The 288,358-nt window shown below is 46.3% G+C and overlaps 4 protein-coding genes across 11 annotated transcripts; 2 read left to right on the top strand and 2 right to left on the bottom strand.

Annotated features, from left to right (window-relative positions):
- Positions 1 to 4,995: 4,995 nt before the first annotated feature.
- LOC135912365 (uncharacterized) lies at positions 4,996 to 28,032 on the top strand. Of its 2 annotated transcripts, none has more exons than XM_065444808.1 (3): positions 4,996 to 5,121; positions 14,160 to 14,497; positions 27,584 to 28,032. In XM_065444808.1, the coding sequence occupies exon 2, from the start codon at positions 14,189 to 14,191 to the stop codon at positions 14,444 to 14,446; it is 258 nt and encodes an 85-aa protein (XP_065300880.1). In that variant the 5' UTR covers positions 4,996 to 5,121; positions 14,160 to 14,188; the 3' UTR covers positions 14,447 to 14,497; positions 27,584 to 28,032. The 2 variants fall into 2 exon arrangements, with proteins under 2 accessions (XP_065300880.1, XP_065300891.1); XM_065444819.1 differs by lacking the exon at positions 4,996 to 5,121 and adding an exon at positions 13,055 to 13,133.
- Positions 28,033 to 43,427: 15,395 nt separating this feature from the next.
- Positions 43,428 to 78,896, top strand: LOC135912375 (uncharacterized). The gene is made up of 4 exons (XM_065444824.1): positions 43,428 to 43,651; positions 45,495 to 45,887; positions 60,216 to 60,448; positions 78,412 to 78,896. The coding sequence occupies exons 1-4, from the start codon at positions 43,469 to 43,471 to the stop codon at positions 78,773 to 78,775; spliced, it is 1,173 nt and encodes a 390-aa protein (XP_065300896.1). The 5' UTR covers positions 43,428 to 43,468; the 3' UTR covers positions 78,776 to 78,896.
- A 10,781-nt stretch (positions 78,897 to 89,677) lies between these two features.
- LOC135912388 (chymotrypsin B-like) lies at positions 89,678 to 231,731 on the bottom strand. Of its 5 annotated transcripts, none has more exons than XM_065444842.1 (10): positions 231,566 to 231,731; positions 187,124 to 187,192; positions 185,595 to 185,664; positions 168,628 to 168,660; positions 166,666 to 166,736; positions 140,795 to 140,869; positions 111,638 to 111,750; positions 105,199 to 105,458; positions 91,546 to 91,688; positions 89,678 to 89,892 (listed from the first exon to the last, which is right to left on the bottom strand). In XM_065444842.1, the coding sequence occupies exons 1-10, from the start codon at positions 231,620 to 231,622 to the stop codon at positions 89,713 to 89,715; spliced, it is 1,071 nt and encodes a 356-aa protein (XP_065300914.1). In that variant the 5' UTR covers positions 231,623 to 231,731; the 3' UTR covers positions 89,678 to 89,712. The 5 variants fall into 5 exon arrangements, with proteins under 5 accessions (XP_065300914.1, XP_065300905.1, XP_065300920.1 ...); XM_065444833.1 differs by having other exon boundaries at positions 185,595 to 185,673; XM_065444848.1 differs by lacking the exon at positions 140,795 to 140,869 and having other exon boundaries at positions 185,595 to 185,673.
- A 9,823-nt stretch (positions 231,732 to 241,554) lies between these two features.
- On the bottom strand, positions 241,555 to 256,081 carry Pburs (Partner of Bursicon). 3 transcript variants are annotated; one of them, XM_070538273.1, is made up of 4 exons: positions 255,807 to 256,081; positions 250,750 to 251,058; positions 246,415 to 246,441; positions 241,555 to 241,969 (listed from the first exon to the last, which is right to left on the bottom strand). In XM_070538273.1, the coding sequence occupies exons 2-4, from the start codon at positions 251,026 to 251,028 to the stop codon at positions 241,811 to 241,813; spliced, it is 465 nt and encodes a 154-aa protein (XP_070394374.1). In that variant the 5' UTR covers positions 251,029 to 251,058; positions 255,807 to 256,081; the 3' UTR covers positions 241,555 to 241,810. The 3 variants fall into 3 exon arrangements, with proteins under 3 accessions (XP_070394374.1, XP_065300944.1, XP_065300948.1); XM_065444872.1 differs by lacking the exon at positions 255,807 to 256,081 and having other exon boundaries at positions 250,750 to 251,301; XM_065444876.1 differs by lacking the exons at positions 246,415 to 246,441; positions 255,807 to 256,081 and having other exon boundaries at positions 250,750 to 251,301.
- Positions 256,082 to 288,358: the final 32,277 nt, after the last annotated feature.

The following is a 288,358-nucleotide window of genomic DNA, read 5'->3' on the forward strand; positions in this document are numbered from 1 at the left end:
TTTTGAGCAGCTCGGGGAGTACCAAATTTGGGCACTTTGGAGCAGGTTTGGAGCTGGAATTGTCTGTTTTGAAGCAGCAAATACACGATCTGGTGCAGCTTAGTAAAAGCCAATATGAGCGAAATACGGGCATATTAAGAAGCGTCCCCTTTCTTATGGATTAGGTTTATGTTGGCGTTCTTCCAAGGTTCCGGTACGCTCGAGGTCATGAGGCATTGCGTATACAGGGTGGCCAGTTTTACTAGAATAATCTGCCCACCATTTTCAACAAATCTGCTGTTACCTGATCCTCCCCAGCTGCCTTGCCCCTTTACATAGCTCCCAAGGCTTTCTTTACTTCTTCCGGCGTTACTTGTGGGATTTGAAATTCCTCTAGACTGTTCTCTCTTCCATTATTGTCGTGGCTGCCACTGGTACTGTATAAATCTGTATAGAACTCCTCAGTCACTTTAACTATCTCATCCTGGTTAGTAATGATATTTCCGGCTTTGTCTCTCAACGCATACATCTGATTCTTGCCTATTCCTAGTTTCTTCTTCACTGCTTTTAGGCTTCCTCCGTTCCTGAGAGCATGTTCAATTGTATCCATATTAAGGTTCCTTATGTAAGCTGTCTTACGCTTGTTGATTAACTTCGAAAGTTCTGCCAGTTCTATTCTAGCTGTAAGGTTAGAGGCTTTCATACATTGGCGTTTCTTGAACACATCTGTCGTCTCCTGCAATACCTTACTGGTATTCTGTCTAACGGAGTTACCACCGACTTCCATTGCACACTCCTTAATGATGCCCACATGATTGTCGTTCATTGCTTCAAGACTAAGGTCCTCTTCCCGAGTTAAAGCCGAATACCTGTTCTGTAGCTCGATCTGGAATTCCTCTATTTTCCCTCTTACCACTAACTCATTGATCGGCTTCTTATGTACCAGTTTCTTGCGTTACCTCCTCAGGTCTAGGTTAATTCGAGTTCTTACCATCCTATGGTCACTGCAGCGCACGTTTCCGAGCACGTCCACATCTTGTCTGATGGCATGGTTAGCGCAGAGTTTCAAGTCTATTTCATTTCTAGTTTCGCCACTCGGGCTCCTCCACGTCCACTTTCGGCTATCCCGCTTGCGGAAGAAGGTATTCATTATCCGCATATTATTCTGTTCTGCAAACTCTACTAATAACACTCCCTTGCTATTCCTAGAGCCTATGCCATATTCCCCCACTGACTTGTCTCCAGCCTGCTTCTTGCCTACCCTGGCATTGAAATCGCCCATCAGTATAGTGTGTAGTGTAATGCATAGTGTATAGTATAGTGCATGACGGCGTCTACAAGTGTCTCAAGACAAACAGAAGCAACGCTACGACCTCCGTCACCGTGATGTCCATTTTGTGCCCGGCGCCCTCGTGTTACTTTGGTCACCATCGCCTAAAGTTGGCCTTTGTGAGAAACTGCGTTCCTGTTATACAGGCCCATATCGCGCGCTCCGCCAAGTGGCCGATGTCACCTATGACATTGTTCTAGACACGCCCTCCTCCGCTGTGACAACCAGTGACATTCTCCACGTCGCCCGACTCAAGCCCTACAAATCTCCACGCGCCTTGGATACCTAACAACACCCTCACAGTGCTTTTGCCACCGGGGGTTGTATTACGACATTATCGGGAGATACTCAGGAGACGAGCGGCCGCGAGAACGACGATGAAGTTGGTCTGTGCCTTGGTGCGGGCGAGTGTCGGCCTGGCTGCCTGGTTCCAGTGTAAATATCCTGTAAATAGCCTATTTCGTCTGTGTCTTTCTACACCTGGCAATATAAATTACAATTTGCTGGACTTGCAGCATTTTTTTAGAAAGCCATGAAAACAGGCATAACGTTTTTCACTGGTACAAGTTGCATTACTTCATTATTATAAGAACAAAAAGAAAGAACTTAATTTTTGTGTGTAATCGAGTTTTCCCGAAACCTGTTAAAGTTCCTGTTAAGGTGTTTGGTTACCAACAATCCACACTGATGCAGACGGCTTCGTCATCTGCGTTTCTTGTATGGCGTTCTGGTGATGAACTTAACGAGAATCTTGCGTTGTAACATGCACGCATAATGATAGATCACCGGCATATTTATTTATGAGAGCTCATAAAATTGGAAGTGAATGAAAATGCCAATTGATTTAATCTTCTTTCTTTGTGTTGGTATACGTGCATTTTATACTACAGCGCTTTTTCAGAGGCATAATTGACACAGTAAATATACGAAGACTTGAAATCTACTATACGAATGGAATAGTCTTTGATATTGGAATTGTATTCGGTTCGAAATCGACTTGAGAACTAGCGATTTCAGGTTGTCGTATATTCACGTTCCAATAAAAGGAACGAGTATGCGTATTTCAGTGTAAATAGAAAAAGCTGGTTGCAAGTGGTGATTGCTCCTGAGGATTGTGATGAAACAGAGCCGCGGCTGCTGCACAGAGGCACCGGCTGTTGAGCGTACGCACGGAGCAACTAAGTCCTGCTCAATACCGGCCAGTCATTCAATAAAGATGCCTCAACTTAGGCAGCTTAAGAGTTCGTTTTTTTTCAACATCAGGCAAATAAATTGGTTATAGCGATAATTTCACCATGTTTGCATGTCTTCAAAATTTTGTGCAGCACTGTAGTATTACATTGTAGAATGATAGCGCGAACTAAAGGAACATTAGACGATGGGGTTGTCAAAGAAGAGCGCTGAGTTCCTACTGTGGTTTATTGTGTAAATGAACGATCACAGCTTGTCTAGCACAACAAAATGAAATGACTGAACAGGCAAAGGAATGAATATCAAAGGGCGACAAAGCTGTAGAACTAATCTTTTGCCTTATGCGCACGCCGGCACTTCAAGGAATACTCACATCTTTGTGCTATAAGGAAATTGACAGCTTATTTACGCACAAGCCGCGCTCTTCTGGCATCTTCGCAGCTGCGGCGATAATGTGGCTGCGATCGGCGATGTGTATCTATATTGTTATGCCGTGGTCGAACGCATTTGAGGATTTGCATGGATGTGTATTCTGTTCTGGCAAACGCTCTTTTCTGTTGCTAACATCTTTTGCGTGTTTGCAGATGCTGTCCCTTGGACATCTGCTTGTCTGGCCCACGGGACGAGTGAGTGAGTGAGTGAGTGAGTGAGTGAGTGAGTGAGTGAGTGAGTGAGTGAGTGAGTGAGTGAGTGAGTGAGTGAGTGAGTGAGTGAGTGAGTGAGTGAGTGAGTGAGTGAGTGAGTGAGTGAGTGAGTGAGTGAGTGAGTGAGTGAGTGAGTGAGTGAGTGAGTGAGTGAGTGAGTGAGTGAGTGAGTGAAGAAACTTTATTGCAGGTCCGGCGAGGACGCGAACTCGTCGCGCACACGGCTAGTCCCACGTCGGGACCGGCAGGTCTAGCCCACCGGCCCGGTCGCGGGCACGCCGTACAGCCAGGATTTGCTTTTCTAGAGCAGGGCTACGCAGAAGCGATTCCCACTCCTCCTTGATGTACTTGGGGTATGTCGATCCGCACTCCCAGAGCATGTGCGCTAGGGTGCAGGTCTGCCCGCCCACGTGACGAGTGCCACAGGGAAAGAGGTATCTCATTTCGCGCTACCCTTCTCCAGAGTAATCATGTACGATTTACCGCAATTCGACGCACTTCTATATGTGATATCACACTCTTCTTGTTGAACGAATTTCGCACTCGCATGCATTTGTTCTTTGATTGCTACCACTGTGACGGTGCGCCAGGTATGATCACCTTTCAGTTTCTCTTGTGCAAACTCAGCCTAATTTAAGTCCGCTTCTGAGAGGCATGCATGTATCAAGTAATGTAATTAAGCCTTCTCTTTTTGTTTCTCTAGTGGTTTTCACACAGCTCTTATACTTCGCTTTACTTTAAAATTTGAACGTATTCGGTATACGAGGCGATATGCGGCAGTCATGTTTACCGAACATTCGTATACGATTCGATAATGAAATCGCCCTATTTTAGCCCCTCTCGTAAATAGGCACTCGCAATAATGGCGGGGCCTTTTTATACTATCGAATGTTATGTGCACACAGTTTGGCTAGTCAGCGGTTGGCTCGTTATACTGGGACGCGCGCTAATAGTGCGTCAATACGCACTGATCTGCGGCTGCTAAAGCGGCATCTACCCAAGGCCCTCGTCACCCTTCCCCTGGATTATACAACGCGTCGCTTCGCACTCCTTGGCATGTAAGCCTTCGTGTGAGGCATGGTCGCGAACCTTAGGAGAAAAGAACAAGTACGGCAGAAGCGAAACACAAGAAGTATTGATGCAGCGATGTTCAAAAAAATTACCAGGATGCGCTTCTAACCTGAGACCCCGCAATCATGAGCCCAATGCGTTTCCACTGCGCCATGAAACCAGACGGAAAGCTCCGGTATTGCTCAAGATCTGCAAGTACTAAAGAAAAAGTACTGCAGAAGTGAAATGATAAAATATAATAATGCAGTAACACTAAAAAAAAGTTGCCAAAGACACTGCTCAATTCGAGGACCCAACAATCATCAGACAGCTTCATGAAGCTCCATGAATCCAGACAAGGGTAATTGGAGATCGCAGGGTGAGGACTTGGTCCTGCAGTGGACATAAATATCATGTTGATGATGATGATGAAGAAGAAGAAGAACAAGAAGAAGAAAAAGAAGAAGAAGAAGGCGAAGAAGAAGAAGCAGGGGAAGAAGAAGTCAGACGGAATAGTCTTTTATAGCGCAGATTCTGGATCGGTTGCTGTTACCGCGTCACTAAAGAATTATTTCTAGAGTGAAGGGGCCCCTTCACTATATTCACTTCCAAGTAAATATGCTGCTAACTCAGTCCGCTTAAATTACGTTAGGAGCAGAAGCGGACGAAAAGCAGAACATATTTCTTTTAGACATAATCCATCATAGTTTTAGTCTATCTTCTGATTTACACACGATTACTTTGTCTACAGTTACACCTTTTTAATAAAGTTTATTTTCTGAATCCATTATGTGTGCATAGAGCCTCTAGATTCTTGGCACATCCCCCATTGCGTATACTTGCTTTGTTTGGAAGGCTCACCGGCATCGTCATCATCAACATCAGCAGCTTGCACCTGGGGTGGCAAGGCAAACGACCTGAAGCTGGGTGAGCCCATGATTCCCCCATAATTCGTCCAAAATTAAGGTTACATTACGTTAGAGGAGCACAATCTAGCGCTCAAGAGAATTGCCGCAGGCGTTGCTTTAAGGGGCAGCCGTCGGTGCTTTTTCGTGACACTGATTCATGCCAATGCTTTAATGCAACGCGTCCTCAAGAAAAGGTTGAATGTATGCATCGATATTCTTCTTGTTAATAGGGAACCGAACTTTACCTTGAGTATCATCCATTATTAGACATAAAGGAGTTGCTTTTATGTGCACTGGTATCAATATCCTTTCCTGGCGCGTAGTTTATACATCGTATAAGGCATAATAAGGAAAAGCCCAAACCGTAAATTAAATTAGGGAGGCTTTACGAGCCAAAACTATGATCTGATTATAAGGCACGTCGTAATGGGGGACTGAAGGAATCTTTACACCTAGGAATCTTTACCCTGCACCTAAGCCTAAGTACACGGATGTTTTTGCATTTCACCCCTTTAACATGTGGCCGCCGTGGCCGGCGTTTGATCCCGCGACTTCTTGCTTAGCAGCGCATCACCCAAAGACACTCAGCAACCGCGGCGGGTAAAAGAAAGTTACGCTATACAAAAGCATGGAATGATAAAGTGAACACCGCATGGCTTCCTTCGAGCAGGATATCACGACAAGAAATGTATTTGTGTTCATTACGAAGCGACAATGAACAGTGAGATTTTCTGCCGATCTAACAGAGCAGTGAGCAAAACTGCGGCAGCAATGCACGAAAAAGGGACCTGAAGAGGCTTTACGCCTTTCGAGCATTCATGCAGATGGGTAGTGTCAATTACTGATGGGCAGCGGCCAGTGTGGCCACTGCAGATATGACATATGTATCAAGGTTTGACCACTTCCAGGCGAAAGGGGGTGAATCGTGCGCATGTAGGCGTTAGAATTAGGTGAGCAGATCAGCCGAGAGTGAGGGCGGAACTTACTTTTATTCGCCTCAGCACGCAGGCAACGTCAATGCCAGAGTGTGCTAAAGGAAGTCCTTCGACCTCGACAAGAATGCCTTCGCTAGCCTGCAGAGCAAGTGCGGTTTAGCGTCGAAAATATCACTGAGGAAGAGGACAAATGCTGCATGGTCAAGCGTATACGTAACATAGACGCTATAGATGCGGCTATATGCAAACTTTGTTGACTTTCCCTATGAGTTGACCCCAAATGTCGTCACGCGACACCTTGGCAAGGCTGAGTGAGCTGCTTAGCCTTACCACGGTACGGTACTCAGTAATCAAGAACAAGAAAGGAAGTAGCCGTTAAAATATGGCTCGAAGTCAGATTAAAGTCGGATATGCATATTCAAATGCACGTGAAAGACATAAAAATGTTCTTCATAAATAACCGCTGTTGAAGTGCAGAACAGGGCGGCAAGACGAAGATTCAGACGAAGTAGCCTACACAGGCGCTAACAGCGTAGTCCTTATTGCAACAGGGTAGCTTATACAGCGAACAGCTGACCTATATAGATAGATAGATAGGCTCAAAGCGCTTCACGTAAGCAAAGAATGCTGATCGCAATAATATGAACGCGGATGCTAAAGATCGCAGAAAAATTGCAACTGACCAAATGTATACAAGCATTATATCTCCCTGGGAAGGGGAATGCGAAATAAGAATTCACCACTTATCTGATTTGAATGAAACTGATTTCATTTCTGACAGCAACCTGGATATGACCCATTGCAGCAGGCACATTTTGCATGGAACGCCCCTATGCGTTTTTTTATTAACGAAATGTTACCAACTACAGATCTCGCAGTTCTGCAAACACCGTATATCCAACCATCTGAAGCGGAAAACGTAATTTATCATTTTACTGAATCGACATTTGTGCTTTGTGGTAAGGATTCATAAGGGTGACACAGACAGACATAACAATGAATAAAACGTTTCTGACGGTGCATTGAATGACGGTGCATGTTTTCTTAGTCATTCAATGTTGGTGTGTCTCTGTGGCGCAGTTTAGAAGAAATATGTCAATTAATAATTACCTAAAATTGTCACAATCTTTGGGAAATATTTACAATATCATACGTAAAATCGGATGTAAATTTGGGTGATGCTTGTTGTCTCTTTTGTACGTGTTAGATGTCTCAATCGGTGTATGTTCTTACAAGATTTGCGAATTTGCAAGTTTTCTTGACCTTCGTGATCTACAACAATTTTTGTTCACAAAAGTACTGGCCTGAATAAACAAAGATGCTCCTGCTATCAGTATGTATTTGCGTGTCCTTCTTTAAATCCTCCAATTATAGTGAACATTAGTGCTGCGAATGCCGAAAAAACAGATTTCTGCGTTCCCATGGGCTTAGATAGGAAGTACAGACGGGAACATTCCTTTCAAATGGACGAAGTCTCCACTCCTTGACACGACAGGAGAGAGAGCTCGAGTTAAAGCAAGCCGAAGAACCACAGGTGCTATTCTGAACATAGAGAGGTTCAGGCGTATTGTCGAATTCGGCATCCAGTCAGTTCTCATACGCCCACAGGGTTACTACGGCCTCTCCGATTGGCTCAGAAAGCAAGCACCGTGGAATACAACAACACGGTGTAATTTTACAATTGCTTTGACTTGCAGCCGCTTGCGCAGGTAGTATTGCAAGGCGCCGCTCATGTTTGAGCTTACTGCACTCCTAGGAATCCTTTTCCTCCGAAAAAGTGACTTACAAGTAGGCAAGTCGCACTTTTCGACTTACTGCGAGAACTATTCTTCAGAATCGTCTTGCAGGCACTTTAGATATTACCGTGCTTATCACCATGAAGTTTTACTATTCTCAGATTATATGTCTAGCAGTGTATCTTCTAGAGCACTCTCCGTATGCATTACATATATGTCCAGTGATCTTATAAGCGTTTACGTTAGGCTGAAAACACTTCTCCCACTTCTAGCATTCCCAATAAAAAATAGCACCTCATGTACGAAATAAAAACACACGCATATGTGAAGTATTCAAACGTAATATTAATTCTCTGAATTTTATGTTGCAAATATGACGTACTGACTGCATAGAATTAAGGTGCTACAGGTGTCAACGTAGTTGCCGTCAAACAGAACAGAACAGCTTGTTCCCGTTACTGATGGAAGGGGAGAATAAAAAGAGCTACAGACACCTTTGCTTCCCTTCTACCCAATCTTGGATACAGCAGGCGAAGCACAAGAAAATTCCGAAAACAAAATAATAAGGCTAAAAGGGAAGTGCAGCTATGCATTCCCGTAGAATTAAAACGAAGCATTTTATCAGCAAATGAAACAACAAAGATATCTGAAGCATGTTAGGACTGTAAATTGAGTTCGTACGAATCCAACTTTTTACAACACCACTTGTAGACATGAACAAGCACCCCGCCCTGGAGGCTTAGCGACTGTGCTGTTGCGCTGCTAAGCACGAGGTCGCGGGATTGAATCCTGGCCGCGGCGGCGGCATTTCGATGGGGACGAAGCGCAAGGACGCCCGCGTCTCGTGCATCCGGGTCACGTTAAAGATCCCCAGGTGATAGAAATTTCTGGAGTCCCCCACTACGGCATGCTTCAAAATATCGCGCTTTTGTAAAACCTCAATTTAACATGGACAAGCGAAACAATACTGGACACGTGCTCACCATCAATTGAATTTATTGCACGTAAACGGAAGTAGTATAACAGCGCAACGTCAGACCTAGAGATCCACGCCTGTGCACACATAACCTGCTATCGAAATCTGATGCCGAGAGTTTTTATCAGAGGACACAAGTGGAATTAAAAATGCGACACTAGTTGCCATATCAATCTTGAAAAAATGTCACTTCGCAATAGCATAAAGCAATGCAGGTTTTTTCCACTCATACCGAAATGTACCTTCCTCAGTTCCAGTGTGGGTAAATAAATTCAGACTTCAACTTTGCTGACACACGTGTTGCCATATACTTGATTATTATGTGTGCATCTGCAATTTTGCGCGTCATCTTTCCCTGTGGGCGATTCTCTAATCTTCCAAAACAGGAACACAGTCGCAATCGCGATAGTGCTTGGCGAGGTGTGTGTGTGCAGCCCCCTGCTGCGAGCATTTATTCTCCCTTAGCCTTGTATTTACAAACTTTCCCGTGTGTCCCACCTACCTGCCACCACAAGAAAATGATGCTTCATGCAGCACACCTTGAATGCACGGTCGCAACTTAACCTTACGCTTAGCACTGAATAGCGTCGGCTGTGAGTACTTCTTGCCTATCGCTCATTTTTTGACAGCTGCGCATGCTGCACTGGTGTAACATTTTGCGGAAAGTAGAACATCGGCACCGAACCTCTAGACACACTTCGTAGGGCCATGGTACATGCCGTGAATGCAAGGGATATCAACTACCGTTCTGCGTGAAGACCCTGTCCCGCTGACATCCTTATCCACCTTATACTTAAACTTTAGTAACCGAATTATCTTCATAGATTCCGAGGCCAACATTTCGTCTTGGTGGCTCGTGTCCTTAAGTCTGCCTGCCTACTCAAGGAAAGTTTCCCTCGTCGCATTAAAGCGTTACTTTTGAAGGACTGATTCCATACAGACCAGACAATAGTAATTTTAACCAGGTCTGAGTGCGTTAATCTTAAATCCAGTAAGGATTTACGTGTCAGAGGCTACACTTCCAGAAGACCTGGCTGTTCCATACTTGTAGTAGCAAATCAAGGAACTGAAGGCACCCTTCCATAACGTGTTCTAAATTGAAGGGAAGTTCTCCAACCAGTTCACTAGGTGAAGGGATAGTTCCTACGCTGGATTTCTTTCAAATCCAAACCCGATTCCCGACATGCTATTCGCGAAGCCAGCTAACGCATTGCAAGGGGCACGCACGAGCGAGACGCTTAGTGAAATATCCCCCTGGTGGTTCCCTCGACAAATTAATTATTTAGTTATCTTACATTCATGATCTGTATATCCTTATTCTGTTTATATTATCCGTTCAGCGCGACGGCAATGCGGTAATTAAAGGGGTCGAGTTTCGTCACTGCACTTTTACTACTGTGGTTTCCGTATGCTGTGCATTTGCGTTTATAGGATGTGTTCGAGCTAGTTGGTCATGCTTAGCGAGGCAATTGCTCTGGTGCTTCGAATTACTCCTTAACATCTCGCACAAATCATTCATGCATCAGCGTCGAGTGGGCCATGGAGCGACAAAGCCGGCGACGTCTGTAGTAGCGAAAAAGCGGCACCCAACTTCTCAGTGGCGGCGACGCCACGTCGCGGGCGCGCCTCGCGCGCTCCCGATTGCGGCTCGGGCCGCACGTGTGCTGCTGCGGAGTTTGAAGCATCTGCGTCGTCGGCGGCCGCAACCTCGGCAACAGCGGAACGTGGCCGCCGACTCCCGTACACTGCAGAAGCGAAAGAACGCAGCAGAAAGAGAGAATAGGCAAATAAGGCAGCCAAACCCACATCGTCATCAACTCTACCATTACATGTTGGGCGGAACGAGCATAACGCAAACATTACTCTCAGAGCAAAACTCGAGGCACTGCCCAGCGGCGTTCAATTGGACACGAATGCTCTTGCATTTACAACTCAAAAGAAGTACTTGGGTGTCCTCGAATTTTCCTTATACTCAAGCAGTAACAACCCTGGTTGATTATTGGCTATATCGCAATAATTATGTGAAGAATGCAGCTGATATGTCGCATAACATTTCCCTATAGTCTACATAGCGTCGAAGCATTGCACAGCATTACACAGCGCATCGCTTGCGCTCATGACTGAAATCTTTTATTGCGCATACCGGAAGCACAAAATATAGGGATAGTACTTGATGCAACATCACCTTCCACCCACGAGTTGTAATAGTAATGCATGATATTCAAAACAACTGCACTACGAAACGCGTGGAACGGAACGTAATTCTACATGGCTTAACCGCTTGCGTATACAGGGTGCCCCAGCTAATTTTAGCCAGCGCTAGAAAATATACCGATGCACTCTAAGAGGACGCAACCAAATGCATGTTGCTGACTATTTTATGGAGTATATCACGCTATTTTTTTCTGCTTATTGCATAATTAGTCTAGATTAATTAGCAAACTTCGAAAGCAATGAAGTTAGGCAAAAACATCCAATTAGAAAGTTGTAGAACGCTTTGCTAAACGTCCGATTATACAGCTTCTAACATCCTTCTTATTAGGCATTATTGTTTTCTCACTTGCGGCAGATCCCTGCGAAATACAAGAATATACCCCGTGTCACCTCCGCTTGTGCGCCTTGATTTCAGCGCTGATAACGCTCCATGTACAAGGGAACATAGCATTTAGCCTGGTGTGCTGCGCCTGCTCATCGCTATAACGGACCGCCGCGAGGGAAGCACATCGGTGCCATAAATCGCACAGCCAACGGCGGCATCACTGCCCTGTCGCGTTTTAAGCGTCAGCAGAGCCTGCTAGATGCTATATTCGTTTGTAAGGGGAATGTTAGGGAGCGCTGCAATCATGACGCGCAAGTGGGAATGTCACGTGGTATTGTAGGAGTTGAGGGCGGACTTCGGGATGAAAAACATTGGGAGATTTATTTTACATTATTTACAGTGAGACGTCAATGAACAGTCGTACAGTCATTACGGGCCGGCAGCAACTCGGACGCTGCGGCCCGCGGCAAGAAGTTCGAGAGAGGTGAATCCTGGAATGCTCTACGAATCCTGGAATGCTCTTCTCTCTTTTAAGCCCTTCGATGTCTGGAAGTCGCGTCATGTTCGGCCAATGGGAGAGTCCGCTCAGATGACGCCATTTTCGGCCAATGGTAGGCGCCCATGCGGTGGTGTCACACCCGGCGTCTCCCTGCGGTCTTGCCTTGCTGATTTACGATGCTGACTAACGCGCCGTCACAAAGGCGGACGGGGGGGGGGGGGGGGGGCGACGCTTGGGCCCCAATTGTCCGAGGGCCCCCTACTCCCGGCGGTATGGCCTCGCTGGCTTGCAAATGCCCTCTTCAAAAGCGGCCGGTGCGACGCTGCCAGGCCGTCCCGGGACATCACAGCCATCCGGCTGTCACGGCGCATTACCGCCGTCAGGCCGTCACGGCACAATACCGCCATCAGGCCGTCCCGGCGTAATACCGCCGTCTTGGTTCGGGACCCACTTTACTTCCAACAGTGCCGGGCTATCCCCTCGCTTTCTGGAAGAGTCAAGCAGTGAATAGCTACCGGCGGCGTACGAAGTGGGGGCCTTCAACTTGTTTGCACGTGCGCTCCTCTAGAATGTGCTTTCCGTGTTTCTGCGCTTCTCAATTAGCTGTGCTGCGATTCGATGTGGTCTGGGGAACTCGAAGGGGGCTCAAAAAAAAAGGTCCCGTATGTAACAGTATATATATTTTTTTATTTCGCGGGCATCTGTGGTAAGCTAAAGAAAACTAATACCTAATTGATCGAAAGTCAGAAACTGTATGATAGGACGTTTTCAAAGCGCTCTACAACTTTCTAATTGAAATTTTTTGCCAAACTTTGCTGCTTCCAAAGTTGTTTAGTTAATGATGATTAATTATGCACATAAGCAGAATAAAACAAACTGTCGAATAAACCAGAATTAAGCAGAATAAGCAGAATAAAAGATACTACCGATTATTACAATATTCAGCAACATGTTCTTGGTCGGGTGGCTTTATATTGCATTGGCATATTTTGAAACTCTGGATGAATTTACCTGAGACACCCAGTATCGCTTCTACAGCATTGCCTGGTGCGTGTGAAATGAAGTACCGGCGGTAGCTTATAATAGTGTTCAGTTCTTGCAAAAATATCTGGGCAATCAACTAGTGAGCGTTGCGACTCATGGAGCCAGAACGACGTATTTTGTCACCGCTACTTCATGTCCTTCTCCTTCTAATGAGCGAGCTCTTAATTTATTTGGTAGTTTACGACTTGCTGTTTTCTTTTACTCCCCTGTTCTTAGACGTGTCCTTTGCTCCGTCGCGTTCCTGTCATTCGGCTAGACGGCGTTAGACTACCGCTTCTATCAAGATATTCCCTCGAGCGAATGTGAGTGCATAACGCAGGTGGACAGCCGCTGCGTGTCATTCATTTCCACCCCAGCAGAGAACGTATACTTTACGGGCCAGAATGTGGGTTGAGAATTTCAACGCAAATGACACAACTGAACACGTCGGGACGCGCGTGGAATGTCGTGCGGTATTGCCGGAAAATCTAAGGGCACGTTTTCCGCATCACCATAAGAATGGTACATAAGTGACAATAGGTGTCTGAAGTAACCACGCGACCTAGTCCTCAACAAGTGCTGTAAACGTATGAGAGTCGGTGGTGGCATTCGATAGAGTCGTGCCTGCATAGGGACCGATGTAACGTGATATGACGTGGCGCTTGTGACGTGTGCAGACGTTCGAGAACTGGATTAAAGTAATACCATCCGCGGTACCACCCTGCTGCTAAATTTATGGGGAAGGTTGGCACTCTCCATGTTTAACAAATGTGTAAGGGCATTAGAAAGGCTGTAAGAAAAGCATCCAAGGTAGTGTCTGCCGCCTATATCTGTTCACGTCTACCAAACAATGAGAGAAGCCCTTGTTCGTCCACCAGTGGCTTGCCACTGTAGGTATTTCGCCATGGGGTGAGGAAGTTTTCCAGCTCGGATAGAATTCGCTCTTTCACCACTTTCTCGTCGCGTGTGACTGTGGTGGTTAAGTTCGACCGCTCTCTTAATAAAAAAATAATTTAGAGGGTTTTACGTGCCAAAGCCATGATCTGATTATAACACACGCCGTAGTGGGGGACTGCGGAAATTTGGACCACCTGGGGTTCTTCAACTTGCACCTAAATCTAAGTATACGGGTGTTTTCGCATTTTGTCCCGATCAAAACGCGGCCGCCGTGGCCGGGATTCTATTTCGCGACCTCGCGTTTAGCAGCCCAACACCATAGCCACGATGTAAGCAACCACGATGGGTATCGTTCTCTCTTGCACACCCCTATAATCGTAGAGCTAGCGCGATGTATAGAGCGCGTCTAGGCGCACCCTACCTAATATGCGACTTCTGCGTTCATCTGCCAGAGGGGAGCTCCCTTTCCACGGACGGCCCTATGGCCGAAGAGGTGCGCAAGCTAATGTCGGCCATCTGGAGCCTCTTCTGGCTCGGCGTGCTGCTCTACCTGGCCTACTGGGTGGCCTTCTTGTGCGCCTTCTGGTACGTCATCCTGCTGACGTTCGTGCCGTGCGTGCCGGCGCTCAAGCGGGTCACCGACGGCCTGCACAAGGGCGTGCGCATGCCCTACATCTGTTCCGACAACATGCTGAATGGCCGCAACCTCACGGACGGAGTCCACCTCCTGCTCAGCTAGCGCCGTCCGCTGTCAGACCACATGTGGGAGCTCCAGTGCTTCGCGAGAAAGGTGTGAGGTTCTCCCTCTGTGAAATATTAGCACTCTGTAATGTACGTTCGAATACAATTTTCTCAACACTAATGGTATTGATTAGACAAAAGATGACTCGGAGCATTCATTCGAGTAGCGAATATGTTACGATATCCTAAATGCAGACGAAGGTAACGTAAACTATGTAAGTTTCACTGAACCAAGCGAAATATTCATTAACACGAATTCCCATTTGTAGCTTAGCTGCACCGCTGTGAAACAAAATAATAGAGTCATAAGCTGGAAAGTGAAACTAATCACTTTTACGACATAGGTGACAGTGGCGCGTGAGGAAATAAGCCATGCGGGCTCACTGGACACAGCAGTTTCTTAAAAGCAATGGTATTATCGCCGGTAGTCCAAGGAGCAGAAGAACACGAAAATATCAGTTCAAGAACATGGAATATAAATTAGATGATGCAAGTGGGACGACATCCATGAAACGAATAACAGCGTTCACAATATGTATTTTGGTAAACCAATGCAACGAGCCCTCAAGCAACATCCGACAGAGCTAAGACGGTATCACTCAGCTGTGAGTCATCGTGCAAAAGAATGTTCTGGTTGCTCTATACGACCGCGTAGTAACCGACAGCTGTGATGCAAGGCGAATCGTCATTCATATCTCCCTATCCAGGCGCCTATGCTATATAACACTATAAAAGCCATGTTACTGCGTAAACGGCACAAAATCTCTGCTGAAAATGCACATAAAAACAGCAAGGCCAAGTAACTTTTAGATGTTCTGCTGACCTCCAAGAGAGCGCAGTTCAGTTCAGCTTATTACCTTAAAGTCCTCCGTAGGGGCATTACAGAAGGGGCATAAGAGGCATAAGGGATATAAGGGGCATTGGTTTGCAGAAAATAAAAAAAAACATTTTATTGAGTGCTATCTTACAACAGGCGTCCATCGATGCTAAACAATGCTCGGAAGGAATTCGCTGTGCATTGTGGCACTTTTGTGTGTAAATGCATATTGGGGACCACCGGGCTCAGAGCGGTTACCCTTGTATACAGTGACCACGGGACGACTTCATCAGAGCCCCCTGGCTGCATGAGTGGGAAATTTATGTATCTTTATTGACAATGTTTCCGCTGGCTTTAGAACAAGGCCGTAAGTAGGAATGGGCAGTGGGAGATTGTCTCTGTGATTGAACAATAAACATTACAGCACATTGAAATATTATACTTAAACACTATGAACACGCAATTTGTACCATAATTAGGGAAACTCACTGCACAAATAGAATTGCACAATGCATAGCATATATTCAAAGGCGTGCTCACATCAGAACAGCAAAAAAGGATAAGAACAGATAGGGCGACAAAAATATTCTTAGAAATTTTTCAGCTGCGCTAAAAGCGGAGAGACTGTTCCTGCATCCACAACATTGCTCGGGAAACCGTTCTGCTTGCGTACACCACGGGAAAAAGAATCTTTGTAGGGGTTTGTCGTACGAAAAATTTTCGTTTTTTTAATAATACGCCCACGTGGGTCGTCACGCAACTTTTTTTATGTGGGCACTCGAGTCAGTGCCAAACTTTTCATGATAGAGCAAGTACATGTATTTTAACCATTCGCGATACCGTCGTTTCGCAAGCATTCCAAGTTTGCTGTATAAAGTAGAGCACTGAAGTAGAGTATGGCGATTGTACGAACGAGAGATAAAACGAGCGGATGTTCTCTGTACGTTCTCAAGTTTACCAATATTTCAGAGTGAAGCTGTATAGGGCGAGCCGAATCGTCCGTACGTCTGTCGCTTGCAGGCTGAAAACTCCTCCGGGGCAGCCTGATGCGCATGCGCGAAAGAAAGAAAGAAAGAACTGACGCGCGATTGCCTGCGCCAGTAGTGATGCCGTTATCTCCATCGCAGCCGAGCGCGCGCGCAGCAGTTTCTCTCCGGCGCTGAAATGCTTAGGCCATGAGACATACGTACCCCTGAGGAGCAGGCAGCTTTCGATCAGCAAGGCCAAAAACAGAACCGGGTGCGAGCTCGTCTACGCCATGCCGATGCTGCGACCCGGTTACAAAAAACAGGCTCGTGCACGCGGTGGTAAGCAGTAACTGCGTGCTGAGGATTCGGCAGCCTACCAAGCCATCTTTTAATGAACCGTCGGGATTAACCCAGTGATAAACACCATGGCGGCACCTTTCTGCTTCCCTGGTTAACCATCTTTACAGAGGGTTTGAGCGGTGATTTTTTCTTAATGTGCGGATCCCAAACCACGGAGGCGTATTACAAAACTGGGTGAATATTGGTCCTTCAAGCAGATAATTTTATTTCTTGAAGCTGTCTGGCGTAGTGATCTTCTGAGGTATCCAACTTTTTTCATGGGTTTCTTGTGTATAAAAGTGATGTGGTCCTTTCACCGGAAATCTGATGTGATTATTGTGCCTAGGTATTTGTAATTATCCAGAGCAGTAAGGCAGCGACCATTAATTGAATACGGAAAAGTCAGTGGTGCCCTTTTTCTTGTTGTTGTCATAGAAACAATTTCTTGTATAGTGATGCACATTTCCCATATTTTACGCCAAGTGCGTACAGTATGTCTGTGTACAGTTTCAACACAGTTTGTCTAGAGCACTTCGTAACAACGTCCGCTTATTAGGAATATTTAACTCCTGGTAAAGGGTGCAATCATCTGCAAACAACTTAATCTGTACAGGTATTTACTTTGTGATGTCATTGGTGAATTGCAAAATGAATAGTGGCTACTTGCGGGAATAGTGGCTACCCTTGCGGGATGCCTGATTTTACTGGTGCCGGGCACGATCACGAGCTTGAAATCATTACACATTGGCTCTTATGTGACAAGTATGCCTCTACCTACGACGACAGTGAATTATTTTTTAGTATTCGTTCTGATTCCAGCGAAAGCGTATGATGCCAGACATAATCAACAGACATAATCAAATGACTTTCGAAAGTGCAAAAAGATAACGTCTATATCACTATGTTTGTCTAAGGCTAAGGCGAATTCATCTATCGTCTAAAGCAGTTGTGTAACCATCGACATACCCTCACGGAAACAGTGTTGCCACCGAGCAATCACGTTATTTTGCCGCAGGAAATTGGACACATGCGTAAAAATATTGTGTTCCAGCATCTTTGAACAGTCACATAGTAAAGATAGTAGAGTAGTAAAGTATAGTCGTGTAGTAAAGTCAGACGAAGTAATTAGTGGAGGGTTTTCAGTTTTAGAAATAGGAACAAAATTTGCGCGCTTACAATCTGCCATGAGTTCTGTAGTGGATAATGATTTTATAAATATAATTATTAGGTCAACTGACCACTTATGCGTTACCAATCGTGTTATGTTCTCTGATTTTTTGTCTAAACAAGTAAACATCAATAATAAGAAGAAAACATCAGGTAGTGCAATCGACTCATAGATATGTAAATTTTTGCCAAATTGACCCGATAGAACAGAGCCCCTGTGAAGACACCACTCGAAAATATGTTTAGCAACAGTATGAACTCGAAGCAGTTTGTTACAACATGTTATTGCGAGTAACATGTTGCAAGTAGTCGGACAACACCCGGCGATGTCAGAAGTCGGTCGAAAGCCGCGCATAAACTTTGGTTGATTAGCCGTTTGCTGAAGTCAACTATTTAGGCAAGTAATGTATTTCTGCGTGACATACCGTCCATCTCGTCATCAAGTAAAGGGAACTGCACTCTGCGTTCTGACTTATCGAAAGCATGCACACATAAATTTATACCTCCAAAAATCATTTACCAATATTTCGACTAATCAATGGCCTTCAGTCCCCAGCACCTGCGGAGCATCTGACCAAGGCGGCGGTAGACCTGTAACACAGCAGATGGTGCTCAGCATATCTGGACCCGGACAGGCCACCAATAGAAACTGACCCTTGCAAAGTTGAACACCCGAACCCTCTCGAGCGAAGCCACTTAGCAGGACTCTGAAGAACTATCAGGCATCGTTTGGGATATCATTGGCCTTAGTGAGGTTAGAAGAACTGGTGACAAATGGCCACGTCCTCTGCTATAGAGGACTACCAGGCAAGAAGCAGTTCGGAGTAGGATTCCTAAGCCATAAGGACATAGCGGCCAACATTGACGAACTCTACAGAATTATTGAGAGAGTAGCAGCAGTCATAATAAAGATGAAGAGGACGTATAGAATAAAGGTGGTACAAACCTACACTCCAACCTCCAGTCACGATGATGAAAAAATAAAACAATTTTATGAAGATGTTGAATTAGCGTTGCGAAAAGTGCAAACTCAGTATGCTGTATTCATGGGCGATTTCAATGCAAAAACGAGGGGAAAGCAAACTGGTGAACTAGCAAATGGCAGCTATGGCGTCGATTCTAGGAACGCTAAAGGAGAGGTGCTGGTTGAATTCGAAAAAAGAAATAAGCTGCAAATAATGAATACCTTCACCAGGAAGCGCTTTCTGCCCATCCCATGCAGCATAGTGCAGAATGTAGGAGTGTTAGGCAGGCTACAGTATAGTGATGATAGGATACTGAAGGCTAGAATTCACCTTAATTTGAAGAGAGAAAAAGTAAAATTGGTCAAGAAGAAGCAGGCGAACCTAGACGCAATAAGGGTAAGAGCACAGAAATTCAGGTTGGCACTTGCAAACAAATATGCAGACTTAGAACGGAGAGATGAAGATGACGTAGAGGCAATGAATGAAACCGTAACTAGGCTGGCTTCAGAAGCAGCAATTGAAGTGGGAGGCAAGGCACCAAGGCAACCAGTAGGTAAGGTCTTCCAGGTAACAAAGGACCTAATAAAGAAACAACAAAGAATGAAAGTGTCCAACTCAAGCGATCAGATAGCATTTGCGGAACTGTCAAAACTAATTAACAAGGAGAAAGTAAGGGATATTCGAAATTATAACGTGAGAAAGACTGAGGAAGCACTAAAAATGAACTCAGCCTGAAGTCAGTGAGAATGAAACTTTGCCCCGGACAAACCAGTATGTACGCACTGAAAGTTAAGCCGAGTAATATCATCAGCGATCTCGAAGATATAGTAAAAGCAGCGAAATAATTCTATACTGACCTGTACAGTACCCAAAGCAGCCACAATACCACCATTCGAAACAGTAATAAACTGGTTACAGAGGCATCTTCTATAACTAGCGATTAAGTTAGAAGCACCGTGGAAGATATTAAAAGGTGGAAAAGCGGCACGAGGAGATGGACTACCAGTCAATTTAATCAACGATGGAGGAGACATACTGCTTAAAAAATTAGCGGTCTTTTATACGGACTGTCGATCATGATCAAAAGTCCCATAAAACTGGAAGAATGCCAACAATGTACTAATTCACAAAAAGGGAGACATTAAAGGAATGAAAAATTATACGCTGATTAGCTGACTATCAGTATTATATAAAATATTCACCAAAATAATCTTGAACAGGATAAGGACACACTGAACTATAGTCAACCAAGGGAACGGACAGGTTTCAGGAAGGGATACTCTACAATGAATCACGTCCATGTCAACAATTAGGTAATCGAGAAATCCGCAGAGTACAATCAGCCTCTCTCTATGGCTTTCATAGATTACGAAAAGGAATTCCATTCAGTAGATATGCCAGCAGCCATAGAGGCATTAAGTAATCAAAGAGTATATTCTCCACAAGAAAAGTAGGAAGATACCTATAAATAAAGGAGTCAGAGAAGGAGACGCAATCTCCCCAATGCTATTCACTGCGTGCTTCGAAGAAGTATTGAAGCTAATAAACTGGGAAGGGCTAGGACTAAAGGTCAACGGTGAATATCTCAGCAATCACCGATTTGCAGATGACATTGTCCTGTTCAGCAACACTGGGGACGAGTTGCACCAAATAATTGAGGGCCTTAACAGGGAGAGTATAAGAGTGGAGTTGATTATTAATACGCAGAATAGAGAGAGATAATGATCAATAGCCTGGCACGGGAACGAGAGATAAGGTACGCCAGTCAGACTCTAGAGCCTGTGACGGATGTGAAGTCTGTAAACCTAGGTCAACTATTCACAGGGGACCCTGATCATGAGAAGGAAATTTACAGAAGAATAAAAACGGGTTGGAGTGCATTCGGCAGACATTGTCAGATCCTGACTGGAAGCTTACCATTGCCATTATAAAGAAAGGTGTATAATCAATTCATTCTACCGGTGCTGACATATGGTGCAAAAGCTTGGTGGTTGACAAAGGAGCTCGAAAACAAGTTAGGTACCGCGCAGAGAGCGATAGCATTAAAAAAGTTAGGCGTAACGTTAGAAGACAGGAAGAGAGCGGTCTCGATCAGAGAGCAAACAGGGATTGGTGATATTCTAACTGACATTAGGAAAAAAAATGGAGCTGGGCGTGTCATGTATTCCCTAGATTAGATGACCGGTGGACAATTAGGGTTACGAAATGGGTGTTAACAGAAGGGAAGCGCAGTCGAGGATGGCAGAAGACTAGGTGGGGTGATGAAATTAAGAAATTCGCTGGCGCTAGTTGGAATCGGTTGGTGCAGAACAGGGGTAACTGGAGCGGCAGGCAGAGGCCTTCCTCCTGCAGTAGGCATATAATGGGTTATTGATGATGATGCGTGCTGGGGTCACAATGTCAGTAGACTAATCAATATTCCACCATTTCCGTCCACTGTTTTATGCTTGACATCAATTAGCGAGAAAAATTGCAGTGAGATAAGAAAGCGGTATTTTGTCCACAAACTCCGTGATGAAAGTTGGTTGAGACTTTGTATTGCAAGTTTTTGCTATGAGTCAATAATTGGTAGAAAATAACAAATCCTGCTGAGACGGGTTGCTCCGTATTGGCTGAGGATAAAGGTACGTTCGACGTTTCCCACGAACGTCTTTAAACGTATGTTAGACGGACCCGGTAGTGTTCTTATGGAAGCGCGTTCGACGTTTCTCGTTTGTTATCGCCTGTTTCCCGTTAGCACACGTCGATCTTGAAGACGCTGAGCAGCGAAATACACGCTCCGCTCGCGTCTGCGCTTACTTTTGTGTTTAATGGTGCACAGTGCCTGTTTTGGAGCATTGCGCGTAAATGTGCGGGCTCACTATTGCCGTAGCCACCACCGCCTCTGTTCCAATAGCCTTGAGACGCGCTTTCACAGAAAAAGAAACGCATCAGGTTGGGTGGAGCATGACACGACTTTATGACAACGTGTGCTTGTCGCAAATAGAGCAACGCTGCAATAACGCTTTGCCACCGATCAACTATGTGAACAGTCGATATCCTTTCTTGTCACAGCATATTTTATACACCTGTCTGGACAGGCCGCCATAGGAATAAAAACGTGGCAACGTTTAACACTAGAACGTTATCTAGTGAGGCGAGTCTAGCAGTGCTATTGGAAGAATTAGAGAGCAGTAAATGGAATATTATAGGGCTCAGTGAAGTTAGGAGGCCAAAAGAAGCATATACAGTGCTAAAAAGCGGGAACGTACTGTGCTACCGGGGCTTAGCGGAGAGACGAGAACTAGGAGTCGGATTTCTGATTAATAAGGACATAGCTGGTAACATACAGGAATTCTATAGCATTAACGAGAGGGTGGCAGGTCTTGTGAAACTTAATAAGAGGTACAAAATGAAGGTTGTACAGGTCTACGCCCCTAAATCTAGTCATGATGACCAGGAAGTCCAAAGCTTGCACGAAGACGTGGAATTGGCGATGGGTAGAGTGAAAACAAAATACAATATACTGATGGGTGACTTCAATGCCAAGGTAGGGTGACTTCAATGCCAAGGTAGGCTAGAAGCAGCCTGGAGACAAGGCAGTGGGGGAATATGGAATAGGCACTAGGAATAGCAGGGGAGAGTTTTAGTAGAGTTTGCGAAACAGAATAATATGCGGGTAATGAATACCTTCTTCCGAAAGCGGGATAACCGAAAGTAGACGTGGAGGAACCCGAACGGCGAGACTAGAAATGAAATGGACTTCATACTCTGCGCTAACCCTGGCATTATACAAGATGTGGACGTGGTCAGCAAGGTGCGCTGCAGTGACCATAGGATGGTAAGAACTCGAATAAGCCTAAACCTGAGGAGGGAACGGAAGAAACTGGTACATAAGAAGCCGATCAATGAGTCAGCGGTAAGAGGGAAAATAGAGGAATTCCAGATCAAGCTACAGAACAGGTATTCGGCTTTAACACAGCAAGAAGCAATGAACGACAATCTTGTGGGCATCATTAAGGAGTGTGCAATAGAAGTCGGCGGTAACTCCGTTAGACAGCATACCAGTAAGGTATCGCAGGAGACAAAAGATCTCATCACGAAACGCCAACGTATGAAAGCCTCTAACCCTACAGCTAGAATAGAACTGGCAGAACTTTCGAAGTTAATCAACCAGCGTAAGACAACTGACATAAGGAAGTATAATATGGATGGAATTTAACATGTTCTCAGTAACGGAGGAAGCCTAAAAGCAGTGAAGAAGTAACTAGGAATTGGCAAGAATCAGATGTATGCGTTAAGAGACAAAGCCGGCAATATCATTACCAATATGGATGAGATAGTTGAAGTGGCTGAGGAGTTCTATAGAGATTTATATAGTACCAGTGGCACCCACGACGATAATGGCAGAGAAAATAGTCTAGAGGAATTCGAAATCCCACAGGTAAAGCCGGAAGAAGTAAAGAAAGCCTTGGGAGCTATGCAAATTGGGAAGGCAGCTGGGGAGCACCAGGTAACAGCACATTTGTTCAAGGATGGTGGGCAGATTGTTCTAGAGAAACTGGCCACCCTGTATACGCAGTGCCTCATGACCTCGAGCGTACCGGAATCTTGGAAGAACGCTAACATTGTCATAATCCATAAGAAAGGGGACGCCAAAGACTTGAAACATTATAGACCGATCAGCTTACTGTCAGTTGCCTACAAAGTATTTATTAAGGTAATCGCAAATCGGATCAGGAACACCTTAGACTTCTGTCAACCAAAGGACCAGGCAGGATTCCGTAAAGGCTACCCAACAATAGATCATATTCACACTATCAATCAGGTGATAGAGAAATGTGCGGAATATAACCAACCCTTATATATAGCTTTCATTGATTACGAGAAAGCGCTTGATTCTGTCGAAACCTCAGCAGTCATGGAGGTATTACGAAATCAGGGTGTACACGAACCTTATGTAAAAATACTGAAAGATATCTATAGCAGCTCCGCGGCCACCGTAGTCCTCTACAAAGAAAGCAACAAAATCCCAATAAAGAAAGGCGTCAGGCATGGAGATACGATCTCTCCAATGCTATTCACAGCGTGCTTACAGGATGTATTCAGAGACCTGGATGGGGAAGAATTGGGGATAAAAGTTAATGGAGAATATTTTAGTAACTTGTGATTCGCTGATGATATTGCCTTGCTTAGTAACTCAGTGGACCAATTGCAATGCATGCTCACTGATCTGGAGAGGCCAATCAGAAGAGTGGGTCTAAAAATTATTCTCCATAAAACTAAAGTAATTGTTTAACAGTCTCGGAAGAGAACAGCAATTTACAATAGGTAGCGAGGCACAGGAAGTGGTAAGGGAATACATCTACTTAGGGCAGCTGGTGACGGGGGATCCGGATCATGAGACTGAAATAACCAAAAGAATAAGAATGGGCTGGGGTGCGTTTGGCAGGCGTTCTCAGATCTTGAACAGCAGGTTGCCATTAACCCTAAAGAGAAAAGTATATAATAGCGGTGTCTTACCAGGGGCGCTATAACGTAAAACTATTCCAAACTTTTCTATTCCAATTCTGCTATCAGCCCTCCACGATTGGTCAAAAACTTTTTTCGACCACCCCCACTTCACCTGTCTGTCACATGACGTCACGAAAACCGCGATACCTCCCCATCTGATATGATGTGTACACACTGATTATGCATGATTTCACAGAAAAAAGAAAAACAGTTATTTCTGATTCGACCCCTTTTCGCCATTAGCCCTCGGCTATTGGTAAAAAGTTTTCGGGCTGCACCCACTTCATCTGCCTGTCACGCGACGTCACAGAACCGCAACAACTCACCGCGTCAAAGTGACGTGTACGCGATAAAGATGCATTATTATGCCGAACAAAACTGAATTTTCTTCGGAATAGCCGCAGACTGCCCCGTTCCGAAAGGAATAGAAGATGGCTGCCGCCGATCGCTCAGACGCTGGCTACTCACACCTGCCGGAGAACATGGGTGTATTTGCGAATAATAAAACTTCTTGCGTGGCCGTGTAACGTTTTCGAGCACTTTCGGCACGTTTACCCCCTCATTCTGCCAACTCTTCTTTGCTAAGGGTTCGTTTTAGCGTCATTCTTGAGCTTCCGTTGCATGCCGCCGTGATTTTCGACCAGCCACCGCAAGCTAAGTAAGGGAAAGCCGACCAATCGTAGACGCCGGCACCACCCTCTTCATCCGGTTATCGACTTTCAGTGCAGTGGCTCGGCCCCATCGAATCCCTCTCCACTTGAGCGTTCTCCTCGCCTCTTGTCAGCCAATTAAATACGACCTGCCGCTCAGTGTAGGCAATGTTATTCGTTTTTAAAGCAAACAACAGTGACCTCCTATGAACGAGGAGAGCGTTTGATTGGTTTGTTCAGACAACCCTACGGGTGACCGCCCCGTGCTTGCGTCGGTGGTTACGCAAATTTGACGTCAGGAGATTGGAATAGAAACATATTGGAATAGTTTTACGTTATAGGGCCCCAGTACTCGCCTACGGGGCGGAAACGTGGAGGCTTACGAAAAGGGTTCTACTTAAATTGAGGACGACGCAACGAGTTATGGAAAGAAGAATGATGGGTGTAACGTTAAGGGATAAGAAAAGAGCAGATTGGGTGAGGAAACAAACGCGAGTTTGTGCCATCTTAGTTGAAATCAAGAAAAAGAAATGGGCATGGGCAGGACATGTAATGAGGAGAGAAGATAACCGATGGTCATTAAGGGTTACGGACTGGATTTCAAGGGAAGGGAAGCGTAGCAGGAGGCGGCAGAAAGTTAGGTGGGCGGATGAGATTAAGAAGTTTGCAGGCACGGCATGGCCACAATTAGTACATGACCGGGGTTGTTGGAGAAGTATGGGAGAGGCCTTTGCCCTGCAGTGGGCGTAACTAGGCTGATGATGATGATGAGGATGTTCTTGCTAACTCAGACGGAAACTGTTCAAGGGCGCTACATTATGATACGAGTAGGAGCGCAATCACGTGTTATTTTTCATATTTCACCGGGTTTATTTATCAGTCGGAAAAAAATTAGTACTCCATTAGAACGTCGCTGAAAATACCGCACCTAGAGGTCACTTGGTTGTACCTACGATTGCCTCATCGATACTTTGATAATTAGAGTAGTGCTTGTGGAGTTATCTAACTCCACAAGTACACACTGAGATTTTATTAAATCTCAGTAACGAAACAATCACTGGCGGCTACTCCACTGTACCGAGAAGAACATGCTTTATGTTTTTTTCGAGTAAAGCACTTCCTTTTTTAACATTGGCGCATGACAGTTGGAACACCCTGTATAGTATCGTTCTACGCGCTCGCCGCATGCCACTGGTGAAGAGACGATGCGCGCTATTATGGCGACACCTCGTAACATCGTCGGCACAGAGCGGCACTATGCTTTCCTTCTCAAACTTTCGCCATATCCTCCTCCAGTTTTCACCTGACGCTCTCACTGTATCCTCCTCCTCCTCTTTCCTCGCCACGCTCTTCGATTTCCATTCCGCTCTGCGCTCCGCGTCACACCGTCGACAGCGACGTTTACTAACGGGCGTCGGTGGGAAAGGACGAAGGAACGGGCGCTTAATAGCTACGCTCTTACAGTGTGTCGCGACAGGGAAACTGAACCCTGGACCGCATTATGGGAGACAGATACCTCCAGTCATCTACTGTGACTTCCAGCCACTTCCTGCCACCGTTGAAGCTCGCCAAGTAGTTTTCTGATTGTCATATATATACTAACTATGGCCTCGAAATTGTTGAAGTTGTTGCCACAATATTTCTGCTGATTTCGGAGTTCTCACAGGCAATTCTTGTGTGCTTTACGTACATTCTGTCCAAGCTCTTACCTTATAACGAAGTCGGCCCAGGGGTTATCTTCTGCATTTTTCGTGTATTCCAATAAGCGGCGATGGTCTGAGATGGTCCCGAGCTAACGTTTCCTCCAAAGGAATTGGCAGGAAGGGCGCTCACGTTCAGCTCGCGTCTTTCCTGTCAACTGCTCTAGCAGTCTTTCAGCACCACTTCCACTAGTTTCTGTAGCCCCAAATATTTCACCAGCTAGCGCCGCTCAGCAATTTCCTATCCCGTCTATGTCCTCTCACTGATTGGTTGAAATATGCTATAAATTAGTATTCGGCTTGTTGCCGCCATTCCGACGTCAGAGTAATAGTTTCCTGTAAATCGCACTTGAGCTCGACGATTTCTAACATGTAGCGATAGATTTTACTCTAACTTTTCTAGGAGAATTTCACCTATTGAAGGTCATCGTGTGGTAAGCAATAATAGACAAATTTAGATCGTCTCTAAATGCGTTACTCTTCACCAAGTACCGGTTTACCGGAGACGTGGATGGCTGCAGGAAAGCTTTCCCCGCCTTTCCCCTCCCTGAGACCCCGTTATTCTTTGTCCGATTTCAACGCATTAGAAGTGCGTTTGTTACATGTCGGTGTTCTCGTCGACGGAAAGTAAAAGCAAAAGAAGTGCTCGGGAACGATCACGTCACATCCATCACCAGGTATGAGATTGTCCACTGCAATAACAAATCTGCTTGCTTCATGATTAAAATCTCCGTCATAAATTAGCGCATAGCCGCAGCAGCTCACGGAGACACCAGCGCGTGGCATTACATTGATGGGCAGTATAAAACTATTCAATAAAATTTGAAAATATAACGGCCTGCCTCGAGTTGCAGGGCGGTCACGTTAGTATAGGGCGGGCATGAGTAAACATCCTACATATAGGGTTCACGATATGCAATTTGCTAAGCACATATACTGTATATTATATATTTTTTCCATAGATTGACTGTGTGAATTTGTTGATTGCTGCAGAAAACGTGGTACTGAAAGCTTCTCTGCGTGTCACTTTGCGCAGACTTCAACCATGACAAACAAAGTCGACGACTGGAGCTCCTTGTGTGTCTTGTGGACAATCGGAATGTGCAAAACCACTCGCTCGGCAGCCGCATTGAACTTTTCGTGCTGTAGTGCGAAATGGACACTGTTGGGCTTTACCAACAGACGGCGCGCTCCCGGTCTCCCGCCCTACAGGGCGCAAAGTGCGCCTCGCAACGAGCCGTCGACCGGCAAGGACCTCTGCCACCCTATTGACAAAATTTGCGGACTCAACGGGGCTTGCGGTGGACAAGCGTGAGTAGCCACAGCACGGTGCAAGAATAATACTTGCGCCGTCAACTAAATCAAAAGAACTTTCAGGTGACTGCAATATGTGGCCTGGCACTGGCCCTGTGCGTATGAAGGCCGACATTGCCTCAGCGGGGTGCCTTGAATTGGTACTGCATTAAATTGACGATGTTATACTGAGTTATGGAGTGAGTCAGTTTATTCTATAATAATGCGTTCTCAAACTACCGAAAGGCGAGCAGTGAACTCATTGCTTACCTAGATTGTAGCGAATCACCTGATTAATATGAATTTGCTTCTTTAATACAAACATAGCCCAAGCCTTGACTTATGTCCCTATTGGACACTCATGTTCGTAGAAATGAGTGCAAATGTGCCCTATCGGGTTTCTTTTGTGCTCACCTAAAAAGCGCGTCTTTGGACATTTCAACTTTGTGGGAAAAGAAATGGGCGCATTGATTGTGTGCAGTATTTCGCACATTCCTCCGTAGTGTATTGCGGACTCTATGAGAAATACAAAACTGGTTTTGCCTATTATACCAACACATTTGCACTGCCAGACATTACGTTTAAAAGCAATACTTTTATGCCGTTCACACGAGCATAACTTGAATAACTTTAGGATTTGCTTAATCCGTCTACAGAAAGGTTGGCGGCATGGGCCGTTCGCTTCGCATTTATGCTCTCCGCTGTTCTCTTTCTTTAGTAATGCATGTGAAATGTTTGATGGACACATCAAGCTGTAGATTCCAGCTACTTGATTTTGTTAGCCGAGTTTTGCCATACTTGGGGTCAGGCACGTACGCACGATTTTTTTTTCGGAGGGGGCGGGGCCTAAGCCAACGTAACTTATCTACGCAAAGGACTGGGTGGGGCGCTACTTTTACTAGTACAAATGTGGATAATGCCCACCATTCGCCACGAAGGCACGTAAGCCCGCAAAAGAGAATTGAAATAACGTGTATTTCACAGGTACGCATGTGAGCAAACAAAGAACTACATCAAACGGACTCGCGCATGAAAGATGCGCAGGAAGAAGCTTGCCAAGAACAAGTTACCGAGCGAAAGTGCGAAATAAAGATTTCTACTAGCGTTTTTTGAATTAGCTCTGGAAGAATTATAGAGAAATAAATATGTTTGCGGAACAATCACAGTTCTTTTGGATGCCTCGTTTACTGCTCTACCAAGTGCCAAAGCCGACTCATGTTGTTATTTGGGAAGTTGCGTAACGACGCGTGGTCACCAGTCCTGTAAAACCGCGGAGGGCGCAGGATGCTGTGGTTCTGTACGTACTGCGCCCACCGCGGAAGGTTAGAACCCCCCCCCCCCCCCCCATTAGCACAGCAGACGAATGGCTACGTCAGGCGGCTTGATTGAAAACTGTTGAAGTGTAATTCAAAGCACACCGAATTATTCCCCACTTCCGGTGGCGTTTTCTCTACTTCCTTTCTAAATAAAAAGCTGTTTATTTATTTATTTATTCAAAATACCCCCAAAGGCCCTCATTACGAGGGTATTACATGGGGGGGGGGGTCAATCACAAGCACTGGTTGTAGTTTGTACATACTAAAAATAAGAGAGGTTAACAGAAGTAATAATACAGTGAAACATAGTTAATATACAAGATAATTAGGTCACAATTATTACAGAGAAAACATTAGTACATATTAGGAGAACATAAGGCAACTGCACTAGAAAACACCAACAAATATCGAAAAACACTGTAAAAGTCCCAAAAAAGAATAATAATACGATTAGTCGACAAGTCGTGAGCGAATTAAATGTTGAAACTTAGTCAAGTCTGGTTCCGTGGCAATGACTGATGGTAAGGCGTTCCATTCAGTTATTGTGCGTGGTAAGAACGAAGATGCATAATGGGATGACTGGCAGTTAATGCGTTTGACTTTGTATGGATGGTCACGGCGTGGAAAAATAACTGTTGGTGACTGAAAGAAATCATCGTGAAGTGATGGATGGTGATAAAGCTTATGGAAAAGTGTTAGGCGAGAAATTTTACGGCGAAGTGCTAAGTTGTTCAAGTCGGCTTTATTCTTTAACGCGGTGACGCTGGTGTAACGTGAATAATCTGAAAATATAAATCGCGCAGCACGGTTTTGCAAGGCTTCGATGTTACTTATGATATACGTTTGTTCGGAATCCCAGATGGCAGACGCGCATTCTAGTTTAGGACGGATTAATGTTGTGTATGCTAGTTTTTTAACATGCATTGGGGCTTCTTTTAAGTTATGTTTAATAAGTCCGAGAGTACGATTTGAAGAGGCAAGGGTAAGGTTAATATGATTATTCCGTGATAAGTTTGATTGAAGATTGATGCCAAGGTACTTGTAAGTAGTTGCGAGTTCCACAGGGTTGTTATCAAGGGAGTAGGTGGTTAGAATTCGTGGCCTATTGGTGAAAGACATGAGTTTAGTTTTGGAAATATTTAATGGCATTAACCAATTAGAACACCATGCACTTATTGCGTCCAGGTCAGTTTGTAGTAAGTGGCTATCGGTGTTACTTGTTACACATCGGTAAACTACACAATCGTCTGCAAATAGTCTGATTTTAGATGAAACGCAACTGGGTAAGTCATTAATATAAATTAGAAGGAGTAAAGGACCAAGTACGATGCATAAATATTTTCACAAACAACTTTCGCTTTTCCTCCCTCTTCGGCGGCTGCTTTGGCTCTCTCTCTTAACAAATCGCTTAATTTTTCATCTACTTGCGCCTCTTGTTTCTAGTTGCCAATTGTGCCCGAAAAGTTCTGTACAATTAGGGAAAAAAATTAAATTATAGAGTTTCGCATCCCAAAACCACTTTCTGATTATGAGGTACGCTGTAGTGGACAACTACGGAAATTTCGACCACCTGGGGTTCTTTAACGTGCACCTAAATCTAAGTACAGGGGTGTTTTCGCCCTCATCGAAATGCGGCCGCCGTGGCCGAGATTCGATCCCACGACTCCGTGCTCAGAAGCCCAACACCCTAGCCACTGAGAAACTACGGCGGGTACAATTAGGGAAAAGACAGACGAGCTAACGGGTGACAGTCATATTGCTTATGGGTTTAAAGGGACACTAAAAGTTACTATGAAGTCAAGTTAAAGTATAAGGCGTCAATATAATCGCGACCAGAGCTTCAGTAACCGAGAATTTGAGGTAAATGCATGACACGATTTGAGACCCCCCCGCGACATTCCGGTACTAGCCCGATGACGAAGGCACTCCTCCTCATAATTTATGCCACTAGTACTCAACTACTCGTATTAAAAAGAACATTTCATTATGTTATAAGGCGGAAGAAAACACTACTTGTCTGCTTCTGTTCGATTCTAAGAAAAAAATAACATTTTGACGTTGCCCTTCAGTAGTATGGGTGGTCGAAAGGTTTCGTTTTCGCTTGACTCTGTGCGCTCGACTCTGCGCCGGGCGCGCTTTGGAGTTTCAGTTGCTTCGTTATCGCGTCGTGCTGCACTGGTTTTGCTGGCTCGCGAAACTTGCATATGGAACAAGGAGCGAGAATGCCACGCCCACGACCATGTGATGTCGTGGGTTGCGCGAATGGTCCGTGGAACATGGTCAAGGGCAGTTAAAGCGGCGAATCGAATGTTACTTATCACTGTGTGCCAACGAGTGAACCTCTCCGTTCGACGTGGTTAAGTGCCGTACCTATGCCACAGCGCGATAGCAAACAGCATAGTGTGCTCGCTGCATTTTCGTCGAGAGGATTACGAGTTCAATGCCGACTTACTGAAGTCGTGTGGGGTGCCTTTCAAAGCAATACTTTCCCGTAGCGCTGTTCCGTCGGTCTTGCCTGCATTCTCCGAAGCGCAAGAACAACTGCAGGTCGAAGTGAGTGCGGTATTTGGTTTTCGCGAAGGAAAATCTACAAATCTGCGAATATGTGCCCCCACGACATATAACTGCCGTCGTAGTAGTATGCAACGACGCCGGCAGCGCGGCCCCTCAGCAGCAGGTAACGTTCATCAGTGCTGAAATCTCTGAAGTCGAGCCCAGCATCGCGAGCTGATGTGTCGTTGTCAGGGTCGTCCATTGCGACGAGCGTCAAAGTTGGCGTCATAAAATAAAGAACTACCTTTTCGTCGCGCGCTTTCCCTTTCGCTAGCCACCACAGTTCCACTTTCGCGCTGCTGTCGGCTCTGTCTTGGCTCTGTTTCTGGCCGCGCATTTGCGTTTTGCGCAGAAAAGCCGTAGCGCCCTTTGCGAGCGCCGTTTTGCTAACGGCGCAACGTCACTATGAGACCATGACGACACCACTCCTCGATCGGAGGGCGGACGATTTGATCAGTGCTAGAGGTACGTGGACGCTTCAGAACGCATTTTCTCTTAATGTAAGTATCTTCTTCGCGCGAAACAAACGTTTCGAGGTTTCTGGGATGGTATTTCAACAGTCCACGTTGACTTAATATTACCGTTTAGTGTCTCTTTAACGGTTATTGCAGGGTCTGATGATAGACGCTGTTTCCCATCATTTTATTTTCCACCTCATCGAACCAATATCGCGGGTATATGGTTCCGAGAACCTGTCAGCGTAGCCGCGAGCCGTCACTCGAGGAAATAATCAAGCAAACGGAAAAGTTAAACGCAACTGGCGTTTTCTCCGGCCACAACTCGTTCCACGAGCATACAGGGCAGCTGACTATATGAACCGAATCCCTTTTCTGGCCTCTGGATCAGTCTCAACAAAGAAGGTTGAACTAAGGAAACAATTGCTATGCGCGTGATCATCGAATAGATGGTGACATAAAAATTGTGTTGAGCATTGTAAATAAAATAAAATATTCGAATTAAAACAATAAACTACGCCATTTCTGCTGCAATAGATGGAGACATCTGAACTCATCTTGACTTAATCGTACGGGCACCGAATCGATCAGAAACTGGCGCCCACACCCCATGAGATGCCGATAACCACTGCCATCCAAAAGGAGTGAAAAAATTGGCAAGCATTCCAATCTGTGAAGATGAAATGGCAGCGAAAGCTAACAAGAGTAAAAGCTCTCAAACGAAAAGCAAAGTGCTTCACCTCCGCTGTGGGTCGGCCTGAAGATAGTGAAACACTGGGCCGACCCCTGGCGGGGGTGAATCGGGCATTAGAGAGTTTTGGTTTAGAGGACGCAAGGCGTCGGGGTCCCATGGCTTAGGTGCGTACGCTGCTTGTGTGCGCAAAAGCAAAACGCATGTTAGCGGCCACAAACGCAAGCCGCAGTGAGGTCGGATGCGCTCGCCGCGCCATCAACATCTGATCTTTGCTGCGTTATTATTTCTTTAAAATATGAAACGATGCGTATGAAGTAAAGCACATAAAGCTATTCTTATTAAAAGCAGCTAATAGAGAGGTTTAGCGTGTCCGGTATTCAGTTAAACGCAGGTGGACGGGGCGTTGGGCGGAGCCGTAAACGGGAGCGTCCTGCATGGTGCAGCCGCCCGGTGGCGCAAATCTCAAACATACAAGAACAGCTAATATTTCTATAACTAAGTCTACTCTACTTTGCTGCGGGTGTAAATTGTTGGCAGAAATACGATTACGCCAGCACGATTACGCCTGCGTTTACCCGAGTACCAGACACGCTATGCCTCTCTTTTATCATAAAAACGACGCCTCTCGACACTTGGCGAAATATTTACAAGATTATCTACCCGCTAGCTACTCGTAAGTTCTCATACACCGCGAGAGTCAGGTGTGTAACGTGACCGCTTAGGGGCAGCGATGTTTTCAGCCACCCCAAGGACGCAAGCAGACGCAGCGGTCTGCGCATGCGCAGTACCGTCGCCCCTAGTTCTTGCGTACGCAAGCCGCTTCCGTCCCCTAAACTAAAGCTCTATTAAGAACTCCCCATACGTAGGTTGAGAAAACTAAAGTAATGTTTAACAGTCTCGGAAGACAACAGTAGTTTACGATAGGTAGCGAGGCACTGGAAGTGGTAAGGGAATACATCTACTTAGGGCAGGTAGTGACCGCGGATCCGGATCATGAGAGCGAAATAATCACAAGAATAAGAATAGGCTGGGGTGCGTTTGGCAGGCATTCTCAGATCATGAACAGCAGGTTGCCATTATCCCTCAAGAGAAAAATGCATAACAGATGTGTCTTACCGGTACTCACGTGCGGGGCAGAAACCTGGAGGCTTACGAAAAGGGTGCTACTTAAATTGAGGACGACGGAACGAGCTATGGAAAGAAGAATTATGGGTGTAGCGTTAAGGGCAAGAAAATTACAGATTGGGTGATGGAACAAACGCGAGTTGACATCTTAGTTGAAATTAACGAAAAGAATGGGGGCCTGGGCAGGACATATAATGAGGAGGGAAGATAACCGATGGTCATTAAGGGTTACGGACTGGATTCCAAGGGCAGGGAAGCGTAGCAGGGGGTGGCAGAAAGTTAGGTGGGTGGATGAGATTAAAAAGTTTGCAGGGACGATATGGCCAGAATTAGTACATAACCGGGGTAGTTGAATGGAGAAGTATGGGAGAGGCCTTTGCCCTGCAGTGGGCGTAACCAGACTGATGATGATTATGATTATGATACGTAGGCCGATCCCAAAGGTCAATACCGGGCCCACCCGCGCCGGAGGTTAAGCAGGCGTTAAGCGCTACCCACACGTGGGTCCATAGCGAAGGTAGTGCAAAGCGGGGCCGACCCGCGGTGGAGGCGAAGCAGGCATTAAGACGTACGTGGGCCGATGCCGAAGATATTGCAATTCCGGGACCACCCGAGGCAAAGGTGAAGCAGTCGTTAAGCACTCCCCATACGTGGGCCCATCCCCAAGATTCAGAAGGGCGCGTTATAGGTTTCCGAGTCCACAGGTTTATGTGCCATTGTTCTTGGACCTTTTCTTGCGCTATCACCAGGATTGGCCCACATGACGATTTTTTCCGTTAATGGACGCTGAGAAAACTACAGAAGTTAGTCGTATACTGCTTTCGCTGTACTGGCAGCAAAATGTTGACCGCCGAGTAGGTTGATTTGTCAGCGCTTTACGAATCTGTGTGAGGAGTGGTGGCGTGGGAGGAATGGAGCGGGGGAGGGGATATGCCGCTTAATTTCAGGGGGTGGCGGCCGAGCCCGCCCGGGACCCCCTCTGGGTAGGTGCCTGCTTGCGGTCTCTTCAAAAGCAGTAGTGCCGAAGTGGCCCTGCTGTGAGGCAAACGTGTAGTTTTCAGCCATGCGATCCAAACTAATACATTTGGAGTTGACACCTTAAAAATATGCACGTCTGAGCATCAGTGATACGCAAAGCTTGCTTTGATGTTTACGGAAATGTGAACGCAGAAGCTTTAAAATGTGTTCACACAGTCTTATGCAAATGCAGTGCAACTTTACAAGCACGTAGCGATAACGAATCAATGAAGTGAATGATTTATGTATGTGTAACGCTATCACGCAAACGTAAGATAATGACGCAAATGCTTCGGTGTAGTAGCGGCGTCCATGTAAACATGACACGAATGCATAGTAAAAATTATGCAGATACCACGCACCCTGGGAATCGATGTACGCGAAGCTTCCTGTGCTGTTTGCGTTTATCGACGATATTTGGATGTAATGTTGACGTCCTACGACAGCCATGGTGCTATTTTAAATGTTACCTTGCGTGTACCACTTCTTTTTGTGTATGCGTGGTATACAGAACACACAGCGAGACGTGTTTGCTTCAGGCGTTGTTGTGCACCGCTGTTCGTAGCCTGCGAGAAAGTTAGCTCTGTCATTCCATCACACGGGCAAATCGCATCGTGACTGTAGTGCCGATTTGCTGGACAGCCGCTTGCGCGCTTTTGTATGGACGCTCTGTGCGGCTTTGTGCCTGCATGCACTGCGTCAATTGTCCCCATGTACAAACTTGCACAGCGTTCATTCTTCAGAAACAGCAGACAGGTGTCGTATCATACTTTGAATGAAAATTTTTACACTTTGTCTGCAAATGTTGTCATGTCAAGCTTGTGGAGCATTGTCTGATCTTGTTAAGTACTGCTGCGACAAAGTTCCGCTCGTGTTTGTAACCTGCAGCGTCTACAAATAACGCGCCCTCGTTCCTTCCGTAGTTCTTGGCCACGTTCTTTGCCGAGCTTTTTCTCCTGCCATCGTGGTGTACAGGATGCATATACTTGGGTATGGGGGTACCGTCAGTTTGCCCATTTGTTCCTTGGGTATGTCCCGTTTGTCTCCATGTTGTGTGGGGTAGCGGATCCCTTATTTACCTAGGATTTGTCTGCCCGTCGTCGTCTTGGAGAGGCGTTCGTATTGCGCTATAATCGAGAAAAGGAATGCCCGGATAGGAGCAGAAAAGGCGCCAGGAGGCAAAGGAGAAAAAAAGGCGCGAAGAGCGAGATCAGGCTCTTAAAGTGAGAGAACTGGAAATAGAGCAAAGTCAAATCAGCTCGATACGTTGAAGTCCCAGATCCGGTGGAGACAATATGCCTAAACTGAGAATACAGGACCTGATGCTACCGTACAGCATAGGCGGTGATATCGCACTTTTTCTCGTGAATTTCGAACGTACGTATGAAAAGATAGGGCTGGATGAAAGCCTTTGGTCTCAGCAACTTCTTTTTGTTGTCCCAGGAGAGGCCGCCGAAGTTCTCGCACGCTTGCCTAAAGGAGACTACGTGAACTGTGGAAAAGTTAAAGCGACGCTTCTTCGCAAATACCGCCTCTCTGTCGAGGCATTTCGACAGCGCTTTAGACAGACAAAAAGGGACAGCGAGTCGTACACTGAGTTCGCGTACGAGTTAAAGTATAACTTAAAAGAGTGGCTCAAAAGTTCACAAGTGCATGATACCCAGGAGAAGGTGCTTGAATGCATAGCACTGGAGCAGTTTTACCGAGTTCTTCCAGAAGTTAGACTTTGGCTGCAGGACAGGCTCCCAGAGGTAGGTCTAGAGAAGGCCGAAACGCGCCGAAACTTCCACGAAAAACCTATCCAGGAAGATAGGGTACAAAAAAATTACTATTGTGTAAAGCGGCTTTCCCGTCGTCACTTAATTTGGCCGAATAAGAAATTATCTACAAGCGACGAGTCCAGCAAAGGAGTATCAACTAATGCTGAGGTGGCGAGGGAAGGGCTAGCAGAGGGGCCGCTAAAGTTAAGGCAGACGTAGAGCGCGCGTTCTAGGCCCGGAAACCAATTATCTGCTTCTGTTGCAGAAAGGAACTCCATATTTCTTCAAATTTCAAGCAGCAAATCGCGTTCGCCAGCATTAACCAGTAAGACGAAAATCTGAGGCTGCTCAAGCCATGTATGCAGGATGTGGCGGGGAACGTGAAAATGTGCTGGGTACTTCGCAATTCAGCCGTCACCATGGATGTTACTCATCCGTCCCGTGTTCCTCCCTGGGACTATACAGGGGTATGCGCCTGGATCTGACAAGTCGCAGACGAGGAGAGCGCGTGCTTTCCAGTTGCCAGGGTAACCCTCGAGGGCGTTTTTTGAAGGTTGCAAACGGAGGCAGCCGTAAGTCCGAGTTTACCCAAACACTTCCCATTTCTTTTTTCTAACAAATCGGAGCAGCTTTTAGATAAGGAGGGCCGGTCGTTCTCTACCTGTCTCGCTTGCTTGGCATTAACGCAATCGTGGTCGCGCACCGTCTCAAATAAACTTGAAAGCTCATCTTCAAACGAGGAAACTGACGAGGTAACGCTCTCACAGCGGCAGCGTAGGCCGGGGGATACGGCTGATGAAAAGCAGAAGACTGATACTTGTGACAGATCAATTACCGGATCAGTGACAGTGGGTGAGGAGCCTTTCGAGACTCGGGAAAACGGGGCGCCTAGAGCTGAAGTGGAAGGTTCACTGCTTATTCCCGCATCCTTTTACTGGGAGCAGCTTAGCAGGGTTGACCGAGAGGCGCTTATCGCCGCACCGAAAAGGGACCTTTCGCTACATGTGCTGCAGGCTAATGTGAATGAAGGAGTGGCCTGAAAGAACATCTCGTTCTACACTACGTCAGGTCTCAAGTACCTGGAATATCAGGATTCCAAGGGTCGCACATACAACCAACTACTCGTGCCAGAAAAGTACCGATCTCAGTTTTTACATTTACCGCGTGGGAGTGCTTGGGTGGGTCACCTCGGTATCAAGAAGACAAAGGCTAGGCTAGCGCAAAACTTCTATTAGCCAGGACGTTCGAAAGAGGTTGAAACACTTGTTCGGTCATGCGAAGCATGTCAGCGAGTTGGTAAATCCAACGACAAGTGCAAGGCCCCAAAGAAATTAGTGTCCGTCATCACAGAACCATTCCGGAAGCTCCATACAAATGCTGACTGACTTATCAGAGCCCTTTAGGCTGCAGTCTATGCTTATCCGAGAGCTTATTTTAGAAGTTAAACGTTCTCATGCTACGCTTTCATGCATGCTATTGTGTCTTCAGTTATTTTAGCACATTGAAGTTGATTGATAATCACTTACAACCCACAATCGGGTGAAGGCTAGGTGATGTTAATGTCACCAATTAAAATGAGCCTTCTGATCGCTCGAGAGCCTACCGCAGCCACTCGGATTGGCGATCATGGCAAATCAAGTGTCAGAATTTTGCTCGGAGTGAGACAGGGCAAAATATAAGCTCTCTTCGATCGCCTCAGCTGCGTCTGGCCTACTCGAATGACTTAGGAATTGCTTTGCAATGCATTCTTTCGCTGTTTATTCTCTTTGAATGTGTCTTCTCTGAGAGCACTATTTGTAGAGGTCTGCATCCCGGGCGTTTTATCGGGTGCGTGTTTCGTGTTTAGTGCAATAACCGTAATGGTGATATTGAGAGCCCAGAGTGTGTTAGAGCGTTCACTTTCATGGAGTTTGGTGTGGCGTTGTGGAGAGCATTGGGAGGGTGGTCACTTTCGCTGAAATGGTTCGCGTTGATTTTCGGTCAGTCCGTCAGCTTTCTAAAATCAAAGCAAAAGAAAGACCAGCGGATGAAAGGGCGGCAAAGCCATTTCCTTGACCCCATCCAGGATGTCACTCAATAAGCACATCGCATACGTCAAGCCGCATCGAACAGCTCGACTTCTGGATCTATTATCTGGCGGCGGGGGTGCTGTTGTGCCATACTACGTGCCTACCATCGAGGCGACCGAAGCTCCATCTTCTACGCGAGGAATCAAGAATTCGGCATGGGGGGGGGGGGGGGGAGGCACTTCAAACAAGAAGCACCCAGCATTGTCCGCGAAAAATCAAAAATTCGACACGGGTGAGGTCAGCACCCGCCCCGCCTGGCTCCTGCCGACGAGGAGTCACCAAAGGGACTTAAGCGAGGACCGGCCCATTGTGAAGACGGATAGTCACCTCCAGTTGCCCATTCGGTCTGATGCGATCTTACAGCTACATGTATGTACTCATCCCCTATCTGTAAATATTGTATAAAGTTTTTCGCTTCTTCTTCGTCTGCGAAAAGAGTCCGTCTCTCGTCCTCCACCCCGAAGTCACCACAGCGTACAGAAAACTGGAAAGTGGCGACCGCAAACCAAGGCATAAAGCAACAACGTCTATTCGGTGGCAGTATGACACGCAACCTTGCAATCAGCTTTTTTTTAAAGTGAGTATCGGTATTATTTTTGATGTTGAGTAGAAATAGTTGCGATTGTAACGCGCATGTTAATTTGAAAGCACTTTTTATTTAAAAAAAGCACGCGAGTTAGAATCGTGCACGCACGGTACAATGCCCACCCCTGCCCCGGTGCCATGCGTTCTACGGTATGCGGCACACTTCTGCCCTTGCGCACGCGAGATTGGGCCGCCATTGTCGGCTCACCATCGCACGCTTTCACTCGCAAACAGAGCGTACGGCGCGCAAATACGATGTTATGCCAGTACGTCTGTATCGCAATCAATACCTGCAGCAACTGTCAGAGCAGGTGAACCCGGTGGCATCTTTACAAATGCTAGTAGGTACACCGGGCCTGACGTTTCTCGCGGCGCTCAAGGTTTCTGCGCAGGCGTGAGTAAGAGCGGGTGCAAGAGAGAAAATCTGGGGGCCTTTGCTCCTTGAATATGTGACTCTGACTAGGCACAACGCTGGAGGTTTTTTAGCGCGTGTTGTATGCGTTTGTCCGCTGGACATGCTGGCATTGCAGCGTGCAGTCGAGTTTGTGCACGCTGCGCTGGTGGCTCCCCGCGTGGTGTGGCCACGGACGCTCGGCTCAGTGATCGGTCGGTCTGAAGGGGGAAGGTTCTGACTGGTGTTGTATACCTCGCGGGTCGCTTTTTTCATCGAAACGATAGATTGCATTTTTTACATAATATGTAAAATTGTAATTGAAAAATGTAATTTGTATAATATGGCCGAAATAAAATACTACTACTACTACTACTACTACTACTACTACTACTACTACTACTACTACTACTACTACTACTACTACTACTACTATACTTCAACCCTACAACCACTGCTCCAGGAGATAACATGTCCCCGACAAACGGAGGCCTCAGGAGAGCACCTGAAGTTATATGAAACAGGCGGCGCAGGATCTTTCCCATCCACTTCTATCGCGTTAGAAGTGGGTGAGAAAGAGCGTAGTGTCATTGCACCAACAGCGCCTTAGAAGCACCGCTAGCGTCTCGGAAACGCAGCCGGCGCTTTGTCAAAACACATACAAGAACGCGCGCTCTGGAATTAAAGAGCATTCCGTCGTTGGCTCCAGTGTGCGCCTGCCTTGCTGTATATATATATATATATATATATACACACACACCCGTGTGTGTGTGTGTGTGAAGATTCAGCCCACAGACTGAAATCTTTGGGAAGTAATGGCTTAAACCAACCTCAATGCGCACAATGGCGGTGTTTACAATGGCATGCTACGCAACGTATAACCTTATGAAATGTTTATCCAGCCAGAAAATCTCAGCGTTAATGTCATGGAAATTTTCTATTGATGTACTGCGTCGTTCACGCACTATGCCAAAATGCAAGCTCCAAGTTAGGCGGATGCACAGTGTGAGACGTATACGCAGCAATATCACTAGACGGAATGCAATACAAGATGATTTTATGGCGAAGAAAGTGATGACAGGTGCACGAACGGAAAAGTAGGACACGCATCAAGCAACATATTGGGATTCTCTGCCTATTGCGTCAGAGTGGTACATACACATTCGGGAGGATTTGCCAAGAATAGGCACTACCATCACTGGCACATAAGCAATGTCTGAATGAAAAGAACGAGGTAATTAAGGAAATCGTGAAATATGAATCACCATTCGGTTAACAGCTCGGTGTGGTTTAGAGATATTTGGAAACCGACGTTATATGTTCATCTTGCTCATGTATGGTAGGGGTCATAGTGGGACATTCCCATTCTCGAGGACTGGCCAAGAACGCGCAAACACAGCGTGGCTCATAGCGAGAGGCTAAGTCAGAGAAACTGAAGTAAATCTTCATCAGCAGCAGCATATTTTCCTATGTCCACTGCAGGATGAAGCCTCTTCCAGGAATCTACAATTACAATTAAATGAGAGTCCGTTAAATGTAATCCACTTTCTACTAACTGATAACCATGATTGAATAACGACATCATGATTAAAATTGAATGACAAACAAACAATCACGTCGATGGAACAACGAATGCGTATGATGACGAGTGCTTGATGATGAGGGCATGAGGAGAATTGGGTGGCGAAGGTTCAATGACTACGATAGAACGACCCAGGCGGCATCATAATGAAGAGTTAATGTCATCACTGGGTCAGCGTAACAGGACAGACAGACAGACAGACAGACAGACAGACAGACAGACAGACAGACAGACAGACAGACAGACAGACAGACAGACAGACAGATAGATAGATAGATAGATAGATAGATAGATAGATAGATAGATAGATAGATAGATAGATAGATAGATAGATAGATAGATAGATAGATAGATAGATAGATAGATAGATAGATAGATAGATAGATAGATAGATAGATAGATAGATAGATAGATAGATAGATAGATAGATAGATAGATAGATAGATAGATAGATAGATAGATAGATAGATAGTGCCTTAGGTAGGCAAACAACGCTAACTGCATTAAAAAAATCACCCACACCGACAACACCACCAACGTACCACATCACTGCCATGCTGTATATTTTACGTGGCGCAAACACTAAGATCGCTATTAGATAATATATAGACTTCTGTAGATATTTCGCCCTCTTTGCTTGGTTGATGTTGAAAGAAATATGGTCCTTTGACTCCTGGATACGTTTAAGGAAGCACAATGCGATTTTCCGTACCCCTCCCCTTTTCTGGTACGTCTGAAACGGCTTCGAATACTCCAGTAGGACCGGACGAAATTAATATATTTTGGTGTTTATGGGGATGTTATGGGAAAAATAGAATTAACAAATTACGTACTGCGCGAAGGGAAATCCTAAGTTATGGTTCTTTTTTGACTGGCAGAACTGTAAGTTTGCCAGCTTGGGTTTGGAAGCGGAGCACAGGGAAAGGATTTATTTTTCTGGTGCTACGAGATGGGAGAGAGGGAGCTGAGTAGCCTAAGTATATTCAAGAAAAATAAACGAAAAACAAATGCTTGCAAGAGAACGCAAACCCATGCTATAAGAAGCAACACCGAATGCCGCAGCTACTGGTTTTGATGATCGAAACTTCGCAGTTGCACAACCAATCTTATTATAGGATGCAGCGAATGATAACAGTCTTAGAAAGTACGGGTACCTCATTTTAAGCAAAATGCGGTGTTGCAAAGGTCAGGCGCTGAGAAACATCTTGCAGATTTAGTTTCTCGAGCTCGAAGTGGATTGTGTAGTAATCATGACATAGGGGATACGGCGAAGGATTCGAGTCATGCCCCACGAATGTCGACATGTTCAACGACACTATCCTCTACCCGCAAACACGCTATTCCATTCTGTGACAAACACCCGTTACAACCTATAGCACCCTTTGCATACTAAAGCAGCATAGTAGCGGACGTTTGCTTCTTAGTTAGTCTGAGTGATTATTCCAGGTCTGTAGGACTGTTGTTCTTAAAAGAGGGGATCGAAGGAAATGCGAATGCATGGCGGACATTTTTCAGCTGTGTAACTAAATAATAATAATGAAATTTTCAATGTTGCCGAATCAGTTCTATAAAAAAATCACTGCAAACGAAATACACGAAACTAAATCCGCCATTATTTGAAAAATTCCAAAAAGAAACTCAAAACGCCAGAAGAAACGCAGGCAATGCATAAAACGATTATATAATTTGGAACACTTTTCTAAGGTGACGACTTCATGAAGGTGCTATTCTATGTGAGGCTAGCCAAATACAACAGGAAAGCAAGGGCAAACACGGGGAAGGCGGAAGATGGATATTCAAGACGATGAGTAAGAGGAGAACAAGGTGGCTCCGGCTTTCACCTTGTCCTCGTTTTGACCATCAACAGGAAAGTAGGGATTTTACAGCAGCACGAATGCTAGAGCAAGGTAGCAGCAGCAGAAAAAGGGACATGCTGAAACCCCGTACAATGCTTCTACAAACCAGTTTTTAAACTGTACCGTAGCGCCAATTTCACGCACCATATAACGCCACTAATGTTCAAGGTACAAGTCTGGCAGGTGCCCCACAGAGCATGGCGAACAAAGAAGAAGAACTGAACAATGGATCCGTGGAAGTACGATAAGCGCCGAGGACGCCGCGCTGAGTCGCACACGTCGCTGTCAGAAAACACCGAGCAGATTCTCTCTTCATGGGGCATCCACATGTACCGACGCTACCACGGCGAAGGAGCCAACATATCCGGAGCACCTGCCACTGGGGAAGAGCGCATGACAACGAACAAGGTAGTAGAGATGACAACGCCATAGGGGTTGCAGAAATATCTCGCTCAAGGACGATGATAAGTACTTAGCTAAGGGAAGAAAGCGCGAGCGTCGTATATTTTAGCTAAAAGCGATATGAGGAGACGGCGCTTGTAGAACAACCGTGTCTTTTCAGTCCGTACCATTGGCTTACTTCCAGTACTGCAGATTTGATTCAGATAAAGTGTTCGGGTGCTTGAACTCTCACATAGCGTGGTAAAAAAAAAGTGGCATCCAAATAACCACAAGTATTGTTTTAATTTCCAGGGCAACTCGGCAAGGTTTAGGTCTGCGTGCGGCCGCTAGCGTTTTCCTTAGAATGTTTTTATTATAGCGAGGGTTACAAATGCTTATCCTTCTTCGGCATCTTTCCCGGAAATTCTGCGTTCGTTTGCACCGAAGCACAATTAGCATTATCAATATTTCTCGTGACGTGAAACATATACATGGTCTTTTTCCCGGAAAATACTCCCCAGCAGTAGAATCACCTGCAGCGTTTCAGTACCAATGTGCCTCGGTACTTAAATATGGGGCGATTTTTGACGGTACTCGATCTAACCTGCTGTATCCTCTTTCATATTTTTCAGGGAGGGGGGGGGGAGTGTATTGGATTGCTTGTAGTGAAGGAGATATAGAATTACTGTCTTTTCAGCATAGAGTATTACTGCTGAAGCTGGAGTTCATGGTCGTCGCAGCGGACAACAAACCGGACACACCGTTAAGCAATTCCTTTGTGTACATCAAGAAACGGCCGTCATATGAGCACTTCTCTACAATGAGTGCAAAATGTTATAAATTTTCTTGTTGTTATTTCTGCTTCAATGTCTTTTGTTTCTGCATGCGTACTAAACTGGGATGAAAGCAACGAAATAGTGCTACCCTTTAGTTTATTATATGTTCACTGATAACGCAATGCCTATTTCTGTGATTATCGTCCGTGATTTCTTGAACGGTGCTACAGTTTTTAGGCGGCACATTAGCAATGCTATAGCCTTTTATATTTTTCGTCGTTCCGCGATATATGGAAGCCAGTGATCTAACGCGCCAGCACCACATTATCACTTATTTTACCCCTGTTGCTTTTAGAGCTTCGACAACTTTACCTGGACGCTGCTGGCCCTCCTCGTCTTCTTCATGACGTGTGATAACGTGCAATGACCAATAGCTAACGTGACCCTAACATTGTGCCCCTAAATTGTGAGGTACTTCTAAGAAAGCGGAGCTCTCGAAATGACCCCCAGCTTTGGCAACACTTGACTGGCATTGAAAAAGATGCAGTAGCCTATGTCCGTACGAACTGCACCCATTGTATTCTGCATGGATCACGTGTAGGCTCTGCCGGGTAGCTTTTAACAATGGAAGAATCTTAAAGCTGAAAATTAGGCCGCACATTCGGCGAATGAAAACTGGCGTGTTATGATGTGTGGCGGCGCACATTTCCGTGCAAACAAATTGTTTGTAGAAGCACACACAACACAGTTGAAATATCCACAATATCATAAACGAAACCTCCTCATGCGTCTGTGAAAAAAAAAATGAAGGCATTTTTTTCTTACCATATATATAGGGCACAGAAGCAGAAACACGACAGTGGAACACGTGAAAGAATGAGTGGCACACATCATTTGCGTACAAGCTCAGTTCTTCCATGTTCCTGTTCTCCGTGTCGGACGTAGCACAAGAAAAGAAATATGAACCTGTACCGGCTACTATTTTCATTGAGCTACCGAAATGGACTTAAAGGCGGAAAATATTATTGGGCGGCACTCTAGAGAGATCAGCGTTACCCACATCTTTGAGCTTGCGTGCGTGACGCTCTGCGCAGGCGGTGCGGTTTGCCACCGCGGCGAGCACCGAGCAGCTCCTCTGCTCGTCGTCTCAAGTGCTGCGCGAAGAAAACGAGGACTACAGCAGCGACACTAGCGAGAGAAACCACAGCGTGCCTTACGCGCTGATCGCCCTAATCAGCGGTCTGCTCATGGCCTCCACTGGCATCGTCCTGCTGCGAACGAGACCCGCCCTCGATTTTAGTCAGCAGCCTAAGGGTAACTACGCCGGAGTGAGGTCGGCAGCGCACCACGTGATTACCGGCCGGATGGCTCCGGCTTCACAGACACCGCGGAGGACACCAGCGATTGCGACCGGTGGATCATTCCAAAACAAGAGTACGCCTTCATTGGATAAAATAGCGGCGACGGAATCAAGCAGCGACTTAGAGGTAAGGAGTCCACCACAGGTGCACATTGTCTTAAAAAGGGCCCGTCACGTCGTTTGGGCATTCTAAACGCAGAGACGATTGTGGTGGAAAAGAATTCACCGACAATTACGCTACTGCCTAATGCAAAATTAGAGCGCAGCTCTGTGCGTGTTTTCATTTCACGATGTATTGGCTGGCACGGACAATGTCCCATGGGGCACGCTACAAATGGATCGAAGTACGGCGTGATTGCCTAGCGAATCTGGAGATCACGCGAATTTGGGTGACGCGTGGCCGCGATAGAGAGCACCTGCCGCCAATAGACATCTGAGACGATGAGCGCTACTCTTGCGCTAGTCTTGCGCACTACGTTTTTCTTCTCGCGCTTTCCCCATACCTTCCTGCGCTCATGGTTTCGCTCATCATCCTCTCCGCTTTAATGCTCGTGTCTTTCTTCCCCCGCTGCGCTCCGTGTTCGCTCTCATCTTTCACTGTGCTTGTTCGTTCCGTTACGCTGCCGACGCAGTCACTCGCCGCAGGAACGAACGCCCAAGAGCTGCGCTCTAAAACTGGGTAGATGCTTGGACGCGCACATAAGAGGCTGAAATACATTTTGCTGCCTTGAATTTATGCGAACACGCACAGTACTCTGTCGGTCATAGTAAGTGAAGATCGCGACGGCTCTGTGTTAAATAAATGTGCGGCCTGAATACAGCTGAAAATTCAAACAAAAGCTACATCTTTTTTTCAAAGTAGCGTCTCAATCGGCATGCAAGGTGCCGTGAAACAGGCGGCGTACTGGCCTCAAACGCAATGCGACTATAGCCAGCAGTAGTGCGAATAAAGTCTCCTTCACGTGGCGCGATTTTCATTCAGTGACACAGCGAGGTCCGTCGCTAAGTGACCGCCGCAACGTGTAGGGCTTTCCGCGACTGGAGTCGAAGTGATCTACGCGATGTGGGTCATAGAGAAAGACACTCAACAAGAGCGGCACTCCCCTAGAGCCAAGCGGCCAAATTGACTGTAGCGAACCAAGCGGATGGATTTAACATCTTGCGGTTTCTGTGTGGGGCGCGCGCGTTTTGAACGATAGCTGACACGCGCTACGCCGGCTGCGCTATACGGCACCTTCTTTTTCTTCTTCTTCTGCTGCTCAATCGCTTATTTAATTGAAATGATTGCGAAAGATCTTTACAAACCTTCATCGAATCTGTGCCACGAGCAATTTCACGAAGTAGACGCAGTGCCCCTTGGTAATGAGCAAATGTTTATTTCGCTCTACGTAAATGCTCGTTCCGGGCTTTTTGTGCGTTCATGCAACGTTGTGGCACCAGGTAAGCAGCAGTAGTTTTCACACGAAGCTCTACCGGGCGGCATCAGCTGAAAAAAGTAAATTACAAGCATATGTCATTTCGGTATTTAGCCGGTATAGGAATACTGCGTGGAGAGTGGAAACATGTGAATGTGGTGAATGGGCGACATTACAAACAAAAGCAATTCGCTTTTACATACACGGCATCAAAAATACTCTACTCATTCCAAGCCGTGCTATAAATTATGAAGAAAAAATTTGATTTCCAAGCATTCCCCCATCCCTTAGCATTATTTCCTGCACTATAAGAGCACAAATTCAAAGGCGACTGCGCGTTTACAATACAACTTCGCCTCAGCCGACGCCATAGTGCGCCATATACAAAGAGGTGGCCACAACACAGGCTCTCAGCCAGGCCATGCTAGACGGTCACATAATGTCTTCTGCTCCCACTCACTAGAACGGCAGGGGTGCAAAGCCTGCTTTCAGAAGACGGAATCAGAAGCTCCTCGGCGTTATCTTTTGCGCGTTATGCCTGCGCAAGCAACACACTCCAGTGTTATCACTCTCGGCAGTCGCGAGTACCGAAAGAAGGTATAGGATGCGGGGCCATAGAAAGCGTCACTAACTTGTCTCACTACGATTCAGTACACGCCAAACAAGCTGTCTCGGCCGGCTGGCTCTTTTGATAACTGCTTAACAACCCCAGGCGCCGGGAGCATGCCTCAAAAGTATCGCAAGAAGTTACAAAATTATTTAGAGTAATTTTGGGGGTGAGAGAATGCGCCACGAACTTGTCCCAGTAAGATTACACGCGAAACTAGCTGCGGCACAAAGCCGAGCTGCTTTTCGCTAACTGCGTCACAACGGCCAGCGCGGCCACTGTGCTTGAAGAGCACCCAATAAAGTAACCAAGTTAGTTAAATGAATGTTCGGGGCCAGAAGAAACGCCAAAATTTGTCCCGGTAAGTTTCAGTATACATGCGAAGAGAGAGAGAGAGAAAATAATGTAGAGAAAGGCAGGGAGGTTAACCAGAGGTAGTTCCGGTTGGCTACCCTGCGCAGGGGGAAGGGTTAAGAGGGATAAAAAGAGAAACAGAGTAGAAGGGGGAGATAGAAAGAAAGGGAGACAAGCACGAACAAAGCGCGTACACTACAGAGCGGTAGGGGGCGGCATTCTTAGAGTCTGTCGTGAAGCCCCGTGGACCGCAAGAACCTTACCAGCGTGAGTAAGGCCTTCAACGCGGATGTTCTTTCGGAGCATTGGCCTAAAGCTTTTAGTTCTGAAAGTGGACGATTGTCCAACTGGTCCAGCACTCTGCACATCACTTGTCTCTCAGCACTGTATCGCGGGCAGACACAGATAATGTGTGCGAGCGTCTCGTCGATGTTACATGTGTCGCACGTGGGGCTGTTGGCCATTCCTATGAGGAAAGCATAGGCGTTTGTAAAGGCAACGCCTAGCCACAGACGGTAGAGCATAGTCTGTTCACGTCGGGGTAATCCAGGCGGGAGGTGCATCCGTATGTCCGGAGACAACGAACGCAACCGACACATTGTGAAAACATTCGAGTCCCACAGGGGCAAAGTACACTCACGGGACATCAATCGCAGCTGAGCCGCAGCGTCTGTTCGCGAAAGCGGAATGAAGACTCGTTGATCACTTTCATGTGCAGAACGGGCGGCTTCGTCGGCGTGGTCATTCCCGCTGATGTTACAATGTCCTGGAAGCCACTGAAAGATTATGTTGTGTCCCTTGTCATAGCTTTGGTGATATATGTGCCGAATTTCTGAGGCCAGTTGTTCATTGGGTCCGTGGCGCATTGGGCTTCGTATGCACTGAAGGGCTGCCTTGGAGTCACTAAAGACTGTCCATTGTTGCGATGGCTTCTGCTTAATGAAATCAAGTGCAGCACGGAGCGCCGCGAGTTCTGCACCCGTCGATGTGGTCACACATGAAGTTCTTAATTTGATTTCCTCAGATTGTGCCGGGAATATGACTGCAGCAGCAGAGCTGTTGAGTTTTACTGAACCGTCTGTGTATACATGTTGGCGGAATCTGTGCACGTTGTGAATGTGCTCCAAAGTTGCTTGTTTCAAAGCTTGCAATGGCGCTCCAGCTTTCTTTCTGATTCCTGGAATTGTCAGTTCAACTTGCGGCCGGTGCAGACACCACAATGGATCTGACAATCGTGTAGCGGGCGTAAATCCTGATGGCAAGTACGATTGATGTCTTGCAATAGTTTTAGCAAAGGTTGAAAGTGGCCTCTTTGCAGGCAAGCAAGCAAGATGGTGTGAGGGAATCCGAGTCAGGTGTCGGATGTGCGCTCTCAGGACATCTGTATCAATGTATACTGTCAAAGGAGCGTCTCTGGCTATGGCCACTGTCGCAATCGATGACGCAGTTTTGGGAAGACCGAGACAAGTCCTGAGTGCTTGGGCTTGCACGCTCTGTAGTTTGCGAATATTCGTGGTGCAAGTATTTCCTATTACAGGTAAGCTGTACCGCAGGAAGCCCAAAAACAGTGCTTTATATAGTTGCAACATTGATGGTACTGTTGCGCCCCAGGACTTTCCGCCGAGAAACGCAAGAAGGTCCACAATGGCGGCCAAACGCTTTGCCATATACGAGATGTGAGGGCTCCAAGACAAGTCTCTATCAATGATGACGCCAAGAAATCGGTGCGTTCGTCTATATTGTATAATTTGGTCATTAATCCGCAAAGCATACGGGGCTTTGCGGATCGATTTGCGAGTAAAAGCAACCAGTGCACATTTGTCAGCGGAAAGCTCCAGGCCTTGTCTTCTTAGGTATCTTGACACAACCGTTGAGGCTTTCTGAAGTCGTGCGCGAACTTGTACACGTGTCACGCCTGAAGCCCATATGTAAATGTCGTCTGCATATACGGAGACTTGTACGGTTCGCGGTAACGAATCAGCGAGACCAACGAGCACCAGGTTGAAAAGGGTAGGGCTGAGTACTCCGCCTTGCGGTACACCACGACTGGTAGAGCTAGATGGCGTTGGTCCATCTTCAGTCAAAATAAAGAAAGATCTTCCATTCAAATAGTTGCATATCCAGCGAAAGGTGCGTCCACCAATACCTACAGCTTCTAAGGCGTCCAGAATTGCATGATGATCTACATTGTCGTACGCACCTTTAACATCAAGGAATAGGGCCGCAGTGATGCGTTTCAGGTGTTTCTGGTGTTGTACGTATGTTACCAGGTCGATAACGCTATCTATTGACGAGCGGCCACGTCGAAAACCCGCCATTACCTCTGGATAGACGTTGTAAAATTCCAGGTACCATTCTAACCGTGTAAGGGTCATTCTCTCCATTACCTTGCCGACACAGCTGGCCAGTGCTATTGGACGGTAAGATGACAATTCCAACGGGGATTTGCCAGCCTTCAGGAGAGGAACAAGCCGACTGGATTTCCACGTTGTAGGGACCAGGCCGTCACGCCATGATGCGTTGTATAGGCCAAGAAGGGCATCCCTGGCCTCCTGACCAAGGTTTGCAAGCGCAGAGTATGTGATGCCGTCGTGTCCTGGTGACGAAAATCGCCTGCACCCAGCAAGTGCGGCCTCCAGTTCTTCGATGGAGAAAGCAGCGTCCATACGAGGATCTCGGGAGCAAGGGGGCACAATGGGAATAGGTGCGCAAGGTGAATGCGTGAGCGCCGGACCCGCGATCCTTGCGCAGTAATCTTCGGCTACCTCGACTTCTCGGCGTCCTTGATGTAGGGCTAAAGACTTAAATGGACGACGCTGTTGAGGAGGTGATCGAAGTCCACGGATTGTTCTCCAGACAACCGACAGAGGTTTACGCGGGTCGAGAGACTCACAAAACGATTTCCAGCGTTGATTTTGCAGTGCAGCAAGGCGACGCTGAATTTTCTTTTGAATGCGCCTGGCCTCTCTAAGGTCGTATAATGATTTAGTCCGTCTGTACCGTCGCTCCGCTCGCCGGCGGAGCGGCGAGCGGTGCGGCGAGCGGAGCGGAGCGGCATCGCCGCTCGCCGGTGGCACGGAGGCTCTGTATTTCCGAATCAAAATCTGTGTATTTCTCTAATGGCCGATATGAGCGCATAGCATCCTGCATAGCCTTGGCGATCTCAAATTCTAGTGTGGATGAAATGTCTTCGTGGCATGCGTCTTCCATAAGTTATTTAAACACGGGCCAATCTATTGTTTGTATAAAATTTGATGGAACGCATTTGGTGAGGCCTTTTATCTTCAGGTAGGTAGGAATGTGGTCGCTTCCGTGGGTTTCTATATCTGCGAAACAATGGACGCAGCGAGTGAGGCACCGCGAAACAAATGCTAAGTCTAAACAACTACTGTATGTCCGTCCGCGCAGAAACGTGGGACTGCCATCATTTAGACAACAAAGTTCGTGCGAAACTGCGTCACATGGCCAAGCTGCTTTTTCCTAACTACGTCATAAAGTCGGGTGCGGCGGGAGTGCCCAAAAACTACCGAAATAAGTTGTAATAATCTTGGGGCTCATAGAAAGCGTTGCAAATATTTCCCAGTACGAATTATTACCGGAAATTAACGACGCCAGGACGGCCTATAGCTATTTTTCGCTAACCGCACTCTTAGCCCGGTAACGTTTATTAAAGGGGTATATTGTCGCAAGTTTGAGCACCTTTAAACTATAAGTTAAACATCAACCTTTACAATTTTAACTTCTATTAAAGGTAAGTAGGCGTGCACCTATCTAGAGGTTACAACACTTTATTCTCTAGTATAGGCACACAGTATTGAGCGCCTTCGCCTAAATATAGAGGTCACTTGCTACAGTATACCGGTTGAAGCATTAAAATGTTTACACAAAGCGGCTTGCTGGAGGTCCCAGATGGACACCGCGCTGCGCATGTTCCGTATAGCCGGTGTCGCCTAGCAACGGGGACGCGGCTCACCTTTCTTTCGGGCTTCTTTCTGCTTGCGCCTCTTCTTTCTTACGCGCTTCTTTCTGCGGTCGTTTTAGGCAGCCTACACAACCATGCGTGGAGAAATGTGCGCTCTCGCGGAGGACGCCCCTCGGCCAATCCTTTTCGGAGGCTGCCTTGACACGCTCTTGTGCTTCGAAATAGCTCACGTGTCCACCTCGTGAGGTTTCCAGGGCTAAGTGTGTCCTTGTGTCCCTGTTAGCCTAAGAAAAAAAAAAAGAAACGTTACGTTTTGCAGGCAACTTAGACCTTACGCGTACCGCAACATCTCCTGTTCGACCTCCAGGATATGAAGACAAAATAATGCCACCTACTGCCCCAAAAAAGCGCAACAAAGGTGAGTGCGGGAGCCACAAAAATTTCTTTACTTTCTTATTGTATATTGTAAGTGACAGACTCATATTCGTTTGGGTTACAGTTGTGCAGCTGCTAACCAAGAAATGAGGCAAATTTTTGCTTTGCGAACGTCAATTGTTCCGATTGTTGGCTCGCGCTGTTGCTGTTTTTCTTCTCCTGCACAAGCATTTGTGTTTACTCGGTGGATTGCTCCCAAGCTATCATTTAGCATGCGAAAATGAAAAAAAAATGTGAATTTCAGCTGACTGATGTGTCTTTTTTAAATTTTTGCATGCTGAATGATAACTTTGGAACAATCCACACAGTAAACGTAAATGCATAAGCAAGAGGAGAAAAACAGCAACAGGACGGGTCAAGGGTCTGAATGCTTGACGTTGTTCACGGGCAAAGCAAAAATTTCCTTTATTAATTGCTTAGCATCTACACAATTGTACCCAAAAAGAGTATGCGTCTGTCATTTACTATGCCATTCGTAAGTAAAGATCTGTTCTCCCGCGCTCACCTTTGTTGTGCTTTTGGAGGGTAGAAAGCATTTTTTCACTACATATCCTTCTGGTCGATGAGGATATGCTACGGCTTGTGTAAATTCTAAGTTGCCAGTCAAACGCAGTTTTTTTATTTTTGCTTAGGGTGAGAGACACAAGGACACCTTTTGCTGTGGAAACCACACGAGGTGGACAGATCAACTATTTCAAAGCGCAAGCGCGTGAAGAGACAGTGTCCGAAAAGGACTAACTGAGCGGCGTCCTCCACGAGGGCTCACATTTCTCCGCGCACGGTTACAGTCTGCTTAATGCTACCGCGCAAAAAAGCGCGTAAGAAAGAAGAGGCAAAAGAAGCGCGAAAGAAGGAAATGACGCACCTATGTTGTTTGGCGACAGTTGGCTGGGTGTACCATGCGCGAATTTGGCCTTTCTGGTACAAAACCCAACAGGTGGCGCGCCCCCATAGCTGAGCCGTCGGCTCATATAAAGAGCGGGGCCCATATAAAATTCTCTGCATAGAAACCGCTCAGGTGAATGCGGTAACAAAAGGTTACTTCTATATAAAGCATTTAAATCATTGTCTATCAATCAGCAAAGGGCTACTGCTAGTATCCTTGCGGATTTCTGACGAAACGAAACTCCCTGTGAGATAGCCTATTGCTCAACATTTGAGCAAATATGGTAATGTTCCCAGCAATACAGTTAAAACACAATATGAAGGCCTGAGGAGAAGACACAGTTAGCTTGTATAAATATATAGAGTATAAACAGACAATTCCACAACTATAGTATAGGGGTGTTTAGAATGCAATATTTTTATTTGAAAATACAACATAGATACACCACAAAACACAGCAGTCCTTGCTTGAAACACAGCAGTCCTTGCTTGAAACTTCAAGAGAATGGTATTACTTGGATAATATCACAGGAAAGACTTGTATCATATCACGATGTTTGAGCCATGTATGTCATTAAATCCGTGTTAGCTGTCTATGTAAACGTTTGTACTGCAGTAAGGAAGCAAGAAAACAAGGCAAAGGTTAAGTATATGAGATTGCAGACACTAAAGCATGAACTGGACAGTTGTGTTGAGATCCGCCTTGGACACTACCGAAAAAAAAAGCTTTATACATCCTGTGCAGCTTTAGAGCAGGGCAATAAAGAAGCTCGCAATGCAGTGTAGCAAATGCAAAAAAATATACAGAGTTTCGGCTATGGTGACACCTATACAAGAAGACGGGACCATAAAGTCATGCATGCTTCCAAGCCAGTATAAATGTACATTAGCATCAAGACCAAAAACTAGTCTTTCAACCTACGTCTCAACAAAGATAACATTGAAAACAAATTTTGAAATTAAAGCTCTGTACGTGTCAATGTAAGCATTGGAGGAAGCATTTTCTCTGTGCATGTGACAAATAAGTATCTCTCAAAAGTAGTAACATGTGCATCATAATACACTATGAGCTATACATGACATCAGTGAAATGCTGTTAACTGTCTCTATAAGTTTGCACTGCGGTTAGCAAACAAGAAAACTAGGAAAACTTGAACTGCACCATGATGTTACAGGCACAACGACAGGAATGGCACAATTCTTATATCCCCTTTGAAGACCACACAAGAATTGTTGAACACTGGTGTACATTAAGAATATGGTTCCAAAGACACTCCGAATGCAATATAGCAAATACAAAAATTCAAGATTATAAATGTTTGATTATGGGTAACATCTGAAAAAGAAACACTACCATAGAGCCATGTACAGCGCTTCCAAGTCAATATTATAGGAAAAGCGGGAGGGAGACAAAAAAGCAGCCTTCCATGCTGTAATTGAGCAAGATTAAAATTAAGAACAGATGTTGAAGTTACACGTCTGTACATGTTCATGCAAGTAGTACAAGCAATGCTTGCATACATGTGAGCTAATACTAAAATATTAGCAGATATATCAGACGAATATTTCAAACACGCTGACTAATACCGATCTCCAGTGGAGCCTACAAGAACAGAATAGTAATCTTGAACTCTTATATTTACTTGTTTAAGTAACACAGCAAACAGCTATCAACATGTATTGAAAGGGGCATAGATTAACCACAAAAAGATAAAGTATTACCACAGAACACATCATTAAACACGCATAATTTAAGTATGTTATATCAAGGACATTTCGGTAACAATAAAAACTCAAGGTTAAATATTAAAAAAATATTAATTCAAGCTTATCATGCAAATGAATTTCCAAGTCAGTTCGTACTCCTCTGCAGTACAAAAACCAACACCGGAAGAATGCGACAGTTTAACAGTAAAAACGCGATATCAAGTGATTACGAAATAAACTACTGCAATTATTATGCTTTATTTAAGGATAGCTTACAATTCATTTGTAAACATACGACCATATCAGCAAGAAACACCAGTTTCGTGCATGAGGTCTAATGCTGTGCGTGCGCACAAAAGTGCAACATGTACTCGAACTTTATGAATAACAAATACGGTGACTCACAAATATTTACAAAAAAACGTGTTTATGAAGCGAGCGAGTGGTGCGCTAGAATAAAACTCAGCAGCGTAAGCATGAGCATGAATTGACGGTGAAATATATGACACACAAATACACACCAGCAAATAAGCAATTGAACAAGAAGCATTGCCTACCTGGGTTACATTTATTGCTGTCTTCAGGATTCGTTACAGCAGTCACAACATAAGCGATGCTCACCACTGCCGCGTAAGCGAAGAACATTTACAATATACCATCGGCAATGCGGCTCCTTGCAGCGGCCAGTGCCACGCAGCGCGCCAATATGTCGCTGCTCCCCGGCGCCAGTGCTTCTTTTCAGCGGCTCGCGCACCTTTAGGGGTCTTTTTGGTAACTGTACCACGCGTCACGAGCGACTCAGACTTACAACACCCTTGGTAAGCGCACACCACGAAATCGGAGAGCGTTTAAACGTGGTTAAAGCGATGAAACAAAGCGCGACACGACCTTCACAAAAAGACCGCATCGGCAATACTCTTCCTGACATGCTTCTTGAGAGCCACACAACGCAGAGGAGATATCTCTCGTGTTTGGCTGACGTACAAGCGCGTTTGATTATGGCGTCCCTCTACAGAGCGCAAATAGAAACAATAATCAAGCTACAGTTCCGCCAAAGTGTCACATAACAGTATGTGACCACACTGAACCGTAGTTACAATTTACGCCACAGCATTGTTCGCCACAATATTCTCCGATGTATGTTTAATGTTTATGTGGCTTGCTTTTACATTATAATGACACGTATGCAGTATGTAAGATTGGTCACTGAATTGCTGCTGGTTGACTTGAGCATGCCCTCGTGTAAGAGTTAAGCTTTCCTTTGTATTGCGAAAACAAACATTCCGACTCACAAAATAACATCTTAATTTTGCCCAACCTGCCTCCATCCCACAGCCACACACCATATTTTACCTGTTAGTCCTGGCTGAAAATATCATATCAGTATCGCCAATGCGACACAATAATCAGCAAACGTCCAATCCATACAATAGGTCCCTTGAGGAACGAATGACAACTTTCTTGATATAAGTTACATTCTAAAGGTTACGAGACACTTGGCGTTGGAGAAACGTCTAAAATAGCATAATTCGACTCATGTAACTTCTAGCCACGACTGAAATTAACAAAAACACAAATATCGAGTTGGTTTGGTAACCTCGTAACCTTTATGTTACATCCGCCGTGGTTGCTCAGTGGCTATGGTGTTGGGCTGCTGAGCACGAGGTCGCGGGATTGAATCCCGGCCACGGCGGCCGCATTTCGATGGGCGCGAAATGCGAAAACACCCGTGTACTTATATTTAGGTTCACGTTAAAGAACCTCAGGTGGTCAAAATTTCCGGAGTCCTCCACTACGGCGTGCCTCATAATCAGAAAGTGGTTTTGCCACGTAAAGCCCCATAATTTTTAACCTTTATGTTATAGGTTACTTGCAAATAAAGGTAAACTTAAACGTTACCGTGCTAAGAGAGTGCGTCACAACTCTGGGTTCCTTGCCGTAAAAGCCAAGATTGCTTTAAATGCGTCAAAGGCTGTCAAAAAAAAAATTCCCACCTTGTCCAGTCCAATCGTGCAGTGGTGCCGTGTCGAAGTGCTGAAGAAACGCAAGAATACACTGAGAGCATAGCAGGCCACATCCAAAAGCGACGGGTCGCCGAACAGGCGAACTTCATATGCGCCACCGGCCTCGCCGGCTTCGGTGGCCTGCCTAGCGCATGACGCATGTATCTGTCGCACCTGGCCTGCCTTTAGCTTGTTGCTAGGTAGCGCAAGAAAAATTAACCGCGAAGCATAAGTTCATTTATCGACAAACTGTTTAGTTTTAGCGGGAAAGAATAAATAAAAATAAGACGTCTGTAAGTTCCTTTCATATTCTTTTTTCCGATGCATGCGTCAACTAACGGATGGGATTAGCCCTAGCCGGGACGTGTTTACTGTTGCCAGTTTTCGCCATGTGTCCCCTCTTGTTGACTTTTTTTTTTCTCTATGTGTGGATGGCGAAACAGGTGACGTAACAGGAAGCGCTGTCGAAATAGGCGCTTTCTTGTTTTACCGCGTTTTGGAAGCTCAGCGGAGCAATGTCGCCTGCCAGTTTTGCCTGCCAGGCACACGCACCCGTGCCTGAGGTTTAGGAGTTCCATGAACATTTTTTGTCTCCAGTTCACACGATTCATTGTTTCCCTAAATATCCCTTCAAGAATTGTACTCCCTGATATGTTCATTTTTCGTGTGTTTTACTTTCTAGTATTAGTACCTTACGTTGAGTTTTACTCGTGTTATTTCCTTAAGTGTACCTTTGTGGCCTCTCATTACTTCAGTTGTTACTTTTACATGTTTTTGGTAGTAATGTTGATGAGCCCTGCGTTGAGGCGTATCTTTTGTATTACACTTTAGAAGGCTGTTTACTCTTCTTCCCCCGTGATTTTGTAGCCCCCCTTACACAATGCCCCATAGGGCCTGTAAGGTATTTTAAATAAATAAATAAATAAAAAGGAGAAGCTGTACGCTATTCAGGTCGAGAGCAGGCGCCACCTTGAACATACGGCACACACCCACTCGTTCGATCGTCACCCTCAACCTCTTCAACGCTGCAATTGTGTCAGGTACTTGCACGCTCAATAGCAGCTTCTTCTGCTGCAGAAGCCAATACTCCTTCAGGAGAATACCTGTGGCTTCAATAGTGCCGCAACCACAATACTGGGGTGTACTAAATAAAACCAAGCCACAGACGCCGCCTCACACTCATGCTTACGGCGTTGTGCAGCTGCGACGGAAACCGCGCTGTAGCAAAGGCATGTGTCAGCGAAACTCGCTCTGTGACGTGCACGGCAATATGATTTTTTAGCCCCAGTCGCGCCATGCGAAACAACCTGAACTGGCGGATTCCTGAAAGAGGCTATAGAACCTACAATACCACCTATCCAAAAGAGCAGGGTAGCAAAACTGGTCGGGAGACTGAAATAAAAAAGTGCTCGAATTTGCGGAGGCGAATATCTCATGTAAAATGAGGGGAACCTTCACCTTTCTTATGTGGAAAGGCATGAGGGCAAAATTGCTTGCTGGCGCTGGTTGATGCAATGGAGAAGAAACATGCTGTGAATAGGGTAGCCAGCCACGTTGCATCGTTGCCTCAAAACATTTCATATCCTGCTGTCTTGGCTGTTACTGAAACTTCGAGGATAGCAGGCTTCCTAGACGATGCCTTGCAACTTCTAGTGAATAAAAACAAAAAAAATCCGACGGGCCCGTATTCACGAAAACTTCTTGCGCTAAAGACATTCGTGGCATCCAATAGTGATGTAGGGCATATTATTAGTGAAGGAGATAAGCTAATAAAAAACATCCCTAACGAATGAAAAGCTTTGAGAATTCGGCCCCAGGTCTCATTGGAACTGGACTTGCTTATGGAATTTGCTGCAGCAAGGTTCAGAGCGAGATACAATGTATATGGCGAGGCAATTGATACCGGTGCAGCGTTTACGCTCTCCTAGTGCGAACAGTTCGTTTCGGGCTGCTAGCGAGAAACGTTTTCTCACGTGGGGACACCAAGGCACTCTCTACAGCAGAACTCGCAGGTACAATTGATGCTATGCACTCTTGTTCACTGGTCTGGCAAGAAAGGTGATTCCCATTGATCCAGCGGAATGCGTGCGCCGCTGTTCGAGACATGTTTTCTTGACGTTGGTCCCGCTAACGCCCGCACAGCAAGCGATATTGCTAATTACCACTTTCTGTCGACTTTAGCTAGAAAATTCTAAAGCACATTTTAATAAAACACCTTTGCACTGAAGACTAATGTCGGATTGTTAATTCTTCAATATTAGGAGAATTCGCAAAATTTTCGTTGGGTAGAAATACAGTTAGTAAAACTTGATGTTTAAACAAGCGAGTTATTCCCATTTTCAGGCCAAAGTCGTAAAATATTCCTAGCCTCGTAATTATTCGCCCACCCTCTATTATGTACGAGGTCGGTGTACTTTCGTTTTCCTGTTGGTGTATGCATGCTGTACCAGTTGGCGTTCATCCTAATACTCGGTCTTGGAGGATTACAATTTTTACCACAATCTAAGACACCAATGTCTTCGGCGAGCAGAGTAAGATTACTTTTGGAACACGTTTTCGTGTGAGTGCCTGAATAGAATCAGCAGTCGTTTTATTTCGGAAGCCACCTGTACGACTCTCGCGCGCACGTCGACTGCTGCTACGGATGCCACTTGGTGGCGAACTTCGCAGTTCTCTGTTTTCGACTCGGCCATCGACCAGCATGCTAGTTCTCCCTTCTGCTGCTACTAATACTCATATTTCTATTAAAAGAACGACGAACAAAGTATTGTTTTCAGACGTCAAAATCGCGAAGCTTTATAGCTAGTCTAGAAAGGCATTAAGCTGAAGGCATCTCGATGCAGCCTCCGAGGCGGGTACATCCGCCTGTGTCACAAGACTTCTGTAAGTCGATATGGTACGACACCACTAGTTTAATATCTTCTTTATTATTGCGACGCTTTGTTCAACGAGATACACTACGCAAAGATTATTAAACCATTCTTGAATTTACCTATTTATTATATAGATACATGAAATAAATACAGCCACTTTAGGGAACAAGCGCTTTATTTGAAGTTTCGTGATCTTCTTAGAGGGACACCTCATTCTCATTTAAGGATGCGACAGATTTGCGTCGTATTTGCAGGAGCGGCACCTATGTGACGTCGTGCTGTACACGTACTGTCCGAAGCCTCGACGGGAGTTTGTCTTTGACCCGCTGTCGAGAACTTGCATGCCGGCCGCGAAGCACAGCATAGAACTGTGCAACCAAAGCCCGAACAGGTTCGACACCAGAGCAGAGTGCAACGCGGCCTGCGTGGAAACGGAGCGACCATCCGGAAAATGCTTCGACAGGCCTGTCTTCTCAAAGTGTCAACGGTAGGAAGCTCACTGATTAATTGAATGAAGGACTTCGGCAGAATTGTGAGGCAGCCAATTACGCTTTGAAGATGCTTAGGGCTGTATAACGCAAACTATTCAATTATGATTTCATTTATCTAATTTCCTTGACCACCGACTCAAGCATAGTAAGACGGCGACACAGAGCGTTGTTTGAACAGCCCTATCAAGCACTCTCTCTATTTATAGGAGGTCACTCTTGTTTGTTTTAAAAAGCGCATAGCATTGTCTACTTTGACAGTTTGATTATCCAATGGGCTGACAAGAAACAAAGACCGCACAGAAGTAGAAAGTGTGTCTTTGGGTCCTAGCTAGCGCAGCAAACATAGATGATCGGACTAAGAGGATGGTGACGGATCTGATACCCATATACGCGGAGGTACCAGTGAGTGAGAAATTATTCATACATTATGAATGCTACGTTTGTGTAAACATTTTATGAACACTCTACTACAAAATATTCTCTTCCGCGCGCGCACACACGCGTACGCTATGGACCCCTGCATGCATGTACGCTGACACACGCACAAATACAGGCCGCACGCACGTATACGAACGCGCACAAACAGGAAAACACAAACAATCACTTATGCACAAATCAAAACACATTCTGAGGTTTGACGTACCGAAACGACGATGTGATTAAGAAGCATCTCGCAGTTAGGATCTGCGGATTAATTTTGACCACCTGCGCGATCCCAACGGGCGCGCATGGTACACGGGCCAGTTCCACGTCGCCCCCACTGAAATGCGGCCTTCGAGCCCTGATATTATCCCGCGACCTTGTAGCGCACTGTCATAGCCGCTAAACCACCACGCCGGCTCACACATGCACACGCACGCTCCCCCTACGTACGCACATGCTCAAAACCACGCAAACACACACGCACGCACGTACAGACGCGCGGGATCTGTTCAGCGTTCTGTCCTTTGTTTCTTTTGCACTGTCCTGTGTCGCACTGTTTGAAGCTGTTGTTTACTTACAGACAAAGACGCACACTTACGGTACGCCCAGACGCACGCATATACATTGTCACGATTCACAAGCAGCAGGAACTGACGAACCATGTGGGCAGCACACTTTAATTATAGGCAAACTGAATACGATTACACATTGACCTCGTCTTCGCTTCTCCAATGCCCGCGAACATCGTTTTTCTCTACATGCTGCATATTGTATGTGGCATTTGCCTCTCTCCATAGAGAGCCTGTCCCTCGGGACAGGCTGCCATAGGAATCTGAACCTGGCAACGTTTAACGTTAGAATGTTATCTACTGATGCGAGTCTAGCAGTGTTATTGGAGGAATTAGAGGGTAGTAAATGGGATATAACAGGGCTCAGTGAGGTTAGGAGGGCAAAAGAAGCATATACAGTGCTAAAAAGGGGGCACGCCCTGTGCTACCGGGGTTTAGCGGTGAGACGAGAACTAGGAGCCGGATTCCTGAATAATAAGGATATAGCTGGTAACATACAGGAATTCTATAGCATTAACGAGAGAGTGGCAGGTCTTGTTATGAAATTTAATAAGAGGTACAAATTGAAGGTCGTACAGGTCTACGCCCCTACATCCAGTCATGATGACCAGGAAGTCAAAAGCTTCTATGAAGACGTGGAATCGGCGATCGGTAAAGTCAAAACAAAATACACTATACTGATGGGCGACTTGAATGCCAAGGTAGGCAAGAAGCAAGCTGGAGACAAGTCAGTGGGGTAATATGGCATAGCCTCTAGGAATAGCAGGGGAGAATTATTAGTACAGTTTGCAGAACAGAATAATATGCGGATAATTAATACCTTCTTCCGCAAGCTGGATAACAGAAAGTGGACGTGGAGGAGCCCGAATGGAGAGACTAGAAATGAAATAGGCTTCGTACTCTGCGCTAACCCTGGCATCATACAAGATGTGGCGGTGCTCGGCAAGGTGCGCTGCAGTAACCATAGGATGGTAAGAACTCGAATTGGCCTAGACTTGAGGAGGGAACGGAAGAATCTCGTACATAAGAAGTCAATAAATGAGTAAGCGGTAAGAGGGAAAGTAGAGGAATTCCGGATCAAGCTACAGAACAGGTATTCGGCTTTAACTCAGGAAGAGGACCGTAGTGTTGAAGCAATGAATGACAATCTTATGGGCATCATTAAAGAGTGTGCATTAGAAGTCGGTGGTAACTCCGTTAGACAGGATACCAGTAAGCTATCGCAGGAGACGAAAGATCTGATCAAGAAATGCCAATGTATGAAAGCCTCTAACCCTACAGCTAGAATAGAACTGGCAGAGCTTTCTAAATTAATCGACATGCGTAAGACAGCTGACATGAGAAACTATAATATGGGTAGAATCGACCATACTCTCAGGAACGGAGGAGGCCTAAAAGCAGTGAAGAAGAAACTAGGAATAGGCAAGAATCAGATGTATGCGTTAAGAGACAAAGCCGGCAATATCATTACTAATATGGATGAGATAGTTCAAGTGGCTGAGTAGTTCTATAGTGATTTATACAGTAGCAGTGGTAGCCATAACGATAATGGAAGAGAAAATAGTCTAGAGGAATTGGAAATCCCAAAGGTAACACCGGAAGAAGTAAAGAAAGCCTTGGGAGCTATGCAAAGGGAGAAGGCAGCTGGGGAGGATCAGGTAACAGCAGATTTGTTGAAGGATGGTGGGAAGATTGTTCTAGAGAAACTGGCCACCCTGTATACGCAATGCCTCATGACCTCAAGCGTACTGGAATCTTGGAAGAACGCTAACATATTCCTAATCCATAAGAACGGGGACGCCAAAGACTTGAAAAATTATAGACCGATCAGCTTACTGTCCGCTGCCTACAAAGTATTTACTAAGGTAATCGCAAATAGAATCAGGAACACCTTAGACTTGTGTCAACCAAAGGACCAGGCAGGATTCCGTAAAGGCTACTCAACACTAGACTATATTTAGACTATCAATCAGGTGATAAAGAAATGTGCGGAATATAACCAACCCTTATACATAGCTTTCATTGATTACGAAAAAATGGCTGTGGCTTAGCTAAGGTTAAGCCCAGGATGCGAAGCATACTAGCCTTTATTTTAGTCGTTGAACCACTGTCTAGCCTGGTGAACTGCTGTTGCTTGGCTATATTTGGTTCGGCTAGACGAAGAAACAACTCATGCGTTACTCTGCTTCGCCTTCAACCGTCGACCCGCCAAGGGGTGTAAGACAATGGGCTACGGGGCAGCGACTACGCGCCCCGCATTGGACGCGGTAAGCGTCGAGCAACGCAGCGTTCGGCGCGGCAACGAAATGTGCGCCTGAGCAAGCGACGCAGCTCGTTTCTAAAGCAACACCGCATTCACTAGAGGCGCTTTTGTACCGCTTTGAAGCATCGTACTCGTGGCTCAGCGGTAGCGCCTCCGTCTCACACTCCGGAGACCCTGGTTCGAATCCCACCCAGCCCATCTTGCAAGTGTTGAGCCAAAGCCACCTAGAAACAAGCGCAGCTGCTTATATACCGCCGCGACGTCGCGAGCGACGGCGCGAGTTGGAGCCCCGTTTCTCCGCTGTCGTGACGTCACGGTGTCACGTGGTATGGCATGGGATCAAATGTCATTGAAGGCGACACCGCCGCGCCTGAGGAGCTGGGTTGAGCTCTCGTAATATGCTTCGCATAAAAGCGTTTGATTCAGTCGCAACCTTAGCAGTCATGGAGGCATTATGGAATCAGGGTGCAGACGAGCCATATGTAACAATACTGAAAGATATCTATACCGGCTCCACAGCCACTGTAGTCCTCCATAAAGAAAGCAACGAAATCCCAATAAAGAAAGGCGTCAGGCAGGCAGATACGATCTCTCCAATGCTATTCACAGCGTGTTTACAGGAGGTATTCAGAGAACTGGAGTGGGAAGAATTGGGGATAAGACTTAATAGAGAATACCTTAGTAACTTGCGATTCGCTGATGATATTGCCTGGCTTAGTAACTCAGGGGACCAATTGCAATGCATGCTCACTGACCTGGAGAGGCAAAGCAGAATGATGGGCCTAAAAATAATCTGAAGAAAACCAAAGTAATGTTTAACAGTCTCGGAAGAGAACAGCAGTTTACGATAGGTAGCGAGGCACTGGAAATGGTAAGGGAATACATCTACGTAGGGCAGGTAGTGACCGCGGATCCGGATCATGAGACGGAAATAATCAGAAGAATAAGAATGGGCTGGGGTGCGTTTGGCAGGCATTCTCAGATCATGAACAGCAGGTTGCCATTATCGATCAAGACAAAAGTGTATAACAGCTGTGTCATACCAGTACTCACGTACGGGGCGGAAACCTGGAGGCATACAAAAAGGGTTCTAGTTAAATTGAGGACGACGCAAAGGGCTATGGAAAGAAGAATTACGGGCGTAACGTTAAGGAATAAGAAAAGAGCAGATTGGGTGATAGAACAAACGCGAGCTAATGAAATCATAGTTGAAATCAAGAAAAAGAAATGGGCATGGGCAGGACATGTATTGAGGAGGGAAGAGAACCGATGGTCATTAAGGGTTACGAACTGGATTCCAAGGGAAGGGAAGCGTAGCCGGGGGCAGCAGAAGGTTAGATGGGCGGATGAGATTAAAAAGTTTGCAGAGACAACATGGCCGCAATAAGTACATGACTGGGGTAGTTGGAGAAGTATGGGACAGGCCTTTGCCCTGCAGTGGGCGTAACCAGGCTGATGATGATGATGATGATGATAATGATAGAGAGCATCGTCCTGATGCTCACCTAGCGGCACGAAGATGTGTCAGACGATCTGTGGGCAATTCATTCTGAACAATACGGCTTCAGGCGCACAATGTGCGCGACTTCTGGTGGGTGCTGCCTCGTCCTGTAGGAAGCAGGAATGTCTCGGATAACCCCATAGTTCAGTTCGACGAGGCATCGTACAACCATGTATGGACCAAATTACCTCGTGAGTAGCTTTTCTGAAAGCCCTCGCCGACGGATGGGACTCCAAACCCACGTTGTCGCCTGGCTGATATGTGATGTATCGGCGCCGTAGATCCTAACCTCGAGTGTCTTAGTCCTGTTGGGCGATTCTGACGCGTGCGATTTGTCTCGCTTGTTCAGCACGTTGAGCGAAAGCTTCAGCGCCCGTGTCTATATCACCGCAGTCATGTGGTAACATCGCAACGAGTATTCTCGTCACTTCACGGCCACGAAGAAGGCGAACTGGTATCTTTCGCGTTGTTTATTGTTTCGCAGTGTTGTAAGCAAATTTGATGTACGGTAGAAGGTCATCCCAATTTTTGTGTTTCACGTCTACGTGCCTACTGAGTATGTCAGCGATAGTCTCGTTCAACCGTTCTGTTAGGCCGTCCGCATGCGGGTGATGTGCTGTGGTCTTTGGGTGAGCCATGCCGCTGAGGCTAAGCACAGTGTCTAAGAGTGTTCCCATAAAGGCAATCTTTCTGTCCGTTATTATCACCGTTGTCGCACCGGGCCTCAGAACCACGCTTTCAATAAAGAACCGCGCTGCTTCGACGGCGGTGCCACTTGGAAGGGCCTTGGTTTCTGCATAGCGTGTCAGGTAATCCGTTGCTACTATCACCCACTTATTGACATTATTGGAAGCCGGGAACGGTCCGAGAAGGTCCATCCCGATTTGCGCAATTGGGGTCGTGGGCATTTGGACTTGTTGTAGTAGCCCAGTTGGTTTGATATGTGGTTGTTTGCGTCTTTGACAGTCGCGGCACATGCGTATGTAATGCTTCACAAAGGCGGCGATCTTCGGCCAGTAATATTTCTCTTTGACTCGGGCCAGTGTTCGCGTGTAGCAGAGGTAGCCAGATGTCCGTTCATCATGGCAGGCTTTCAAGACCTCATGACGGATGGACGTTGGAACGACAAGTAGGCGGCTGCTTCCACTGGCAGAGAAGTTCTTGCAGAGAACATTACGGAAGCAGAATGATGTGAAGCTTCTTGCAAATGTTTCTGGCGTGCTTGTAATTGGGCCTTATAAAAAATCAATAAGCGGGATCAGTTCGCTGCCTTCGCGCTGCTGACGAGCAATGGTGACCGTGTCTAGCATTCCTATAAAAGCCATGTCTTATTCATTTTCTGTGGCTTCCTGCTCATCGGTGACTTCGAATAGCAGTCGGCGTCGGAGCGCTGTCGTCCGGACTTGTACACCACTGTCATATTGAATTCTTGAAACCTTAGGCTCTAACGCGCTAGTCAACGAGACGGATATTTCAAGTTCGTCATCCGGCACAGTGATTGATCATCGCTGACAACACTGAAGGAACGGCCATGCAGATATGGGCGAAACTTCATACTGCCCCGTACTACCGCAAGGCATTATTTTTGTGTGGTTGAGTGTTTAGACTCAGCACGTGAGAGCCTCTAGCTTGCGTATGCAATGACTCTCTCGGCTGATCTTGCACAAGCAGAGCACCTAGACCTACGTTGCTAGCGTCCACGCGTATCATGGTAGGAGCTTCTTGATCAAACTGAGCCAGTACATGAGGTGTTTGCATGCGTTGTAGGAGATAATTAAACGCTGCATGTTCTCCGTGCCATACGAAGGCAGCGTCTTCGCTTGTAAGGCGCGTTAAGGGTGACGCTATATGTTAAAAATTGGCAATAAATAATCGGTGATACGCGCTGTATCATATACAGCACATATGTTTATGTTCATTATGTTCATTATATGTTTATATGTTTTTTGTTTATACATGTTTTATATGTTTTATATGTTACATTATATGTTCATTATATGTATATGTTCATTATGTATAAGTGTTATTAGACTGCAATTACCTTTGTTTTAAAAGCCTTGCTGTGAAGCCACTGCCAAGCGAAAAGGGGGCTGCGGCTTTGTCAAGCTGTTTCTGACAGCTTTTTCTGCGCCTCCGCTGTCTGTATTTGTACAAGGCAGAAATAAAGAATTTGAATTTGAATTTGAGACCTAGAAAACGCATCACCGCCTTCTTGTCCGTTGGCGCTGGAAACGTTGTGATGTCCGTAATCTTGTCGGGGTTAGGGCGGACGCCTTGATGACTCACAACATGACCTAATAACTGGAGTTCATCGAAAGCAAAGGGTCACTTTTCTGCTTTAAGTGTTAGGCCAGCGGACCGTATCATATGTATAACCGCCGGCAGCCGTACGGCTCAGGTGCCCCTCGAACGATTCCGAAAAAAACTGTGACGTCATCGAGATGTACAGCCATGTCTGCCACTTGAAGCCTGGCAGAACCATATCCATGAGTCGCCGAAACGTTGCTCGAGCTGAGCATAAACAGAAAGGCAGGGCCTTGAGTATGTAAAGCATATCAGAGGTTACGAAAGCAGTTTTTTCTCTATCTCGTCAACCTCGATTTGCCAATAGCCACTTTTTAGGTGGCTATTGGTCCATCGACGAGTAGTAGCGCGCATGACTCAGCCTCGAGAGAATCGTCGATACGTGGTAATGGCTATAGGTCTTTGTCCCCCGGTTCAGCTTACGGTAGTCGACACAAAAATGTAGACTGCCCTTTTTCTTTTTGACCATCACTACCGGCGATGCCCACGGGCTTTTTGATGGTTGGATAACGTCATCGTCGAGCATTTTCCCGTACTCTTGGATCGCTTTAGGTTCTTTTGGTGCTACATGGTGGGGGTTTTGTCGGATCGATCTCGCTGTGTCCTCCGTGATAATCCGGTAATTGGTCAGTGGCGTCTGACCGACTCTGGATATCGACGGGAAGCAATCGCGAAACTGGTGCAGCAGGTCCACAAGGCGCTGCCTTTCCGCTGGTGATAAGCTCGCGCTCCCGTCAAGTACAGGTAACGATGCCGAAGAGTCTTTCTCTCCCTGATGTAATGCAAAGCATTCGCCGAATTCTGCAATTCGTCGAGGTAAGCAACTGCTGCGCCTCTTGCAAAGTGTTGTCGTTACTTGCTGAAGTTTGTCAGCAGTAGTTTTGTTTGCTCATGCATTACTTTCACGAGATTTCTGAATGTGGAAACACCTTGAGTGAGCAAAACCGTAATTATCTGCTCGGCAAGACCTTCCCCATCGCACTCTGGGTCGCACCTGACGGAAACAAGACGCCAGGATAATGGTGGTACGGTCACATCGTCTATGATACGCAAGGACTTGCGTTGTAGTTCTGCACTTTCGTCGCCAGAAAATGTTAGTATATCTGTTGATATGTTGATGACGGCGCATAACTTGCGTAAGAAGTCCATACCTAAGGTTACATATTTGCAGCAGCCGAGAAGAATAATAAAATTATCGACGAATGACTAATACCCTATGTTGACTTTTGCAGTACACTTGCCAGTCGGTGTCAGTAGATGGCCTCCAGCACCTCTAATGTGTGGCTCTGGCCACTCGATTTTGATTCTGTGAAGTCTGTCCGCCAGTTTTTAATTGCGAATGAAAGGTCCGCGCCAATGCCTACCAGCGCCGTCACTTCGTGGCTGTCATTGATACGGTAACATCGGCGTTAACAATCTCGTCTCTCGTCAAATCATCCAGGCTGTATAGGCTTCTCGTTCGATTGCAATGGGGGATTTTCGGACTTCGATGTGTGGCAACCTTCCCTACTGATGCTGCGGCCTCGAGTTTCTCCGGCGTCGACTGCGAGATCGCCCTTGGGCCACGTCAATGGAACTGCGTCTTGCAGCTAGAAAACAATGTCCCGGAGAAGGGGAGCGCGACGGGTAACCGGGAAAATCGACTTGCCAGCTCGTCAAATTTGCGTCGATGTTCGCTCAGCTGCCTCGAAAGCACGACGAGAAGCAGTGGACGGTATTGGTTGGTACCCTTCGACGCGATAAGGACAATGACGGCAGATGTGGCCGGCTTCTCCTAATGTCGGTTCTGTGAAGCGGTGGTCGCGTCAGTCTGTTCCCTATAGTACCAATGTGATGACGGTACGGACTGCTGGTGATACTGCGGCATCGGCATAGGAGGTGGCGGTCGACGGACATCTGCGTAGGTGGGCTGCCACGCCTGGGAATGTGGCTCGGGAGCCGGGAACGCTTGCTTTATTTATTCGCGCACAACTTCAGCCACCGACGCAGCTGTGCATTCACTTGGCCATGGCAGTGAGCTTCTTAATCCCTTCCTGAACAATTTCGCGTATCAGCCGACGCAAGCAACCCTCATCTGTGACCGTCACTGCTGTGGCGCTTGCCGGTCCAGTGCTGGTCAGGTGATCATACTAGCGGCTGCGTAGTTGTAACGCCCGCTTTATGGCTGTCCATTCTTTGCCATATTCATCGACACGTGTCGGCGGGTTCCACACAAGACCGACAAACAGCTGCTTCTTTATGCCGCGCGTTAGGTGACTCAGTTTTCTTGCATCTGACATAACGGTGTCTGCACGACGACAAAGACGAGCCAGGTTCTCAGTGAACATGGGAACAGCTTCACTACACTTTTGAATCCGGGGTTCGAGAAGACGCTGTGCGTGGTCTCGCCTTTCCGTGCTCCCAAACATATGGAGGAAATGGCGGTGGAACTCATCCCTGCTTGGCCAGATTCCCTCGCGATTTACGAACCAAGTGCGGGATCCGTCTTTAAGAGAGAGATACACAAGGGATAGCTTCTGTCCACCATGCTACTCGTTATACTTGGCTACGCGCTCGTAGTCCTCGAGCCAGTCTTCTGCGTCTTCGTAGGCATTGCCATAGAAGCTGACGGGAGACCGAGGAGTCAAAAGAGTCACCTGTGCAGGGCCTTGGTCTGCCTTGTCGTAGGCACTCGTGGTAACAAGTAGATTTCCTGGTAGGGGACCGAATTCCGGGCTTAGACTTAGTAGGCGACGGCTGGCGTGGTGAACAGATGTTTCGACGCACGGAAAACGTCCTGGGCTTGATGTAGGGCTGTTGACAGGCGTCCGAAACATTTACCCAGCACCTCCACCAGTGTCACAATTCACAAGCAGCAGGAACTGACGAAACAGGGTAGGACACCTTAATTATAGGCAAACTGAAAACCATTGCGCAGGCACCTTGTCTTGTTTCCTGCAAGGCGCGAGAGCTTCGATTTTCTCTACCTGTCGCATACTGGATGCGGCAATATATATATATATATATATATATATATATATATATATATATATATATATATATATATATATATATATATATATATATATATATATATATATATATATATATATATATATATACTGGATTTAGCCGTTTAACACTGCAATGCTGTGCGCTACAGCGGAAATCGCAAGATACGCTGAGACGCAGCAACTCATGTACGATTCAGGGAGCACTAAAGTGTGGCTTTGCAAGCGTCGAAACTCTTTTCGTGACGGCGAAAAAATATTTTTTTTGTTTCTTTACTGCAATAGACATTGTGTAATTATTACTACACCTGTTATATTTATCACAGGGAATGGTATATATGTGGCGTGTCTGCACGTGTGACGATTCCGTGCTTATGTACCGATTATTAAGGAACTTCTGTTGACGTCCTCTTCAAGGAAGAGCGATTCATGGGCAGCACATTCATCGATGAGAAGTAAAAAAAAAAACGTTTATAAGTGACGCATAATAAATTGAAATGGACCAGTTGACAGTAAGTAGGATCTTCTGCTGAGGACACGGTATTGGGTGCGATGACATGCCGTGGCACCGCATGCCACCAGAGAGCCTGAATGACGTCGAAAGTCGGGTCAGGTGCCGGACCATCCAATTGTCGCATGTGCTTCGTTTTTCGTTGTACGGTCCCGGAATCTTTGTACGTCCCGGAAGTTTCACGAAAGCTATGTTCTTTTTTTTGTGCTAATGCCAAAATACACCGAAACAGGGGCTGGCGCTCGCTCCAATCAGAGAGTATGACGAGGGTCCCTTTCGGCGCAATGTCCCGTCCGTTCCTTCTCGCCGCGACACTAAAGCACCACCAAGAGTACACAAAGGATATTTTTCCGGAGACAGCAAGCATGCTAAACAACGAAGTGTATGTGGATGACTTGGTCACAGGTGCCGATAATCTAGCGGACGCTATGCGCATATGCAAAGAGGCCGAACATATTCTTTAGATGGCACACATGAATCTGAGAAAATGGAAGTCGAATAGCCCAAACCTTGCAGCGGTATGGTTAGGAGAGTTAGGAGACGAACACGGACTTTCAGCACAGATCGTAACTAAGATATTTGGTGTTGAGCGGAGACCAACTACGAATGAATTCACATTCGAAATGAGTTGTCTGATTGACTTTTTAAAATAGCGTCCGGGCTCAGAAAGATTCCTTCTACAAGCGACGGCTTGCATATTTGACCTATTTGGATTCCTTGCGTCGATCACTATCACGACTAAGATTATGTTTCCGAGCCTATGGTAACGAGGTGCTCAATGGGATGACCCACTTCCGCCAGACATTCTGGAAACCTGGAACAAGTGGTGTCAACAGCTTCCTGACTTACGAAAGGTTTCCGTTCCTAGAAAATCGGGGCAGGACATAAAGAACAACAGCGCAGAGGCAGAATTACACGTGTTCTTTGACGGGAGTCCTAAAGCATGCGGTGCCGTTGCCTATATTAAATCGAGGACGAATCAGGGAATGCACATTATTTTTCTGATGGCTAAACTAAGAGTTGCCCCACTAAAACGTTTGTCACTACCACGGCTGCAGCTCTTGATTGCTTTGCTCGGCGCACGCCTGGCCCACTACGTGATTGAACGGCAAGGCATACCAACGATTTACGCACACTGCTGGCACGACTCTAGCGTCGCTTTGAGCTGGATGAAGAGCTCCACACTGAAGTGGAAACCATTTGTGAGCAACAGAGAACAGGAGATACAAGCATTGACTGATCTTGCTGTTTGGAAATATTGCCCGGGGAGAGAAAATCCAGCAGGGGCATGCTGCCCTCCAATTTGGTGGTCAGAGAGAACTGGTGGACGGGACCTAAATGGCTAAAAGGTATTCGAACGTACGACGCGATGCCTTCACACGTCCCTGAAACTGAATGCTACACCTAAGAGCTCCGGAAAGTTCAGGTGCTGAACACCGTGACGCTGGTAGACCAAACACCCTGCATAGATCTAGAGCACAAGAGCTCAATGACACGGGTGCTCCGTGCCACCTCCTTGGTTATACGCTTCCTTCATAACGCACGGAACGCGGCATAGAAGCGAAGGGGAAGCCTGTCAGTGGAAGAGTTAGCAGAGGCCGAGAATTACAGGCTGAAAGTGTCACAAACAGAAACCTTTAGGAATGACATCCATTCTCTAATCACTTCCGGGACACTTAACCTTAAGTCCACCATCGCGGGTCTAAATCCATTCATTGACAGCGACGGCCTATTGAGAATTGGAGGCAGGCTACAGAATAGCGCACATAAATAAGAGGCGCTGTACTCAGTCATTTTGTTCGCTGTGCATTTGCTTACACGCTTATTGGCGGCGTGGGAGCATAGGCGGCTTTTACACGCTGGAGTAAGGGACACTCTGACTCAACGAAAGATATTGAATCCTGCGAGTAAGACAGGCCGTGAAGAAAATAATTCGTCGCTGCGTTCCATGTTAAAGACAAAGTAGCCGCCCCGCGGATGTTCCGTTGGCACCGATACCACACGACCGTATCCGCGAATCAGAGTCATTTCAAATTACTGGAGTGGACTTTGCAGGGCCGATATTTTATACCGAGCTCGGAAATTCATACAAGGCCTATATAGCCCTGTTCACATGTGGCACCACGTGAGCTGTGCATTTGGAACTCGTAAAGGACTTAACAACACAATCTTTCCTTATGTCTTTCATGATGTCCGTGACCCGGCGGGGAATGCCCAGGAAAATTTACTAAGACAGCACTCTAACGTTCAAGCGAGCGTCGACACACTAGGAAAAGCTCTTCTCCGCAATAAAGGGAGGCGAGATGCAGGCTTCCATGGGGGCAACCGCATCGCCTGGAAGTTCATCGTCGAAAGAGCACCGTAGTGGCTCGGTTTTTGGGAACACATGGTGCGAACTATTAAGACACGGCTGCAAAAGGTCCTCAGAGGAAGTGCCTTACATTATGACAGCTTGACCACCGTCCTCACTCAGATCGAGGTGGTTGTGAACTACCATCCGCTCACGTTACTTCACTCGAACCGCCATCGCATTTCTTAATAGGGCGCCGAATAACAAGTTTGCCTAACACTGATGAAACGGCCTCCACCGAGTCCTCGAAAAAGACGTTCGCAACGCCGTATGACACTTGTGGATTCATTCTGGAGAAGATGAAGACAGGACTACCTACTAGAACTTCCCTCTGCTCATGTTACCACTCAGCGCAAAGAGAGAACCATAAGGGGAGGGGACATTGTCCTACTTCGGGGAGGAGAAGGTTCCGCGACAGATTTGGAAGCTGTGCCGGGTTGTCGAAACGTTTCGTGGAAGGGACGGCCGAGTTCAAGCATGCAAAATTTATCTGCCAAACCAAAAGCTGCTGAGACGACCGGTCCAAACCCTCTACCCGTTTGAGCTAGGGGAGGAATGAGCCGACGCTCATTGCGAGGGCGGTTGTTGAGAATTGCTAGCGATCACCGCACAGTTCTTGCAACCATGGTTGGGGGCCCGGCAACGCACCAAAAGGGAGCCGGCGAACGGACGAGGGGCTCCCGCTGACCTGGCCTCCCGACCGGCGCCTCGACCTGATCCATGCCCTCTGTTTTCGGCGGACCGCCTGCTGGATGGGAATCGTAGGCGGCTCCGAGAAGGACGAAGGCGTCGGTGTGGCTAAAGGGCAACTTGGATATTGTATTTTTTTTCTCTCCCTTTTCTCTTCACTGCGATGTTTTTGTCAAATAAGCATTCAGTCTTGAAGCGAATCCCGACGAGTGAGAATCGTTCCTTGGAGGCTCCTGCGTGCGCGGCCGCTACGCCGCCCGAAAGAGTCTCACGCAGTTTGTAGTCGCATACACGAAGTGACTTCCACAGTATTGGTCATAGCTTTTATTCCACACCTTCCTTTCGCCGGCGGAGCACGGGAATCGCAAGCTCTGTTAGCGCCACCGGGTGTGTCACGTGAGGTCTATTTTGCATCGCCCGAGTCTCTTTGGTCCCCAGCAAACAGCTAAGGGTTAAGCCTTCGCCGCCGCTCCTGTCTTCCCGCGCATGCTTCGTCAATTGCGTTTTTGCCGTTGCCATCGCCGATACACCGCCAGTATTCACAGCTATTCCCAGCTATTCCCAGCTTTATCACTCTCTGCAAAAGAATTCTCAGTGATGTGAAATATAGCTGCCTGACGCGTTAAAAATGTTAGTTGCAATCGTAATAAGTGCTTTCCGAGTGCAGACGCGGTTGTCGTCTATTATTTCCTGGAGATATTACGGGATCGCGGTTCATGGGCTGCGTGCGCCAACTACGGGGCTCAGTGTGTCGAGGCATAGCGCCGTTGGCATTCCTCCGTTTACACCGAGAAAGTCAGGTGCCTACTACTAGAGCGAACATGTACCGACCCTAAGGCGTTATGCCCCAAACATTCGTTCCGCGTAATCAATCTTTGGTGGATATAAAGCCTGTAATTTATTTTTTCAACAGAACTCTTATGTGTGCTACAGGGAAGTCATTGTTCCAGAGTCTACAATCAACGGTTTCAACGAATCTTTGCAAACTTTATTTGGTCATCAGCCTATCAGCCAATGAGGCTTAAAGATGTTTTCAGGCCAGTTAGTGCAGGCGCACATGGCCTGTTTCACCTTTATTTTAGGCAATTAGTGTGTCGTTTCGTTTCTTTTTGGAACGGTTCTCTCCCATTATTTCTGGCGTTCTTGCAAGTTCTTGTCAACATTTTACCAAATTTAGTAATGCCTGCTAATTTTGATACACGTCCATATCTGCAGTAATTCATGCGTGAAGTGCACCTCTCTATGCGCTTTCTGGCAGTGAGGTTCTCAAATTAACACTTATTCTCTATCTTACGGGAAAATCTGTGTAAAGATCAGATTGATGTGCATTTTAAATCTCCGTTGTGCCGCTCGCTGTACATCGGCTTACGTTTGAAGACTCGCGGAAGTCAAACATCCTTACACTACAAAACTTTCTTCTACAAAGTGCATATTGTAACGCTGCCTGTTCAAGCTTGGTGAAGCAAGAAAGATATTTTTGTACATTCGATTAACTGTAGTCTCAGTAATGCACCGAAAATTATAGAACACTGATTTATTTACTGCAATAACACCATCTTGCTTTGGGACGCATCTCGATGAGACCTTTAACAGGGATCTTGATGTAAACCCTCATACTATGCGATGCCTTATGCCACCTAATTGTGAAGATGTGTCTTTCGACATGCTGCTACTTACGGGGTTGCACAGTTCATGGTTAAACTCGTATGCTAAAACGGAATGCAGAACCATCTGTGACTTCATAGTCACATTTCGTTCAGATGATTTCGCTGCGCCACCGTTCCACCGCACCATGGTTGCAGCAGCTGTCAGTGCTGAATATATTTGAGGCTGTGCACGTGGTTGCAGTCTGCCTGGCGGGTTAATCACTTGATGACGGATAATTGGAGTAACGCCACCATTAGCGCGGTTGGGTGTTCGTCATCCCAAGTGGAATGACTCGCGTCTGGATCACCAGGCGAGACTACAAAGTGTGACCGGAGGCGCCAGTTCACTGCGCACGAAGTCCAAGGCCATCGCAAAGCGGAGAATAAGATGCGACGCGCTTCAGGTATCCGCCGAGCGACGACTACGACATCCCCCAAGAGTATGAGGCGGAGTTCGCCTACGAACCCGAGAAAGAAATGTGAACTCAAAACCATGGTGCCGCTCGCGAAAGTACTGTCATCGCTAGGTAAAGTGGTGTCAACGTGCTGAAAAGTGGTGTCGTCGAGAAAGAACACTCAACGAAATGTGCGTGAAACAGCAGTTTAATGAAAACTCCGTAAACGAAACTCAGCTGAGAGGTCGTACTATTGCCGGTTTGCCGTCTTGCGTTGCTGCGAACTCACAAGCAGCGACATTACACTCGGAAACATAACGCCAACGCACCAAACTGAGCAACATTTCCCGCAACAATTAACGCGACGACAAAACTCAGCAACGCACTGAGCGACAAGTAATGCTCTAGCTATTACACATCACAAGAATCGCTTACGTGCCCCCCATAGTTTATATTAAGGTTTGTACGCTGTATTACAGTACCCGGTGTTTATAGTATCAATTTGCACCGCATTGTGCTTACGTGCTATAGCAGAATCAAAATGCATGGTATCTTTTACAAAAGTCCCATGGCGACCGCATCCCTGTAGCAAAGCTTAAAGCAATATAATACGTTAACCGATATAGGGAACAATGTGCAACCAGTCATACGATTCCAAATGACGCAAACAATAGCTCTTCGACTGGCCCCGGCAAGAAAAAGAAGCAATCTTAGATATATGGAAGGTAATGGTACATTTTTTATCACATATATGGACAGACCAGGCGCATTTCCGCCATCGTCGTCACCGTGATATTCTGCATAAAGCCCAAGTGTAATAACACCGTGGGCGCGCGCCGTATCCTGTAGGTGCGACTGAAAGCATGCCGGGTTCAGCCAGGGATGGTGGCTTGATCTCGAGCGTGCAAGGGAGGAAGGCGTGAAGGAAGCGCGCCGTCTTCCGCACGTGCACAAACACCTGGGGTGGAAAGGAGGGGTTCTACACCTTTCGGCCGCCGTGTATGGCGCCACTGGGCACGGCCGCGCGGGCGCTATCTTGATAGCGATCCGCTTTGGGTACCGAGGCTAAGGCCACAGAGGGCTGATAGCTTCGTGTGCGTTGTGTTTTCGCCGCTTCGGTCGCATTCAAGCGAGAGGCCACACGAATAATATACTAGCTGCTGCCGCTCTTCCTTACGTCAGTGTTCTGACATTGTCTGCGCTCCTCGATATGTTTGTTTGCCTGTGCGATCGTGCCGCCATGCTTGTTATTTAGTTCGTAAGCGAATATTCACCAGTGTACACGGCCGATCAAACTACTATTCTTATTTCGTGCAGCTTACTACTAATTTACTATTGCAATCGATGTTTCGACGTTTGGACAAAACTGCGATTTTTTTACAACCTTATTGCGTAGAATCGTTTAACACGTTCAGATCGGCCCGAAAGAATTGTCACGCTTAGTCGCGCGGCACTCTTTAGTGTTTCGTAGTCAAGCTTGGAAAAAAACTTTTATATAACAAGTATTGAGGAACAGAAAGCTGCATCGGGAAGTTTTCAGGATTGTCTACAATTTTGTCGCTCACACTGCTGCTCTGAATGTACTCACATGCCCGTCAAGGCCCATATCAAGGCCGAAGTCGGTCCTAAATGACCATATTTTTCTTCACCGTACACTCATGTGCATGTGCCTGTGCCGTTCAGGCCGTCATTACCGTTTACCAGCTCGCCCAGCAGCAAGTTCTGCCAGACCCATAAAGAAGTTTGAGTACCTGTCGTTTGGTGCGGGACTCTTACGAGAAAGGAGGCGCACCTTTATGGTAATATTGCACCTAGTTCAAAGGCCAGTGAAGTACCCTTGTTTCAGAGATAGTATAAATCCATGTCAGACGTAGGGCATGACGACGCATGGCGTCTTCGTCCTTCAGCAGCCTATTGTTTCTTTATGGCAGACGATGCGAAGAGGCAGCCGCCGTTGCCACGGTTCATTTAGGCCGGCCAGCCATGGTGGAGCGGGATCTTGGGAGCGGCCGGCACCGCGGCCGATCAGGGCGAGCGCGCTAGCGTGTTCTCGCGCAAGCTGCACGTGAGCCCATCTTCGCCTGCTTTGGAGACGATAGTCGCGCCACTACAACCTTAGCGCAGTTTAGGTACCTATTGTTGTAGACGAGCTAGCCGGAATTCCCGTCTGGACTTTTCCAAATAACTCGGTAACGCGCACCCTCAGTCGTATTTCTCAGCTTCTAGTTTATTACCACGTTTTCCCTATGAGATGATGTGAGGAACCCTTTCATCCCCATGAGTAAGTCCCTTCGTTTCCTCTCCTTTGTGTTCGTAGCCACGAGATAAAGTACAGCCCGTGGATCTTCGACGGCTACGCCTGCCGCCCGTGGCACTTCCCAGCGGGCAAGTGCCCCTCCCACAACGGCGACATCTTCGCCGGCCAGAGCGACTGCTCGGCGCAATGCATCAACGGCACGAGCACTTGTCTGACACCCGGAGCGCAAGCATGCCCGTTCAAGGAGTTCAGATTTCCGTACTTCGCGGTTCCCGCAGATGCCGGGTCTCGGCGATTGCGTTGCTCGCGGGCCTCGGCCTTCGTACTTCGTATGCACCGCTGCCCGACCGGCACCAACCGGTTCAGAACGGCGGAGTCCTGCAAGATGGCCTGCTCGGACGGCAGACATGAGGACCAGCAGTGACGAGTCCAAGTCTCACGCTGTGTGGTTGCAGCCTATGCGTTCGACCACGCCTTCTATAGTGATAACGCAAGCAGGGGGATAGCGCGCATAATATATTACAGGCACAACACATAGACGAAAAGGTACCTGCTAAAATGTCCCGGGGAATTTGTTGCAGCACTACTTACTGCTGCGTAAGTAAATTTATCGTCATAAATAATGAAAAAGAAAACATTAGAACCAACATTGAGTTACCTATGTTAGTGATAACGCTGTAAGCGTCCCTCACCGTATGATTTTGTGTAGTAGCGCCCACGTATAGTGGTTACGCAATTACATATTCACATATCTATATTTGCATTGCTTCTTACAGTAATTCTTGTTGAATGTACATGCCTTCTTCTTTTCCTCCAACTTTCTTCTGACACTTTTTGAATGAAGCCTTGTTGATATTGCACGAAGATTCAACGCGCATGTTGGAGTCAATGTGAAGCGAAGATTTGATAATTGGTGATGGCTATTTGATGTTGCACAGAGAGGCTTTGATGCTTTGGTTTCCTTATACGAGTTTTGCGTAGGAATTGTAGTGGGACGTACTCATTCTGGAGGATTGGCCAAGAAAGGCACACTATCAATTGCACATATGAGTAGCTAAATCAAAACATCCATCAAATGTACCCAGCATTCAATATCACGTCGGTGTGCTCTAGAGACGTTTGTAAGCGGCAAGATAAGGCAAGGTTTTCTTTAGTTACTGCTGAGCAGCACCTCATGCAATAAAAAATGCGCCTAGTTTCACTTAGTGCAATAAAGACAAAAAAATGGCTGTGGCTTAGCTAAGGTTAAGCCCAGGATGCGAAGCATACTAGCCTTTATTTTAGTTGTTGAACCACTGTTTAGCCTGGTGAACTGCTGTTGCTTGGCTATATTTGGTTCGGCTAGACGAAGAAACAACTCATGCGTTACTCTGCTTCGCCTTCAAGAGTGGAGCGCGACAGCGTTCCCGTCGACCCGCCAAAGGGTGTAAGGCAATGGGCTACGGCGCAGCGACTACGCGCCCCGCATTGGACGCGGTGAGCGTCGAGCAACGCAGCGTTCGGCGCGGCAACGAAATGTGCGCCTGAGCAAGCTACGTACGCCTGAGCCTTAGAAACAGCTCGTTTCTAAGGCAACACCGCATTCACTAGAGGCGCTTTTGTACCGCTTTGAAGCATCGTACTATCTTTTTAGTAGCTAAAGTGTTCTACGTCCTGCAGGTGCTATGCATGAGCCGATCTTCAATTCAAAAAATACACAGAGTGTTTGCAGAGTTTATTTGGGGTTCGGTGTGGGAACGCACGAGCAGAAGTAATTTGTTTCACACATTGCGCAATGGGGGACTTGGTTTAACGCATTTGTTTTTCAAGCAACTTGTATCGAGATTTGTTTTCTTCCGCGACCAAAGCGATGGGTTTCTGCGGACGGTAATCCAAGTGAGATTGCGCGACGCTCTGCCCGATTTTGTTGTATCGTCGCACGCAATCAAACCGATGGCACTAAAGGGCTATCTGCGTGAAGTTTCCATGGCGATACGTCTTCTAAACGCTCGTTTTTCGAAAGACTACTTGTTTGCAGTGTCAAGAAAACAATTGTATAAGGATCTTGTTGAAGTGTTTATACCTACACCAGTGTATCGTTCTATATATTACTTAGGGCCTGAACGAGATGTTTTCAAGCGAGTCAATAATATGCCTGTACGAGCTAACACAAAATCATTCTTTTTCAAACTGCATACCGGCACACTGCCTGTTAAGCCATGGCTAAGAAGCAAGGGCTTGTTTGTCCCATGGTCAGACAACTGTCTTATATGTAACAAGGAAGAAACTGTCGAACATATTTTTCTTGACTGCCATGATGCCCGCTTTCTTTGGGACATCCTGCAAAGAACATTAAAAAAGGAGCTTCCTATCACTGCGTTCGGAATAAGGTTTTTGCCATGTGCTGAACCTGACGGTATGCCGGTGGACATGTTGATGCTATTGTGTATGCAAAGTGTGTGGCGAACTCGTATGGCTGTACGCAATGCTGATGTTGATGCAAGGCCAGCAATGTATTATTTTACTGAGAATGTTAATTATACAAGCGAAGTGTTGAAACTGCTAAGTGATCCGCCAAATTGGCTTTCAGTGTTGGACAGTTTGGCTTCGATGGAGCCATTTTAACATGACACGTCAGTCTTACTAACGACTAGACGTTTTAACATTCGGTTTTATTTGACAATATTTGTATGTACTTGCCAAGCCGGTAATAAAGAAAAAAAATACTCGTGGCTCAGTGGTAGCGTCTCCGTCTCACACTCCGGAGACCCTGGTTCGATTCCCACCCAGCTCATATTGCAAGAGTTGAGCCAAAGCCACCTAGAAACAAGCGCAGCTGCTGACGACCGCACGCCAAGTTTCATCCTAGACGCCAGCGCTCGTTTCTCCCCTGGCGGAATGATTTCATCTCCAACGGGTGTAGGCTTCCGCCGCCGCTTCCCTTGCCTGTCGCGCCCGCGTTCAGTTCGCGTTGCGCGCGAAATGTCCCTTGTTTGCGACGGCGCCTCTTCGGATGACCGGAAATTATTATTGTGTTGTTAACTGTCACGACAGCAGTGTAAACACGAAAGGGTTGATGCAACCAGTGAAATTCTGCTGATTCACAAGAAAATGGTACGAAAAAAGCAGACGACAGGCATGGATTACTGCGGTGCGCCGTGCGAAGTAAACAACTGGCAAACGAAGTGAGCTCGTTCATTCATCACTCCTGAGTGTATGACGATTATTATATGCAACCCACATGAATTTAATAATTACTCGGTACATAATCCTTTTATTCATATAAAAACTTTAAGTTGTTCGACGAGCGCTTGTCCTGTCTTCTTTCTCGTGTTTCGTTTGTGTGTGCGCTGCCCAAGAATGTAAGCCACTTCTCTTGTATGCGCTAACAGTGGCCGAAGTTCACGCGTGCAGATAAATTGAATATGTGCACGATGCATTGAACATGACCGGAGTTATTCCCGCTTCACCACTGCACCGATCTATCGAGTTACTGGATGATACACGCCCGCGTCTTGGTCGCGCTGGCATTGCTGAAGCAGGAATCATGACTAATACTTTCAACTTCCGTCTCTTGAGCACTGTTAAAAAATGGCCAAGCTATCTGCATTGCTGCCTCTATTCCACATTGTAGGTGACGTACTCGTTAAAGTTGTGTCGTACTTGTGCCATGCAGCGATATATTTTGTTTATTTCCGCACAGAGTCGATGGAAGTCCGTTGTCCCCATCAGAGACAACACGGATTTGTAGCAAACATATTGTTAGAAACTGCAAAAATGACTTTAGCTCATATGTGCCGTATGTATGTGCCGCATCGTATGTGCTGACGATTTTTCCGGCGGCACATACGATGTCGTTTCCAATTTCCTACTCAACGTCACTTCCATGGTTAAGCAGGCGCTGCCCTTTGGCCGCATTGCAGCCATAAAAATAATCGTCAAGCGTACCGATCTTCTTAAAGGCAAATAGAAGCATGTAAAGTCTGTTTCACACTTAGGGGAAAACTCGGAACGTATTGCATCGCGATGCGGCAAGCAATGGAGTCGTGCGGCGGCAGCAGCTGGAGCAGGCGCAGACGCTCGAGGGGCGGAGTCGTGATCTGCGTCGTCTGCTACGGCGGTGCGCGCTGGCCGCATTGTCGGGAAGCGTGCTACTGTCAGGAGTAGTGCACCGATTTCATCGGTGCTGCGGTAACTGAGCTGATATTCTTTACTAAACGTTGTGCGTCGCCAAACTCTGAGCCTTCATTGGCGATAATGGAGTTCCACAGACTTCTTTTGACAGCATGCTTCGTTTGTTCTTTCGAAAGGCCGAACTGAGCGCGTGCACGTATATTTCTTCGCCGTGTGTGCTACCGTAATAAGCAGCGACAAGACGCACCAAGATGTGCGCGCAACGTGGTCAGTCTTTATTTGACGCGAAAGGAAAACAAAGCACTCAACAATGATAACTATGGGGGTCGAACACGATGAAACTAACGGATACGATTAAAGGAATGTTTTAGGTTAAGCCAGTAAGCTGGCAGTGATTTTTCTCGACAATCATTCACTACACCCGACAGACCCTGCCCGCCGGCGGGTAATTGGACACGTCACGCTCGGTTCTTCAGTTAGTATCTCGTCATGTCCCCAGCGGCAGCGATGACAGCGCTCATCCTGGAAGGCAGTGAAGCGTAGAATGACTTGATCAGGGATGTGTTCATTCGCAGCACGTCTCAGTGGCTGACGATGGTGGATCGAAGCCTATTCTCGGGCGACTGATAGAGGAGATGGTGTGGCAGCGATACTTTCAACGAGCCCTAGACATTTTAAATGATGTTGGCGCCCGGGGATTGAGGCGGCCACTCCAAGAGAGTGGCTGCGCGCTCTTACAGCAGTTCTTGCACAACACGAGCAGTGTGGATCGGCGACTTATCGCGTTAGAATATATAGTCGCCCTCCAAAACGGGCCATCAAGAATGTATGGAATAAGTACGTTGTGTATGACTGCCCTGCAGCGATGAACTTACCTTCGAGGCGTATCAGTGGGCGTCGCACAACGCTTAGTAAAGAATACCGGCTCATTTCACGCAGTAACGACGAGATCGGTGTCCTGCAACTGACAGTAGAACGTTTCCCGACCATGCGGCCAGCGCGCGCCGCAGTAGCAGACGACGCCGTTCAAGATACCGCCCCTCGAGCACCTGCGCGTGCTGCCGCCGCCGCCCGACTCAAGCGCTCGCCGCGCCGCGATGCAATGCGCTCCGAGTTTTCCCCTAAATGTGAAACAGACTGTACATCGCCCTTCGAATGAAATGTCCACGCGCACACACGTAGGCACACACCGCGCGCGGCACGAAACGTGCCCAAACACGCGCAGCGCAGGAGGCAATCAAGGTGGTGCGAACGAGAGGTGGGAGAGGGGTACCACCCGCTAATAGAATTTTGCTCCGCTTGTGGCGCTCTCAACGCCGGCGCAGCAGCGCCGCTCTCGGTGCCGTTCTTGTCCATATACCACCGCGACGCCGCGAGCGACGGCGCGAGTTGGAGCCTCGTTTCTCCTCTGTCGTGACGTCACGGTGTCACGTGGTATGGCATGGGGTCAAAGGTCATTGAAGGCGACACCGCCGCGCCTGAGGAGCTGGGTTGAGCTCAAAACATGAAGACACCGGCCCACCGCCAATCTCTCCGAGATATAGAGAAATAAAGTTTTTCCATTCCATTCTCGTAATATGCCTCGCATAAAAAAAAATCTTAATAGTACCTATTGACACCAGGAGGCCCCAAGTTGGCAGTAAAGATCCAGAGGCTGTCAAACCACAAGGAAGGGGGGGGGGGGGGCGTTCATGTGAAAAAATTTACAACTTTAATCCTGTAACAGGCAAGATAAAAAGAAAATTACCCAACAATTTTTCTTGCTCTCTATTTCATCTTCATTCTGTAGAAATACACGCTAGATGACATATCAGAATTGTGCCTCCATAATCTAAGCGGACAGGCCACCAGACAGACCGGACAGGCCGCCATTGGAATCTGAACCTGGCAACGTTTAACGTTAGAACGCTATCTAGTGAGGCGAGTCTAGCAGTGTTATTGGAGGAATTAGAGGGTAGTAAATGGGATATAATAGGGCTCAGTGTGGTTAGGAGGACAAAAGAAGCATATACAGTGCTAAGAAGCGGGCATGTACTGTGTTACCGGGGCTTAGCGGAGAGACGGGAACTAGGCGTCGGATTCCTGATTAATAAGGAAATAGCTGGTAACATACAGGAATTCCATAGCATTAACGAGAGGTTGGCAGGTCTTGTTGTGAAACTTAATAAGAGGTACAAATTGAAGGTGGTACAAGTCTATGCCCCTACATGCAGTCATGATGACGAGGAAGTCGAAAGCTTTTATGAAGACGTAGAATCGGCGATGGGTAAAGTCAAAACAAAATGCACTGTACTGATGGGCGACTTCAATGCCAGGGCAGGCAAGAAGCAGGCTGGAGACAAGTCAGTGGGGGAATATGGCATAGGCTCTAGGAATAGCAGAGGGGAATTATTAGTAGAGTTTGCAGAACAGAATAATATGCGGATAATGAATACCTTTTTCCGCAAGCGGGTTAGTCGAAAGTGGACGTGGAGGAGCCCGAATGGTGAGACTAGAAATGAAATCGATTTCATACCCTGCGCGAACCCTGGCATCATTCAAGGTGTAGACGTGCTCGGCAAGGTACCCTGCAGTGACCATAGGATGCTAAGAACTCGAATTAGCCTAGACTTAAGGAGGGAACGGAAGAAACTGGTACACAAGAAGTCAATCAATGAGTTAGCGGTAAGAGGGAAACTAGAGGAATTCCGGATCAAGCTACAGAACAGGTATTCGGCTTTAACTCAGGAAGAGGACCTTAGTGTTGAAGCAATGTACGACAATCTTATGGGCATCATTAAGGAGTGCACAATAGAAGTCGGTGGTAACGCCGTTAGACAGGAAACCAGTAAGCTATCGCAGGAGACGAAAGATCTGATCAAGAAACGCCAATGTATGAAAGCCTCTAACCCTACAGCTAGAATAGAACTGGCAGAACTTTTTAAGTTAATCAACAAGCGTAAGACAGCGGACATCACGAACTATAATATGGATAGAACTGAACAGGCTCTCAGGAACGGAGGAAGCCTAAAAACAGTGAAGAAGAAACTAGGAATAGGCAAGAATCAGATGTGTGCGTTGAGAGACAAAGCCGGCAATATAGTTATTAATATGGATGAGATAGTTCAAGTGGCTGAGGAGTTCTACAGAGGTTTATATAGTACCAGTGGCACCCACGACGATCGTGGAAGAGGGAATAGCCTAGAGGAATTCGAAATCCCGCAGGTAACGCCAAAAGTAGTAAAGAAAGCCTTAGGAGCTATGCAAAGGGGGAAGGCAGCTGGGGAGGATCAGGTCACAGCAGATTTGTTGAAGGATGGTGGTCAGATTGTTCTAGAGAAACTGGCCACCTTGTATACGCAATGCCTCATAACCTCGAGCGTATCGGAATCTTGGAAGAACGCTAACATAATCCTAATCCATAAGAAAGGGGACGCCAAAGACTTGAAAAATTATAGACCGATCAGCTTACTGTCCGTTGCCTACAAAGTATTTACTAAGGTAATCGCAAATAGAATGAGGAACACCTTAGACTTCTGTCAACCAAAGGACCAGGCAGGATTCCGTAAAGGCTACTCAACAATAGACCATATTCACACTATCAATCAAGTGATAGAGAAATGTGCAGAATATAATCAACCCTTATATATAGCTTTCATTGATTACGAGAAAGCGTTTGATTCAGTCGAAACCTCAGCAGTCATGGAGGCATTACGGAATCAGGGTGCAGATGAGCCATATGTAAAAATACTGGAAGATATCTATAGCGGCTCCACAGCCACCGTAGTCCTCCACAAAGAAAACAACAAATTCCCTATAAAGAAAGGCGTCAGACAGGGAGATACGATATCTCCAATGCTATTCACAGCATGTGTACAGGAGGTATTCAGAGGCCTGAAGTGGGAAGAATTGGGCATAAACGTTGATGGAGAATACCTTAGCAACTTGCGATTCGCTGATGATATTGCCTTGCTTAGTAACTCAGGAGACCAATTGCAATGCATGCTCACTGACTTGGAGAGGCAAAGCAGAAGGGTGGGTCTGAAAATTAATCTGCAGAAAACTAAAGTATTGTTTAACAGTCTCGGAAGAGAACAGCAGTTTACCATAGGTAGCGAAGCACTGGAAGTGGTAAGGGAATACATCTACTTAGGGCAGGTAGTGACCACGGATCCGGATCATGAGACTGAAATAGCCAGAAGAATAAGAATGGGTTGGGGTGCGTTTGTCAGGCATTCTCAAACCATGAACAGCAGGTTGCCACTGTCCCTCAAAAGGAAAATGTATAACAGCTGTGTGTTACCAGTACTCACATATGCGGCAGAAACCTGGAGGCTTACGAAAAGGGTTCTGCTGAAATTGAGGATGACGCAACGAGCTATGGAAATAAGAATGATGGGTGTAACGTTAAGGGATAAGAAAAGAGCAGATTGGGTGAGGCAACAAACGCGTGAAACGACATCTTAGTTGAAATCAAGAAAAAGAAATGGGCATGGGCCGGACATGTAATGAGGAGGGAAGATAACCGATGGTCATTAAGGGTTACGGACTGGATCCCAAGGGAAGGGAAGCGTAGCAGGGGGCGGCAGAAAATTAGATGGGCGGATGAGATTAATAAGTTTGCAGGGACGGCGTGGCCACAATTAGTACATGACAGGGCTCTGGTGGAGAAATATGGGAGAGGCCTTTGCCCTGCAGTGGGCATAACCAGGATGTTGATGATGATGATGACGTGTACGTGTCAGTTGTAAGTGCGCTGCTTGAATATCATGGCTCGCCAATCAACCCATTAGTATATTTTAAACATCCAACTATTGTTTGGCGGTATTAAAGGGATGATGTATTTTAGTGAAACTGGTGAGCGTGTTTTTATTGTGTGCTTTTAAAATGTGGATTGAATTTTTGCTGGCCATGACAATAGCATGTAGGGTAAGTATCATTCTTGCAATATCGAGAACATAATAAATTCTCGTCAAATGTCCTTTATAACATGTGTCCGTTGGTGCATATATGTGACCTTCCACTGGATTTGCATTTTGAGGCATCAGTGACTCAACAAGCTTAGTGAGAGGCGCATGAAAATAGTATTAGCCTCCTTGTGGAACGCTTCTATTTGCCGCTTACCATGCCGACGAGCAAACTATAGACACCCAGAACCAATTTTGAGAATTTCGTACAATCGTATCAATTGGTCATTCTAGGTCCTTCTGATCACTACTTGTTATCTATAAGTGATCCGCGTAAACTGTCTAATTTTTTTAACATTTTAAGAATGTGAGTCGCTACCAATCGCAGTGGCACCGCTTCCTTGAGTTGTCAGCTACCCCGTCCCCAGCGATGCGATCGGTCACCCACTGGCGTCATCGGGAATGCTTCAAACATGCCACCGTAATAAGATTACCTGTAATAGCATACGCATGCATCTTAATGTGTGTACACTTGCATATATGTACACAAATGTAATAAATCTAGACATTTCTTCAAACGATTAGCCCATTTCCGCCCATCACATGCTACAGCTCTGGCGATGGGACAGCCGATGGGAAGCGGAGGGATCCTCACATGAAAACGGTAGCAGCGATGGCTTCTCTGGCGGCAGGAACATGAATGGTACTAGCGTTGTATTACGCTCGTTTTAAGGATAAGCTGTGTACAAGGAGTATACTGCGGTGACTACCCGCTGTACAAGGCGCATGCGCTGCGCGTATAAGCCAACACCAGCCTCCTTGGCTAACACAGCAATCAGCCGCACTTTAGTAAAGGAAGGCGCTTTCAGCGGTAACCGTATATTTAGTAGAGCCAAGTTTTGTAATAATTTGCCAAGAACGATGGCAGAAAAATATTTTAACTAGTTAAGACTACGAAAGAAGAAAAAAATACATTGGGAAGAAAATCGAAAGTGCTTTACAACGTGTCATAACGTCCGTCAGAAAGCCGCCATCTTGAGCTAGACTTTGGTGTAGTTTGGTGTATCCGGCTTCCCCTGCAGAAAGTATGGGGTTCGATTCCCAATGAATGTAGTCCTTGTCTTTTTATTTGCACACCCATTCAGTGTTATCGAAAACATCATAAATGGCCAATTTCACCACATTCACAAATTTGGGGCAAAACTTTCTTTGTCGGCTGAAGGACTCAAATAAATCTTTCGAGCGTAATATAGAGACAATAATAAACGTTCCCGGCCACGGCGACCGCGTTTCGATGGGGGGAAATGAGAAAACACCCCTGTACTTGAATTTAGGCTCACGTTAAAGAACATCAGGTGGTCCAGATTTCCGGAGTACCCCACTACGGCATACCTCATAACCAGATCGTGCATTTAGCACATAAAACCCCATAATTACTTTTAATATTTTATTAATAGGTGTACGTATTTTACACCTTCATGTTAATAGCAATTGTCGACTCAAATTAACAACGGAAACACCTTCTTCCTAGTTTGTACATTGCAAATTCGCTCGGAGCAATGCGGCGAGCGCTCGCGATGGCATCCGTTCATTTTTGCCCCGTGCAGAGATTTAAGAAAGAAAAGATAAAAAGCTGAGGAACATTTTGCTTAGTTCCGCCACGTCTGCATCCGCCACGCGCAGGTCGCCTTTAAACTTCTGTCATACAAAATAATGGGTTGCGAAAAGACGCGGGAATACACTCGGTTCAAATCAACCAGACGTAGACACATATCGTGTTGCCACCTAAACGAAGCGGAACACAGAGATTCCCACATGATGTGAAGTGTTAGGGGGCAAAGTCGACGGCTTCAGGGGAGAGTGATTCTTAACTACGCTCACTGTGCTATTAGGCGCACCCACGTAAAATTCTTGTAAGAAAGCATTCCTCCATAGATACGCTCTGTGTCTAGGCGCACAGAAAATAGCGTTCACGGTGTTTTTAAGAAGCATCTAGAAAAAATAATTCTTCGTGTTTGAGTTCTGTCGAAGCCGAACTTCTGATGTCAGTTTCGGAACGTAGCTGCGTTTGTGTGCGAGTAAGACACCTGCTTGAGATTGCGGATTCCCATTTCGTCGTTTGTACAAAAGTTGGTCATGTTACACAGTGGTGCCATAATAAACGAAAAAGGAGCATTGCACCTTCAGATGATGCAGAAAAAACTTCAGTTAGATAATTGAGCAGAAAAAGGCGTTCGCTTTCTTTTTTGTTACCGCCAACCACAACGAGGTGTAGAAATAGGTCCACAAGTCCATTTCAAGTGCACAGACCGAAACCACAAGCGGCCATTCCCATGGGCAATCTGTGACGCCCTTCTCTTTATTATGGGAGTTTTTTCTCTCCACTCGTCTTGCCGATGACGCTCTTTATCCATTGGCTGTGGTAAGATGTGCTGGCGAAGACAAACGGTGAAGTGGGGAAGTCTCTCAGGCGGAACCATGAGAACACTCCGACCACGTACCAGTCATCTGTGGTGAGCAACAGTGGGGCACCAAAGTCGTCCTGCACGCATTCAATGTTAAGGATGGTGTCCTTTGACGGCATATCATTTTGTATGTCGAGGGCATAATTGCTTTTTCCTATGCGCTTTGCCGACAGCAATTACACGACTTACATAGAGAAGGTTGAACACACGAGATTTTCTATAAAAATGAGCAAATATTTGTTCTGTGAAAATATACTTGCGGCTTAAAATATAGCGGGAAGAGCGGAATATAAGAATCGGTCGTGAAAGATTGAATTCTGTAATCTAGTGAAATCTAATGGAGTAGTACAGAGCTAAACCTATAACTTTCACATGCGACTACGTCTGTTTCTAAGCAGGCTTCTTACGAAATACAAAATAAGTGTCCTTATTAATATTGCTTATTATATATGATCCTTGCTTATTAATATAATAAGCAAGGATCAGTGGCAACTCAGCTGATCAAAGACGATACAATGGAAATAATATCAACGCAGTCTACAAACCCGGAATAAACGTCAGAATTAACTGTGAACTAACGATGGCACACAGAAACCTCCTACAAAGTGTACAATAAATACAAAGCCTCATCACGCAAATCACGTAACACGAGAACATGCAAACACTGTACGTAAAACCTCTTTTAAGAATAACTGAAAACTGTAATCGAGATACGCGTTAATTTGTTATTTTGATGCCTACTCTTAAGAAATCTTCTGAACCTCTGCCAATGCCACGCTGGAAAACTTCACAAAGAACTCATTAAAAACATTTTGCAGAGCTTCATATCTAGCTGCAGACTAAGCAACTGTGATATTTCGTACTAAATTACAATAATTTTAGTGCCAATAGCGACTTATAACACATAAAAATACTATTTAGGTGCAAGAGGTGCATGCCTAAGAGTGAAATAGGAACTCGCGTATTGGGATTCGCAACCCAGATGCTTTAACCACTGCACGGCGGCAGTTCTTTCTTTTTTTTTCGTTCGTGGTATTCACAGGCGGGCACGATTCACTCCTGTGGGTGGCGCATATATTCAACCGAACTGACATCTCTTTCACTTGCACGGCGACATATATATAGCGATATAGTTCAAACGAATGGTGAATGACAATACAACTGTTGTAAAGAGCTTGTAAAACACATTTATCGCAGGAGACCTGGTTTTCCATTGCCTATCGCCTGTGCATGTCGCTCGGTCGTTTTCTTTTTCTTTCACGCCCCCCATATGGCTGAATTCATATCATGAATTTCTGAGTACTTTTTTTACATATTAAGTGATTTTTGAACCCTAATTAAAGTGCAAGCTTTAATGGCATTTTACCATTATTCCGAACAGTAAAAATTAGATGTTGCAGGAATGTTTGTCAACAAAAACAAAGATACTTAAAAGGTTTTAGAGGTGTATAATTTACGTATGCGGGGAATGTTTTCAGCATTCTATGTTTCATATATCATACCAGGTTCTGTACACGTTTTCCAAACCATCTGAAAGGTTTTCTGGAAATTGCGTGATTTGTGGATAATGCCTCAGCTGAAACTGCAAGGACATTGAATGCTCACTGATTATAGGCCAAATGACTAACCACATCGTAATAGGCTGCCATCCCCGTCTAAATAAGCAACGAATTGTGACGGAAGAAAACGCAGGACATGGATAAGAAGTGCGGTGAATTGAAGCGCCTCACCAGGTGCGGCTGGCCGTCTTTCGCAGTTGCACAGATCTGGCCTTTCAGATCTGCGCTCGGGTAGGCTTCTTTGCAACGCTCGGCACTACGCAGCCTGAGGGCGACTCGCTGTAGCTGGGCACTGTGATTAAGCCTTGCCTGCTCTGCATAGAGAGACATCATTGTCGTGGAGTATAAATCAGTACTATTCACTTGTTTGTTTTTAAAGCTTTTCGAAAATAAGCTAGCATTATACCTTGATTGTAGACGTCGTACAATCATTCATTCTTGCACAGATTAATGACAACTACATTAGAATCCACTAGGTACCTGCACAAAGCGGTATGGTGAAACGCGAGCCAACCGATGCCAACGCAGGAGCCACTTTTGTTAATTGCGATTGGCATTCTTTAGAAAATTGACCCAGATTGCGTATGTTCTTCTGTACGTTTCAATGGGTTAGCATTTAAATAAATACTTAAAGTACTTTCCGAGGCTATGCCTCCATCTATGTATGTTTATACTTAACCGTTCTCCCGCATTCCTAGTCCTGAAAGATGGAATTCTGCAATCTAGAGAGATATAATTGAGTAGTATATACTAAATCTACAATCTCACATGCGACTACCTCTGCGTCTAAGCAGGCTTTTGACGAAATACAAAAGAAGTGTCGTTGCACTCATGAAGTAAGCATTAGTGGTAACTCAGCTGATCTAAGACGACACAATAGAAATGATATCAACGCGGTGCGCAAACCCAGAATAAACGTTAGAATTAACTGCTGTTCGATCTGAAGGACAATTCCAACTGCTGTCCCCCAGATATTTGGACCTTGCCGTTGGGTGCGGGAGTTGGCCGAAGTTGAGGAGGACTTTGAGATGAAAAACTGGAGGTTTATTTACATTATTTAGCGTGAGAGTACAAAGAAATTATCGGTCATAAAGTCATTACGGGCCGGCAGCAACTCGGACGCTGCGGCCCGTGGCAAGAAGCTCGAAAGAGATGAATGAAGGAATGCTCTCTTGCTGCTCCCGGTCTCTGGCTTTTAAACCCTTGGGTGTCTCGAAGTCACGTCACGTTCGGCCAATCGGTGAGCCCGCTTAGGTGTCATCATTTTCGGCCAATGGTAGGCGTCCGTGTGATTGTGTCACACCCGGCGCAGAGGGTCGCTCCTTGGGGCCCAATCGCCCGAGGGCTTACTTCTCTCTGTGGTATTGCCTTCCTGGCTTGCAAGCGCCGTCACAATAGGCTGATGGGGGTGACGTTTCAGTGCTGCAAAGCAACTTTGCTCGGGACCTGCGTTACCTGGAACCGTGCCAGGCTCCCGCTACACTTTCAGGAAGAGTCAATCAGTGAATAGCTCCACCTGCGGCGCACGAGGTGTAGCACGCCAACTCGTTTGCACGTGCCGCGCTTCGGGAATGGTGTAGATGTGCTTCTGCGCTCCTTAATTAGCTGTGGCGCGATTCGATGTGGTCTGGTGAACTCGAAGGGGGCTCTGGAAAAGGTCCCGTATCTAACACTGCGCAGTAATGATGGCATGCAGTAAGCTCCTACTAGTTGTACGATAAATACAAAGCCTCGTCATATTCATACCTTAACACGAGAACATGCCAACAATCCGTGGTAGAATGGCCCACGCATTGGGCTGTAGGGCCGAGAGAAGCGGCTTCGAAACCAGCGATCGGACCAACTTCGGTCACTCTGTGTGCGGCAGTATCTACATACACGCCACTCTTCAATGAACCCCTTTCACGCCGACATTGGTGACTGCAGATTTGGGAGTGAGTAGGTTCCGGTGTTCATAGAAAACGTTTGACGCCGACTCGGTGCGCTGGGTATGTGTCACTCGGTTTGCGCGGGTCTTCAAAGCACATCTTTGATAGGAACTTCGGTCACTGTGTAGGGCCCAGTGGGTGAAAGCCGCTCTTGAATGAACGACGTCTTTGGCACCAGCATGAGTAGCTAGGTATGTGCAACTGGGAATGTGCCACTCCACATTGACAAAAAAAATCTCTTGAATTTATCCGATCCAGAGTGGAATTGAATTCACGTCACCTGGGTTGTTCAAGAGCACCAAAACGACGGATTAGCAAGCTGCGCCATAAATGCACGAGGTATGGTCCGCTTTCATGAACACCTTTCAGGACTACATTTTAGTGAGCTGCACCTTGGATGCACTTTGTAGTACGTGCCATTATTCAATGGAGCTCTTGGCCACTTGGGTCACTGAGTATGTGCCACCGAGTGTGCGTTTATTAGCACCGGCGCGCCACGCTTGTCGTCTCGGAGGGCGCACGCGTACTTCTCGGCATTGCCACTAGATGGTCAGCGTGTCCGGAAAATAGCGCCAGAGAGGAGCCCGGCTGCCGGCATAGCGCATCTCTCAACATTCGCATGCACCAGCGCACCATGCAGTTCGGAAGCCAGGCGCAGGCTTTGCGCTGGCGCCGCTCGATGGCGCCGATTCTTTTAAGGAAATCGCGAAATACGAGTTCCGCTGCAGTATACGCCTCATACTTAACTTGTTTCGGTGGTGCCAGCACATTTATGTTATCATCGCATATTGATGCGATGATAACACATTTTCGTTGACAGTCATCGGGAGATGCACTCCGCGAAATTTTTTGTTCGTATCGAACCGTTTCTCCGCCAGCTCGATCACTGGGTCACTGAGCTGATGGAACTGGGCTCAACACCAACCGCCCACAAACTTGGGTCACTAAGTGTGAGACACGGTGTATTTTTCACTCACCGAAGAGCCTCTTTGACGGCAACTTGTGCCACTGGGTATGTGCCGGTCTTCAACGAGCCTCGTTGAAGTCAACTTTGGTTACTTCTACGTGAGTGAGCGTGTGCCCTCTTGAAGGAGCTTTATTGTCGACGACTTGGTTCAGTGGCCATGTGCGACTTGTGTGTGCGCTGCTATCCAGTAACTCTCTTTGACCATCATGAATTATTTCCACCTTGATGTCATTATCATTGAAGCATTTGTTGCCACACAACATATTGCAATTGCCAAAACGCATGATGTATGATGCGTGCATGCACCAAGGCTGCTTTATGGTACTGCCCCCGGGAAGAGACTTGTACATAATGAAATTCAAGCAAACAGCTACTTCTAATCAGAACGTTTCTATTTAGGCAATTTTGCAATTTCACCAACATTTTGATTACTCGTTAACGCTCACTGTAATTTAATCACATTTTTTTTCGGCAACCAATTACACGTAACCGATATTTTTGTCGAAAGAAACAAGCTTCAACAGGCCACGCATATTTGCACACGAGAATTGGCAGGGTCTATTTCCCGCAGGAATGAATACATGCACATGGGTTAATTACGTCCTTCGCACAATCGACGTCCTGCAGCTACTGTTCGATCATCTGAACACGGCAGCTTTGTTGCGAATGTGCGCACATCTATTTGAAGTCCGACTTCTGAGCTTTGCTCATGAAATATTGTTACGCCTAATTCCCGCGCACGGAAGCATGTATCCTGTCGATCATGGAAGAATGCGCTAGAAAGACGGGAAAGACGACGATCAGAGAAGAGCTTGTGCTGTTGTTCTGACATCTAGCCTGCAGCCGTCTTTCTGTGTATATTTCTTGTAAATACAATTTGCATCCCTTTTGGCTACTATCATCCCCGTGGCATTTTGGTGTGAGGCTCGGGGTACCCACATGGTACAACGGAGCTCCACAGCAGCCGACGCTTGGCTTTCTCCACGATGGCAGAAGAGGCGTCGGCGCCCATCGAGGCGACTACAACGACAATGGTCATGCTGACTCCGCTAAAAGAACCAGGCACATTCTGCGGGACTGACAACGCCGACATCGAGGACTGGCTGCCGCTGTACGAGCGTGCAATTAAGAACAATCACTGGCATCAGACCATCATGTTGGCAAACATTTTATTTTACCTCAAAGGAACAGCCAAGATGCGGTTTGAGAATAACGAAGTCGATATTGGGAGCTGCAATGCATGCAAGGAAGAGATGCGTTGCCTGCTCGGCAAGTATGCAGCTAGAAAAGCAGCAGAAAAGAAGGAACTGGCATGTCGTGCACCGGCAGCCACAGAGTCATGCCTGTGTTATATACAGGGCGTGCTTGCCCTCTGCCGCAAAGTCGGCGACGGCATAACGCAGTCTGAGCAAGTGGGCCACGTGTTAAAGGGCATAGTAGATCATGCCTTCAATCTGCTAATCTGCAAAGACTGCGACGCCGTCGATGCCATCATCCAAAAGTGCAAGCGCTTTGAGGCCACCAAATGTCGACGCATTGCCCATCATTTCGCTCGACTTGCGAACGCGGCAGCAACGCGGTCGTGCAAAGACGTACCTGAGCCATCGGCGCCGCTGACGGTAAAAAACGTGAATATCATCCGACGTGAACTTGACGCTTTATCGCCTGCGTCTGCGTGTTGCCATACCTGTGACCATAGCTTCCAGATGGTGCCACTAGTCCAAGCTGTCGTTCATGAGGAGCTCTCCAATTCTGGCCTGAACTCTGTGCGTGCCGCAGCTTCTTACCAGCTGATTGACCACCGTTCCTCACTTTCGCACGCCCAAGGCCAAAGGCCGCCGTTCCATACTCGCAACCCAGCCGAGTGAAGGACAGCTAATGACCGTCCAATTTGCTTTATCTGCCGTCGTACTGGACACGTGGCCCCCCATTGTAACATTGGTTGTATTGGTATCAGGCGCTCTATGGATACAACCATCGACCCAACATGGATCATGGCCGATTTCAGCCCTACCGCGAGGCTCCCCAAACCACCGGCGACGACGCTCCCTCCATGCCGTATCGCAGTTCACCATCCCCACGTGATCACTAACCCTGTCCGCCACTGTCGCGTGGCCAATAACTTCCCTCGTCCCAATTCTGCTGCCCTTAGTCGCCGATTGATCGACTGCATCGGGAAAAATTGACGATGCAGCTCCCAGAGGTGGTGCTGCATCGCCAACTAGCCTGCCAAGTCCTCTGACCACACTGCAGACCAGAAGGAACCTGATAGATGTTAAACTGGATGACGCACATGTAGTTGCTCTAGTGGTACTGGGGCTCAAATATCAGGGATGAATTCGAAGCTTCGTCGCCGCATTAAGAAGATTCTAACACCATCCACAGTACCATTCATTCGTGTCGCCGATGGCGGAACGTTTCCAGTATTAGGGATGTGCTCCACTCGAATAAGTGTAGCTGACCGATCCACAAGCATACTACTTGCCGACTCGAGAAATGCTCCCATGATCTCATCCTTGGTATGGATTTTACATCTGTGCATTCTGCGCTTATTGATTGTTGAACGGGCTTGCTTCAGGTAGACCTACCGTGCTCCTATGGCGTTTCTACTGGTTGCCAACAGCGTTTGTGCTCAGTGGATTACGTTCGTCTACCTCTTCAAGCTGTTATATTTGAGATCTTGCGGTCTTTTTCTCCCATTCGTTACGCGATTACATCTTTACCACACTCGTTGATGTCTTATTCGCCAAAAAGGTTGCTCTTCCTCACAACCTTATCAGAGTTACGGGTAATCGAACGTTTCTACCCACATTCATCTTTAGGTGGTGGACGCTGTTCATACCAGGCGACATGACTCTAGCCCACACCTCTTCTATCGATGAGTGTGCCAGTTCTGCATTGGTCACCGACACTTCTTTGTCCTGCCCCTTCCCCTTCCTCGCACAATATCGTCGACGGTGATATTGACAAGATGATAGCGTCTGACCTCCTTCCTATTCAGACAGCAAACATGAGGCGGATATTGAAGTCCTAACGCGACATCCTTTGACTATAATGACCGTCCTTTGGGACGGACATCTGTGGTCACTCATAAGGTCAATACTGGGGACGCCAGCTCAATCAGACGACGTCCTTATTGCATGTCCTATGCCAAGCGAGAAGCGGTACAGCGTGAAGTCAACAAGATGATCTCCAAGGACGTCACTGAACCTTCATGCAGTCCATAGGCATCACCAGTGATCCTTGTCAAGAAAGATGGCAGCTGGCGCTTATTCGTAGACTACCGCCACTTAAACAAAGCAGCGTGCAAGCACGTCTACCCTATGCCGTGAACCCATGACGCTCTCGACTTTCTACATGGCTCTGCCTACTTCACTTCTATCGACCTGAGGTCAGGATACTGGCACGTATCCCTATGCCACGGTCCACGAAACACGTACGGATATTTGTCAGCTTGAGCTTCTATTTTCGACGTTTCGTCAAGAACTTCGCCAACGTTGCCCTTCCACCCACGCACCTCTTGAAGAAGGAAACTTCATTTTCTGGTAGTCCTGAACAAGCCACCGCGTTTCACACGCTCATGAGTGTACTTACGTCATCACCCATCTTGGCCCATTTTGACCCACCAGCCCCCACTCAACATCGAACCGATGCCAGTGGCCATGGCGTCGGCGCTGCTCTCGCCCAGCAGCATCAAGGACGAGACCACGCCATGGCCTATGCCAGTCGCCTTTTCTCTTCAGGGTGCACATTTTCGATCACCGACCGCAAGTGCCTAGCACTAGTTTGGGCTGTCGGCAAGTTTCGACCATACTTATTCGGCCGCACATTTTCTGTCAACACAGACCACCATGCGCTTTCTTGGCTGTCTTTTCTCAAGTGCCCAGGGACGACTTAGTCCCTGGGCACTGAAATTGCAATACAGCTTTGACGTCGCTTACAAGTCTGGCAGGCTGAACAAGAGGGCGGACTGCCCGTCCCGTCATCCAGTGGATCATCCCGACTTGTCAGCGCACGATTCGGACGCCTGTGTTTTCACGATATCCGTTTTAACCGCCATACGCAGTCAACAGCTCCACGATGCCAATTTTGCGATCAATTATCCAGCGCTTACGCTCTCATCTATCTGCCCCGTCCCTATGAATATTCGTGCTTCGTGCTGGAATCTTACAATACAGACGCAACACCAGCTCCGATGGCCCAGAGCTTTTACTGATTGTTCCCGAAACATTCCGTTCCACTGTTCTCAAACAGCTTCATGCCACCCTAACCGCTGGACATCTCGGAGCAACTCGCACGTACGATCGCGTTCGGCATTGGTTCTTCTGGCCACGCCTCCAACGCTCTTTGCGCCGATACGTTGCTCCTTGTGAGTCCTGCCAGCGCCACAAGAATCCATCCTTGTCGCCAGTCGGTCGTCTTCAGACTATAGTCATTTTTGGTGCCCCGTCCTACCGCGTCAGCCTTGATCTCATCGGGCCATTCCCAACATCCCCGACTGGAAGCAAGTGGATTGCCGTAGCTGCGGACTACAGGGCACTGCCGACAAGCTGTGTCACAGATGTTGCGGAATTTCTCTTTTACGACGTTATTCTTCAGAACGGCGCTCCCCGACAGCTGCTGACCGACCGTGGTCGCTCATTTCTGTCCCAAGTCGTCGACTACACTCTTCCTTCGTGTTCCATACGTCATAAGCTAACCACTGCCCACCATCAGGAAACCATTGGGCTTACCGAGCGCGTCAACCACACGCTGACCATAATGCTCTTCATCTACGTTTCCGCAGACCACCGTGATTGGGACAGCACCTTGCCCTATGTGACATTTCCCTACACTCGCTTGGGAACACCTGCAAAACAAACCTGCGTGTACTCCAGGGTCTACAAGCTCAAGCCTTAAGGACGTGTCTCGGTCTTCCGAGGTGTGCGTCTACAGCGGCAACGATTCTCATAGCTCGAGATCACCCAATATCAACGTACTTGGCAACCGACGTTCTCAGGGCGCATATTCGGCACGTTGCCCGATTACTTTCGCACCATCTTGCCGTCTACCCACAGAAAGGCCACACACAACTTTCAGTCGTTTAATTGATGCCAATCGTACCTCATTGACATCGAACTACATGCCTGCAGCAAGACCATCCTTACCTTTATGGTGCCGGCACAGACCTGACATACGCCTCACGATCCCAGGAATCATGAAGAAAGCCAACATGCCATCGTTTGCCCTTAAGCAGGCCACGTTAGAACTTTTACATGAGGTGCACAGTGGCTGCGTACACGTTTACATCGATGGTTCAGTCACATCTGCAAGCGCAGCTGCCGCTGTGGTGATACCAAGAAGAGCCGTCAAGATACAGCTAAAGACGTCACATGTATCATCAACGACAGCTGCTGAACTGGTAGCCCTGCGTGCGGCTCTTCATTTCGTTAAGGAGGAACCATCCCACGCATGGTCAATCTTTTGTGATTCCAAGGCAGCCCTAAAGAGTGTACTCTCAGCACTGCGCCATGGATCACATGAGCAGCTCCTCGCAGAGATCAGAGAAGTCCACCATCGACTAGGTGACGAAGGACACGATATAATATACCTGTGGTTGCCTAGTCACTGTGGCATACATGGCAATGATCGAGCAGACGCAGCTCCCTGATCTGCCCACGACGGCGCCAACTGCGTTGCCATTCCTCTTTCCAGAGCCGGCGCAGCGAAAAAACTTGCTGCACTTGCGCGTGACCTGACATTAGCCCAATGGAATTCATCCGATTTCACAAGTGCACGCCTCCATACTCTGGACCCTAATTTACAGCTCCATATTCCGCCCGAGCTTCCACGACGTGACTACACCCTTCTTGTCCGTCTATGGCTTGGAGTAGCATTTTCAAATGCCTACTCTTTCCTTATCCGAATGGCCAACAGCCCACTGTGTGACTTCTGCGGGTGCAACGAAACGATCCAGCATCTTCTTTGTCAGTGCTCTCGTTTTAACCCACAAAGAACTGTCCTCTCAGCCACCTTAGACAAACTGGACAAGCGCCCAATGACAGAAAACAAGATCCTTGGAACCTGGCCTACGCGAACATCAGCGCGATCCGCTATGAAGGCACTGCTGCGATACTTGAAAGACACGGGACTTTCTGACAAATTGTGACAGTACACTGTGTGGCGCAGGACTGTACGGTGACACTGCGTAAGACTAGGAATGCCTTTGCGGGCTGCGTGACAGTGCCCACAGAAATAGTTCGTGTGTACGTGCGTGTGTGTGCTTAGGTGTTTTTTTTTCTTTCTTTTTTACCCTTCTTTCTTTCTCACCTATTGAATCCCCTTTCCCCTCCCCCAGTACAGGGTAGCCAACCGGAGATAATCTCTGGTTAACCTCCCTCTATTTCCTTTGCCTTCCTCTCTCTCTCTCTCTCTCCCTACACTCGCCACGCCATGACACCACTGACTTTTCCCCCTTTTATCTCTTGTTTGGCCGCCATCCCACGTTGCCCTTCGAGACTCTTTTGCCATCAACTGTGCACCCTGCTACATACTGCGCCAGCGGTGCAGGTTCTCGGGCTGTAACGGCTTGTCAGATTGCAAGGGAACGTCTTTATGCCTCCCACCTGTCCCAGAAGGCCCACTACGATCACCATGACAGAGTCGTTAATTACTCTCCGGGCTCTTTGGTCCTTCTCTGGATGCCTTGCTGCCACGTTGGCTTGTCGTCTAAGGTTCTTTCCCACTACTCTGGGCCTTACAACGTCCTATGACAGATCACTGACGCTACGTACGAGATCGCCTCATTGGACAGTCAATCATCTGCCGCGTCCACCACTGATATCGGGCACCTTTCCCGATTTAAGCCTTATGTTGCCGGACACAATGCTACTGCTCCTTAAGCGCCGACACGGTCCTCTTGCTGTCGGGGGTTATATGTTACGTGCTATTCCCGTGCACTAAAGCACGCATCCTGCGAAGCATGGAAGAATGTGCTAGAAAGACGGTGAAGATGACGATCAGAGTAGCAGTCATGTTGTTCTGCCATCTAGCCTGAAGCCCTCTCTCTCGGTATATATTTTGTGAATTTAATTTCCCGTTCCTTTTGGCTACTCTCATCCACAACATATTTGTCTCTGCCTTCCTTTCTGTCTCTCCCAGAAGCAATTATGCACGGCCTTCATAGGTTCGGTAAGAGCTGCTACTCAATTATTGTCTTAGTGCAATCATTGACATATCTGGTACAGACAGAAATTCTTGACCGCTAAATGCACATGTATCTGTCTGTCTGATATATATATATATGTCATACATACACCAATTTTTGCGATTGTAAGACACAAACAGCATTTTAGACTGAATATTACGCAGCTCTGTATTACATTACATTACATATTGGCCAACCATTTCAAGGAACGTGAAAGTTTGCAGGCGTCTGTTACCATAACGATAGTGTAAATAGATCAGGAGTAAAAAAGACCAGGAGGAGGTCCATTATGTGCTTGTCTGCCAATTAAAAAGGTGCCTCTACACAGCGATCGTTGTTTCTGACATCGATGGAAGAGAATCAGCTGCGGGTATTGTTCAAGATTTTATCCAGCCCTACAGGGAGCGCCTTCCCCTAGCCCCAGTAACAATGTCAAGCACTTCGTGTATACGATACTGATCCTATATACGATACGATACTGATTTCTCATCAGTTGATCTATGGCCCTAGTCAGCAGTTTCTCGCTCTTTGGACCGAGGTTTTCGATTAGCTGTAGTGCCATTTCATTGGGTCCTGCTGCTGTGGTATTAAGAACATTTTCTTCTGCTTGTTTTTAGTAAAAGTTTTTTGTAATAAATTTCTATCTTTCAGGCTTTTCTGTTGCTGGTGGATCTCTTTGAGTATCAACTACGCTTTCTTTCGTGCCGATGTTGTCCCTAATAAAGGGTCTGATGTACCACTACGCATCGCCTCCTTCGCAGATGTTACCGTCTTCATCCCTTCTAGCCACTTGTGAATTTTAGTTGGAGTTCCGAGTGCTCTTATATGGTCCCAGAATCTTTCTGGGGCGCGTTTGTCTGTTTTGCGAATATTATGCTCCCGACGTTCACTTGCGCATTTAACTTTCTCTTGCACTCGCTCACTCGCCACCCTTTTCTTTTCCCAGAATTTGTTCCACCTAAGGAGCATCCCTTCGTGTAATCCCACCTTTTTGGCATCTCTATAATCTCTGGATGGCTGCTCACACTTTTCTATATAGCTTCCATTGTTTCCTTGTTCCACCACTTACGTGGTTTCTTCTTTCCAAACCAACAATTTTTTTTGTCGTGTCTTATTTCCTGCTGCGTAAGGCCTAGTTGCTTCAATTCCCAGACTGCTCTAGGAAAAGCCTCCGTTTTGTTCTCTATGTTTTGGTAAAAAACTCGATTATTTGCTCTTCATTTATGTTTACAAATTGTGATGCTGTCGGTTCGTGTTCTGCATTAGCATCTTCCTCAAACTTTAATGTTAAACGCCTATGGTCGCTATCCTGGCTAGCTTTTCATGTTCGTCTATTATAATTTGGTCTAGTAGTTCATAGGCTATTTCTATGCCTAAGGCTTAGTCTATACGTGAATGGCTGTTTCCGCATTGCCACGTTACTTGTCAATGAAACATTTAATCCCTGTTAACTGCTATACCGCTCTGTTCATCGATCAGATCCAGTACTAAACAACCGTTGTGATTAGCATATCCATTTATAAATCCTCCACGTGAGCATTCACATATCCCCCTAATGTCACCCGGCCCGAGTTCTTCAACTTTTTGCAGTGCTTCGAATGCGATCAATCAATTCGTTATTTTTATCTCCGCTATCGATTTCTTTCCATTGGTAAACTACCCCAGCAACGTCTTTTTGCCTTGCCGTGGGCCGCTAACCTCTAAATGCTCCTTACATGTATCTTTTACCCTTTGCCACTTCAGACATCAGCTAATTAGCATGCCTACGCCTCCACCTTTCCTTCACTCATTCTGTTCCACGCTTGCCATACAAAACTGTCAATACAGGTGGCTGCTCCAAATCTCGGAGATGCGTTTAAATGAAAGCGTACACACTAATCGCCCCGTCATTGAGCTGTATTTCCATTTCCACCTAATTTCCTGCTTGCGCCACCTTGCATGTTTGTGTAACAAATTTTACCTCCTATATACTTATTCTTTGTACGTCTTTTTCTAAATCCTTGTGGTTTATATCGGCTCTTTACTGGTGTGTCGCTGCAGTCAATATTTAATCTTCCTTCCTGATTGCCTTGGGCCCGCCTAAGTAAAGCCACAGCCTGAGGCGCGAATCGGCCTCCAACTAGTGTTGCTACACTTTCGATAAAATTCATCCCGTTACGCACAAAAGCGCTTTCGCGGCCCCCTCGGTGCGCTTCTCGGTTGATGTCAGTGACCCTACAATTAATTGCCTTCGCTACCGTTCATATTTCCCTGTTTACTGCGAGCACTGCCCTTTCACTTGCGTGCCCCTGCCTTTCAACCTCCGTGCACACTGCGATTAGTACTTCCTTTGAAACATTCCGCAGAACGGTGACCCCTTTGGCTATTTGCTTCGCGATCCCTGCCCCTCGTCCTTGCTGCACTTTAAGTATTCCTTCCAGTATCACCCCTATAGGTACCTCTCCTCCACTGTGTCCCACATTTGTTGCTTGGCTTTCGCTGTCACCTCCCTGATGGTTCTCCTGGAAGTGCTCTAACATGGTCTCGTTCGCCTGCACCAACCCTCTCATTATCGCCGGGTCTGCTTTACGCAGGTTGGAAATCACAACAATTACAACTCGACGCTTTTCCATCTTCTGGCCGCCGAAAGCTGCACCTTAGACAACGATGTCCTCACCTTTTCTCTTATGCCCTTTGCTTCGGTGTCTTCTTCCGCGGTCAATGGTAGCCAGTGCGTGACTTCTGCTGACGTTTCCGCCACTGCTTTCCAGCGTGGTGGCTTTGGCTTGCTTAGCTGTTCTCGCTTCGGAGCTAGCGACGTTCGCGGTGATGGCATCGAGGCGTTCACCATTGCTTTGCGGAATGGTGGCCTTTAGCTTCATTTCTACGTTGGCTAGTTTTCTTTTTTTTTACTTCCTTACTCCACTTCTGCTCACTTTTGAGTCTCTTTTCTAGCATTCCCACCGGCTTAGCTAGCTTGTCTTTCTCCTGGTCAAGACAGTCTAGCTGCAACCCATCCTAGCACGCACATCCTACAGGTAAAAGCTGCACCGTTGGCGTATATATGGTACTGGCTAAACCGCGTTTCTGCCAACGCGTAATAGCTCTCGCACTCAGAACAGCGCATGCATGGGTTCCTCTTAGTACCAGTCATCATCACGTACTAAAAAGGCGCAGTACAGGGTAACCCTACTTGAGGTAAAAATACTATTCGTTAGTTACTTATCTCTAAGCAAAACGCCTTAAAAACTGGAAAATATGAAAAATAATTTATGAAGATTGCTCAGCTTACCTAACACTTCGAAAAAACAAAAAAAATGGGCGAAATATGAAATAAAAGAACTTATCGCTTTGGCTCGCTGCTCCTGTTGTGGAAACGCTACAGAAAGATGGGAGGGGCTGGGGGAGTGGGAGGGAAATCTGCTTTCGACAGCGAAGCTGAAAAAACATAACGTCCTTATTACCATGCGGCGGAAGTGATGCACGGCGCAGACCGCGCGGCTCCTATATGAAAGGGGATGCGCCGGGACTTGTGTCATAGCCGTCAACCACCATGTGCACGCGCCGTCTGCGTAGGTGCTGCCAGCAGGCTGCTAATGCGAAAATTATATAATCACCAATCCTGCAAGGTTCCAGGGATTCCTGCTTGTAACCAATGTAACCAATGTAGCGGAAAGGAATCTTCAGTGCAGTTAGCCCTTAAAGTGAACGATTAGACTTCTCAACGTGGCCGTAGACGCGCATATATTGCGAGTGGCACTCACGTTCCTCGTCCGTGTTGCCCCACCCAGCCGTCTCCACCACGTGCCCGGTGATGTTGCCTAGATCTTTGGGCAGGGAAACAGCATCGAGCATTGCAGGGAAGGCTTGCTCGATTTCTAGCACGGCCACGTCGTTGACGAGCCTCCTTCCCCGCCCGAACGATCGGCACTCGGGATGCCGAACTGCACGGACCACGCCCGTCGGCTTCTGATCGTTCCACACGGCAGATCCGTAGTACACCGTGTACACGGGTCGCATCTTCCTGCAATTTTCCACCAGAATGTTGTAGCGATGTCAAGTTAGTCATTCTTTCATGTGCTTCCCACAGCAATACCACTGATAAAAAATACTGAAGTATACCCATCCTTGCAAATGATGCGCCAGTGCCGCCGTCAAAAAAAGACAATAATAATAAATAAATAGTAAAGCAGTTGGGATGATACATATAAAAGCAGCCAGAACCTTGATGCAAAGTTTACCCGCTCGCACTAATTTTGGTGGCTAGCAATTTTTTCTAATCTTATGTGCGAAAAAAAAAATCGATTTGCACGCAGAATACAGTAGCAAATAAAAACGTAGAGAAGGCAGCGCCAGCTGATGATCCTCACGAAGAACATATACAGTGCTACACTCAACCAGTCACGTTGTCTACATTTTGTTTCGTTTTTGTCTCAATAAACGGCGCAAGCATGTATTTGTGGATAGATTACCACGGTTATTCACTCCGTACTAAGCTGCCCTTTCACAGCCACGGCCAACTTATTTTGCTGCTAATGACGCTTACTGTGTATGTGTATGATTATTTATTGGCGTACAACAACAGCAACGACTCAGCGGCTCGAACAACTTCCGGTCATGTGTTCTAAAAGTATATTACACCCGAATAAAAAGCCCATTTTTATTTTTTTCTGTGTACAGAATGTCTGTTTTTACTTTCCCGGATAAAATAAATTTGCATGGTGCCTCTAGACTAACACTCGTAATTTTTGGTATAATATACGGGAACGTTAAAAAATGTGTGTATATGTACAGGGTAAAAGTGTTCAAAAGATGCGCGTTCCTGTTTGTACGGCCTCCTGCTACTCTCCGTTGTGTTTTTCTTTTTGCCCGCTATATTTAGGCAGCTACGGTCGTGGACGAAGCCGACGCTCTCGAGGGCCTATGTTTACAAAAGGCGAGAGGGTCTTAAGCAAAGTGAAAGGACGCATAGGTTTGAAGCCGGCGCCGCACGTATTTGCAGGGAAAAAGCCCTCCACAATAGCGGCGTGTCATTGTACATGTATTGGAGACAACGAAGGTTAGAAAAGTTGCAGAGTGACTTAATGATACAAGTTGGTCACATATGAAAGGAAGGTAACATAAACGACGTGGAAGAAACCTCCGAAACACGGGGCACTGATTCACTCATTCAGTGATAATTCAATAAAACGTCACGTTCCCTGAAACTACTGTAAGAAGAAACGCAAATTCCGTTTAAATGCAAATAAATATTTCATACATGTATTCCTGGGGCGCAAGTTTACAAAGCGATATGAAAACGTTATAAATGTTCATTAGTCCGTCTCAAACAGACAGCGACGGATTCTGCGCCACCTCGTTGCAACCTGGGGAAGCAAGGGGAAGGCGGGAGACGGAAATTAAGGGCGATGAGAACAAGAAACGAGAACGAGGTGAAAGCGGGCTCCCGCTTTCACCTTGTTATCGTTTTGCTCATCCTTAGTGCAACCTGGCACTTTGGTCTCCGTGTCGTCCCGTCCCCAACGAGGCATACATTTCGCATGTCTGAGGGCGTAAACGCTGAGGAAAGGTCTACCTGTAGGCAGAGGGAAAGCTGTAGAATGCTTTGTGTAACATAACCTTGTAGAAGTAGTGTATCAAAATAAGAGCTACATTGTTATAATACGAGATGGCGTTTTTCAAGAGCTAGCTTTCTCAGCCCTAAATTAATTCAGCAAAGTACAATTGTCAATCTACATATTCTTCTGCGAAAGTATATGTGCGTTTGTCCACTCCACAAATTTATTAGCTCCATGTCCGGTGTATTCCGAAACAATCCTTTAATCCACACTATCACCGCCAATTTAGTACCATGTAACCTGTCACGTCTGTAATCTCGAGGCACAGCAGCGTCAGCTGCGGCACGTATGTGACTCATTTGTAATGAGTTGCTGATAACTACAGTAAGCATTTATCATAATCGTTGCCAAGCATGATCAGCAGCTCGACTAAGCGCCAATATAAACGTACAAGTATTCACCGTTGAAATGGCTAAACGAGTTTATTGAGACATTCCTCACTGCAATGAATACTACCTCGAAACTTCCCGTTAGCTGCCGTTTATCAATAGGTAAAGGAGCGAGCAGACCAGGCGAGACATCTCGTCATTCTGCCAACAGAAAATGGCACATCTTGTTGGCAGAGAATTTTGCTGGCGCGTATATAACCGCTGGCATGCTACTCTGTATAGGGATGGGGAATGGATGGACGGATGGATGCAAAACTTTAATAAGGTCCTGAGGTACGCCACAGCGCGCTGCGGGCCGCTCCCACGTTGGGACAGTCAGGCCTTGCCCGACCGCCGCATCGTGGGCCCTCTGGACAGCCCATAGTTGCGTCCCGGCATCGGGGCTCTTGATAGCGGAGAGCCACTTGTCCTCGTTGATTTGTTCTGTGCCTCCTAACGAGGGGCAACGCCAGAGCATGTGGTCTAGGCTAGCGATGTCATTGCAGTGCCTGCAAGAACTAGTGGCATAGGTGTCGGGATAAATTTTATGGAATAAAGCCGGGTTGGGATATGAGCCTGTTTGCAATAATCTGAGGGTCAATGCCTGCGCTCTATTTAACTTCTTGTGTGGAAGGGGAAAGTCTCTCCTGCCGAGATAAAAGTGCTGCGCAATTTAGTTGTATGTGGTTGGTTTATCTCTGTTCTCCACCACTGCGGGCCGGTGTTGAAGTTCTCCATGGTCGCGGAAAGCGAGACCTTGCGCCTTGTAGTGGGCCAGCTCGTTGAGGTTTGTGGGGCCTCCCATGATGGATCCCATGTGAGCGGGGAACCACGTGAGAGTGTGGGTGGCGATGCTTTTGCCGTCGAGGATGTGACAGGCTTCCTTACACACGGCGCCAACGCTGAAGGCGTTGGCGCCGTGTCGCTAAAGATATTGGCATGTCCGTCGTCCAGGAGGGCCAAGGCAATGGCCACTTGCTCGGCCGCACGCGACGACGTGCTTCGTACCGAAGCGGCGTTAACGGTCGAACCCCTGTGGTTGATTGACACTACCGTGAAATTGTTGCTGTTACCATACTGGGCTGCGTCAACGAAGTAGCTGCCGCCAGGGAGTTCTGTTGCGCGGCGTAGGAGCGCCACCGCTCTGGCCTCCCTTCTTTCTACTTTGCGCTGGGGATGCATATTGCGCGGAGCGGGCGATATGATGATGTTATCTTTCTGCTCTTTCAGAAGGCCCTGGTAGGCGTCTTCGACAGTGGCCGGGGGGACGCCCATCTCAGTTAGGAGTCGTCTGCTCGCCCTGGTGCCGGAGAGCCTGAGAATCTGTGCCCTTTCTTGTGCTTCTGCAACCTCTTCCAGGGTATCATGAATACCCAACTGCAGGAGTCGGTCGGTGCGTGTGTAGTTTGGTAGTCCGAGCGCGTTCTTGATCCCCCTCCTTATCATGGCATTTAGCTTGTCTCGCTCGGCCCTCTTCCAGACGTGCATGGCCGCTACGTACGTAAAATGGCACAACAAGAAAGCGTGGACTAGCCTTAACAGATTCTCTTCAATCAGGCCTCTCCATCTGGCAAGGTCCAGGGCATCGGTCCCACGATCTACGTGGGACCGATGATTAGACCGATGACGCTATCCGTCTTCTTTGCTAGTTTGTGAATGGTGATGCTATTTGTGCCTGTCCCTTCGAGTGTCATTCCCAAGATTCGAATGGACGCGACTTAGGGAATGGGATCTCCGCAATTGGTGTAGAGATTAATGTCAATTTCAGTGGGGGGTTTCCAGTTCTGTGGCTTGCGGCCCTTTCTACTTGGGCTGTAGAGAAGGAGCTCCGATTTCTTCGGGGAGCACCGGAGTCCCGTGTCGGTTAGAAAGCGCTCTGTAGTGTCGACAGCTTCCTGGAGAGCGGCTTCGACTTGTCGGTCACTGCCACCCGTGCACCAGACAGTGATGTCGTCCGCGTAGATCGTGGGACCGATGCCCTGGACCTTGCCTAGATACCTTGAGAGGTAGACCATTGCGATGTTGAAGAGGAGTGGTGAGATGACTGACCCGTAGGGTGTGCCTCTTCTGCTCAGCTCCATTTTCTCCGATTCCAAATCTCCAGCCTTGAGGATGGCGCATCGTTTGCTCAAGAAAGACCTGACGAAGGCATTGAAGGACGAGCCCAGGTCGAGCTTGGAGATAGCGTCGAGAACGAACTCATGACGGATGTTATCAAAGGCCTTCTCCAAGTCCCAACCAAGGATGGCTCTCGTGTCCAGAGTGCAGCGTTCCAGGATTTGGATCTTTATAAGCTTCATGGCGTCCTGGGTGGAGAGGCCGGGCCTGAAACCTATTATGTTGTGAGGAGAAAAATAAATATGAAATGTCCGAGTGGACCTGATACTAATATTTACAGGTGATATGGCGGGTAAATTTAGGCTTTTGTATATGAAGGGTGCAATTTTTAAAGCTTTCCTATTAGACCAATTTCTGATAGGTATTTGAACAATAAATCCAAAACCTGTCGCTGTTTTGAAGAGCCGGGCATTGGACCTAAGATGCTCGGTAACGTTAGCGGTTCGTGGCAAATCATGTCAATTTGTTGCTCAAAAAATTGTCTCTCGTCGTGGTACGTGGGGCATTCTGGTAATATGTGCTCAGTTGTCTCTAGGTTGCGACAGTTATCACAGTATGGGTTAGTGGTAAGCCCTATGTGGTACAGATAATTGTTCGTGTATGCCACGTTCTGTCGAAGACGATGGTACAACGTCTCTAAAAGTCGAGGAACTCTTCGTGGAATTTTCGGTCTCATTCCTGGGTCAATGTAACGCAGGAAGTTATCTTGGTGAAGCGGCAGATTCGAGATGCGGTCTTTTTCTTGATAGGCATATTTTTTTGCCATGTTTGAAGTGTCGGCTTTTGTAAAAAATGTTCTTTTGAGCTTGCGGTATTGGATTCAATTTCTGGCAGCTTCATCCGCTCTTTCATTTCCCGAAATGCTGGCATGGCCAGGTATCCACTGGAACTTTATGCAATGCCTAGCAATCTTAGCCCTGTGGTGAAGATAAGCGATGTCAAATGCTGCAGGTTGATTATTGCAACGCTTGTGCCTGTTCCACATACTTTGTAGGGCTGCTTTTGAATCTGTGAAAATCACCCATCTCTTTGGCGGCTGCTGCCGAAGGACATACACAAGGGCCTCCTTAATGCCATATAGATCCGCTGAAGTGGAATATGTCGCTCGATCAAGACGAAACGAGAATCGTTGCCCTGTAGGGGGAACAAAAAGTCCGCAGGATGAACGATGTGGAGTTGTAGAGCCATCTGTGAAAATGTGCGTTGCGTCTGCGTATTCTTTGTGCATATATTCCAAAGCTATATGATAAGTCGCTGCTTGAGGCATTTTCTTTTTCTCACTGATTCCAGGTATATAGGGCACGATTTCCAGCGGGGACAGTGTCCACGGTGAAATGCTTCGTGGCATAATTTGTGACGCCTGAACAGGAATCGAAATAAATATGCTGCCGACGGCCTTCCCAAAGCTATATGTAGCACGAGTTCTAAAACTATCCTTTATAAAGTGAGTCTTCTGTATTAATGACATGGCGGAGGTGAATCCGAAGTGTCTCCTGCGAAGATAGCACTTCGAGAGGCAGGCATCCAGCTTCTGCTACAGTTCCTGAGTGGGACGACCCCTTCGGAAGGCCAAGACATACGCGAAGGCAGTTGTTTCGTGCTGCCTCAAGTTTTCTCTTGCTTGTGGGAGATATGTTCTGCTGGATCTGGAGGCAATAACGTAGTGTTCCGTCGACGTAGGCCTTATGGAGGAGCACCATTGATCGACAGTTGCTGCCCCACTGTGATCCGGCTAAATATCGTAATACGTGCGACGCCGAAGAAATCTCACTCAGTTTTTTTACTTGGGGCGACCATGTGAGGTTCCTATCGATCGTCACTCCAAGAAACCATTGCGTTTTGAAATTGTTTTGAAAGAGTAATGCGTTTATATTTGGATAGATGGATTCCGCGTACAGCACAATTGAGAAGTAATCCTGTTTCTACCTCCTTTTGAGCTCCAACGTTGCAAAACGCTGTTATAACTGCCCTTTCAAAGGCCAGGAGACCAAAAGTTTGAACGAACGCCCGCACCGGGAAAGAGACAGCGTAAGCGTACAAGCGTTGCGAGTGACAGTGCGGCGCTCGTAGTAGCTTGCCTGCCGCACACATAACCGTACCGGGGCCAAATGCAGCGGGCAGCCGTCAACACGTGCCTCCTCGACAGCACCGAGCCAACACAGGTGCGCCCGGGCTCCTTGGGGTGCATGGGCTTCTTCCGGTCTCTCTTCAACTGCGCAGAGCGAGAAAGCGAGCGAACATTAGCCTCAAGCAGAGACAGTAGCTATATTATGAGAGACGTTTCGGCGATGGTACAAATTGCTTTCGGGAAGGAATCACTGTAACGTTTTCGTTTCTGTAGAATCATCGAAATCGTGCAATCTCGCTGTATTTCTATTACTATGCGATTCCTCACTGTCGTCTGAAGTATTCGTGACGTAATCGAACGCAGTTTTTCCGCTTCAAAAGACTAAGAAAATACAAAATAGGGTCAGTAGTGTAGCAGCCTAACAGGCTCTAATACTGACCATATGCTTGCAGGTTGAATGCAGGCTGCAGGCAGCTAACTAAAAAGTGGAATTGCAGTATAAATTATTTCACTGTGTTTGTTCTCGCTTTTTTTTTGTAACTCTTACTGCAGATTGATTTCATAACTGCGCTGTTCGTTTTAATAAATTCACAGCATAGCACTTTTCATAGCCATTCGCAGGCGCGCTGCCAACGTTCCACGTCATTTGCATATCTGTCCCTGGTGTGCATTAAGGAGAGGGGGTCAAGTTGGACGAGTTGTTGACCTATTTAGAGTCGCTTTACAAACAGAGCACAGGCGAAGAAACATCTAAGACAAGCAGATGTCATAACGATCGATCGCAGAGCTGCGTATACATGCACAATACAGGTAGGAAAAGAGCACAAGCTTGCTCCATATGGGGCAACAGACACAATTTCAGGCTTAGAACGACATTAAGTTGAGCTAGTTGGTAAGGATTCATTATGGAAAAAAGAGGCGAGGCATGCAGACAGGACAGAAGAGTAGAGAAGTGGACGGTTTCGAGGGGGACGGACGTGATTACAGAAAGCAGTAATAGCGAAGAAAAAAAGAGTAGTGGCTATTCCATACATTCATTCAGTGTCGCCTAAGCTTAGAATAGTTGAAAGTAGATATGATGTTAATGTTGCTTTCACTGCTCCCAATAAGCTAGGTAAAATATTTGCTGCCGTACAGAGAAAAAAGGAGCAGGTAAAAGGAAAAAAATTAACAGATATTTGTCCAGTGACGCACAATAAGAACAACAGTTTTACTGACTGCCGTATGGGTATGGTTTATAAAATTCCCCTTTGCTGTGACCAGTTCTACGTAGGGTAAACGGGACGGTGTATCAATCAGATGCTAATAGAACATAAAAGGTCGTTAACCGGTGGATAGCCTTCTAATCTTTCCCTACATTGCCATCCAGAGTAAAATGAATGCGCGATATTGTACAGGCATAAGAATGAAGATACGCGTCTTATGGTAGAGGCATGGCATATCTATAATGGTGGAAGTGCGTGCGTGAGTCGGCCTTCGATTACATTACATAAGGAAGAGATTAAGTGCCTTAACAGTTATCTCTCACGTAGACCGGCACATGTACCCGACTGACACGTGGTGTTACCATTCCTGAAATTGCGCAGATGAGTTTGCGTCTTCTTTCTTTTTTCGCCTCAGTGCTCGCTTCAGTTGATAGTCGGCGTTCGTGTTGTCCACTTCTCTGCTCTTGTGTCCTGTCTGCACGCCTCACCTCTTCGTTGCATAACAATTTCAAGCGTTTCATATAGGTATGCAAAATACGAATGGGTGCGTTGAAAAACTTCTGCAGCGTTTGCTCGTTTTCAGCTCAATCGTGCATGCCTGAAAGAACCGTGACCACTGTACATGCGCCGTGCTGCAGGAATGCTCCAGCCGTATCAGTGTGGTGGTATGCCTGACACTAGGCTCTGGCGCGGCTTGCCTGTCCCAAGCTGCTTGCACTCTGCCATATCGCTTAATAAATAGCCTAGCAGATTGAAGAGAGAGGGATTATTTTCCTATCATAAACCTTTCTCCACACTGCGGTCTCTATTAAAAAAATCCGGTATGTACGTGGTATACGTGGCTCGTACAAACGAGATTATTAGACATATGGGTCTCGTACCCCTTGTAGGAATACGAGGGCCTCGTATCTCTCGTATGAATACGAGAGCTGCGTATCCCACGTATGCGCTGCCATACGAGGGCCTCATATCCTGCATATGCACTGTCTTACGCTACTATTGGGCTACGCGCGCTGCACAGCAAATATATATTAACTGTAGGCTTAATATTTCAAGTAGCACGTGCACCTGAGGCCCTCTTGTGCATTAATTTTGCCGGAGCACTTTATGGAGGAGATATACATGAACCGGTTAATGTATATCTGCTTAATGAAGAGCAGATATACATTCTAGAAAGGCCTTCTAGAAATTATTCTCCGCATTCGACTTGGGCCGGACACATACTTGTCATGCCCTCTGGAACTTAATTCCTTTAGCAATGAAAGGTATCTTGGGGATGTCTGCCGCAGCACTGAGTTTGCGCTCATAGTGTAAAGGGAGGATCCCGCACAAGCCTTTTTCATTAGCGTGAACACAGGTCAACATTTGCTCAAGGGAGGACGACGAAGTCTTCACCGCTACAAGGACAGTAGCCGTCTAGGACGGAAACGAGCAGACTATAAATAGAAACGCTCTATGTGCCTCCGTCTAGTCACGATGACAACAACGTGGAATGGTTTTACGACGTTAGTAGCTTAGTAGCAGTAGCAGATCTCAAAAGTTTCATTGTAATTGGTGTGCTCTCCCACAGCGCGCAAGCGATTCCAGTTACACTGCACCTCCTAAGCGCCATAGTAATAGAGAGAATGGCGACAGCGCATATGGAAAGCCATATATTGCGAAGATTGAAATAAATTTTAAAAAGTTACGCAGAACGTATCTCACGATGACTGTCGACAGTTATGCCAGTTGCAAACAAGCATTGTAGCGACCAACCATATCCCTGAAGTGATGTTTATTTCAGACAGGTAATCGTAATACTGAGTCTTCAATTACTTCGGCTATATGCCACTTACTTCGATGTCGTCCCACTTTGCTATGGCGCTCGATTGCCAAGGTCGCCCGTGAGCATGGAGGCATGACGATGACGCAGTCACAATGTAATGACGAATGAATCGATCGTTTTTGTCGATCGGCTAAGGCGTATAACGTCGACGGCATCAAAACAATGAGATGTCAATCAGTAAATCATGAAGATGCTGTAATGACTCCTTATGTAATAGATTCTGTGGCACGACGACGCAATGACGACGATGGCATGACAACAACGGCTAATCACGATTGATTGACGGCATCATGATTGCGGTTTAATGATCAAGGAATCTGGTCGATGGGATGACAAAGGTGATAGGATGTCGATGGCGTGACGACAATGGAATCATCACACTGAAGTGATGACGATGGCCTTCAGGGAAATAAAAGGACATGAAATCAGGACAAACTGACAACGTTGTGAGGAGAATGACGGTGACGTGACGTTCTTCGGCAACCAGCATAAGAACCGGCAATGACTGCGATGGCACGACAAAGACGGCATGATGGCGATGGTGGACAACAGATACATAACAGGTTCTGTGGCATGACGACGCAATCACGACGATGACATGAAAACAACGGCTAATCACGATTGAGTGACGGCATCATGATTGCGGTATAATGAACAAGGAATCTGGTCGATGGGATGACAAAGGTGATAGGATGTCGATGGCGTGACGACAATGGAATCATCACACTGAAGTGATGACCATGGTGAAACGAAAGCGTGAGGACGATGGCATGGCGACGGTATGACAATGACGGCATGACGACAGCCTGATGTTCAAGTTACAATGACAACGATGGAACGGCCGCGACAGCACCACTATAACGGTATGTCAACGAATTCATGATGACGACTGTCTGACAACGATGGTATGAGAAAGGCGTGATGACAATCGGATGACGACGATTGTATGATGGCAATGGCACGACGATGACAGTATCGCTAAACGTGTATGACAACGATGGTGTGAGGACGACGGCATGAGGAGAGTCAAATGACGACGCTAGTGACGATGACGCCACGACCACGGCGTATTACGACGACAGTCGGACAAAGGAGGCAGAATAGCGACAGACTGGCGATGACGGCATGAGAAAGGTGACAAAATCATGATTGAATCATGACAATAGGGCTACAGTTCGATGACAAAAAGATTGACGTCGATGGAATGACGCATGTGGTATGGCGACGATGGCATGAAGACAACTGGATGACATTACTGAAGTGATGACCACAATAAAACGACAGCGTGTCCGTGAAGGCATGACGACAGTTTGATGACGATGGCGTATAACATATTCGCTCACCTTGCATTCTATAGAGACGGGGGAATGTTGTGCAACCTGTGTGAGGCCGGCCACGCATATGCAGCGCACACTTTGGCTAACATCTTCAAAACAACGGTAATACCAGATTTGCCGCCGCACAGTGGCCACATACTGACGCGCATGGCGATGGCCGTGGCGACATGTTTAATTGCAGCACAGTCGTATGGGCAGTGGTAATATCGGTGTCTCCCACGATGTACTGCCTCCTGCTCTACTGAATTGAGCTGCTGCGTCGCAAAACACAAAGTCGAAGACATCGATCACGGAAGGACGCCGTCCGGTGCGATCCCATCTTTTTTTCTCTTCTTTTCGCGCATGTTGAGAGCCGCGGCGAAAATGCGCTCACATCACCGAGGCAGCTGTTACCTCATCAACGGCATCAACATGAAACGATGTTAAAAGAATGCAAGCGTCACGGTCGAACCTGCGCCGAGCCTGTAAGCGCCAAATATTCGGCCAAACGTCTGACCTTCCTGCTTATTGCAACTTATAGCGACTTATTCCTGCTTCATTGACCGTGTTACTGGCCTCCTGCAGCTCCAATTACCTCACCTAGCCGGTTGTACAACAACACCTTCGTCCTGTCTCTGCTATCTCGATTATACGCGCATGCTCCTGCCCTCCCCCCAATCCGCTATGTATATATCTAGGAACACTCGGCGTCCTGGGGCTTATGTCGATTACGTGTTATCCCCAAGAACAGACATTCTGTTCACCAAAATTGTCACCGTGGCTAACGCGCTCGTGATTCTAACCGGCAATCGTGTCTCCGTTTGCAGTTTAACTTTAGTGCCTCTCCTTAACTGCTTTCGGCCGGTGGGTGGATCGCCGCCAACGCTGCTCCCAAAGACTGCGAGATTTACGCGTTGAATACCACCAGTACCAAAAATTTACCTTTTGTGTGCACCACAACCAGCTGGCCTGGCTGTACCTTTGCTAGAATTATCTCCGTCGACCTTTGACATGCTCAAGCAGTCGACCTCTACCGCCTCCTGGAGCCACGCAACCGCATTTACGACTTCAACAATCGATTGTCCGGGCCAGCATAAAAGTGGCACAGATGACGCGAGCCCTGTCCATAGACGTCCCTCTCGGGTCTCTCTCACCGAATGTCGTGTGATCCAAGGCTAAGTCAGAAAAATGTTCACAAAAGCCGTTATCAAACCTTCCAGTTCGTGGGCTTCCACTGTGGTTTTAGTGAAAAAGAAAGAGGGCAGATGGCATTTTTGTGTTGATTACCGATACTTGAACAACACTATGCGTAAGGGCGTATACTCACTGCCTTGAATCGATGACGCCTTCGACACCCTCTGCGGAGCCGTGGACTTTTCCTCCATAGAGCTGTGCTCCGTATACTGGTAGACTAACGTTGATTTCATCGACCGCTAGAAGATTGCTCCGTCACACCGGATTGACTTTACTAGTTCGATGGCATTCTTTTCAGATTCTGTAATTTCTCCACTACCTTCGAGCGCATGATCAATTTTCTCCTTTGGAGCTATAAATGATCCAGTTGTCTGTGCCATCTAAATGACGTGATTTGCTTTTCGCCTTCTTCTGAGATCCACCTGACTCGCCTGTCGGCTATTCTCGTGGCGTTTTGCCGCGCTGGCCTGCGACTTAACCTTTCGAAGTGTAATTTCGCTGGACGTCAGATCACTGTTGTTGGTCTCCTGGTTAGTGCTAGTGGTGTCGAACCTGACCCTCAAAAGGTGCATGCCATCCACGACACTCCTGTTCCTTGCTCAGTCAGAGATGTGTGGTGCTTTGTCGGCTTATGCTAAAATTTCCGCCGCTTTGTTAGAAATATTGCCGACATTGCCCGTCCACTTACTGAGATACTGAAGAAGGATGTCTCGTTTTTTTTTAGGGGGGGGGTGAAGTTCAAGATACCGCATTCATTACCGTGTGCAGTTTAATTACATCATAGTCCATATTGGTGCATTTCACCCGTCGGCCCCAGCAGAAGTTCGCACCAACGCTAGTGGGGACTGCACAGGTGCGGATCTCGCCCGATTCCAGCACGACCAGGACTGTATCATTTCCTAGGCCCGCCGCCTTCTGTCGTCCTCAGTGCGTAGTATTTAGGAGTGGGAATTTAGGAGTGTGTGAAGACCTCGTTTAGCCTGCGTTCTGGAAAAAATTGCGTCCCTACTTATACGGCCGCACGTTTTCTGTACTACAGACCACCACGCCCTTGGCTCACTCTATTCACTGAAGGATTCAACGGGGAGGGTTGCTCGATGGAAATTACGGATATAGAAGTACACCTTTGACGCTCCTTAGAATGTGTGGCCAGACATACCAAGATGCTGACTGTTTATTACGCAACCGTGTGGGCCCTCTCAACAGCGCCGAGATTGGTACCGAGAGCTTCCTCATGGCTATTTATAATCTGTCCAAGATCCGCTCTGAACGGAAAAGCAATGAAAAGTTGCAAGTTGCGGTCTACCATCGGCCGCCCCCATTCTCGTCAGCCCAACCCGTCGCTACGTCTATTTGAGCTACATGAGAATATTCTTCACCATCGTAGCACCACTCCCGACGGCCTGGAGCTTCTGCTTCTTCTCCAAATGCGACTTCGTTCTACTATTCTTACAGAACTCCATTGCCCAACCGATGGCTATCTTCGAGTATCTTGCATAAACAACCGCCAGCAGGACCAGTTCTTCTGGCCTGGCCGGTACCAATCTGTTCGACGCAACGTTGCTGCGTGTGACCTCACAAAGCTCACAATTTTGCAAGGCAAGAAAAGTTAAATTTGCATTGCAAGGTAACGTTTTGGATGAGCTAGACAAGCTGGTGGTCGCGGGAGTCTTATCACCCATCACACACTCCGAATGGACCATGCCGATATTTGCAGCGCTAAAATAAAGACGGGGTGATTAGAAGTTGTGATGACTTCAAGGTCACATTGAACCCGGTATGCGAGTTAGAACAGCACCCGTTGCCCGTGATGGACAATGTTTGCTAATTTGTGTGGTCGCGAGCAGTTCAACATCCTAGACTTAAGGCATGCATACTATCGAATCCTTTTTGTCGAAGACGCATGGAACTTCACAGTAATGAATACGCCCAAGAGACTTTTTCAATACAACCGGCGGCCTTCTGGTACCTCTTCAGCACAGGAAATACTTCAGAAAACAATACAGACAATACTGCAAGGGCTATCGGGAGTGCAGGCAAACCTGGATGACATTCGTGTATGAGACAAAAAAGGGGGTGTCCAACAAAAACTTGAAAGTTTCCTTGCAACGCTTCCGCGAGCATGGCATTCAGCTTCGTTGAGACAAGTGCCGTTTCCAGGAATTGCCACTAGCTCATCTTGGACATTGCATCTATCGAAATTAACGGTTTTCATCCAATCGAAATAAATATTGAGGCTTTCAGATTAGCCCCGGAGCCGCGGAATGTCAGTGAAGTGCGTAGATTCCTTGGCATGATCAGGTTTTTCACTAATTTGTCCGCCATTGTGGCACCGTTGTAAAGACTGTTTAAAAACGTAGTAAGATGGGTGTGGAGCACGAAGGAGCAAACAGTTTCTAAGAGCGATAAATATTAGCTTAGTTCAGCGCCTGTGCTCGCCCATTTCAATCCGGACCATGAGTTGCTGTCAGAATGTGAGGCATCGCTTTACGGCATTGGTGCCAATCTTTTCGATGGCGTTGAAGGCGAGCCATCTTCGATGGCTTTGAAGGTGATGGTGCCAATCTCTTCGATGGCGTTGAAGGCGAACTGTCAGTATTCAGGATTTGAAACCTCTGCGTTTCAAATCCTGAATACTGACAGTTGCTGAAAGAAACTATTCTCAAGTTGAGCGAGAGACGCTCGCACTTGTATTTGATGTCACAAGGCTTAAAGATTACCTTCATGGGCGAGAGTTCAGTCTGGTTATGGATCGCCAGCCGCTATTGGGCTTGCTAAGAAGAGGCCGTGAAACACCCCGTGATGTCTGCAGCGACAATTGAAGTATGGGCGCTTCTGCTTGGCGCTTACAAGTATCGTCTGCATTGCAAGCCCGGTACACAGCTAGTACCCGCTGCCGTGCCGAGTATTTGCCTCAACCTTCGCAGCATGAACATGGCGCCGAGAAAGATTCTACGGAGTGCGTGCTGATGTTGCAAGAGTGGAACGAGCCGGCTATTACTGCGAGGGAACTACAAGCGTTAGCATCGGCCGGCATCACGTTTTCTGCGGTGTACGGATATGTCGTCGACTGTTGGCCAATAGAATCAAACAGCTATGAACCAGACCTTGCAGAATACCACAAAAAGTGGCATGACTTCTCAGATCACTGGGGGTTGCTGTACAGAGGCCATCGGGCTATTGTGCCAGCAGTTGTCAGTACGATGCAACGTTACTAGACTAGCTTCAGTTATAAACTCCCCGGCCGCACGCTTACAGCCGCTGTCGCCACTTCTGTGACAGCCGCCAGAGGGCAACGCTGTTCCATCGGGCTCCACTGCAGACGCCTCGTCAGAGCCTTAAGCTCGTGCGGACGGGCAGTTTGCGCGTGTTTCACGCTCGATGGCGTTCTCCTTTGTCCGAATTAGTGATACCACCAGAAAGCGGTATCCACCTACAGCAACAAGATTTTTCGCGCCAGTTCGTTAATAGTGAAATAAGGATAAACTGCACGAAAGGAATAAACGCATACAGCGAAGCGCAGAAGCTGCCTTTCTAAATGTCGTGTGTTTCTTCCTGTCGTCTTAACATTTCGCGCAGTTTAGGCTCACGGGCCTGAACATCTGGCCAAAGTGCGTGATTGCAGGATGATCTTCATCCCCACCGAAGCTTCTCACCACACCAAAGAAGCGCTACAAAAAGAAAGATGAGGTCGGTCTTTGAACACACAAGCCACAAAAAGAGAGAGAGAGAGAGAGAGAGAAAGAAGTCGGATTTTTTCATTCCGTGAAGATGCTTAATCAGCGAAGCTGAAACGTGCGGCCCCTGTGTTTATGACTGGGTTAATCCCGAGGGTTCATTAAAGTGTTTCTCAGTTATGAGGTTGCACACACAATCGGCTGCGACGGAGAAAACCACGTCACTGACGGTATGCCCGCAGTCCGCAGTTGTCGCTTGCGTTCGATGTCTCGAGTTGGCTCGGCGGCGTGGTAAGCAGCCTTCACCTGCGATTTGCCGCTTGTGATTCTTCGACATTAAATTTAAGTCTTTCCGTTACGTAAGACCATGAGTGGCTCATACTCCCTTAAGCAATGGCTCATACGTATCCCCGCAAACGCTGCCTCCCCATTACGACGACGAAGTGAAGTGAAATTCTACGCTGGAAAGATGAACGGCCACGCAGCCAGCTGTGAAAGACGACGACGAACGCGGGAGCAGTGGCACGAGCGCGTGCCGTTGATTTCGCAGAGAGTTCCCGGTCGGCCCGAGGAATCGCTGTTTCACGCCGAGCAAAGCGTCGCATTGCTGGGAGCACAGAAAAAGTGGTGCGCCTAACTATCGACATCGTTCCGATAGCGGCCTATGCAGCCAGGTACGCAGCACGTCGGCATCGTCTGCTGATATTCTTAAGAAACTCGGCGAAGGCTGCAGTTCCACGGATGACATGCTTGCTGAAATTCGCTGTCAACAACGAACCACAGAATGCACCAACGCTTCACCGCGTGCTTAGTCCGGCCCGCCCGCATAGCCGGCTAGTGAGGAAGTGAAGCCAGGCGCGACTGCAGCGCCACGAAGGCGCGTGCGAGTGGCGGTTCCGCGCGATGGCGCCGAGTTTTAAAACTGAAGCTAGTCTAGTAACGTTGGTACGATGCTCTAGAAGCAGTTGCATGCAGTTCATGAGGGAGTTCCTACCATGAAAGGAATTACAAGGTCCAAGTTCTGATCACCCAGCTTAGATGAAGATATTAGACCCATCATGTACAGTTTTAAAAGCTCTGTCCAAGTGCTGCTAATGCCACCTGCGCATATACCAGTAAGCTGGCCTGAAGCACATGAGAGATGATCTAGACTATACATCGGATTCGCGGGATAAATTTAATGCAAAATGTTGTGATTAGTCGCCGACCCGCACAGTAGAAGGCTAGGGCCATTCCCTTGTCCCAGGCAATGTCTCGGAGCACAGTCGATGTCCTGCATACCCTGCTCAGCCGTTTCGTGTTAAATCGTACAATTGTCTGAGATAACAGGGCGTAATTATTTGGCCGGAAATTTTTCGGTTTCCGAATAGAAACAGCATCGTTCATATTCGTACCCCCATCCCCCTATCGCCTTCAGAGTAACGGAATGACAGAACGGTGCTGTTCGCATCGTGAAGGACGGCTTGCAGAAGGCGGGCGCGATGAACCTGCAGCATTTTTAGCGAAACTTCTAAGCAATTATCGCACCGCACCGCATGAGTCCAAGTTTTCACCCTCGGTATTTCTCTGGGTTTGCTAACTGCGAACAAGACTCGATATGGGTCTTCTCCACAGGAGCTCTCAGCACACCCGACGAGTTTTATGTACGGTGCGCAGTGGACGGTCGCGCCAGGAGATGCCATGTATTTTCAGTATTACGGAACCTGGGACAAGTGAACCCCTGGCAAGGTCAAGCCAAGGGTGGGCTCTAGAGTGGTGTCTGTAGAGACAGACAATGGTGTTCACCGGCACGCAGAGCAGGTTACCAAACGAAATCCCAACGTAACATCCAACACAGTCCCAAGCAATGGCATGAACGACACCGGTACGCAGTGCAGTGACGGAAGCGCACCCTTTAGGAAGCGCCGACGGACGTCATAGATGTCTCTCCATCCGTTAAAGAGAACCACTGGACCATTATGTAAGAGAAATGTGGCAATCCGCAAGGCAGTGGCAACGATAGTGCAGTGGAACGCTGCAGATGCTTCGTTACTTTGTTCCTCCCTACTCCCCCAGCCTGTTTTGCTATAAATTAAGCATATTTCCAATAAACGCATGTCCTTTACAGGTCGACGCTTGTCCGTTGATTGCGGTGTGGCTTGGCAGCTTAGCTTTCTTACAAGTCGTGCCGGACGCATCAAGATGCTGACTGTTTATGACGCTACTCCGTGGGACCTCCTAACCTCGCCGAGATTGATACCGACAGCTTAATCATGGCTACTCTGACCAACACCCACGATCAACAAAAAAGCGAGATCACGTTGTGGTCTATCAGCGGTCGCCTCCTTCTTGTCAGCCAGACCCATCGCTACGTCTGTTTGAGCTTCATGAGAATATTCTTCGCCGTCGTAGCACCACTTCCGACGACCTGGAGCTTCTGTTTGTCCTCAAAATGCTAATTTGTACTACTGTTCTCACAGATCTTCACGATGCGCCAACCATTGGCCATCTTGGAGTATCACGCACATACGACCGCATCCAGGCACAGTTCTTCCGGCCACGTCAGTACCATTTTCGTCCGCGCTACATTCGCTGCGTGTGACCTCACAAAGCCCAAACTACGCTACGTGGTATGCCATTACGCGAGCTTTTCCGACTAGTTACGCCACTGACATCGCGGATTTCCAAGTTCATGACATTATCCTTCGTTATGGTGCCCTTCAGAAACTTCTCACGTATTCAAGCAGCTACTTCCTGTCCAAAGTCATCGATGACCACCTCCGTTCCTCTTTGGTAGAGCACAACCTCACAACTGTATCCCACCGGCAAACCGAAGGGCTCACCGAGCCATTTGGTTTAACCTATACACTGGTGATATGCATTTCTAAACGTTGTCGTGAATGAGGAAGGACTTTCTCATGCGTGACATTCGCGTACAATTCATCCCGTCATGATAATGCCAGTTTTTTGCCATTTTACGTAGTGTTGGCCAGCACTACTTCTCTACATGCTACAACCTGTTGTTGCGCGTCATAGCGGAGAGTATTGCCGCAAAGATGTCGCTCGAGCCCATCTGGCACTTCAGATCGCTTATGTGCGACTCTGAGACTGGCAATTCTTTCAAAAGGAACGCTATGAGCGCAGTCACCAACATATCTACTTTTGTCCTGGATCTCTCGTACTTCTCTGGAATACATCTCGTGGTGTAGGTCTTTCAACAAATATTTCTGTCGTGTTACACAGGAGCTTTCAAGGTTTTAGTGAAAATTAGAGACCTTAACTATGAGATCGCGCCACAGTAGAGTTCTTCATCATCTACCCTGTCGTCTTGTCACTTCGAGTGCCAATCACGGAGGAAACTACCTTTCCGTCACCTGCTCTTTGAGCAATTAAACAGTGCCGACATGACGTTCCACCCGCCGGGCAGGTTAGATGTTACGAGCCGCCTCCTTGAACTAATGAAGACGACGATTACCGGAACGTTGCGCGTGTTCAGTAATCTTGGCTGCCTCTATAAATAGATGATATATAAACTGTCCCTTGCTTTTAATCTACTTGCCACAATATTGTCACGAGCTCTCACAAGAAAGGCCAGAAGGAGCGGGTATGACGAAAAAACGGAGGGTGGAGAAAGAGGACGACGACGTCTGGGGGACTACCTTTTGATCACTCACGGAATGAACGCCAACCATTTCCATTCATCTGCCTTGCATTGTTAAGCAAGCGGTTTGCGCGTAACATATGGTGGAGCTGTGCTGTGTAACTCCCACTACCGACAACGGAGTCGTTAGTACAAGACCTTCGTAGAAGCCGCCTCCTTGCCGCACTTTTGCCCTCGGCCACCATCATGCCTCGACACGAAGATGCACTCACTACTGAATCGGCAGGACCAGCCCCGATTCCCCACTACCGCGGGCCACGTACGTTCTCCGCTAAGGCAGGGGAAGATGCCGACGAATCGCTCACCCATCATGAACGTGTAAGCCAGTACAATCACTGGAACATCATCATCAGCCTGGTTAGCTCACTGCAGGGCAAAGGCCTCCCTCACACTTCTCTAACAACCCCGGACATGTACTAATTGTGGCCATGTCATCCCTGCAAACTTCTTAATCTCATCCGCCCACCTAACTTTCTGCCGCCCCCTGCTACCCTTCCCTTCCCTTGGAATCCAGTCCGTAACCCTTAATGACCATCGGTTATCTTCCCTCCACATTACATGACCTGCCCATGCCCATTTTTTTTTCTAGATTACAACTAAGATGTCATTAACTCGCGTTTGTTCTCTCACCCAATCTGCTCTTTTCTTATCCCTTAAACTTACACCTGTCATTCACCTGTCATTCGTCCTCAATTTGAGTAGAACCCTTTTCGTAAGCCACCAGGTTTCCGCCCAGTAGGTGAGTACTGGTAAGACAGAGCTATTGTACACTTTTCCCTTGAGGGATAATGGCAATCTGCTGTTCGTGATCTGAGAATGCCTGCCAAACGCACCCCAGCCCATTCTTATTCTTGTGATTATTTCCGTCTCATGATCCGAATCCACCGTCACTACCTGCCCTAAGTAGATGTATTCCCTAACCACCTCCAGTTCCTCGCTACATATTGTAAATTGATGTTCTCTTCCGAGACTGTTAAACATTACTTTAGTTTTCTGCAGATTAATTTTTAGACTCACTGTTCTGCTTTGCCCCGCCAGGTCAGTGAGCATGCATTACAATTGGTCCCCTGAGTTACTAAGCAAGGCAATATCATCAGCGAATCTCTATCACCTGATTGATAGTGTGAATATGGTCTATTGCTGAGTAGCCTTTGCGGACACTTGCCTGCTCCTTTGCTTGACAGAAGTCTAAGGTGTGCCTGATTATATTTGCGATTGCCTTACCAAATAGTTTGTAGGCAACTGACAGTAAGCTGATCAGTCTATAGTTTTTCAAGTCTTTGGCGTCCCCTTTCTTATGGATTAGGAATATGTTAGCGTTCTTCCAAGATTTCGGTACGCTCGAGGTCATGAAGCATTGCGTATACGGGGTGGCCAGTTTCTCTAGAACAATCTGCCCACCATCCTTCAACAAATCTGCTGTTACCTGATCCTCCCCAGCTGCCTTCCCCCTTTACATATCTCCTAAGGCTTTCTTTACTTCTTCTGGCGTTACTTGTGGGATGTCTAATTCCTCTAGAGTATTTTCTCTTCCAGTATCGCCGTGGGTGCCATTGGTATTGTGTAAATCTCTATAGAACTCTCAGCCACTTGAATTATCTCATCCATATTAGTAATGATATTGCCGGCTTTGTTTCTTAACGCATACATCTGATTGTTGCAAATTCCTAGTTTCTTCTTCACTGCTTTTAGGCTTCCTCCGTTCCTGAGAGCATATTCAATTCTATCCATATTATACTTCCTTATGTCAGCTGTCTTACGCTTGTTGATTAACTTCGAAAGTTGTGCCAGTTCTATTCTAGCTGTTGGGTTAGAGGCTTTCATACACTGGTGTTTCTTGGGCAGATCTTTCGCCTCCTGCGATACCTTACTGGCATCCTGCCTAACGGAGTTACCACCGACTTCCATTGCACACTCCTTAATGATGCCCGCAAGATTGTCGTTCATTGCTTCAACACTAAGGTCTTCTTCCTGAGTTAAAGCCGAATACCTGTTCTGTAGCTTGATCTGAAATTCCTCTATTTTCCCTCTTACCGCTACCTCATTGATCGGCTTCTTATGTACCAGTTTCTTCCGTTCCCTCCTCAAGTCTAGGCTAATTCGAGTTCTTACCATCCTATGGTCACTGCAGCGCACCTTGCCGAGCACTGCCAGATCTTGTATGATGCCAGGGTTAGCGCAGAGTACGAAGCCTATTTCATTTCTAGTCTCGCCATTCGGGCTCCTCCACGTCCACTTTCCGCTATCCCGCTTGCGGAGAAGGTATTCATTATACGCATATTATTGTGTCCCTCAAACTCTACTAATAACTCTCCCCTGCTATACCTAGTGCCTATGCCGTATTCCCCCACTGCCTTGTCTCCAGCCTGCTTCTTGCCTACCTTGGCATTGAAGTCGCCCATCAGTACAGTGTATTTTGTTTTCACTCTACCCGTCGCCGATTCCACGTCTTCATAGAAGCTTTCGACTTCCTGGTCATCATGATGGGATGTAGGGGCGTAGACGTGTACAACCTTTATTTTGTACCTCTTACTAAGTTTCACAACAAAACCTGCCACCCTCTCGTTAAAGCTATAGAATTCCTGTATGTATAGGAATCCGACTCCTAGTTCTCGTCTCTCCGCTAAGCCCCGGTAGCAGAGGACTTGCCCGCTTTTTAGCACTATATATGCTTCTTTTGGCCTCATAACTTCACTGAGCCTTATTATATCCCATTTACTGCCCTCTAATTCCTCCAATAGCACTGCTAGACTGGCCTCACTAGATAACGTCCTAGCGTTAAACGTTGCCAGGTTCATATTCCAATGGCAGCCGGTCCGGAGCCAGGGATTCTTAGCACCCTCTGCTGCTTCGCAGGCCTGACCGCCGCCGTGGTCAGTTGCTTCGCAGCTGCTGGGGACAGAGAGGGCCGGGGTTTGATTGTTGTGTTCATATAGGAGGTTGTGGCCAATACTGCTCTGGTGAGGGAGTGCGTTACCAGTTCTGGTAACCGGGATCATGCCACACTCTAGGCATGTTTATGCAATTTTATGAATACGCGGATTTTTTGTTAATGCCGTGGAAAATTGCGCGGCACCGAGATTCTAACCACGGACCTCTTGCACGCGAGGCGGGTGTTCTACCTCTACGCCACCACTGTGCTCGACTCACTGGAACGCTGCTTCCCAACTAAGGAACGTTGTTTTCTTTTTGACCGACACGGCGATGGTTTTGTACGACAACCATGCAGGCGCACTGACTTCCTCAGCCTGTTTCGTTGAGGAGATCAAGAAGTGTTTTGGCGATTAGGATGCTAAGAAGAAACGAGCTCAACTAACGTTAGCTCAGAGGGCTCAGGTCCTTGGAGAGACATGTACCACATTCATCGAGGAGGTTCTCAAACTGTGCAAGACCGTAAATCCTCAATTTTCAAAAGAAGATAAGGTGGGGCGTACCTTTTAAAGGGAATCGCGGAAGATGTATATAACATTCTCATTGGAAAATGCAACTTCGAAACCATATCAAACGGGATACGGCACTGCCGTACCTCCGAAACATTGATAATTCCTCGCATTACACCGAAATTTGGACGGCTAGCTGACATGACGACTGTGGCCAGTGTACTGATGTGAAGGCGTGACAACGACGGTGGACGAAGAAGAAACACACACACACACACAGGGCGCGACACGAGTTCTCCAACAGACTTATTGTCCAGTATTCGTCAGATTGTCCGCGAGGAGCTCATTGGACAAGAAGAACAAGCACGTTGTGGCGCCACATTACAACGCCTGCGCTTTCCGAGACGCCGTTTTCGCAACCCCCTCGTATCCTTGGCAGCACTCCATAAACGCTGCGGATTTGGACAGCTATAGAGACGGCCCGCACTAGGACCGGAGTGATCCATCTTATAATAATACTTTTGACCAAAGCCTTGATCAGCGCCCACGCTACGTTCGTTCTCGAAAAACAGTTCCTGCCTACGACTTACCAAGGCGAGATCATTCGTTACTCTTCACGCACGGCCGCGGCAGAACATTGTCGTCAGCATTGCGAAGCTCGCCCTATGCGAGTGTGCTACAGCTGTGGCACACCAGGTCTCATAGCCAGGTACTGTATCCAACGCCGACCGTGGGGCTATGGGCAATTGATGCCGTCTACATGGCACAGTGGTCGCAGCTTGGACACGCAGCGGCAAGGTAACTCCGCTCTAGGAGGCCACTTCCGAGAAGACAGGCCACGTAATTCTACCCTAGGAAGCTACTTGGGAGAATGAAGAACCTGCAGCCGCTCAACTGCTTCTGATTGCACTATGTCACCACCGTCAGCTTTCCGAGCGTACCAACCACCATCTCCCCGGTGGCGCATTACGTCATCATCTCCTCGACGCCGCTTCACGTCAGCCCTGTCGGAAAACTAGCCAGTGCGGCCGATGGAGGCTAGGTCGCTGGAAAACCTTTGCTGCCGACTGATACGCCTCCAACTATCTTTATGCTGAACAATAGGGTTCGTGTGCTTATTCCCGGTGTCTCCACCAGGGCTTTAGTCGACACGGGCGCAACTGTTCCCGTCATGAGTCTGCTGTTTAAAAGCCTTCTGGGGCGCAAGGTTATGTTTCGTTGGGACCAGAGCGCTAGTTTTTGTGGATTGAGTAGTGACTCGTTATACCCGGTGGGCATTTGCAATGTTGATGTGTCTCTGAGTGCCTGAGTTTTTAACACTGAGTTTACTGTTCTTCCTCGTTCACCTCACGACGTCATTTTAGAGATTGACTTTTGCAATTGTCTGGTGACGATGTTGACTGCTGAACGGGTGAAGTCAGTGTGGGCGGGAGTGTTACATCCGTGATCTTGGAAGACCCGCCCAGCCAAGAAATTGTGTTTTCTGTTTCCGAGGATACAGCTCCGCCCGCTTTATCCGCGACACGAGTTTCTGTTGTTTGTTCAACTTGCAAGCCGTTTGATGCTGCAGTGGATCCTGTAGATGTGAACTGCCTGAAGAAGAATGTGTTGGTTCCGCATTGTATGGTATCGGTTCTCAATGGATGCACAGGGCTGTGGGTGATAAATTGTTATAGTGAAATAACGGGGCTGCCTCAAGGATGAAAGCTTGCCACATTTCATGAAGACTCACCGATACTCATGGCAGTGCTTACAGAACATGCGGACACAGGAGAAGCTGGTAATGTGCACTCTGTGGACTCAGATGCTTCGCATGGTCGTTAAATCACTCAGTGACCATAAGCATGAGGCGTTGGTGGCTCTCCTTGCAAAACACTGCTCAGTATTCGACTTCGCGCAGAACGACAGCCCGCCATCGTTCCCTGCATCTCGAACTCGTCACCTCATCAACACTGGTTCTGCCCAACCGATTCTACAAAACTCTATCGTATGTCCCCCGCAGAGAGCACGATAATCACCGATCAAGTCGATGAAATGCTAAGCAAAAGAGTCATCCAAGAATCCTCTGGCCCTTGGGAAGCACCAGGGACATTGGTGAAAAATAAAGATAGTACATGGCGATTCTGCGTTTATTACCGACGCCAAAACGCCATTACAAAAAATAGACGTACCCGCTTCCCCGAATTGACGACGCCATCAACTGCCTTTTTGCGGTCTCTTACTTCTGTTGATCTGCGGTCAGGTTACTGTCAAATTCCTATGCACAGGGACGATAAGGAAGAAACAACATTTGTATCGCCCGACGGAATATGTGAATTTCACGTCATGCCTTTCGGGCTGTGCAACGCGCCAGCAACGTTCGAAAGATTCATGCGCGGCTTCAAATGTGAAGTTTGAATGTGCTACCTCGACGACGTTTTGATTTTCTGGCGAACATTTAGTGAGCATAACAAGCGTCTAGAGTTGGTTATCAACTGTTTCGAGAAAGCCGGCCTTGTCCTGAATTCGAAGAAGTGCCATTTTGGGGAACGACAAGGTCTTGTGCTGGGACGTCAGGTCGATAGAAACGGCATGCGACCAGAACCCCAAAAAGCTGCGTCTATAGAGGCATTTAAGCAACCTCATCCAGCAGCTACGAATCTTTTTAGGCTTGTGCTCCTACTTTCGCCGGTACACCCCTCGCTTTGCCTATGTGACCCACCCTCTTACGCGCCTTCTCCAGAAAGGCGTTTCTGTTGAGTGGACCACAGAGTGCGACTCTTTCTTTCGTGAATTAAAGTTCTTCTTGACGTCGCAGCCTATTCTTCGCCACTTCGATCCCTCAGCACCCACAGAGGTTCACACCAGCGCGAGCGGTGCTGGCATCAGCGCTGTACTTGTTCAGCGCATCGGTGGAAGTGAGCACGTGATCTCGTACGCTAGCCGCTCCTTGAGTCGCTCCAAGCGCAATTATGCCTTGACCGAGCAAGAGTGCTTGGGCGTCATCTTCGCGGTGGAACAGTTTTGTTTTTACTTCTACGGGCGCCCCTTCACGGCGGTCACAGATCATCATTCACTGTGCTAGCTCATGGATCTTCGGGACCTTTCCGGTCGACTTGCGCGTTAGGCTCTTCGTCTACTAGAGTACATTTCTGCGGTTTCGTACAAGAGCGGTCGAGGACACGCTGATGCTGATTGCCTCCCTCGGATGCCTCTTACAACGACTGAATGCGACGCTGACAACTACGATCAACACATCGCCTCTGCATCCCCGGAATTTCCTGATATGGGTACCTTCATATCCGTACAGAAGAAGGAGGCGAGTTTGCAACCACTCTTCGAGACCACACACGAGCCTTCAGGAAATAGCCGCTTTCACCTATGTGACGGCATCCTGTATAAGAGCGATGCGCCCTCTGGCGCGCACTACCTTTCACTTGTCCCAAAGAGCCGCCATATTCAAATACTATACGCCATGCATGACGATCCAACCACTGGCCATCTTGGCTTTACAAGAACGCTCTACCGTGCTAAAGAACACTTTTACTGGCCCTAGATGCGTCGCGATACCGAGTGGTACGTCGCCAGCGGCACCGAATGCCAGGATTACAACCGACCCCCATACACACCGCTTGGTCGACTTTAGCCAGTCCAGCGACTTCAGTGCCCCTTTCGAACAAGTTGGTCTAGATATCCTGAGCCTCTTCCCACGATTCTCTAACGGCAATCATTAGATTATTCTATGTGTAGACCACCTGACCCGTTATAGTGAGACGGCAGCGCTGCCATCGGCAACAGCAGCAGAAGTCTCTCTTTTCCTATTATAATCCTTCTCTGACATGGGCCTCCTCGCAATATAATCAGCGATTGTGGGAGAAAATTTACCGCAGACGTTGTTGAACAGACCCTTCGTATGTGTTCAGCTAGCCTCCGGCATTGGAACCGTACTATCCACAAAGTAATGGTGTGGTTGAACGTACAAACAGAACGCTTGCGAACATGCTATCAATGTATGTCGATTCCGCACAGAAGAACTGGGACAGTGTCTTGCCTTTTGTCACCTATACATTCAGCACCCAAGACACGAGACTACGGGTTACTGCGTTTTTTATTCTTTACGCTCGTCCGCCTCGCTATACGCTCGACACCATATTTCCTTACTTCGCTCATGATAATGACTCTATAACCAAGATCCCCTGTCGAGCAGAAGAAGCGCAACGCCTAGCTGGGCTACGCACTCTGGCTTCGCAAGACCGATCAAAGATCCGCTACGATGGCCGTCGCCTACATGTACATTTCGATCCTGGTGACATTGTGTAGCTCTGAACGCCATTACAGAAGCGCGGCTTCTGCCAGAAGTTCTTGCCGCACTATGCTGGACCTTACGTTATAGTCGAACGCGTCAACGAAGTCAACTATCGCATTGCACGCCTCACAAACAGTGTACGACACTCCCCCAAAACCGAAGTCACGCACGTTGCCCACCTGAAGGCTTACAATCCACGTGCGACTGACTGACTTGCCCGGCGGGCTTCGTCTGCCAACGAGGAAATGTAACGAGCTCTCGTAACAAATGGCAGAAAGAGAGGTAATGACAAAAAGCCGGAGCGTGGAGAAAGAGGACGACGACATTCTGCGGGCTGCCTTTTGACCACTCCCGTAATAAACGCCAACCGCTTCCCTGCACCTGCCTTGCATTTAAAAAAAAAACGGTTCGCGCGTAACCATATAAACTGCTACTGCCTTGTCTCAATTTGTACCTTTCAAGTGCTCGGTATTGCGCAGTATGGCTTATGTTAAGCGGAGAGGCTGGGATGAATCCTTGCCCATCGACGCCTACACAGTCATCTAGTATCGAGCTCTCTGAGCAATATGACATGGCACAGTTAACACGCTCGAATAAGTAAACCTGGCTGTAATAAAGAAGCGCCTTCTTCTTGAAGTGGTAATGGAGGCAAAGATTCGCGCAGCAATATCGCCAGCACCTATATGCTATGTTGCTTGGTATACGGAACGTAATGACTCACGACCTGGCGAAATTACAGAAATCAGTAAATAATCGAGTGCGTGCCGTAGAATCCCGCGTGTCAGCATTGTAACCATGGCGCACACCAACCGACTCTGCCGCAACAACATTTGGTTCTTTACAATCTCACACTACGGCACTTGAGGCTTGTACAGGAGTGGTTGAGTCCGGATTACCAACTCCGCGCAGGTTGGAGCCACGTCTCAGTGCGTTGAAATCATCAAACCTTGCCGTCGACGGTAGCTCTCCTTGAAATCAGGTACACTCCAATGTACGTACGCTCTTCTGGCCCATTTCAAAATTATTGCAAAATACGATTATTTAGAAAATTTGTTTATGCGTAAGAATATGATCTTGCGTGGCGTCACTGAAGACAAGAAAGAAAATAACGTACTACTTAAAAACAGGATCCCTATGTTTTTCTCTCAAAAGCTAAACATTGCTTCTCCTTCAATGAACGGTTACACAAAATCGGCACAACGGGAGATGAGCGCCCACTTCCTCTCATCATGTAGTTACGAGGTGTTCGAATCAAAATCGACAAAAAGGAGGACACCTCGAAACTAAAGGGCTGATCTCTTCAAATTTCTCAGGAAGTTTCTATTTAAGTGCGCTCTCTGCGTGAGCAGCTCTGGAATGCTGCTACGCCATTTCGAAGGAATGCTGCCATTGTAAAGCTCCTGTGGGAACACGTTTTTATTGGCGGTATTCGTTACCACTGGGGTGAATCATCTAACCACCTTGTTAATGATAACAGCGAACCTACGTGACTACCCCGTTCGTCAACTGAACAGCGTACTTAATCTAGCTGCTGGAAGCATAGCAAGCAAACTCCTTGATTTTCTGCCACCAACGATCTTGTCTTTTCCGCATATGCTCGTCATAACAGACTTGACTACAGGAAGGTATACTAGACGCAGGATTTGCACCTTCTGGTTATGGCACTGTGCGTTCCTTTTAAAAAAATGGCGGAGGACGTGGCATCGCTTTATTGCAGTCGAACTTGAGCTTCTCTGCAATTTCTAGGCCTTCTAACATTGAAGTTTTGTGTTGCAAACTTTACTTGCCCAAGCCAACTTTCATAATCTCGGTCTCCTACCGTGCTCCTACTTTTTCCGTATACAGTCTAAATGTGCTCTATGAATTTGCGTACAAACACACTTCCACATTTCAAATCCTATAATTGTGGGAGACTTTAATGGAACTAGGTGTTGATTGGAATATACACGCCTTTTCTGAACATGCCGTCTTTCTAGCACGTGAACTGAATTGCCTCTCGTTGTCCTGTGACCTTACCCGAATTGTGCAATGTCCCTCAAGGTAGAGTTCTCTCTTTAACCTTGAATGTGTAAGTTGAACCCCTAAAAATAATTATTCTCACTACGAAATAATTTGTGAAATTTCAGGCCAGAAGCCTGTATTATTTTCACATCCTTTTCCGGTTTCTAAATCGCGCATTCTGTTCACGATATTTTATGACATTCATCATCCACACGGGACGTCTGTTCTCGACAATTTCAATTTTTACTTGAATAAGTTCAGCAACTTCAACCACAATTGTGACGTCGATACCCTCGTCTGCAATTTTGAATGCATTATTAACACATCTTCCGTGCTTTGTTCCCCCGAAAGGAAAAAAAATATTGCCGTACCATGGATGAATAGACAAACTACAGAAATCAAGCAGGATAAGAAGACTACAACGCTATAAAACACCAGCTAATCCTGAAAGTTTCGAGTAATTTAATCCAATAAAAGAAGTGCTTCGCCTCATATCGAACATAGTCAAAAATGTCTGCCTTGAACTGCAACTTCCGAACTTCCTAAAGAAAACGCGTGCAAATTATGGCAGTCTAGCGGACCTGCTATGTACTTTTTCATCTTATTTTACAATATATTATGAAGCAGCCAATGACAGAACATGAATTTCTCATGCTTTCATTAGACATTTCCACTCTGTAATCGCTACTGACAACACAACCATACCCTCGTTAGACGTTTTGTTTTCTAGCTTCATTGCTAACGTCACAATATCAGCAGAACGCGTACAGAACCTCGTTCTTGAATCAGACACCGCATGATGGTCTGGCCCCGATAATATTCCAATCTCCTTCTAAGGGCAATATTGTTCATTGACTGCTAAATACTTAACAAATTTTTTTGTAAATCTTTGTCGAGAGGTGTTGTACCTCCTGCTAGGAAACTAGCGAACGTTCTGCCTCTATATATATTTTAGGACAAGTCAAACTACTTGATTTTCAGGGCATATCCTGCAGAGGCAGAGACTAAAGGCTGAAACAGCCTGACTGTGTTCTACCCCCGTTCAGTTCACACAGCATTTATGCGAAAAGTGATGTATACAATAAGGTGCACATTAAATAAAAATTGGAGCTCCACTCAATGTACAGCCGAAGAAGAAAGAAAGTTACTTCTAATACATCAGATAACAAGTGTGAGATGCCTACATATGCGTACACGTATACAAAAAAGTCACACAGGATTCATGTGTCAGATAGCTAGTAGGCCGTTTTATCATGTTACAGATATGTAGAGAACAATTATGTACCAGTACACTGTGCGTACAGAACAGAAAAAAGGAGAAACTCAGAAAAGCTATGAATAAAGTAGAAATTAATGTAAAACAGTCTACAATACACAGGCTGTTGTGACAAGAAACGTTTTGTACATTCTTTTAAGTTTACCAGGGCTATCTGTCCAATTTATTATGTATTTCTGTTTATTTAAAATGTGTATAGCTTGATATGTTAACGATTGTTTCCCATAATTTATCGTAATCTTCGGAAGCCTCTCCTATGCTGCCTATAGCCGTACTGATGTCCAAATACCATATCAATGTGAAGCATACACTCAGCCGCTACAAGTCGATTCCGCTAACGTCCCAATCTTGCATAATGCTTTATCACATTGTGCATGAGCACATAATAGAATTTACAGAATCTAACAAGCAAATAAATAGTCTTCAACGTAGTTTTCGCCATAGGCCTAGCACCGTAACTCGACAAAATTCACACATGACGTTTATTTACAAATAAACTTAGGCAATCAGATTGGCCTAGTCTTTATAGATTTTTCGAAAGAGCTTGACAGAGTGCTCTATTTTAAATTCTTGTTCAAAGTCAAGGCAATTCTGAATAAAGAAAACCTAATTAAATCGATAGGCGACTTCCTTTCAAACTACTCGCAGTTCGTAAGTTATAATTCGGCAGAATCTAACACTATGGCAGTTTCATCCGGCGTCCCCATGACTGACTTTTAGGTCCTCTCTTATTCCTTACCAATACCGAGTGTTTCAGCGAACACATTTAATTTTTTTTTAATTGCTTCTGGCGAATACCACAATTCTGCTCCATGAGCTAGTCTATTCAAAGAGGCGGACATTACTCGCACAAAAAATTTAAATAGATAATCCAATAATTCACGAATACTCACCAATCGTTTGTTTACTAATTACCTTGTGGTATATATTGGTATTTACAAATTCTATCCGGGGAGTTTGCAAGGCGGACACAGTTGGAACGCATTCTCAGGATGAAACCAGTTTCGAGATATTAATTGTCAAACTTTGCAAATGAACGCATTGGCGTTGCAGTTACTGTTGTGCTTCAATGCATAAAACGACGTTTTGTTAAGAAAGTAAATGGAACGACAGTGCATCTTTACCTTAAGTATGACGGCCCATATCTCGTAAATGATGTCATCCACACAGTTCTTTTCACGTGGATATGTCTTGCAGTCTCACCAGCTAGAATTAGAGAATTGCAATATGTGCCATGAGGTATTACGTAAAAACCTAATCAGTTTTTGTTAATTAGTTGATTATGCATTACAATTTTGTTGCTGCTAATGTTCGCTTCAACGAGTAGACCAGCTCACTGACTATAATTGTGCAATCTGCAACAGGCAATGTAAAAAATTTTAAAAATGTTCGCGGAAACACCCTGCATAAACACCACAAGAAATTTACCCTATAAACTTCGACTCTACGCTTACAGTTGCGTCCTTTACGACTCTATTGAAATGAGCAGGAACACCTGCGCCCTAAAAGTTGTTTCGTCATGTATTACGCTTAGTAAAAACGAACTTCGTAAAAACACTAACTTCTCTAAAATGTTCTAATTTCATCTATAAACAGGACTATACCGTAGTTTCATGAATATTTGGGGCTGACCCTTAAACAGCGTATCCAGCTGTACATAACTAGGTGTTGCCTTCATAAGCACTTCATGTTGCCTTACTATGATGACATTAGCTAACAAAGTACTAAAATGCTAGTATGTGTGAAGCATAGAAAGGCATCTGCACCAAAAAAGACAGCTTCTACTACTGAAATCACTAACCTGGTCCGTACAACTACATCATCATTATCCCAATTATTATTATCATCATCACCATCAGCCTGTTTTATGTCCACTGCAGGTCGAAAGCCTCTCCCTGCGATCTCCAATTACCCTTGTCCTGCGACAACCAATTCCAACTAGCGTCCGCGAATTTCCTAATTACTTCGCTCCACCTAGTCTTCTGTCGTCCTCGATTGCGTTTCCTTTCTCTTGGTACCCAATCTGTAACCCTAATGGTGCAATGGATATCTAACCTGCGCATTACATGACCTGCCAAGCTCCATGTTTTCTTTTGACGTCAATCAGAATATCGTCTATACCCGTTTGCTCTCTGATCCAAACCGCTCTCTTTCTGTGTCTTAACGTTATACCTAGCAATCTTCGTCCCATCGCTCTTTGCGCGGTCCTTAACTTGTTCACAAGCATCTTTGTCAGTCTCCGATTCTCTGCCCCATATGTCAGCCCTGGTAAAATGCACTGATTGTACGCCTTCCTTTTCAATGATAATCATAAGCTTCCAGTCAGGAGCTGACAATGTCTGCCGTATGAGGTCCAACCCATTTTTATTCTTCTGTGAATTTCCTTCTCATGGTCAGGATTCCCTGTGAATAATTGATCTAGGGAAACGTTACTCCTTCACAGATTGCGATCCTGAACTCTTGTTCCTTTGTCAGGTTGTTGATTATCTTTGTCTTCTGCATATTAATCATCAATCCCTCACTTACACTCTCTCTGTTAAGGTCCTCATTCATTTTTTGTAACTCGTCTGCGTTGTTGCTCAATAGAACAATGTCATCGGCAAACCGAAGGTTGCTGAGATATTCGCCGTCTATCCTTACTCATAAGCCTTCCCAGTTCAATATCTGGAATGCGTCTTCAAAGCACGCAGTGAAGAGCATTGGTGAGATTATGTGTCCCTGTCTGACCCTTTTTTTATATGTATCTTCATACTTTTCTTCTGTACAATTAAGGTAGCTGTAGACGCTCTGTAGATATTTTCCAGGGTATTTACGTATGTGTTCTGTACTCCTTGATTACGTAATGTTTCTACGACTGCTGGTATCTCTACTGAATCAAATGCCATTTCGTAATCTATGAAAGCCATATAGAGATGCTTATTTTATTCTGCGGATTTCTCGATAACCTGATTAATGACGTGGACGTGATCCATTGTAGAGCATCCCTTCCTGAAGCCAGCCTGTTCCCTTAGTTGATTAAAGTCCAGTGTTCTATTCTATTGGAGATTATTTTGGTAAATATTTTATATGATACTGGAAGTAAGCTAATGGGCATATAATTTTTCAATTGTTTAACGTCTCCTTTATTGTAGATTAGTATAATGTTCGCATTCCTGCAATTTTCAGGGACCCATGCAGTCGATAGACAATTCGTATAAAGAACTGCCACTTTTCCAAGCATTATGTCTCCTTCATCTTTGATTAAATCGACTGTTATTTCATCTTCTCCTGCCGCTGTTCCTCGTTTCATGTCGTGCAAGGCCCTTCTGACCTGATCGCTAGTTGTGGGAGGAGTTTCTGTATCCTGTTCATTACTGTTCCCAATTGAGGTATCCTGACTCCTTTGGGCTCTGTACAGGTCAGTATAGAATTCTTCCGCTGCTATTACTATATCTTCGAGATTGCTGGTGATATTACCCTGCTTATCTTTTAGTGCATGCATCATGGTTTGTCCTATGCCAAGTTTCTTTCTCATTGATTTCAGGCTGCGTCCATTTTTTACGGCTTCTTCGGTTTTTCTCATGTTATAGCCTTCGAATATCACTTATTTTCACCTTGTTGATCAGTTTTGACAATTCCGCGAATTCTCTCTTACCTCTTGAGTTGAACACTTTCATTTTTTGTCGTTTCTTTATTAGGTCCTTTGTTACTTGTGACAGCTTGCCTACTGGTTGCCTTGGTGCCTTGCCTCCCAGTTCAGTTGCTGCCTCTGAAGCCAGCCTAGTTACGTTTTCATTCATTACGTTTATTTGATCATCTGTCTGTTCTAAGGCTGCATATTTGTTTGCATGTACCAGCCTGAATTTGTCTGCTTTAACCCTTACTGCCTCTTGGTTGACCTGCCGCTTATTGACCAATTTTGCTCTTTCTCTCTTCAAATTAAGGTGAGTCCTACTCCTCACTAACCTATGATCACTGCTCTTAACCCTACCTATCAATTCTAAATCCTGCATTATACAGGGATCAGCAGAAAGCATGAAGTCACTTTCATTTCACCATTAGGGCTTTTCTATGTCCACTTTAAGTTGCTACGCTTCCTGGAAAAGGTGTTCATTGTTCGAAGCTTATTCCTTTCTGCAAATTCTACCAGCATCTCTCCTCTGGCGTTCCTAGAATCGACGCCGTAGTTGCCAATTGCTTGTTCATCAGCCTGCTTTTTCTCCACTTTTGCATTGAAGACGCCCATTGCTACGGTATATTGAGTTTGCACTTTTCTCATCGCGAAGGCAACCTCGTCGTAAAGCTGATCTACTTCCTCATCATCGTGAGTTGATGTTGGAGCGTAGGCTTTTACTACATTTAATATATACCTCTTGTTAAGTTTGATTGCGACTACAGCTGCCCTCTCATTGTTGCTGTAGAATATGTCAATGTTGCCCGCTATGTCCTTATGGATAAGGAATCCCACCCCGTATTGCTTCTTATCTAGCAGACCTCTATAACAGAGGGCATGTCCCTTATTTAGCAATGTACAAGCATCACCAGTTCTTCTAACTCTAAGGCCGATGATACTACAATATCCCAAAATTGCTGGTTCCTGCACCTCCAATTCGGTATCAAACAGTTTAAGGTGGTACAAAAAAGCTTTGCGCTCTATATGTTGCAGATATGATAGGTACTTTTCCGCGTCATCTGCCCTTCCTTCATTTAACTTATCACCACTCTCCGTGCCATGAAATCGGTTCACTGTAATATATATACAATAACATTAACTCTTCATGTCGGCTGTCAGATAGCGAATACTTATTTTTTACTAAACAGCCTTCAACCTCCAGTTATCATGAACTCAACATGAAACCGGCTTTCGCTCACACTGGCACATTTATATACAGTTTTTTTTCCCCCACGTACATGACCTTGGAATTCTTTACCTGGCAATATCTGTTCCCTCCAATCGAACGAATTTTTACCGTAATAGCTTGTAATGCAGCGTAATACCATTTGCCAATTCTTTGTATAAGTTCTCACTGGGTTTCTATCAACATTCTTACTTTCACTAGTACTTTAGACTTGTACACACTCTAGGAACAGCCCTTCCTCGAATGCAGTATGTTAAAAAAAATCTTCAAATACAGAAATATACAACGACACTTTCAACAAAAACATTTGCGATGAAGTTGGTAAATAGGAGGGTATACATATTAGTAAATTGATAGGTTTGTGTTTTCTTGCATATCATATCCGCCTTGGGAGATAATTTATTTGTAGTGTCACAATCGGAGTAACTTCGTCGGGCATTTCTTAAATGGTCCGCAGTAAAAACAGACACACACTATAAACACAACCTACATTGTGGCAAGGTAAGCTGCCTCATTGCACCTAGCATGTTTTGGAGTGAGCATTTACTTACATGTGTGTCGGGGCAGACATCATCGTAATTTTTATTGTAAGATGAGTCGTTTGAAAACGTAATCGATATCCGTACCTGCGATTAAGGAAAAAGGTATTATGAAACCAATTTCCCGCAAGGCTTTTAGAAAATACTTTTGTTCACAAAAAGTTCTCACCCTGAATATTATGTTACACTCAGTAGGGTAATTCTCGCCTAAGATAAACTCTCGTCTATAGTAATTATTAGGATACCAATTGAATGAATAATTGAATATTTTTAATCCACAATACGGTCCAGGGAAATGGGTTAGGTGCTGGTGCTGCAATAGAATAGCGCATTTGCACCGTGAAGATATAGAACTGCTAGGTTGCTAGACCAGCAACCTAGCATTATTTTTATAAAATAGGCTGAAGCTTATTCCTCATCTTCATTATTTATTTTCCCTTAAAGGCAGTACATAAGGGGTGGGGGTGGCAGCAGGAAACATTACAGGGCGTGGTATTACATAAAAGATAACAGTGCACAAGAAATAAAGACCGAAATAAAGACCAACTATATATATATATATATATATATATATATATATATATATATATATATATCATCCTGGCCAAAAATATATATATAAATATATATATATATATATATATATATAAATATATATATATATATAAATATATATATATATATATATATATATATATATATATATATATATATATATATATATATATATATATATATATATATATATATATATATATATATATATATATATATCATCCTGGCCAAAAAGAAGCTGCATTTCGCGCGAATTTCAGCAGTAGCATGTGCATAAGATACATTGTGGTTGTTGAGTATTTAGTAAATGCTGCCACAATCATTCTGCCTTTGCGTCTACTGAAGACGGTTCAAAATGAAAAGTATTTTATATTGCGATTATATGGAGACTCCAAATGAAATTTCGCCCTCGTAATCACCGACGGCATAGCATGTGTGACATGCTGTATATACCGGCTATATTGCACAGTCACGTCATCCTTCACTTAAGTTGTTCATAGCAGGTCTCAAATTCTTGGCAAACTTATTCCTCAACACTTTTAGAATGACATTCCACAAACAACAAGAAGAAAGGGGGTTAACCGAGGGGCCCGATTTTTATTAGTCATATCATGCATTTCATAATACTTCCGCGCGACCAGGCGGCCGCTTCCACAGTACGAGGGAATTAGTGTGGGCGCAACACATGCCTGACTTTACAACTTCAGCTTCCACACATATCATCATCTATTGTACATCTTTTTTATCTGTATATATCATCTCCAGCATCTCAGCTTGATTCTCGTGGTAGTAGCATGAGCTTGGTTGGGATAAACCGGTTCCTTACAATATTTAAGTCTAAGAAGACCAAATATGTGGGCCACGTCTCTCATCTGGTATTCGTCTTTTGACTGGTTTATATCTCACGATCTAAGATAAAAGGCATGCGCTTTCAGTGTTTCCTTTCATGACGCTTGTTTGTGGAATATCAGAGCAAGCCAACAAATACTGACACCAAGGACAGCATAGGGGAAATTACCTGTGCTTTAATGAATGAAATAAACGAACGATAAATAAATGGAAATTAAAGTGGATGAAGAAACAACTTGCCGCAGGTGGGAACCGAACCCACAACCTTCGCTATTCGGGGGATTCCACGTCCGCCGCCAAGGTCTGTGAGTGGTGGCGCTGGCTAACACTCCAAGGGTTCTACTAGGACACATAAACACCCAAGAGAGTGGATGGGAAAACGATGACGCGGTAGCTCAATTGGTAGAGCATCGCACGCGAAATGAGAAGGTTGTGGGTTCGGTTCCCACCTGCGGCAAGTTGTTTTTTCATCCACTTTAATTTCCATTTATTTATCGTTCGTTTATTTCATTCATTAAAGCACAAGTGATTTCCCCTTTGTTGTCCTTGGTGTCATTGTTTGTTGGCTTGCTCTGATATTCCATAAACAAGCGTCATGAAAGGAAACACCGAAAGCGCATGCCTTTTATCTTAGATCGTGAGATATAAACCCGTCAAAAGACGAATACCAGATGAGAGAGGTGGCCCACATATTTGGTCTTCTTAGACTTAAATATTGTAAGGAACCGGTTCATCCCAACCAAGCTCATGCTACTACCACGAGAATCAAGCTGAAATGCTGGAGATGATATATACAGATGAAAAAGATGTACAATAGATGGTGATATGTGTGGAAGCTGAAGTTGTAAAGTCAGGCATGTGTTGCGCCCACACTAATTCCCTCGTACTGTGGAAGCGGCCGCCTGGTCGCGCGGAAGTATTATGAAATGCGTTGAATATATGGTTTTAAGCGAGAGACATGCACTATCTATGTCCCACGGCAACGGTAATCGGAGGGCGTTCCAAGAGGGTGAGACGCGGTAATTGACAGGTGATGTCAGCTCAAAGACCGTGTAGGGTCCAATGAACCGCGGGAGAATTTTTTCGCATACGCCGGAAACGCGCACAGGCGTCCAAAGATGAACTTCGTCGCCAGGAGAAAAAGTGGGCGTGGTGGGTCGAGTCGTAACAAAACTTGCTAGCCTCCTGGGAGACAGCGCTTTAAGATGGGCGATGTGACAACAGTATGCATGACGAGACAGAAACTTTTCCGAGGGAGGAGCTTCTGAGGGTAAAGGAGTCAAAGGAACGATACATCAAGAACGAAACTTGGTGAACGGCCATAGACAAGAAAAAAGGTGAAAAGCCGGTGGTACGTTGCGAAGCCGTATTATAGGCGAATGTCACGAACCGCAAGATTACATCCCTGTTCGTGTGGTTGGGGCGGATGTACATCGCAGTCATATCGGAGAGAGTACGATGAAAACCCTCCCTAAAGCCGCTGGTCTGCAGATGGTCAATGGAAGTCGTCTTGTGAATTGTGTTAGAGGCGCGCAGAACTTCGGTAAGAATAGAAGAGAGGAAGACCCTGCTGCGGTCGCTGACAAGAACGCCCGGAGCGCCATGGCGTAGGAAAATGTGGTGCAGAAAGAAACCGACGACTTCAGCAGCAGTTCGAGATGGTAGAGATGCTTTCTCTGCGTAGCGTGTTAGGTGCTCTGCGGCCGTTACAATCCAGCGATTGCCATCTGAGGTCGTGGGAAGAGGACCTCAGACGGGAAGAGGGCAAGTCTCTTCCAACTACTTCAAAAGGCGAAGCAGGACAAGACAGAGGTTGTAAAGACCCAAAAGGAGCTGTTGTCGGTCGTTTGCGGCTTTCACAGGGAACGCGGGATGCAACCAACTTCGCAACGGCTAAAGACAGGCCAGACCAGGAGCAGCGACTTCGTATTCTGCCATAAGTCTTGTGGTAGCCTATATGACCGACCGTCGGATGATCGTGAAAGGTTTCGAGCACCTCACGTTGCAGAGAACGTGGTATGACCGGGACCCATTTGTTGCCATAGACGTGATAAATATAGCGATGTAAAGCCTCATTGTACAGCTTGAATTGATTAGGTTGTCGACAAAGTCGGGCGTTCGGAGGGGACAAAGAACCTTCCATGCATTGGAGAATAGTTCAGCAGTATGGGTCGATACGTTGGTGGGAACCAAGGATAGTTGGGATGCCGGGTCTTAGCCAATCGAGGGTTGCGATGGGTAAAGTCGAAGAAGAGGACTCGGGATGTACCGAAGGGACTGGAGCTCCTCAAGTCGCTGGTTATCGCATCCTTTATGGTCGCAGGATTTTGCTTAGCAAGGGAATTGAAGGCGACGGAGTGTATGCCTTTATAGTGTGGCGTATGCGGTCGCTCTGGGACATGGTGGTGTTCACACGCTTGCACAATGCAAGCACATCCTCACTGTATGAGGTGTACGATTTCCCAGCGAATTGGATGCGCTCACCCAGCTTCTTCGTGTCCTCAGTGCGAACAGCTCGGGCACCGAAAATCTGCCGAAGCTGTTGCTTGAACGTCGCCCAGTCAGGAAGATCTGGCTCATGGTTCCAAAAGCAGGTTTTCGCGACAGCGGACAGGTAGAACGGGACATCCCATAATTTCTGGGAACTGTTCCACTTATTGAACTCGTTTACGAAGTCGTCGTTTTAGAGCCAGTTTTCTAGCTCATCCCCGCGTAGACCAGCGAAGACTTGGGGGTCGCGAAGGTGGTGGTCGATGGTCACGACAGAAGGGGAAGGCTGCAGAGGAGCAGCAGCATCGGACGTGCCTGGATTCGATGAAGCGACCATGGCCGGTAATGTTATGTGACGACCCGAGTGGAGCTCCGTTGTGTACGTGTGAGAGGTCTTGGGGAAGGAAAAGCGCCTACATTACTTCCAAGGAATCTCTTTATCCCAGCCGGGCTCGTGCTACTACCACGACGATCAAGCTGAGCTACTAGTGATAATATATACTGATGAAGAAGATGTAAAATGGATGACTATATGAGGAGATGATAAAATTGAAGGTCAGGCATGTGTTGCGCTCAAAATATGAGAAATGCAAAACAACAGAAGAACTCAAACATGAAAATGGTGTAATTTTAATGAAGCAACTGTGCACTACTTCCGGGATTGGCCCAGGCGATAGATTTGAGACATACTGGACACAGAAAAGTGCTGGTAGAGTTGCTAGGACGTTGGCTTCAATTGATAAACAAATTATATTGACCGATGGCAGGATTCAGACAGAGGACTCTTAGCACAACAGTTCATTTTTACAGGGTCAGCTTACGTTTAATTCAATTCATACTGCCACTACAGGTACGATTGTTTCACCCTTATGGTGAAACTGCGGCATTTTTTATATGAAACACAGCGCCTCAGCAATTGGGGTGCATTTTTCACATAACATCAGGTATGTGTCAGATTGAACGCCAGGGCAGGAGTTCCCGAGAACGTTGTTGACAAATGACAGGAACGTTCAGTGGCGTAGCTAGGTCACCTGGCACACGGGGCCCATAGGTCTTCTGTCACCCCCCCCCCCCCCTTATGTAGTCGAGGAAGGTGAAGATACCGACAATTTCCGGGTTTCGGCACCAGTACAGCCACCTTAGATACCGCGCACGTTCCCCGGGTCCCCCTCTCCTTCGCTTTCTTTCCCAGAGATCGCGAATGCAGCAAATATACACGCTGTTTTTCCTGCGCCAATTAACACAGGGTGCTGCACTGATAACGTGTGATAAGCCCATGGGCACATCTTCTGTCAGACTGTAAGGCTTGGCAGCCAATACAAATGCGGCATCGTGGAAAATATGACTCACTTGACAAGTAACAAAAAATATCTTTATAATAAAGTTTTAATTACCAATTTTAGCGGCAATATTGCATTTGCAAAATTGAAGCCCGACATTCACATCTTGCCCAACAAAAACTTCATAAAAATGGTCGTAGGTACTATGGTACGCAGCATTTTGTCTGTGGGCAGCCCTGAACGAAAACGTTAATTAAATTGTTTGTCAGTGACGCTGATGTCCCCACCCTATTAGAAAACGCTAACTGCCTCACCGCTGCGCGGGCGCCAATGCTATGACAATTACGAGTTCTCTTCATTCTGATCAATAAAGGCTTGTTTTCATTTGCTGCTATACGGAGAAACGTGATTATCCGAGCTGCGGTACCAGCGCAGAATAGAGCACGCGTCGCGTCGATTCTTGGCGTCACCATAATAAAAGAAAGAAAAAGCCGCGGTGAAGCCCGTGCCAGCGAAAGCTTGCACTGCTATTGCTCTGCACTCGTAATGGAGAGGATTAAGGGATCAACGCCACTGGTTCAATATTTCATATTTTTTTCGCTGCTGCCATATACTGGGTGCCGCCCGCTATGCCAAAGTACTGTAGGTTGTAGCACCCAAAACGTTTTGTTGAGTTAATAATATGACTTTGAGTCCTTAATTCTCGAATTGAAGTGCTTCCTCTATAAGTACTAATTACGGGATTATTAAGGATATGGTTATTACTTATCTGCCGTATTTTTCGCGTTACCGAGTTCCTAGTAATCACAAAAAGACATAACTTCACAGAATTTCGATCGGGAAATATCCTTACAAAATTCGCCTTTTTTTTAATATAAAATTCTGTGCAGCTGATACAGACACTGTACTTGTGACATGAAGTCACACAACAACAGTTTTCTGAAACTTTCGAGGGTAAGAAGGAAAGCGTGAAACATAACGGCAGGTTTCGCAGCTGCTTCTCGGAGCGAGCGGGAGAGGGGAAGTAAAAGTGAGCCGGACATCGCGGCGGGCCCGCGCCTACAGCCTGTCGAGTCATACGCCGCCAAACTCTTCGGCCGAACCGAGTCTGAAAACGATCCAGAGAATCCCATTCGCGACTTTTGACGGCCCCACTTATGCAACGTCGCTCTCAACGAACGCTTCGCCGTAAACGCGAGCGCCGGGCGCGCTGGTTGAACGCCCTCTTGCTGCTGTGTTCGTCTTCGCTGCACGTTCTGAACGGAAGAGGGACCCAAGTGCCCCAATGCCTTACAACGCCTCAGTGTATGTTTAGCTACTTCTGCTCCCAGCATGAACGCACAGCATGAGCGTACCCCACATGAAACGTTCCGCTAAGGCAAATAGTTTAGCGACCATTTCGCGAAATAAATTCTTTAATTAAATTAAATTTCGTGGAGTGTTCATAGAGATGCAGCCGACAATTCTGCGGGGCAACGCGTCGGGTGCATGAGCTCGGGCTACTGGATACCGGAGCATTCTTTACAATTTGCGCCCAGTCAAGCCGGCGGAAAGAGGGGTGTCTTCAGGCGTATATGACACCCCCCCCCCCTCCCTCCACTGGCCCCTTGCACCCGGGGCCCACGGCCCCCCGGCCCCCCATGTTGCTACGCCACTGGGAACGTTGCATGAGCATTACATGAAATCAAGTGAAGTTTTGAGTGATATTGAGTCAGTTAATTCGTTGGTGTAAGAATGCACAAAGTTATTCGTTTTGAGCTTGCCCATCAGCCTTGCGTCATCACGTCGGATGACTATGTCAGTCTTCGGCACGCTCCATTAAACTGCCTGTATATTTGTATATAAGTGCTACAAAAAAAATCACCCGAATTTCACGATACTCCCTAATGTGAAATTTGAGCGCAGCTCTATATGTGCCTTCACTTGGCGATATAATGAGGCAAGGACTTTGAGAGAGACATGTATTTGCGTACTTGTTACGGACCACTCTTTATTTTCACACATACTCTTTCTTCAAGAAACACCCTCTATTTTTTATTATGATTACATAGGTACATGGTTTATATAAGGAAGAGAACGCTGTGAGTAGCGTGGCTGGCGCGGACAATCAGTCTCTTGCCGCACACTGCAAGCAGAGCGAAGCGTGGGGCGACCGCCTTGCTAATCGGGAGTGCGTAGGCGACGCGTGGGCGCGATCACAGCAGCCGCCGCAGACAGACAGACCTCCGCTCATGCAGTTCTTTCTTTCCATATATGGTATCGGTGAACGCGCTTGCCGGATGCCTTACCGATGGCATCATCGATGAACAGACGACGGCGCGCCACTCTGGAGCCACCTCGTAAAGGTCGTCTCTGCAGAACCCGTCTTGCGCCGCACTATATATTTGTTCTTACGCTTTCGCCACACCCTCTTACTCCGCTTCCTTCCTAGCGCTCTATTCCCTCTCGCCGTCTTTAACCCGGCTGCGTTCCGCGTTCGCTCATTCATCGTTCGCTGCCCTCGTTCGCTCTGTTGCGCTGAAGGAGGACGAGGTAGGTCGACGCTAAACGCATGAACGGGCGCCTAAGAGCTGCTCTCTAATGATGAGCAAGCCATTCTGTGCTTGCACTGCGTCAAACGTGACGGAAACAATGCAGCCACCACATTGGTCAATCATTGACTCGTACTCATCGCAAAGCCAGTGCCAGCAAGGCACAATGCCAATTCCTCGGGAACATGTTCGTCAGAGGGCAATCTGCGGCACTTTAAATTATGGTGACGACAGCAACACACTTTCGTAAATGCATCTAAAGCTTTTTCGCACACACAGCGCACGTTGAACTGAAACTATTGATACAGAAAAGTGTGCTGCCACCTATTCCTGAGCGAGTAGCACACCATACGCGTTATAAATTCTTACTTAGCCTATCCAAACGAGAACAGTATTTTCCGCCAACGGAATGCCATGATCCATCAAAGCGCTCTAAATGTCCTTTTCTAATACCAGGGATTTTAGCAGCTTGAATTTCGCGACAAAGCCACGATATAAAAATCAGTGCTGTAGCATCCTAACGGATACAATGTAGCCTATGTGACTAAGAAATCCACAAGAACGCATTACAAACCAAGAAGTAACATGCGTTCTTTAGGCGCTTGAAAGTGGAGTGGAAGAAGATACGCAGATCCTGCACACTGTGGAAATCGATTCAAGCGCAGTGTTCTGTGCAATTTGTGTACATTGACAGAATTTGGCAGTGATTTTGACGGCCCACGACAGTGATGATATGGTTCTACAAGTTACCTTGCGAGCACCACTTGCGTTTCTCTGAGTAGTACACAGAGCGCACAGTGAAACGAGTTTGTTCCAGACGTATTAGCGTGCCATTGGCCATAGCGTGAGAGAACGTTAGCACTCTTTATTACTAAAATGAGGTGGTGAAAGCTTTTGGAGAAACAGCTGCTGTGACGTGCAGCGCCCGATGGGCCAGCTAGCCACCCGGGCTTCCGTCACGCATCAAGGCCTCCCACTGTTGCAGGGTAGGCACATCGTGGCTAAAGTGCTGATTATGCTTGGCCACCCCTGTGTATTCTCGCTTTCCCTCCGCAGTACTTTAAAAGGTCCCTCACCAGGCCAAGCAGCAAACTTCGGCTACACGTTGGAAATTGTTACGCATCCTCTAGGGAGCGTTCTGACGCAAATACTTTTCAAATCGGCTCATTAATAGCCGAGATAGAAGTATGTCCCTGTTGCCAACCTATGATTTCAGGAGGCCAGCTCCACTGCCAAGCGAGACACTCTTTCCACTTGCGCCGTCCAGCCTCCGTGAGCGAAATTCCTTCCTTGCATTCTCCCATACCACACCTCGAGGACTGCGTCACGCATATGTCATGGGCCCCACCCTTATTTTCTTTTCTCCTCGCCTTTTTTGCGGCCGGGACACTTCCGCTGACGGCGTCGCGCGCGAGCTGTTGTGATTGTCTCGTTTCGCACAGCGCGCGATTTTGCGCGCTGTGCACGAGTACAGCTGACTGGCTGTATAAGTCAGTGCTACACGAATACTGAGGCAGATACAAGTGGATCAGAGAACATGATCCTGCGCTGGAACACGTCTGAAAATGACATATCTTCAGTGTCTGCACGCGGAACTGCACGACGGGAGAACAAGCAGACGGAACGGAAGTACAGCTATCTTTCTGCAGGGAGAAATAAAACAAAAACACGCACACATTCGGTTTGTGAGTTTTATTGTCTAGGCTTTCATTCGTCTATTCGAGCAACATATTACGCAAATAACAAATGTCGCCTCGAAAAATTCTCTAAGTCACGTGCATCAACAAGTGACGTCACAGCACAAACACGCGTACGTAAGTGCAATAGCACGCGCACAGCATCCTCCGGCTTGGGTTGCGGCGGCCGCGAGGAGAAAAAAAAATTAAATGTGGGGGCTTTACGTGTCAAAACCACTTTCTGATTATGATGCACGCCGTAGTGGAGGACTTCGGAAATTTCGACCACCTGGGGTTCTTTAACGTGCACCTAAATCTAAGTACACGGGTACTTTCACCTCCGTCGAAATGCGGCCGCCGTGGCCGAGATTCGATCCCGCGACCTTGTGCTCAGCAGACTAACACCATAGCCACTGAGCAACCATGGCGGGTTGCCAGGAGAAAGACAAACGGCGTTCGATTTGAAATTTCAGACCTTTCCGTAGCGCGTAGCGATGTTATAATACCTATGCAGACATGATCGTTATCGCGCATTGTATGCTCTGCGCTCATCACCTAAAAATGGCGAGACCTGGCGACGGGCCCCTTAACGGGGATTTTCCTCTGCACGCCCTGCGTCAGTCGTCCGCATGGAGAAACTTGCACGCTCTTTATTTGTCATAAACAGTAGAAACGTGTCGTACCGCACCTTTAAATATTGTTACTCTTATTATTTATTTTGCTATTACTTTTATATGAAGATTTCCGTCTACCTTTTAAAAATCCGAAGTTAACCTTACATCATTTTCACTACCTTTCTTTATCCCATGTAACTTGCATGTGCTACACTCGTCTGTATTTGTTTCTTTTTTCTTAGCTATAGCTTTGTGTGAGGTTCTTTTTGTTTGTTTTCGTGTAGAAATCATCTCAATATGCATATTTTGTGTATAATCGCATGACTTTAAAAATATCACCGTGTGTATTCGTTTTCAAACTATGTTCATATTTAGGTATGACTCGCTATTCATATGTGTATAAGCGGGTGATCGACGGTCTGTCAGGCTTTCTGTGCCTTTACGCCGATTCCCTAGGCAACTATATATACTGGTTGTCTCAAATAAATACGTTTCACGTTTCATTAGTAGCAGCAGTATTATTATATTATCATATATGTACAGTTTGTCCCCAACTGTCACCATATCTAGTAGTATTGTTTATTTTAATGTAGAGACCCCAAACGAAGGAGGATTTCTGACGGCGCCCTTCCCCTTCTGCCGCGATCATGCCATGTATACAAGCTGCCACGAGCGCAAAATTGTTATTCACCCGTTTGGTTCATGGCATTGGGTTCACCCACTTTCTGTCTCCCCTGTCCACCTTATATGTCGCTTATGGGGATTTTACGCGTAAGTGCAAATGTAAGCGGTCCAACTACTGCAATTTTTTTGCAAGATGCTCACGCATAATTACAGCCTTCGAAAGGCTGTAATTATGCGTATTGTATTGATGGCCAAAAAATACCACGGATAATTGTGGCAACAGCCAGGGAATTCCAGAGGGTATTGTTGCGACGCCCCCGAAGATCGTTGGAGAGGTCACCCGAGCTAATGCCATATACATTGCACAAGTTCTCAACAGCCCCTTGACGTGGCGTGCAGGAGAGCAGCAGCACTGAAAAATCGAAGGAAGACGCAACGAAAGCTTAATTTTATTGTGCAAATACTGGCGTTGCGACCATTGTGTTTTTGAAATACGACTGCATTTCGGAAAACGTCCGCGAAAGATTTAAGCAAAGGAAAAGCGAATACTCGACTTGAACGCATCGTTAGCTGCCGAATGGGCTCACACTACGAGCTCTCCATGAAGGAAGACCAAGGTGGAGATCAAAGAACAACAGCACCACGTTCATGAACACTACAAACCCTTTTTCTACAGCCTCGCACTGCCCGTCTAGGAAGCTTTAAGCAAAGGTTCCGGCATTTTCCTAGCCTGAAGACTTTCCTGTGACAAAAATTTGCATAGAAAGGCAAGGCTTAAAGACAGTCCTAAAGTGTACGTGATCATGTGTTTCTGACGGCGTACACGTACGAATAAGTAGCGATTGCTGACAAGGCAGATAAGACTTTTAAAGAATGTTATCATCTGCCTGCATGGAAATCACCTGCTGCTACGGTATGTTCTTGTGTCTCGATTAAGGAGGCATATTTCGAAGAAGCTGAGAACCCTGCAATATAGCTGAAAAACGTAGGCACGTTCCTCCGATCAGGCTTGAGAAAACGGCTGCATCAATTAGTATGAATGGAACGGGCGTTGTCATGCTGTTTGGAACTCCCCTTAGATATGTTGTCACAGTAAACAAAGCTCACTAAAGATAAACAGCACTTAGACGGGTTTACTGTCTAAGCAAGTCTACTTTATCAGCTTCTAACTGATATAGCACAACTTCGTTGTTAAGAAGCACGAACAAACCGAAACAGAACACATAGAAACCCCAAGTAAGCACTTGTAATTTCAAGGTATTCTAGGAGCGAAGCCGAAAAAGAAGAAAACAAGGACAAGTGGAATAATACCCGACAAACGCAGTTCTGAAATATCTTTTTTTACTTTTATTTGTTCGCCTCCTCTCTTTACGGCTTAGCTTTTTTTCTTCATTTTTTTTCCTCGTTTGAATAACCAAGTTTCAGTCAGGCGAATGCGGTGTCTAGGTGTTCTGTGGCAGTTTGTTCGTGCTCCTTATCAATGAATTTGTACTAACTAGCCAAGCTATCTACTCTGTTATAGCCCAAACTGTTACTATTTTTTAATATGTAGGTCTTAAGTACCACGTTGACGTGATCGACTTTCTGAAGCGTAAGGCCAGCAAGCTTTCCTGAATTCTGGCCGCATGTGTGAGACTCGCATCATCAGCTACTCCATGACGATCCCTTCAGATGTATTGCGAAGTGCATAGACGCGGGTTGTCAATTTTTGTATCATGGAAGCACATCGGAAGCTTCATTGAATGGCTCAACCGCTGCCCAGAGAATTAATTTTTTTCACCTAAAGAATCATATTGTAACAGATACGAAAGGCACAGACAAGAAGAGAAGAAAGAGAAGACGAAGAGAACGAGGAGTTAGAGAGGCCGGGCTGCGCTACGATCACGCTACCATCATCGTCCTATTCTCCTGTAAATAAAACCATTCCTCCGCAACTCCTCGTAACAGTTGTGGCGGAAGGTGCTGGGTAATCGACACCCGAAGACGGAGGCTGAACCACAAGTTCTTCGACGGAGCCGTCGCCTTGCTGGACTCCCACCGAATTCACCGGAGCTGAACATGTCCCACGACGCAGACGAACAACGGCCCATTCCAACTGCTGCCCCGACAAGTTCTGTTCTGCAACTGAGAGATGCGCGTCCCTTCGCCGGAAGATCGGACGAAGACGTCGAGGAATGGCTCATCCATTATCACCGGGTGAGTGCCGCCAACAGGTGGAACAGCGCTTCTTAGCTTTCTAACGTCATGTTCTTTCTAACGGATACTGCGTTGGTGTGGTTCGACAACCACGAGGAAACATTCACAACATGGGGAAGATTTGCTTCGGAAATCAAAGAGCGATTCGGCGACTCCGCGACGATAAATAAAAGGGCAGAACAGACGCTACTGCAACGTGCGCAAGTACCAGGCGAAACCTGCACGACCTACATTGAGGCAGTAATAAAACTGTGTAGGATGGTGGACTCCGTAATGTCCGAGGAGGACAAAGTCGGGCACATCCTAAACGGAATTGCCGAGAATGTGTAGAATTTCCTCATTGCGAAAGACAGCCTGGCTTCCGTCGCTGACATCATTCGGCACTGTCGTACTTTCGAGCAACTGAAGACGGGGCGCATCACGCCGAAGTTTGGCAGGCTAGCCCATGTGACCACAGTTGCAAGCGTGGACAGCAACCAGCCCCTCGATCTGGCATCAACGATACGACAAATAGTTCGGGAAGAGCTCAGCCTGCACGCGCAAGTGACACATCCAGGCACTCATAGCTTCCGCCTACCACCAGATTTTGAGCCAAACCTGGCATCCTTCTCCCCGTATCCTGCGGCAAGGGGCACTGAGGATTATGAACTCGCGCCCCGACAGCAGCCACGTCTCTACGACAGAGGCCCTACTTATGACGCTCGGCCACAACGAGAGCAGCCACGTTTTTACCCCCGAGGCCCTGCGACTTCTGTCAGGCCGCGACAAGAACAGCACCGACCCTACTACCATGACGCGACTTATGAAAGATATAATGGATTTCAGCAAGCGGCACAGACACGTTATCCACATGACCACGAACTTGCTCGCCGCCCGCAGCCGTCAACCATTCGTTTCGAGGAAGGCGCTGTGACCCGCAACCCTCCCGTGTGCTTAGTAAAACTGCGGTTCCACAGGCCATATAGCTCGGTAGTGTCGCCAAGCCCGTCAATCACGTAGGACACCATCGATGTTCTCGCCACCCAGAACCCGTACTTCATATGACCTGCGGACAACCGATTTGCTTCCAAGGGATCACTTCTCACACGAGACAAGACGCAGCGATTCGCCAGCATCTGACCGGAGTTTGACGCCACCAAATAGCCGTCCCCGTCGCTCTCCGTCCCCTGGGAGCCGTTCTTCCTCACCGCCGCCGGGAAACTAGCATCCGCGGCCAATGGAGGTGTGGTCGCCGGACGTTCTTTGCAAGAAATACCTCTGCCTGTTGTGATGTACAAAAACAAAGTGAATGTCTCGATTGACGGAATACCGACCATGGCGTTAGAGGATACTGGGGCGACTGTGTCTGTGATGAGCCTCACTTTCAAAAACCGTCTAGGCCACAAAGTTATGTTTTCTTGGAACGACGGTACTACCTTTCGTGGAGTAGGCGGTGAGTGGATTCATCCCCTTGGTGTTTGTGCTGTGAGTGTTTCGTTGGCTGGGAAAGTGTTTGTGTCGGAATTCCTTGTTCTTTCTCGTTGTTCGCACGATGTTATTCTTGGTATCGATTTTCTTGAACAGTGAGGCGATTCCGTGGACTGTGGTTGTGGTGAAATGTCATTGAACAAGTTATTAATATAAGCACATTCTGAACAAAGTTCGGGTGGTGAAGACAGGGACGCAGACATACTCAGTGTTCTTGATGAAGTGATTGCACCATCGTGGTGCCTGACGCCCATTCGTGTTTCGGCAACTACTGTTGATGCTGATTGTGTTGACCTTGTAGTTAGACCTCTCCGCATAAACTGTGCTAAAAAGATATACTTGTGCCCTGCTCTGTCGTGTGCATGATGAAAGGAGTCGCCACATTGTGGGCGCTGAACTGTTCCGCCACGCCGGTTCTCCTTCCTCGCGGTATGAAAATCGCTCTTTTCGATGAAGCCGCATGTAGCTCAATAGCGGCACTAACTACGGACGTCTCTACAGCTTGCTCTCCTTGCGATAATCGCCATTCTGAAGAGCTAATGCTTGACATGATCAGCAAGGGTCTCGGTACATCGGAACGGCAAGCACTGGTACAAGTCCTTGCCAGGCATATGGCTGCATTCGACTTCACGCATGGAGATGCACCCCTTCATTTACCGTCGTCCCGCGCTCGTCACAGAATAGATACCGGCACAGCACACCCCATCCGCCAGAAGCCCTACCGAGTGTCATCGTCCGAACGCAAAGTTATTGCCGAGCAAGTCAAGGAGATGATGAACAAAGGTGTCATTCATGAGTCCTCTAGTCCATGGGCAGCCCCGGTAATCCTGGTCCGAAAAAAAGATGGCTCCTGGAGATTCCGCGTGGATTACAGACATCTAAACGCAGTGACGAAGAAGGATGTCTATCCACTACCGCGAATAGATGACGTCATTGATTGCTTACACGCTGCTTCTTACTTCTCAACGCTTGATTTGCGATCGGGGTATTGGCAAATACCTATGTACCCTGCCGACAAGGAAAAGACCGCTTTCGTGACTCCAGATGGCCTATTCGAATTTAATGTTATGCCTTTTGGCCTTTGCAATGCTCCTGCCACCTTTGAAAGATTCATAGACACAGTACTACGTGGTCTAAAGTGGGAGATATGCATGTGTTACCTCGATGATGTTGTAATCTTTGACCGCACGTTTGAAGAACATAACGAACGCCTGAGCCTCGTTCTCGACTGCATTGAGAAAGCTGGACTGGTCCTAAACTCAAAAAAGTGTCGGTTCGGCGAACGTCAAACACTGGTCCTGGGACACTTAGTCGACAAGGATGGCGTCAGACCTGATCCTCGTAAGATTGAAGCAGTGAGCTCCTTCAAGCCACCGCAGTCAGCACGAGAACTCTGCTCATTCATTGGCCTATGTTCGTATTTTCGTCGTTTTGTTCCCCGGTTTGCCGACATCGTTTATCCTTTGACAAGTATTTTGCGACAAAATGCATCCTTCAATTGGACACCAGAGTGTGACGCATCATTTTCTCAACTGAAGTTTATTCTAACGTCAGCACCCCTCTTGCGTCACTTCGATCCATCTTGCCCGACTGAAGTTCACACTGACGCTAGTGGAATCGGGATAGGAGCGGTGCTTGTGCAACGTCACAGTGGCGCAGAACATGTTGTCGCATATGCCAGCCGTTGTCTGAGCAAATCTGAACGCAATTATACGGTTACGGAACAGGAATGCCTGGCAGCCGTTTTCGCCGTACAAATGTTTCGGTGTTATCTTTACGGTAGACCATTCAAGATTATCACCGACCATCATTCTTTATGCTGGCTGGTCGGTTTGCATGATCCCTCTGGTCGCCTCGCACGTTGGGCGCTGCGCCTCCAGGCATACGACTTTGTGGTATCGTACAAGAGTGGCCGTCGTCATGCTGACGCAGACTGCCTCTCTCGGATTCCTCTTGCGACTACCGACTGCGAAGCTGAGAATTTTGGTGACTGTCTCGCTCCTGTTACTCCTACGTTCCCTGACGCGGCAGACTTTCAGCGAGAACAACGGGATGATGTTACCCTTGATCCGCTTTTTGTCGCCGCCCGTACCAGTAAAGGCAGCGGTCGTTTTACTGTCCGTGATAAATTGCTGTACAAAACTAATTACTCCGGGCATGGAGCGCGTTTGCTGCTTGTTGTCCCCGAGAGTCTCCGCTCCGACGTTCTATGCGCCATGCATGACGATATGACATCCGGCCATTTCGGCTTCGTACGAACGGTGCACCACACGCAGGAGCGCTTTTACTGGCCCAAGATGTACGAAACAACCAAGCGCTATTGCGCTAGTTGTGAAACGTGCCAACGTCACAAGCGACCGACCACCGCAGCGTCGGGTCCCCTTCGGCCATTGACACCACCCAGTACGCCGTTCGAGCAAACAGGCATTGGCCTTTTGGGTCTATTCCCGTTATCTAACAACAAGAACCGTTGGATAATTGTCTGCGTAGACCATCTTACACGGTATGCAGAAATTGCAGCCATACCGTCTTCCACCGCTGCTTGCGTGGCGGTCTTCCTGCTGCGTTCCGTGGTCCTTCGTAGTGGCCCACCACGTGTCATCATCAGCGACCGTGGTCGCCAGTTCACGGGTGATGCCATTGAAGAGTTACTTCGTTTGTGCACTTCACAGTTCCGTCATTCCACGCCTTATCACCCACAAACCAATGGCCTCGTTGAAAGGACAAACAGAACGCTGACTAACATGCTTGCCATGTACGTCTCCTTCAATCATAAGAACTGGGACAACGTGCTGCCCTTCATCACTTATGCATACAACACGGCGAAGCACGAAACCACTAACTATAGCCCATTTCATCTCCTGTATGCAAGGTTACCGCGAAGCCCTCTGGACACTTTCTTACCCTTCGTACTGCACAGTGATGATTCTGTATCGAAGACTTTGTGTCTCGCCGAAGAAGCGCGTTGAATAGCTCGTCTTCGTACTCTGGCCTCGCAAAGTCGTTCGAAAGAGCGATACGATGACCGCCACGTACAAGTATCGCTGCAAAAGGTGACTTAGTCCTTCTTTGGACACTGCAACGCAAGCGTGGATTGTGCCAAAAGTTCTTGTCACAATATTCAGGCCCATTTGTAGTTGTGGACCGCCTGAGCGAACTCACTCGCGTCATAGCTCGCCTACTGTGCAATGGTCGGCGATCAAGCAGAACTCAGCTGATTCCTATTGCTCGCCTGAAGCCTTTCTACCCTGCTTGTCCATCCTGACTCGCCCCACGGGCTTCGTCTGCTTGCGGGGAAATGTAACAGATACGAAAGGCACAGACAAGAAGAGAAGAAAGAGAAGACGAAGAGAACGAGGAGTTAGAGAGGCCGGGCTGCGCTACGATCACGCTACCATCATCGTCCTATTCTCCTGTAAATAAAACCATTCCTCCGCAATTCCTCGTAACAATATTTTCACGCGGATTTGCGTAGCTCTTTATTTCATCCGAATTAACGTCTTTAATGGAATAACATCGAAACTATCGCTCAACAGGGTAGTAAACATTATGAGATTCTTAGATATGTCTTTTCTACTTTTCACATTGCTAAAAATAATTGTGCTTATCTCACAGTGCTGCTGTGGCTAACGTTCTTTCCGAGCTCATTGGTTAGTACCTCTGAGGGGTGAGAATATTGTGCCACATATGATCTCATAGGTTCCTGCATCTAGAGCTTCACTTTCAAGACCGCATTTGCTCAGACCATTATCCCGTTATCTTCCTAAAGTTGGCTCACTTAAAAGCAGGGTTTCAGAACGAAAAGTTTCTCGTTGTGGTTTGAGCTTCGCTACACTAAATAAAGTTCCGTTCCGGTAGTGCTCCGGAATGAATAAAAACAAAGAATGATCCGTAACGGTTGACAACGATTTTGTTTCGCATGCAAAAAATGCAAAAGCAACGATAATGCCGCGGTATTTATTCCCAATAAGTGAATTACGAATACTGAGATCTTGCTCAGTGCCTTTAGTCACTGAGCACGTTTATGCTAGTTTAAATTAGGTTAAATTTAACCGAAAATAATCGAACGACAAACCTTAGGTAACAAGGCGTTGTGCCCATATAAAGCAGTACAATAAGTTTTTCAGCACATAAGCCTTGGGGTTTTTTACGATGCCGATCTGCTACTGAAACGAGCGGTAGGCGTAGATTAGCGGAGTGCTCGACCAGCTATCGCTCGCACTATACCTGCCATCTGTGCGCGCCTATGCCGAGCCTTGAAATAAGCGCTATTTCTTGTTGCCTGAGGTTGCTTGTTTCGAATTGCCGAATTTCCCCTTGAACTGAAAGCCGATAAACAATATTTCGGTTTCACTAAGAAAATAAATACAAAAAACATTTCGGTTATGTTTTCGTTTCCGTCAAATTTTTTTTTTCTTTTCGTTCCCTTCTGAAGTACTACTTAGATGTTCTATAGTGCACATAGTGCAGTACTCCGTTTTTAGCGAATCGGAGGTGTCGCGCATGCAAGATAGAGTTGATTCTTCAGCAAACTTCATTTTCTGGACGTCTGTACCAGAAGCCATAAAATTAAGCACCTTGGTACAGGCCTAAAAAAAGGATGTATTTCATGTTTCTTCCTGCAGCCACCACTATTGCCGTAACTCGAGACACGTGCGAAATGTATCGACTTCAATGCTGATTTATCAGTACGAGTATCACATTTCAAGTTCGGAAAGCTTGTGAATATTCACTGCTTAGATCCTAGATGTACAAAGAAATTAACAATAAAGAAAATTTTATTCTGTGCAAGTACGCTGCTATTTCCTCATTCTGCCAACTTGCGAAGGTACGCAGTAACTTCACTGCAAATTTTGATGAGCCAGTAACATTAACTTTGCGGAAGGAATGATGATGTGGGATTGAAGTGATAGATGTCGCAACTACGGGCAGCCACACTGGCACTTCAGCGAGTGGAAAAAGAACAAGGACGCTTATTCATTACAGTGGTCTAGTATCCAGGGCATTTGACTATAGCTTCATGCTACCAAAAACACGCCTAGCAATCAGTTGCTGCTACCTGCTTTACAATAATGCGCGTATGTGTGAAACAAACTTGTGATGGACACATCATGGTGTCTAGATAGATAGATAGATTTGTAATCAAGATCGTCAGGACTGTGTGAATTATCAACACGTTTTCTTTGCACAAGTGTCCACTACAGGAAAATCTATATGCCACACACAGATATAGATACAAGGCCTGTGCATGCTGTGTCAGCCGTCATGATGCAATCGCCATGCTGGCTATGCGGTTATTGGTTGCCATCGCTGTAGCGCAGTCTTCGTCACTGTCGCTGTTACGGCTATCATCGTAATGCTGTCCAAGTACCGGTCAGATATAGCTACCTATAATAATTTGACCTTAAGGCTTACATTGTAGTGCTATTCTGAAACTTATCTCAATAAACTATCACTATTCTGACAATAACTTGTCTATGTTGCTTGTTTTATGTGTTTCAAGCATAGCGTTGGTGCAGAAATTTTCATAAGCAGCGTTTCTAGCGGGGTGACGAAGGTAATTTGGCCCAGCTCAGAGAATACAAATGTATAAATATGAGGCTAAAGTTAGAAGACTACAGGCCTGCTCTCCAAAGCCAAGGTAATCAATGTCATACCGATGTACTGAACTACAATATAAAAGTACTTAACCTTACTATTACCTGAAGCAGACTGAGCTATATATAACCATAGCAAAAAAAAGGAACGATCCTGTTCACACAAAAAGAACGCTATTTCCCCTTGTTCTCTGGCCCCCGCTGAAGAGTGCTTGTTGCTAAGAAAAAATGCCTTGAAGCTTGATACATGAGTGAAGGCTGGGGTAAAGAGTGCCTCCAGGGCTAATGGATAAATTGAAGTTAGCAATCGTAGTGGGTCGCGTAGGCCAATCGCGGCCAGGGAAAATCCTGGTGGCGTCTGGGTACAAACTACGTGTAAGCGTTTCAACAACATTGTACGAAACAATGTGATAGCACCGAGTGAAATAAAAATTTAGTTACACGTGCTTCCAAAAGCCAGCCACACCATCTTAACAGTGCGTCCCCTACACGAAATCACGGTCATGGCAGCCGCCTTTCTTTTTGGATTTTCAGCGCCAACGACGCTGTTTGGCTTAGACTTAAAAGGATATGAATGAGAGCTAGCTGGTACGAATTCATCGGTGAAAACAAAGCGCGCGAAGTAAACGCGGACAAGGGAGGACAGGGTCAGGACGGAGCTTTTCCTGTGTTCCTCCCTGGACCGTGTTTCTTTCGCGCAGCTTTTACCTATTGACCTGTGCGGAACTATTTTCGATATTATATCTTTAGTGAGCTGAACAGCTGAGTGATTATACCTCGTGATATGACTTTAGTGGCAGCTACTCTAATCGAAGGATCTGTTAAAAAAAAGCGTGCTCAGCTTACATTTTCCTCGCTTCTTCACGATGATTGTACAGGAGTGGGGCATCTGCGCAAACGTAAGGACTGCAGTGAGCTGCTGCTGTAGGCTCACTGCCCGCGGTGCGGACTGGGCACGATAGACTATCGCACACATGCCCACATAAGAACAAAGATTCTTTGGAATTTTTAATAATAAGTGAAGAGTTCGATGTGAGAACGCCAACATTGAATAGGCGATTGAGTTCCTTGTCCTGCGTATTCTGCTTGCAGATAAAGTTTCCAGTGCGTTTCTAGTTTATCATGTCAACTTTCGCCCTTCGCATACGCTTAAATACAGAACAGCTGTGTAAAGATGCGGAGAAGTCTTCAGTGTTGCAATTATCGATGATTCCAGCATAGTGCGTCTGTAAATATCTTCAAGTGTGGTCACGCAGCAGGTCACAAAGATATAAACACTTGCGCGTCGCGCTGTTTAACGCTTACTTAATTTTCATTGATTAATACGTCAAACAACACAAGTAAAGTTCCCTCAAAGAAGCCACTGGAGGGTTTCTAGCGTGGTTGTTTGTCGTCTGCTGGCAGTGACTTTTTTATCTCCCGTCCAGCAGCGCAAGCTTCTGAAAGGTGTTACAGTGGTGTTCGTTGGACTGGAACAGGATGTGCGCTGATTTATAATTTGCACATTGGTTGCAAAAGCACAAGGAGTTGAAATGAGCTCGGTCACCAGTAAGACCTAATAAGAATCGTTAGGTGCCAGTGCCGCCATCGTTACCACATTCTTCGGGTGCATCTTATAATACGGGAGCTAATAAGGAACTATGTTCAAGGCAATCTGATCATCCCGAAAGAAGAGGCCAGCAATAGCAGCTGGGGCTGCGCACGCACAAGTATGTGACATACTCAAATTGATTGCCAAGCATGCCGGCACCAAGAACTGCGAAGTATTGCATGCGTCAAGGTACTATGATGATCGAAATATGGTCATGTTAATAGGCTACGCGTCCCAAAACAACTTTAGAGCAAATATTATAGAGACGAAGCGCCCTTCCACATATTGTGGCAAAGAAAACAATACTTGAAAGAACGTGGCCAACATAATCCCGTTCTTACGCTTCTACCTTTTGTAAGAGAAAGTTAACTTTCCAATTTGTTCCTAGAAAGTCAGGGGCTTTACCCATATGGCATGCCATTGCTAAGAGATGTAGGAGGTTTTCTGCACAAGGAACATGGAACACGACAGAACACGCGGATTTCTCACCAGGAGCGCTAGAGGGTGCTGACCATATACCATACATGAAAGGAATTCTGACATACTGGATATCGCCAAGCATCCTCGAAAATTTGTTATGACATGCACTCCTGTCCGCACAACGACGAATTATCTGAGGGTATAGGGTGGAGTGCTGTTCTAGTCCTTTTTCATGTGTTGGAAAAAAAACTGGCTGTGGCTTAGCTAAGGCTAAGCCCAGGATGCGAAGCATACTAGCCTTTATTTTAACGCGACAGCTTTAAGGAGATCGTGTCGCAGAAAAGCCGGTGTCGTCGGCGTCGGCTCAGGCGTGCGGCGCTTGCTCAGGCGCTCATTTCGTTGTCGCGCCGAACGCTGCGTTGCTCGACGCTCACCGCGTCAGATGCGGGGCGCGTAGTCGCTGCGCCGTAGCAAAGCCACCTAGAAACAGTCTCTGTAGCACGCCGCAACCTTCGCTTCTCATTCCAACGAGCAGCTCTGTCTCCAGGAGGCATCTCACCTTGTGAGTGTCTAGCAGAGGCAAGCGCAGGTGCTTATATACCGCCGCGACGCCGCGAGTTGGAGCCCCATTTCTCCACTGTCGTGACGTCATGGTGTCACGTGGTCAGCCTTGAAGGCGACGCCGCGAGCGACGGCGCGAGTTGGAGCCCCGTTTCTTTTTGTCGTGACGTCACGGTGTCACGTGGTATTGAAGGCGACACCGCCGCGCCTGAGGAGCTGGGTTGAGCTTTAGTAATATGCTTCGCATAAAAAATGGCTGTGGCTTAGCTAAGGTTAAGCCCAGGATGCGAAGCATACTAGCCTTTATTTTAACGCGACAGCGTTAAGGAGCTCGTGTCGCAGAAAAGCCGGTGTCGTCGGCGTCGGCTCAGGCGTGCGCCGCTTGCTCAGGCGCACATTTCGTTGACGCGCCGAACGCTGCGTTGCTCGACGCTCACCGCGTCCGATGCGGGGCGCGTAGTCGCTGAGCCGTAGCAAAGCCACCTAGAAACAGTCTCTGTAGCACGCCGCAACCTTCGCTCCTCATTCCAACGAGCAGCTCTGTCTCCAGGAGGCATCTCACCTCGTGAGTGTCTAGCAGAGGCAAGCGCAGGTGCTTATATACCGCCGCGACGCCGCGAGCGACGGCGCGAGTTGGAGCCCCGTTTCTCCTCTGTCCTGACGTCACGGTTTCACGTGGTCAGCCTTGAAGGCGACGCCGCGAACTACGGCGCGAGTTGGAGCCCCGTTTCTCCTCTGTCGTGACGTCACGGTGTCACGTGGTATTGAAGGCGACACCACCACGCCTGAGGAGCTGGGTTGAGCTCTGGTAATATGCTTCGCATAAAAAATTTTCAGCACCATTTAACCCAGAAGAGAAACAGAAAGCTTTTCTGCTGCATCACCCACATTCTGTACAGAGACATAATGCTGATCACACACCACACTATTTCCAATCCTGGAGAACATTTCAAGTATCTGTTGCGAGTGTGAATAACGAATTTTAAGTCAGGCAATGTGGTTGCAATGACAAGCACCACAGGGGATGCCCAAGAACTCGTAGATGGTTCAGTGATGTCCTTAGTCAGTATTTCTTTAACTTCTGTTTGAATGACATGGCAATCGGACGCAGACACTCTGTAAGAATGCCTACGAATGGGTGCAGCATCCCCGCTGTTGATGCGATGGGTTACAAGCGATGTCTAGCCAATATTGTGCAAAGAAAAATCAATAATATCGCGGCAGGATGCTAACAATCAGCGAAAATCTTTGGGTTGAGAAGGGGCCAGGTCAAGGGCAATCATAGGGTCAAGAGCCTCGTCAAGTACTCGCGACCGGGCTTGCAGGCGACGACTGTGAAGAATCGTAGTCAGGGCCAGAGGATGGCATGCGTCTAAAGGTGATATGCTGCCCAAATTGATGCCTTCGGGATGAAATTGTGGGGTGCGTCCAAAGTTGAGAGTAGGTAAACACACCCGGTTCTCCACAACAATCACAATAGAGTGAGTGAGCTCAACACACCACTTCAATAAAAGGCCGAGAGACGGGGAGATCACATAGTCACTTTCACAAACATGGAGCTCTAAGGTCCACGTGACAAGCATTGCGTTGGCTGGCCGCAGACGAACAATCTTGACGACACATAAATGCGGTAGCAACAAGGTGTTGAGGTGAGGTACAGAAGGAAGTTCCAACTGTAGAAGGCCAGATGAGCGGTCAATGAGGGCAGAATGGGGGCTCAGGATGTCACCGCCGAGGATGACGTCATCGGACACCGTTGTAGAACAGTGAAAAGTACTGAGGTCTGGCGGCCAGCGAAGATCACAAGCGCAGTGCACATGGTAACCATGGGAAGTGTACCGCCATCACCAACGCGAACGACAGGCGACGTGGCAGGCATGAGATCCTTGCGCAGACGACGAGAAAGACACTACTGCTGCACTACTTTATGTCCATGGCATGACGCACGTGAGCACGACGTGCGTGGTGGAAAACATGACATATTGCGGATGAAATAATGAACAGCCTATATTATCAAGGGTCTAGGTGTCAAAGGAAAAAGTTGGCTGCAGGCTGCCGCTGTGTCTTGTCATTCGGCCATAAGCACACTTATTAAAAAAGAAGTGGAACAAAAGTCCTCGTTCGCATCCATGTAATGAGATTGAAAGCGATGGCATAGCAGGTCGCTGTTCTGCCACTTTTGGAGGTCAGGCCCATGTCTTTGATCCTAAGTAGATGCGTAAATATTCCTGTTTGTACCCGCTATAATTGCTGTCTGAATGAGGTGCATCAAGAATATGATTCCTTGTACTCGTGTTTGAGGATATAAAGGCGAATCTACCAGAAACAGAGAGCACTAATGTGTCCAGAGGTCTCGCCACTAGGTACTTCATGGACACAAAAAACCTAATAAAATAAAGGAAATGCATGTTTGACTGCTTCCTTGCATAATTAATTAATTGACTGATTCATTCGTTGACTGGTCAATTCAGCACTAGCTCGAACGTAGTGTAAGATGCCACAGCTGGTTTCTCACGAGCTTACGACGCAAAAGAGAAGCGTCTCTATCTATGCTGTGTATGACAGGGTAAAGTTTAGGTAAGTATTAAATCATGAATTGTGCGCATTATTGCATAACTCTAGTAGTGCCCTACAATCTAATTGAAGGTATAAACGATTGCAAAAATAACTTCCGCGATCTGCAGAGACGTGAGAATATTTGTGTAATAATCAACACTTGAAGTAGGTGGAATAGTGTATTCAAATGTGAACGCAATGATGTAAGATATGCGTTAAACGAAACAAAATTAAAAAAAATGACATGTGGCATGTCCCAGGATTCTTATCCTTGACCTCGACTACCTTAGGTGCACGTTATTTGTAAAAGAAATTGAAATACATTTACAATTGTTAATAAATTTTTGCAAATAGGCTCTCAAACTTATTACTTTACCGCACATATTGCAATTTAGCAGTTGTAGCTAATCACTTTGGAATAAAATCCGCATTAAAGGATTCCGATGATCCTTTCAGTCGCGACATACACATTTCGAAACTGTGCTATGAAATACAATCGTGTTCTCTGTAATTGTCCACATTATTGCATAACAAGTACCTTTTTTCTAAGGAGACAGAAAAATAGTGAAAGCAAACTTGAACTGGTTTCTAAATTCATTCCACGTGGCTGTGCCTTTATAAATGACTTGCTTCTGTTGGCAAATTTCAGTATGCGCCATAACGTTACTAGTTAGAAAGGAGAACAGTAAACGATTGGTGATTAGTCAGTTATCAAATTTGATTGTATGTCCGCTTTTTCGAGTAAAAGAACACAATGGGTAGATTTGTGTTATAAATCGCAGGCGGTCTTTTGAATTTCTGTATGTGACAAACTGAGTCTTTGTTATTAGTTACTCAGTCTACTTCAAGCGTGAACACAACCAATGTTATACTTACAATGAACGGGTACATGGTGCTGGAAACGGAATCTCCTAAAACCATTCGTGCCTGAATATCACTGAGCGAAACTGCAAGCAAGCAAACAGAAAAGAAGATGCTTTTTCATGTGTGCTAGCTCATTACCCTTGCCATTGTTTATCTTAGCAACGGTTAAACTTTCTTCGTGTGTTCAACTTTTATGGTGCAACTGGTTACGGATCGTCAAAGTCATCCTTTAGGAAATTGAATTAATAGTAAAAGAAAATGAGCAACTGAGAAGTGAGATTGTTATTCATATCGAGTAATAATTAGACCAGTTTTTAACAACTCTTAAATGTAAAAACTTACTTCGCCAGACTAATTCTTTTTGCAGAATATTCTGCAGTACCTGTACGGAATTACAACAGAAGTCGAAAATGCCTGTAGAAATAGCAGAGCGTCACACAAAAATACACGAATACTTCTCAGGAACAGCAGTTGAAAGTTACTACAGAGAAAAAAAATCGAAGAAGGAAGGGATGACAAGCAGTCTATAATTTCATAAAAATCACCGAGAATTAAAAACGGAAAAATGATCGCAGGGGAAGACAAGAATGCGGTAACAAACTATAAAACACCCGCAGCATACAACATTCCCTAAATGAAGTGTGTCTGAGAATTAGTAATAGACCGGGTAATAGGTATCGTGCTGCTAAAGTTTAATGAAAAAAAAATTATGCTTTGAAAACAGAAGTGCGGCAAGACATTTCACCTATTTTCTACTCATGACCACGGTGTGCAGATTACGGTAGCAGAATACGCTGCTATGGGCTTATCAGGAGGTCGCAAAAATATAGGTTATAGGGTCCGTTTAATTTCCCACGAAATGTGCGCTTTTACAGAAGACACCATACCAAACCAGGCTCAATGCCTGCTAAGAAAACAACAGGCTTTCACAGCCCTAGGAGGAGGGGCATCTCATAATTAGCTATTGCCTTCATAAGGTTTAAATGAATTTTCATTACAGGAAAAATTTTTTAACCTTCGGATTCATAGGAAGAGTTTCAAAAAGTAAATAGGCTTGCGTAACAGTTCGCGGAGTATATTTTGATGGCACTGTTTTCATTAATAGTGTCCACCTCTCAGAATGTGTTTTTATATTTTTTACAGTTTTTTTACAGAACAGTTATTGCACCTAAACATCAACTACGAAGTTATGCAAAAGTAGGACCGCTATTCCACGCTTCCGATATAAACAGCGTTGGCAGCTTTAGCAATTATAGTTTGCAATGGCATTGAGTGGCGGCAACGAACCAGCTCGGGGCGCCGTGTTTACTCGCTGTGGTTTAGATGGCTAGTGAACAAACCGCGTGGTTCAGCAGATGTATAGAACCCAAAACGGTGTCCAAGCCATGTAGCTCAATTATACGACTTCCTTCTACTTCTCGTATAGCCTCTACGAAACTCCTCTATGCCATCCTTGAACAGTGTTACTAGAGGGGGCATATTTCATAACAATGTTATGAAATACGCCACTGTATAGGGCATAGGGCTTGTTATGAAAGGACAGACTTCAGTGGTTGGGACATAGAAGAAGCAATTCTTCTTCAATTGAAGGGGCAAAATAGTTCAGAAGATTAACGAGAAGGATATGGCTGACAGCAGCTATACTTGGGCCATGTAAATGACACACAGTTACGTGTTTTATTAATTATGCCTCGCTTTATCCTCTACAGTGCTCAATCAAGTGCTTGCCATGGTGCCCATCGTGATGTTTAATAATTTGCTTTGTATTTCAACAAACGTCTAGCACTACGTTGATTCGAATATAAATACCATCAGAAGGGTATCAGCAAAGATTCGAGCGCATATTTTGTGGGAAGTGGCTTGAATTGATTTCCTTTATTTACCTGAATTATCCCTGAGAAAATTTCACTGCGCTGCCCAGCCAAAAACTCATTGCATTCATACTGGCATTTCATAATCCTGCTTTTCACTTACTTGGACGTCGCTTGACTGCAATTGGCTCACAATCTGTGAAAAAACAAACAAGGGATACGTTCTAAAAAACGTTCGCATCCTTTCAGGTTTATCTTGAAACCAAACAGTACTCAACTACCTTACAGGCGATTTATTTTTCTAACACTACGCATCCGGCACATAGGTAACAAATGACATAGTATTCTTGACAGGAAAGTACGAAGCGGCGAGTTTTTAATAAAGAAACACAAGTCAGCCAGACGAAGATTAGTGCTCGGGGACACGATACGTCTGAAATAGTGTAAATATTTTAGATTGCACATGATTAGTAAATGTTAGAAGTGAAATGAGTGACTAGCGGATGAATCAAACTTAGAGTCCTAAATAAGTGTTGCAATAAGTTTGCGGTCTCAGTGTATTAGCAATTACTGACCGGTCATGCGTGATAGGCCTTGCAGAAACCATAAAGGCACACTTTTGATGACTTGGGAAGAAAGAGCGATAGAGTAGGTTTCCAGATATTGTGTAAATGCCAGAAAGATCGAAGAAAAAACGTAAGAGCGTGTCGGAAAATGCTCGCAAATCAACAGCAGGCTCGAAGCTACACGAGACTAATTTACTGCTACCCTACTGCACATATTTAAGCATAAACATTCTGCTGGAGATGTAGCAGTGCTTAGCAAATAGGAGATGCTGTCGAAACACGGCCGGCCGCAATTCGCGTTTGTTGTGGACTGCACGCGCCAGTGCTCAAACCAGGAGGCACCACTCGAACTCGCTCTGACGCGCTGCGCATTAGGAAGCGTTGAGAGTGGATAAGCGCAAGCACGTATAAAATGAGAGGGCTCCATACTGCGGGTCCTTTTATTGGGCATACAGTAAAATAAGATGAACATACTGTGCATCCTTTACTAAAAGAGCTAGCTAGGCGAGTTGGTAGGTTCACACTTTCGAAATTAAGCAGCACGAAACAGAGAATAGAAAAGACTGAGACATATCTCTCAAAAAGACAATGTTTTTTTTCACACTGCCAATGTTATTATACACGCTTACTAGCCCACTGAAAAGAACTGCAGTTCGAAGCTCGGGCCTGGGCCGAGCCGGACCTTGTAGGTACAGGCCAGGGATGCGGTTCGAATGGCGGGCTGACCGTCTAGTACGCCAAAGGCCCGGACTCTTGCAGGCAGCAGTGGTCCCTGCATTCACCACTGACGCTGACCGATACACAACACGAGCCTTAAGATTCCCCAAGGTATGCAGCACATTGCAACGCTTGGTTTTAGTCCGCCAAACGACCTTTAGCTACCTCAATGAATCTCACTAACGCGTCGTGACGCGCGAAACGTCTCAGTGGCTTTCAATGCGGTGGACACTCGGGCTGTTACAGTAGACAGGAAAAAAGAAATTAACGTAGTTGTTTTCACCTGTGCTAACCTGTTGGTAGCAGAAAAGCTCCAACGCAAATACCGAAACCACCCGGAAATGCAAAACATAGCCGATCCACATCTATATGGCATGGCCCCGCAAATTGTGTAGAGGTGCAATTGACAGCATAAAACTAAACACGGAAGCTGAAGAGCTGTTTAAAGAGTACCACGCCCCAAATTATTAAATTATTAGGGCTCGCATGATGGGTAAAATAGCCACTGCAACCACAACGTTCCCAGACTCACATGCACTTCGCTAGGCCATCTTCAGCGGAAGTATATACCGCTGTAGCCCCCACGAACCGAATGCACAGTTTTGCTCTACATGCTTTGATAGAGCCGCAAATAAGACGCCTGCCACGACAGTGAACAAAAAAAAGGTGCTGAAGATGTTGAAAACAAACCATCATGACTGCAAGCAAGGATGCTCTAATGGTGGCAACGACCGATGTGTGGACTTTTGACTTGTGAATGTGACAGGCAGCTGACAAAGGGGTCAGAGAGGTGGTCGACCGTAGGCGCTTAGAAGGAGATGACGATAAGTAAGCGAAAGCAATCACACTGCAAGCCGAAACACAAACTCAAAACGCAAATCCGGCAACATGTTGAAAGACTGAGGCCGCTCCAGGAGGCGCCAACAGCTCAGCGGCCACAGCCGATTCAGGGTCCGCATCTACTCCCCAGTCCTCAACCAGAAAAAGTTAGTCAATCACGTGGCACCTCCAATACCGACCCCCATAACTATGCATCTAAGGTTCCATGGCGAGCTCAGAAAGTAAGCAGTCATTATAATAATTTCCTACTTCAAACCCGAAGACCAATTTTAACGTCAACATAGCTTCGCAGTTACTAGGGCCTACCGATGGCATGGACACACAAGCAGAGGCGCACGTACCAGAGCCCCCTCCTTCCCCCCACCCTCCAACACCATTAGGGCACACATTCGAACCCTTTGCACACTAGCGAGAACCAGTACTTTTCCACTTGACGAAGAAAAAGGCCAAAAACCACAACACAGCGTTCCAAAATCTTGCAGTAGAATTTCATCAACTACAAGGCGAGATGAGAGAAGTACAAACCAATGCAGAGGTCAAGGCAGCTGAACAGGGCACCGCCGACGTTGAAACGACGCCAAAACCATAAAGTTAATCGATAATGAGCCAAATATGCTGGCTTTTCACCGAGCTACTCAGCAACGAGGCAGATGCAATGGCCGCTACACAAGTGCAGGCTGCAATCGCCGCATTACCACAACATGAAGTGTACGATCGACACGAAGCAGGTCGATCCACCAGCCTAACGTGACCCCCTCTTACCCTACAGTGGGCATTCTACAAGATGAATAGTAGAACGATTGTCACTAATCTGGTGGTATGAGAGTGGAACTTTAGAGGCACTGCTCGAAAACGGGGCTGTCGCACGCAGTACATTGTCGCTCGAGACCGCCGACTAGACATTCTCCAACTCCAAGAGGCTAACCAAACACCTCATCTTGCAGGCTATACGGCGTACAACCATGAATGGACACTGGCAATTCAGGTTTGAAAAGATATAGGGACAACAGTTGTCCACAGAACAGAGAAGAGCCTCCCTGTACGCATCTTCTCAACTAAAATAGACAAGAGTAAAGTATGCTCCCAGTTTCTTGTCACAAATGTCCATAGATCACCTAGACAGAAAGTGTCACCTTTAGGGAGGCCGTGAATTTGCGGCGAAATAGTATTTCGATCATCGAATAGCAGGCGATTTCAAGGTGTGACACACATCATGGAGAGGCACAAAAAAACTCTTCCAAAGGATCTGCACTACTCCACCATATACGCAAGAGGCTCAGCTAACTCTTCTTAATGAGACCGGCTCCCCAACGCAAAGCGCGAACTCCATAGAAGAAGACACCTTCTTCAAAGTGGCGCACCGCCAAGCCGGACAGAGGGACACCCGAAGAACGAGGACAGGCGCTGTCAACTCAAATTTTATTATTAGATAGAGAATTTTATATAGAAAAGCAGACGAAAAAAGATGTAAAAATGTGGCAGAAAACAGATATCATTGTCAGCCACTGCTCATGCGGACGTTGTCTAGAAATGCCAACTTCCTTAGCGATAAGGCTAGGGATGGCTTATTTATGCATGGGTATCCCTCACGTGCCATTCTAGCTGGTTCTACGATGATGCGCGTGCGGTCGTCTATCTCTGTGTGGTATGGCATGGTACAGTTTTATTGAAAGGGACATGGCTCATCATCCATTTGCGTAAAAATGACTTTTGCTGGCTCGAACACGCAGGTTCCCTCGAGAAATGCATGGCGTGAGGTGCGAACGCTTAGAAACGCGCCATACGGCAACCGAGATCCTCTCTCGCCCTCCTTTCTCGGCACGCTCCGCGATCTAGTGGCAATGCCGAGAAATTTGCGCGTGGCCTCCAAGACCAGAAGCGTGTCGCGCCGGTGCCTGCGAACTCGAGAATTGTTCCCTCGCTTGCAGTGCACTCAGTTGCAATTGCTCAGTAACTAAAGTTGGCGAGAGATTCATTGCAGAGCAGCACATACCTAGTGCGTTTATGGCGCATCTCCCTAAAGCGAAGGCACCAAAGGCGTTCATTGAAAGCGGCACATAAGTATATTTGTGGCGTAGCCTGCTGATGCGTAGGGTTGCTGTTCCTGAGGAACCCCTGCAACTTGGACACAATTCCGCTCAGCAATCACAGAAATTCGAGGAATAATTTAGTCATTGTAGAGTGGCACATTCGAAGTAGCACACGCATAGATACTCAAGTTGGCGTCAAAGACGTGCATTGAACACTGGCACATATTTACTAGCACATAACCAGTGAACCAAGTTAGCATCAAAGAGTTTCACTGAAGACCAGCACAGACCAAGGGGCAGATACCCCGTGCTCTATGTCAGCGTCAGAGAGTTTCTTCGAACAGTGGTGCCTATCCAGTGCTTCATCTACAATGAGCCATGTCGGCGGGAAAAAAATGTTCGTTGAAGAGTGGCAAGTATGTACACATTGGTATATACTCTGTGACCCAATGACCGAGGTAGGCGGGAAAACGATTAGATAAAAACATACAGATACCTTTGAGGCGGCTGAATATGGCATATTCCCAAAGCTAATATTTTCAAAGTGCATGATTCACTTGCAAACTATCTTTGGCGAATACGTGGCCATGTCCTGCGTTCTGAAGCCTATTGTTTAAGTGGTTAACATTACGAAGTCGCGTGGCTTGAACCCTTGCAATGTGTGTCACGTTCTGAAGGCGGTGGAATCTGAATTCATAGACGACACGTATCACACTGCAGTTCCATGGCTTATGTTCGGAAAAGCTGGGTCTCGGTTCTTCAACCTTTAGAAAAGAAATAAAGCGTTCATTGCACAGAAGGTTCTCCACATGCCAATACGGTCCCCTTACTAATTACTTAGTAATTTGGCCGCTCGCATCTAGTTAACTTATCTCATGAATAAGCTAAATGTGAAGCTGCAAGTATACGAACATCTCATTAGTGACATGCATATCAACACAAAAGGCTAGGGAAAAGTAAACAAAAGAAAGATTATGGCGTTTTACGTGCCAAAACCACTTCCGGATTATGAGGCACGCCTTAGTGGAGGACTCCGGAAATTTCGACATCCTGGGGTTCTTTAACGTGCACCTAAATCTAAGTACATGGCTGTTTTCGCCCCCATCGAATTGGGGCAGCCATGGCCGGGATTCCATCCCGCGACCTTGCGCTCAGCAGGCCAACACCATTGCCATTGAGCCATTGAGCCATCACCAGGCCATTAAGCAACCACGGCGGGAAAGCTGAAGTCTCTTAGAAGCAGCTGCAAAATAATGAAATGGGAGGATTTATGCAGATGCTCGAGGAATGTTCCGGAGAGTAATACAGAGTTTGCTTCCGTCTTTTGCAACAAAAATCATCTACGATCTGTACAAATAACCTTGCGAGCGATTCCCTGATTTTGATGACAGGCAAGAGGAACTACAAATGTTTCATTATATATTTATGTTTGATATGGAAGTGCTGCCAAGTACCTCACAATTTGAAGGATTGAACTGCAGCCAAACCACATCATGAAGTACAAGTACCATGAAGGTAATGTAATAAATTACTGTAGAACGGTAAGTACACAGGAGTTCTCAATCCTATAGCGAGTTTCGCGCGCATGCATGTCAACTTAGTGCAGCTCTTAAGCGCCCGTTCCTTCGGCTAGCGATGGCGTCGGCGGCCTAACCGAGCGAACGAGCACCTCGAAAGATGAAAGGGCGAACGTGAAACGGGAGATCAAGAGACGCGAACCGCAAACTGCGGAGGGCATTGAGAGCGGCAGTGACGTGCGCGCCGGAAACTGGTATCACGCGATCCCGCTCAATCACAAGCTTGGCCCCTGCAATCATCAATTGTGATGCCATTGGTCGTCAAGAGGGACATCACGGTATCGAAAAAATACAAGCCGTTGTGCGATTCAATTGGAACAACTCCAAGAAAGCGTTCGTACACTTTCCCATTTAAATAGTATCGTAAAAGAACTGACAGGTGATTCCCTTGAGTAAGGTCTGGAGTTGAATCAACAATTAAAAAGAAATATTTTGCGCGTTTCGCTTCGTAAACGAGACGTTCCTTGACCGCCTTATCCATATGCTCGATAAGTTCATCACAAATGGTTTTTGACAGATACGATGGGTGACCTTTTCCGTTGTTCCGGTAGTGTTTGATGTGCTCCTTTAGAAAGGGATCCTACTTGCCAATGGCCTTAAGCACTCCCAGATAATTGCCATTTCTCGATGAACGAAGAATCTCCTCACTGCCCCTAAACTCTAGGTTGCGCTCAGCTAGAAGCTTAACTACAACTGAGCGCTTCAACACCTCTGTCCAGTAAGCGGTCTCAGTGACAACATGCTTAACCAGCTCCTTGTCAATTGTACTGCTCGAGTTAGAGCGGGCGAGCCATGCTGCCATGTAGTTCCGGTGCTCGACACTATTTTCATGTGCGCAAACCTTTTCTTCTGCTCTTTTCCAATCAGAAAAGTCGTGCGTGGTGAAAGCACTGAGGTTGCTTGAAATTGAAAATAGTTTGCACATGAAACAGTAAACGGAACTTTTGGGCTCCGAGTACATTAACCAGTGTCGCTCTTACGCCTCCACGTTTACCGCCTTTCGCACGAAAAGATGGTAGCATATAGCGTTTCTGAGTTTTGCATTGCCTTTCGTAAGAAGGAAAATTTTCTGCCCGATTTTGAAAATATAACGGCCCTTTCTCAAGGCATACACTCGGGAAGCTGTCAGTAATAACGTCCGGCCACTGAGCAAGGTCACATCGGAGAATCTCGAAACGTACCCCTTGCTGCGGCGGTGTCTGTACTTCTCTGTGGCCGCAACGAGAAGCCGTCTCATTCGTGCTCTTGAGGCACACTTTGTGGGTGGGAAGATGATTATTTGAAGCCAAACTAACAGGAAACAAGTGAGTTGGTTGTTGGAGTGTTGCTTCCTGGCGCTGGTCAGCAGAAGGAGGCTCATCGGGGAGGTTCAGCAGTAGCAGAAATCGGGCGTGCCGGACCGGACACCTGGAGCTCTGTGGAAGGGTCCCGGCCGAGTAGCATAGACGTTGCTGACTCAGGAATTGGACAGGGCTCGGTTAGCGTCGGTTGCTCGGAAATATGGACCAGCGAGTTTGGCATCGTTTTCACAGGTTCCAGACAACCAAGATTCGTCAAACCTTGCTTCTTGCCAGGAAACCATGGTGATGGAGTGGGCAAGTCCTCCACAGAAGCACAGTCGGTACTATTGGGAGTTTGAGACGGAATCTGGGTAGAGCGATCATACTGCTCTGCGGAAGCTGCATTCAGTAGGTACTTTGTCATCTTTGGTAATTTCTTTTCACGCCCTTCTCTTTCTAACTTCGCCTTTCGTTTAGATGCACCGCTTTGATGCTTACGACCGAGAATTTTCGCATGAATGGATGCTAATTGTTCACCGGGCTCTTCCTGAGTCCGACGCGACCGCAAGTGTCCAACGGTGGCCGTCCCGATGACTGGCGCACGCTGCCTGGATGGTCCGTGGTTGGCCGAGAGTGGTGTGTCCCCCGGGAGCTCCTCAGCGGGCAGGCTTATGCAAGCTTGACCAACGCCTGGGGCTGAATCGCAGCGCGCGATCAATTTCCTTATAGACGCACGCCGCGTCTGTCTGTTACTAGCGCCAAAGCAGACGTTCACATACTCGTAGAGTTCCTTGTACTAATTCCCTCCCTCTCCTTACAAACTCACGCCTTCTTCCGTTCCGGTCTTGTCTTCCTATTGGCTAGGAGCAATAATCTTTCTCAGAGGTTCTCGATTTTTCTTTCGCCCCGTCGACGACGAGCGCGAGAAAGAAGGGAAGAGGGCGCCTCCTAGCGCGGGCGAAGTTACGCGCGCTCCGTCGCCTCTGAGTCATCTTTTTCTACTTCTTTCTGGAAAGTTCGGCGGCCAGTCTGACCTACTTTTTTCGTCGAGCGCGCGCGAGGGTGCGCAGCCACTAAGCAGGAATGGGCCCTGGAGGCAGGCCTTTGTGTCCAGCTCTCCAACTTCCCCCTTCACTCTTCCACAACCCTAGCCCAAACAGTGAAAATTCCATGCCGCACGGCACGCTGACAAAAGCACGTGTGACGTCTTCTTTCCTTTCCTGCCTAGACTCTGCCATCAGACCCATCATCATCTGCTGTCGGACTCATCCTCGCCCACAAAAATTACCATCATGGTAACGAAAAGTGGAATGGGAGGCACTGTTGGGTACTTCAGCACATCCTTTCTATGAGAAGGACAACGGCGGAACTATTTGAGAGGTGGAGGGAGGCGTGATGGTGACGAGGGGCAAGGGAGATTTAGGCCCTCTTCCCACATTACGTGTTTGAGGTGTTTCCCCTTTTCCCCTCTTCTCCAGACAGTACTGGACAGACGGACTGACAGGAAACCACGAAAACTCATCCAAGCAAACGCAACTCGCTTCGTAAGAAAGAAGGCCCCACCGGTGTGGCGAGGACTCCTGTTTTTGCAGCTCAACAAGCTCTCCCCAAATGATCAGGCTAAACGCATGCTGTTACTTTAGGCAGGGGGCCCCGTCGGCTCGTTCTGGTTTTCTCGCTTCATTCATGTCGCTCGAAGTTCCGTTGCCCATGGTTGCATATACTAAGCAGGTTAGAATAAATGGGCCCCCTTCTCCTACTGTCCGATGTGAGGCCCTGGGCTACAGCCCCCTTATCCCCCCCCCCCCCGCCTTAACACTGCGCTAGTTTCATACTATCGTCTGCTCGCGTCAGCTATCGCTCGCGCTTGCGGTTGTTTGGTTTGACCTCATTTGCGCCGGTTTCGGTGGTAATGGTGTCCGATTGTTTTTTTTTACCATGGTGAGTTTAAATCAAGAGGTCCTGATGGAAAAGCTTTTGGAGAAAGTACGTCATATCCGATTCTATACGACGAGACAGATCCTGAATAGAAGGAGGTGGAGGCAATACCCCGTACCTCACACTCCTTAACTTTGGAAGGCGGTGATGCCGCAACAGAACACACCAAGATGAGTATGATCAGTGGCAACGACATCTTCATCATCGTAAGACGTGACTCGCGTTAAGGACAAAGAACGAAGAACTTAAACGCAGTGCCACTTCTCTGCAGACGAAGAGAAAAGCAAGGGACATCTCGCACCTACACAGAGGAAGCGAGATTTTCATGCTGTCACGTGACGGCCGCCGCGGCTCGCGTCCAGTTGGTCAGGCCGCTCTGCCGCAGCTGCCTTTGAACGCCGGCGGCGCGCCGCGCGTTTTACCATTAATTTATATGGGACTTTCTGCGGTGACAATCCCTCCGATAAAGCGCAAAATCGCGCGTGCCGTCTGTTCACCGATGACGTCATTGATAAGGGAGGCAACGAGCCCATCAATAGAAAGTGCTGCATGAGGAGAGGTCCATCAGCCTGGTTACGCCCACTGCAGGGCAAAGGCCTCTCCCATATTTCTCCAATAACCCCGGTCATGTACTAATTGTGGCCATGCCGTCCCTGCAAACTTCTTAATCTCATCCGCCCACCTAACTTTCTGCCGCCCTCTGCTACGCTTCCCTTCCCTTGGAATCCATTCTGTAACTCTTAATGACCATCGGTTATCTTCCCTCCTCATTACGTGTCCTGCCCATGCCCATTTCTTTTTCTTGATTTCAACTGAGATATCATTAACTCGCGTTTGTTCCCTCACCCAATCTGCTCTTTTCTTATCCCTTAACGTTACACCTATCATTCCTCTTTCCATAGCTCGTTGCGTCGTCCTTAATTTAAGTAGAACCCTTTTCGTAAGCCTCCAGGTTTCTGCCCCGTAGGTGAGTACTGGTAAGACACAGCTATTATACACTTTTCTCTTGAGGGATAATGGAAACCTGCTGTTCATCTGCGGTAGCTGCTCTGAATCGCTCCCACGCGTCACCCGCGTGCTGCCTCTTGCGATGTACCAATTAGCGAGGCAGTCGCACCACTCGTCGCTCCATTAGCAACGTGCCGTGCGAGACAGATTGTACGCGCCAGCCAATATATCGCGAGGTCAAAACACGTATAGAGCAGCGCTCAAATTTCACATTAGGGTGTATTCTGATTGTCGGTGAATGTATGCCACTTCCTACCTCGCAAAAAAAAAAAAAAATTGTTCGGAAGGCAATATGACAAGTATAAAGATAGGTATAATTCATCTTACGTGCCTTGGTTCCCTACTTTAATGCGAAATCATTATATGTCCCATTACACGGAAACTTGTCGTAGTCGGCGTGACTGAAAGATGGCGCCAAAAATTGCCTACAGCGCCTAAGGCAAGAACTCCTTAATATGCTTGGATTGTAAATTGGATTGTAGGTTCCTGTAAAAATAGTAAAAAAGTGGCGTTGAAAAGAATATTTGGTACATTTTGGGGTGGGTGGGACTCGAATCTGGGCCTTCGGCGTGCCAGCGGAGCCCACTTCCCCTACGCCCCGGCGGCTCTACGGTTCTGGCTGACTAAAGGTGTGCCTAGTGCATGCGTTAATCGGCGCGTGACTGCGCAGCCAATTGGGGAAGAGGTGGTGTCACGTCATGAGTGCATAAAATGACCGCGTTCCTGACGTTCCGAGGTCTCAAAACTGTACAATGCACTGTCATTCCCACACGCAAGCAGTCTTAAGTGTCTCTATCGAATTTTTTATTTACTCATCACCCGAGTTCGCTGATTTTTATTTCCTAATCGAACTTCTCGCACAAGCTCAATGAAAGTCAAAGCGTCTTGTCCAACAATCACATTAGGTGCCGCGCTACGACTTGGCAACGGGGCGCAGTCCTCATGCATTCAAATGTATATTCTGCTAAGTGCCCTGTTCGAAATTTTGCTGACGTCACATGCTTTCCTATTTGTAAATATGCTAACATGCAACATGTGTGAACGTGTTAATGCAAATATTCATATGACTAGTTTCTTCCATCCCGAACTTCTTTTCGTAAGGAGTGTGCTCCAAATTTATATATCAGCGTGGTTACCAGCTTTGTTATTTTGTTAAAGAGCTACGTCTGTTTTAATACGTTGCAATATGTGTAGTTAGCGGCCACTAATTTGCTTTCAGACTTCATGCATATCGTACTCCGTACCTTGTTTCAGTGCTGTCTCACGTTGAGATTGTCGTATGTGCCATTTCGATGCATCTCTTGATCTCTGTAAGTATTGTGAAATTCTTATACTCCCTCTACAAGGCCTTTAACTATTATCGATGTGCTCAGAGTCGGAACTTCACCACGTAATTATGATTTTTATAAGTAGTTCTCACATAGATAACTTGCAAACACTTGCCTCAGATTTTTACCCAACTTGAAAACCCGTGACGAGAGCCTTACTCGTTAGGGACTGACGATTTCGTTGAACTATCGCACCAGTAAGTTCTCAGTGGCTCAGTGCCGGATAATTTCTGAACAAGGCTAATCGGTTCGAACGTCTAAGAAAGTTAGACTGCCGTTCTATCCACAAATACTTTTGTGCACCTGCAGATATGTCGAACTAACTCTCCTTCTTAACCAGTAAGGTATGCAGTACGAGAATGAATATTGTTCATAACTGGAATACCTCAGAATATAGCAATTCGGCTGCTTAGTTGCGATCGCAGAGTAGAGAAAAACCTAAATAGGTGGGTTTTCCAGCACTCACTCGCGTAATATTTCGAAGTCTCATTTTATTAAAATAAGCTTTTACTCCAACCTACACAAGTCCTATTTCCTTGCAGCTCTTAAAACGTAAATATTGTCTAGGATAAAAGCGCAATACGCAGGACATAGAAGTCGAAACAACGCGGAATCTCTTTTTCCTGTTTCGTTAGCCATTAGCTAAGTGGCCTACATTTCTACACCAGTGAAACGTAAACGTTATCCACAAAGGAGATAAAACATTTGTAGAACTACTGAAACTGCGCTAACGACACACCGGCAAAATATAGGGCCCTTTTTAAAGAATGGGGACGCTTCCCATACCACTTCCACATTTCTACAGACATCAGCTTGGCACTGATCGAATGACATCCGACAAGCAAGAAAGGCAGGCAAAATTTAACTTGTGGGTGGACGTCGGTGAAGGCAAACACAAGCATAAAATAGGATTTATTTATTTATTTATTTATTCATTTAGTTAGTTAGTTAGTTAATTAATTAATTAATTAATTAATTAACTAGTTAGTTAGTTAGTTAGTTAGTTAGTTAGTTAGTTAGTTAGTTAGTTAGTTAGTTAGTTAGTTAGTTAGTTAGTTAGTTAGTTAGTTAGTTAGTTAGTTAGTTAGTTAGTTAGTTAGTTAGTTCGTTAGTTAGTTAGTTAGTTAAAGATACCCTCAACCCTAACGGGAGGCATTAAGCAAAGGGTGGAGAGTACATAAGGTATGCGTCTGATATACATTGAATGCCTTACATACATCAAAATGAAGCAGCAACCGATAGGTAGTGTTCGTGGTGCAATGACTTCAAAGCAACGTCGTGACCAATCATACATTATACGCGAGTTCTAAAAACGAGCCACTCGTGCAGTCAGCCATGTTGATGTGGACAAGAAGGAAAAAGAAAGGGAGAAGGCAGGGATGGTAACAATGAAATTATAGGCTGGCTACCTTGCGCGGGGGAGGGTAAGGGATCAACAGGAATAAACGAGCAACAAGCAAAAAGATGTTCAAGCAGTAGAGGCTGTTTTGTAAATAATAAAGAAACCTGAATGGTGGAAATGTTCTAAGCAAATTTTGTAGCAATACTTTCTACCATTGCCTATGCCAGGTTGGCCAACATTATTTTTGTTTAGATTGTATGACGACTGCGTTACGTAAAGTTTCCACTGTTGAGGAATTGTGGAGACAGGTAAAATTTCTTGTTTAAAATGACACCTATTAGGGAAAGCACTCTGCTGCCCATTAATATTTGTCTGATGCCGAAGTCGTCTTTCACTAGAGGAAGCTCAAACGAAAGAGTAATATTTGGCGGTTCTTTTCAAGAAAGTTTGTACGAAAAGCGGCCTCATCGGTTTATTTGCCCTCTTCTATTACGATGTAATATAAGGTGCTTTCACAGGACATCCTCCAGCGTGCTATGTGGTATTTTCGGAGGTGCTGAAGAAAAAGCGTGACGAAGCTATATGTCCTATTCACTGTGACGCGGCTGTGGTGAATAAATAAAGCACGCAGAAATATACCTCGTTTGTCTCCCCAGTTCAAGAAAAGTGTGCTGAGGAGTGAACAACACACGGGCGCCAGGAACAAAGCACTCCCATGGCAGCTTGCTGGAGTTGTCCCCTTTAAGACTCGTACAGCCATGAAGACCAAAGAAAACGGCGAGGAAACTTCAGGCTCCTCGCACTTGTTATAAATCTTGGCCTTCTTTCCAGAATAGGTCATTTACGTTTCTTTAGGAAGACATAAATTTGAGTTGTAGTGCCTATATCGTTGTGAAAAGACCTCGCCAGAAAATAATAAACTGGCAGCAGCTTGCTCAAAAGACAAATTTGCTCCTCAAGGATGCGTTACAGATTACATCAGTCGATGCAACTCTTGTGCGATGCTCTCTGGGTCAGGTGCACTATGCGAGGGATGTGTAGAAATTTAGAGGCATTGTGAAACCTTAAGTAAAGCTGATGAATATGCACTGACCAAGAAAAAAACGTTTAGAAATGCGAAATAAGTTCAGTGCGGGCTGGGAGTAAAAAAAAAAAAAACCTTGCAATAACATGCGCAGGTGTACCGTGGAATTGCGATTGATTCCTGTAAATATAAGCGCAGGCCTACTTCAAATACCGAATATTGCAGTGTCCAAAGGCAACATTCTAGGAATCATCTGCCATGATTGTCTGCACCTCCCATATATGCATAAGTGGCCACACATCTAGATCTCGAACATGCGATTACATAAATCCTGCGAAAAAAAATGTGCCCGGTCGCACATCCCCGCACCGTACCGAGAGATACTTGCAAACGTTTTATCGCACGTGGTTATACACGCATTGCTTCGTGTTTGATAATTCCACACTCAGGTACACAGAGCACCCCAGGTGTGCATGACGTTTGACACGAACCCAATGTTTCAGAAAGAGGAAACAGAGTGAAATCCACGGTATAACAGATATAATTATCGAGTAAATATTAAGCTCGTTACTATGCACTAGAGAATAGGAAAGATTTAAAGAAATCAAAATGCAAGATAAGCAAACAAGCAATGCGAGGGACCTGAAGTGTGCCAATAAAAAATAAACAGATTAGCTTCAGTTCCATAACGAGTTTGTCGCAGGGAAACTTGATTCACCGGAAGCGCTCCAGTCGCATAAAGAAGTACATGAGCAACAGTGACATAGATAATTTCAGACGGGATTCGTTGATCACGTTCATGTCACACGCTGCGCTAGCTGATTCGAACTTGCGTATGTATGTACAAGTTGAATTACCCCTGTCTTGCGGGTAATCAGAAATTTCTGGGTGGAGCCTTCGTCCTGTAGTGGACATAAAAATAGGCTGGTGGTGATGATGTCACACCTTGACTGTAATGGTAATTGGAGAAAAATATTTTGGGAATGGGTCATGATCAGCGAGTCCTGCAAGACGAGCACAGTTTCCAGAGCCCCTTTGAAAATAAAGAGCGCTGGTTTTTGCCAGAACATGAAGAATGCAGAAGTAAGCACGAATTCCAATAATCGTGCCTGTTGCATATCGCTGCGCCGTACTGCATGCCCTCAAAGCTGCGAGCTCCGCAGTTTGCATTACGAACGATGCTGACAGTGCCTGGAGAGGTGACTCAATGGAGGTATGATGCCGTCGTGCGATACAAAGTTGTGAAATTGATGTCACTGCTATGGGCACTGTTGGCATAGTCACCAGGCTGAAATAATTAAAATTAGTTTTTTCCTGAAAGTTGCTTTCACTTGCAAAGCGAATACGACAGCTGAATAGGGATGCTCTAAAGATTCAGAGAGACGTCGATAGGGACGGGCTCAGGCAGGAGAAGATGGTGCGAGTAAAAATCAAGCAGGATGTTAATTAAGGGGAATAAGCCGGCACGCAGTCTTTTAACGCGACAACGTTAAGGAGCTCGTGTAGCAGAAAAGCCGGTGTCGTCGGCGTCGGGGTTGGTGTCGGCGGCGTTGGCCGTGAGCGATAAATCCCAGCAGGCCCTTCATGAATAAAAAACAACTAGCAAGATGGGCTGGGTGGGAATCGAACCAGGGTCTCCGGAGTGTGAGACGGAGGCGCTACCACTGAGCCAAGAGTTTTTTTTTGTCTTTATTAACACTGAGCCACGAGTTCTATGCTTCAAAGCGGTACAAACGCGCCTCTAGTGAATGCGGTGTTGCCTTAGAAACGAGCTCTTCTAAGGCTCAGGCGTGCGTCGCTTGCTCAGGCGCACATTTCGTTGCCGCGCCGAACGCTGCGTTGCTCGACGCCCACCGCGTCCGATGCGGGGCGCGTAGTCGCTGCGCCGAAGGGTACGGGAACGCTGCCGCGTTCCACTCTTGAAGGCGAAGCTTAAGCGTCCTCCAGTTTTTTGGCAAACAGCTTGTGCAATTCCGTAAGGTGATTGCGTGGACATACGCTGCGTAGTCCGCAATCCACTCTGATGAATGATAACGCGAAATTTGCGAAGGCAATGGTCAGCATTGCTAAGACCACGGGTAAAGCGAGCACCCAACGTTTTTCATTTCTAAAGGATACATCGTGCTCAAAAGTTTACTTCAACCTTAACTACCGCCTTGTGCACTCTTCGAACACTAAGAGCATAGAAGTGTATTCGTAGATGTGTTTCGCGTGCGTATTCCAAGCCTTAAAATAAACTCAACAGTGCGGTGGCAGTATTGTCAAAGTTATGGCTTAAGTTGATCCGTCTAAACGCTATTGGTGAGCTATCGATATATTTGTTATTTGACACACAGGTCACAAATTTTGCTCGCTCAGGTGCGCAATGTTTCGGCACCATAATACAGCAATAAACAACCAGTAATGTAGCTTCACGCGCTCATTCGAACCTATAGTAGCCGGTGTTTCACTACCCTAGCGAATGCTTGAAGCGTGCCTGTAAGTAGGACAAATAGTCTGGAAACCAGGACAAAAGACGACTGTCAGGCTGACGCATTCCCAAAACACAAACAGGGCGCCGATACCGCTATTCCCAAAAGCAGCAGCGTTATTTATGGCAGTATCAGGCAGCTCTTTTGTCTTTCGTTGCATCTATAGCGCTAACAGCCACATTGTTCTGCGACAAGGCGCCGCAGTAGACAGGGAGCCACGTATTGAGGTGCTTGTGATTTTGCCTAATGTCTGAAGCTTAAGCTTGCGTCTCTTTACGGTGAAAGCGTAGTCGTCATTCATTCGAACCGAGACAGTGGGAAAAATTCTCGGAGGGAATAGTGTGCTCCTGTTAACCAGCTATCAACTACACTGGAGCACGTCACCGAGCAGTGAGAACACGATATGTTGTTTGACATCGCACTCCTCTCACCTATTAAAACGGATATATATCGAAAGTAGCGGAAATCAAGACGTAAAAGCCTTGTGATTTGCGCGAAGTTGGATGGTGATATGGTATATGTAACTCGTTACTGAAGAAACAACCTTGCTATGACTTTCAGTCCGCGCTACGGACGTATCTCGGGCAGGCTAAAAATGGCACCTATTTTAAATGATTCTACGAAGAGAATACTTCATCTCGCGGTAAATATTAATTTTCGTAATGACACATCAAGCAAGCACGTAGTCGTGGTCCGTCACTCAACCAACTTCATCAATGTGTTCGCGAGCAAAGGTGAAATATTGTCGACTGCTTTTCGTACCATGTGAATTGCGGAGCCCTATAATATGTTGCAAAAATGCACCAAACAGGTTTTAAGAATTTGGAACCAAAAGTGTTTGAGCAGGGTCATTTTGTCATATTCTTCAAATCGCCAATTTTCGTGTTCACCAAAATAAGAAGTTTACCAAAGAATACGTAGTAACGATAATAAAAGGGAATAACATAAGTAATACTACTAGTAAAAATGACAATGGAAGGAGGACGGGAGGGAGCCGAAACGCGGTTACCGTCGTGGCACGTAGTGTTCCTTGTATGCCTAGTCGACTTCGTTTGCAGCAGTCTTGCTTGGGCTTTGACCTGCGAAAACTGCGATGCGTTTAGGTTTAATCCTGCATGCTTCGTCGCTGTTCGTATTACATACAGCAGATGCACTGCACATCATGTGAAATCGAGCTCTGAAGTCGTCCAAGATTGAGTAGAGTAAGAAATAAGAAAAAGCGGACCATACTTTGCTTATTGTGTTATTTTTCTTAAGCAGTATTTGCATCCCAGTGGCTCAGTACAATGCGAACTATATTAGCGACGACATTGAATACAATTTCGGCAATAATCGGCGGAAGAGAAACCGCGATCGAACTAATACAAACAATAAAAGAAAAAGAAAAACGAAACGCCGCTTCTTTAGTTCAACATGTGAGCACATTGCCACTTTTTTCGTGCTCTTCAGGGACATTTCGAAATTGCAGGAATCCTAATTCAAACATCTGTATGAGGTCTCATGTGTATTTCTTTTTTCTATGGTCTTCATTATTTCGCATAGAGCTTGCATTCTGTAGCAAGTAGACTGAAATTTTGTTGACTACTTTCGTACAGTATGATGGTGCTTATCGTAAATGTTAGACTAGACGAAACAAAATACGTAAAGCATTTCAAGTGGCACTTTAAAGTACTTCACATAGTAAAAAGTATTTTCCACCCCTCCCCCACGGCGTCTATCGAAACCAAATGTGCAGTTTACGTTGTAAAATCGATCATTGTTGCCGTATAAAGAGGTACGATCGAGTTTTCTTGATCACGAGCGAAGCCCTTGAGGGGATTTCTAGGTGGGAGCACGAACGTGGCACTGCACAGCACTACCAAAATTGACTTCTGATATTCAGGTTTCAATTTCAGGTGGCATATATTTGCGAAGCGCTCTCATGAAGGTAACTACAAGTAGGTGAGAATATCTTCAGGCGAATTCTCAAAGCTTTTCTTGAAAACTGTTTTTCGCCAAAGGACAGCCACCTTCCATAATATTATTATTATTAATTAATATGTTCGTCATCAGGATTGGCTAAAGTTTTCTCGTACGAACTTTCTAGCCCTGAGGGGTTTTCGGGAGGACTATGCTCCGTTTCATACGTAGCAATCGACGCTGTGGAGGCTGGAGATACTTCTTGCAATGACTTCGCTCGCACTTGGATGTAGTTCGATATTTTTTTTACCCCAATTGTGCGCAACTGTTGTTTATATAGGCTCAACAATGAATGAAATATGCTTTAATCCTGAGAAACGAACGCCCTGTGGTATACGGCTGCTAATGCGCTGTTTTAGGTGACTTCTATGTTCGTTATTTTTTGGGGTGCTTATGTGCAACCCGTTGCCAGGAGCCGCACTTGCATGCTCACGCGAGCGGATGCTGCTGGCGCGCAGCGAAGCATAGACGGAATGCGCGGAGTGATAACTTTTCTTGCCCGAACTTCTTGCGTAGCTTCCACAGCATTGCCTGCTACGTATGGAACGGAGTATCGACGAAAGTAAACGTGGCACACACCTGTGGTAAAAGTATGAGGCATGCAGCTGCAGAGTGACAGCAGAGGGAGAAAATAATTTGGTGCGGCCCCTGCAAGTAGGAAAGAAGTGGTGTGTTGCAGTGCGGCCTGCTGTCCATAAATAACAGGACCGGCACAAGTTTTCAGGTACTTAAATATTTACTTGCTCCTGGTCAGCAAACTCGTTCTGTGCGTAACTTTGTTTTCCTCTTTTTGGTATTCGTGCGAGGAAAATAAGGAACAACCCACCTTGCATTAATCGTTTACGATGCGGATACGATTAAACATAAACACGCTCGCCAACCGGATGTAGAAGCTACAACAAAATACTGTGACGGAATAGGGCTGGTGCACGGTAACGTATAAGCCGACACAACTAAGCCTTTCTTGGTGAATAAATCTTTCTTACCGTTCTTACTTGCGCCCAAGAGTGAAGCCAGCACTTGGGCGGCAACGATAACGAGAGATTGCGGCTAAAGACTGGAACGTTTAACGCAGTGCGTGTTCCATTTCTGGCGCAAGGAGGCTGCTTGGGTTAAAGTGAAGCACTGCGTGTAAAGAGCAAGCAACCAATTTGCACGAAGCCTCAGCAGCGACAGTTGCTTGTCATACACCGGATCCATTTCGCGATAGGTAAAAAACAGCCGACTCCATATATTACGATGCTGTTGTAGCTGAATTGAGAGACTTCTAGTGCTGTATTGGTGAGTTACCTCAATGAACTGTGTCTAGTACATCAATGGCGAAAAAATTGCCTCAGTTGTACATGATTTGACAGCATGCGTGCATTGTTATGCTGATCAGCCTGTACGATGTCAATAACTATTATTCTTACATTAATTTTATCATGCCATTTTTACACCACCTGCATCAAAAGGCGGCACGTACAGCCTAATCGCGTGGTCTCGTCGATGGGGAACTGTGACCTCAGAATCAGTGTAGGCTTCGCAAGAAGTGCGATTCTTAAGCAGCAATCAATAATAGAATAATCCGTTTTTTTTTTCGAAAGGTTAGAGCAGTAAATAAAGATAAAACAGAAGACAACCCAATAAAGTAAGCTTATTAACGACATAAATACACTGATGTACACAAGCGGTGAGGATGGTAGGGTAAAAACTGCACAACGGCAGCTTGACTGGTCCCGATTGCCTGTTAAGTACACGCAGCGACATGTCAACATAGTCATGGCACGTACTTGCTGCAAGAAAAAAATTATATACTTATAGCAAAAGCAGGAATGCTATAGCCTTGAACGGTAAAAAATACATTCCAAGCAACACAAGAAACATAATATTCACAACAACACTTGCAGGAATGTGTTTTTAGAAAGATGACGTAAGTCTTCCCAGGTAAGTTTGCATTTGTTGGATGTGAAAAGGCTACAGTAGGAGAGTGTTCGAAGGCGGTAACTAGTGCGCGGGCGTGTAACTACCCAATGTTCAGGCTATCGACTCAGGTGAAAAGCGGCATCCTGTACCTACTTAGTAATGTTTTCTGTGTTAATACTACCTTTGATGACGTCAGAGTTCAAACGAACACTTAAGTGCTTGTGAAACCGCGCAGACGTTGGGACGGATTTAGTTGACCATTGAGGGCAAGCTGTGGCCTCGAAGGCCTCTGGAGAATTGCGTTTCTTTAGCGACAAACGTAATTGAATATTCTAGTAGTTCTTTACAATAAGTAAGGGCAATAAACACAGATAAAGGAGAACATAAGTGTATTTAGCACATTTGTCCACTAATGTACCGTCAACCGCAAAATTTTACGGAACACGAAATCTGAGAAAATGCTGAATATCTGCGCAGCCTCACAACCCAGCCTAGTATTCGCAGCTAATGCATCTACCAGTATTCCTTAACAACATTGCCATACTCGGTTTTATTGAGTACTGTTAGAGGCTGTTCAGAAATTTAAGGTTTTCTGAGATCCCGTGGTCCGTAAACTTCTGTGGTTGACGGTGTGGAAGCGGTGGGGACATCCGTCCCGTCATGTGCGCTGCTTCACCAGAATGTACCTAAACCAACTGGTTCAGTTCGGAACCCTTACACGTACAGGGCGACATTCGTAAAGGTGGCCTACTCGTAAAAGTTTAAACTTTAGAATGTGCATATTGCAATGGAGGCCTGAAATATCACGTAAGGCGTTCCTCGCGAGTGAAGACCAGTTACCTAACGGTCTCTTAGTATCATCTGACGAAATAATTAAGGGGACAACAGCCCAGGTGAGCAGCAAGTGATGGGTTATAAATCAGAAGTTGATGCGGTATGAGTAATAATCTCTGGAATCTGCGCGAGATGCCAGAGATACTTAGTGTATTTTATAAGTAATCCCCTAAGATGATCCCATGGAATCAGTTGATAAGAAAGCAATGCCCAAAGTTGTAGATGTAGCGAAAATTTGTTTTCCTGTCGTTCGTGTCGGGGAGATCACAAGGCGTGGAGTCCGCTCTCAAGATGTCCTTCTTTCTCTTCGAGCCATTTAACTAATTAGAGGTCTTCACCGGCCATGCAATTATGTATTCTCGTTTTATTGGCGTTAGCAGGAGAGAATTAAACGACGCACAGCAAGCACGAACCATCCTCATGCTGTTTTATGTTATTATAAACATGTAGTTAAATTTGACTTCACGCTAACTATAGGTTTCCTATTAAGCCTTCACAGTAACGCGCTGGGAATAATATATCAACGTACCATCCTACATAAAGTTTTCAGAAAATATAGGTAATATATTATGCAGGGCGCAGGCCGTCATTGTACTGAAACGTTTCACCTTGGTTCATTCAAGAGCACCTAATTTATTGCATCTGTAACGTGAGCAGCGTGATGGACCACTTCGCGACAAGTACTTCCGCTAAGCATAGGCAACTTCTAAAATAAAACAGGAGCGAGTTGAATTCGCCCATAAAATGCTGATGACATTCATGGTTGCATTATAACTCTTTTGAAGGGTTCTACATTGAAAAGAGCAATAAAAAGCACTCATGCATGTTTAATTGTAATTTGACAGTACCACTTTGAAAACAAAAAAAAAATCATCTCGCTGGTATTAAAATGACGCTCTTTGTTGTGAACGTGTGCCGTGTGCAAAATCTACCTTCTTCTTTGCGACTTACGCACTCGCGTACAATTTCGCCGATCCAGTTTCCCGCAAAGCAAGTGGCTGCTGTTCTCCGGGAACTCGTTTCTCAATCGAGCGCCAGACGGAAGTGCTTGCGCCGCGTTTCCCGCTCGTTAAAGCTTAGGTCTTGGAACAGTTAGTTTCCCAGAGCTGCGTACGTTAGCGGAGCTTCCGCATTCCCTGAAGCTAGCATCTTACCGCACCTGTACGTAAGCGCGCGTGCGAAAACAAAATGGTGTACACATGACATTTGAAGATCATCTTTCATCTTTTGCAACTGGAGTGGCGGCAAAAAAAAAAATATCTAAGCCTCCCTTGCCACTTAAAATGTTATTCCTCTACTTAACAGGTTAGTCCAGGACATATATTTTCATTGCTCTTTGGTTTCTATATATATTAATTTCAGTTTACAGCTGAATACTGACGGCACGCGAAACTTTCGCTTCAAGCTTGTGATGTATTTTTAGAAACGTGGCAGTGCCGTCATGCCTTCCATTTCGAGCGAGAAGTTCAGAACAAACTCCCATCTGTAAATCTGAAAACATCGGGAATTATGAAGACAATCGCCTCATCGGCCATTATACCGGACGTTTTCTTTTTTCGCATTGGCAGAATTCTGTATAATTGACGCACATGAAGAGAGATGCTTAGGTTTGGACAAGGCGCCAACATCTCCTCACGTGCCTTCTAGTGTAAGAAATACAAATTCAATAATCAACACTTTAATTATTGTTTTTGTTGCAGATATCCTACATCACCAATTTTTGTTTCATCTACTCACTGATGCCCTTTTACCTGCACATATCGAATATGTCCCCATAAAAATATAAATAATAAATGTGGATCGCTAGACACTGGGAAAGGACATTGATTATTATAAACATATTGGAGGCACAGGGCGTAATATGGCATCGTCCGGGCTAGTTTATTTATCGGAAGACCAATGCCAACGGTTGATGAATTGGGAGTCAATGTCCCATAGAAGCAGGTCTTTACAAAAGAAGTAAATTATCTAAGGGGGAACTTGGTGCTCATGTGAACGGTGCGCCTTTGTAGATTTCCGAAGAAAAAAGAACAATTGCGTGTTCGCAGTAATAAATGAAAGACGTTCCAAAAATGAAACTTCACATAGCATAAAGAATGAAGTGCAGGAAAATGCTCACAGTGGAAAAAAAAATCTTCTTCCGGGAGACTATAGAAAATACGTGGACCTAGTTAAACGGGGTGATCATAGTTATGGGGTGATCATTTTTATATTATCAGAATTTTTTAAAAATCGACAGTGACATATGACATAATTTCAGACCTTCAGCTGGACTATTCGATGAGGCATACATTACTTGTACAAGAAGAGTAATCGTGTATGAAATTGTTCAAAAAAGACACAAATTCACTCCGCAATTATTTACATTAAGGGACATATTGTAATTTACTAATTCAAGACAATGTATATGCAAGCTGTACCCACTTGGAGTAAGTTTACAGGATGGCACCAGCTTCGACATGTTATTTTCTAAAATGTGGCACGAAATACATGGGCGTTCTAGTTACTTTTGTGTGTCAATACATACAGAAAGTTTCGTTCCAAAAATGTAAGAAGATCGCATTTTTACGGCGAGTTCAATGACGCATATCTTGAAACTGGTGTCCTCCCGGGAGTTAATTTCTACTGGATGTTTCGTGCAAGCTCATGGGCTGCAATTCATAATTCGCAATATGTGCTGTAAATAATTATTTAAAGTGTAATTAGTGATTTTTTTACTTATTTTAACAAGTGCTTCCATTTCCCGTAGGAGAATTGTCCGCCTCTTCGAATATTTCAGCGCATGGATTGCAATTATGCTCTGTGCCACAGGCGATGTCTGAACATTCTGTAAAACATTAAAATTGGGAACTCATATATATCAAAGCCGAATGAATTACCTATTCTATTTTCCAGTGACTGTACCTGCGTGTTGTATATTCACATCGAGCTATTTGTCACACACGCATTGTTTGTATTTACATTTTATGTTTAGATATCCATGGCAGGGGGGGAAAGTAGCAAGTATTTATTTTCACTGTGCCTCGTCTGGTCTCTGGCAATGGCTAATTCATTTTTATTAGGAAAGAAATATAACTTCCAAAATATATAAATTATGCGTGGTATACTGTTTTCCGGGCAAAATCAAATATTTTTGCTGTGATTTTTCGCACTGTCTTCAGCAAGGTTGTGCAGGTGTCAGCTGGTTTGGATTTCTGCGTTGTTTGTTTTTTTATTTGTGACTTATGGCGTCACGAGCAAATATTTTCTTCGCGGACGTCGCACGGGACCAAATGCGTGCTGCCGAACTTTTTCACATTTGAAACTCAAGATATCACCACATGGAAAATCAACTTGTTTCTTTCTTTCCAAAGTAATCAGAAAAAGTTGCTCAGTGTTTCAGCTTGACTTGCGGTAGCTAGGCCACTTAAAAAATCGCGCACTGCTAATACACCAGCACAGACCACAAAACACGGATAAAGAGAGGGCACATACTTACACAAACGCCAAATGAAAGCCAATAGTCAGCGAAAATAAAGAGCCCAGCAAGAAAAACACAGTTTGGCCAAGTAAAAGCATAGTAGGCGCAGCCTTCATATTTCAAAAGTTCCACCAGTGCAATAATTTTTCCTGGTATCCTGGTTACTAGACCTACGCCTAGGTAACTTAGATTTTCGGGTACTTCGCACATGCTTTCATTAGTGCATAAAATCGCTTCAGCCTCACATTCACACTTTCAAGATAACAGTTAACTCGAGCGTGCTCCTTCTTGCGTGAAATCGCTGTATTTTTTGAAGCTATTATTTTGTTGAAATGAGGACAGTCGACAGGTCTGCTATGAGAACCACCGACGCGCACATGTCAGCGGGAATATTCCAGGCGCCTTATTATAGAGCGTAGCTATTAAGTTGGCTTGTTGATATGTGCTGCTTCTGCTGTCACCGTCACCAATAAAGTAACATAGATTGCGCAAGACGTCGTGACTTCTGAGGACAGCAAATGATATTCTTCTCTTCTTAGCACCTCTTGAAACTTTCAGCGCGAACGTTACAGGTTGCCTAAAGATAACATGATATAGGACCGCGGCTGCAAAATACTGGCCTTAACGTCGAGCTGTCACCTCATATGAAACCCGAAGCAATTTAAAATACGCGTCTTGCAGTTCGCTCGCGCGTGGCGTGATGCAATTTAAAAGAAAGTGCACGTGTATCGTGAAATATTTGCGTTGTACGGGGGGATCACTTTTAAGTTTTCAGGAATGTTTAAAAAGCGCCAGTTGGATATAACAAAATTCTATCCCCTTAGGCGTAGCATACAGAGAGACGGACATTACTTGCACAAGAAATGGAAACACCTGCCCAGCTAATTAAAAGAATACAACTGAACGTCCTGAATAATAACTTTAGGGCGCATATTACTATATACAAATTGAAGCTGGTGAATTTGCAAGGCCTATCTACTTGCAGGTAATTTCTAGAATGATATTAATTTGGAGTTATACGCCATCAAACTCTGCATAAAGTTTAGCGTTGTTCCACGTACCTTCTTTAAGAAAACGCTCTTATATGCATTGAAGCCCAAAAGCAACTGGAACGCCCGTATATTCTATTTTACAGTTGTGAAATAATATCTCGTAACTGGTTACATTCAGGAGATTAATTTCAATTGGATATGTCTTGCATCTCACCGGCTACGCTTCATTTATTGAAATATGTGCCGTGAAAAAAATAATTAGGAAGTCAATTAGTAAATTTTACTAAGTAGTTTAATATGTGGTTAGATTTCTTGTGCTAGTTATGTCCGCCTCTTCCCATAATCCCGCTCAAGGAAAATAATTTTTCTGACGGCAACAGGTGATCTTTAAAAATTCCCTTATAACTAAACATGGTCGCCCGGTGTTCGAGGGGCTGGTTTACTTAGTTGCCGTATACCGCAAAGAGCCTTCTTGTCTGATTTTCTTTTTGCGCCGTTATTCATCGGCTGGCATTATGACTTCGTTACCGCCAGTGTCGGTCCTTTGTTGCAGCGGGTGATTAAAACTCGGAGTCGTAACGAAAAAAAAAAAGAATCCTTCCAATATACAGGCCCAGAGCCCCGTGTTTCTTTTATGCTGTCCACATGGGCATAAAGGAAAAATATGTTTTTTTGTGAGAACTTGCACCTAACTTACCGGCGTAAGTTTGGAATGTTGGTATTTAGAAGCCCAAAATCACGAGATGCTTGCCTTCATAAGCTGAGTTGTGCCATTGTTCTCGTGTGCGTGAGGGTAAGGTTATCCAGCTGCTTTTTTCAATCACGAGGTTAAAAACCAGTGGAGGACGAATATTCGAAGTGTCGAATACGAGATCACATACTACACACCCAATTATTCGGATCTGTATTCGAAAAGAAAGTATCCGGTATTTCTGAATGTTAATCACTTGCGATATATTTACAAACATCCGAGTGCTGAAGCCTGGCAAGTGTTCTCCGCCTACTAAACAAAGTATTGCAAGTTATCAGAAGCGACCTGACTAAATTTTTGCAGCAAACGAAAAACAGAATAAAATATGCAAGCTTTGTTTGCGATGTCAGAGTTGAAGCATGCATGACAGGTTTGATTTTGGCTTTGTCAGTCGGTCAGTGTAATTACTTAGCAATGGTTTACTTGCAATCGACTCTTTTGTGCGTGTCTACAGCCCACATATTAAATCGTTAAGCAGTTTGCTTTTATCTCTGTCAACAATTCCTGGTCTTCTCACGGCAGCTATTTACTAGCCTGTTTAAAAATGAAGCTGGTCATGCAGCAGCCATTTTCTCTTGCGTATATCGCTGACCACCTGGTTTTAATGTTGTTGAGAGTTTATTCGGGTGTTTTGGTTTTCATGTAAATTTGTTACCTCGTGTTGAAAACGGGTCATTTGTTCTTAATAGCTGTGTTTTTGGACTGGTCAGAGCAGACGTGGTACCCGACTATTCCTAAAAAATATTCCTCCTCCAAATATATGCGTCTGTGTTTGGCTATTAGACATTCCATTCGATATCCGGCACTTGTCATATTTTATTCGGCATCGAAAAAATAGTTATATTCGGCCACCTTTAGTTAAAACCGCTTTACTTTTTTTGTATGCCGAAAAATAGAAATGGTACCTGCCTCTGACATATGCAAAGGTTGCAAGAACGATAACCTATTCCAGCATTCTCCATAACTTGGGCCCTATAACACAAAACTATTCCAGTCCATTTTCATTCCAATTTTCTGACCTAAAATCTACGTACCCGCGGACGCAAGCATCGGGCCCTGTTTCACAGCATGGTTTGAACGGCCCTGTCAAACGTTCTCGTCGTCCAAAGAAGGTCACTTTTGCTTGCTTTGAAAACGAATACCATTACCAATTTGTGACAGGTACTTCTTATCTAGCTGGCAGAAGTGCAGAGGCTTTCAGCGGGCTCGAGCTAGCTCAGTGAAAGACGATAACCGGATAAGGATAGTGGTGTCGGCGTCTGGGATTGGAGTGCCTCTCCCGATTGAGCTTGCGGGGACTGGTCGAAAATCGCGGCAGCGTGCAACCGATGGGTAGAAACGCAGCTAAAGCGGATTGTCAGTGAAGAAAATTTAACAGAGCAATACGATGTACTTGCACAAAGGGCTCGATAACGCTGTACTGCCACGCAAAGGATGCGTATTATAAGCAATCAAATATATTCTCTTCGGCAGCTCCGGGTAGCAAGGGCCAAAGAGATCAGCGGGCAGCCATCATCAATTCATTTCCGAACAGAGCTATTCCGAAAATATACTCAGTTTTGTTCGACATAATAATGCATCTGTAATGCGTACACGTCACTTTGACGCTGTGAGTTTTTACGGTTTTGTGACGCCACATGATAGACAGGCGAAGTGGCCGCAACCCAAAAGCTTTTGACCAATTGTAGAGGACTGCTGGTGAACAAAGCGTAGAATACGAAATAATTGTTGTTTTGTTTCGGCCTATTCATGCATAATTAGTACACTTCATATAATATGGGGAGTTTTCGTTCCTTTAATGACGTCGCGTGACACACAGGCGAAGCGGGTGCAGCCCGAAACATTTTTGACCGATGGTGAAGCTCCGATTGCTGCAGAAACGGAATAGAAATATCCTAGAATAGCTTTACCTTACAGCGACCCTCATCTCGGTGTTATTTTCGCCAGAAAATGGATAACCGTTATGGTAAATATAGCGCGTATGGGCTCTTTTGGTATACCGATTTCTCGGGAAGTGCGCTCTGAAAATATTACTAAGCTACGCCTAGAATAGTGCAAAACAGTCGGCCAAGCATTTAAGCACTGTTTACCAAGTATGCAGGCCTGATGAGAATCGAAAACCTGCAATAGTGCCGCAGGTGTTTTTTATATTCAAGAAAAGCGCTAGACATCGTGGCATGCAAATAAAAGGCTGAATAATTTTTGAGAAGATTTTGTACTGTATACGTCGTTGCATAAATATGTGTGCAATAACAAATGTCAAGTGAGTTACGGTTTTCGAAGAACGTAGCTTTCTTGCGCTTGTCCCTGTCGCCTTTCTGGTGTCCTGTGTACACTCTTCCACTAGTCACTTCACCATGGAATAGCAACTAGTCCGGTTTCACAATCTGCTTCAGTTCAAAGAAGGTCCCCTAATTTTACAGTGATTTCACGATATGGTGAGGTTAATAGTTAGAGCTCTTGGCTGGCATGTGTCAAGTGGAGTGGGGCTGTGGGTATTTTATTTTTATATTTCATTTGATTTGAGCCTCAAGAGTCCCCACACGGCACTTTACATGATGTGATTATGGTATGAGGGGGATGGCATTAGGGAATTATGAGGGGGATGGTATTTTGAGAAACTTCCTTTATGTTAGAAATATGGCACTTATCACTTTGTTAAAGGAGATCACCAAGGTGTGCGTTGTAGGCACAAACAAGTCACGTAACTGGAGTAGGACCGATTCTGTAGTCTGCATTCTTTGCATTTTTCACCTTCGCTTTCAGTTTCAGTCTTACGTTTTATTGGCCTTAATGAGGTTAGAAGAACTGGCGTGGCTTATACAGGGCTGACTAATGGCCACGTCCTCTGCTATAGAGGACTTCCGGATAAGAAGCAGTATGGAGTAGGATTGCTAACCCATAAAGGCATTGTGAGCAGCATTGACGAATCCTACAGCTTCAAAGAGAGGGTAGCAGTAGTCGTAATTAGGCTTAGTAAGAGGTATAGAATAAAGGCGATACAAGCCTGCGCTCCAACGTCCAGTCACGACGACGAGGAAGTAGATCAGTTTATTGAAGACGTTGAATTAGCGATGAGAAGAGTACAAACGCGGTATACAGCAGTAATGGGGTACTTGAATGCTAAAGTGGGGCAGAAGCAGGCGGGTGAACACGCAATTGGCAACTACGGTGTCAATTCTAGAAGCGCTACAGGCGCGATGCTGGTAGAATTCGCAGAAAGGAATAAGCTGAGAATAAGCAACACTTTTTTCAGGAAACGTAGCAACAGAAAATGGACCTGGAAAAGCGCTAATGGCGAAACAAAGAATTAAATTGATTTCATACTTTCTGCCGGTCCCAGCATATTGCAGGATGTAGAAGTAGTAAGTAGGGTGAAATGTAGTGATCATAGGTTAGTGAGGGCCAAGATCCACCTCAATTTGAGCAGAAAAAGAGTAAAATTGGTCAAGAAAAAACAGGTCAACTGAGAGGCAGTAAAGGTAACAGCAGACAAATTTAGGCTGATACTTGCAAACAAATATGCAGCCTTAGAACAGAGAAATGATGATGATGACATAGAGGTAATGAATGAAACCGTAACGAGGCCGGCTTCAGAGGCAGCAATTGATGTCGGAGGCAAGGCACCAAGGCAACCAGTAGGCAAGCTCTCGCAAGTAACAAAGGACCTAATAAAGAAACGACAAAGAATGAAAGCCTCTAACTCAAGAGATCAGATGTAATTTGCGGAACTGCCAAAACTGATCAACAAGGCGAAAATAAGTAATATTCGAAACTATAACGTGAGAAAGACTGAAGAAGCCGTAAAAAATGTACGCAGCCTGAAATCAGTGAGAACGAAACTTGGCATAGGACAAACTAAGATGTACGCATTAAAAGATAAGCAGGGTAATATCATCAGCAATCTAGAAGATATAGCAAAAGCAGCGGAAGAATTCTATATTGACCTTTACAAAACCCACACGACTCAGGAGTACCCTATTCAAAACAATAACGAACAGTATACAGAAACTCTTCCTATAACAAGAGATGACGTCAGAAAGGCTTTACAAGGCATGAAACGGGGAAAGCTGCTGGAGAGGATGGAATAACAGTCGATTTAATCAAAGATGGAGGACACATAATGCTAGGAAAACGGGCGGCTCTCTATAATAAATGCCTATCGACTGCAAGGGTCCCAGAAAATTGGAAGAATGAAATATTATACTAATCCACAAAAAGGGCGACATTAAAGAACTAAAAAATATAGGCCCATTAGCTTACATTTAGTGTTATATAAAATATTAACCAAAATAAACACCAATGGAATAAGGACAATAATGGACTTCTGTCAACCAAAGGAGCAGGCTGGCTTCAGGAAAAGTTACTCTACAATGGATCTCATCCATGTCGCTAACCAGGTTATCGAGAAACCCGCAGATTATAATAAACCTCTCTATATGACTTTCATAGGTTACGAAAAACCATTTGATCCAGTAGAGATGCCAGCAGTCATAGAGGAATTGCGTAATCAAGGAGTACAGACCGCCTACCTACATACCCTGAAATATCTTCAGAGAATCCACAGCAACCTTAATTCTACGCATGAAAAGTAGGAAGATACCTATAAAGAAAGAGGTCCGACAAGGACACACAATCTCTCCAATGCTATTGACTGCGTTCTTAGAAGAAGTATTCAATCTATTAAACTAGGAAGACTTTTGAGTAAAGATCGACGGCGAATACATCAGCAACCTCTGATGACATTGTTCTATTCAGCAACAATGCAGAAGAGTTACAACAAATGACTGATGCCTTTAACAGAGTGAGTATAAGAGTGGGGCTGAAGGTTAATATGCAAAAGACAAAGATAATTATAAATTACCTGGCAAGGGAAGAAGATTTCAAGATCGCAAGTCAGCCTCTAGAGTCGGTGGAGGAGTACGTTTACCTTGGTCAGCTAGCCACAGGGAACCCGGACCATGAGAAGGAAATTCACAGTAGAATAAAAATGGGTTGGATCGCATACGGCAGACATCGTGAGCTGTTGAATGGGCGCTTACCGTTATCATTGAAAAGGAAACTATACAATCAGTGCATTTTACCGGTGCTGACATAAGGGGCAGAGACTTGGAGGCTGACAAAGAAACTTGAGAACAAGTTAAGGATCGCGCGAAGAGCGATGGAACGAAGAATGCTAGGCATACCTTTCAGAGACAGAAAGAGAGTGGTTTCGATCAGATTGCAAACTGGTATAGACGATATTCTAATAGACATTAAGAGCAAGTAATGGTGTTGGGCAGGTCATGTAATGCGTAGACTCGATAACCGTTGGACCATTAGGGTACCAGAATGCGTACCAAGAGAAGGGAAGCGCAGTAGAGGACGGCAGAAGACTAGATGGTGCGACGAAATTAGGAAATTTGCGGGTGCTCGTTGGAGCCGGTTGACGCAGGGCAGGGGTAATTGGAGCTGTAGCTAAGGCTTCGTGTCGGCCACCCAGTCACCGCTCACGATATGCACCAAAACTGAGGTTTGCTGGACCGCACCAAACGTCATGCTGATTCATTGTAAACAGAAAGGCAACGGAGACAGCTAAGGCAAGCAATAGGCGCATTGCCCCGTGATCAATCATGGTGGGGCCCACGGCATCGCCTAGAAAAGTGCCTATAGCATGGAGGAAAGAAACAAATTAAGGAGAGGCCCTGACGTCATGTCTTGAAGCCGGAAGTGCAGCCCTGTTGGTCTTTGTGGCTGCAATAAGCTCGCCGGCGCAGATAGGCGCGAGCGTTGAACTTGCCGCCCGAAGTTTGTGCTGCCAACACGCGTCAGAACAACGCCTGCGAAAACTTCTGTAACACATTTAGTGAAGCAGACGCGCTCCTGTGTTTTTCCGTGGCAGGTTAAAGAAGACGACGACGACCTACGCCATGATTGCTTTAATGTCTATGTTTCTGGCTGACCCGCACACTCACAGACCAAAAAAAAACACATTTCAAGATTACACACCACACTCCTAAGTCAGCTTGTCACGCGAAGTGAATGTGATGCGTGAAAAACATTGGCCGGAAAACCTTATCCTTCTTTGCATAGGCGGACCGCAGCAGCGAATGCTTATGTAGGGCGGTTCGTTTGACAACGCTGATCTTTGGTACACCACTCCCAGTGCTCCTTACAGAAAACACTCCGTGACATCCACCACACAGTATTCACCTGATGCGGGCTAACCGGGGCCTCTCCTGGCTTTTTTTCCCCAATGGTGTATAGGAACTGCGACCATAACTATGTGTGTCGCCCAAAGAGTCGGGCAATTACTGCTGAAAGAAACAGAGAATCGAAGCCTAGTGACATAGAGAGGTAGGTGGTAAACCGCCACCGCTGCCGCCCTGCTCTAATGGATCGGAGGGTGTTGAGGAGTAATGAAAAAAGTAAATATTGCGCTCGTATTCTCTGTGCTCGTACAAGACCTTTTTGAAAAATTATTTTGGTAATATATTTCTTGGAGGCACCGTACTCCTTCCAAGGTGTGGTCGAGGCTTCAAAGAAAGGTTGTTCAGAGCCGCTTTAAATGGTGTCCTACATCACCTTGGCTCTCTTGACGCCGACAAGTAGTGACTGCGGGACGGCTAGGCTCTTCTGGTGTCATCCGCTATGCGGTTCCTGCCCTGTTCAAGCAAGTTTCGCATAATTTGAATTGGAACATTGCTTTGGATCGGGATTTATTTATTTATTTATTTATTTATTTATTTATTTATTTTGCAACGCTGTGCGCACTGCCACCGCTGCGGCGCGAGACCCAAGCTCGAGCTGCTGATGCCAATATCTGCGACTCGTCATCAAGAGCTGCTTGTGATCCCACGGACGAGCTGCAATATACCCCCTTTTATTTTATGGAGGTGCAGGGTTACCTGGAAAACTATAACTCGGAAGCCGGACGCTACCCATTGCAGCGACCACGCCTGACGAAACCACACAAGAAGATACACCACAGCCTCCAGCGATCATCGTTTCTGGTTCCTGCTATCTTTAGCGGCACCGATGATCATGACGTGGAGGATTTGTTGGCATCGTACGAACGGGTGAGCCAGAACAACAAGTGGGGCGACGCCACCAAGCTCCACAATGTGCTGTTTTACTTCACCGGTGTAGCGAACCTCTGGTTCGGAAACAACGAACACCATTTCCCAACATGGAGCGCATGCAAGGCAAGTTTCGTCGAAGTGTTCGGGCTCCCCGCTTTGCGCAAGCTTCGCGATGAACAACGCTTACGTGGACGAGCGCAAAATCACGATGAAACATTAACAAGTTACATCAAAGATTCATTGACCTGCGTAAGCGCGTGAGTCCGTCAATGACAGAACCGGACTAGATAAAACACATATTGAAAGGCATTGATTTGGGTGCCTTGCAAATGTTGTTAGCGAAGGATCCGCATACCGTGGCCGAAGTTATCAATTTGCGCCAGACCCACCGCAAACGGAAGATTTGCTAGCAGCATTGGTTATTGGTGACAACCAGACAACTTTGCTGACGAAGATAAAGGAATTTGTGTGCGAACAGGTCGCGCGGCCGCTCTCCCTTTTGACGACCACCGAGAAGCCTCCTCAATATTTGGCTCCAGCGATTCGACGGATGATTCAAGTGTAAGTGACCGAAGCTCTTCCATCTCCATGTCAACCAGCTCCCGTGGCCGTGCCTTTGAGATATGCTGAAGTCGTTGTACTGGCGCCTCGTCTGCCGGGGTTCTCTCCTCCGCCTTGAGCGCCTCGCAAGCCGACGGCTCCCTTTTTCAGTGCACAGCAGCAGCGTACAAATCCTTGGTGCAGTGCTCACAACCACCCAATATGCTACGCCTGCGGTACCCTGGCACCTGTAGCGCGCTTAAGCCACCGGCGCATCGCCACCATCATGGCCACCGCGCGAACCCTCAGCTACGACTTTCGACCATTCTGTATGCCACAACAGCTGCCACCGGAAATCTACGCTGCTGATATCATACCAGCTCCGCACTCACAGCGCTATGGTACTCGCCGCTCTCCGGCCCTTTGTCGGCGCCCACTCTTTCCCATCCGTCGTAGACACAGTGCCAGTACACTAAGGCGGAAAACTGATTTTTTCCGCAGTTCCTGATGCACGAACTGCTTCGTCGTCGGAACATCGTTTCTCCAGCTAATATTGTTACCTAGGAACACGTAGACGAAAAGCTATATACAAGCATATTTACGAGGAAATACGCCGCACTCGGCGAAGAGGCATCAGCCCGCGCTAGCCGCTAATCGTCGTCGTCATCTTCACACTGCTCGCCTCTTCGTTATCGCCAATACAGTTCCGTAGCACTACCCCCGGTGCAGTGGCGTAGCCAGAAATTTCGTTCGGCGGGGGCTCACATCGCAGCTCGGCCTCCTCCTAAGAGGGAGAACACCACGCGCACTCGTCGAGGTCAGACGTGCCTAAACACTGCTCCACAGCACGTACGTCGGCCCGAACCGCCGCCCCCAGCCGGGGGCCCCCGAGGCACCGCGAGCGGCACGGCTCGCCCCGAGACCCCGACGACTCCGGCTCCCCAGCTCCGGAGAGACGCTCAGCCGTCGAGCTAAGCCTCACTCGGACTCCACCACTCCGCCTGCGACGCCAGCCGTTAACATGGAAGTAACGGTTGAAGGACACACCGTAACCACACAAGAGCTCCAGTCAGACGATTGGACACCAGTTATATAAAAAGCCTATGCCTCCCGACCGGCCAATTCGCCGAAACCACCTCAACGCTCAGACAACGCTACCTCCGAGGCAGCAAACCCGAACGCCAGGAACGCGGCGCCCAACGCAGCAGCCGTAACTAGCAGCGGCAAGACGCCGGCCCGCCTACCACCTGCAGCCAAGGAGGCTCGCCTCACAGTGCAACGCAGCAAGCAACTGCCGCCGCTCCCACCCAACGCTATTAGAGTGGTCGTTCGCCCGCGAGGTGAAGTGCGACTCCTTGACATCCCAACACCTCGACTCAGTAAGGCAGTGCAGACCCAGCTCCAAATCACTCTACCGGACGACTTCTGCCTTCGCATCCACCCGACCAACAATACTTTCACCATGGCAACAACACATTTCCCAACTGCCGAGACTCTGAAGACGCTGACCTCCTTCACCATTGGAGGCCGAACCTACCCGTGCGCAGCTTACGCGGCACCCCCACTGGGGGCTACCAGAGGAGTCATCACAAACGCCTATGACGACGAGACCCCAATGCAACTCTACCAAGACCTGGTCAGAAGAAATCCAGAGCACACCATATTAGCAGCCCGACGCATGGGAAAGACGCACTCCATCCTAATCACCTTCGACGCAAGCGCAGTCCCGAACTCCATCAAATACATGGGAGCCATCCACCGCTGCACCCAATACCGCGGCAGTCCGGAAGCCTGCACAAATTGCAGACAACCGGGTCACCGTCATGACGTATGCCCAAGCCCCAAGACCAATCTTTGCCCCCGCTGTGGGATACAACATCCGCAACAAGAACATCCTTGCACGCCTAATTGCATTCTGTGCGAGGGCCCTCACCTTACCGGCACGGGATCCTGCAAGGGACGAAACCTTCACCAGACACGGAAACAGCCGAGCCACCCACAAACATGGCATCAAGAATTGATCACATCCGGGGACAATTTTCCCCAGTTGTCGCCCAATCAACACAAACAAGCCTGGATAGCGCCGTTGAAGCAAGCCTGGGACACTCCCCTCTCTTCTCACAAGCACATGCCATCCAATCTGCAACACGCCCTTGCAAAATCCCAGGAGGAGGCAGCGGCGGCCAAAGCAGAAGCTACAGCAGCCCGGAAAGAAGCCGCCGCCCTTGATCAACATATCGCCAAACTGGAAACCCAGATAAGTACTCTTGCCTCTGGATCTCCCATTCCACCTGCCCCCACTCCTACCGCATACCAGCCTCCCACCCCCAACCCACCCACCGCCCATACTTTAACCAGTCACTCCAACCCTACTTCCTCTCCTGATTTGCTAGCAATGGAAGCTGACACCGAACCCTCCGCAAATTCAACTCCATGCACAGCACCCACTCCCCCCACCGCTATCTCACGAGACGACATTCAAACCCTGCTTGAGTCCTTCGCTGCTCGCTTTGAGGCAAAATTGCAGGCCGCTATTACTCACATCAACAAGGAACGTGCAATGCTCAAAAACGCGGTAATCCACATTACGCAACATAATACTTCTTTTAATCAACGATTAGACATGCTAATCCAAGGCTTCTCTGACCGATGTAGCGATCTTGAGTCCCAGCATAATTCTTACTCAACCGCCCTCCCGAAGCGGGACCCCACCCCAAATAGACGCAAGAAGGCTAAAGCAACGGAGGGAAACGACAACCCTATGCCTGTCATAGCTCACGACTCGCACCCCCCCCCGTTATTCCTTCCCCTGCTATCGATTCTCATGATGGCAGCTCCAAACCGTAATCTTACACTCTGGCAGTGGAACTGCCGGGGCTTTCACCAGAAGCGTCATGTGGTCCACCAACTGCTATCCTGCGCAACGGGGCCCGACATCCTTGCCCTGCAGGAACCCTCCAACCTACTTACCCTCCCTGGCTATACTCCTATTTTGCCCACATCCCCCCTACCCTCCCGGGTAGCGTTTCTAGTTAGTCGCTCAATCACCACCATCTCCCATACCCTACCGATTCAAGACATTGATCACCTTCTAATTGAGCTTGTGCCGCAACACGCTCGAGCGAACAGTCTCTTCATCCTAAATGTATATAGCCACCCAAAGTGCCTACAAAGCAACTTCGAACGCCTCTTTACACTTGCGAAGCGCATAGCAAACAAGTGCCCCTTACTAGTTGTAGGAGACTTTAATGCCCCGCATACGGCTTGGGGTTACCCACATGACACACCGAAAGGCCGTCGTGTGTGGTTAGCAGCGCAACAAGCCGGTCTCTCTCTACTCACCGACCCTACCTCTCCTACACGCACGGGAACCAGCGTCTGTAGAGACACTACGCCAGACCTTACGTTCCCGCATCGCCTCCCTCACGCCACATAGTGCAACACACAAGAGAATTTGGGGAGTGACCATTGCATCATCGAAATTCTCTTAAACATTCAACTACCCCGCAGACCTCCCAGAGGCTCCACTTTCACGAAGTGGGACTCTTTCCGATCATGTAGAGCAGCCCGCACCTCCGCCCCCATCAAGGACATCACCGAATGGTCCAAACAACTACAAAGTGATGTCCGACTTGTAACTCGTGCCCTATGGGAGGACTACCCCAGCGACACAGTTGACTCCCACCTTCTACATTTATGGGAAGCTAAAACAAGCCTAGAACGACGCTGGCAAAGGCAGCGTTGGAACCGGACACTTAGACGCCGCCTCGTCCGTCTCAATAAAGAGATAGAGACACACGCATCGAATCTTTCACGACAAAACTGGGAATCACTATGCAACAAGCTAGATGGCAATATGAGTTTACCTCGGACCTGGAACCTCTTTAGACACTTAATAGACTCCACACAGTCTAAGACTACACAAAGACACAACCTCACCATACTCATACATACTTCCGATACACCTCCATTGGAACTCCTTCAAGAACTTCGACATCTGTACTTCCCCACACACCCTCCTTTAACACACCCCGACTATGCAGGCCCCCCTAACGACTTCCTCGACCAACCCATTACAGAAGCAGAAGTTCAGGCTGAACTCCAGAGGCTTAACACGTGCTCAACCTCCGGTCCGGACGGGGTACATAACAAGGCACTCCGCAATCTCGACGCCGAATCCATTGCGGCCCTTACCGAATACTTTAACGGGTGCTGGCAAAAGGGCACCCTCCCATCGCAATGGAAAGAGGCCAAAGTCGTCTTCATACCTAAGCCCGGGAAACCTCTGCTCACCTCTAAGCTCAGACCCATCTCTTTTACATCTTCGGTGGGCAAATTGATGGAACACGTACTCCAGACCAGGCTCTGCCGTTACCTAGAAAGCAATAATCTGATGCCCACCTGCATGTTTGGATTTCGTCCTGGACTTTCCACACAGGACGTCTTCCTACAGCTAAAACATCACATCCTAGACTCTCAAACCAACGACACCAAAGCTATTCTAGGTGTGGATCTTATTAAGGCATTTGACAACGTTACACACTCAGCTATCCTAACAAAACCTTACAACCTTGGGAGTCGGAGCCAGGATGTGCAACTACATTCGAGACTTCCTCAGCCACCGCACAGCCACACTTACTTTCGGTGACCACAGCCTCCCAGGTATCACACTCGGGGCACGAGGTACGCCCCAGGGAGCCATCCTTTCCCCTATATTATTCAATGTAGCACTCTTTCACCTACCCCAACAACTAGCTGAAATCCCCGACATCCATTTTAGCCTCTACGCCGACGACATCACTGTCTGGACAAACCGAGGCAGTAACGCCGAAATAGAACAGCACCTACAATTGGCACTACACATATGTACGAGAGCGTGGCCTGGCCTGCTCCCCCTCAAAATCGGAGCTCTTTCTATACCGCCACAAGCAACACGGTTCAGCCGTTCCACCCATCACCCTTACTCTAGGTACTCACCCCATCCCACTAGTATCAAACATCCGAGTGCTAGGGCTAGTTATCCACTCTCATGGCGCGCACGGAGAAGTCATAAAAACTCTCCAAACACACGTTCAACAGACCACCCGACTGATTCGCCGCATAGCGAACCGCCGGGCTGGCTTACGTGAGGAAAACACGCTTCGCCTCACCCAGGCTTACATAATAAGCCGCACCGCATATGCTCTTCCTTACCTACCCCTTCGACAGAAGGAGAGAGATCGAGTAAACGCGCTCCTACGGAGTTGCATGAAAGCAGCTCTACGCCTTCCTCCCAGCACATCCAATGACCGACTCCTCAAACTCGGTGTCCACAACACCTTTCAGGAACTCAGAGAAGCCACCTTTACGGCACAAATATCCCGTCTGTCTAACTCAGAGCCTGGCCGCACTCTGTTATCGCAATTAAACCTAACCCCTATTACACACCCTACCGAGAGGGTCCCCCTTTCTCCTATCCTCCGCTCTAACCTCAACATACCCCCTGTCCCCAAGAACATGAACCCTGAGCGAGACGGGAACCGCCGAACAGCAAGGGCTCGGGCTCTCCACAAACAGTATGGCGAGGACCATGAGGTAGTCTACGTGGACGCAGCGGAATATACGTCAGGCTCCCGTATGGCCCTGGCGGTAGCCGACAATCGAGCAAAGCTTCTAACCTCCAGTTCAATCACCAATTCCACCACAGAGGCAGAAGAGGCAGCCATCGCGCTTGCTCTCATCTCTTCATCTGCCACCAAAATTATCACTGACTCCAAATCCGCCATTCTCAACTATGCCAATGGCTACATATCCCGCACCGCTGCGCGCTTACTACGCTCCTGGCAGCCCCGGCGCCGCATAACCCTAATCTGGACGCCAGCACATGCTGGCCTCCCCGGCAACGAGGAGGCTCACTCCTTCGCCCGAGGTCTCACATTCCGGGCAGTGGGCGCCGAGCCCCCTCTACGGGCCGGGGAGTGCCTGCTCTCCTTCCGTGATATTCTCTCGCACTACCGGGACAAACGAAGGGAATACACACCCCCAGCCCCATCCCTCACCATAGAGCAGGCCGCACACTGGTGTCGACTACAAACTCGGACTGCTCCATACCCCATACTACTACATGCCAGATACCCAGACCAATTCCCCTCAACATGCAAACTTTGCGGCAAACCAGGAGACTTCCTGCACACCCTCCTCACGTGCCCCACCTTCCCTCATCCCCCATCACCTGCCGTGGCGGTGTCTTACTGGGAGACTCTTCTGACCTGCACTTCCGCTCAAGACCAGTGCCGGATCATCTCCAGTGCAATAAGAAGGATTGCGCTTCAAGGACTCTCCTTCCCTTTGTAAGGGTGCCCCCTCGTAGTAAGGGAGCACTCAAGTGCCATGTAGGGGGCTTCGCCCCCACCATTCATATCATTGGCAATAAATGTTTCTACCACCACTCCTCCTAAGAGGAAACACTAGGTCGGATGCTCCTATCTAAATACATGTAGAAGGAGAATTCGTTTTTCTCGGCAACCACAGCACCAAATTTGATGAGGTTTGTTGCATTTAAAAGAAGAACTTAAATTCTAGTGACTGTTTGGTTCGAATTTCCTATTTATGTCATCAATATTTTATTAAGTGGCAAAAATCGAAAATTTTCAGAAAACGAAACAATGAAGTTTACAACTGTAAATCAGCAATGAAAATTGATATCACAATTCTGTGAATTGCACATAACAATACAACAGTGGACGCCCATGGAATGCATGCCGGTTCAATAATGTACTCGGCGAGCACTTTGCGAACTTCTGCGTGAATAACTTGACGCTCAGGCGGTGACACTCGATACGGGCGGCGATGAATAGGAGGGGCATCGCCGGTATTAATGCGATGTTTAACAGCTATAGTTTGGGCCAAAGAACGATCGTTAAAGTTAAAAACATCGTGGTAGGAAAACAGAACGTGGTAGAGCTCACGAGCGTGCTCGGACGGCATGTCGGGCGCTGTATGAGGTACTGTGATCTCTTGTGTAAGGAGGACGTCTTGCATAGGAGCCGCGATGTAGTCACCGTTGGGAACTGGTGGGGATGACACTAAGTCAACGTAAGTCAGTGCCAAAGGTGGCAAGTGAACGAAGTCGACGGAACTGAGGCGACTGGGGTGTGGTTCAGCGGGATCCAGAACAGGCAGGTGAAGGCGGAGAGTACTGGCGGAACAATCGCTGAGAGCAGAATGTGCGGAGAGAAAGTCTAAGCCGAGCATGATGTCGTGGGGACAGTGGGCGATGAGTGTGAATAGCACGCTAGTGGAGCGTTCGGTGGAGACGCGGGCGGCACACATACCAATTACAGGTCTGTTCCGCCATCGGCGACACGGACAACAGGCGTCGTGGCGGGCGTGATTATTTTCTTCAGCCGTTTATGAAGGTTAGCACTCATTACCGACAAATTCATCCCAGTGTCTATAAGAGCACACACAGAAACACCGTCGAATTGCACGCCAAGAAGGTTCAGATGAGTGGGCAACGTCAGTAGAGGATTTGGCGGCGTAGGGAGCAATGCAGCGTCACCTCGAGGCGCTGCATCGTCTAGTTTTCCGGCTGGGAGCGGCTTCCCAAGGGAGTCGGTAGGAGCGACTGGGCTGGGGAGAGCGAGGTTGTCGTTGTTGGGGCGAAGGCGAAGGAGAATAGGGGCGGTTCGGCGCAGGAGAATCAGTGGCGGCCTTATCGGAGCGGGCGGCACACAGACGAGAAGGGCCACCTGGGGGGTGAGAGTAGGCAGTATAGGTATATCGGGTCGGGGAGCTCTAGCGACTGAGACAGTGCCGACAAATGTGCCTGATTCGACGGCAGTGAAAACAAATGGGCGTGTCGTCAGCAGTGCGCCATTCAGATGGGTTGCGGAAACGTGATGGGTAGTAAGATGCGGGACAAGGTGGAATCGAAGAAGCCGAGTGGGTATCAGGGCGATGGGCCGAGCAGATGGTTTGAAGACCCATGTTTGCGAACCCCTGGTGGACAACTGCCTGGATCAGGAAAACCGTGACGGCGGGCGCGTTGGAGGAGCTGGATTCGAAGGCAGCCGGATAGGCGGCCTCGATCTCACGGCGGACGTGTGGTAACATCGCCAGCGTTGTTGCGACAAGGAGCGCCGGCACAGGAAGATGTCGCTGGGTTGTTGGGCAGACGGGCAAACTGCTGGCCGATACGTCGGCTTTTAGCGAGTTCCAGGCGGCGGCACTCTATTATAACTGCATCCACCGTCGCGACGTTGTTGAAAACGAGCAAGTTGAAGGCGTCATCTGCAATGCCTGTGAGGATGTGGGAAACCTTGCCTGACTGAGTCATGTGTGCGTCAACTTTGCGGCACAGAGCCAAGACGTCCTGAATGTACGTGACGTGGGGCTCTGTTGAAGTCTTCGCAGGGCCGGATAACGCCTTCTGCGCGGCAAGTTGCTGACCGTAGGGGTTTCGGAACAAGTCTCGGGGGTTTTGCTTAATAAGCGAATCTCAACTGGTGAGCTCATCTTCGTGCGTCCGAAACCAAACTCGAGGTGTACCACCGAGGTAAAAGACTACGTTGGCGAGCATGATAGCAGGGTCCCATTGGTTATTGCGGCTGACGTGTCCGTACAGGCTGATCCAGTCGTCGAAGTCTTCCCCATCATTGCCCGAGAATATTCCAGGATCACGGGGAGCGGGGAGAGCGATGTAGGTCGTCGGAGTGGCAGCAGATGTCGGAGCCAGCTGAGCCAACTTGTCGTCGCCGGGAGCCATGAAGGAAGGCTCGACGTACCGTCCACTGCGAAGCTCCGTGGCGAGGTAAAGGGAACGTCCACTTCCACCAGATATGCTTCTTCGGAAGACGCAGACGAAAAGCTATATAAAAGTATATTTACCAGAAAATACGCCGCACTCGTCCAAGAGGCAACAGCCCACGCTAGCCTCTAATCGTCGTCGCCGTCTTCACACTGCTTGCCTCTTCGTCATCGCAAATACTGTTCCGAAGCAATATTATTGAAGTGTACGTTGATGGCCCCAAATCTCTCGCGTTCGTCGATAAAGGTGCTGCTGTATCGGTGATAAGTGAGAAGCTTTATCATGCATTACGGAAAGTGACCGTGACCCCTTCGGTACTATCGCTTTGAAGAGCTAGAGCACAAATTCAGCCAGTCGCTATGTGCAGGGCCAAGGTGCTGATTTGGGAGATTTTGTATTGGATTAATTTCTTTTGTACTAACTTGTTGCTACCACGATGTGATTCTCGGCTAGTTTTCTGTCATGCCATCATGCCGTCATTGAGTGTGCATGTGCTGAGGTTAAGTTCTGCGTTCTGTGCGTTTTGCCACGACTTCGAAGCTTATGATGTGAGTAGGATCTGTGTAGCTTCAGATACTGACCTTCCTCCTTACAGTGCTGCATTTGTCCCTCTTTCATGCACATCGCTTGCCGACGCAACGGTGATGTTTACACCAACTGACGTCTTCAGTCGCCGCAGGTCTATATTGTTACCTTTTGCCCTCCTCAGGGTTCACCATGGGCAGCCGAAATACAAGTTTCTAACCCATATTCGTACACTTTGGCTTTCCACTAAGCCGAGACTATTGGCACCATCCACACTGTGGACGTTGACTTATTGTGCATTGCCCTGTTGCTCACGGCGTGGATACTGCTAACGTGACAGCACTGACACTCCGAGTGCCATCTAACCCAATATCGCCGGAAGTTTTTTGTCGCTCTATTCCCGATGACCTTAACACGACAGAACTTGAGTGGCTACTTACTTTTTAAAAATGATTTTCCCCCATCTTTTAACTTCAACCAAGCATAATAAGGCCTCACAAGTACCGTTTCTCACCACATTCATACGGGTCATCGCGCACCATTACGTCAGCGCCCGTACCGCACGTCAACCACTTAGAGTCGTGTCATCGCCGATCAAGTTGAAGACTTGCTTCAAGGTGGAGTCGTCGAACCATCCTGCAGTCCTCCCCTGTAGTACTAATTAAGAAAAAAGATGGCGCAATTCATTTCTGTGTGGAATATTGTCGCGTCAACAAGATTACACAAAAAGATGTCTACCCTCTACCGCGCATAGATGGTACCCTGGATTGTCAACACGGTGCCGAATTTTTTTCTTCTTTGGACTTGCGATCGGGCTATTGACAAGTCCCGATGAACGAGTCCAACCACTCGAAGACAGCTTTCATTACGCCTGACGGCCTGTATGAGTTTACGATAGTGCCATTCGGCCTATGTAATGCACCCACGACATTTGAAAGGATGATAGACCAAATTTTGTGAGGTCTCAAACGAAAGACGTCTTTGTGTTATTTACACGACGTGGTAGTGTCCTCCCCTGATTTCAGCACTCACCTCTCTCGTCTACGCGAAGTTCTTATTTGTCTTGCCACCGCCGGCCTTCAACTTGATTAAGTGCCGCTTCGGAGCCCCCCAGCTGACCATACTTGGCCACGTCGTTCCTGAAGACGGCGTCCTTCCAGGACGTGACAAGTTTCGTGCTGTCGCAGAATTTCCGCGGCCAACTACAGTGAAAAAGCTTCAAAGTTTTGTCTGTCTTTCCTCTTATTTTCGTCCCTTTGTGCGCAATTTTGCCAGGATCTTCGCACCCCTGAAGAAGCTCCTGGCTGGCCCTGGTGACCTTCGCAATTGGACTCTGGCATGTGACGAAGCCTTGACAACTTTGCTTCGTCTGGTTACCTCACCGCCTGTCCTACACTACTACGACCTGAGTGCTCAGAGCAAAGTTCATATAGACGCCAGCGGCATTGGCCTTGGAGCCATCCCTGCGCAACGTAAGCCTGGCTTCCCTGAATACGTGTTTGCATTTGCCAGTCGTGCCCTCGTGAAGTCAGAAACCAATTATTCTGTCACAGAAAAACACTGTTTGGCTATAGTTTGGGCCTTAAACGAATTCCGCCCTTACTTGTATGGCCATCCCTTCTACGTTGTGACGGACCACCATGTGCTGTGCTGGCTTGCGTCACTGAAAGACCCATCCGGGCATCTTGCACGTTGGGCTCTCCGGCCCCAGAATTTAACGTTCGCGTCATCTATCGCGGCGGGTGTCAACATTTTCCCGCAGATGCACTCTATCGATTACCCATGCGATCCGACGAAGCACCACCCTCATCTATGGAGTTCTGGGTTGCTATGCTTGATGTTACTGAAATGCCGTCTGAACGGAGAAAAGACCCGTGGATTGCGTATTTATTTGAATTTCTCACCAGTTTTTCAACGGCTACACGCCCTTACGCCCTTCATTTCCAAGCCACCCATATTGCGCTGCGGGACGCCATCTTGTACCATCGAAACTATCAGCCAGATGGTAGCAAATGGCTGCTAGTCATCCCTGGCCATTTTTGTTTCGACATGTCCACGTATTTCCACGCCGACCCACAAGAAGCTCATCATAACCTGCAAGCGGCTAGGGCGTCGGTACTACTGGCGTGGCATGCACTCTTACGCCCGCAAATACATTCGGTCATGTGCAGCCTCTCAGCGACGCAGAACATCTCCTCATACAACAGGCCCTCTGCAACCTTTACCGTGTGCTGCACGTCCTTTTGACCGGGTTGGCATCGACCTTTATAAGCCTCTTCTTTTCACTGCTAACGGAAATCGTTGGATAATTGTCGCAGTAAACCATCTAACAAGATACGCCGAAACTGCTGCACTTGCTTTGACTGCTGCTCGCGACGTCACCGCATTCATCTTACGGCATTTAATCTAACGGTACTGCGCACCCCGAGAATTGCTCAGGGATCAAGGCCGTGTCTCAGTGTCCGATGCTAATAGTGAGCTACACGCCTCGTGCCGCATTATTGACCACACCACTACGCGTATTACCCTCTGACTAACGGCCTAACGGAACGATTCAACCGCACTCTTGGTGACATGCTCACCATGTATGCTGTGTCTGATGATTCCAAATGAGACAACGTCCTCCCTTTTGTGACGTACGCGTATAATACCGCAACTCAGGCTACCACTGGCTTCTCACAATTTTTCTTCTTTATGAACGTGAACCATCCTGTGCCCTCGACACCATGCCGCCATATGATCCATATACCTCTGAATTTACCCCTCTTTCTCAAGTTGCTCGCCAAACTGAAGAGTGCCGTCAATTGGCTAGCTCATTCACGTCAGATACCCACGGCATCCAAAAAGATCGCCATGGCAACATTCAGCCCACACAGTCCTTTGCCGCAGAGTCTCGTGTCTGGCTTCGGCTGCCTTTAAAATCTCCAGGCCTTAGTCGAAAGCTTGCTCCGAAATATCAGTGTCCGTGCCCGACCGTCGATTGCACAACGCCTGTAAACTATGTGGTCGAACCGGTGACGCCATCTTCGGACAAGCGCCACCGTGGCCGCGAGGCGGCTCACATAAACCGCCTGAAGCCCTAATACGAACTTCTCATCGTGTCATAATCTACGTTGCCAGGATGACTCCTCTTCGTCACGGAGGCAATTGTAGTGGGGAATATATATGTAGCGCTATGCACGCTGCCACCGCTGCGGTGCGAGACCCGAGCTCGAGCTGCTGATGCCAAGAGCTAGGACTGATCATTAAGAGCTACTTGTGATCCCTCGGGCGAGCTTCCATAAGCCCCCTGTTAATTAATTAATTTATTTATTTTATTTGGTAATGAAGAAGACTGCCACTGGAAGGACCAGTTGCTATCGCGTATCTCGGAGCCTGAACTTGATCAGCACACTAGAAATCGCTGTCGCCATGGCATGTAACACGGCCAGTTCACCGATATAGCTTAGTGATTGCTGCGGCCACTGTGTTTCTGGATGACAGTTGACGAGTCTAATAAACCTCATCACATTTGGTGGAGGCGCTCGGTAGGCCTTGAAACCGGGAACTTCGAAGCAGGAATCTGCCATCCTTTCCCATCATGGCCGGAGACCAGTCACCGCCTCCAACGTGCACTACGGCCCCCGGGGCCTGCTCGGGTGCATTGCGTCAACGCGACCCTGCAATTTAAACCGGATTCGGAGAGTATGGCATGGAGGATGGGCTCGCCTTCTATGAAAGATTGAGTAACCACAATAAGTCGGATGATGCGACAAAACTCAACAATGCGATATTATATGCGAGCAATGTTGCGAACTTGTGGTATGATAACCACGAGCTGGACCCATCGACTGGGGCGGAGTTCAAGACTTACCTAACACAGGTGTTCGGGTGGCCCACAGTCCACAAGCTTCGCGCCTGGAATAGTTTGCGAAAACGAGCGCAGCAGAGCCGTGAGACATTTACTAGTAATATCGAGGATTTCAGCAAGCGTGTCAATCCGATAATGACGGAAAGTGACAAGATCAGGCATACCTCAAAGGGGGCTGACGACCATGCTTTCAGATGCTGTTGGCAAAGAACCATAACACTGCGTCTATAGTAGGATCGCTACATAAAACGATCCACCCTTTGCCAGAGCTATGATGAGTTGCGCAAGCAGAAGCTCGCCACGCACAATACACTGCTAGGCTTTCTCTCTCTGGCTTGACGGTTGCCGCCGATGATTCTTCGCTGAAGGCACAGATTAAACAGTTTTTTTCGTGAAGAAGTGGCCTGCCAATTTTCATTGGTGCTTTTTACACAAGAAACGCCCTCCTCTTCGTTTACAACCGTGCTGCAACACGTCATCCAGGACCAAATCACTGAGTGCATTACCCCTGCCTTTCAAAACGCTTCTGTTGTTGCACCACTTAACTATGCACAGATCGCCGTACCGCATTTCATGCACCGAGTGGACATCGCCGTCTTGCTCTCGGTTTGTGCCACACTATCCACTTGTGCAAAACCAATGACGTACACCAGAAAGCAGGCCAAATTTTTTACTCATGTGGAATTGCTGGCCACGTAGCCTGCTAATTTCACCTAGCCGCCAAGTGGATTTCTGCGCCTTGCTTCACAGGATCCACCTTTAGATTCTGTGAGCGCATCGGACGAATACGCTTTCGCCAGTCGATGACAGCCGTCCCCTTGCCGATCCATTTCGCCCATGATGAGTCAACCTACCGCTCCTCTTCAGGAAAACTAGTCACCGCAGTTCGAGAGGCGAGAACTGCATGTCGTGCGAAATCTTCAAGGCTTCCGCTTTCACCTTATAGCGTGTTTGACGTGATCAGGGAATCAGTACAGACATTAGCAGTTGTAGACACAAGAACCGCGATTTCGGTAATGACTGCCCGTCTCTGCCGCAGACTTTGAAAAGTTCTGACGCCACTTTCAGGTCTTGGACTGTGGAAATCTAGTGCGCAACACATGGAGCCCTTAGGAATCTGCACAATACGGGTCGCCATTGAAGAGGAGCTTTATATTATTGAATTTTTCTTCTTGCCTCTGGTTTTCACCACATCTTAGAATGGGACTTTCTTTCAAGCTATCATGTCGTCATTGACTACGTCCACGCCGAGGTTGCACTCCTTTCCCTTTGTGACAAGCCATTTGTAGAGCAACCTCCCGCAAAATTTGTCGTCACAGAAGACATCGACACACCTTCCTGGTCGTCTGTGATTGTCCCCTCGTAGTGCGACTCCCTGTATGATGGCAGTGTGTTTTATGCTGCCTGGCATCTTTGCCAGTCGAAGAATGGTTCCTCTGCTATTCGCTGTGCTTGATTTTTGTGCTGGTGACACTTCCATGCGTGTTTCTAAGCCGACGTTGCTCCTGCTCTATTACACCGTGAATACCTCAGTCGTGCAGAGCCGGCATACTTACTTTTCAGCTAGCACAGAGACCCATCTGCCGCTTACACCACTGCTGTAGGCCCTCTGCCTTTAATTCTTCAATTCGGCCCTTTTGCTGCATCAGTCTAGCGTAACATTACTCCGACGCAGCGCTACGCACTTGTCTGCCTTATTCATCAATTCAGATCTCCATTGCATTGCCACACTACTTCTTTGGGTCAAGCCGACCGTGGTCTCCCACGCCATCGAAACTGGCTCTCATGCTCCTCTTCGGCAGCGACCTTACCGGATTTCGGCCACAGAGAGGCGAGTTACTTGTGACCAGGTTATCGACAGGCTCACTCCCAGCGTTATTCAGTCATCAAGCAGTCCATGGTCGTCCCCAATTCTTGTTAAAGGGAAAGATGGCTCCATCCGATTTGGCGTCGATTATCGCCGTTTGAATAAAACCACGCAAAGGATGTCTATCCTTTACCCCGCCTAGACGACATGATTGACTGCCTGCAAGGAGCCGCATTTTTTTCTTCATGACATCTTTACTCTGGCTACTGACAGGTACCCATGGCCCAGCCTCATCGCTGTAAGACCACAGTTGTCAGACCCGATGGCTTGTTTGAATTTAATTTCATGCCATTGGGTCTTTGTAGTTCGCCGGCCATATTTCAACGGATGATAGGCAATATCTTGCGTGGCCTAAGGAGTATAAACCTGCCTCTGTCATTTATACGACGTTGTGGTGTTGGCGCCCTACTTCCAGGCACATCTTCAGCGCTTGGAAAAAGTTATAACCTGCCTTACGAAAGCTGGCCTGCAGCCGGACATAAAGATGTGTTTTTTTTTTTTGGTGCAAGAGAAGTGACTCTATTAGGCCATGATGTTTCCGAAGGTGGCGTACTTCCTCACCCCTTAAACCACCACGCTGTGGACGAATTTCTTAATCCAATACACTTATGGTAGTGTGTAGCTTCATAAGCCGGTGCTCATTTTTTCGTCATTCTGCCAAACATATTGCCGCCCTCATTGCACCCAGGACGCAGCTGCTTGCCAGCAACAGGGACCTTTCTACTTGGTCAGAAGAGTGTAACACCGCATTTGCCACCTCAGGTGGTATACTTACCTCGCCACCGATTCTACGTCAGGTCGATCCCAATGCTCCTACGGAAATTCGCTCAGACGCTAGCGGTGTCAGCATAGGCGCAGTGCTATCACAACGGAAAACTGGTCTTGGCGAGTATGTCGTAGCCTATACTAGCCGAACCCACACCAAAGCTAAAGCGAATTATTCTCTGACTGAGAAGGAATGCTTAGCCACTGTGTGGGCTCTTGCTAAATTTCGGCTTTGCCAGTACGGTCGACCTTATAACGCCGTCACAGAACACCATGCACTTTGATGATTTTCATCCCTCAAAGACTTGCTTGGCCCACTCGCACGATGGTTCGGAATACGAACGATGGTTGTCTACCGCTCCGAGTGCAATCTTTCCGACACCGTCGCTTTATCACGTTCGCCAATTCCACCCGACATCAACGGCGTTTCACCTCTGAAGGCCACTTTGCTACCTTTGGACATCTCCGGTTTGCCTTCAGAGCAGCAAAAAGACCCGTGGATAACCGCTGTTCTGAACCTTCTAGATAATCCTATCGGAATACCAGTGTCTGGTGCGCTCTGCCATCAAGTATCACATCTCGCAATTCGAGATGGACTTCCATACTGCCGAAATTATCATTGCGATGGCCGCAAGTGGCTTCTAGCGGTCCCCCGCGGTCTCCGTAGCAACATCTGCGCTTCATTTCACGCCGACTGGCAGTGTCAGCGCGGTGGTGTGTTCAAGTCCTATGGTGACTTCGACTTCAATTATATTGGCAGCCACGTACAATTACGTGAGCAAATGCTCCGCGCGTGCCCCGAGTGCTAACGTAGCAAATTGGCCTCTCATTCAGCCGCTCCGCTGCAGCCCCTTGCATGCCCCTTCCACTCCTTTGACCGCGTCCTGATTGCTTTCTATGGTCCTCTCCCATGTACGGCTGTTGGTCACCTTTGGGTTGGAGTCGCGGTCAACCACTTCCCCTAACTTATTTATTTATTCAATGGTCCCACTGTGGAAACTTGAAGAGGGGAGTGCGTTGTTGAAGGTGAAGCATGTAATCATTGCTGTGAATAAGCAAGAGGACACTTGAAGAATGCAAAGTCAGTTGTAGGAATGATAGTAGTGCGAAGTCTCGCGTCGTGTAATTCGTGTAATTTCCGTATGAAAGAGTTGCAGAATATCTTCAAGCATTTCACAGATGCATCTGCACGCGACGGCGGTAAAGATGCCTTTCTAGCTTTCTTCTGCACTTCGGCTTAAATTCAACGTACATTTCACATACCACATCCAGCCTCCTCAACAACTGCGGAGCCAGCAGCGATTGACGTTGTAAGGAAATACGCGCAAGATGAGCTAAACTCATAGATAACTGCCATCTTTACATACTTACGCGCTGCTGATGGGAGACTACGGAAAAGTGACACTACAGAAAGTGTGCTGTTGTGAGCAGCATCACTTCGTCCAGCAACGAAATCGCACCTCGTGGGGTATCCCTCGTTGCCCAGTGGATGCCTCGCATGTAGGGATCGCCGTGAAGGAATAGGCTGATTCGCTGGTTTCAGGTTGCGCTCGCAATGACTGTGACAGCCCTGGAATTTTGCCCAGGCTTGATGACGCTCGGCTGCTAATTGATCGCCACTTCGTTAAGCAGCAACAGTAGTAACCAGACAAGCGCGCCACAGTTTAACGTTTCTACCTTGTGTTGGCGTTTGATGCTTGCCTTGTGGCCCTAGAACACTGCTAATCAAGAAGAGGGTTGGCGGTGTTCTGGTGTGTTAATGTATACACCAACAGGAACGTCTGGACATTCTGTCTTTTGCATGTCGTGGTTGTTGGAGCACAATTTAGTGCCTATTATTTGTGTGTCTGAATTTCGTTACGCTGACTCCACCAGCGACGGGCTCTCATTTCTTGGCCAGCGGTGCACGACCCTCGGTACATGTCTGCGCCCCAAAGATTGCGTGTCTCGATCAAGATGATTAAGCTCATGGCGCCCTCCTCAGTTCTCAAGAGAAACTATTTTCGCTTCGCGTTTGTAGCTTGTTTGTTTTGTTAGCGAGTGACAACACCTCAGACATAATTCCTTCTTTCAGTTTTTTAGAATTCCTTTAGTAGTGTGACTTGCAGTGGGTGACCATGCTCGATTTTTTTGTCGTTGCATTGCTGTTTTGTTTCATATTTGTTTGTTCTTGTTTTTTTTCCTTTCCCTTCTTCCTAATTCCATTTGTATGTTTCTATCGGTTCCTTTCTAAGGAGTAGTTAGGCATGGTGCCTCCTTCGGTGGCTCTTGCTAGCCCTCTCTTCTCTTTGGAGTATATATTTCTTGTAACAGAAAATAATAATGAGGTTTATAATATACCTGCCATTGCGTCATTGTTGTTGCAGTGGTCTGTTTTTCGTGGCTTGTACTTGGTTTCTGGATCTTCTTAGGGATATAATGATCGTTTCCTGTGGCTGGGATTTAGGGCGACTCGTTCGAAGTTTTGGTGTCAATTGTTTCGCGGGCTGTTGTTTCGCCATTGATGCGATCGTCTTTCTCGTGGGTGATTGAGTACGAGGAGAAACTTTCATCTATGATACAATAGTTGTGAAGACTGCACCTGCAGTGGGATTGATGAATTTTGCTGCGATTCGGGCGTTTTTTCCTGAATTTGTTCAAACCTGTGTGTTATAGCGGCTGCTTTCGTTTTCAGGCCTTCTGAGCACGATGAAGGTTGTGCAGTACGGCAGTAAGCAGATCGGGGCTGTCTGCGCGACTTACTTCTGAGAACTTCTGAGAAGGTTGGGCGTTTGTATACAAACATGGCACATCGCATCCTGGCAGAAGTGTTAAACGTTCAATGAATTATGGGGCTGCACGTGCAAAAACCACAATCCGATTATGAGGCATGCCGTAGTGATCCACTCCGCAATAACTTCGACCCCCTGGTGTTCTTTACCGTGCATCTAAAGTTAGGTCAACGAGCTTTTTGTATTTCACTCACATCGAAATGCGGCTGCCGTGGTCGAGATCGAGCCCTGGACAATCAGCCATGCCACAGCTGCAAGGATACCGCGGTGGGCAGAGAAGTGTCGATTTGACGTGTGACCGCTTCCACATGTCGCCTTGACATTGCGGGGCTTTCATGTGGGTTCGGCTTCGCGGGCAATGTGAGGCCATTCTTCAATAAAGAAATAAAAGACATGAACACATTAAGGCCCACAGATAAACAAACGAAAGCGCTGGTCTGGTTGAGTCGGCACGCCTTGCGCACGGCCGCTACCCTTTTTTTATCCAGCGGCCGTGCCTTGCGTCAGTGGTCCGCTTGACAAATTTGCATGATATTTATATTAAAATACTGCAGAAACGTACCGTACCATAACTTCACTTTGCCCGAAACCACTGTAGTGTCTATAGTAATAGCGTTTCCTTGCCTTCTCACGTAACCTTTCCCGCTCTACACCCTTCCCCCCCCATCCAGTACGGGCACAACCATTGAAGAGTGGCAAGGCTGTTTTTCACTTGCTTCGCGATGGAGTTGGTTTTACACATTCTCTGTCTTCTCTCCATACATCCTGTCTACCTCCTCTATGGACTTGCATGTTAGTAGCAATTTAAGCACTGTGTTTTCGGCAATGATCTTGCGAGGGGCCACGGATGATTCCAGCTATCAAGACGCTAATGTGGTGACACCCAGGGATCCCCAGAGAGGATTGTGTGCATTCGACGCGATGTAAATGTCCAAACGAGTTTCGCACGTTGCCTTTCCTCTCTGCCACACTACTGCCATGCATATAAACGCTCTGAACCACCCCGCAACTCGAGGTGAAAGAGGGAAGCAGTAGCAGCGGAACTGTAGAAGGAAGCGGCAAAGAAAGCGTCGCTTTAAAAAGAACAGGAAAGTGCAACAGGAAAGCGGGTAGCGTTATTGCTTGGTACGAGAGACCGCATTTCTTGTGTAGGGCATGGCTGCAAACCCCCCCGCCCCCCCTTTTTTTGCCAATGCACGAACCAGGCAGCTGGAGTATTGTGGTTGAGCTTCCAAAATTTTGCTCAAGATGGCGCTGATCTGAATTGCGAAATGTGTTGAGGTATCTGTACAGGAGAAACATTGATTCACAAGGGAGGAAAAGAAAGGGAGCTTACCAGAAAGTAGGCGCCCTGTAGGGTGGGCAACACAGGAATAAAGAACGTCAAGCGAAAAGTCAGAGAGGCCGAAATAATCTCATGGGTGGCGGTAATGGAAAACAAGGCTGCCATGAGTAACTACTTAAGAGGGAAAAACGAAATCAGGAAAAAAACAATTTATGATAACTCAAAGGTAAGCTCATTACTCGGGATGCCTATAAAGCGAGATATAAGAAGGAAGAAGAAGCATGTGCTTGCTGCAGTGAAGCTAGGGAAACTATGGAGCATGTTTTATTATAATGTGAAGACGACTACCCAGCGGTCGATTTATGCACCACTGGCCTCCTTGAAGCCCTTGAGTTCAGCGAAAGCATTGGAAAAGTCAACATGTCCTCAGTAGGGATTAGTAAGAGGTGATTGGAGAATTGGTGGAATAAAAGTAGGGAAACGACAAAAAACGGAGACGTACAAAAGCCCAGTGCGCGATAGGGGATAAGAAAATTTGGGTTCAGGAGGTCATAGTGTTTTTTTTATTTTTTTCTGTTTAACCTAGCTAGGACATTAAGCAGTATAATAGCAAGAGCTTCGTGGCTTAATCCATCGCCCGTTCCAAAGGGGACGCTCATAACATCCATCCAACCACACATCCATCCATCCATCCATCCATCCATCCATCCATCCATCCATCCATCCATCCATCCATCCATCCATCCATCCATCCATCCATCCATCCATCCATCCATCCATCCATCCATCCAACCATCCATTTATCCATCCATCCATCCATCCATCCATCCATCCATCCATCCATCCATCCATCCATCCATCCATCCATCCATCCATCCATCCATCCATCCATCCATCCATCCATCCATCCATCCATCCATCCATCCATCCATCCATCCATCCATCCATCCATCCATCCATCCATCCATCCATCCATCCATCCATCCAGATGGTCTTTTTCTAAAAGACGCGGACAAAGAAAGGGAGGTATTGAACGAGCAAAACGCTTCTTGGCAAACGTCTTCTACCACCAAAACGATGCAATGCATAACTCACTTACCCTAACGACAACTTTCATTGCTTGGTTTGGAGACACCGGGATTGCAGCAACTCTTTCCTTGCAATTAACAACCGTCAATGTCACCTGCTGTCGGCCTTCTTTACTGTCGCAGGCAAGTTTACGGTCTCTTCGTACTGGCGGATTATGCCGCCTGCTCTAATGAGGCCTCGTATAAACATAAGGGTCTTGGCGGCTCACTGGTTCGTTGCCTACGTAAGTACCCATGTAAGCAGCATGACGCGCAGCAGATGGATGCTGATTGTGTTTTAATGGCGCTCGCATGTGGGTTTTGCACATTGTGCGATGCGTCTTTTATGCAAAGTTCAACGCCTCCGAAAAAAAGGCATTCAAGAGCCCACAGTTTCTAATAAGTCCTTTGCGGACAGAACTGGCGAAACCATATTTACCTATATAGGTCTTATCTACCTGGCACAGCAAAGCTGCCCAGATGTCTGTCACATCTTCACTGCATTCGTCCAAATTGATTCCAGTAGGAAAAATGTAGTCTCTAGGAGTACGCAGGAATGACTGAAAAGTGCGCACAAAATTTATTGAGAACAGACTCAACTAGCTTCCATACTCAGCCTACAAATCTATTTCTATTATAGCTGCTATTGTCACAATGAAAAGCTTTAGGATGTACGTAGTGGAAGCAAAAGCAGCCACTCACTGGAAACATTTATAGAACACGTAATTCGTAGACAAGTTAAAGTGCATTTAATGCTCATCTTGGAAGTTACGCAAGTGTTGTGCTGGTAGTGCGTTGAAGTATGCAATGTACGCTTTGTTTGCGACAAGATGCAATTAATCTAATGCAACTTGTTTTTTTTTCTTATGAGCTTTATGAATATCTTTGTTATCTAGAATTTAACTATTCTTCCCTCAGCACCCGTCTTAGCGGCATTTCTAACAGGTAATTGCACGCCGATCATCGACGAGCCACTGCAAGTTAAGCATGGGGATGCAGACCAATCAGAGCACCGGCATCATTCTCCCCAACCGGTTATCTGCTTCAGTGCGTTAGCTCGACCCCACCGAAACCCTCTGTACTTCTGCGCACTCGTCGCCTCTCATCAGCCAATTATAGAATGGGTGGCACAGTAGGCAATGTCACTCGCTTCGACACAAAAGAAAATTTTTTACTTGTAAACGACAAAAACGTTTGATTAGGGTGTTCATACTACCGTGTGAGTCTTTACCCGTGCTAGCGTCAACGGTTTTGGTAAATTTGTCGTCAGGAGCTTGAAATAATCAGAAAGCGATAGCCGTACTTTATAGCTCCCCTCCTTTGGCTCCTACGAATTTGCCGTGATCGTTATCCTAAGACCGCATGGAGTTAACATATGAGGTAGATAAGTCAACATTTCCGCGTTCTGCCTGGTAACTGCACTTTTCAATAAAACAAAGGTGTGTTTGGTGTTCTGAAGAAGCCTTCGTTGAACGATGAAATTTCCAGCCCAGTTTTCGACACATCTCTTGTTTTTTGGTTAGACCTGTGGCAGGGTGGCGCGAAAAGGTAACCGCCATGGCTACGGTTTATTTAGGCGGGCCAGCCAAGGTGCCACATGATCTCAGGAGCAGCAGATTTCGCAGCCTCTCAGGTTGGATGCGCTAGCAGGTTCTCTTCTGGTGCCACATGCAAGTGCGTCAACAACTTCTTCACCAGTTCTAGAGGCGATAGTCGCCCCTCCTATTGCGAAGCATGATTTAGATACTCGCAAAATGTGTGCGCTGAGTGTCCAGGACGTTGAGGGGAGCAACACTGAAGACAGTGCCGTTGGACGACATGCAACAGTGGAAGTGACAATGGTAATGACGTTCATTGTGGCAGTGGCAGTCGTTGGTAGGATGGGGTTCCGCAATTCGCGAGAAATGCACGAGGGAGGACCGACAACATAGGTTGTGAGCGAAGCGCAGCCATAGGGATGCCACAGTTCGAAATGGCTACCTGCCGCTGATTCTCGTATATCGTATTTGCCCGGGCTTGTAGAAGACGGAGCTCCGAAAAAGCACCCTCTGGCAAAGCTCCACTTGCATGGAGTTAGTGCAACTGTTGGTCACTGATGTTGTTGATATAGAAGTGATTCTTTAGCTGAAGAATACAGATGGCAGTGCTGCTCGTCCCAAAAACTTGGGTAGGCCATGCGGAATCTCAAATGCCGATAGCATCAGGGTTGTGGCAGCTGCTTAAGGAATCGTGAAGGTTGAGCTTGTGTCGTCACCGTGTCTGCGAGAAGGAAATTTGCGCTTACTGGGGCCGGTGGAGAGCCTCTGAATCGGTGATGTGTGAGGTACCTACGCATGCAAAGCATACAACTTGCGTGAAAGTCCAAGGAAGGAGAGCGGCGGGCCGTAGTGTAGCCAAAAGCGCTTGGGTTTGGCCCAGTGAATTTTTCGGAAAGAGTTGTCGCGCAGCTGCGCATGTAATGGGGAGGAGGCTGACGGACCAGTAGAAGCTCGATGCTGGGGCTGGCGCGTGCTGACGATGGGTAAAGATGGACGCAGGCGATGTGGGACAAGACGGGGAATGGCGCGATGGTTCAGATGGCGAGAGTTGTTGCGACTGAGCGCTGAAGGTGGTGTAGTGAGCGAGAATTGCTGCCCGCAAGTCCTCTTAGAAGTCGGAGCCGGGGTCTGGTAGCTGGAGCCTCGAACGCAGCCGGAGCCTGGAACCTTGTTGATACTAAAGTGGCTGTCCAGCTGGATGAACAAAACGTCCAGCATCTCGATGTAGAGTTCCAGGACACCTTACAACAGCGGTACATCTGCTGCACGATGTGAGGCTACGCCACTCTCGCCTTGGTTGAGTCGCTGCGTTGACGCTGGCATGGCTGGACTCGGTTGTCCGGCGTCACCAATACTTAGGAGGCGGCACCAAGAGGTAGCCGCTGTAGCCACGGTTTGGTTAAGCTGGCTAGCTATGATGCCGCGGGATATTGGACGCGGCAGATGCCGCGGCCGCTGACGTCGAGTGCCCTACCGTGTTCTTTTCTCCCGCCACATGCACGTGAGCCATCCTCTTCTTCACCGGCTGGAGGCGATAGTCGCGCCTCTACAGACCTTTAAGCAGCCAACACGAACATAGGAGCATCGCTTATACCCGATACCGCTTCACTTGTGCTACTTTTTTCCATTTTCCTTCAGTCCTTACAGCTCACAGAGTACACTGCAGGGTTTAGGATAATTTACGATGCTTGTGAAGGGTTCAGCATAAAAATTTGTTTGTATATCTATGGATAGTGTGTATGTTATGAAATGGCAGTTAGGGGCTTGCTGAATCAGAAAGAATCACATTTACTTTCCCAAAAAAGCACCATAACGTTTTGTCACCAATGAAATGGTCCTACCTATTGTTTCTGTACACTAAACAGCGCAAACCGGTTTCGTTATATCGATGCACCTATGCACTTCTGAGCAAATGTGATTTGAAGCCCTATAGAATATAAGATTAGTAGATAGGCTAGTTGCTATCACTACTCATGCTGGAGCATCCAGCTCAACGGTAAACCATGAGAACATTAAACGATGCAGCGGGATATAAAACATGGCTGATGAATGTTCCTCGTAGTGCAATAAAGTAGCAGACGCATGTGCGTCAAAAAGGTGCAGTCCGTCAGATGAAGTGTCTAAAAAAAGGCTGCGTTTACTCTTGTTACCATGTGGAATCTCATAGACTTCACGGCACTTGCAGAAAGCATCGGTCACTCGACGATCTGTTTAATGAGTCTAACCTCCTTATTTCTCGTTTAAGTTATCACTCTCACCGGTAAACGATGGGCGTGTGTTTTAGAGTTCATGACACAAAGTATGGATACGCGGCGCCTTGAATGACTTCGTTACAAATGCTTCGCATAAGATCAGCGAATACGCAGGGCAAATATTTAACGTTTGGCGTGATGTACCAATGAGCCTTCCTTTCGATAACTGGGGACAGGTACCAGTGCAGAATGCGAACAAGATGTAGACGACCGCTCATGATTTTCCACGCGCTGTCACTAGAAATCCATGAAAACGGCACATCCTTCGACTCAACTAAGGCTATGAAGCACGTCGCACATAGAAACCGCAGCTAAGGATAGTAATCTTGAAAGGTGATGCAGTGGACGTTTAATCTCATTCTCGGAGCAGTGATAGCAGGGGAATCTGCACACTTTTCTGCTGTGCCGGATTTGATCTGTTAGCCCTACATACGCATCGTATACCGCACATCACACGCGCTTGTTGTGGTCTACGTGGAACATGCAAAAACAGCTGGAGAATTAGCTACCGCATGTACAGGTGAAGGTGCAGTGGCGTACGCAAAAGTAGTGGTGTTCCGTACGCACTCAAGCTAAGCCATTTTCTCATTGGGTCAGACTTTGAGGCGCCCAAGAATAAAGCTTGCAAATTAGCTGCTATGCCGGAAGGACGCCTCTTGTGCGATGAGTTGAGTAATACCAGACGACCATACATATTTTGACCTCAGGAGGGAGGTACGCCGCAGGGGCTCCTACCTAAATACGAGGGTTGTTCAATAAAAGCTGGGACTGACGCTATGAAACGTTTGTTTTATTGAAAATTATTCATCGCCACTTCGATCCATTTCTATACGGTGCGCAGTAAGTGAAAGCACGCGACCCACCAGTTCTACCTAGCCGAGACAACAGGAGTGACGCCACCTTTCGCCTCCGATATCTTGACTACACCTGTTCATTGGCAACGAAATGTCATTTTTTTTTTATCCGAAGGAACGTTATGAAGCCGGGGAATGCCGCATCTGCATTGTTGGACGGGTAAGAGAATCGCTGCGAGGCGTCGGTGAACGGTTGAAAAATGGCATTGCGTTGACATGGAACAAGGCGCAGATAACACACTGGATCCGATATCTAGAAACAGGGCAAATATTTCTTTATGTTTTCAGTCCACTAGCCTAAAGGCCAAGAGGGCATTAAATAGCGGGGGGGGGGGGGGATTATTAGGCAATCTTAATTAAGGTACAACAAGGCTGCAAAGGCCCAAAAATTATAAAATAATGTATTTATGATACAAATGGAGCGTGTACTAAACAAAGCAGGAGAGTTCTAAAAACGTCGTCTCACAATCAAAAGCTAGAGGTGTGCTGTATGAAATATCAGTTTCGCGCAAACAAAACAGATTAAACTTTCTGAATGTCGACCCGATCCAGATTCATAAGCAATGTTGTATCAAAAGGTAATAAATTACCAGGGGTGACTACTTGGTCCGACAAGTCATTCCATCGTTTTACTGACTACACATATGTACAGTGTTTCAATGTTGTTGCAAGATTGTTTGTACTTTCAAAATACAATATCTGCGTCTAAATGCAATGTCATAGGAAAATATTCCTACTTAGAAGATATCTGTTGCTCGTACACATCAAGTGGAAAAATGACAAACCAAACATCCTTCGTTGTGTTTCAAGGTTATAGAGACTAAGTCACCGCTCCAACACTGGTGCGCTTTGATAAGATGAAGATTTAGATAAAGTGAACCCGCTGCATTGTTCTACACAGCTTCAAGCGGGCTCGAAAGGGGAGTGCTATTTCGACGCCATATTATACGAGTGCATTGTAATGCTGACCTAACTGGTCCAGTGTAGGCATGAACCTTCGTTTCCGAATTATCCGACAAACGACGCTTTGTAAGACCTAATTTTTTAAAATCCTTATTATTAGTACTGTGCCTCATATGAATATCCAAGATCAGATTCCATTTAAGGTCCTTGTTCCATTCAATTCCCTGTAATATAAGACGAGAAGTGCACATACCCAGATGCTTAAATAACAATGTCTTCGCTATTGTGCCGTTGTTTTATGAATATGGATTCGGTGGAGTGTTGGTGAGCGTAGAAAACGTCACCAGCTTTATTTTATCATTGTTGACCTGCGTTTCCTAGAGTTTTCATCAACTGTGGAAAATGCAACTGTGCCGTCATGGCGTATTGGTTGAGGCCTTTCGCTGCTAAGCCTGATTGCACGGGATCAAATCTGCCGGCCATGGCGGCCGCATTTCGGCGGAGGGGAAATGCACAACGCGCCCGCATACCGTGCATTGGGTACACATTTAGAAAACCCAGGCCGTCAAAATTAATTCGGAGTCCCCCACGACGGCGTGCCTCAAAATGGTATCGTGGTGTTGACGCGTAGGACGCCGGAATTAGATAGTGTACATAACTCTTATAAACAGATATAATCGGCCTGTAGGAGCAGTAGGTCAAGTGGGTTAGTTATTTGTCTGAATATCACACAGTCTTGGGCTAAAGCTCGCGTACTAGAAATAATGGTATTAGCAATGTCATCACTGTAAATTGGGAAGAAAAGCGGCTCAAATACTTACTTGACTTCTGCTGTCTAGAGTTGTTAGCAACGGTGTGCACGTTATACGCCATGGCACTTAATGAGGAGCACAAACATTGAAATCAGATTACCTGTAAAAGCTTTTGTAAAATAAATATTGTAGAGTATCAGCCTCAGTCGTTCTTTAAGCTTTATACATGGTAACGGAGAAATTGTTTTTATCGGCATCCGCTACATCTAATTCGACAAGGATTGATGTAGAAAAAAGGTAAGTGTGCCGACTGTGTAGAAAGATATTTCGTTACGTCAGCAGCTGTTTTACCAAACCTTTCTGAAATTGCAATATTTCAATGAACTGCTGAGCAGGTTCTACAACTGCGTAACTAAGAAAAACACAATAACACACTTTTGCAAGCTGCCCCTATTGATATATTTATACCGGAGAAGTTATTCCCTTACAAAGTTTGCTCTTAATTGCTAACAGGTGTGTTCGAACCCGCATTTTGCATCCTTGGATTAGACGGATGCAAGGATATTTTTTGAGGTATCAATTCGAACTTTATTTCGTCTAATTGTAGAGCAGGGATGTACAGCGATGATGCCCATTTTTCAGAACTTGCAATGGGGTGAAGAAAGAGAAAAACGAAAAAAAAAGAGAAAAGAGAAACGCACAAATTTGAAAACAGCTGCAATATACTAGGCACAGTAATAAATATGTCAAGGAGGGCCCATCTAAACAAATATTTTAGCCGTTTATGTCTATGTGTAGCAGCTGTATGATTTACTTTATTTTTTCCAAGAAATTCGTTGCGGGTTTCTGAAGTCTCACCCTTCCGACCATCAAAACTGCTCTTACGCTCTTTGAGGGACATGAGTGGATGGCACGCTTAAGTAATTTTTTTATAGTCAATGCTACTATGATTACCCAAAAAGGAATTCTGCAGAGTAAAAAGCAATAAGCGATGTATGTTTCTTTTGCACAATCTTAGTCGCACCTGCATAAATTTACAATTGTCCCAAAAGTTTTGCTATTAGTGACTCACCATATATTCTCTGTTAACAATTTTAGGGCTGGTGCCATAAATTAGGTATACGTGAAAACGAATTCTGAAGCTTTCTCGATGTATCATAAATTGTAAGTGGAACAGCAGTTTTAAACATGGCAATCTAACGCGCCCAAACAATTCACCGGTATTGCAGGAAGTTCGGTCGTGAAAAGCGTGTGAACGGTATTTTCTGAAAAAAGTAATGCAGGACGAAATAGAAATAAACGATAACTATGTGAGGCCATGCGCGAAGGATTTTTCATATCTCATCATGAGGACACGCGCTTTATAACACTTTGCCAGGGTGGTGCAGTTCTAAGCGATGTTTTCACTGAGGTTAGAGGAAAGTTGGACGGCCAACTGTTTGAAAAATCAGAAAAAATGATATATCCCACGGCACTTGTCATGCGTCGATTCAATGACGTGCACAAACCGGCGGAATATCTTCAAAACCGAATAGCTCAATAAAGATACACCAACATGTAAAATAAGGAAAAAGGACCCAGCGCTTAGTAACGTCCAGTATTTATACGCTAGCACGAACATCTTTACTTCCAATTATGACAGCGGAAACATATGTTAGCTGGGCAGATCAGACGCCTAGAGCTCATCTTGCGACTATTTTTTGTTTTCTTTTGCATTATATGGCATTCATCATTCGCTCGTTAGAATCCAAGCTCCCGCTATTGCCGAGATTGGCCACTTGGCGGTACGAATAATGTGAAATGTCTATTTCATCGAAAGCATCAAAACCCGGTTAGCTGTTACTGAAGTACCAGGCATGGAAACTATCGATAATTGCGGATCCATATTGAGTAGATGTGATATACAATACGATCCATTGAAAAAAGATATTCATGTTTGCACAGATACACACTCTAAGGTACACGTACGTTTTCTACTTAGCGTTGCAAGGTGTAGTGCTTAGATAAAAAAATACGCTTTCAAGGAAGCCACGAACGTCGTCGATGACTGCGTATTGTCAGACAAAAGATTGCAGAATTTGACAGCAGGGAACCAGGATGTATGGCAACGCTAAACATGACAATCTTTCGAGAAATTAACTCTACTGAGGTGGCTTTTCCATCTATTAAGATATAAAATCAATCTAGTTCATGGAGTACAATTTTGAAAAAAAGTGTGGCCCCCTGGGAGCATAGAAAGACACCCTCGACAGACCCCTTACCGGCCTCTTGCGTTTGTTGCTCCTCGAGTGATCCCATGGGAGGGCCTTCAGATGCATGGTATCGGCGAAAGCCGCGCGACTTTTCCGGGAAGTTCAGGCAGCGGAGGGCGCAGCTTGGCTTTTGGAGGAGCGGCTGCAGGTGGGAGCCGCTTTCGTTTCCCGTGCGTCTCCGGAGCGAGCAAAAGGCGAGAGAAGGCCGCGGGGTGAGAGGGAAAGGAACTCAATAAAGTAGGCACGGCTGGTGCGAGCATCGTCACTCTCTGAGAAAGCTGTCGCAGCTTGTTTGCGCGCGTCGCGGCCTCTGGAGCGGACCCGCGACAGCGGCCTGCAATATTCTTTATTGGGCGCATGTGCAGCCAGATCGGGAAAGCCTGTGAAGACGAGTTGGCGTGGCTGACAGTAATTTCAACGTAATCGTCTATCCCGAATCTCCTCACCTTTTGTTTTATTATTATACCCGCAGTGCCCGCTGAAAGCAGCGGCTTAGTTCAAGCTTCGTTGCTACAGACGGATCACACCAAAACCTGCCAAGCATTATATTTGGAATATACGCGGCCTTCAATCACCTATGAAGTATATCGGCCTGCGCGTGTTTCTTTGCGTGTGTGTGTGTGTGCTTGCCCACACCTGTATTTTTCGCTCGTCTCTCGATTGCACCACTCCCTATCTCTGCGATCAGCGCTTCGCAATTACCGGCGCTACAGAGCTTTCGATCTTCATTCAGCTTGAGGCCACTAGAGGCACCAGTTGCTAATGAAGACAATTTCTACTATATACTTGGTACCACGCCATTTGTTTCCACTCCTAGAAAGGGCAAACCTGCCCTTATGTGCGTAGTGCGCGCCGATGGACGCGCCACTGGTGGCGGCTTTGCGCAGTAGCCTCGGGAAAGGAGCCAGCCACGCGCCGTAGTCTTCTGCGTCGTTTGTGGTGCTTCTGTGTCTTATTCACATTTTCAGAGCAAAATAAAGAACACCCTTCGCATGTGTGTAATGGCCAAAGCTTCCAGGAATGTCGAAGAATTGTTGCAAGGTGGGGGCTCAAATAGCGGAAAAAACATGCCGGTGATACAGTTCTGATCATTCCCCGCAAAGCCTCATTTAGCTGGAGCAACGGTAGCAACGGACCGCCGTCGTTCGGTGCGAAATCGTAGCGTTCGGTGCGTCGTTCGGAGCACCCAGCAGAAGGAAGCGTTTCTTTACTAAAATGAGATAAACTCTTTTTATACGACAGACTCAGGATTAGCACTCGCTTGCACATTTGAGCTTAATTGTCCGACGCATAATCAATTTCTCTCACGTTGCACAAAGGCTCAAAACCGCAAGGGATACGCCAGGACAGGCAGTCTTATGGAAGCCCGAGATGGTCCCGCAGCAAACGCAATAAGCGAAATCGTTAACAACCACGCTAGGCTTTCTACCAACGCTAATAGATAGCTCCGAAACGCAGCAGCAGATGTCTAACCTAATTTAGGCCCTCTCCAGTACAAGTTCGGTAGAGAAAATATGTTGCCCACCTGTTGCACCCTCGGTATTTTACCGCAGAACGTAAATTATATGTTAGTCACAAAAATAGCTGATAATGGCCATTTGTATGTCCTTGAAGTTCCTTGACAAATAGGTTTAAAGTAAAATTGAGAATGAATACTGCAAACACAGTTGCCCAAAACTGGTAGCTCATCGTACAGTTATGCGTAACTAAGTTTCATATAAAAACCAAAGGTAAATTGCTGATAGAAAGTGCCATTACGCGTATATTCTCCAAGTGGGTTTTCAAAGGCAGCAGCTAGTAGGCAGATCAGAGTCGCTTGTTGCGACCTATATGCGAAATATCAAGGCAGTATTGTAAGAAAGAAAGGGGGACAATTCATTGAGGAGACCAAGGAGGTGCGTTGGCTTTAGGTAATATCTCCTAGCCTTATATAGCCACGAAGGTAGGCCTGTGTTAATGAAATATTCTAGGAAAGCCTTGACGCCACGCGTTGTTCATGTTATGTCCGGCCAAGGGTCCAGTAACACGTTTTCACTCAACGGCTCGTTATTAATTGGATCGAAAGAATGGGACAGTGTCTGCCGTTCACGGTAATATTTGGGAGAGGCAAGAAGTATGTGCTCCCCTGGCTCATGTATATTGTACGTATCTCAGTCTGGTATTGTCGAGCAATTCAATCGTCACCTAACTGATGCCTGTGCAGGACGCTCGCATGGCTACGTTCGCATTACAGAGGCGTTGAATATAGCGGGTGCACAATGGTTGTTGCTACAACCTGACCCCACTGCCTGACAGTGTAAATATTTTAGAGAGAACAGTGGCGCTGAACTATCGATGAAAGCCTCCTCATATGCGCGAGCCGACTTTTAATCTGTGCCTAAAATAAATATCATCATCATCATGAGCCTGTTTTATGTCCAGTGCAGGACGAAGGCTTTTCCCTGCGATCTCCAATTACCCTTGTCCTGCGCCAACGGATTGCAACTAGCGCCCTCGAATTTCCTAATTTCATCGCTCCACCTAGTCTTTTGCCGGCCTCGACTGCGCGTCCCTTCTCTGCGTACCCATTCGGTAACCCTAATGGTGCAACTATTATCTAACCGGCGCACTACAAGACCTGCCCAGCTCCATTTTTTCCCTTGATGTCAATTAGAATATCGTCTATACCACTGTGCGCTTTGATCCAAACCGCTCTCTTTCTGTTTATTAACGTTATGCCCAGCAACCTTCGTTCCATCGCTCTTTGCGCGTTACTAGCCTGTTCTCAAGCTCCTTTGTCAGTCTCCAACTCTCTGCCCCCTATGTCAGCACCGGCTAAATGCACTGATTGTATACTTTCCTTTCCAGTGATAGCGGTAAGCTCCCAGTCGGGAGCTCACGATGTCTGCAGTATGCGATCCAACCCGTTTTTATTATTCTCTGAATTTCCTTCACATGGTCAGGGCACCTAGGTAAACGTGCTCCTTCACAGACTCTAGAGGCTGACTTGCAATGTCGAACTTCTGTTCCCTTGCCTGGCCATTTATCATTATCTTTGTGTTCTGCATATTTATCTTCAGCCCTCTTCTTACACTCCACCTGTTAAGGTCCTCAATCATTTCTTGTAACTCGTCCGCAGTGTTGCTGAATAGAACAATGCCATGGGCAAGCCGAAGGTTGCTGAGGTATTCGCCGTTGATCTTTACTCCTAAACTTTCCCAGTTTAAGAGCTTGAATACTTCTTCCAAGCACGCAGTGAATAGCATGGGAGCGATAGTGTCTCCTTTCCTGACCGCTTTCTTTATAGGTATCTTCCTGCTTTTCTTGTGTACAATTAACGTAACTGTAGAAGCTCTGTAGGTATTATCCAGGGTATTTACGTATGTGTTCTGTTCTTGATTACGTAATGCCTCTATGACTGCTGGTATCTCTACTGAATCAAACGCCTTTTCGTAATATATGAAAGCCATACAGAGAAGCCTATTGTATTCGGCGGGTTTCTCGATAACCTGATTACTGACATGGATGTGATCCATTGTAGAGTATCCCTTCCCGAAGCCAGCCTGCTCCCTTGGTTGACTAAGGTCTAGTGTCGCCCTTGTTCTATTGGAGATTATGTTGGTAAATATTTAATATAATACTGGGACTAAGCTATTGGGCCTATAATTTTCAATCCTTCAACGTTTCCCTTTTTGTGGATGTGTTTAATATTTGCATTCTTCCAGTTTTCTGGGACCCTTGCAGTCGATAGACACTTCGTATAAAGAGCCGCCAGTTCTCCAAGCGATATGTCTCCTCTATCTTTGATTATATCTACTGTTATTCCATCTTCTCCTGCTGCGCTTCCTCGTTTCATGTCTTGCAAGGCCCTCCTGACCTCATCGCTAGCTATAGGACTTATAGTTATAGTTATATAGTTTTAGTTATAGGAACTTTGCAAGTTCAAGCCTAAATTCGTCGCCTTTTACCCATACTGTCTCTAGGTTGACCTGTTTCTGCTTTACATATTTTGCTCTTTCCCTATTCAAATCGAGGTGAATCCTAGCCCTCACTATCCTATGGTCGCTGCACTTTATCGTACCTATAACTTCTGCATCTTTCACCATGATGGGATCAGCAGAAAGTACGAAGTAAATTTCACTTCTTCTCTCTCCATTAGAGCTATTCCAGGTCAACTTTCTGTTGGTACGTTTTCTCAAAACGGAAAAATAAGTATACACATGCAAAAGAATGCCATAAACAGTCAAGAAAGAGTCCCGAAGCCGTACTACACTTATGTGTTCCCTGGAAAGTGTGCCTAGTGTTTCATAGGTTAAATTTCGTGGTCGGCATTATTATATGCTGGAGCTAGTGGCAATCATAACTTCAAGAACAGAGCGGTATAAAAATTTTTTAAACAGGGATGAAAATACCTCAGACAGGCTGGCCAACGTTTCGATAGGTGGACCTATCTTCGTCAAAGGCGGCCTCGTCATCCTCGGCGTGTTAGTTTTAAAGGGTTAGTGCAGTGACGTCACGTGCGGGTGTTGTCGCTGGCGGCTGGTTTTAAAGAGAGAGATTACAAGAGGGAACAGGCGCTGTCGTCCGACGTCTGTGAGCCTCATTCTCAAGACGAGGGGACAAGAGCGTGAGAGTGGGCACGCGGGGAGGAAAGAAAAGAAATAGAAGCAGAAAAAAGGGGAAAGAAAAGGGAAAAAAAAGAAAGGAGGGGGGAGCAGGGCCGTACCAAGACACAACAAAGGGGGGGGGGTGAAAGAAAAAGAAAGAGAAAAATGAAATCTTTAAGAAATACGGGGGCGTGGGAGCGTGTTGGGGATGCGAAAGGTTAGGAGGTATTCAGGGGAAGTCGTTGGCGGCATGTTTTTGAGGCATTAGAACGGCCGGTCAAGCAATAGGTCGAGTAATTTTGAAATAGTTAAGGTGGCGACGAGGAGTCTGCGGTGCAATGTGTGGGGTGACTGAAAGGCAGCGGCATGGTCTTTCAAGGGGCACTGCCCCACGCGCTTAACGTAGGTGTCGTTACGGCGGCATCCAGAAGGCGATACTCTGGGTTGAGGCGCCGAAAAAGGCATATTGACTTCGGAATGTGTTGTCGAGGGGGTTTCAAAAAAAAAGACTAAAAAAGGGGGCAGGGGGAAGGGGGGGGCGAAATCGGTATAGCAAACAGGAGGGTGACGCGTGCAGAAGCGGGCGCGGGCAAGTGTACATGGAAGAAGGGGATCGTACAGTTGGTATAGACGTAAAATCATCTTTTATGCATGTTTGGGATTGTGGAGTGTCGCAGTGCATCTACCCTTTGCAAGGTAGTATTAAAAATATGCTGATCAGTGACAAGTTAAAAGTAATGTAAGGTTGAGGAGAAAGATGACGCGAGCGGAGGGCCAGGGGAAGTCGAGGAAGTAAGAGTAAACATGTATTGCCGACCGTATGACTAGTTGTTCTTGGTATCATTACAGGGTTGGCACAGTCTACTTCACAATCATATGTTAATTACCTGATGGACAACTCCGATTTCCGAAGGACATTGTGTGTCAACGTCACGGCCACCTATATTGATAGTGTCCAGGTGGTGAGTGGCGCATACTGCGTCTATGGTGGAAAGTCGGTCTGTTAGCGTTTTTTTTTCTAAAACATGCACTCTTGCTTTCGGCGACCAGGCGGCGATGAGTATTCATAAAATGAATAGCAGCGACCAAGAACATGAAGTGGCCATCACGCATAATAATAGGGAGCATAGCGACGCGAAAAATGCAGAAAAATGGGCTCGCAATGGCAGAAGATTCCCACGAAAAAGACAAAAAATGTTTCGAGAACATAATATATTTTTTGAAGATGTGATTGATGTGCAAGAGAAAAAAAAACCGCCAGCGGCAATACCGACTGTTGGAACTCATAAGGCAAACGGGACTCCAACGATCTCTGAGGGCAGAAATGGTATTTATTAAACGGCATTTCATCGACGGTTCCTTGAAGAAGAGTGCTCAGGCTTGGCTTGATTTCTATGATTACCCCCGTCACCATAACTATTGGCAGGATGATGTTGACAAGGTTATGAGCATGCGGTTGTACCTCGGAGGCGTCGCAAGGACTTGGTACGAGATCTGAATGACCGAAAAAGCCAGGCATACTTGGGTGGACTGGAGGAAAAGCTTTTTAACGACACTTTTTTAAGTTGACTCGAAAGTTGGGACAGGGCAATAGCTTTCAGGTACGTTTCTGGCCCTATTCACAATTATTTTTTTTGAAAAGTGGAGGCTATTGCAAGCCGGGAATTCTGGACTGTAAGACTCATCGCTTCTGCCCCTCATCATACTGGAACTTGCTGAGCAGATATAGAAAGGGCTTCTTGCAAGTGCGTCCGCGAGAAGAGACGAATAAGTTTTGAGCATTCGTCACACCATTAGATGTTTATGTATACAACAGACTCGTTTAGCTGGACAAGTTTGCCAGCCTAGTTTCGAAAGATAATGAATGGTGGTTTGAAGCGACACTTGGACCCTTCTGCAACGTTTGCATTGACGATATCCCAGTGTACTCACGCTCAGATGAGGAACACTCCTGACATCTGACGAAAGTTTTGCAAGTGCTCAGTGACGTGGACTTCAAGATAAATGAGAAGGAAAGCGAATTCTTTAAGTCAAAGGTAGTTTTCTTTGGAAGAGTGTTCCCCGGAGCTACTCAGAGCACCAAACATGAGTCCGTCGAAAGGATCACGAAGCTTACAACGCCGCATGACATTCACTATCTCAGATTCTTCCTTGGACTCGCAGGTCACTTCAGGAGCTTCATTAGAGATTTCACCAGATGGAGCTCAAAAAGGAGAGTAACTTTTTTCTGGACCGAAGAATGCGAAAACACTTATCAAGAACTAGTACAACGTATATCCTCGGACCCTGTTCTTTCCCAGCCGGTATATAATTTATCTTTTGAGATAACCACGTACTATTGAAATTATGGCACAGGGGCAGTTATATGCCAAAGAGAGTTGAAATGTCCTACTCAGCATCTGCGAGTTATAGGATACTACTCGTATACATTCAACCCTACTCAGCTGAATTGTTCGACAACTGAGAAAGAAGCACTAACCATTTTAATGGCTCTGCGTTACATCCCTTCATACATCGATGGGAGGAAGTTCAAATTGTACACTGATCACCAAGCACTAACCCATCTTTTCTCTATGTCGGAATCCACAGGAAAGCCGGTCGGTTGGGTCAATGAACTTCAGTAATACTACTTTTAGGTTTCTCGCCATGCAGGTAGTCATCTTACAGATCCAGATGCCCTGTCTCGATTGTTAGTTGAGCTTCCACATGCAAAGGTCAAGTTGATAAAATTATGGGAAGGGTATGTGCCCCTGCACTTCGAGGATGGAAGGTTCGCTGTGCCAGAGACGCTGATTCCAAAAGTTCTTCACTTATATCATGACAGCCTTAAATCTTGTGGTCATGACGGCTTTTGGCGAACCTATAAGAGGCTTCTTCACAGGTTCTCGTGGAAAAATATCAAAGAGAACTTCGAAGACTACGTCAAGTCGTGTCACTAGTGCCAACAAGGCCAAGTACTAGCCGCGACCCGATGAACTAGTCTTGTCATATCATTCCAATAAACCCTTTGAAGTTCTGCACGTATAGTTTGCAGAACTGAAGAAGAGAAGTCCTGGTGTTTGCAAGACGCAATCACTTCTGTTTGCAATAGATCACTGCACTAGAAGGCTAGAAGCGCACCCTGGAGGAGAGGACACTAACAGCGTTATGGTCCTTCTTGATCGCACAATGTTTTCACAGCTGAAAGATGTGATATCAAACAATGGACCCGAATTCCTAAGCAAGGAACTTCAGCAGTGGGCGGATAGCCGGGGTGGTACGTTTCGACGTTGTGCTCCACATCACCCGCAGGCAAATGGTATGACCGAGAGAGTGATCCTCACCTTAAGCATTTCATCTCCATGTGCTCCACGTTTAAAGGAGGGTGGAAATGCTGTCTAGAAGCGGCTGTGGCTACGCACACTACTAGTCTTGCTTGTAGCCATCATTTTGCTGCTTGTGGCAATGAGCCCACGCTACCAGCTGACAAAAAACTTGGAATTGAAGACAACACGTGGCTGTCTGAGTCCCGCATAAGCAGCGAGGAGCAAACTAGATATCCAAAAACGATGAAGTTGCAATTTCAGAAGTGCCACCAAGGGCACCAGGTTGATGTTCCACTAAACCACCTTGTGCTTGTACGGAAGGGGCTACACGGCAGCGATACAAGAACTCTTGGCCCTTTCAAGGTCATTTAAGCATCGACACAGCAGGGTGTGCTTAAGTCTAATGGGTACCTCAATAACGGACAGCTAGAATTCGCGGCCGTAAGCGATGTTCTCCGCTATAATCCAATGAGAGGTGAGCGAAAAAAAACGGGGGGGGGGAGTGTAAGGGAGAAGAGAAAGATGGCGCGAGTGGGCGGCCTGGGGGAGTCGAGGAAGAAGTGAGAATAAACATGTAATGACAACCATATGACTAGTTGTTTTTGGTGTGGTTACAAGCAATGTGCATCACAAAATTATGCTGAAAATGAAAGACACCAGAGCGCAATTATTTGGTATCTGGCACGTAACACCGACTTAATTACTTCAGAGCAATGATATGCACAAAAAAAAGAATTTTCACTTTAAACTCTAGCAGAGTTCGTGACGACGTATATTTCAATAACAGCTATAACAATGAAAAAAGTGTTTCTGAACTAAATGACACAGAGTAGTTCATCGCAACAATATGTATCTCAATGTTTCAGGCTAGAGTCCGACCTTTTAAACTTTATTTTCCTAGGAATTCCATAACATTATTTAGAATCCGCGAAAAGAAAGTACGGGAACTCTACAAATGAAGTCATAAGGAAGTATTTCCGATGCTAAGGGACAGTGTAGGGCCGTGATTGTCGTGAATTTTTTTTCCACCACGACATTTTTCTTTTGCACGTAAATGTAAGGTATTCCGAGATTTTGCATTTTACCCCAGGAACAAAAACAAAACTCGTGATTTCATGGTCGGCGGCAGAGGGTAGCGGCGACTAAGCCACCACGACGGGCAATGAAAAAGCTTCGATGATATTCTGAAAAGCATATAGTTTCGAATTCGTAATTATTGTAAAAACGATCCGTGCTGCCTGTGGCCACGTTCTTTTAACGTCACAACACAGAGGCCACTTTGTCTAGGCGGGCACGTTGCCCCCATGACCATCCCATAATCACTATGAAGCAAAACTCTTTTGAGTGATTGTGCTTCCTGTTTCGTTCACCCCAGCACTGCGTAGGGTTGTGCGTGATTACGGAGCCTCGACTTGTAAGCACAGGATAGGTATTTATCGCATAGTAAAGTGGTCTTCCTGAACGGGTGCGTAAAAAAGAAGGTATATTTTGGAGGCTGTTAGAAATAAAAACGCCCTTTACAGCAGCACCTGTGTGTCTTTGCTGAACAGCCATGAAACATTGGTGTGGACAGACGAGTAGACATACAAATAAGACATCCTACACAGTATATAGACGGAGAGCGACAATTGGCTTATTTCCATGCATTTATTTCGCAATGCTCATTTGCATTCTTCAGCTATAAAGGCCATGTAGCTTACAATAAATGTCGCAATACAAAATATACACGTCCACTAATTATACATCAAGTGAATCCTATATATTGGGGCCGAAGGTGGTCACATGCAAGTCACACATTATTTCTGCGAACACGGTTTATTCACTGTATAGCTGACAGGACTACATGACGGTGGCATGCTGTTGACCATGCCGAATAAACACTGCAACATCAGCGATTTTTAGGCTTTTGCCTGAGGCTTAGGGCGACACAAGCAGTTTCGAATCTCCAGCTGTTGTCTCGAACAAATGATGTCTGTACTGAATTTCTGAACGGTGCAGCTCTAATAACATGTTTTGCAATATTGTTTCCATCCTACTTTTTTTTTATCGCCAGTTCTTCTTAGTGGCGTATCACAGCCATGGAGGGGGGGGGGGGGGGTTCGCAGCTTCGTGCAGATTAATGACTGAAAGATATGAAAATTAAAAGAAGCGTTCATGTACCGCGCCCGACACACGTTTTTCGGAAACGACGCCCATAGAGCAACGGAATCTGACAACATTTATCTCCACTTTTGTTTACGCCCATTTCTTGGCTCGTGGCACAGATAGATAGCAAGCATGCGCTAGAAGGAACTGCGCTAAGCAATGTTATGAGTTATGCAGTATTCCACCGGGGCGCTTGTTGGAACCGAGGCACTTCCACATCAGCCTCCGCACTTGTGACAGGAGCAGTCCTGGGGCTCTTCGAGGAATATGGTCATGCTTCCGTCAGCACCGTACAGTTTTTGACCGTTGGGGTCGAAGCAGTCTTGCAGCTGTATCTCACGCCGGTTCATGTAGGTCTCGCGGCAGCAGTTGCACTCCTGCGATAAAGTGGCACCGGAGGAACACGCTCGGCGCCTGTTGCCATGGCATCGACACACTATTCGTCTCACGTGTCTCACTGGGGCGCTATAACGTAAAACTATTCCAAACTTTTCTATTCCAATTCTGCTATCATCCCTCCACAATTGGTCAAAAAGTTTTTTCGACCACGCCTACTTCACCTGTCTGTCAAGCGACGTCACGAAAACCGCGATACCTTCCCATCTGATATGATGTGTACACACTGATTATGCATGATTTGACAGAAAAAAGAATAACAGTTATTTCTGATTCGACCCCTTTTCGCCATTAGCTCTCGGCTATTGGTAAAAAGTTCTCGGGCTGCACCCACTTCACCTGCCTGTCACGCGACGTCAAAAAATAGCACGAACTCACCGCGTCAAAGTGACCTGTACGCGATAAAGTTGCATTAATATGCCGAACAAAACTGAATTTTCCTCGGAATAGCCGCAGGCTGCCCAGTTCCGAAAGGAATAGAAGATGGCTGCCGCCGATCGCTCAGACGCTGGCTACTCGCACCTGCCGGACAGCATGGGTGTATTTGCGCATAATAAAACTTCTTGCCTGGCCACGTAACGTTTTCGAGCACTTTCGGCACGTTTAGCCCCTCATTCTGTCAACTCTTCTTTGTTGACGGTCCGTTTTAGCGTCATTCTTGAGCTTCCGTTGCATGCCGCCGCGATTTTCGAGCAGCCACCACAAGCTAAGTAAAGGAAAGCCGACCAATCGTAGACGCCGGCACCACCCTCTTCATCCGGTTATCGACTTTCAGTGAAGTGGCTCGGCCCCATCGAATCCCTCTCCACTTGAGCGTTCTCCTCGCCTCTTGTCAGCCAATTAGATATGACAAGCCACTCAGTGTAGGCAATGTTATTAGTTTTTCAAGCAAACAAAAGTGACCTCCTATGAACGAGGAGAGCGTTTGATTGGTCTGTTCAGACAACCCTGCGGGTGACCGCCCGGTGCTTGCGTTGGTGGTTACGCAAATGTGTCCTCAGGAGATTGGAATAGAAACATATTGGAATTGTTTTACGTTATAGGGCCCCTGGTGTCTACGCATTAGTTAAACAGGCTTGCGGCCCAAATATTCGCATTATAGGAAATATTATGTTTTAAGTCCGGTTCGTTGAGTGCCATGTGTATGGTGATACCTAGTGGCAGATATTTTAGTTGAATTATAAGACATTTAGTGTGCGTAATTAAGCAAAAAGGTTGTTTTACACACTGTGTGGTCTAAAAGCCTTTCACATATCTCACTGCCAATTACGTACCACTGGTAAATGTATGCTCCAAATTTACACGGTAGTTCACCAGCATTCAATCTGACCAACTATGTGCACGAGAGAATCGCACTGGTGTTGTATACAGTACTCTATATCTTTTCTTTGTGTCGAGTGTCTCGTGATTCTGTTGGAACGCTTAACCATCAAGTCAAAGTGTTTAATTCTCGTCGTCAAACATCACACCGTTCATCAGATTACTCACATATTTGTCATGATATCTGCTGCAGAAATTGATTGGTTAATAAGGAATACGTTTCCTGTAATTTGCATGACTTACTTTCTGCATGAAATTTGTGCTGTGAATTCAGTAATTGCTTAATGGAGCGGTCAGCAATACGCAATCTACGTGAAGTCTGCAGAAGTTACTCAGCAAGGTCAGTGATATTTTTACTGTAATCTTGATGAAGCTACATCTATTTATGAATGTTCTTGTGCATAACTTACATAAAGACATTGTGACCAATGTTTATTCTGAGGAACTTCAGGGGGTAGCTCTGTGATGCAAATCTTCCTAGATTCATTATAACGAGTACAAGCTTTTTTATCACATCGGCGCAGAGGCTGTGGTCGATGTGCATCGTTTCGCCAGGGGACGGGCTGGCTGCCTTAATCTCAAGCCTGTCATGCGTAAGTGGACAGCGCACGGCAAGAAACCAAAACGAGCGTGTGCTGACATCCCTTAATTACGGAAAGCAGGCACTCCTCAAGTTTCTGCGTCAAGAGCGACAGAATTCTTTACAATTTTGGCAAAAGAAGAGGACAAAAATAGTAAACAATTACAGGACAGCACTACACCACCGAATCACCAATATTATAAGTCACGGCTTGCTCTGACAGGCTAAATATCGGTCACAATAGTAAACGGTTACACAGCTATGCGAAGTAAGGATAATAGTGTTATCGGCCGTATAAATTTGTAAACATTAGCTAACTAAATTAACAAGCATCGCGTCACGCGCGAAAAGGCAACCCCCACTCGATGAGCGCGGTCACTCGCTGTCTAGACGTTGGCACGAGCAATAGCCACAGAAGCAGCGAGCGAATGGACCTTCGTGCTGCTTCTCGCTTCAACGCGAACTAAGCGCAGAGCACACAACAAGCACGAGGCTGTGAGCCCACCGCGCACTTAAACACTCCACATCGCAGTTCCCTTTCAAGATAGGGCTGCTGATACCGCGCCATACGCAGCCGCTGCCAGAGTAGAACGATCCTCCTCACCCTTTCTCTGACTGCGTTGAGGTCTATTCAAGACGGCGCGCTTTCTCTCCGTCTTCCTCCCTAGTGATACCGAGCCACCATCACCATCTCCCACACTTTCCCCACAGCATGTGGCATCCATGTTATTGCGGTTTGTACGGAGCATTATGGCGACGCTGACGGCGGAAATGTCTCTGGAGCGCCCTTATAATCGCTATCGCATTAAAAAAAAAGAAAGGGAGATGTTATTTTGTGATTTTTCCTTTGGACACCCTGTCTGTGAGTGATGGCACTGGCTGACACTCCCACGGTTCTACTAGGACACATAAATACCCAAGAAAGTGGATGGGGAAGCGGCGCCTTGGTAGCTCAATTGGTAGAGCACCGCACGCGAAATGCCAAGGTTGTCGGTTCGGTTCCCACCTGCGGCAAGTTGTTTTTTCATCCACTCCAATTTCCATAAATGTATCGTTTCTTTATTTCATTTATTAGGTCCAAGTAATTTTCCCTGTGTTGTCCTTGGCGTCAGTGCTTGTTGGCTTCGTACGATATTGCAATCTAGAATTATAACCATGTGTGCCAAATAGATGTTAACAATCAGTGCATCAAGGGGACGCAAGCTTGAAATAGGTGTTGTTTCTACGAATGAACCGCCGTATTTCGTGAACAACTAACCACTGCGGACGTCGGTAAATTGTCCGCAGGAAGTACAACAGTACATGATCATTGCTGATATTCGCAGACACGACAGAGTTGCAAATTGCTTATGAAAAGTGTAGTTCTATGACATGCACTTACGCATTATGAATGAAATAGAGTGATAGAAAATATTCTATTGAGATTATGGCTCTAGGTCTATCTGCAGAAGTGTTAGGTGTAAGGGAGCTAAGTTGGATTACTGTGTAGGCTTCTCACACAACGCTTGACAGTGATCTAAGTGCCTCCTTGAGATTAGCCCGTCATCGTATACATTCGTCAACCTATGTAACTTGCGGAAGTCGGTACATATTCCGGAGTGCTTTGAATCCTTCGCAATAACACACGAGCTTACGAGCACTTCACGTCACCTTACGGAGGTGACAGCGTGCGGTCGGGGTTATTGCGTGGCTGCCGCCACTGCCACAAAGGCATTACATTGCCTGTAATGGTGTACCCTGCCACTGCTTCGGTTACTATGACTCGAGCTCCTCGAGCTAACCCTGTGAGAGGAGGGTCGTCGAGATTAGGCGTTTTAGTGAAAGTAACAGCCCCACATATACTTCATTGCAAACATACGCGATTCTAGTGCTTCCAGTAAAATAAGTGACTGGGAACTTTAGTCGTCCTGTTTCATCTTCGTATGGCTAATCACGCGGGCACACTAGGCAATGTAGGGCGAGCAATCTCACCGAATTGTGTACGTTACGCGTATAGCCTGGGCTTGGCAATATGGATATATAGGAATTCTTCTTGGGAAAGTTGGAGTGCCTTTCGAAACAATGTTTTCGTGTGCAAAGGGGCATACAAATTTAGATTTTTATGGAAGTTTGCAAACACAATACTTTTTTCTGAACGATAACTCTAAAACAGGGAACATCAAAGACAATGCACATCTTAGGACGCTGGTTCCCTTACAAGCGATCGTGGTGATACTGTGGCAGAGAAATAAATCCTGAAGGAAAGCGCCCGTCACAGTGCTCTCGGCCTGCGTGCTTGCATTATATACGCATGATCTAAGACACCACTGCTTTGAGTTTGATGAATTAAGATTTGTTCGAAATAATTACAGGTGTACTCCTGCACAGAAAATAAACATGTTAAAGCGTTTAAGTGTAATAGTGAGATCGAAAATATCTATTTTTTTTCAACTTTTTTTTCAAACAACTTGTTATTTTTGTCGAACACTTGGCAGCACGCAGTGGTAACCTTTTGTTGCCACTACAGTCGTGGATAGACACTCTTACCGATGTTCCCAAGTGCGGCGATGATGCCTGCAATGAATAAAGGAGTAGTTACGTTCTTACAAAATTGTTTAAGCATTCTTTTTGCCATGCAATTCATGCACAGCGATAGAGCAATAAGACGGGCAGCAAGAGCATGAGCTTGGGGCACTTTTATTGTATAAAAAAAATATTGTATAGTTGATTTACTAGTAGTTCAAAAGTCCCCGACATTAGTTATTCCAACATATGCATGGCTAGTTTACATCCTGTAGTGTTTACTGTGGAGCAACTTTGGATTTGAAAAAGCGTTAGAGGTGCCCGCAGAGGTGGCAGTGGGCAAATAGGATCATGGGCTAACTTTACAAGCTTTGCATGGCATATCTTATGTTTGGATAGTTTGTCTGAGCACAGTATTTCAAATGCACATGAAGGCATCATTGGCAACTTGTCCTAAACAGTCACAGATAAATTTTCATGATAGAGCAAGGAGGCTGGTGTTTTCCTTCTTTTTAATTCAATAAATAGGTGACGTATAAAGATGAATTACTTAGGCTATGAGGTAGAACAGGAAACTCACTGCAGCAACAAGCTAAAAAAAGCTACCAAGAGGTGACCAGCAGGTCAATGTCTGGGCCTTCTACTAGCTCGAATTGAAACTGCGTATTTTGAAGATGTGCATTGTTGATTACACTATAATGCAGGAAGGTGACGCTTTTTATATTGAAAACGGCGTTAATGCAGCCCAAAGTTATCTGGGATTATTTTTAATCTTCACCATTTTTATCTCCTGTTTGTACGGCGGAGGAGCATCAGTGCATGGTGCGTAAGAAGTTTCTTTAGTACAACAAGCTAAAACACTGCTAGCTCTGGCCAACCTAGAAGCAAGAAGATAATGTTATTTGCAGCTGTGACTTTGCCGTACATAGTATTATTAAAGACTGCAATGGAGTTACTACTTATAATAAAGCAAAAAAATAAGAAGAAAGGTAAAAATAAATAGGCCAATGCCGTTTTCATGCGCAAATGCTCGAGGACAAAGAACAGCGCCATTCAGCCATGCAAGCAGGTAGGCCAGGTGGGCCACACAATGCTTGAGCAGCGTGTTATGATGCATGATACCTCAGTTGGCCAGTGCTTAGCATACAGTAGTGCTGAGAAGCGATGGCGCTTTAGCACAGACTGTACGGTGCCGTGCTTGTTCGTGCAATAGTTTCCGGCGGCATTGAAAACAGGCCCTACATTACACGACCACTGATATCAAGCAGAGATAGCAATGCCACTACCTCTAAGGCAGAATTACACGTTGCATATAAACCTCTGTGGGAAAGACCGCTTGCGGAAATTTTCGCGAGCTATCAAACAAACGCTGGCTTTCTTCGTTCGTGACAAAGCTAGGCCGCAAACACAAAGTGATCTTTTCAACGGCCGTTTCGGAATAATGCCAGTGCACGATGCTGAGGGGATACCTACGTCGGACAAAATTATTCTGAGCTTTTATTTGCAGTTCGCGATACAAAATGAAGGTGTGGTTCGGCCTCTTACTAATAATAGGAATAAAGTTTTCTTTTCATTCCTTCGTCCTTGGTAAGAGAAAAATGCGCACGGTGCATTGTTTGAAGGCAGAGAACACTTTTTATATTAATCGAATTTCTATACAAATGAGAGCGTCCTCTTCTAGCGCCATTCTTTCGACAAGACTGCCTATGTCGAATCGTTACAAATACATCGACGATTGCGTACTCCCTTGTGCGAAACTTGAGCTCACGTATATACGTGTTTTCAGTTCGCGATAAATCTGTCTCGTGCGGCACGCTGCGAACCGGCCGAAGTGTGGCGCGACTGCCTCGGTAATTGGCCGATCGCGTGAGGAAGCGGGTGGGTGACGCGTGGGCGCGATTTCCAGCAGCCACCGCAGACAGACCTCCCAGCGGACGTGCACTATTCTGGCACCATATCCTAGCCATCGTCGCCGCGGGTCCCATCTTGCGCGGCCACTACGCTTTTATTCTCGCGCTTTCGCCATACCTTTCTCCGCTTTCGCCTCGTGGTTCTGCTCCCCCCCCCCCCCTTCTCCGCTTTCCTTCTCGCGCTATCTTCACTATCACCGTCTTTAATCCTTCAGTGCGATCGTTTGCTTGGTTACGCCGGTGGATGGAAAGGGCGCCTACGAGCTGCGCTCTAAGAAGAAAAAATAAGACACTGAAATGTTTAGTTATGCTTTTGTCGCGCTCGGTCAGGGTTACCGTTATGAAAACGTCACATTAACAAGCTTTCTCTCATGCACAGAACATATTGGCGGGTCGCCAGTGCGGTTTACATCTAAAGTAGGCCTGCGGTCAGCATCGCTTTCTCTCGCAAGTGCAGCAGCTTCAGCAAGCAGAAAACAGCTTACGGAACCAACTTCTTCAATGCTCCATAGTGTAGTGTAGTGTCATAGTGTAGTCAATTCCTCGGGCGCTCCCACTCTTCACCACATTTCCCTCATTTTCGTAAATCGTGTTACCCCTTCTCCTTTGGTCACCCCCAAAAGCAAGCGGCGCACTCGCTTATTATAAGTAAAACACATTTACCAACAAAACTTCCGATTTGCTTCACGCATAGGAATTTTCTTTTTCAACTTGGCAGCAGATTCGGCACTCCTCAATAGTTATGCCCAAGGTCTATGCCCAAAATATTTTCGTAATATGGCTTCTGTGGTTTTCTCGGTGCAAGTACAGTGCATACGTGGACGAGCTGTACGTTTTCACTGTATGATATAGAGAGTTGCAGTTGAGAAAACGGTGTCAAATTGGTGAATATGTCCATGACACCATTTTCACTTGATAATTTCCACGTATCAATAAAGCGTGCAATTGTCACATGCCACTAGAATCTCCACATACCCTGCAGATCCTTGCGGTGTCGGTATAGCGATATCAGAGAATTATGACACCGTTTCACGGAAAAGAAAATGTATATTGGAATATGGTGAAGGAACACGCGCATGAACGAAACATTCAGAAACAAAAGAATGTCTTAAACTTGTTGCTCCTCCTACGATGAAGCGAAATTCCCGGGTAGAGCATTGTGTAGCAGTCACAATTTATGTATTTCTGCATAAAAACTTGCTACGGCTTTCAAGGTATGACATCAAGTTTTCGGTGAGTATTTTTTTTCACGGAAGTGCGCATAATTGTTCTATTTAACATGTGGCTTAGACCTGACGGGGCCCAACTTCTCAAATGGCATTTCTCGCTGGAAGTTGCAGAACTGTCCCTCATTGCTGACACTTTCTCAGGCTTGCAGATTTACTGCAAGAGAAATCTGGCTCTGATATGGCTAATAGCCCTTCAGTATCGTAACAGAACTTTGCTCATTTTATCAATAAAGGTGTTAATTCTCCGCGATTACGTTTAGCAGCAGGGGAATGCCGTGAAGCCGCCAGCCGGAGATTAAGGAAGAATACCGAATGGCTAGTTGGTGGATGACCAAACTAGTTCCCCTCAAGTGTTTCTGTCGTCCCTAGCGTTATCCTTCGTTCGCTATTTCTTAGCATGCAGCCCACATAAAAATGATCTGCACCGTCATGCACCACCGGCAATTTCTGTGCGTCAGTAAAAAAAAAAAAACACGTGTCTGTACGGATGACCACACGTGTACGTGTTTATGCTTTCTCCGGGTACTGCATGTCACACACTAAAACTTAACGTTATCGCTCTGCGCTAGTCGCGCCTGCATGATTTGGTGCAACTGTTGCATATGTTCTCACCGAACCTCGTGTAATGAGATTGTACGCACAGCAGGAATGGTGTAACATTTTCTGGAAGGCACGCGGACATCTGCGATTACCCTAGAACCTTGGACGAGTCAAGTGCAAAAAACGATGCGCTTGGCTAGGATATCAGATTCCCACAATCTCCGAGTGTGCTCGCCTCTAGACAGCTTTGTGCTTTAGTGTTCATTGTTGTTTCTGGGCGTAGGCTCGCGCCATAAAGTGTTATTTTTGTGATTCCAAGCTTTCGTCCCCTACTGCCTTCTTGATCGTGACTACAACATTACAATTCGATGATTCATTTTTACTTCCCTCTTTCTTAAGAATCGCCACCGTGGGTAATATGTTTGCTGCTTGGCGGCTTCTCGCCATTCTAGCTTTCGTTCCACTATTATATTTCGCATTGCTACAGATGTATCAATATATACCGTATATTGTTACGTCAGTTTCATTTTTATTCCTAGCGTATCTTGAATAAGAAAACAGAAAACATTGTCTTCCAATATCTTCCTTGCTCAATAATCACGCATGCGAAAGCCGAATTCTCTCACTCATATGAAAGCACTCGCTATGCGTACGTTCCTTATCGCGCGTACTGCACTGACCTTGAGAAATCCGTGTGGCAGCGAGATTGACGGCTGGACCTGGGACACGCAGGTGCCCTCGCAGCGACTGACGAGTACAGTGCCCTCACAGGTGCGCACGGGGCTTCCTTGGTCGTCGCTGTGGTCGCGCGTGATGCGGATGCTCGTCTCCTGGAGCCGGCAGCTGGCAACACCTCCTCCTGGACCCTCGAGGGCGGACGCCAGACTGGCGCTGACTGCCGCCGTCGTTAGCCAGAGTGCAGATATCGCTGCCGCCACGGTCAGCGTACGCCAAGTCATTGTCGAGCCGATGTCGTCGTGGAGGCTGCCCTGCAAGTTAGGAGCTAGTGTCACCGTGATCCGATTAAGAAAGCCTTTAGAGGAAATTGATTACAAACTGAAAGAGAAGTGAATGTCTGGAGCCTTGTTGTCCTTCTAATGGGAAGTGCCTTCTTTTTTTTTTTGGTTCACCGAGGTCGCAATTAGGGTAAAAATCCGGCTGCTCGCAGCACATTGCTAGTACTGGACACGTTGACTTCAGTGCTTGAAGGCATGGCATAGAGTGCCATGACCAACTCCTACTCACAATAAACACCATACGCTAAAGAGTGTTTTCTCGAAGAACTACTCCCTGTCAATCTGCAACTAACTTTTGCTTGAATATACTTGAACATGTACCAACATTTCTAAACTTAGAAAATGCACTCACATTAAAACAAATATATAGCACGAGTAAGCCATGCAGGTTGGTTTTTGCACATTTTTATTGTGTCAGCGAATAGTTCTTTCCTCTTCCTATGGTGGTACACGCTCGAAACGTGCTACAGTTACCAGTTAATCTAACTTGCACTACTTTCTAGCTCACAAGAATCACTGGTAACCGACAATAATTGCAGTAGCCTGATTGTAAGGCCTCAGTGTCTAAGGGGATGCGTAAAAAAACATAATGCGCAATCTTTGCCAGACCAATGACTGACTTCTGCTGTCGTATGGGGGATTATTAGTTGTTCCTGTTTCTTTACTGCATACGACATGTCCCATCCCACAGTGCCATTCTGTAACATACTGAACAAGGGCACTGCAGCATCACTAGTGAAATTGATTAAAATGACATCGAAGTTGTTACGCACTATGCTGTCTGATGCGTCATCCGCCAGACAGTGCTGTCATACGTCGAGCTGCACGTATTGCACAAAGAGCATTACAGAATTGCCGATATAATTAGCTCGGACGAGAGCAGGGAAGCTTTACATGATATTTTTTTTTCCTTTTTTGATTTCTACGTTGCAGCACACTGAAAAAGCATTATGGGAGTTTTATCCAAGCACAGGAGCTTCGTTCTCGACAGCGGCCACAGACTTGCAAGTGTCCTTGACACTGGCACTGTCCATCCACCACTGGCAGTATGAAGCAACAGCCGCTGGTGGGCAACATTTAGCTCCAGTACATTGTGATTATGACGTCTCATTATATCATCGGCACACACACGTTATAGTTTGATTTCAGGGAATAATACGAGAAATGGGGCACTCTGTTCTTGGAAACGTTTAGTTTAATAATACCATGAAAACCGCTCTGAACTTTCCTACGCTGGACATAAAGTGTGTGCCAAAAATGCCACGACATGTTTGCTGATGATCTCTTCTAATTTTCTCGGCTACCTGTACAACTGCTTTGCGGTTTTCCGCAAAAATAGTCAAAATTATCGTCTTATTGAGTTGCAATAAGGTGGTCTAACATGATCGAAGTCTGGAATACCAAATTTCTATCACACAAAGCAGTAAGACTTGAATGAATGTTGATTTCATCTTGAATAAAAATTCAAGAAAGGTGCAGGAGCAAAAGGCGCGCAGCGCCTGACAGGGCCCCTGAACGCGCAACATACGCGTGTATTATACTTTATTTACTGGTAGTTCGCTGGCATGGAGTGAACTCACATAACGTACACATTTTCCCACCTTTTGCATGAGTTTACACAGAAACATAGAACAGCAGAAATTGACAAATTATTGGGTTACAGTTGGTTTACTAATATAGACGGTGAAATAATAAATGTTCCCCTTTTCCGCCTCTTCCCATTTCCCCACTCTGTCCACAAGCAGGAAAGTACAGGTTATACATGTAAATTACATTAGTACACTAAAATGCAGCATATGACCATGAACCTGTATGTGTGCACGTAAAAGAGGAAAAAAAAGCTATTTATAATACATTTATGTTGCAATTATTCCTCTCCCAAATACTGCATTAGTAACAATTCCTTCACGTGGTTCTTGAAGGCGTTTCTAGTCTTATTGAAATCAAAGTTACTTTCTAGCTTGTTTAGGATTGTTAGTACTTGGTACCTGGTTGTTTGTTTACCATCATTGGTCCTTGTGTTTAGTGTCCTGTTAATTTTTAGTCTATATCGTAAGGAACTTCATTAACGTTTTCGTGTATATATAGTGTATTGTTATACATCTACTGTAGTAGTTTGGTATCATAAACTTCGTTAGCTTTAAGCATTCGGTATTTAAAAAATAAAAGTACTGTGCTTAGTTCATAGCATGGTCCGTGATAGTTTCATAAATTCACAATATCTTCTTTTGTAGAATAATTAGCCCGGTGTAGTTAGTTTCTCCTGTGGTGCCTCATACCAATATGCCACACGATAATATGGAGTAGAACAGTGAAGTGTATATGTTTTGTTTCAACCAGATAGGTAAGGTGTGCAATTTTATACAAGCATCCTACAGACCGGGAGAGTTTGGAGAGGTAAATTATTAATGTGCACAGTCCATGAAAGCTGCTCTTGGAACCAAACACCAAGAAATTTTCGCTCCTTAACCCTGGTTATTTGTTGCCCTTCAAACGTTAAAACTATTTCCCTACTTAGTGGTCTGTTAAGTGCACGAAATATTACGTACTTTGTTTTCGCTATGTTAAGCTTAAGCCTATATTCCCGGAGCCAGGCCGAGAGGGACGCAAGGTAGGTGTTGGCCCTTCTTGCTAAACCTGTTAGATCTGTGGACTTTAAAAGATGTTAGTATCATCGGCATACATAATAAGTTCATTAATAACAAGTTACAAGTTCATTAATAACAATGTCATTAATGTAAACAAGAAATAGAAACGATCCTAATATTGACCCCTGTGGAACTTCTTGTGTTACGTTAGATTTCATGTTGTGGTGTCTTTTGTTGGCACGATTTCATAGCGGTCATTGAAGTATTGGGTATTGAGCTCTAGTACAACTCCCTGCACACCGTATCTAGAAGGATTGTGCAGTAGGATACCGTACTTTACTGGGTCAAATACTTTCTTTAAGACTAGAAATAAACCAAGTGTTTATTTATTACTGTCAATGTTTGTTAGTGTGATATCTTTAATATAGTAGAATGCTTCATCAGTGGATCTGTTTTTTCTAATCCATATTGGCTTCTACACAAGATTTTGTTTGTCAAAAAAAGAAATCAACCTTTGGTTAATCACACTTTCAAAGACTCTCAACAAAATGGGGAGCACCGATATCGGTCAGTAATTCAATAAATTATTTCTACCGCCTCCTTTAATTATAGCTCTTACTCGTGATATCTTAAGTTTCTGCTTGAAAACACTGGTTGTTAGCATGAGAATAATAATGTCCCCGAAACAAGGCGGGATATTTGCTTTAATACTTTAGAGCCAATTCCGTCAATTCGAGGGGCGACATTACTTTTCAGCAGCCTTATGGACGCTTCCACTTCAATATATGTTAGTTGGATGAATATTGTTTGTTCTATCACGGCTATAGCTGTAATACTAGTAACGAAATGAGGACCATTAGTCTCATCATAACATCCTGCATTTCTGAAACGGGCATTCATTGAGTTAGCCAGATCCTCACCACAAATATCGGAAAACTGTTTCTTTCTATTCGTTAGTGCACTTACCATTTGCCACACCTTCTTAGGGTTGTCGTATATGTTCCCAAATTTTGCTGTGTAGTAATTATTTTTGGCTTTTCTTAAATCATTCCTCCTAGCATTTCGGTTTCTTTTGTATCTACAAAACAATTTAAGATACCGGCAACTGAAGAATTCGTGGTATAATTTAATCTTAACCTTTATACGCTGATATTGACTTTTGTTTATCCATGGCTTTCTGCATTTGTAAATCTACCCACCACGATTTTCTTGAGTGGAAATGATTTGTCAAAACAGCTGTAAACCTTGCGAAAAAACATATCATATGCAATGTCGACATCGCACTGCTCCTGTCATGCCCTTGAACTACGTTAACGAATACCTCGCGTGAGCTATCATTATAGTTTCGTTGAAAAGATACCTGCTCATCAGCCTTATTTTCATATCGAGTAGTCAGTAGAAAGACTGGCAGATGGTCACTAATATCGGCAGATAATAACTTCTTTGTTTGTGTGCCATGATATAAACAGTTTTTTAGTTCGCTTTGTACCTAATATTCCGTTGTTTGAAAGCAGACAAGTGTACCACATACATTGGGTCTTAGCCATCTAGGGGACGTCACACGAAACTGCTTACGAGCTCTATTTATGACGACACAAAATACAAAGGTTTCTGACGACGCAGTATTTTCGTTTACGGATTCTGGCTCTCCAGGTGTTCAAAATATTCTCAGAAGAGAGTGCACGGAATTGAGCATTTCACTTTTGTTGGCATAATCGTTTTCTGCGTGCAATGTATTCTTAATGTCCAGGTCACTGGTGTAAGATTTAGCCTAAGCGGCAGCGCTTATTCAATACATTGTCAGTAACTGCAATTAGACACGGGGGAAAGGAGCATGTAGAGTGCACTTTGCAATAAACTTACTTTGAACAGGTCACATTTCACCGCAAAAACAAATTTGTCAACCTAATTATACCGGTAATAAGACGTAACTATAGTACGCACTCGTCATGTACTAACTGTTCGACAATGCCACAGACTTGTCCGTGTGGCTTGCGACTCTTGGCGTAAATATCCTGATTGTTAACTGGCAGCACAATGCAGCATAGCATTCCTTTATTATTTAAAGCCGACACATTATAGCATATATCTGTCATTGTAAGTAGCAGATAAATGTCAACCATAAAGACTCACCCGGTGTCGTCGGCGTATGTGGTAAAGAGATGCGATGTGGAAATTTCGTAGCGGGAAACCAGAATCGAAATGAAATCAGCTGTACAGCTTATTGTTGAGCAATTAAACTTATATTGCGAGCCTAAACAGCGCAAACGTTAAACTTCTACAAGTTGAAATATTGCCATTAACCCAGGTCTTCCTGCAGGGACTAGCCCAACCGATGCAGCTTGCGACACGCTGGAACCAAGCGATAGGCTGCTCTAACAGCAGAGTGACAGAGCTTTCCTCCCTGATCCGCGGCTTTCTGATTCTTGGCTGGAAGTGCCCAGCGGCGCTTATTCTTTAAGCGCAAGAAACGGCACGAAAAAACAAGATCGCATTCTCGCTCCTCGGCTGCTCATTGGCGGAAAGTCAGATCCTACTAGTGCAACGAACAGCGCTTTGCCAAACATATCGTGCTATTTTCTTGGGCGAGAAGCTGAAAACACGACTCCCTAAGAACATTCTCCATCTCAGCAGGGAGGGTTTTCTCGGTGGAACCTACTTTTCTTTTTTTGATGCAGACGTGTCTCATGTGTCGTATTATGTTTTTCTTTTCACTTATGTAAGAGTCTTGCTGCAATGTATTACATTATGTTTTGGTTTTCTTTGCATGAGCTTTATTATTCACTGTCTGCGACGCAGTTGCGCTCACACTAATAAGAATGCAAGCTACTCGTCACTCGGTTCGATCACAGAAGGAGAATTCAGGAGGGTGCAAATGCCCTTGGAACGACATGACCGATGTCGTTGAATGGAACTGAATTCTGTCGTTTTGCGTGCCAACCCCACGGCTTAATTGTGAGGCACGCCGTAGTTGGGGACTCCGCAAGAATTTTGACCACCAAGGAATCTTTAACATAAGGAATCTTTAACGGGCGTTTTTTTTTTCTTTTGCATTTCGCCGCCATCGAGATGCGCCCACCACGGCCGGGATTTGATCCCGCGACCTCCTGCCGAGCAGCGCAACACCACAGACGTTGCACCATAACCACAGCACACTTGGTGTGCGGTGGTAGCAACAAATATACAGCTAAGCTGTGGGATGGAGATTGACCTACGGGGAAGCGCAGAGGTGCTAGCAGACGACACAGCGGATGCCACGGTATAAGAATTATCCCATGCAAGTTGAAGCGGCTCAGTGGCTCTTGTGGCGGCAAAATATCACAGCTTTTCAAGGATTTCCTGTATTCTCACCGAGCGTTGAGCGAAGGGAAAGCAGAGCTCTCAGCGAAACTTTTTTTATCGTGTCGTTGAAATAAAACGAAGTAGTGGTTATAAATTTTGCTACGAAGTCACCAATAAAATTGTGCCCCGAACTGTCCAGTTAAATCTACATACTTTCGTTCTATATAACCGTTCTATTTAACTATATAGTCTAAACTCAGATGGCGTAGAGCTTCCAGGAGAACGTTTCACATTTGTCTAGTGTCTTGCGGATGAGAAATTAACCGCAAGTTATCCAGCAAGGTGTAGAACACTTTTGCTTCACTATTATGAATAAAAAAGAACTTTGGATGACGCCAGTTGAAGTGCTGTCATTTCCTTCAAAGTCGCAGATTTAAAATGAAGCACAGTTTAAGCGAACACGGCTTGATTTTTCTAAGCACAATGACGGCACTTATGTGCTTCACATGAGAATCGTAGATGTTTTAACTTTCCGGTCCTAGTAAAAGGAGGCCTTAATTATACAGAACAATTTTGGTCATGTTGCTAATATGGTAATAAATATTACGTAGTCTTTGCAGAGGGCTAATGTGACGTTGAAACCGCTTCATCCACCTGAAAGCTCTGTGCAATATCGATTTCTCCAAAAGCTGTGCCCAAAGTGTGCGCGTCTTTGTGGAGTGTATTTGACCTATTATTAAATTGGTGCGTTCGAAACCTCACCATCGAAATTATTGAAGAGTGCTTTTGGAAAGCATCTTCTGCTACGTTGGAGAAAGTCTACCAATCGAGTGGGCTCAGTGAAATTGCAGCACTGGCAGCATTAAGGTCAAGTATATGGGGTTTTATAAATAATAAAGAAACATGAAATTTTTGATCACAATTTTAAGCTTGTGCGTCTCGGTGGAACTGCCCATAAAGCATGGTCACAGTGAGTACAGACTATACCATCGCTACATCGATGTCACCGAGCCCTGCGCAGTACAACATAGTCCGGCCGCCGTTTCGCGCCTTCTGTATAATAAAATACTTTAGAGAAAGCATTACTCGAAGCAAAATTTCTATTTTCAAAGCCGGTAAAATGTCGCCAATTATTCCGTCACCTCAATAAAAAAGACCGTTTGTCTCTATATAGAAAAACATGCCGCAAAAAAGACGAAAAATGGTAAAATCTAGCGAGAAGATTGCTAAAATAGCAGCACTGAGGAGGGCTGCCGTTATCAGTGTGGATTTGGCACCCACAGGCGCAAAAGTTAGTCTAAATATATTGTTGGTGTAGAGGCTCAAATATTTTTATTCGCAGGCTGTCCCCGGTCCGATTGAATATCTGCATGCCAACCTACAGCAAAACGTTATTGCGTTTCACATGCCCCATGAACAGCGAGCACGAAAACTTCATCTGTCCAATATGTGCGACAGCACTACACAGACCTATAAAAAGCCGGTTGACTGCTCTTAAGCACTGAAAGTTGGGGAAATTGGTATGGATTATTTGGGAAGCTTTCAACGTGCGCTAGAAAACGCGGGTGGCCTGTCAACAATATGCTTTGTGTACAGCCACGCAGACGATAGACCCTTCTCGCAACAATTCATGAACATTCGCCAGAAAATTTTATTATATTGACCCTTTGCGGGGAGTAGTTTTTTCTAAAGAAACGTGAGGACCCTTTCAGTGGCACCCCGCATATCGCTTCAGCGACAGCGCACGAATACGGAACCATTAACGCTTCCACCTTGCTTCTGGGCGATCAGCTGTGGGAAATGCAGCTGAGTTGGTGCTAACACACAGTGCTCCAGTCATGCCGGAATCAATCATGTGGAGTGAAGGTGTGTGCAGTAGTTGGCAGCAAAAATAGTGACTCACACATTAAGGAATGGAATGAATCTGTGTAGCCAAGTTCACATACCATTGCTCCAACTGTTCGTGCGCGTTGCCGGTACTTCGAGATGTGCGGCTTTCTTCAAGGATACATAAATTTGCTCATCCGCCAACGTTGTGTCGGTAAAGTTAAAAGAAAGTGCTTCAGCCCCAGAACGTCGGTAAGAGTGAGTACAGCTCGTCAAACAGTGATAAATAGAGTAGCGCCGCTTTCAGTCATAGTGCGTTTCGCGCACGGTAGACGCACACATCTACTGCAACTGCTATGAAATCTTACGCCCACTCTATCGTCGACGTGCCAATAAGTTAATGGGCGCACACTTGAATACATGCGCACTTTATACCGACAATAAATGACGGGCTACGGCGATGGCTGACGAATGGTCGGAACTGAGTGTTTTGTGACGGTCGACAAGATCTAGCGAGTGACTAGAGAGTACACCTATTTGCTCCAAGGTATTACAAGGTACAAAAACGGCTACGTTTCAAGCCCTGCGCACAATAGGAACAAATCTTTGGGAACCTACACACTAAGAAAAAAAAGACTACCGCTTACTCTTTTCGGAGAGTCTGGACTCGCCACGTATACGACACACTTTGTGGGAGACACCCGAACTCTCTTTTGGCAGAGAGTCCCGAGACTATCTGTGCTCCATACAAGGCGTTTGCGTGACTCCGCACACAATAGTCATGCATACTCTGTTGTAGTAGTCGCCTATACTCTCTCAAAAGGGTTACAAGACTAGTGCTGAGGGAGTCGGTTAACAATTCCAGATGAGTCAGACGACTCAAGATAAAGTGTCACATGAACACTGCAAGAATGATTCCGGTAACTATTCTAGATGAGTCTGATGACTCCAGCAGTGTGTGTCAAGTTACCCTTAGTGCGTGGTGCCGGTCTCTTGCAAATAAAGTAAAGCAACTGATCCATGTAAGTCGTTTCACTCTTGGATGGCAGTGTCGAGCCGCTTTTCAAAATGTGTCAACAACTCTTGCTGTAAGTACACACGACTACGGCTAGTTCTCAAGAAGACTACTGTGAAAAGACAACATAAGATAACAAAGAATCCACAGTAAACGTGCCAAAAAGCACATGGCAGGCTAGCAAGAAAAAGTTAATATTTCATCAATCTTTGTTATTGTCTTCTGGAAAATTCAAATGTATCAGTCAGCACAGAATCACTATGAAAGCAAGACAGTTCTCATTACTATTAAACTGGAATCAATAGCCAACCAAGCAAAATGTAGCAAAAGCAAAATCCAATATGTAGCCTGCAGCTGCATATGCATGACACTGCAATGCCACTCAGAACCTTGATGAGACCCCAAAATATTATGTAACTCATGTAGAAGTTTACTTCACCACCGCACACGTCTCTTATAATATGTCAAAAGATTTCTAAGTTCAACCTATTTCCCTGTTCTAAACTTACGACTTAACATTCTAAGCAAGTAAGCTACACATAACAAATAAGAAAGGCTGCACTTATGTGCAAATGAGACCCATATAATGAAGTGCAATAAAAACAACATTCCAATTTAGATTACATTATCTATGCATTATACTATGCTTGTCAAAAACAACTGGTTGGCAATCGATAATCCAATCTAACAGTAAAAACAGCTGTCTTACCTTATGGTACTCTTGTTGGCACTTTTTCCCACACAATTTGTGCATGTTAGCGTGAGATGAAAATTGATCTGAAAAACACCACATTAAAAAGTTGTGCATCAATTTTATTCTCTCATACAACATGCAACAGTGTATAAAAACTTCATAACTGACAAAATTACAAAAATAAATACAGCAACACTTATACTGATCATTTATTTATGTTGAGAAACATACTTTTGCAAGACTAAGTATAATAGCTGACACAGACAATTTCACAGGTGGAAATAACCGCTAATACAAAACTTTCCATAATGCAAAAACATTGACAAAATAAGTAGCACAGGCAGCTGTATTTTGTTACGGCACAGATAGCGCATGAATGATGAGTACAAGAGAGGTAGCAGAACACATAAACAAACTATACCCAGCTGCATGCACTCAGCTGTAACAATACACATAGTGCACAAAGATCCAGAAGAAACAAAGAGGAAGATGTGAGGAAGGCTTCTTTTACTCATCACAAGTCATCCTTTAAGAGCACATTATGCACTAGCTGTAATCTATCCTCAGCCCATACATGAATAAGTTACATTAGATGCCACATTTACAAATCACTCATACAATGTTCTTGTGATTTCCCTTATTCCAATCTTTAACTAAGCAAGCATGACTGAGTTACATAAAGCCTCCCTACGGCTTGGCACATATACAGAAAGAAGTGTTTCTATAAACACTGGAGGTCACGGACGGATGACTGACACATACCTCTTTTAATTCTTTTGTCTTTGTCATTATGATTATCTATCACAGTAGTCTTTTGTAGAGTGAAACACTTCCAGATAATACACTGTGTGCAACCAAGTGTGAATACCTGTTCTCGATTTTATTTATTTTTGCCTTTCTCTGGTGTCCCGCTAAGGTAACAATGGCGCAAAGGATTGTCTTCTCAATGTATGCGTTCCCATACAACAGGAGCAGATGATAAGCCACATTAATGGTGCGTGAAATAAAACATCTGTGCTTAACTTTTCGCTGCCGCTCCAATCTAGAGTGATTTTTTTTGCTTTCTGTACACTAGCACAGGTGCTACGTAGTCCCCTTGGTGCTCAAAGCAACTCTCACACCCGAGCAGGATGTCCATTTTTTTTAAATTCTAAGCAAAACTCTGGTTATGAGGGACAATTGCGAACTTATATTTTCGCTTTGTATCTTAATTATGTTGTTGACCTTTAACTTTAGCCACTTCACTACTTTTCTGCAGGTGCAGACAGGCCATTGCACCAATGCTAGGTTTTGAAAACACCAGAGCAGGGTAGAAAGCAAGAACAGATATTTATAATTTGGGTGCCCACTCTGCATTGCATGGATATGTTTCAATGAACGATAAAACTACTTGGTAGATAAACATATGAAAGATAAGGGAATTAAGCTCGCAGCCTACTATATCAGTAACTGGGGATTTCATGTGTAAATGAAATTTTGCGATTCCCAGTGATGAAGAAACAGTTTTGACAATATGTGCCAACGTCACCAACTCACTCATGCTCACAAAGGAAACAAAATAAAAACAAGCAAGATTAAAAGAAGTTCGAACTTGCAACCTAAAGTGAGACACCTCGCATGACTGATTTATGTATTTACTGAGCATAAATTACATCTGGCGCATAATCTGCTTGTACAAGATGACAAACAACGAGTTCTGTAAGCCTTGTGGGACAATTCTGTGTGAAAGAGAAATCTATTTGATCATTATCTTTTGGGTATGTGTATCTCAGAACTGGTGCTAGTCTGAGTTCTTACAAAGTAGACGTCATTGAGTACTGTAATTCTAATGCCTGCCACTGCTATAAATTTCTGTTAGTCGCACTGTCATGAAGCAGTTATGTTCAATAATTAGCGGCAGTCACCGCTGAAGCACTCAGTACAAAACACGAAATAAATATATGCAGTCGGAATGTAAATGTCGAACAAAGTTATAATCAAGTCTACATTTCACAGAACTGTCTTTTTTCTGTTAGTGTGCCAATACCATTTCCACATTCACAAACATTTTTGTATTGCTCTCCTGACAAATGCAGGAAAATGCAGTCTTTAACACAAGCCCTTGGGAAGACAGCCCAGAGTCGCTTTGACAAGAGGACTTCCCTTAAACTTTTGTCGCTATGTTGTAGGTCACTGTAGCAAGGGGAACATTTTGCTGATTGAATATTACTCGAAATATTTTTATTATTTGTACTAGAGGTTTGAAAAGAGAGCCAATTCTAGAGTTCTTCATGTAGATTTTATATAATCCATTAGTTTTTGTTTAGCTGCTTCTCGAGTTATGTCCTACACAACAGCAAAATACATAGTCATATTTGCAGGCACTTTCTTGTGTATTAAATTTTCACAAAAAGCAGTGTGCTGCAGCTAACTCAGCTCTTTGTAGACTGCAAAGTGTCAATATCTATTCAAACAGCATGTAAAGTTACTAGAAGTATGCAAGATTAGTAGGCAGGCCTGTCTGCCTGCCTACTAACCTTGCATACTTCTCATGCTATTGTGAAAAAAAATTAGAATATACTTCAAAAACTTTTTCTCACAATAGCATGACAATAACCTTATGCACTTATAATTGTCCTATACTAACGAAATTTGGCATACATACTATTCAAGATATGCAGAATGCTGATATCTAATTGAAATTGGAATCTGTAAAATTATTTAATGTGGCCTAATATTTTTTGCATAGTTCCAGTAATTGTACAAGCCGTTTCGATAGGTGTCATCACTTTGCAGTATATAACTAGCTAAATAAGATACAGCATGAAGCTATTTCTGAAAATTTTATACACAGGAAAGTGCCCACAAGAATATTTTGCCACTGTGTAGGACCATAACTAAAGAACAGCAGCTACACAAAAATCAAATGACAATTCAAATCTAATAAAACACTTTATGAATGACAGTATATTCAAATCTCCAGCACAAATATACAAAAAAGTTGTTTTGAGGAGTATTTCCCCTTAATAAGTGGGTGTCAGTGTTTTCTACCAAAGTGTTAGAAAATGCCTTCAGGCATACCATGGGGAGCTTTATAAATAGCACACGCACGCATCTGCCTAAAAAGCCCCACGCCCTGCTTGTATTCATTAGTCATTTTTGCATTCTGTTGTATGTCACCATTTGCATCCCTTAACATTGAGTGCGCAAAACCAAAAACAACCTAATACCGTATTTACTCGCATAATGATCGCACTCGCGTAATGATCGCACCCCTAAATTCTGATGTCAAAATTCGATTTTTTTATTTCTCGTGTAAGATTGCACCCCAAACTTGCCGCAGCGATATGTCATGTGCCAAGTCTAGCTAATAATGATCGCGCTTACCATCTGTCAACTGCTATGCGAACAACTCTTCAAGACAAACCAAGCAGTCTGCACGCACCAAACATTCTTAAGCAGATGCCCCATTTCATTCCTTCCATCACTTTCCGCACTTCTATGACAAAAAAAAAGCTACAACCAAACTTGCCTTTATTATGTGTAGGCTTTGTAATGGTTGTGGTCAACAAAAACAACAAAAAAGGCGTCTTTCGTTTCTTCTCGTCTGCACTTGTGGGCACGCAACAAATCGCGAGTGGCAATGATAGCAGCCACGTTTACAGTACTACGTTAGAAGTGTACCCTATTCATTCGCAGAGGTTTGTAACGCAGCTAAGATATTCGCCCACCCTTAGCGGAAATGTGCCACATTAGGATAGTGGTGAAGACAAATGCCGCAGTTTCCGCAGCATGCCCGCCATGTGTTCCTATGTCACAGGCAGCTAAGTGCGCCCATCTGTTTCTGTCCTCTCAAAGTTGACATGGCTATGTTATTGCCGCAAACTTGCCGATATTATTCATTGCTAATACGGAAGAAACTGTTTGAATGCACGTAATGTACTCACGAAAATAAAAAAAAATCGTGTTCGGCGCGTTCGGCTTGCTCTGCCGGCCAACATGTTTTTTTTTTGTGTGTCCCGCAGTACATACAGAGGCAGCCACCTCTTTGTTAACCTGTTGTCATCCCGTAGCAAATGCCAGAGGATATATTTTTTTCTTTTTGTGGGAAATTTACCCAGCGTAATGATCGCACCTCTGAATTTGAGTCAATTTTTTTTACAATAAAGTGCGATCATTATGCGAGTAAATAGGGCAACACACTGAATTTTTAGCCTGTAAAGGGGTTGTATACAAATGGGGGCAGCCAACTCTAGTGTGACAATAAACAAATATTTGTTCTCACAATAATGAAACCCGTCATAAAATACATCCTACAAATTTGGAAATGAATGCCCAAAGAACCTTACTGATTGTCACACTAATTTCCTAAACAAGATCTTTTGATGTTTATAATTCCTAGTTTAATTCACTTTCTTTAGTAAATGGGCTCTGACCTAGACTATTCAGTGTAGGAGACTAACCCAGACCTGGAAGCCAATATTTAAATCTGAAATAAAGTCATTCATCCCACGACCCATCACTGCTATGTCATCAGAAGCGTGCATCCATGGACATATAGTCTGTAAAATAATTTTTACATGATCTGTACTGTTCCTCTTGCACTAATAAATTAGGAAATGCATTTGCTATTTAAAGCACTGCTGTAAACTTTTGTGTTTGAGAAATGCAATACTCAAAATTGTAACACAACCAAAGTGTACATGAAACCTACGATGCCTTTGACATTCATCAGTGTGACAAATAGGCACTGAGAAATGCCAAGGGCAAAATAGCTTTCTTGTTTCAAACCTTGTATGCGAGTATATTACTGGTATCTTTGCAGTGAAGGGAAGTCCCATTATTATCAGACTTATGAGGGGAACTCATGTTTCTCTAGTTTAATATTTTCTTTTTTGCGCTCCTATATTCTTCACTTTTCCAAAAATAATGGTTGTTTGAAATAAGTACTCTATATTGCTCTTAAATTTTTCCTGCACCAGAGCCCACGTTGGGTTACATTTCTTGAACACTTTGCAGTGCTGTAGATTATCAAAAGGAAGAAAAAAATGCCGTAAGTTTGCATTTTAGCCATCTGTATCACAAGAAGTATGAACCTATAAATTACATAGACAAGTACAAAAGAACTATGAAAAACTGTGCATAAAGACAGACATACATTATAATAGCAGGAATCGATGGCGAGAATTCTAATAGAAAGGAACCATTAAAAACTAGGCACTAAAGACACCTATTAATTATAATACCACAAGTATTTGCTAAGGATTTGAAGAGACAAAAAGAATGTCTCTTCAAATCACTCCACCCCAACATTCATCCATGGTTCGATGAGTGACCACAGCTGGTGATGCGGTTTGGATAGGTGGAAGCTGAGTGCAGCTGTGAAATAGGTGGAACATGTTGAGGGTCACCAAAGGTTGCACGCTGGTTGCACAGCAGGTTGCCTCGATCTCCGGACTCACTCGACATCATGCGTTGAGCCTGGTTATACGTTGTTTGCAAGAGGCCTGGCCCAAGTGTGTGGCACGGTTTGGGTAAAATTTCGAGGCAACCTGAAAACACAGATCCATATCTATAAGCCACAAAATATTCTCCATCATAGGGCAAACCTGAAGTTTACCATCGGCACATAGCAGATAATGAAAACAGACACAGGTCACCAGACTTGAGGTATACAGATGTGCAAAAGTGTAAATGAATGTGAAGAGCTGCTTATAGGACGGAATGTTTCATTCCGTCTTTGGTAGATCAATAATAGTATCCTAACATAAAGTCAAGTGTAGTGGGCCCTCCCTAAAAAAATTCAGATAATGGGGTTTTACCTGCCAAAACCACTTTCTGATTATGAGGCACGCCGTAGTGGAGGACACCGGAAAGTTCGACCCCCTGAGGTTCTTTAATGTGCACCTTAATCTAAGTACACAGGTGTTTTCGCATTTCGCCCCCCTCGAAATGCGGCCGCCGTGGCCGGGGTTCAATCCTGCGACCTCGTGCTCAGCAGCCCAACACCATAGCCACTGAGCAACCACGGCGGGTATGGCCCTCCCTATTTCTGTAAGTAGGCTATTTCATGCGAGCTGTCCCGACCTGGCGCACGACCACTTGAAATTTCTGCACACGACCACTTGAAATTTCTTTTTGAAAAACTGGAGGCCCTTCAATATAGGACAAATGTTAATTTCAAGAAATACTTGTGTAACGCACCGAACTATGCATCATAAAAGGCATAGCCAAAAAATTGGTTCCTTCATTAAGGGGGCCAAATTTTTCAGGACAATAAAGAGAGGCCTTACACCAAAAATTAAACTGCTTATTAGCCACTGCTCAGTTTATTATGGGTCATTAAAAATGGACAAAATGGCCTATTAACTTTATTTTCATAGAACTCGCTTACAGAAAAAGCTACAAATTTATGTAATCCACATATTTAGGGCTTGTGCTGCATGCAAAAACTGGTTTCAGGAAGATAAATTATGCAGCAGTGCACAGAGATGAGGACGAACTAGCAAAAAAAGTCAGTTTTGGTGTAAGTTTATCGGCATACTTACTATTCAGGCAGTCCTGGTAAATTTATGCCCAATAACATGTATGAAAGTACACTGTATTGTTTTTAAATTGCTAAAGCTTTATCAAAGCAGTTTTGTGTCAAGCAAGAAAAAAAATTGTACAAGTGGTCTCCTACTAGTTTCAAAATTTGCCTCGCATTTCTTCTAATCCACATAGCCTCTTGGCGGCTAAGGCAAAATGGATGGACTTGAGCATTCCTGCACCGATAGCAGGGAGTCTAAACTGCTTCGAAGTTAATTCTTTCATTGCTGAGTGGCTACAAGCCACTTCACTCAAAAATTTTCCACTTAATTACATGTATTTACCTCGATCTTTCTGTCAGCTTCCAGCCTGCTTGGCATCATCACGAAGGCTGCCAACTCCCTAGTGGACGTAGTCAGGACACGGTGGTGTCAGGACGCAGTGGCAGGAGCCGCCAAAGGCTTCGAACTCCCTAGTGAACATAGTGAGGACACGGTGGTCGTAGGATGCAGGGGCGGGAGCCACCAGAGTGTCCCTGCAGCAAATTTGCACAAACGCTCTTAGTCCTACCATGTCACAGTTTACAAGAAAAATTCAGCTGTCTGTGTAACATGGATACCAATACAAATAAATGTAAACAGTTAGGTCCTACAACACAACTAGAACGTCGACAAAAGACGAAATGGTACTTATGCTTATGAAAATCCAAGCAATGAAAAAAAATGTGCATCCGATTCGTGCGTGGAAGCTCAATGGTAACCTGAGCACATACCATCAAGTGATTTGCTAGTCAACTGCAAGCCTCTTAAAATGTCCTTGTATATTTTTTACATGCACTATGTTAAGCTGCATTAAAACAAGTTCAATATCGCTGAATATAAGTAAATCACGAAGCAATTCAATTAATGAATTCCAGTGGTCATTAATGCAACAAAGTGCAAGCTCTGAATGAAGCTGGCCAAACTGGGTAGTGACAACTAACAATGTGGTTCTCTACATCTTGTTTTTCTGGCTTTCGCTGTAGCATTAAAATACACAAGACATTTCACATTCCTGACATTTAACCCTGCAAATTTTTATTCCATAATGCATAATACTTCAGCAAGAGCACTAATGCTGTCTTTTAATCGTAAATAGTGATAGAACAAGACATTTTACTGGAGCCAATGTTTGGCAAGAAAACTTATCTCCTTCTCTTTGTCGAAACATTGGCTCCAGCGATGCTCCTTGTTCTACGGCTCTTATCATTTCAAGTCTCTGTCTTCCTGCTAACCTCTGTACTTTCAATGTTGTATCAATTAAATTGTAATAACGGAGAATTAATAAATGTAGCTGATGAAGAATTTGTGCTTGTTGGTAGATAATGACAGAGTAACTGCGCAACATAGAGATACGGACAAAGGAGGCTTATGTGTGTCGTCTCCTACAGCCATGTTTCTCTCTTTTGGACGATTACTCTATCTAGATGTAAAAGTATTACCCTTTGCACAATAATGCTGAAATAAAAAAGGCCAGGAAAGTGGACACAAAAATTAAAACAAATAGCATCATATGCTAATGAGATATGCAAAAGTGCCTGCTACGATCTGTCTCACCCATAACGTGCTGGATAAGATGGCGTCTTCTTCTGGATGTTGCCATTTCTTGAATACCTAAAATAAAGTACATTTCAAAATTACAAAGATACACAGAACAACAGCAGTAGCAGAGGAGATAATGCATTGTTTAGTAAAAGAAAGTAAACTAATCTCTGATACACCGCAGACGAAATTTCCTTTATTAAATTAGTAGAAAAATACACCACACCTCATTTCATTCAATGATGTGAGCGTTTCTTGGTACAAGAAAAAAAGGTATTTCTGCATGAAAACAGTAAAATAATCATAGCATTCTACTTTTACAAAATACGCTACAGTGACAAAGCCAACTACGGCTGTATATACTTAAAATTGTTATATGCACCTTACAATAGCCAAGACAGGATAAACTTGGGTTCATGTGCAGCTCACCGGGAGATACAACTTTGCAATCAACTCATTTCTGCTTGCCAAATATCTGCACTAACATAAGACTACAAATAAAAAGACCCTCTTTTTCATAAAACACCGGACTCAAAATAGAAAATCCAGTAGGAATAGCACAAATTCTCTACACAACACAGCCAGGTTTTGTGCGCCTAGTAGGATTTACTATATTAATATTGCAGCAAATTCATGCTTTTAAATATTTACAACCGTGAAAGTAAGGATGGCATAAAAAATAATAGCATTATACATCGGCTTATACTGTAAGCCAATGTGTTTCCGACTTGACGCCAAATGCACATTTAATTTGTTCTGTTTCAGCGCTTTTAAAGGGTTGTGTCTGTTCGCTCGTGCATGCAGCCGCCTTACTGCTACGAAAATATCTGTGCTGCCACATCGCCTGACACTGCCATACAGCGTGGTAGCGTTTTTATTATTCGCGGTAATGTACCTAAAGCGCTAGTAAATCTTCCGAATAGACTACTGTTTTTTCGACAACCTGTCTTCGCCAGCGAAAGTCACACTGGTCACACTACACTTCAAGTTACGCAGTACTTGGTATTCTACGGATTTTTCGATGCGACAGACTACTCGTCATTGGAGTCGTTAAGAACGGTGTTTATCTATGGCAGTACAGCTTTGCTATTCGCAACTTTCACGGCCTATAGGGGGCGCCACCTTAAATCCAACATGGATGTCCGAGAGATTAAGAACTAGAGCAGTCGGTGCAGTGCTGCGGTCGTCTTGCTCAGTGACATGTTGTTTCGGGTCGTCATGCTGAAATGTCTCTTCAATTTACACGCCCGCTGTCGTTAGCCTGCGGAATGGCTCATATTGGGCGAGCAGAACGCGGGAATCGAAGTCAGCTTCGCTGGTCATCTTGTGTGTTGCGGCATATAAGCGTGCACGTCGACGTCTGCGACTGTTGAAGGCCTTTGCATAAAAACTTCGCGACATCGAAGCAAGCCACATGAGCTGTGGTTTCAGTTTTACCGCGACGGTGTTATTAAGAGAAGTGACCGTGCTTTTTATTTGCTATTCTATTAATTTGACCCCTTTGAGCGGGTATCATGAACTTTCATACGGTGTGGTGCTCTCTGCAAATTGTTACTTAGACCGCTTGAATAAGCCGCCGCGTCGAGAAAAAAAAACCCTTCTGGTGTCGCGCGACCGACATCGACGGCGTGAAAAGCAGCCCTAAAGCAGCGTTTTGTGTGCGAAAATTCATTGTCTAGTTATCCCTGCCTGTGTTCACAAAGCTGGATGTTGAACGCCAGAAGTAAACAAAAAACTATATCTGACTGCTTTTGCGAGCTAATACGATAACCGTTCACCCTTGTATTTTGGTTATTGCGCTTTATGCGTGCTGCGCAAGCTACAGTCTTGCGGTAGTTTTACAGCCTGCATGAGTCCTACTGCGTCTTGCCTATAGACAGATCAAGCGATACATAGCCCATATTTACCGGTCCGCGGCAATGCTCGCTTCATTCTGCCAGTTATCTTTATGAAATAATATGCACCCAGATCAGCTGAGGGTGCGCTACGCGAACACTGCACATTAGTTTAACGTTTGTTGGGCTACGATTTGTTACCTTACGAGTGCAGTCACGCGCGCCTGTGCACACGTAGCAGCCGCGCATCGAAGTGGCAGACGAGGTACGAATTCCAGGTCCTTCTACGCCTGCGTCACTTTGCTTCAATGCACAAATAAGAAACTCATCTCTCTGTTCCGACATGGTGGAATGTCAAGCTGGCGTTGCAGAGCACGAATGCATGAACGAGAACAAGAAATTTTGAAGCAGGTGCAAGGCTTGACGGAGAATGTTTGCGCTCCAACGTACGCGCAAGGGCATGAGTGGCAAGAACACAAGCGTCAATCATCCTACAACACATTTGAATTAAGATTGCGCATTGTTTCTTTCCCTGCACGTAATATAGAGCTATGCCTGCGTCTTTATGGAGGTGCGTCTATTCGCGATTTCAAGTGCTCGAAATCGTCACTCATCTGTCGTATTCCAAAAAAAGTCCTCCGTCATGAAGTGCGCACTGCAAACCTTCATCGCTTCTGTGACAGCTTTGCCAATCCGCAGCTTAATAATCAATTTCTTCCTCATGGACGCAGCCAGTGGGAATGAGTGAAGGCTCACATCACCTAACGCATAACTACCGCTCGGCACCCGTTGCGGCACGCAGCAAATACGGTTGCTTCTGTGTTTGCTCATTCTTAGCATGTTAAGTGTCCTTCAGGATCCCACAGGAGCTTTGAACGCGTTAAAACATCAACCAAAAGTGAAGGAAAAGTGTACACAACACCAATACGCTACCCGAACGGGCGGCGAGTATAATCTTTCGATTGTTTCCGGCCACCGCCGCACGACGGCGCCACCGTACGTGAAAGTTGCGAATAATTTCAGATGCTCTCCTGAGGCTTCCGTCTGCCAGTAGTATTTTCGCATACATACGCCCACGCATGCCTAAGAAACGTCTGTGAACTGCCAAGAGAAACGTGGCACAAAATGTAGCCGTGCCGGAAGGGACGATTACGCGCCGTTTGTAAACTCGGAACAAAATCTGATATGCTTACCTGAGAGGTTAAGAGAAATATGGCACAGGTCACTCTCCGCTGGTAGTCTTTCGTATGCATCTGGTCGTCTCTGCGTTGCGATCTCCCATATCAGAAGGAAAATGCAGTGCAAAACGCAACACTTCCGGCGCTTGTGACGGTCCGGCGCTCGATGTCGGCAAAGACGAAATCGGCGACACGCCGCTGCTGGCGGCAGTCGTCCTCGTCGCAATCACACAGCACGGACAGAAGTTCCCACCGTAACTTGCCGCAATGCCTGGTTGCAGTCGCCCCTAACGCAGCGCTTTCAGAAGAACTCCATAGAATAATGAACCACCACTCGACGACAACGCATTCGCGCGAGATGCAACACAACTGAAAAATGGCGTCATACTATTGACGGCTTCGGCTTTGGATCATTTGAATCCGCACAACAAGTTTCGGTTTTCTTTCCTTGCGTTGAAACAAAAACTGTTTTGCTCACTGATAATTTTACGTCACGTAAGTAATGCTCACGAATGAAACAGCCGTGAATGTACACGCGTCTTGAAATACCCGCTACGTTCACTTCGCAGAAGCAAAATTTGCTCGTCCGAGTGCGGTTACGTTTGAAATATCTATCGTTGGGCTGTCGGAGCGTGCTCGAAGTGGGAAGACGCGGCGTAATTGTTCTTAATTTGCTTAGCTATAACGGTGCGGCTGCCCTTGATCTCTGTTGAGTGTTGATCTCTGTGCTCAGATAGCGCAAATTTTCGGAGACGCTTTGAAGGAAGAGGCAACAGGAGCGTTCGGTCCGCTCTGCTCGCGCCCTTCATCATGCCAACGCTGTGACAGCGAGTGTTCGCCGTCATCGAGTGAGATCTGTTGATGTTTGCACGTGCGCGCGTGACCCAGTGCTTGCTAATTTCAGGAGTAAGCGAATGTTTACTGCAGTTTATTCAGCCGATGAAACTACGAACCTTGGTTCGTGCAATAGTTCGTGCAGTGGTTCATGCAGCATTGGGGTGAAACTGCTGTGTTATTGTTTTTATATTTCTAGGGGGTTCCAAAGCAGTGTTGCGTACACTAATATTTGTTTCTGGTCGCGGAACGCAACGCACTGCGGTAGCCCAGTGGCTTTGGTGTTGCGCTGCTGATCCCGAGGTGACGGGTCCAACCATGACCGCGGCAGTCACATTCCAACGGGGTCAGAATGCGAAAATGCGCGTATACCGTGGATTCCGTACACGTTAAATAACCCGAGCTGCTGAAAATAAATCTGCAGCTTTCCTATACCGTGCGCCTCATAACAAGATCTTGATTTTTGAACTTAAATCTTCAATATTTAATTTTAAGTCGCGGAATTACACTTACAATCGACACTGTTGAGGGCGCCTACTGAACTTGTTATCTCGTTGCTGTGCTCTCTTTAGTAGCCAATAATTTTTTTAGATTTACTTATGATCAGAATCCAGTGTGGCAAATCCAGGTCTTCCTTAGCATAGGAAACCAGCTATCGCTTAAGCGTGCGAGGTATCAACAAACATGGTCAAGGAAAATCAATATATAGAGTTCGAAGTAATTGCAGAACATGACAAGGATGGAAGAATAATACACCGCATTACAACCAGGACAGGAACCCGAGGGCCTGCCCAAAAAAAGAAGAGTTTATCTGGTATTTCTTCTCCTGCATTAAAATCTTTCTCTAGGCAGACTCATCTGAAATATCAGAGGAATGGCGATTTTCCTCGACGACTCTTCGCGTGCTATTGAGAGTCAAACGACCCAAGCGCAAATGTTGACTCTTGTTTTCTGACTCTACTCGTGTAAATGTGGGTATTCGGAAGAAAAAAGAGAGTCAAGTCGCCGTGACTCACTTTTTACTCTCTTTTTTTTTAGAGTGTAGCACACTGGCGAGCCATTAGGCAGAAATTAACAGATAGCGATCGCACAAAGGAAATTCATTGAGTCCGAAATATGACAAGCCGCTGCTTCAAAGTATTTTGCAAATAAAGAACGAATATCAAAACCCAACAATCTTGATTCAACTCATGTGCAGAAAGTTTGCATTGCTTGGCAAACATATTTAGCCTCGCTTTTAAAACAAGCACCATATACGCTGCTTGCGCCGCTTGGACATAGCTTAACCAGCTTCCAAAGTGCTTTTGCATGTTCTTTAAAGCTGTGGCCAAAGCTTGGTGTATGTGCTACCAAGACACCGTCTACGATATCTCCCGAAACAAAGGTTTCCTAAGCCGCACTAGCATCATACGCCGCCATTGTAAGCGAGGAGGCGAAGAATGCATTGAAGGCCAGCAATGAACGCATCACCACGTGATCAAACATGGCAGCACCCGCGGGATCACCGTGAAAAGGGTCATGACAAGGCCACCAAAGCACCAACATGCTTCTTCATGGTAATTGGATTTTACTAAAGCTTGCCTATTATGAGGGAATGAACATACACTTGCAGTAGCGCAAGTGTCCGTCAGCCATCTTATATTTAGTTTAGCCTTATTTAGTGTCCCCATCCTCAAGCGTAGGGCAGCGAACTAGGTTCGACCAAAACTAAGTCCCCTGCTTTATTGCATATCTCTCTGCTCTCTTTATATGGATGACAAAGTTGTTTTTGCACTGCTTTCTCCCGCTGCAAGCTTTTCAGTTTTCCCCGTGTTTTGCTTGTAGACTTGCGGAAGCGGGCTCGGAAGAATGTCAACGCGACGCTACTATACTACAGCAGGAACCGGCCCGAGGAAGATAACCTGCCCTCAAAGTCAAGCGAACGGCGTCGACACCGTGTTGTAGTTATGCTGAAGCGATGACTCCTCAGATGAGGAAGGTTTATAACGAGTTTTGTGCTAGAAGGCCAAGAGAATAATCATTTGCAGGCGGTCTACGTCAGGTAAGTCAACTGTGATGCCACATCGAAGGTCATTGACGCACATATTCTCTTTGCGCCTGAGATACCTGCGAACGATCGCGACGATCTTAATCTAGAAACCATTTCTGTTTTTATGGAGGCTCTTTCCTCAGGACAGATTAAGGAGATCAGAAAAATATGCAGACCCCATGCTCTGTGGGAATCGATGCAAGCGAAGCTTTGTGTGTTTTGCTTTGACTGACGCGAATTAGCGCAGATTTTTGCGCTGAACGTGTAACTTCTACAGCGTTTAGTCAAACAGGAGAGTGGGAAGTTCTTGTTCAAAGTTACCTTGCGTGCACCGGTGATGTTTGTCTGCATAGTCCACATAAGACACAGGGAGCCGCCATTGCTATAGGCATTTTGTGCGTCAGTCTTCATAATTCCGCAGAGGGCTGAGCGTTATCACTGCCTCACATGGCACGTCGCATCGTTGCAGCACTTTTAAACTTTATTTCAATTATGGAGCTGTACGTAATTATTCTAGTTATTGTAATTCTATGTATGATCGTACACGTACATTCGCGGTCTGCACCATGTTTCACTGCGTAACGAAGACGCTGCTGTTCCGCGCGACGCTTCTGGCGGACCTGGCTCTCCTCAGCACTGAGTACACCTTTTGAGGCCATTTTGGTGGCGCTTGTTTCCGTGGTACTTTTGCATACGCGGTCAGCACGCTGTTGAGACGCCAGCTCCAAGCACTTACTTCAGGCTATGGTAGATTGTAATGCTTACGCTACCACAGCGCAGCATGCGAACTCCACAGCCCATCACTTGTATTTTCGTCGATTAGGAAAACAAGCACAACACACGTCATACGCACAAACTGCGAAACGCTGCCGTGGTGGCGCCGACCGGGATGCATGGATAGATAGATGGAACGGCGGAAGTACGAAGAAAGGCCGATGAAGCTGCGCACATCCTTGACAGACTTCGGAACAGGGAAGTGCGCAACAGCATGGATATTGCCTGGGTCCGGTTGCGCTCCGTTCGCGTCAACGAGATGTCCAAGGACGGTAATCTGGCGACGGCCGAATTGACACTTCGATGCGTTGAGTTGCATACCGGCTCGACGAAAAACGTCCAGGACTGCTGAGAGGCGCTTGAGGTGCGTAGCGAATGTTGGCGAGAATATGATAACGTCATTCAAGTAGCCCAGACACGTCGACCATTTGAAACCGTGAAGAAGGGAGTCCATCATCCGTTCAAATGTGGCAGGGGGGTTACATAGACCGAACGGCATCACTTTGAATTGATAAAGACCGTCGGGTGTTACAAAAGCAGTCTTCTCGCGGTCGAGATCGCCCACGGCAATCTACCAGTAGCCGGAGCGAAAGTCAATAGAGGAGAAATAGCGAGCACCGTGTAGGCAGTCAAGGGCGTCATCAATCCGAGGTAGGGGATACACGTCCTTTTTGGTAACCCTGTTGAGGTGCCGAGAGTCCACGCAAAAGCGCCATGAGCCATTCTTCTTTTTGACCAGTACAAGAGGTGACGCCCATGGACTATATGACGGTTCAATAATGTTCTTGGCAGGCATTTTGCGAACTTCTGCGTGAATAACTTGACGCTCAGCTGGTGACACTCAATACGGGCGGCGATGAATAAGAGGGGCATCACCGGTATTAATGCGATGTTTGACAGCTGTAGTTTGGACCAATGAACGATCGTTAAAGTCAAAAATATCGTGGTAGGAAAACAGAACGCGGTAGAGTTCACGAGCGTGCTCGGACGGCAAGTTGGGCGCAATCATTTTCTGTAAGTCAGCGGTGGTACAATTTGCCGACTGCGATGGTAGAGGAGCATCGGATGAAGTGTCGTCTACTGAAAGGGATGCTACTGAGTGATCCGCGAATGAGCAAAGCTGGGCCAGAGACATCCCGCGTGGCAGCACTTGTGTCGTCAAGCCAAAGTTAACCACTGGCAGGCAAACAAAATTCACCGTAATAGATAAAACTGTATGAGGTACTGTGATCCCGTGTGTAAGGAGGACGTCTTGCATAGGAGCCGCGATGTAGTGACCGTCGGGGACTGGTGGGGATGACACGAAGTCAACGTAGGTCAGTGCCGAAGGTGGCAAGTGAACGAAGTCAACGGAACTGAGGCGACTGGGGTGTGGTTCAGCAGGATCCAGAACGGGCAGGTCAAGGCGGAGAGTACTGGCGGAACAATCGATGAGAGCAGAATGTGCGGAGAGGAAGTCTAAGCCGAGGATGATGTCATGGGGACAGTGGGCGATGACTGTGAATAGCATGATTGTTGAGCGATCGGCGAAGGAGACGCGGGCGGTACACATGCCAATTACGGGGACTGTTCCGCCATCGGCAACACGGACAACAGGCGTCGTGGCGGGCGTGATAATTTTCTTGAGCCGGTTACAAAGGTCAGCGCTCATTACGGACAAATGCGCCCCAGTGTCTATGAGTGCAGACACAGAAACACCGTCGACTTGCACGTCAAGAAGGTTCAGATGAGTGGGCAACCTCAGTAGAGGATTTGGCGGCGTAGGGAGCAATGCAGCGTAACCTCGAGGCGCTGCATCGTCTAGTTTTCCGGCTGGGAGCGGCGTCCGAAGGGAGTCGGCGAATAGGAGCGACGGGGCTGGGGAGAGCGAGATTGTCGTTGTTGGGGCGAAGGCGAGCGAGAATAGGAGCGGTTCGGTGCAGGAGAATCAGCGGCGGCGTTATCGGACCGTGCGGTATAGGGACGAGAAGGGCCACCTGGGGGGCGAGAGTAGGCGGTATAAGCAGACCGGGTCGGGGAACTCCAATGACTGCGACAGTGCCGAGAAATGTGCCCGATTCGATGGCAGTGAAAACAAATAGGCTTGTCGTCAGCAATGCGCCATTCAGATGGGTTGCGGAAACGTGGTGGGTAAGAAGGTGCGGGATGGAGCGGTATCGAAGAAGCCGGGCGGGTATCAGGACGATGGGCCGAGCAGATGGTGTGAAGACCCATGTTTTCGAACTCTTGGCGGACAACTGCCCGGATCAATAAGACCGTGACTGCAGATGTGTTGGTGGGACTGGAGTCGAAAGCAGCCGGATAGGCGGCCTCGATCTCACGCCGGACGATCCTGGTAACATCGCCAGTGTCGTTGGGACGAGGAGCGTCGGCACAGGAAAATGTCGCCGGGGTGTTGAGCAGACGCGCAAAGTGCTGGTCAATACGTCTCCTTTTAGCGAGTTCCAAGTGGCGGCACTCTTTAATAACAGCATCCACAGTCGCTACGTTGTTGCAAACGAGCAAGGTGAAGGCGTCATCGGCAATGCCTTTGAGGATGTGGGAAACCTTGTCGGACTCAGTCATGTGGGTGTCAACTTTGCGGCACAGAGCCAAGACGTCCTGAATGTACGTGACATAGGGCTCTGTCGACGTCTGCACACGACCGGAAAGCGCCTTCTGCGCGGCAAGTTGGTGACCGTAGGGGTTGCCGAACAAGTCCCGGAGCTGTGTCTTAAGTGAATCCCAACTGGGGAGCTCATCTTCGTGCGTGCGATACCAAACTCTAGGTGTGCTACCGAGGTAAAAGACTACGCTGGCTAGCATAATAGTAGGGTCCCACCGGTTATAGCGGCTGACGTGTTCATACAGGCTGATCCAGTCATCGACGTCTTCCCCATCTTTGCCCGAGAATACGCCAGGATCACGAAGAGCGGGGGCGTGATGTAGGTCGGCGAAGTGGCAGCAGGTGTTGGAGCCGGGGGAGTCCGGTTGTCGTCGCCGGGAGCCATGAAGGAAGGCTCGACGTACCGTCCACTGCGAAGCTCCGTGACGAGGTACAGGGAACGTCCACCTCCACCAGATATGTTACGTAGGAAGACGCAGACGAAAAGCTATGTAGAAATATATTTACAAGAATATACTCTGCGCTTGGCCAAGAGGCAACAGCCTACGCTAGCTTCTCATCATCGTCATCGTCTTCACACTGCTCGCCTTTTCGTGATCGCACATATTGTTCCGTAGCAATATTATAGAGAGATGCTTCTACTGGAATAAGACGGCAACATTCCCGCAACAAAAGTTTAGGAAATGTTATTTTGACACGATTGAGAATACTTGTCCGGAAACGGTGCCTCTTCCTGCTCCATTTGGATCTCCTAACAACAATGTCAACGAAAAAAATTGGCCACGCCACTGGTGCGCCCTTAGTGAGCTGTGGTCAGCACTGCCAAATACGCGCCAAACATTAGAGCCAAAACACATGAGTCGCCATCTAAACTCTTATGTCGCTTCAGATGACCACACGCGAGACGAAAATTCGCGATTGATTAGAGTGCTAAAGTCCCTCACGAATGTCATATGTCTATGACCGACAAACATGCACACTTCGGCTGCTCGCAGCACTCTACAAGTACTGGACAGGTTGACTTCAGAGCTTGAAAGCTTCGCATAGCACCATGGCCTACTCCTCGCTGCCCTTGCGCAATGAAGTCGAAATGCTGATCTATGCCAGTGGCATACCTGGGGTCTGAAATCCATAATTTAAGATGTTGGAGCCTCTGTCTTCGAAAACAGTCTCCCCATCTTCGTAATTTGTAAACGGACAGTTGAGAATAGTACCCGTATGTCTGGCTGCCAGACATTCGTGTCCTCTGCCTCTCGCGATGTATGTCAGGTCTTTGAACATATTAAGTCTGAAATGGCTTACGTATAGCACCCAGTTACGCCTCAGGATGGCAACCAGTACGTTAGTTCACTTTAAAAATACGAAAAAGCTTACGTTGGCTCTTGTCGCTGTCTACACTTCTCTTTCAAATAATTTCGACCCAAACCAACTTCTTGCCGTGTTATCAGCGCAGCCAGGCTGTTTCAATTCGCACCAAAAATTTGAATGCTCACCATCCTTCTTTGGGAGAGATTGAAGCCGAACTCCATGAAATGTACGCTAGCATCCTTCCCCACTTATCACATCTTTACTACCTCAATGGTGATAGTGCGGCATATTTACGAGGGATTGCATACAGCAGTTGCCTTGACTGCACCCTGACCTCTCAGCGCCTTGAAAGAAGCGTTCCCAATGGTTCCCAGACATTGAATTACATGACCCCATTGGAACATACCTGAAGATAGAGGGACTATTTAGATTCCCATCTACGGTTGTCCACTGAATTTACTAGTTGGCGTTTCGGTCACACACTGAGTAAGTAGGAAGCGTTCCAGAAAAGAGATTGGAGCACGCGATTGAAAAAGCCACGTAAGCGGCTACGTGGACTTTTCAGCCATTCCCGAAGTACAAAGGAATTAAAGTTGAAATGCAGTGACTACGAGTAATTCGTTGGCCGATTCAAAGAAGATACAGGGCAACAATATCATTCTATGACATCAAAGAGGCAAGATGCCCGAAGAGAGAAGATTCAGCGCCGCATTGACGCAATACCATCTGAAAGATGAACACGATTCTGTGAATCGTTGAGTCGGCATCAGCGCTTTATTAAGCGCTGATGGACTTTGTACGTAGACTTCGCGCGTAATTATAAAGCCGACTTCCCTTCATATATCTCACTTTCCAGCAAAGTTGGTGGGAGATTGATATTGCTGAGGAATTTCGCTAAACATTTGAAGGCCTGCAGCCTCAACGCACACCTTCATTAAGTGTCACTCCTGTGTTTAGAGGCGTTCATATGAATTCCATTGTTATTGGATGATCTTGAAGTGGCGCTGGCGACTTACAGGTGTTCATCGTCACCTGGGCTTGAAGGCGGTACCTATGCGGCGCTCGGAAACGTTGGGCAGAAGGAACAACTGCTGCTAAACCAGTGCAATGAGTCCTGGCGCAATGGTTTGGTCCCGCGTGAATAATCATGGGGACAGCCGCTAGATTCCGCTTCTGAAACCTGGCATATCATTTCTAATTCGTTATCGTACCACCCTATCTTTGTGGCAGGAGAGAGTAATGGAAACAATGGCATTAATGCGCCTGGAACAATACAGACTTCCTGTGCTAGGCAACATTCGCAAAACAAACATGCGTGCCCTCCAAGAAGTACAAGCTCAAGCGCTATGGACGTGTCTCGGTCTTCCAAAGTATGTGTCTAGAGCGGCAACGACTGTCGGAGCACAAGTTCCCCCAATATCGGCGTACATAGTTGCGGACGCGCCCTTAATGCATATTCGACCCGTTGGCCGGTTAGCTTCTCAACATCATCTTTCTTTATCTGCAGAAATGCCGCCCACAACTTTCAATCGTATAATTGTTGTCAATAGTACCCTGTTGGCCACCGGAATACATGCCTGCAGTACGACCACCCTCGCCTTTATGGTTCCTGTACAAACGCGAAGTATACCTCACCATCCCAAGAATCGTGCAGAAAGCGAAGAAGCTGTCATTTTCACTCAAACAGGCCACATTACGATTTTCACATGAGGTGCACAGTGGCTTATTAGATGTTTGCACCGATGGTTCAGTCGCACCTGCAAGTTCAGCTGATGCGGCCGTGATTCCAGTAAGATCCCTCATTACACATATAAAAACATAACATGTAATTTCACGAAGAGATGCTAAACTGGTAGCTCTCCATGCGGCTCTTCATTTTATTGAGCAGAAGCCACCCCATCCTTGTGCAATCTGCGGTGATTCTAGGGCGGCCCTCCAGAGTATACTGTCCGCACTACTTCATAGATAACACAAGTGGCTCGTCGCACAGATGAGACAAGTTCACCTTCTTGTTGATAACGAAGGGCACGATATATTATTTCAATATTTGCCAATTATTGGGGCACACATGGAAATGATGAAGTAGACGCAGCTGCCCACTCCTCCCATGACGCCGTCCACAGCGTAGCCATTCCTCGTTCGAGAGCCCACGCAGCGCAATATCTTTCCGCGCTTGGGCGTAACATAACTATAGATCAATGGAATTTATCCGACTTTTCTAGAGCACACCTTCATACCCTAGACGCTAATTTACACCTCCGTATACCTTAAGACTGGCTACGACGTGGCTAGTACGTCTATGGCTTGGCGCAGGCTTTGAAAATTTATACTTTTTATGATCGGAACAGCCGACAGTCGATCTTGTTACTTATGTGGATGCATTGAAAGGGTCACGTACCTCCTTTGCGAGTGTCCTCGTTTAAGCCCGAAAACAGCAGCCGCTATTAGTCCTGCTAGACGAAATGGACAAGCACGCACTCACGGAAAGTAAAATTATTGGTAAGTGGCCTACACGAACGCCAATGCGAGCCACTATAAAGGTGCCACTGCAATATATAATAGGTGCCGGGCTGTCCGACAAATTGTGACTGTGTACTGCGTAACTCTGAATGCACCAGCAGGGCGTTATCACAGTGTATGTAGCAACTTCACAGGCTGTGTTCAGTGACTACGTAGAAAGTTATGTTCTTTTATTTTTTTCATGTTATTTCATCGTTGGAAACACTTTTCTGCTTCCCCGCTACAGAGTAGGCAACCGGAGACATCCTCTGGGCAGCCTCCCTGCCTTTTCTTTTATTTCTTTCTTTCCTTGTCCTCTTTCTGCGTTTTTGTAGTGGGAAATAAATATAACCCCAATTTATATTGTGAAGTTGTGGAAGTTAGCTAGAAACATTTACCTGACAAGTCAATGTCGCCAGATTATCAAGGGTGACAACGAAATCATCGAAATATCATCAATGAACTTATTAGCCATTTTTATGTTTATGAGGCACACTTTGTGGCGATGTCCGCAGTGTGGCTGTCGATTGCGAAATGGCACATTTTGTGTCACAAAATGGCAGAAAAGTGTCGTAACAAAATATCTGAAACATTTTAGCAATCGACGAACTCGTAAAAGTTACAGTCACGCATTAAATCCATTTTTTTGCAAGATCGAAAACTCATAAGCCGTTTTTTCTGCAATCCATAGAAGAGCGTAATTCTCAACGCTCAACATTTTTGAAGCTAACGACTTTAAAGCTGCACTGGAAGCCAGCTTTATTAAACTGTGTTTCTATTCGTTGCTGACGTGACCTAATGCTTGGGACTGTTCATTTTTCTGCCTGCATTCCTTGTAGGCTTGTGTGATGTCACTCCTTCTGCTTTGCCTAATTTCTCGCCAGCAGTACCTTCGAAACAAATGAAATAAAAAGTAATAGCTGGCGATTGTACTTGTTGAAGGCCTCCTATGAGTTTGTAAGCCCGAATTCGCTGCCCGTTACCTTCGTATTGATACTGATTACTCGTGGAGGTCAATGTGGCCTTACAACAGTCTAGCTAGTATATCAAGCTCCCTTACATTTAAGACACCATGCGCTTTACCACTGATGATCCAGTTGATTATCCAGATTGTTTATCATGAGCGTGACATTGCATTGCCCTCCAGCGGTTGTTCTACTTTCCCCGTCGAGTCCGCTCTACCGCTTACTCACTGAAGGTCAGGCGGTATCCTTGAACCTAACTGCGAATGAACCAGTGACCTGCTCACATCAAGTGCCCTTATTGGTGACTACGTGGACAAATATTCCTTACTATCGTCGTTTGCCGTCCTTCGTCTTGAATCCGGAAAATGATGTCAATGTTTATTATTATTTTGTATCTGTGCAACCAACGACGGTCACTAAGGTTGTTGCTCAATGAGATCAAATGAAAAGCTGTAAGCGAAAGATGCAATTCATTTACTTTAGGTAACTGCTCGGAGGCTTCTTAGTGCGGTCGTTTGTTCTGCGCATTGTCAGTAGCGCGAAACCACTCGTGAGTCTGCCACATTCATCGTCTCTTATTCCGAGTTTAGCGAGACGCTAAACCAAGTGATTTGCAGAAGATGTCTGTGGGACCAAAATGTTGGGACATCTGAGCGCTGGACAGTTATTTGCTCACAGGTAAGTTCTTCAGATGAACCTTATTTGTAACGCTTTGGCTAACGCGATGGTTTGTTGGTTACTGGTGAGACAGCTAATGGCAATCTCTAAATATTTATGAGCGTGAGAAAAACCTCTTGAACGCTCATAAGACAAGGTGTATTTTTTAAGCACTTCGTCGACCGTGTGACCCAGTTAACGGTAGCCAAGCGAAATTGAGAAAAAAATACATAAATGATGGTCCAAGACACAATGCTAAGGTTTATGGTGTTCTGTCGTCAGGCGTCTGACGACCGAACACCTTAGGCCTTAAAATGTCATTTTGACTGCGTTCTGTAAATAAATATTTTCCTTGAACGGCTTGGCTAGCGCCAGCTAGGACAACCTATGTATTTGCAGGAAATACTCGAGATTACTCGCTTGCAGCTGTACATAGTCCTGCTAATACAGAGCGACACGAACGCGAAGCTGCAAAATCAAGCTGGATTCGTAGTTTATTTGTAAAATTTTAGGTGCAGTTCCAGCAGTTTACGCGTTCATACAGTTTTGTTAGCTATGCAACGGCTTCGTCATGTACCGTCTTTCCGAGACTGTTGAACGCGCTTCGTGCTCGGCGACTTTGCATATCCTCAAATGGCTAGGGCTCTACTGCGACGTCGGCGTGAGTTTTGCTTGCATTTATGCTGGCTCCACCGCAACCAGTAGCGATAATTTTTGCTCATTTTTGTTTGCTGCTCATCTTTTTGAGTAGGCAACCTGGGTGGACTCTTATCATTACGTCACGCGCAACTGGCGCTCTTGTCAAAAAGGAACAAGTTCATTCAGGGGCTTATGGGAGCTATTTGAGTAAAACGACTGTACATATGACTATAGTTAGCATGCATGCCGAGCTGATTTTGGTTTTGTTGGCATTTATAGTTGGCTACGTATATCATAGAGGGAGGGACACATTTGCAACACCGCTCAGAATGGGCGGCCAGAGGCGTTTGCTGTACAAAGGTTCAGTGCGCCTCAGCGTGACTACCTACCCTAACGCGACATTCAGGATATGTCGTGGTTTAGTTAATGGGTTCCGAATGTTCTAAGAAAGACAGCGTTGTTGATCACTCTAGATACATCCTGGCTTTTCCCGATATGATGCACACAAGCCTCTGCTACAAGAACTTCCTTTCCGCATTGCTTGCTGTGTGGTACACAATTTAAGAGAAAATAATGCCTTGAGTTGGTATTGTAGATGCAGCCAAGGAGTGCCCGCTGCGTAAATCCGTCTTGATAATGATCCCGAAACCTTCACCAAAAATGTTACAGGGTTAAAAACAGTCAGACGTATATTTACAGGAGATTCCAAGAAGAAGAAGAGCAGGGAGCAGACACGTCTCTCACATCGGCTCCGTCTTTCTCGATGTTCCGCTGGCCAATTTTTCGAGGTACGACAATTTCAAGCACATCATCAGATCCGTGAAGTGGCCCAGACTCGACTAATACGAATTTTCGAGGTGGGAACCAATTTTTGACAATTTTATTACACTTTCTCTATTCATCCCACTACGTCCGGAGCTAGCCCTAGCGAGGAACAGGACCATTAGGCATTGCCGGCCTACGTGCCAGGCGGATATGGCAGACTCCCGTATGTAAGAGGACGAGGACAGCAACGAGGAAGATTTCGGTTGGCAAGTGGCTACCGGACGACAATCCCATGCTGGAAAGAAAAGCAGCAACGCGGCCAACGCGACGCCAAGTACATCGCAAGCTTCCGGCGGAGACGCCACTACCGGCGGCAGCAAGGGATCCGCCACCAGCACCGACTCTATCAAGAATCGTATAGTCAAGGCCTCAAGGATGCCCCAAGTGCCCGAGGAGCATCGAAAGATTATAATTAGGCCACGAGGAGGACTAAAGTTGAGCAAAGTAAGTACCACCGCTATTGGAACTGCAGTGATCGAGGCTTCAGGCCTAACGGCAGAGCAAGCAAGTGAAGACGTGGTGTGCCCCAACTTCACACAAAATATCGTGGTGGTGAGCATGCCTGAACCAGACCATGCGGCCATGTACGTGAGAATCAAATCCTTCAAGATGATGGAAACGGAGTACGAAGTCACTGCATACGAGACGGCCCCGCACGCCACGTGCAAAGGGGTGATTAGACGAGTCGACATCAGGGACTCCCAGTCCACTATCACAAGGAATATCGTGCATGAGCTCAACCCGCTCGCTTTGGCCGCCAAGCGCATCACAGACGTCGGGCTCAGTCATTGTCCTCTTCGATGGACTGAGAGTGCCAAACTTTGTGCGCAGGGCCGACCTTGTTGAGATGTTATCTCTACAGGAAACAATTCGATGTGTGCTTGACTTGTGGTAGGGTAGGACACCGCTCGGACGTGTGCCCCACGCCGGACTCTGTTCAGTGTAGAGCGTGTGGAGCCCTCAACGCACGAGCGGACCACGTCTGCACGCCCAAGTGCAAGTTCTGTGGAGGAGACCTTCCGACCGGAGACAAGGCGTGCAAGCACAGATTTCAAACGTCCTACGTGGGACGAGCTCGCCGAAGGGAACGCGCCCGGTCACGATCGGCCACGAGGGAGAGAAGCCGCTCCAAGTCGGGAGGAGCGCAGGTGCAAAGGGAACGCGCCCGATCGCGATAGGCCACGAGGGAGAGAAGCCGCTCCAAGTCGGGAGGAACGCAGGCGCGCTTAGAAAATGAAGCACCTGGCCCCAAGCCGACATTTGGGACCGCCTGGGCGGATAAAGTCAAAGCTACGGTGAGGATCGTCGGTGGCGCCACTACGCCGGCGGTGACTGAAAGCAATGATGCCAGAATAGAACAGTTTATTTATTTAAAATACTTTCAGGGCCCAAAGGCACTATAGAAAGGAGTGGGAAAGAAATGGCAAGGCATGCAGCAAACAAACAAACAGAAGTATTACAAGGCGTCTTGTAAAGCGATCTTGAACTGGTGGTCATCAGCAATGCTGGTGATTGGGAGGTTGATTAGGGAGGTAAACTCATTGCGTAAAGCTAACGAAAAGCTGACCAAACAGGTAGTAGAACTGAAAAAAAATGGAGGACGCTTAAACTTCGCCTTCAAGAGTGGAACGCGACAGCGTTCCCGTCTACCCGCCAAGGGGTCTAAGACAATGGGCTACGGCGCAGCGACTACACGCCCCGCATCGGATCAAAGCTTTGATCGGACGCGGTGAGCGTCGAGCAACGCAGCGTTCGGCGTGGCAACGAAATGTGCGCCTGAGCAAGCGACGCACGCCTGAGCCTTAGAAACAGCTCGTTTCTAACACCGCATTCACTAGAGGCGCTTTTGTACCGCTTTGAAGCATCGAACTCGTGGCTGAAAATCTCGAGTTGCATGGCATACCCGTATGGAAAAGTGAAGACTTATTGTTAAAATTAATGACGTGGCAGCGGAGCTTTAAAAAAAAGAACTCGTGGCTAAGTGGTAGCGTCTCCGTCTCACACTCCGTAGACCCTGGTTCGATTCCCACCCAGCCCATCTTGGAAGTTGTTTTTTATTCATGAAGCGCCTGCTGGGATTTATCGCTCACGGCCAACGCCGCCGACACCGACACCGACGACACCGGCTTTTCTGCGAAACGAGCTCCTTAACGCTGTCGCGTTAAAAAAAAAAGGCACAGCCTAGCCCTGCCAGCGTAGCAGTAGCCAGACCAGTAGGTGAAAGCAACGGACCCAGCGAGGGAGATTACTCCCCAGCCCGGAAAAAAGAGAGCAGTAAGCCCCGAAACTGACTCGGTTTTCTGAGTCCTCAACGAGCTCAAAGAGGTAATCAAAGAAATTAGAGAGACGATGGAAAGTACTAACTTTAATGTGGATAAACTATGCAAATGGAGGTTAACGGCCGAACAGCGATTCAAGAAACTCGTAACGTGATGAGACGACGATGAATTCTTGCCGTCAGAATCAGAAAGCGTAAAATCGCTCTCCGGAACGTCAGGGGGCACTCCAAAGAGATCGATCGCGGGTAACAGCAAAATGAACCCATCCAATAATCATGGATAACGCCCACAGTTTTAGTGTGTGGCAGTGTAATTGTCGCAGATTCCTCAACAAAAAGGCATCGGTGTGCCAATTAATTAGATCGATGGGGGTCAAACCAAAAGTAATTATGCTGCAGGAAACTTTAGCGGACGAAGTAAGGCTAACCGGGTACAAGCGTTATGTAGAGAAAAAGATTGCGGGAGGGGATTGGCCACCCTCGTTGACAGAAAGCTACCCTTTCTAGAACACGATATCCATCTCAAATTGAGTAAAATTGAGTATATCCTAGTAGAAGTCGTACTCAAAAGGCGCAAGGGCAGGGCGCAGAGTACCTTCTGTCTAAACATTTATAGCAGTCCCATCGACAAGAAAGAAAGCTTTAGGGCACTTTTCAGCAAGGCACTCACAGTCGCAAGGAGCTCCCCGCTCATCATCGGAGGGGACTTTAATGCCACCTACCAAGCGTGGGGATACGCTTGGAATACAAAGAAAGGTGAGGGGTTATGGGACCTTGCCATGGACCTGGGACTGTGCCTGATCACCGATCCGGCTTTCCCCACCCGCTGTGGCACGTCCACGTGCAGGGGCTCTACACCCGATCTAACTTTTGTCAACAACTCAAAACAAGCTAGTTGGGAAAACTCGGGCACCGATCTAGGCAGCGATCACTATATCATACACATAGGTATAGGTATGCCAAAACAAGAGACTAGAACCTTTCGGTGCACAGATTGGGACCTCTTTAGGAAAGTTAGAGCGAAGAGACTAGAATCGGAACTGATAGAAGCGGGCAGACAGTCCTTCCAGACCTGGATCAACCAGCTCGAAGAGGACGTCAGGGAGGCCAGTAAAGAAATTAAGACCGAAGAAAACATAGAGAGCATAGACAGTAGGCTCGCGCATCTGATCGAGGCCAAACAATCTACCCTGCAAAGATGGAAAACACACAGACTGAACCGAAAGCAGAGGAAAAAATTGGAGGACGCTTAAGCTTCGCCTTCAAGAGTGGAACGCGACAGCGTTTCCGTCGACCCGCCAAGGCGTGTAAGACAGTGGGCTACGGCGCAGCGACTACGCGCCCCGCATCGGAC

Source organism: Dermacentor albipictus, chromosome 1 (assembly GCF_038994185.2).
Source record: "Dermacentor albipictus isolate Rhodes 1998 colony chromosome 1, USDA_Dalb.pri_finalv2, whole genome shotgun sequence".
Classification (NCBI taxonomy): Eukaryota; Metazoa; Arthropoda; class Arachnida; order Ixodida; family Ixodidae; genus Dermacentor; species Dermacentor albipictus.

Coding starts and splice junctions, on each gene's coding strand:
- LOC135912365 (XM_065444808.1), top strand. CDS start 14,189: ATGGCCGAAGAGGTGCGCAAGCTAATGTCGGCCATCTGGAGCCTCTTC.
- LOC135912375 (XM_065444824.1), top strand. CDS start 43,469: ATGGATCCGTGGAAGTACGATAAGCGCCGAGGACGCCGCGCTGAGTCG. Junction 43,652..45,494: donor AGCGCATGACAACGAACAAG/GTAGTAGAGATG, acceptor CGCTCTGCGCAG/GCGGTGCGGTTTGCCACCGC. Junction 60,449..78,411: donor GTCTTCTCAAAGTGTCAACG/GTAGGAAGCTCA, acceptor TTGTGTTCGTAG/CCACGAGATAAAGTACAGCC.
- LOC135912388 (XM_065444833.1), bottom strand. CDS start 231,622: ATGCATCTGAAGGCCCTCCCATGGGATCACTCGAGGAGCAACAAACGC. Junction 187,193..231,565: donor GCAACAAACGCAAGAGGCCG/GTAAGGGGTCTG, acceptor TCCTACTTGCAG/GGGCCGCACCAAATTATTTT. Junction 185,674..187,123: donor GCCTCATACTTTTACCACAG/GTGTGTGCCACG, acceptor AACGCATCGCAG/TTTTCGCAGGTCAAAGCCCA.
- Pburs (XM_070538273.1), bottom strand. CDS start 251,028: ATGACTTGGCGTACGCTGACCGTGGCGGCAGCGATATCTGCACTCTGG. Junction 246,442..250,749: donor TGCCACACGGATTTCTCAAG/GTCAGTGCAGTA, acceptor TATTCATTGCAG/GCATCATCGCCGCACTTGGG. Junction 241,970..246,414: donor CGCCGCACTTGGGAACATCG/GTAAGAGTGTCT, acceptor ACTTTATCGCAG/GAGTGCAACTGCTGCCGCGA.